General features: G+C 42.5%; 2 protein-coding genes and 1 long non-coding RNA gene across 6 annotated transcripts; 2 read left to right on the forward strand and 1 right to left on the reverse strand.

Moving 5' to 3' along the window:
• Positions 1 to 27,593: 27,593 nt before the first annotated feature.
• On the forward strand, positions 27,594 to 71,445 carry LOC127586442 (uncharacterized). 2 transcript variants are annotated; one of them, XR_007958686.1, is made up of 4 exons: positions 27,594 to 27,714; positions 36,043 to 36,113; positions 44,807 to 44,905; positions 71,221 to 71,445. It is a non-coding gene; the product is annotated as an uncharacterized LOC127586442 (long non-coding RNA). The 2 variants fall into 2 exon arrangements; XR_007958687.1 differs by lacking the exon at positions 71,221 to 71,445 and adding an exon at positions 46,081 to 46,226.
• A 5,463-nt stretch (positions 71,446 to 76,908) lies between these two features.
• ap2s1 (adaptor related protein complex 2 subunit sigma 1) lies at positions 76,909 to 115,452 on the reverse strand. The gene is made up of 5 exons (XM_052044395.1): positions 115,290 to 115,452; positions 93,900 to 94,049; positions 86,203 to 86,316; positions 82,941 to 83,000; positions 76,909 to 78,661 (listed from the first exon to the last, which is right to left on the reverse strand). Exons 1-5 carry the CDS (start codon positions 115,290 to 115,292, stop codon positions 78,560 to 78,562), a joined length of 429 nt encoding a protein of 142 aa, XP_051900355.1. The 5' UTR covers positions 115,293 to 115,452; the 3' UTR covers positions 76,909 to 78,559.
• A 607-nt stretch (positions 115,453 to 116,059) lies between these two features.
• On the forward strand, positions 116,060 to 237,259 carry arhgap35a (Rho GTPase activating protein 35a). Of its 3 annotated transcripts, XM_052044075.1 has the most exons (9): positions 116,060 to 116,201; positions 116,618 to 116,712; positions 154,383 to 154,465; positions 157,375 to 161,292; positions 182,808 to 182,952; positions 222,289 to 222,366; positions 224,165 to 224,296; positions 226,017 to 226,122; positions 228,518 to 237,259. In XM_052044075.1, exons 4-9 carry the CDS (start codon positions 157,579 to 157,581, stop codon positions 228,810 to 228,812), a joined length of 4,470 nt encoding a protein of 1,489 aa, XP_051900035.1. In that variant the 5' UTR covers positions 116,060 to 116,201; positions 116,618 to 116,712; positions 154,383 to 154,465; positions 157,375 to 157,578; the 3' UTR covers positions 228,813 to 237,259. The 3 variants fall into 3 exon arrangements, with proteins under 3 accessions (XP_051900035.1, XP_051900036.1, XP_051900034.1); XM_052044076.1 differs by lacking the exon at positions 116,618 to 116,712 and having other exon boundaries at positions 116,060 to 116,213; XM_052044074.1 differs by lacking the exon at positions 116,618 to 116,712.
• The last annotated feature ends 51,099 nt before the right edge of the window (positions 237,260 to 288,358 follow it).

Below are 288,358 nucleotides of genomic sequence, written 5' to 3' on the forward strand. Positions count from 1 at the left end.
AAATTGGAATCAGCAATAAATTCTGGCCTTACCAGTGACATCCACATGCCAATGTATGTGGCATGTGGATGTCTAGAGAGGATTGAGAAAAAGGCTAAGCTTCAGTTTCTTTCAAATGATGACAACTTATTCACTGGGGAAATTAATGAAGAAATGGTGTTGTTTTGACAGCAGCATTTGTTCCACCTAAAGCCTACCAATAAAGCCTAAATATCTCAATGCCTCACTCTCCATCAAAACATATTTCTCTTGTGCCTCATTGGCTCTCAACTGCTTGGGGCCATTTGGAAAGGAATAGAAAAGGCATTGCATTAAACCCAAATAATTTCAAAGCTTTCGTTTCTTTTGATGTTTGGCGTTGATGCATGATTTTGAAAATCCATGGGAATGTTAAAAGAGCCATGGCAATTCTCTGAATATATTGGTTCCTTGATTTGATGTCTTTTGCCCCTTGATGTGCTTCATGTTACCAGCTGATGCATTGGTGATTCAGTTCCAATGCTACAGTTTTTACGCAGCATATCAAGGAGAATATTTCTAGTTTATTGCAATGTGTGTCTGCTTTGCTGCAATTAACCCTCTTGTAAATAAATGACTCTTGCTTTTTAGCTTGAATTAAATGGTATCATAATGAACCTGAACAAGCAGCCCTCAATGTGCAGCCCAGTGAAATGTGCTGTGGGAAAAGGGTGGTTTTGAGTCTTGTGACACAATATCTCATTTTCCATTGTATAAAATTGCAAGTTTCAATAATAGAGCATTTATGTGCCTCTACAGAGTTGCCATCTTCTAACACATTGGCAGACAACTCAAACTGTAACACGAACTAAAGTTGAGAATGCCTTTATCCAAAAGGTGGATGAATACCAAACTAAGTACTAAATAAATAAAGTATACCATTTGAGTTTCTAATTAGTCACATTTGATAGAAGAGGGAACACAATGCCAATTACACCTACTAACTTCCATGCAAATTTACTGGGAGCAGGGGAGGTGCACTAATGGTTCATATTGGTTTGAGGGGCTTGCCAGCAATTTCAGCAGTGCCTGAGGCTCATGGCATCAGGCTCTATTGAATAGCCCTTACACATTTTCCTTCTCCAGTTCACCAACACAAATTGTGCCAAAGAAAGACTTTCCTGTGCCCAGGTCATAGAGTCATACAGCACGGAGACAGGCCCTTTGGCCCAACTGGTCCATGTCGACCAAAGTTCCTATCCAAGTTAGTCCCATATCCCTCCTATCCTATCCATGTACCTGTACAAGTACCTTTTAAATGTTGTTAATGTACCTACCTCAACCACTTCCTCTGGCAGCTCGTTCCATATACGGACCACCCTCTGGGTGAAAAAGTTGCCCCTCAGGTTCTTATTAAATCCCTCCCCTCTCACCTAAACCTGTGCCCTCTAGTTCTTGATTCCCCAACCCTGGGAAAAAGACTATGTGCATTCACCCCATTTGTGCTCTTCATAATTTTATACACCTCGATAAGATCACCCCTCATTCTCCTACGTTCCAATGAAAAATGTCCCAATATGCTCAACCTCTCTCCATAACTCAGTCCCTCGAGTCCTGACAAAATCCTTGTAAGTTTCCGCTGCAATCTTTCCAGCTTAATGACATCTTTCCTGCAGCAGGGTAACCAAAACTGAACAGAATATTCCAAATGCAGTCTCACCAACATCTTGTACAACTGCAACATAACATCCCAACTTCAATACTCAGTGCCCTAATCGATGAAGGCCAGCATTCTAAAGCCTACCTGTGATACTGTTTTCAGGAAACCATGTACTTGTACTCCTAGGTTCCTCTGTTCTACAACACTCCCCAGGGCCCTATCGTTCACTGTGAAAGTCCTACCCTCATTTGACTTCCCAAAATGCAACACCTTGCACTTATCTGAATTAAACTCCATTTGCCATTCCTTGGCCCACTTACCTAGCTGATCAAGATCCCTCTGTAAATCCTGATAACCATTTTCACTGACAGGTCTGGGTTTGCCAGTATTTGGATGTTAGATCAGGGTGTTAGGGGCCAGTGTCTGGTGTTAGGGTTTGGAATGGGGCTTCAGGGTAAGAAATGGAGGGCAGTCAGAGACGAAGCTGGAGTGGTAGAGTTGGCGCTGGGACTGTGTAGAGGGAAGGGGAGTCAAAAGTGGCCAAAGGAACCTGCCTGAGTTAGTGAGCAAGACGAATAAATGATGGTTGTTCTGAAAGCATCTGAAAAAGGTGCACGTAAAAACATCACACAGGGAAATAATGTGATGTCCTATGTATTGTATTTAGGTGCAACTCTTGTAAATCTGGTTTGGTCAATGCAACATTGGTGCAAGTGCACTTTGCAATCAGAAGCAAATTTCCAGCATGATTCAACTTAGAAACCATTGGAATCACATTCCACTGCAGAAATAACCAATACTCACAGGCGGACGGGGTTGCCATTTTCCAGAACTTTCCAATCACTCTGCAAGCATTACCCTGAGCTTCCTATCACCGTTACGTTATTTCCCACTCCTGTCTTTCTCTCCTATGTTGTTGCAAAGAAATTGAAGGAATGACGCCTCATCTTCCGGTCTGAACATTAACGATTTCAGGTAACAAGTATCTCCGATTCCACAATGAAAACCTTACATTATTTTATATTCTGCTTCTCCCTCTTAACTCTCCTCTGAACCAATCAATCATTGATCGTCCATTGCCACCTGATTTTACTTTATCATCACTTTTGTTATTTACTCGAACCCCAATCTACCCTGTTATAAGTTTCCCCTTCTGCTCTCCAGTCATTATCTTAGTTTTGCTAACCTTACCCCAAATTCTGAAGAAAGTTCATTGACCTAACATGTTAACTCTGTTTCTCTTTCCACGGATGCTTCCTGACTCACTGAGTGTTTCCAGCATGTTCTGTTTTTATTTCAGATTTCCAGCATCTGTAGTTTTTATTTTTATTTTCATTATGGGTACTACAGCGTTCGGCTCCTGAGAACTTTTCATATCCCAAACAGTTTGGAAGTTGGAAATGCAGCCACCCAGCTGTATATTTAAATAAAAACACAGGCCAACCAAGGGCAACATGTATTTTTTTCTCAGTGCAATAATGGCTAACACGAGGGGATATAATTTTAAGGAGATTGGAGGAAGATATAAGGGGGAGGTCAGGGGCAAGTTTTTTACACAGAGAGTGGTGGGTGTGTGGAACGCACTGCCTGCAGAGGTTGTGGGGGTAGATACATTAGGGACATTATCTTAGATAGATACATGAATGATAGAAAAATTGGGAGCTATGTGGGAGGGAAGGGTTTGATAGATCTTAGAGCAGGATAAAATGTCGGCCAACATTGTGAGCCGAAGGGCCTGTACTGTGCTGTAATGTTGTATGTTCTAAACCAGGATGTTTAACTCAACCATTCAAATATTGACACGAATTGAGGCAGAAGATACTGCAGCAGTTGGCAAATCCGTCCTGCCAAACGCTCGCTCGTAAGTACAAATTGTACGTAAGTCGAGTGTTTATAACCTGGGGAGGACCTGTAGTATTGGAAATGTTGTTGACCACATCGCCTTCAAAATATTTTTGCATGTTTAACTAATCAGGAGGGATGTGTGGACTGTAGAGGGTTACTGCTCCACTCTCTCCCTGGCTTTGAATTGTTTTCTAAACCTGGCACAACATGTAAAAAAGCTTGACACTTTTCTGCATTCAGTCCATATTGAGGTCCAGGGAGATGCATTACTTTTCTTTTCAAATCTTTTTATTAATTTTCAAATTAATACAGATTAATACATATAACATTGGTAATTATACACATAATACAAAGAGATCGGGAGGACAATCATGACATATATAGTCATAAAGAATAAAAAAACATATTCTAGGCCCCACGGTTTCTTGGTAAATGAATATATTACAAAAAAAAGTCAAAAGGAGAAAAAGATTTATTATATAAAAAAATGCAAATTGAAAAAAATTGTAAATAATAAAACGAAACAGACTTAAAAAAAGATTCAAAAGAAAAAAAACTGGACTGACATTTCTCAATGAACAAAGAGCATTATTATGTTGTCAACTCTGCTCCTCTAAATTCAAAGATTATTGAAATGGGATTTATGTCATATGAAAATATTGTATAAATGGACTCCAAACTTCCTCAAATTTAAGCGAAGAATCAACAGTGCCACTCCTAATTTTTTTCTAAGTTTAAACATGATATAGTTTGAGAAAACCATTGAAAAGTGGTGGGAGGTGTTGGATCCTTCCACTTAAACAAAATGGATCGCTTGGCCATTAATTTAACAAAGGCAATCATACGACAAGCAGCAGCAGATAGGTGGCCAGATTCCTTCATTGGTAACCCAAAAATTGCAGTGATTGGGTGAGGTTGTAAATCAATATTCAATACAGTTGAAATAATGTTAAAAATGTCCTTCCAATATTTTTCCAAAAGAGGACAGGACTAAAACATATGTGTCAGGGAAGCCACCTCCACATTACTTTTAACTGTCTCCATGGAACTCACTGTCTGAAAGGATGAAGGAAGAGATTCAACAGGAACTTTCAAAATGGAAATTAAACATGAACAATTTTCAAGACTTAAGAAGGAGACTCAAAAGTTGCAGAGGGGAAAGGAATTGTGGATGTTTTGGGTCGAAACCCTGCATTGGGAGTGATGATGGATTCGACCCGAAACATCGACAATTCCTTCCCCCGCCCCCACAGATGTTGCTCGACCCGCTGAGTTCCTCCAGCAGATTGTTTATTGCTCCAGATTCCAGCATCTGCAGTCCCTTGTGTCTCAAAAGTTGTAGATGTTGGGAATCTGAAATAAATAAAGAGCTGAAAACACTCAGCGCTTCAGGCAGTGTCTGTAAAGAGAGGAGCAGAGTTAATGTTTCAGGTTGACGACCTTTCCCCCTTGCAGATCCTTTTCGTTGCCTTTCCCTTCTCCCCCTCCCAATCTCTGGAACCTCGTGCAACTGTACAGCCCTGCAAGGTCACTGCTTCCTCCGATCCTTTGTTGGACTCAAACACTGTCCTGCAACCCTTTACTTTACATACCATGACACAGAAGGCGGACATTCATCCCATTCTGTCCATGCTAAAACCCAGCAAATCAATTCCATCTGTCCTACCTCCCTCTTGGTACTATAACCTGCTCTTTCACATTCCTTGAATTCCCCTTTGATTCACTACCAGCAGTTTACAGCGGCTAATTAACCTGTCAGCACGTCTTTGTGGGATGTGGAAGGAACGTAGAGCTCTTGACGTGGTCAGAGGGAAAACATGTCCACCATAAACAGAACCCAAGGTGAGGATTGAACCCAGGTCCCTGGAGCTATGAGGCAGCAGCTCAACTAGTCATGCACCTCGAGCCACTCATTCCATCCAAGGAAACAAATGAGACTTTGGTTGCAGCAGAGGGACAGCCCCCAGTGACAAGGCAAGATCTGCTCTGCACTGCAGTTTCACCTGTAACACTGTGTCCAGTTCTGGAGTATTACTTGAACTCACAACCTTTGCTTCAGAAGTGGAACTGGCTACCCATTAAACCGAAGCTGTCAGCAAAAGCACACGGGTGTTGGGGGGGGGGGGGGGGGGGGGGGGGGGATGAACCTGGCTGATTATATTTCTGCCCCCTCCCTTGCCAAAAAGCACCAGGCAACACCAAACCTACCACTTCCTGTTGGAATCAGTGTTGGAAAGCAAGGGACCAAAGACAAGAACCTTGTGGTCTTAGTCTGTTACCCAATTTTCGTAAAACCCACATTCCACTAAACTTTCAAGATAAAAAACGAAATAACAAGATGCATCGAACAGGAGCACGTTTTCATATCACTGATCTGCAAGAAGCTAAAAATACAGCGTCTGGTCTCAGTCAGTACTGATCAACAACACTGATAAAAATAGACCAGGGCAGCAGTCAGTTGGAGTTAATTTAATGGTGGGAGTGGTGGTGCAGTTAATCTTCACATTTTACTGTAAATCAGTTCAAGAATAGACCCACAGCATATATCCAAGAACAGGCACAGGGATTCTGACTGTGTTGCTGAATCAGTGCTGAGGCTGAGTGCTTAAAGGGACATGGCAAAGCTTACCAAAGATCCCTTCTGCAAGCAAGTTCATAATATGGGGTACAGTATCACAGTGGTTCCAACACTGGATGTAATCCAGAGACCTGAATAAATTGCTCAGGGGACATGAGTTTGTATACCATCACTGTGGCTGAGAACATACATGATGGGGCTGAATGGCCCCCTTGTCCTGGTGTAAATTTCTACCTCACATAGAGTCATACAGCATGGAAACAGGCCCTTCGGCCCAACTGGTCCACGTTGACCAAAGGCACCCATCTAAACTAGTCCCATTTGCCCCCATTTGGCCCAAAACCTTCTAAACCTTTCCTATCCATGTACCTATCCAAGTGTCCTTTTAAATGTTATTCAGGTACCTGCCTCAGATCACTTCCTCTGGCAGCTCGTTCCATATACTGACCACCCTCTGTTGTGTGAAAAGGTTCTTTTGGAATCTTAAAGATGGAGGACTCTGGACACAGGCTTTGGAGTTTAAAGGTAGTTTAATCACAAAGGCAAACACGGGGACAGAATGAACGGAACAGATGCACACGACACACACACACACACACACACACACCACACACACACACACTACACACACACAATACACACACACACACACAATAAACAAGGTGCAGCTTATCAAGGGATAAACACTTCAATGCCTGAACTCCTTGACCCAGACAAGCATTGGCCCTAACACTCCCTGGAATCTGACTAGATGCTCCCAAACCACGTGGTGATGCACACTTTTACCAGTGGTCTCAACAGCGTCGTCTCACTACTCCTGGGGCAGTCGAAAGAGGAAGGGCCAGGGAAGTGCAAACAGTCTTTATAGTGCTGGGAGGCTGGGTGGAGCCCCAGCCAGGTAACTTAGACAGGCCAATGGCTTGGAAGTCGAGGACAAAGGTGTTTACCAAGGCCAATGGTCAGGCAGGTTCAGGAACAAAGGTGCTCTCCAAGGCCAATCCCTATGCCCACACCTGATGGGTGGGGTGGAGCCAAACCTTGATTAACAGTGGTGTCACTTCCGATCTGATAAACAATGCTGTCCTCCGACCGGAGGGGTCAGTGTTGTTACGTCACGTGACAGCCATGTACTCTCATACTACACCCTCTGAATCAAAAAGTGGCCCTGGTCTCCACTGTCTTATCATTGGTAGGCTGAATTAATGCAATTAAGATGAATATTTTACCAACATTTTTATATTTATTTCAAGCGATTCCAACTTTTGTCCCGAAATCTTTTTTTGACACTATTGATTCTAAAATTCTTTCATATACTTGGCAGAATAAAAACCCAAGGTTAAGTAAGAAATATTTACAAAAATTAAAAAAGGATGGTGGTTTGGCCTTGCCTAACTTTAGATTATACACTATTGGGGAATTAATATTAGATAGTTAATTTTTGGATACAGATTCTGATGTAATTCAATGCCCCAAATGGGTATGCCTTGACCACCAATCAGTTCTTGACTTTTCATTAGTTTCTATTTTAGGTGCTTCACTCCCTTTGCACTTACCAAGTTAAGTAAACATACGACTAACCCAGATTGTTAAACATACAATCGAATACGGTTTCGATTTCGTAATTTTTTGAATTGAATAAATTAATTTGTCAAGTCCCATTCAGTCTAATTGTTTCTTTCATCCATCTAGAGCTGACAGCTTTTTCCTACGGAAAAGGAAGGGAATAGTGATGTTTTCGGGATCTATTCATTGATACTGTTTTCATCTTTTGAACAATTGTCTAATAAATATAATTTGCCTAGATCACACCTTTTTTCGATATTTGCAGATTAGAAATTTTTTTAAAACTACTATACCCTCTTTTTCCGACACCTTACAAAATTGAAAAGCTACAGAAAAAATTTTAGGTCTTAATCCTTATCAGAAGGGCTTGATAGAAATAATTTATGATTTAATTATGAAAATACGTCTAAAATCATTAGACAAAATTAAGAATGAATTGGGAAAGTGAACTCCAGACATCTACAACCTATAGGGGACTTGGAAGAAAATTCTTCATTTAGTAAATACATCTTCAATGTGTGTCAGACATTCGTTGATACAGTTTAAGGTAGTTCACAGGACCCAGTATGTCCAAAGATAAGTTAGCTCATTTTTATAGCCATATAAATCCTATATGTGATAGATGTAAATCAAATGTGGCTTCTTTGACACATATGTTTTGGTCCTGTCCCCTTCTGGAAAAATATTGGAAAGACATTTTTAACAATTATTTCAAACGTATTGAAGATTGATTTACAACCTCACCCTATCACTGCAATTTTTGGATTACCAAGAATAGAGTCCTGGCCATTTATCTCCTTCCGCTAACCGTATGATTGCTTTTGTTACATTAATGGCCAATCGATCCATTTTGCTTAAATGGAAGGATCCAATCCCCCCTACTACTTTTCAATGGTTTTCTCAAACTATATCATGTTTAACTGGAAAAAAATTAGGAGTGGTACTGTTGATACTTCACTTAAATTTGAAGATATTTGGAGTCCATTTATTCAATACTTTCACATGATGTAGATCCCCTTTCCATAACTTTCCAACTTGGAGGAACGGACTTGACGACATAATATCGTATGTTTCTACTGAGAGAACTTTAGCCCAGTTTTTTTCCTTTTTTTTGTTTGTTTTTTTAAAAAGTTTTTTTTGTTTAGTTTATATTGTTTATAATTTTTTTATTGATTTGGTTTTTTAAAAATTTATAATAAATATCTTTTTCTTTCACTTTCCTTTTATATTATATTCATTTACTAAGAGATTGTTGGATCTACAGATTTTTTTAATATTTTATTGTTCTTTATGATTATATATTGCTATGATTGTTATCCTGATCTCTTGTATTACATGTATAAATATTGATGCTATATATCAATCTGTATTAATTTGAAAACTAATAAAAAGATTGAAAAAGAAAGAAAAGTGGCCCCTCAGGTTCCCATTAAATTCCTCTCCTCTCACCTTAAACCTATGGCCTCTAGTTCTTGATTCCTCAACCCTGGGCAAGAGACTGTGTGCACTCACCTTATCTATACGCCTTATGATTTTATACACCTCTATAAAATCACCCCTCAATCTCCTACGCTCCAGTGAAAAAAGCCCCAACTGAGGAGGTGTAGGATTAATAAACTAGAACTGCATTGATATCTTAAGACGGATGAGAATTATGGCTGCTTGAAATACTGATTTAAAAAGTGTGCTTCAGGCCAGAACAGCCACACCACTGCTTTCCTGGGCTGGGTGCTGCTGTGTGGTAATTGCTGTGTCTGGAACTTAACTGGATTCCCATTATGCTTGACTATGGAGATGATGGTCAATCTTAACGGGAAATGGGAAGGCTGTCTCAAACAATGAAGGTGATACCTGCCTTTGTCTCACCCGATTGCAAAATGATTAGCTGAACCTGTGGTGTGAGGCTGCTCTTTGTCCATCTGCAGTAGCCCTTTGTCTGCTTCCTGCTCAACCAAGAACTCCGGCACCTGACTCATTAAAGTATGCGTGACAATACCTGTATAAATTTCTGTCTACCCCTTTGTACTGGGAGAACTCGGGAGCGACTCTTAGTGAGTGCTGAAGAGAATTCTCCTAGCGGTGCACTGCTAATAAAGGTATTTGTTCGAATCGACCTCGTGGCACTGTGTTATTTACAGCAGACGGATAGGGAAATTGATTTCGGGACGACACAACCTGCTCAACCTCTCTCCATAATTCAGTCCCTCAAGTCCCAGCAACATCCTTGTAAATCTCATCTGCACACTTTCCAGCTAATGGCATCTTTCCTACAGCAGGGTGACCAAAACTGAACACAATGCAGCCTCACCAATGACTTGTACAACTGTAACATAACGTCCCAACTTCTATATTCAATGCCCTGACCAGCCCAAGTCCTTTCCATTACTAACAGACAGTTATAGTAACAAATAGAAATGGTGCAACACTTGATTGGTGTACAGGAGACCACCACCAAGGACAGTTTTTAATAATTTTGAAATTATTTTATAATTTTGATATCCAGTGGCAATGAAACCACTGGGCTGAACTGATTTATCAGTGTTCTTCAGAAAAGAACTCTTAGCAGTGTGGAGAAACAGAGGGATCTTGGGGTCCAGGTCCATAGATTCCTCAAGGTTGCCGTGCAGGTCGATAGGGTTGTTAAGAAGGCGTATGGTGTGTTGGCCTTCATTAGTTAGGTATTGATTTCAAGAGCCGAGAAGTGATGTTGCAGCTCTATACAACTCTGGTAGACCACACTTGGAGTATTGTGTTCATTTCTGGTTGCCTCATTATAGGAAGGATGTGGAAGCTTTAGGGAGGGTGCAGAGGAGATTTACCAGGATGTTGCCTGGATTGGAGAGCATGTCTTATGAGGATAGGTTGAGTGAGCTAGGGCTTTTCTCTTTGGAGAGGAGGAGGATGAGAGGTGACTTGATAGAGGTGTACAAGATGATAAGAGGCATAGATCGAGTGGACAGTCAGAGACTTTTTCCCAGGGCAACAATGGCTATCACGAGGGGACATAATTTTAAGGTGATTGGAGGAAGGTATAAGGGGGATGTCAGGGGTAAGTTTTTTTACACAGAGAGTGGTAGGCGTGTGGAATGCACTGCCTGCAGAGGTTGTGGAGGCAGATACATTAGGGTCATTTAAGAGACTCTTAGATAGACACATGAATGTAGAGAAATGGGGAGCTATGTGGGAGGGAAGGGTTAGATAGATCTTAGAGCAGGTATAAAATGTCAGCACAACATTGTGGGCCGAAGGGCCTGTACTGTGGCTGTAGTGTTCTATGTTCTATGTTCTATGTTCCAAGAATTTATCCCATGATTTCATGATCCATGGTGTGCAGAGAGCCATACAGCTGGGAAACAGGCACTGAGTCCATGCTAACCATCAAACTAATTCTATACTAATCCCATTTTAATTTATTCTTCCCATTTTCCCACCATCTCTTCCTGATTCCACCACCCACCTACACGCTAGGGGCAATTTACAGTGGCCAATTACCCTACAAACCCCACATGCCTTTGGGATGTGGTTGGCCTCAGTCTTGAATTACTTTCTAACAAGTATATTATACTGAGGAACCAGCCATTTTATAAATGATGAGCTTCCAGCCACGTGTCAAATTGGCTCTCTGCTCTGCACTGTTCTAATAGAGGGCAGTCTTTGTTTATATGATTTCAAAACAGATTGTTTCAATGGAAGTGCAGTAACGACTCCAATATCGACTGGCTCACAGGGCCCCTTTCCTTATAAACTCGATGGGGACCCATCTAATGCTCCTTATGAACTCACCAAGACCCTATTTCCAGCACTCTTTATAAACCCAACCGGACCCCTGTTCCTAAGATAAGATAGATATCTTTATTAGTCACATGTACATTGAAACACACAGTGAAATGCATCTTTTGCATAGACTGTTCTGGGGGCAGCCTGGAAGTGTCGCCACGCTTCCGGCACCGACATAGCATGCCCACAACTTCCTAACCCGTACGTCTTTGGAATGTGGGAGGAAACCGGAGCACCCGGAGGAAACCCACGCAGACACGGGGAGAACGTACAAACTCCTTACAGGCAGCGGCCGGAATTGAACCCGGGTTGCTGGCACTTACAATCCTGTTTCCTGCACTCATTTTAAAACTCAACAGTGCCGTCATTCCACTTTCCTTTTAAGCTCACTGGGGTCCTGATTCTCACACTCCTTTTATATTCGTCGTGGTCCCATTTCCCAGGTTCCCTTTAAACTTACTGGAGCTTGTCTCCTGTGCTCTCTTTAAACTCACGTGGCTAGCTGAAAAGGTTATTACAACAATTTATTAATCTGCTGGAGGAGCTCAATGGGTTGAGTAGCATCTGTGGGAGGGAAGGAATTGCGGCTGAGTTTCCTTCATAGACGCTGCGTGATCTGGTCAGTCCTCCAGCAGATTGTTTGTTGCTCCAGATTCCAGTGTCTGCAGTCTCTTGTGTCTGAAAGAATTATTATATTAATTGTAACGTCTTTAAAAAAGTGAATTCAAAGTGGGTTGGGGGTTTTAAAGTGAGTAGAATTCAGCAGTCCTGAAAATCTGCCAGTTCTATATCACTATTGTCCTGAGGATTGGATTGCTTTATTATTGTCACACGTACCGAGATACAGTGAAAAGCTTTGTTTGCATGCCATCCAGACAGACCTTGCCATATATAAGTACATCAAGGTAGTAACAAGAAAAAGCAGAATGCAGAATATAGTGTTACAGTTACAGAGAAAGTGCAGTGCAGGCAGACAATAAGGTGCAAGAGCCACGATGAGGTAGACTGGGAGATCAAGAGTTCATCTTTAGCATATGGTGTCGGATTATTAGAGTTTTTCTGAAGTTTCTTAACTAATATAATTTTCTTTTAGATTTTTGAAAATTTTAATGTGTTTATTAATGTGTGTTAATGTGTTTACAATGTTATAAGGCAGATTTATGTTTATTTGGGTGGGGGGATGCAATGTGAGAGGTCTCGGAGGTATTGTGTCTTTTTGTTATCAGCCAGGTTGGAGAACACATAGCTGATCAAGGACAAGGTGTAAAAGAGGGAAATGTGTAAGGGTAGAGGGGAAAAAAACATTGGAACTGTGCGATGCAGATCAACTCTGGAAATTTGAAATAAATCAGAATGCTGGAAAGCCCCAGCAGTCTTGGTATCATCTGTGGAAAAACAAACGCAAATGTAACACGTTGACATTACATCAGAACTGGTCAGTTCTGAACAAACAGAACTGGTTATCTGAAATTAATAAATTCAATTTCCTTTAGTTAAATGATAGCTGAGTCAATATAGACACCTGGCTTCAGGTTCTCTGTAAGTACTGATGTTGGCTGGTACAAGCCTTGGGTAGGTTAGAACTCGAGCACTCTTTCACCAGGTAGAAACAAATATGCCTCGGTCGTCACCAACTTCACCAAGACCTGCGTGGGCAAGTGCGTGCCCACAAAAATATATCCGATCTTCCCAAACCAGAAGCCCTGGAGGAACCAGGAGATTCGTAGTCTGTTGAGGGCTAGATCTGTGGCAGTCAGGACTGACAACCCAATGACGTTCAAGAAGTCTAGCTATGACCTCCTGAAGGCTATCCCAAGAGGCAATTCTGGAAGAAGCTGGAGATACAAACAGACGCTCAACAGGTGTGGCAAAGCTCGAACGCCACCACCTCCTACAAGGCGAGAACAAGTAGCATAAATGGCAATGACACATCACTCCCTGATGAGCTTAATGCCTTTATGCAGCTAAGCAAGTCTCCACAGCTCCTGATGACCCTATGATCCCAGTCTCGGAGGCTGATGTCAGAACATCCTTCAGGAAAGTGAACCTTCACAAGGCATCAGTCCCTGATGACGTACCTGGTCAAGTGCTAAAAACCCGCGCTGACCAACTGGCTAGGACACCTTCAACCTCTTGCTTCTGTGGTCTGAGGTTCCCACCTGTTTCACAATGGTATCAATTGCACTTACATCCATTGTAATGAAATGCAATGACAGTAGTTGTTGAGGCAGGTCACCCTGCTCTTCTTGGGCACCAGTACGACTAATGCCAGGTTATGGCTCAAATCAACTCCCGCCTCAGCAAAGACCTGGACCCACTTCTAGTGACCTATCACGGCTGTAGGTCTACAACAGACGCCACCTTGTTGGGTCTCCACTCTGCTCCGACCACCTGGATAACCAGAACACTTATGTCAGGCTGTTGTCCATTGACTACAGCTCAGCATTCAACACCACCATCCCCTCAAAACTTATCTTCAAGCCCCAAGACCTGGGCGTCTGTACCTCTCTCTGCAATTGGATCCTTGACTTTGTCACTGGGACACCACATCAGTGCGGATCAGAAACCTCATCTCTTCCTTACTGACCATCAACACAGGTCCGCCTCAGGGCTGCGTGCTTAGCTCCCTGCTCTACTCTCTCTATACCTACAACTGTGCGGCTAAGCATAACTCTGACACCAGCTACAAATCAGCAGAATCACGGATGGTGACGAGGAAACATACAGGAGTGAGGTAGGTCAGCTGGTTGAGTGGTGTCATGACAACAACCTTGCACTCAATGTCAGCAAGACCAAGGAACTGATTGTGGATTTTAGGAAGGGAAAGTCAGGCGAACTAGTACCAATCCTCATTGAAGTGTCTGAAGTGGAAAGTGTGAGCAGCTTCAAGTTCCTGAGTGTCAACATCTTGGAAGATCTATCCTGTGCCCAGCAGATGCAACCATGTAGAAGGTGTGCCAGCATCTCTACTTTCTTCGAACTTTAAGGAGATTCGGCATGTCATTGAAGACCCCGACAAACTTCTAAAGTTCCAAAGACTCATGATCTCAGATTCAGATTCAGATCAGTTTATTGTCATTTACACCAGAGTGCAATGAAATTCCTTGCTCAGATGAGTAAACAGCATACATGGTAATAATAAATACAGCGACGAGCACAACCAGCAGAATGGTGCAAAGTATTGTAGTGCAATCCGAAGCAGTGCAAAGAACAATGCTAAAGTGACAAAAACAGAATAACCGAGAGAGGGAGAGTTAAGAGTCCGAGAACGTGGCAGCACCACCGGGAAGGGGATGTGAAGGAGGTGACTGGTTCAGGAGCCGGACAGCAGTGGGGAAGAAGCCGTTCTTGAGTCTGGATGTCCAGCTTTTGAAGCTCTTGTATCTTCTCCCAGAAGGTAGAAGAGAGAAAAGGGAATGGCCAGGGTGGCGGGCATCCCTGACAGTACTGTTAGCCTTCCTGAAGCAAGGCACAGTAAAGCTGGACTGGATGGAAGTTTTATCTGAACCCTGCCTGGATAATACACAATTTTGTTTTATTTTTCCCACATTATACACTGGATATTGTTAGATATTTACCCACTCACTGAAAGTACCTGTATTCCTTTGTAGCTTCCTTATGTCCTCCACACAACTTATTTTCCCATATGTCTTGTGTCATCCCCAAAGTTAGCAACCACACCTTCACCCAAGTCATTTGTAGAAATTGTAGAAGTTTGAGGACCCAGCACTGTTCCCTGGGGCACATCATTCATTTCCTCTTGCCAACCAGATAAAGACCCACTTAGACCTACTCTCTGTTTTCTGTCAGCCAGTCAATCGTCGATACCAACATGTTTACCCCTTATATCATGTGTTTTATTTTCCTCAATTTGTGGCATGTTATCAAATGTCTTCTGGAAATCTGACTGTATACTAGAGTCATAGAGTCATACAGCACAGAAACCGGCCCAACTCATCCATGCCGACCAAGGTTCCCATCTAAGCTCATCCCATTTGCCCGCATTTGACCCATATCCCTGTAAACCTTTCCTATCCATATACCTGTCCAATTATATTTTAAATGTTGTTATTGCACCTGCTTCAAACACTTCCTCTGGCAGCTCATTCCACATACATACCACCCTCTGTATGAAAAAGTTGCCCCTCAGATTCCTATTAAATCTTTCCACTCTCATGTTAAACCTGTGTCCTCTAGTTCTTGATTCCCTCAGAAAAAGACTGTGTGCATTCACCCAATCTTTGCCACTCATAATTTTATAAGGTCACCCTTCAGTCTCCTACACCAAGGAATTAAAATTCTAGCCTCTCCTTATAACCCAATCCCCTGGCAATATACTGGTAAATCTTTTCTTGCACTCTTTCCAGCTTAGTTGGCATCTTTCCTACAACAGGATGACCAAAACTGAGCAGAATACTCCAGCTACATCCACTAGTAGCATATTTACCCATGTCATTATTTTGAAGAAGAGTAAGGAACTCTCCAAGAAAGGTCAGGGGTGATTTAATTGAACTTTACAAGTTATTAAAGGTGAATTGAAAAATGAGATAAGGTTATAAGAGTCTACAGTGGGAAGCTTGGTCCAAAAACTGGATCGAGGCCTTTCAGCAGTGAGGTTTGGAAACACTGCAGCAGCGATATTTGTACTAACATCAGCAAATGCTGGAAATGCTCAGGAAGTCAGGCAGCATCTGCAGTGAGAAGGGGGCCAAGTAAGTGAGTCAGGTCAATGATCTTCCATCAGAACTAAGAAAAGTTAGCAATATAGTTTTAAGAGGCAAAGAAGGGGGAGCGAGGTATGTGTCCAACAGAGTCATAGAGCATGGATACATGCATGGAATACATACATGCATAGCAATACAGCAGGGATACAGGCCCTTCGGCCCAACCGGTCCATGCCAACCACGGCGCCCACCCATCTAGTCCCAATTTCCTGCGTTTGGCCCATATCCCACGAAGCCCTGCCCCTCCATGTACCTATCCAAGTGCTTCTTAAATGATTCTGTCGTACCTGCCTCACCCACTTCCTCTGGCAGCTCGTTCCATATACTCACCACCCTCTGCGTGAACGAGTTGTCCCTCAGGTCCATTTTAAGTCTTTCCCCTCTCACCCTAAATCTATGCCCCCTAGTTTTAGACTCTCCTACCCTGGGGAAAAGACTGTTACCGTCCACCTTATCAACGCCTCTCATAATTTTAAACATTTCTATAAGGTCACCCCTCATTCTCCCACATTCCAAGAAATAAAGACCCAGCCTGTCCAACCTCTCCCTATAACTCAGGGACTCCAGTCCTGGCAACATCCTCGTAAATCTTCTCTGCACTCTTTCCAGTTTAACCACATCTTTCCTACAACAGGGAGACCAAAACTGTACACAGTGCTCCAAGTGCGGCCTCACCAACGACTTATACAACTGCACCATAACGTCCTAACTCCTGTACTCAGTGCCTTGGCTGATAATAATAGGATGGAAAGTGAGAGATTAGATGAACAAAAGAGTGACGTTACAAGGTGAAGGAGAATGACAGTGGAACGACAAGCAATGGGAGGCCCATCGAGGTGATCATAGTTCAGCTATGATGGCGTTGAATGATGGAAAAGTCCTCGACGGGTCGATTAGCTTCTCCTGTCTAGTGATCACATCCACCCCCTCTCGATGCTCGACCAGATTGTTGAGGTGCCAAATCCATCTGGCTCACCCTTCCTATCCCAGCTGTCTCTCCACTACCACCTCTGATCTGTAATGGTATAATGCTAGGTGTGAGAGGTCTGGTAAGCTGTGAATGATGCCTATGGCAAACTCTTCCACAAAACATATGTCATTTCACCATATATCGTGTGCTTAACACACCCTTACAAGCACCAAGATATTTCCGGGCCCCCGAGACATTCAACTTTAATTATTAGTTCAAGCCATTTACTGTAAGACTACATACAGAGCAGTAAATAGAGTCCAAGGTGAGAACTCATCTGGAAATTGGCAGTTGAAATCAGGAAGAATTCTTTAGCCCGAAGTTTTGAACAGAGCTTTTGATTGCATCTATATTATCTCAAATAATACCTCGTTTAGCTTGTGTTGTGTTTTACTGAGTATATTATGAGCATTAAGTCATCAAACAGATTGCTGAACACACAATAGTAAGGTGCCTCATTAATCTCGTTCAATATCCTGTTACAATGTCACCTTAGCAAACTTTGCCCTCTATCCTTACTCTCCTCGAAGTAAATCTACTGTTCTGAGCTGTCTGATAAATCAGGCCACGGTAGACCAATTTTTGACTTAAACAGTAATTTGACCGTAATTGTTCCATTAGCTGTACTCCCTTTCTGTAACATGTAGAATCATAGCAGAAGGATGCCTTTCAAGCTTAACATGCCTATGCTAGCTCAAAAAAGTAAAATGAAATGAAAATAAGATAGATTTTTATGGTCCCTTATCTGGATCATTGCAAAGTGGCTCCGGGGCTGTTTGTATCATGGCTTGGTACGACAATTCTATCGCACAGGAACGTAAGAGGCTGCAGAGAGTACATAGAACATAGAACACTACAGCACAGTACAGGCCCTTCAGCCCACAATGTTGTGCCGACATTTTATCCTGCTCTGAGATCTATCTAACCCTTCCCTCCCACATAACCCCCTATTTTTCTATCATTCATGTGTCTATCTAAGAGCCTCTTAAATGTCCCTAATGTATCTGCCCCCACAACCTCTGCTGGCAGTGCGTTCCACGCACCCACCACTCTCTGTGTAAAAAACTTACCCCTGACATCCCCCTTATACCTTCCTCCAATCACCTTAAAATTATGTCCCCTCGTGTTAGCCATTGTCACCCTGAGAAAAAGTCTGGTCACAGCCCAGTCCATCATGGGCACAGCCCTCCCCACCATTGAAAGCATCTACATGAGGTGCTGCCTCAAGAAGGCATTTATCATCAAAGATCCCCGCTACCATCGGGCAGGAGGTACAGAAGCCTGAAGTCCCACACCACCAGGTTCAGGAACAGCTACTTCCCTACAACCATCAGGTTCTTGAATCAACCTGCACAACCCTAACCCTACCTCAGCAATGGAGCACTTATGGACCACATTTTTCACTACCATGAACTTGTCTCTGATTGTGTCTTTTTTGGACTAATGTCTTGTTTTTCTTCACTATCTTGTATAATTTATGTTCTATATGTTGTCTGAACCTACATGACTGTGATTCTGCTGCAAGCAAGTTTTTAGTTGTACCTCTATCTCACCGTACCTGTGCACATGACAATAAACTCCACTTGACATGGCCTTGAGAAGGCTTGCATTTCTATAGCACCCTTCATGTCAATTTTGTAACATCCCAACATGTCTTACAGCCAATGACGTGCCTTTGTAGCAGCCAATTAACATACAAAAAGCTCCCAAAAGCAACAGTATGATAATGATCAGTGATATTTTTTGAGAGGTAAATATTGGTCAGGACAATACCTGTCAGGGGGTGGGGAATCTCCTGCTTATCCTTGAAGTCAAGCCATGGTCATATTCAGATTCTGTAAAAGCAGATGATGTCTGGATCAAAATACCCCATAGTGTCCAACAGCACACATTTCACATAGCCATGCATATAATGTGCCAGCCTGCCATGTATCACATGTCTGACACACCGTTCTCACCACCAAAGAATTTTTCATTGCCCACAAAACCCTTGGCATCATTGTGTAGGGAGCAGAGGGAAGTCAGATAGATTCCAGTCTAGAGTAAGTCAACTTAGATGTTTGTGTACGTGACTGAGAGGTGTGAAAGCTGCAGAAGGAAAGACTGCCAATGAACTGTGAGAAATAAAGACTTACAGTAGTACTCTTAGAGAGGAAGGCCATTCACCCCATTCAGTCTATGCTGGTTGTCAGAGCAATTCAGTCAGTCTCATTCCCCCCGCTTATTTCCCACAACCCACCAACTCCCCCCGTTCTGTCACCCAACTACATGAGGGATAATGGTAGTGTCGTGGTTAGCGTAACAATTTTACAGCACCAGCGACCTGGGTTCAATTCCCGCTGCTGTCTGTAAGGAGTTTGTACATTCTCCCCGTGTCTGCGTGGGTTTCCTCCGGGTGCTCTGGTTTCCTCTCACATTCCAAAGACGTACGGGTTGGGAAATTGTAAGCATGCTATGTTGGCGCCGGAAGCGTGGCGACACTTGCGGGCTGCCCCCAGAACACTCTACGCAAAAGATGCATTTCACTGTGTGTTTCGATGTACATGTGACTAATAAAGAAATTTTATCTTATAAATTACAGTAAACAATTAACCTGTCAACCAGCCATCTTTGGGATGTGGGAGGAAATCAGACCACCCAGGGAAAAGCAACAGTATGATAGTGATCGGTGATATTGTTTGAGAGGTAAATATTGGCCGGCACGTCAGGTCTGACGGGTGGGGAATCTCCTTCTGTTTATCCTTGAAGTCATGCTGTGGCCACTTTGATATTCGTCTGTGAAAGCAGCTGATGTCTGAACCCAAACACTCCACACAGTGCACATTTAACACACCCTTGCACACAATGTACCAGGGAAATATGCACAAGCTCCGCACCCAAAGTCAGGGTGGAAACTGCGGTACTGGAACTATGAGGCACCAGCACTACCTGCTGCACCACCGTGCCATCCACATTAAATACTGGAAATCACTCAGCAGGTCAGGCAGCAATCGTGGGGAAAGAAACATTTCATTTCATGCACCTTTCACTATAGGACGTGAAGCAAAATGGAAATGTGTGCAACGTTAGTAAGTAATCTCTCTCTCCTTGGAATAAAGATTTAGTTGTTAGTATTCAAGATATTGTTCTTATATGTGAATATCCCAGTCCTTCTCTTAATAGACAACAGTACTGGGCCAGTCATTCATTTGGAATTGGTTTATTATTGTCACATGTACTGAGATACAGTGGAGAATTTTGTCTTGCTTACCAACCAGACAGATCATTCCAAACATCAGTACATTGAGGTAGTACAAAGGGAAAAGCAATAACAGAATGCAGAACATAGTGTTACAGTTACAGAGAAAGTGCAGTGCAGGCAGACAATAAGGTGCAAGGGCCATGATGAGGTAGATTGTGAGGTCAAGAGTTAGTGTACAAGAGGTCCATTCAAGGGATAGGAGATGTCCTTGAGCCTGTTGGTGTGTGTTTTCAAGCTTTTATATCTTCTACCTGATGAGAGGGGGGAGAAGGGAGAATGACCGGGGTGGGAGGGGTCCTTGATTACATTGGCTGCTTTCCTGAGGCAGCGGGAAAGTGTAGGTGGAGTCAGTGGAGGGGAGGCTGTGGTTTTCGCGATGGACTGGGCTGTATTCACAACTCTCAGTGATTCCTTGCGGTCTTGGGCAGAGCAGTTACCATACCGAGCTGTCATACATCTGGATAGGATGCTTTCATTGGTGCATCTATAAAAATTGGTGAGAGTCATTGAGGACATGTCGAATTTCCTTTCCCTTCTGAGGTGCTGCTGCACTTTCTGGACTATGTGGTTGGACGAGGACAAGCTCTTGGTGATATTTACACCTAGGAACTTGAAGATATCAACCACTTCACCTCAGCACCATTGATACAGACCAGTTTACACTGCCTCCAGCAGGATCCAAGGGGGAGAGAGAGGAGATGCTTGAGAAGGGTTGAGTGAGAAATGGTCCTCAGAGCTGAAGTTGGGAGATATTTTTTATCTAAAGGAAGGTAGAGCAAGGGTGAGATGTTGGACTGAAAGCATTGAGCAAGAAGCAGAAGGCATGAGTAGGAGAAGATTCACCCAATTTAAGATGCGGAGGGATTCACTGGAACTCAGTACAAAGGGTGATGGGGAGTCCCCTGTAGGGCTGACTAACCTATAAGTGAACATAGAATATTACAGCACAGTACAGGCCCTTCGGCCCACAATGTTGTGCTGACATTTTATCCTGCTCTGAGATCTATCTAACCCTTCCGTCCCACATAGCCCCCCATTTCTCTATCATGCACGTGTCTATCTAAGAGCCTCTTAAATATCCCTAATGTATCTGCCCCCACAACCTCTGCCTGCAGTGCGTTCCATGCATCCACCACTCTCTGTGCAAAAAAACTTACCTCTGACATCCCCCTTATACCTTCCTCCAATCATCTTAAAATTATGTCCCCTCGTGTTAGCCATCATCGCCCTGGGAAAAGTCTCTGACTGTCCACTCAATCTATGCCTCTTATCATCTTGTACACCTCTATCAAGTCACCTCTCCTCCACCTTCTCTCCAAAGAGAATAGCCCTAGCTCACTCAACCTATCCTCATAAGACATGCTCTCCAATCCAGGCAGCATCCTTGTAAATCTCCTCTGCACCCTCTCTGAAGCTTCCACATCCTTCCTATAATGAGGTGACCATAACTGACACAATACTCCAAGTGTGGTCTAACCAGAGTTCTATAGAGCTGCAACATCACGTCACGGCTCTTGAACTCAATACCCCGACTAATGAAGGCCAACACACCAGCATAAAACAGCATAAGGGCAGGCGCGGTAGCGTAGCGGTTAGTGTAACATTATTACTGCGCCAGAGACCTGGGTTCAATTCCAGCCGCTGTCTGTAAGGAGTTTGTATGTTCTCCCTGTTCCTGTATGGGTTTCCTCCGGGTGCTCCGATTTCCTCCCATATTCCAAAGACATACGGATTAGGAAGTTGTGGGCATGCTATGTTGGTGCCGGAAGCATGGCGACACTTGTAGGCTGCCCCAGAACACTCGACGCAAAAAGATGCATTTCACTGTGTGTTACGATGAACATGTGACTAATAAAGAAACCTTATCTTATCTCTTAAAAGCACATGACAGCAAAAGGGATTCAGTTTCGGTGCTGGCAATGCTATTGTTGAAAGTACATCTCAAGAAAGCAGTAATAACAAGTTTGTACACAATCTTTAACATAGTCTACCTCTCAAGGGGTTTCACAGTATGATCAGTGTAGAAAATTTGACTGAGCCGCGTAAACAGATCTTAAGACAGGTAACTAAGAACTGGACCAAAGGCCTAGGTTTTAAGGAGAAACGAGAGGTGAGGTTTAAGGAGGAAATTCTAGAGCTTAGGACCTGCAGCTGAAGGCATGGCTGCTAATGTTGCGGCTATTGCAGTGGGGATGGGAGATAGAGTCATAGAGTTGTACAGCACAGAAACAGTCCCTTGCCAATACCACACTAACCATCACGCACCCATCTTTACTAATCCCATTTACCAGCACTTGGTCTGTCACCTTCTATGCCCTAGCGATTCAAGTGCTTGCCTAGATACTTGCGAGTCTCCGCCCCTGCCTCCCCTTCAGGTAATGCGTGCCAGATCCTAACCACCCTCTTGCATTACCATGGACTTGTCTCTGATTGTGGTTTTTTTGCACTGATGTCTTGCTTTGCACAGTTTTCTTTTTCTTCACTGTCTTGTATTATTTAGGCATAACTTATGTTCTGTGTGTTGTCTGAATCTACATGGGTGATGCTGCTGCAAGCAAGTTTCTCATTGTACCTGTACCTCACTGTACTTGTGCTCATGGCAATAAACTCAACTTGTCATGACTTGGTTGGAAAACTTCTTTCTCAGATCCCCTCTAGATCTCTTGCCCCTTACATTAAAACCATTAGACACCTCTGCTGTGAGGAAAGCTTTTTGCTATCTACCCTGTTGGTTGTAAGGCTGAAAAAAATAAAGATTGAGAACAGGGCAAGAATTTTCAAAACGTTCCTGCACTGGGAGCCTGGGTAGGTCAATGAACACATGGGTAAGAAGGAATTGGGACATTTTTGGACATGGGCAGCAGTGTTTTGGATTTGCTGAGGTTTACAAGAATGGAAGATATTTATTAAAAAAGGATTTGAGTACAGGGGTAATGATGTCTTATTGCAGTTATGTAGGGCTTGGTGCAGTACACATGCAGGGAGTGCGGCAGAGGTTGGGAGTGCAGGCTGCAGAGGAAGTGCAACAGAGATTCACTAGACTGATTCCTGGGGTGGCATATTTGTCACACGAGGAGCAGACTTGCCCTGTATTCTCTCGAGTTTAAAGGAATGAGAAGTGATCTCATTGAAACTTTCAAATTCTTACAAGTCTTGACAGGGCGGATGCAGGGAGGATGAACTCCCAGGCTGAGATGTTTAAAACCAGACATCACAGTCTCAGCACAAGGGGTAGGCCTTCTAGGACTGAGATGAGGAGAAATTTCTTTGCGCAAAAGTTAGCGATTCTTTGGAATTCTCTTCTTTGTGGCATCTCAGTTATTGCGTTCATGCAAAGCAGAGATTTTCAGACACAGTAGGAGTTTGGGGAAGTGGGGATAGTGAGTGGAAATGGTATTGAGGTTGAAGATCAGCCATGATTTGGTGAGTAGCAGAACTGGGTGGAAGGGCCAAATGGCCTAATTCTACACTTGTTTCTTGAGCTGCTGGAGGAACTCAGCGAGTCAGGCAACACCTGTGGAGGGAAATAGAGAGCCGGTGTTTCGGGTCGAGACCCTTCATCTTGACTGAAAGCGCAGAGGAGCAACAGCCAGTATGAAGAGGTGAGGGGGAGGGGGAGGGGGAGGGGGAGGGGCAAGAGCTGGCAGGTGAGGGACAGAGGCTGGGAGGTGGTAGGTGGACAAGAAGGGCCACAGGTGGTGGAATCTGATTGAAGATGGAGAGCGGAACCAAGTAAGGGAGACATTGTGGGCAGATGGGAGAAACGGGGGGAGGGGACAGGGAACCCAGTGGGAGGAGTGTGTGGGTGATGGACAGATGGAGTAGGTGGGGGAGGGGAAAGAAACTGGGTGATTGGGGGCTGGGGGCTGGGGTTGGTTGGAAAGAAGGGGATGTGAAAGATGACCTGAGTAGATCAGAAGAGGAAGGGACGGAGGGGGAACAGGTTACCTGAAAATGGAGAGTTCAATGTTCATGCTGTTGGGTTGTGGACTTAGGTGGAATTTGAGGGGCTGTTCTTAAATATTATGAGGTTTGGAATAACTAGATCTGGAGGAAGGAGCCAATCAATATTCAGGAACTAATGCTTCCTGCCTTACCTCTGATTTTCACCCATGTTCATCATTCTGTGTTGCTACAAACTGGAAACAGGCCTCATGTAACAATGTCAAATAAGCAGACGTATTAACTCTTGTGTCTCCAGGCAGATTAACCCTTTAGTTTTGTAGGGTAATATTTGGTATCGACATTCTTTTCTCCACCCTTCTGGGTCATGCAAGGCAGAGATCCCCAGATGCCATTCCACAAGTCACAATCACATCGAGTAATCCTTCCATTTCTGAGCACTTTGAAACCCTTCCACCATCTGCAAGGTCCAACCCTTGAACTAAGTTGTCAGCATTCACTGCGGAGAACTGTAAGTGACAGCCACACCTTTGAGGTTTCAGTTACAGGGAAAGGCTTCATCTACCGTTAGCTTGGCTTGAGTTTAGGTAATTTGATTAAGGTGTTTACATGTTTGAAAAGATTTGAGAGGACAGCCAAGCAGAAACAATTTCTTCTGGAAGAGGTGTCAAAAATAAAGGGAGAGAAATTTAAGCCTGGCTTTTCAGGATTCAACTAACTCATTCTGTTCTTTACCCATTCAGTTCTGGTTGTACTTAACCCATTCCCTTCAGGAAGCACTTAAACCAATCCACTCAGGATGCATTTTACCCAAGCCATCCACATCAACCTGTCATCATTTATAGTACACAAACATATTCAGAAGCAGAGCAAGTCTTTGTTGGCTCCTTTGCTGAAGTTTACAAGAGGATGAACCTTATGGTAAACATTCAGAAGACAAAGGCTCTCTACCAACATGCCCTTGGATCACTTTCCATAGCTTCAAGTCAAGCCAAGTCAAGTCAAGTTTATTGTCATGTGCACAAGTACGGTGAAGTACAGGTACGATGAAAAACCTGCTTGCAGCAGCTTCCAGGCATGTAGGTGCAGACAGCACACAGAATATAAATTATACAAGACAGTGAAGAGACAAGGAAACAAAAGACTGTGTAAAAACAAGGAATTTGTGTAAAATAAAAGACACAAGTCCATGGTGGTGCAGAAGGTTGTCTATAGTGTTCCATTGCTGAGGTAGGGTTAGGATTGTGCAGGTTGGTTCAAGAACCTGATGGTTGTGGAAAGTAACTGTTCCTGAACCTGGTGGTGTGGAACTTCAGGCTGCTGTAGCTTCTGCCCGACGGTAGCAGCGAGAAGAGGACATGGAGGGGATTCTTGATGGTAAATGCTGCCTTCTTGAGGCAGCGCCTACTGTAGATGGTGGGGAGGGCAGTGCCCGTGGTGGACCGGGCTGTGTCCACTACTCTCTGCAGCCTGTTACATTCCCATGCATTGGAATTGCTGTACCAGGCAATGATGCAACCAGTCTCTCAGTAAAGACAAACATTAATGATAAAGTTCAATACCACCTCCAAACACCAACTCAGAGGATTGAAGAAAAAAGTGTTTAAAGACTTAAGTCCTCAAACCCAACTCAGGATCAATGTCTAATGAGTACCAATGAACTCTTGGCTGCTTCAGAGTCATAGATAACTTGCAGTAGGCAGCTCAAAGGACTGGAGAAATACCATCAATGGTATCCCCACAAAATCCACATTGACCTCTCCCAAGACGAACAGCATCTCCTCCCATGACAACATCCCCAATACTAAGTCTCTGATCACTGTCAACCAGCCACAATGGATGGGTCACATCATTCACTTGCCTGACAGCAGGCTCCTATAACAAGCACTCTATTCCATGCACTCCATGGACTCTGCCTACATTTCTTGCTGCCTCGGTAAAGCAGCCAACATAATCAAAGACCCCACCCACCCCAGACATTCCCTCTTCTCCCCACTCCCGTTGGGCAGAAGATACAAAAGTCTGAAAGCACGTACCACCAGGCAAGGACAGCTTCTATCCTGCTGTTCTAAGACTATTGAGCGGTCCCCTAATATGATAAGATGGACCCTCGACCTCACAATCTACCTTGTCAATATCTTGCACCTTATTATCTACCTGTACTGCACTTTTTCTGTAACTATAACACTTCATTCTGCATTCTGTTATTGTTTTCCCCTGTACGACCTCAATGCATTGATGTGGTGAAATGATCTGTATGGATGGCATGCAAAACAAAGTTTTTCACTGAACCTCAGTACATGTGACAATAATAAATCAATTCCAATTATCCTTTACACCTCTACAAGAGATTTCCAGGAAAGTGAAAATGTTTCAGGACTCTCTCAAATTCTCCCAGTAATAATAAAACAGCCTCATCAATCCCTGACCCAAGACCACTCAGAACGGATAAGTAGGATTTGGGAAGGCATGGAGTATCACAAGACTCTACAATGGGAATACATAGAAGGAGTGCATAATATCCCAAACTAATATCCCACACTACCCCAATGCATCAAAAGTTTGCGGATCCCACATTGGACTCCTTAGCAACCTCAGGATCCATGGAGCTGGTGTGGAATCAAATCATCCTGGCTGAGAAGGAGGCGGCGAGATCAGCTGATTATTGTCATGTATCAGCAAATATGGAGGGAATGATGGGTGAATGCAGAGCAGCTTTGGTAAATTGGTTTATTATTGCCACATGTACTGAGGTACAGTGTAAAACTTTGTTTTGCATGCCTTCCATACAGATCATTTCATTACACAGTGCATTGAGGTAATACAAGGGAAAAGCAATAACAGAATGCAGACTAAAATGTTACAGTTACAGAGAAAGTGCATTGCAGGCAGACAATAAGGTGCAAGGCCATAACAAGGTAGATTATGAGGTTAAGAGTCCATCTTATTGTTGTAGGGGACTGTTCAATAGTCAAATAACAGTGGGATGGAAGCTGTCCTGTATCTAGTTCTAGTTGCTTGGCACGAACAGCTCCAAAGGACTAAATAACCTCTTCTTTTGTTTTGATCCTCCATGCGTATTGACCTACTAAATATACAGCTGTGGATGTCAAGTCTAACACTGCCGACATTATCTACAGCCTCTGCTTTTATATTCACACACTGATATGGTCTGTCAATATTTAATAATGGGGACATAAGACAGGACTATCTGTACCTTTGGGAATTAGTGACTTGTAAGCAATGTGGCATTTGTCTCGGAAATCCAGGCAACAATTCACTTTACGTGTCATGTACACATTGACTTTTGTTTTTCACATCTGATATGAGAAAAGTGCAATGCTTCCTGTAATTCAGTCCGAGCTGTGACCTGGTGACAGTGCAGTTCCTGCATCTCAGGAGCAAGAGCTTGCAAATAACACCCACAAACAGGCCATCTGTCTGAGTGAAGGAAGCGGGGGTGGAAGGATCGTCAGCTTTCATACCTCAAGGCTGGTAAGTTAGATGGAAACATGTGCATTTAATAGTACTTTTTAAAACCTGAGCTCATCATAAAGTCATCACATAATACAGCACGGAAACAGGCCATTCAGCCCAATTCGTCCATGCAGACCAAGGTGCACATCTAAGCTAGTCCCATTTGCTTGCATTTGGACCCTATCCCTCTAAACCTTTCCTATCCATGTCTCTGTCCAAAGGTCTTTTAAATGTCAGTATTGTACCTGCCTCAACTACTTTTCCTGGCGGCTCGTTCCATATTCGCACCACCTTCTGCGTGAAGAAGTTGCCCGTCTTCCCTCTTAAATCTTTTCCCTCACACCTTAATATTTTAGACTCCCCTACCCTGGGAAAAAGGCAGTAAGCATGCACCTTATCTCTGCCCCTCATGATTTTATAAACCTCCATAAGGTCACCCCTCAGCCTCCTACACTACAGGGAAAACAGTCCAAGCCTATCCAGCCTCTCCTTTCTAACTCAAGCCCTCCAGTCCTGGCAACATCCTTGTGAATTTTTTCAGCACCCTCTCTAGCTTAATCACATCCTTCCTATAGTATGGTGACCAGAACTGCACACAATATTCCAGGTGCGGTCTCAACAATGGAGACACAAGAGACTGCAGATGCTGGAATCTGGAGCAACACACAAGATACTGGACGAACTCAGCGGGTCGGGCAGCATCTGTGGAGGGAAATGGACAGTCGACGTTTATAGTCGAGACCCTTCATCTGGACTGATGAAATGTCAAAATATCGACGGTCCAGTTCCCTCCACAGATGCTGCCTGACCTGCTGAGTTCCTCCAGCGCTTTGTGTGTTGCGGTCTCTCAGCGACTTCCTGTACTGCTGTAACATGATGTCTCAACTCTATTGTGGCATCATGTCACAGATATGCAAAGTGTTGTGGAGGCTTTTATAGCCAATGCAATAGTTTTTGAAGGGTAGTCCTTATTGCAATGTAGGAAATGCAGCCAATCTGCACACAGCAGGCTCCCACAAACAGCAATGTGAGTTTGACATGATCCTTACTCTTTTGTGATGTTAACTGAGGAATGAACACAGGCCCCAGGGCACTGGGAGCTCTGCAGCCCTTCTCCAGAATACAGTGGCACTGAGAGATTCTTTCCACTGGGACCTTGTTTTAGAGTTTAGTCTGAAAGTAGTGCACTGGCCCTTTGGACTCAAAAAGGCAAAGGTAACAACAGGAGTAATCTGGTCATTCGTCAACCAGTTGTACACAGCACCTTGGTCACCTTGGTGCAAGTTGTTGTTTCGCTCCTTAATCCCCTTTGCCTCTCTATTCCCCTTACGATACTCCTCAAAATCGACCTCTTTGTTCAAGTTTCAGATCACCTGCCATAGTATCTCTTTAAGTCGCTCAATCCTGTGCAGTATCTTGGAATGTTTTACCATGCTGAGTGGTAAATGGGTGACACAGTGGAGCAGCTCAACCCCAGCATCCCAGGTTCAATCCTACCCACCGAGTGCTGTCTGTGTGGAGTTTGCACGTTCTCCCTGTGACTGAGTGACTGAGTGGGTTTCCTTCAGGTACTCCAGTTACCCCCCCCCCACATCCCAAAGATGTGATGGTAGGTTATCTGCCCACTGTGAATTACCCCTGAGTTAACTGAATACAAATTACCTCTCGGGGAAGTAGATGGATGTATGAGAGCAAATAGGCTACAGGAAAATACATGGGAGAATGGGGTCAATGGGATTATTCTAAGAGCTGCCATAGACTAGATGGACCAATTAGCCTCCTCTTTTGTAAGGAAGCTTGAGAAATGAGCTGTTTAAATGTTCATGCTTTCACTGCTTGCAAAAGTATAGTCAAGGAATTTTAGCTGGAATGTACAAACTGATGCATTTCTAGCAGTGTCTGGACTGGAGAGAATGAGCCATGTGTTTATGGCTGCCTCTTGAGCTGTTAAGGTCTGTGTGCAATCATTTCCTGCTACAGCCTCTCTTTTAAAGAGAACTTGATTCTGGAAACACACATGTTCGGCAGACTTGTGGAATGGGCAGCTCGCAGTCCAAGCAACATTCCAGACTTCCCAGTTCATGAAATAATTTTAGGAATTGTATGTGCATTTTCCAGCACCAACTCCCACTCCTCATAACCTCCATACCTCTGGAATGACATCAGTTGTGTCACTATGGTAACCGGTCTCACTGACATTGGGGCTCTGGCTTTTAGCCTTGTGTGTTTTGCGTCTACTACCTGTTAGTTGGCACACATCTGCACATTCCATGTCCCTCATGACTCCTGACTGATCGCCTTGTCCAGTTATACACATATTCCACCTAATCAGACCTCACACCCTTCATATCCCACCCAGCATTAGATTCAGATTAATCTATTGTCCTATACACCAGGGTGCAATGAAATTCCTTGCTTGAGTGAAGCTCACAGAGTAAACACTGTACAGGGTAATAATAAATACAGTAAATACAGCAACAATCACATAGCAAAAGAATGGTGCAAAGATTGTAGTACAAATCTGAAGTAGTGCAAAAAGAATCGCTAAAGTGACAATAACAGAAGAGGTAGAATTAAGAGTCCGAGAACATGGCAGCACCACCGGGAAGGGGGTGATTGGTTCAGGAGTCTGACAACAGTGGGAAGAAGCTGTTCTTGAGTTTGCACATCCAGGCTTCCAAACTTCTGTACCTTCTCCCAGAAGGTAGAAGAGAGAAAAGGGAATGGCCAGGGTGGTGGGTATCCTTGACGCTTCCTAAAGCAAAGCACTGTGAAGGCGGACTGGATGGAAGGAAAATCTATTCACTCCCCATGCCATTTAATGTTGCATTGGCTCTAAACCTTGCACTGTTTGGACCCTTTAATATCCCATCTGATCAAATGTCCAGTCACACCTCACACCTTTTAGTTTTCTACCCAGTCTGATCTCATTCCCTCCACCCTCACTGAAACTTTTGGTCTAATCGCACTCTCCCTTTGCTCCCCACACCTCTTTATATCCCACTCAGTCTAATCCCATTCTCCTCTTGCTCCCCACAGCCATTACCCCGTCTGTATCAATGGTGCTTCAGGGGAGATGGTTGAGAACTTCAGGTTCCTAGGTGTAAATATCACCAGTAGCTTGTCCTGGTCCAATCATGTAGACGCTATGGCCAAAAATGCAAACCAGCATCTCTACTAGGCCAGGGAAATCCAGCATGTCCTCGATGATCCTCACCAATTTTTATAGATGCACCACTGAAGTCATCCTATCCGGATGCATCACAGCTTGGTACAGCAACTGCCCTGCCCAAGACCGCAAGAAATTACAGAGAGGCATGAACACAGCCCAGTCCATCAGGCAAATCAGCATCCCCTGCGTTGACTCTGTCCACACTTCCCACCGCCTTGGGAAATCAGCCAACATAATCAAGGATCCCTCCCACCCCAGACATTCTCTCTTCTCCCTCCCTCCCATCAGGCAGAAGATACAAAAGCTTGAGAATACGTACCACCAGGCTCAAGGACAGCTTCTATCCTGCTGTTATAAGACTCCTGAATGGATCTTTTGTACGATAAAATATGATCTCTTGATCTCTCAATCTATCTTGTCGTGGCCTTGCACCTTATTTATCTACCTACACTGAACTTTCTCTGTAATTGCAACACAATATTCTGCATTCTGTTACTGTCTTTCCTTTTGTACTGCCTCAATGTACTCATGTTTTCGAACGAGCAGTCTGAATGGCATGCAAAGCAAAGCTTATCCCTGTATTTCAGTACAACTGAAAATAACAAACCAGTTACCAATTACCTCTCCACTTCCTATCTCTGTAGCCTTTTCCAGTCCCACAATCATCCAGAATTTCTGTCCAATCATGGATTGAACCTGGGTCTCTGGTGCTGTGAAGCTGCAGCTCTACTGGGTCTGGCCACTGCTGCTACCTCACAGCTCCAGTGACCCAGGTTCAATCCCGACCTCTGGTGCTGTCTGTGTGGAGCTTGCACGTTCTCCCTGTGACCATGGATTTCCTCCGACACTCCAGTTTTCCTCCCACATTCCAAAGATGAGCAGGTTAGTAGGTTAGTTTGCCACTACAAGTAGGCACTAGTGTGTGGGTGACCTGTGGAATCTGGGGAGAGTTGACTGGAAGGTGAGGAGGTAAAATGGGTTCAGTGTAGGATTAGTGTAAATGGGTGCGTTATGGTCAGCGCGGACTCTAAAGACACTAAATAAGATGCTTCATTATTTGAGGTCAGATTTTAATAAGTAATCGAATCAGTCGAGAATTAGTGACGCTGTTAATTTTCTCATTCACTGTGGGAAAGTTGCCCTAAATCCCAGCATAATTATTCCAATAGTCTGATTTTATTAAGAGTTGGCGCTTAGACAGGCAACTGCGACATTCTGTCAAAACTGGCTTCAGGCTCATTGACACCAGACTATGAATGGGGATTATGGGAGGGTACAGTTCCAAACCACTTAATCTCCAGTTATTATTAGGCTGCTAAACTACCCTCTTGAAACTGTTTTGAGAGTTAGATTAATAGCTTCTGATTCCATTCAGTTTAAAGTTAAGTCAAGCACAAGCTGATTTGCACATGACATCCATAATTACATCATTCAGCTGATGCCCGCTTGCCTGAGACAAGAGCTTAAACAAACTCCACTTTGTTTTAAAATTTGAAGTGTGTTAGATAAAGGGAGGACGTCTCATCAAGTATGAAAGGCTAAAGCAACTAAATGTCAATAGTGGTTATCTGCAACTTGTTGGAATGTGTCTCACCAACTTGCAACAGCCCCTCGAGTTCCAGAATTAATTATCTGTGATTTTCAATTCACCGTGTCTAAAAGTGCTTTACAATAGCAGAGCAAGATCCAAAGAAAACCCCAAAGATTTGTTGTTTATTAGGTGATCTGAGTGGAAGATATTGGTAAGAAATGGTGCCCACTTTCATATCCACTGGAGAGGTTGAATGAGCGCTCATTTTAATGTCATGTGTATAAGACAGCGCCTCTGTCAGTACATGCTCCTTCACAATTGCTCTTGGGGTTATGTGCTGAAATCTGTGGAGTCGGTCCAGAACCAATGAGTCACAAATACACTGCAGCATACCAGAACAAGAATCACATTCACGACTTGCTAACTTAACGGGGACCTTTCACAACATTCAAACATTTCAAAGCATCCTATCCAGATGCATCACGGCTTGGTATGGCAACAGCTCTGCCCGTGACGGCAAGAAACTGCAGAGAGTTGTGGACACAGCTCAGCACATCATGGAAACCAGCCTCCCCTCCATGCCTCGGTTAAGCAGCCATCATAATCAAACCTCTCTCCCCGCTCCCCCCCACCGAACATTCTCTCTTTTCCCTTCTCCCATTGGGCAGAAGATACAAAAGCCTGAAAGCACATACCACCAGGCTCATGGACAGCTTCTAGCCCGCTGTTATAAGACTATTGAACAGTTCCCTAATATGATAAAATGACCTTGACCTCACAATCTACCTCGTTGTGGCCTTGCACCTTATTATCTACCTGCACTGCACTTTCTCTGTAACTGTAACACTTTATTCTGAATTCTGTCATTGTTTTACCCTGTACTACCTCAATGGACTATGTAATGAATTGATTTGTATGAACAGTATACAAGAAAAGTTTTTCACTGTACCCCCAGTACATGTGACAATAATAAACCAATTCCAATTCCAATTCCAGCATCTACTCCTCAAGTAGAAAATCAATATACACACAAGATACTCCCCAAATGCCACTGCAATAACTTCTAAATTACATGCTTTATTGAATTTGGTTGAGGTGTATCAATATTGGCCAAGGCACAGACAGTACCATGACACTAACAGCCAAAAATATGTAGACACAAGAGACTGCAGCTGCTGGAATCTGGAGCAACAATCTGCTGGAGGGTTGACCAGCATCTGTGGGGGAGAGCTGAAGGTATGTTCCTTTTTAGTACAATACATGAAAGTTCGAATCCTGAACTCCCCCTCACGTTCTCCACAGGTATGGCCCTTCACAGGAACAGTAGCAGAGTTGACTAGTAAGTGGGATGACTAGACTAATGACCTGATGAATTTAAGTTCAATTAACTAAATAGCTTGCAAGTAAAAACTGGTATCAATAAAGTCAGGAAGATGTCCCACCTGAGGATAACAATGATGAGAAGGCCAGCCTGCTAACACAGCTTCATTACCTCGAGGGACTGAGTTATATGGAGAAGTTGAGCAGGTTGGGACTTTATTCATTGGAGTGTAGGAGATTGAGGGGTGATCTTATAGAGCTGTATAAAATCATGCCAGGCATCGATAGGGTGAATGCATACTCTTTTTCCCAGGGAAAGGGAATCAAGAACTAGAGGGCACAGGTTTAAGGTGAGCGGGGAGAGAATTAATAGGAACCTGAGGGGCAACTTTTTTATCCAGAGTGTGGTCTGTTTATGGAATGAGCTGTCAGAGGAAGTGGTTGAGGAAGGTACATTAACAACATTTAAAGGACACTTGGACAGGTCCATGGATTGGAAAGGTTTAGGGGGATATGGGCCAAATGCGGTCAAATGGGACCAGCTTAGATGGGAGTCTTGTTTGGCAAGGACCAGTTGGGCTGAATGGACTGTTACTGTGCTGTGTGACTCTACGACTTCCGAGTGTGCTGCTGGAAGCAATCATGTGTGTAAAACAATGTGCAAGATGCCAGCATCAATTGGCAATTGGTTTATTATTGTCACATGTACCGAGATACAGTGATAGGCTTTTGCTTGCATGCTATCCAGACAAATGATTCCATACATTAGTACATCGAGGTCGTACAAAAGGAAAACAGTAACAGAATGCAGAGTATAGTGTTACAGTTACAGAGGAAGTGCAGTGCAGGTAGACGAGTAAAGTGCAAGGGCCACGATGGGATAGATCGAGAGATCAAGAATTCATCTTTATCGTACAAGAGGTCCATTCAAGACTCTGATAACAGAGGAGTAGAAGCTGTCCTTGAGCCTGGTGGAAGGAGGGAGAAGAGAGACTGACTGGGGTGGGAGGGGTCTTTGATTATGTTTCCTGAGGTAGCTGAAGGGGAGTCCATGGAGGGGAGGCTGGCTTTTGCGATGGACTGGGCTGCGTTCACAACTCTCATTGTTGTCTGTAAAGAACAAAGCTGATCCTATCAACCAAAGCACCGCCTCATTCCTCGGAGTCACCTTTGCCAGGGTCATCCAGAAATGCTCGGACCAACCTGCTGACTGAATCTCGTGGGAGTCATGCTGTGGATTTAGAACGGGAAGGTCAGCAATGGACAGTGTCTGCTTGCCAGCTGGAAAAATGGCACATGTGGCATTTGTCATCCATTTGCCCACTGCCCCAACATTACTCATACACCTATAAAAAGACTCAGGCCACAGTTCAGTCTGATGGATCAACCGGACGGCACAGTGATCGCAGCAGGTGGTTCTGCTGCCTCATAACTCTTGTAATCCGAGTTTGATTCTGATCTCGGGTGCTGTCTGTGTGGAGTTTGCACGTTCTCCCTGAGACCATGAGAGAACAGGCTACAGTGAAATAAGTGGGGAAATGGGATTACAAGTGCTGGAGGAAATCAGCGGGTCAGGCAGCATCCATGGAGGGAAATGGACAGTCGAGGTTCCGGGTGGACTGGACTGGGGTTGGGGAGCAATAAGATTGGAAGCTGTGGAGGGGAGATCTCCAGAGGTGACGAGGTCAGTGATGATATGGGAGACAGTGCCCAGATGATCGTCGGTGGGGTCCTGGTCCAGGGAGGTGTCTGAGTGCTGCGGTCTGGCCTCTGCAAGATGGAGGTCAGTCCCCCAGACTACAATGGCACTGGTCTCGCCTGCGAGTCTGATGGTGAGGTTGGGATTGGTGCAGAGAGAGCGGAGGGCAGTGCGTTCAGAGGTGTTTTGGTTGGAGTGGGTGAGGGGAGTGGTGAAGTCGAGACGGTTATTGTCCTGTCGACAGTCAGAGTTAAAAAGGTCCAGGGAGGGCAGAAGGCCAGAAGGGGTTGTCCAAGAGGAGGAGGAGGGTTTGAGGCAGGAGAAGGGGTCATCAGTGTGGTGGGGGGGGAGGGCAGTCCTTGCCAAAGAACTAGGTGTGGAGGCGGAGGTGATGGAAGAAGAGCTGGTCGTCATGGTGGGCGCAGAACCCGTTGACGTGTGGGCGCAGGGGAACGAAATGGGACTGAAGGGATTGCTCTGGGATCGATGGGCTGAATGGCCTCCTACTATGTTGTAAGAAAATCTCTGACGGATTTGGATTTGGGATGTCTGGGTGAAACAGGGATGCGTCCTGACACCACACTCTTTGCGATCATTTGTATATTGCTGTGCTATATTTTCAAGGGTCTTCAGGAAGCACCGGCCTTCACACAAGGTCAGACAGCAAGTCCACAAGTGCTCCAGAGGGAAGTGAGGTACGTGCTCATAAGGGAAGACACTGCAAGGATACCCTGACCATCAGCATCAGAAAGTCTTTGGTCTAAGTTCAGGGCATTTGTTGGCTACCCTATATACAATACATCACCTAAAGCCATGAATAGATTTATAGGGAGAGACAGCCTATCACTGGACAAAGAGTGCATCAGAATTGGGGTCACTGCTCTCAGCAAGATCTCCAAACGAGTCAAGAGAAATTCAAAACTCACAATCAGAAAATAAGTGTGTAAATCGAAGAATTGAGGGCCATGGGGAACTGACATAGAAGAGGAATTGAGGCCAGCATAGATCAGCCATGGAGACACAAGAGAGACGGCAGATGCTGGAGTCTGGAGAAACACAGAAAGAGCTGTGGGTCAGGCAGCGTCTGTGGAGGGGAGTGGACAGTCGAGACACTTTCATCTGGACTGAAAGATGGAGGAGAGATAGCCAGTATAAAGAGGTGAGAGGAAAGGATGCATCCAGAGCTGGCAGGTGATAGGTGGATGCAGGTGAGGAGGGGGGGATAGGCAGTTGGGGGAGGGGAGAGTGGAAATAGCGACAGAGGCTGGGAGGTGATAGGTGGAGGTGACAAAAGAGGGGAGGTGGGGTGGGCACAAGGTGGTGATGGGTAGATACGGGTAAGAGACAGTGATGGGCAGGTGTGGGGGAGGTGGGGAGAGTAGATCCACCAGGGGATGGGTCAAAGGTAAGGAGAGAGAGAAAGAAAAAAGGCTAGGAAAGGGAAGAAGTATGGTGGGGGGCGGGGGTTGTGGGGAAGGGGGGTGGGGATTACTTAAAGTGGGGGAATTCAATATTCATGCTGTTAGGCTGCAAGGTTCCAAGACGGAAAATGAGGTGCTGTTCCTCCAGTTTGCAGTTGGACTTCTCCTGGCAGTGGAGGAGGCCGAGGACTGACATATCAGTAATAGTGCGGGAGGGGGAGGTGAAGTGACCGGCAACGGGGAGATGCAGACCGCGGTTACAGACGGAGCGCAGGTGTTCTGCAAAACGGCCACCCAGTCTCGACAATGTAGAGGAGGCCATACTTGGAGCACAGAATGGAGTAGATGATACTAAGAGATAAAATATTCAGGATATTCAGTGGGTCAGGCAGCATCTGCGGAGAGAAAATCAGAGACAACGTTTAAGCCCAAAGACCTTTCAACAGAACTAGAAAAATGAGAGAACAAACGTGCTGGAAGAGAGGTCATTGATGAAATAGCTTCAGCAGGTTGGAACTAGGACACTGCCTTGAGGAACTCCTGCATTAATATTCCAGGGTAGATTGACTTCCAAGAACTATGCCCTTTTTCCTTTGAAGTATAATGCTCTGTCACATCCTCCCTAAACCACTCTACCTCTTTCTCCACCCTTAAACCACTTCTTCAAACCAGTTTACTGACAATTCAGGATGGTAATAAATCTGGGTGTTGTCAGTTATTCCCACACCTTGCGAGAGGACACAGAAAAAATCTTGTACAGCTGTTGTGTTGTGGCCACGTCTCACGAACACAGCGCAGAATAAACCCTCAGGGCCGATGGTGGAATTACAAGGATGTTGCCGGGACTTGAGGGCCTGAGTTATAGGGAGGGGTTGGGCAGGCTAGGACGTTATTCCTTGGAGCGTAGGAGACTGACGGGTGACCTTATAGAGGTGTATGGGTGGGATGAATGGACGCAAACCTTTTCCCAGGGAAAGGGAATCAAAAAAACTAGAGGACATAGATTTAAGGTGAGAGGGGAAAAGATTTAAAAGGGACCTGGGTGGCAACTTCACACCAAGGGTGGTGGGTGTGGAACAAGCTGCCAAGTGGTAGTGGTTGAGGCAGGTACAATAACAACATTCAGAAAACATTTGGACAGGTACGTGGATAGGAAAGGTTTAGAGGGGTGTGGGCCAAATGCGGGCAAGTGGGACTAATTTAGCTGGGCATCTTGGTCGGAATGGACGGGTTAGGCCAAAAGGCCTGTTTCCGTGCTGTATGACTCTATATGAAGGAGCTGCCTTAGATCCACTTTTCTTTTGCATATTCATTGCTTTCCTGGAACAATATGGTGCATTGGAAAAATTCTCAGGCTCACAGCCTACAATGTGGACCCATTTTCCATACAAGTGAACAGCACCATTTGTTAGCCAGTATGAGCACAATGGGCTGAACGGCCTCCTTCCATGCTGTAAATTTCCGTGATTTGACAACGGCCATGACCATGGGATCACTGGTTCCGTCTGGAGTAATGGTTTTATGGATTTCCACAGCCCCAAGTTTCTGATGCCTAATACTGGTATGCACTTACAAGTTGCCAGGAAAATACTTCAAGGGAGTAACCTCTCAGTGTCTGGGACAATATTTACCCTTCAATTGCTAACTAGCTACTGTGCTTCCAGCATTATTACTAGGACGAGACCTTTGAAAGCAAATCCTTGTCTATGCCAGTGTCAGGGTCTCGAAAGGTCCATGATAGAGTCATAGAGCAATACAGCACGGATACAGGCCCTTCGGCCCAACCAGTCCATGCTGACCACAGTGCCACCCACCTGGTCCCAATTTCCTGCATTCTGCCCATATCCCTCTAAGCCCTGCCCCTGCATGTACCAATCCAATTGCTTCTTAAATGATACTATTGTACCTGCCTCATCCACTTCCTCTGGCATGATAGAAATGTTTCCTGAACTCACCAAACTCAACACAGCACATCAATCCTGAATTCCTAACCAAAACTCTTGAGTGCAGTCCCATAGGGATTGTCCAGAGCAAGGTTCTGATCTGGAACTTTTTGACTCTGTTGGTAATTGGTTTATTATTGCCACATGTACCAAGATACAGTGAAAAGCTTTTGTTTTGCATGCTATCCAGACAGATCATTTCATCACATCGGTACATCAAGGTAGTACAAGGGAAAAACAATAACAGAACACAGAATATAGTGTTATAGTTACAGAGAAAGTGCACTGCAGGCAGACAATAAGATCACAAGACAAAAGAGCAGAAGTAGGCCATTCGGCCCATCGAGTCTGCTCCATGAGCTACACTAAAAAAACTATTCCTATCTAGCTCCAATTTCTGGCCTTGTACCTTGACTAATTAGATACCTATCTATCTCCTCCTTAAACGACCCCAATGCTTGGGCCTCCACAGCTGTATGTGGCAAAAGAATTCCACAATTTCACTACCCTCTGGCTAAAGAAATTTCTCCTCATTTCTGTTTTAAACCGGTACCCTCTAATTCTAAGATTGTGCCCTCTAGTCCTGGACTCACCCACCAAGGGAAACAGCTACTCTGTCCAGTCCTTTCAACATTCTAAATGTTTCTATGAGGTCCCCTCTCATTCTTCTGTATTCCAGTGAGTACAGTCCAAGAGCCGACAAACGCTCATCATATGTAAGCCCTTTCGTTCCGGGAATCATCCTCGTAAATCTCCTCTGAACCCTCTCCAACATCAGTACATCCTTCCTAAGATATGGGGCCCAAAACTGCACACAGTATTCCAAATGAGGTCTCACCAGTGCCCCATAGAGCCTCATCAACACTTCTCTCCTTCTGATCTGACCTGGTGGTTAACCTTTAGGGTATCCTGCACGAGGACCCCCAAGTCCCTTTGTACTTCTGTACTTTGAATTTTCTCCCCATCTAGATAATAACCTGCCCATTTATTTCTTTTTCCAAAGTGTACAATGGCATATTTCTCAACATTGGATCTCATCTGCCATTTCTTTGCCCATTCTCCTAAACTATCTAAGTCTCTCTGCAACCCTCCTGTTTCTTCAATACTCCCTACTCCTCCACCTATCTTGGTGTCGTCTGCAAACTTAGCCACAAAACCGTTTACTCCATCATCCAAATCATTAACGTACAAAGTAAAAAGAAGCGGCCCCAACACTGACCCCTGCGGAACACCACTAGTAACCAATGGCCAACCAGAACAGGATCCTTTTATTCACACCCTTTGCTTTCTGCCTACCAGACAATGCTCCACCCATTCTAATATCCTACCTGTAATTCCATGAGCTCTCATCTTATTAATCAGTCTCTTGTGCGGCACCTTGTCGAAGGCCTTTTGAAAGTCTAAATACACAACGTCCACCACCTCTCCCTTATCCACCCTACCTGAGATTTCCTCAAAAAACTCCAATAGGTTGGTCAGCCTTCACAAAACCATGCTGGCTTGGACCTACCTTGCCTTGCACCTCTAGGTATTCCATAACTTCATCCTTGAGGATTGATTCCAATATCTTTCCCACCACCGATGTCAGACTACTAGGTCTGTAAGTTCCTTTATGCTGCCTCCCACCTTTCTTATACAGCAGAACTACATTTGCGACCCTCCAGTCCTCCGGAACCATGCCGGAGTCTATCGATTCCTGGGAAATTATCAACAATGCATCCGCAATCTCTAAAGCCACCTCTTTCAGAACCCAGGGGTGCACCTCATCCGGTCCAGGAGACTTTTCCGTCTTCAGCCCATTTAGCTTCCTTAGCACCTTCTCTCTAGTAATCTTAACTGAACTCAGTTCTATCCCCTGAGACCCTGACTATCCAGTATATTGCTGATGCCTTCTACAGTGAAGACCAATGCAAAATACTCATTTAGTTCTTCTGCCATCTCTTTCTCATCCATTATAATCTCTCCTACACCGTTTTCGATTGGTCCTACATCAACCCGTCTCTCTCTTTTACTCTTCATATATTTAAAAAAAACTCTTTGTATCCTTTTGAATGTTATCTGCCAACTTCCTTTCATAATTCATCTTTTCTTTCCTAATGACCTTCTTAGTTTCTTTCTGTAGATTTTTAAAAGTTTCCCAGTCTTCTGTTTTCCCACTAATTTTTGCTTCCTTGTATGCCCTCCCTTTTGCTCTAATTTTAGCCTTAACCCCTCTCATTATCCACATCTGTGCCTTTTTTCCATTCAAAACCTTCTTTTTTCTTGGAATATATCTATCCTGCATTTTCCTTATTTCTTGTAAAAATTCTACCCTTTTCTGCTCTGCTGTCCCTGCAACTAGCTTACTCTTCCAATCAATTTGGGCCAGTTCCTCTCTCATGCCACTGTAGTTTCCTTTGTTCCACTGAAATATCGATACACCTGCTATCAGCTTCTCCTTTTCAAATTTGAAACTGAACTCTTAGTCATATTGTGGTCGCTAGTTCCTAACGGTTCCATTGCCTTTAGTTCCCTAATCACCTCCGGTTCGTTACACAGCACCCAATCCAAAAAAAGGCACAAAATATACAACTGCCATATGACATCTTAACTTCTACACTCAGTGCCCTGGCTGATGAAGGCTGATGATGCCCTGGCCCTAGATATTCTCTCCCCCAATCTCTCTCTTTCCCAGTTCTTACAAAGGATCTTCAACCTGGAACATTGTTTTTCTTTCCACAGATGCTGCCTGACCCACTGAGTCTTTCCAGCATTTAACCCATATTAACCAGAATTAACTCATACCCCCTCCACGGTCTCTGTCTACACTTCCCGCTGCCTTGGGAAAACAGCCAGCATAATAAAAGACCCCTCCCACCCCAGACATTCAATCTTCTCCTTCCGTCGGGCAGAAGGTACAAAAGCTTGAACGCACACACTACCTGGCTCAAAGACAGCTCTGTCTCACTGTTATAAGACTCTTGAACAGACCTATTGTACGATAAACATTAACTCTTGACCTCACAATCTAGCTCGTCATGGCCCTTGCACCTTAAGGGACCAAGGCCCTTGCACCTTGGTGGAGCTAAGAAATAGCAAGGGTAAAAGGACAATAATAGCAGTTATATATAGGCCCCCTAACAGCAGCCGGGATGTGGACTATAAGTCACAGTTAGAAATAGAAAAAGCATGTCAAAGGGACAACGTTAAGATAATTATGGGGGATTTTAACATGAAGGTGGATTGGGAAAGCCAGCAAGGCAGTGGATCTCAAGAGACCGAGTTTGTGGAATGTCTATGAGATGGCTTTTTGGAGCAACTCATTGACGAGCCCACCAGGGGATCAGCTGTTTTGGTTTTGGTTACCATTGAGCATGCAGGAAAGGTGCCATTAAGCTGGAAAAAGGGCAAGAAAGAATTACAAAGATGTGGCCAGGACTTGAGGGACTGAGTTATAGGGCAGGCTATATTGGAGTATAGGAGAATGAGGGGAGATCTTAAGAATCAGAAATCAGGTTTATTATCACTGACTTGTATGACATGCAATTGATTGACAGGAGGGAGGGAGAGAGAGGGAGAGAGGGAGAGAGAGGAGAGAAAGAAAAATGTGGAAGGTGACTGATGCAGTTGGTAGGACATGGCACTTGATGCGTTCTCTGACCTGGTCCACATGTATTAGGTCATTGAACTTCTCGTGGCATTGGATCGAGATCCTCGGGCTTCACGCCTGCCATTGACCTTCACAGCAATTGCTCCCTCTGCTTCCTTCACTTGTGTCTGGATAAGATCAGATGAGCAGAAAATATTAACATATACAACAACAAACAATCTGTTGCTCCAGATTCCAGTATCTCTTGTGTCTCAGCACAAATGTAGGAATTAGGAGCAGGAGTCGGCACACAGCTCAGCACATCACAGAAACCAGCCTCCCCTGCACGGACTCTGTCTACACTTCTCACTGTCTCGGTAAAGCAGTCAGCATAATCAAAGACCCCACCCACCCCGGACATTCTCTCTTCTCCCCCCTCCCACTGGGCAGAAGATTCAAAAGCCTGAAGGCACGTACCACCAGGCTCAAGGGCAACTTTTATCCCACTGTTATAAGAGTATTGAATGGTCCCCTTCTACAATAAGATGGACTCTTGACCTCACAATCTACTTTGTTATGGCTTGGCACCTTATTGTCTACCTGCAATGCACTTTCTCTGTGACTTTACTCTGCATTCTGTTATTGTTTTCCCTTGTACTACCTCAATGCACTGATGTGATCAATATGGGCAGCATGCAAAACAAAGTCTTTCACTGGACCTCGGTACATGTGACAATAATAAACCAATTTACCAATTTACCACCCAGTTCCTCGACCCTGTCCTACCATTTAATGAGATCATGACTGATCTGATTGTGACATCAAATCTGCATTCCTATCGCTGCCTGGTAATATAGTTATTACTTCCCTAATATTCAGTAAATACTGAGGATCAGGGTGTTGATCAGATCAAAGGTATCTTTGGTATTTCTATCTCTGTACAAAACCAACAACTTGAAACTTTTATGTAAGAAGATGTTATCTAACAAAATTTGACATAGAGTCATAGACCAATACAGCACAGATACAGGCCCTTTGGCCCAACCAGTCCATGCCGACCGCGGCGCCCACCCTGCTAGTCCCAATTTCCTGCATTCGGCCCATATCCCTCCAAGCCCCGCCCCTACATGTTATAACAGAACGATAGAGCACAAAGGAAACCATTTGGCCCATCATGCCTGTGGTTGGACAAGAATGAACTGCCCGAAAGAAATTCAGTATTGATTTGGATCCTCACTATTCATCAGTAATGCCCCCTACATTTGGTATTGACCCTGGCATCAACTAGGACCTGCCACTGGAGAAAGGAAGGTTGCTTTGAATATACCATACAAGGCCAAACAAACATCACTAGTATCTGTAAAGAGCCAAATGCAGGTGTTGTAGGTGTCTCATTCCTCTCACGGTTCACTAAAAGCCTGGCAATAATCTCTTGGACTCAAGCCCGCTTGAGGGAACAAGGACTCACTTGCATTCCTATAGCACCTGTTGCAATCTCAGGGCATCCACAATGGTTTATGGTTAATTTTTGAAGGGTAGTCACTACCCCATTGTATGTATCAGGTGTCAGAATCATCAATAAGTATCAGATTTAAGAATGTTGGTTGGGGCAGCAAATATAGTCCAGGACAACAGGATGTGTCTCCTCTCTGATCATGCCACTAGTATAAGTGTGTAGAGGAAGCCCTCATTTTTATTCTAAAGTCAGTGCCTCCTGCAGTACGGCACAGCCTCAGAACTGCAATAGAACAAGAACGTAGAACATTACAGCACAGTACAGGCCCTTTGGCCCACAATGTTGTGCCAACATTTTATCCTGCTCTAAGATCTATCTAACCCTTCCCTCCCACATAGCCCTCCATTTCTCTATCATTAATGTGTCAAACTAAGAGTCTCTTAAATGCCCCTAATGTATCTGCCCCCACCACCTCCGCTAGCAGTGTGTTCCACACACCCACCACTCTCTGTGCAAAAAACTTACCCCTGACATCCCCCTTATAACTTCCTACAATCACCTTAAAAATATGACCCCTCGTGTTACCCATTGTCGCCCTGGGAAAACGTCTCTGACTGTCCACTCGATCTATGCCTCTTATCATCTTGTTCACCTCTATCAAGTCACCTCTCATCCTCCTTCTCTCCAAAAAGAAAAGCCCGAGCTCATCAGCCTGGATTATGGGATCAGATGTCTGGACCTATACTTGAACCTTAGTGGTTAGTCTTAGAGGTGAGAGCACTGTCAGACATCACTGCAAAACCATACCTGGTGACAGTCCGGAATACTCACTATATGAGTTCACACATAGGGGCCTGGGATCATGTTAAGGAATTAGGCACCAATCTCTTTAATTCTCTGAGTTTTGGCCACCATTGTTCCAATAACGTAATCTCAAGGAGCATCACCTCATCTTCTGACTAAAACTCTTGAGGCTTAATGTTGAATTCGGCAATTTCAGATAACCAGCCTTTCCAGTTTGTTGGAGAAGAGGCCACAAGAGCAGGGAATGCTGGGAGCTCTCGGTGGGCCAGGCGAGATCTGTGGGGAGGCTGCTAAGGTTGGTGTTTTGGGACAATGGTGGGAGAGTCATTGATGTTTCATGGTGGGAGAATCATTGATGAGATGCTCACTCAGTTTTCCTCTCCCTGTGGACGCTGAATGCTTCCAGCATTATTGTTTTGTGTTTCTGATTTCCACCATGTGCAATGTTTTGATTTTCAGTCCCGAACTATTTTGGATGTAGCTCAATGTTTCTCTCTCCACAGATGCCACCTGACCTCCTGAGCTTTCCCAACATCCCCCCCGAGTTACAACTTTGCACCACATGCCGTGAGCTGTAGATCCACATGTTTCCCTCTCTTCTGATCTCCCTCTATTTACACCTCCCTCAGACAGATGAGCTTCCATTAATAAGCACTCACGCTCTACCTCAGCCAACACCAATCCACGTCACCCATTTTATCCTGGTCTCCTCCCTATAACAGATATTCCCTTTGCTCTCTTCACCCCCTCCCCTTCTCCACGACATAAAATATAATGCTCAAGGAACAGCACCTCATCTTCTGACTAAAACTCTGGAGGCTCAATATTGAACTCAACAATTTCAGATAACCAGCCATTCCAGTTTGTTGCAGAAGAGCAATTCCTTTTCTAAATTTTCCCACTTCTGATGATAGGTCAATAAAGTATTAGAGTCATAGTGAAAAAGAAATACAGTCCGAGGTAGTGTTAGGGTTTCTCAGGTGGGTTCAAGAACCTGGCAGCAGTGGGGAGGAACCTGTTGTTGAACCTTGAGGTGTGGGTCTTCAGGCTCCTGTACCTCCTGCCTGATGGCAGCATCGAGAAGAAGACATGGCCCCATTGGTGAGGGTCCCTGATGTCGGCTGTCCCTTTCTGAGATATCGCTTTTGTAGATGTCCTCAACAGTGGGGAGAGTTGAGGACATTGTGCTGTGGTCATGGAGTCATAGTCATACAGCACGGAAAAGGCCCTTCAGCCCAACTCATCCATGCTGACCTCCTGAGCTCGTCCCACTTGCCTGCATATGGCCCATATCCCTCTACACCTCTCCTATCCATGTGACTGCCCAAATGACTTTTTAATGTCGTAATTGTACCTGCCTCTACCACTTCCTCTGGCAGCTCGTTCCATATGCTCATCACCCTCTGAGTGAAAAAGTTGAATCTTTCCCTTCTCACTTTAAACTTATTGTCTCTGTTTCTCCCTCCACAGACGCTGCCCGACCTGATGAGTATTTCCAACATTTCCTCTCTGTATTTCATTTGCTTTTGTGCTGGGATATGTCTTCTTGGGGAACAAATGAAAATCAACGAGATTAAAATTGAGGCAGTGCAGAAGGTGAAGCTGGACAGTGCGAGCTTGTGACGTAAGTCTTGTCACAACCAAGGAATGAAGCGATTGATTTTAGCCCTGTTGCCATGGCTACATCTGCAGGGACCAGTTCAGTTGCCTGGTTAGGGTCTCCAGTTTGCTGACGACAGGCTGGTTGCTAGGGAATTACGATGAAGCAGCTGTCACACTAAAACCAGGGTCATGCTCAGATATGCCCAAATATGGAGAGAGTCTGGTGCAGCTACATGCTACACGTTACATACTGCATTCCACACCATCATGCCACATGCTACATGCTCGATGCAACACGCTTCAAACAACAAACGGTCCTATGTACTAAATATTATGTGTTACATACTACATCTTGTGTTACTTTGGCACACAGGATGCTTTCATTTTTTTAAGCAGAGGCATAGAATATAAGTCAGAATAGAGTGTGTAAGAGTGGCACAAAATGTAAGGGGCATAGAGTACAAGAGCAGGGAAGTCATGCTGGAACTGTATACAACACTAGTTCAGGCCAGTTTTACTGTACTTTGGAGAGGGTGCAGAAGAGGTTTACCAGGATTAGAGGGTAAGAGCTATAAGGAGGGGTAGGACAAATTAGGTTGCTTTCTCTGGTGTCAGAGGCTGAGGGGAGACCTGATAGAAGTTTATAAAATTATGAGAGGCAGAGATAGGGTAGACAGTCAGAATCTTTTTTCCCAGGGTAGAAATGTCAAACACTAGAGGACATGCATTTAAAGTGAGAGGGGGAAAGTTTAAAGGAGATGTGCAGGGCAAGTTTTTTTACACAGGGAGTGGTGGGTTCCAGGAACGGGCTGCCAGGGGTGGTGGTGGAGGCAGATACCATAGTGGTGTTTAAAAGGCTGTTAGGTAGACCTATGAATATGCAGGGAATGGAGGGATATGAATCATGTGCAGGAAGAAGAGATTTAGTTTAATTTGGCATTGTGTTTGGCACAGACATTGTGGGCTGAAGGGCCTGTTCTGTGCTGTACTGTTCCATGTTCCATGTTCTATGTTCCACGTATACAGTTCTGGTCCCCACATTACTGGAAGTAGTTATGGGGTAGGGCTGTTTTCTTCAGAATGGGGAAGGCTGAAGGGAGACTTAAGTGAGATGAATACAATTAAGGAGCTCGAGTGAATAAATAGGAAGGACCTTTAGTAGAGAGATCATAGGGCGGGGTGGGGGTGGGGGAGGAAGGGGAGGCAGGGGTAGAAGGATTAGAGGGGAGAAGGGGAAACGTGGCAAAATGTTTTCACCATGAGGACGGTGGGGTCTCACAGCCTGAAAGGGCGGTGGAGGATAAATGGGGACACAAGAGACCACCGATGGTGGAATCTGGAACAAAAAACAAACTGTTGGTGAAACTCAGTGGGTCGGGCAGCATCTGTGGGGGGAAATGGATGGTTGATGTTTTGGGTTGAGACCCTTCGTCTTGACCAGAAACATCAACTGTCCGTCTCCCTCCACAGATGCTGCTCGACCCGCTGAGTTCCTCCAGCAGTTTGTCTTTTTGGTGGGGGATAAAAAGTGTCATCACGTTCAAGCAGTGCTTGGAAAAGCCATGACAGGATAAGCTGTAACACTATATTCTATATTCTGTTATTGTTTTACCCTTGGACTACCTCAATGTACCGATGTGGTGAAATGATCTGTGTGGATGACATGCAAAACAGAGTTTCTCACTGTACCTCGGTACATGTGACAATAATAAACCAATTTACCAATTTACCCGGGGCTGGAAGGAAGGATTAGGCTGGGAAGATCTTCTAAATTGGCTTGGGTACAATGGCCTCCTTGTGTGCCTAAGTTTTCCACAACATGGTGCAGGTCAGATGCTACATGTCACATTGCCTGTGCGGTTGGTTCATGACCTGTGTACCTCTGGCAAGGTGTTACGTTTTACATAGTATGTAAGATATTTAAGATATTTAATTATTAGTTACATGTACATCGAAACACACAGTGAAATGAGTCTTTTCATGTTACTGAGAATGTGCAGGGGGCAGCCCACAAGTGTCGCCACGTTCCAGCGCCAACATAGCACGCCCATAACTTCCTAACCCGTATGTCTTTGGAATCTGGCAGAAACCGGAGCACCCAGAGGAAACCCACGCAGACATGGGGAGAACGTACAAACTCCTTACAGACAGCGGCGGGAATTGAACCCGGGTCACTGGCGCTGTAATAGCGTTACGCTAACCGCTACACTACCGTGCCGTCACGTACAAACATTACAGGGTGGATGTACATATTACATGCCTCATTCTAACACCTTACATGCTGTGTGTTATTTGTCACAGGCTAGCTGCACCCTATCACATGCCTCAGCTACACACTACATGCCTTTTACTATATGCCACAAGCTAAATGGACTGTACTGTCTCATGCTACATGTCACAGGCTAGATTCACCATGCTACATACCTCATGCTACATATATTACATCATGTACTATGTCACAATCTAATGTATGCATGTATGTGTATGCATGTGTGTTTGTGTGCACACATATGCATGTATGTGTGCTTGAGTGGGCATGCATGAGTGTGCATGTGTATATGCATATGTATGTGTGTCTGTGTGTGTTTATGCACTTGTGAAAGTGTGTGTTTGTCCATGCATGTTTGTGTATGTATGCGTGCACACATGTGTATGTGTGCATGTGTGCGCATGCATGTGCAAAGTCATCTGGGTTGGACAATGTGGCAATATCCAAGTTTCATTAAGTATCTCTGCTGTCTACAACACTGAATGTTTTAACCACTCGCAGTGTAGATGTTACTGGCCACACTGGCGTTTGCCCCTGAGGTGGTGCAGGTGAACGGCCTTCTTCAAGCACTGCAGTCTTTGTGGTGAAGGTGTTCCCACCGTGCTAACATGGAGGCAATTCCAGGGTTTAGAAACAGTGAGGATGATGGTAAAGCCCAGGTTCCCATCATTAAGTAGCTTATCAGCAATGATTGTCTCCTCTCTACATCATCCCTTTATTACTTTCCCTCTCTACCTTTGTAACCTCCTCCAGCTTCCAACCCCAGCCCAACCTCTGACTGTCCACCCCACCATCTACAACATTCCGTTCCCAGGTGAGTGCCTGGCTCCAAACTCCGGACAACCCACCCGCACTCGCCCTCACCTCTGCCTTTCGAAATTTGCCCAATATCGATGTAAACTGTGAGGGTGATGCGAATCAACCTCAATAGGACGGAAACAGATGGGCAGACAAGTGGCAGATGGAGTTTAATAGAGAAGTGTGAGGTGACATGTTGTGTCAGAAAGGACAGGGAGGGGCAATGTTGCTGATGGCTTCTGGAGGTTCCCTGGTGCTCACGAGCTTTGATCTTTGCAGGTAGCAGGATATATTGAAGGGATTGATTACAAAAGCAGGGTAGTCACACTGAAACTCTGGTTAGACCACATCTGGAGTGTTGCACCATACTCTGGTCACCATACTTTGGGAAGCATGTGAAGGACCTTGAGAGACTGCAGGGAGATTTAACACTATGGTTCCAGGGATGAGTGACTTTGATTTATTATTATTGGTTTACTACTATTGTCACATGTACTAAGATACATTGAAAAGATTTGTTTTGCGTGCCATCCAGACAGATAATTTCATGACATAAGTACATTGGGGTAGTCCGAAGAGAAAACCAATAACAAAATGAACAATGTTGGTAACAATAATATAGTAGGCAGGCACAGTAGTGTAGCGATTAGCATAATGTTTTACAGCGCCAGCGATCCAGGTTCAATTCTAGTCACTGTCTGTAAGGCGTTTGTACATTCTCCCCGTGTCTGCGTGGGTTCCTCCGGGTGCTCCGGTTTCCTCCCACATTCCAAAGACGTATGGGTTAGGAAGTTGTGGGCATACTATGTTGGTGCTGGAAGTGTGGTGACACTTGTGGGCTGCCCCCAGAACACTCTATGCAAAAGGTGCATTTCACTGTGTGTTTTGATGTGCGTGTGACTAATAAAGATTTCTCTACCTTATCTTAATTCTCAAAGTCATAGAATTTAGATTTAAAAGACTAGAACAATTAAATAGACGTAATAGATCTCCATGCCATCTTCTCACAGCTACCATCGGGCAGGAAGTACAGAAGCCTGAAGTCCCACACTACCAGGTTCAGGAACAGCTACTTCCTTTCAAACTATTCGGTTCTTGAACCAACCGGCAAAACCCTAATCACTACCTCAGTACAGCAACACTATGACCACTTTGACCACTTTGCACTGCAATGGACATCGTTTTGTTTTGTTCTAATTGTGTCCTTCCTTGTAAAAATTATGTATTATTTATGGTTAGTTCATGTTTTTATTGTGAATGATGAGTATCTGTTGCTGTGTGCCTGTGATGCTGCTGCAAGTAAGTTTTTCATTGCAACTGTGCATGTACTTGTCTAATTGACTTTGACTAATGAATAGATCTGTGAGCAACTTGCAAAGAGTTGCCATGCTCTGGTATCATCTTAGAGAGATAGTACCACCTTCCCTAGAATTACCTTCTAGCAAACAACTGATATTTTTTCATCTCAGTAACCACTTCCTCTGTGAAACTCAAGACAAATTATTTCATGACTAATCTCACTCTCGAAAGAAGTGTTTCACAACCTGCAGACTCACACTATCATGACTAAAAGTGTCTTACCTTTTATCTATTTAGCTCATTTCCTAATATTCCCAGATATCCTCTCTTTTTGGTATCTTTATTCTGTTTTATTTTAGGTTAATCACTGCAAAGCTGGGTTGTTCTCCTGGGAACAAAGGAGCTGAGAGAATTAAAAGAGGTGGCAGGGTCGTGACAGTTGTAGGTAAGGTGACTGACGGCAAGAAGGGCTGGAGGACACAGATTTAATGTTTTGGGAAGGATTACTGGGGAGAGGGAATGTGAAAGGTTGACACAGGGAATGGTGACCTGGAACACCGTCTACCAGGGTGGTGGGAGCAGAGTCAATCAATGGTTTTGAAGGTAAAATGCATCAGCTCTGGAGGGAGATAGGTTTGCAGGGACATAGTGTCAGAGAGTCATGCAGCACAGAAGCAGACTTGTCCATGCCAAACAAGTTGCTTACCTGAGCTAGCTCCATTTGCCTGCATTTGGCCCATATCCCTCTCAACCTTTCCTATCCATGTATCTTTCCAAATGTCTTTTAAATATTGTAATTGTACCCGGCTCTACCACTTCCTCTGGCAGCTCGTTCCACACCAACCAACCTCTCTGTGAAGAAGTTGCCCCTCAGGCCCCTTTTAAATCTTTCCCCTCTCACCTTAAATTTTAGACAACCCTGCCTTGGGAAAAGGACTTGTGACCATCCACCCTATCGATGCCCCTCATGATTTTGTGTACCACTATAAGGTCACCCTTCAGTCAGGTACGCTCCAAGGAAAAGAGTCCCAGCCTATCCAGACTCCCCTCCAGTCCCAGTAAAATCCTCATTAATCCTTTCTGCACCCTCCCTGGTTTAATCACAACCTTCTCAGAGCTAGGTGACCAGAACTGCGTACAGTCTCACCAATATCTTCTTCTTCACATTGTCTACCTATCTCACAACTGTTAGAGAACTATATACATAGAACATGGAACATAGAACAGGACAGCACAGTACGGGCCCTTCGGCCCACCATGTGCTGACCTATGTAAACCTACTCTATGATCAATCTAACCCTTCCCTCCTACACAGCACACAACCTTCCATTTTTCTTACATCCATGTGCCTATCTAAGAGTCTTTTAACTGTCCCTATTGTATCAGCCTCTACCACCACCCCCAGGAGTGTGTTCCAGGCACCCACCACTCTCTGTGTAAAAAACCTACCTCTGACATCTCCCCTAAACTTTCCTCCTTCGACCTTAAACTGATGTCCTCTGGTATTGGCCATTGCCGCCCTGGGGAAAAGGTGTTGGCTGTCCACTCTGTCTATGCCTCTCATAATCTTATACACCTCTATCAAGTCGCCTCTCATCCTGTGTCACTCCAAAGAGAAAAGCCCTAGCTCATTCAACCTTTCCTCATAAGACATGTTCTCTCATCCAACAGCATCCTGGTAAATCTCTTCTGTACCGTCTCTAAATTTCCACATTCTTCCTATAATGAGGTGACCAGACTGAACACAGTTCTCTAAATGTGGTCTAACCAGAGTTCTATAGAGCTGCAACATTACCTCACGGCTCTTGAACTCAATATCCCAACTAATGAAGGCCAACACACCATACGCCTTCTTAACCACCCTATTAACTTACGCAGCAACTTTGAGGGATCTATGGCCTTGGACCCCAAGATCCCTCTGTTCCTCCACACTGCTAAGAATCCTGCCATTAACCTTGTACTCCGCCTTCATTCGATCTTCCAAAGTGTATCACTTCACACTTGTCCAGAATGAACTCCATCTGCCACTTCTCTGCCCAACTCTGCATCTTGTCTGTATCTCATTGTAACCTACGACAACCTTCTACACTGTCCACAGCACCTCCAACCTTCATGTCATCTGCAAACTTACTAACCCATCCCTCCACTTCCTCATTCAAGTCATTTATAAAAATCACAAAGAGCAGGGGTCCCAGAACAGATCCCTGCGGAACACCACTAGCCACTGACCTCCAGGCAGAATACTCGCCATCTACTATCACCCTCTGCCTTCTGTGGGCAAGCCAATTCCAAATCCATGCAGCCAAGTCTCCATGGATCCCATGCTTCATGACATTCTGGATGAGCCTACCATGAGGAACCTTGTCAAACGCCTTACTAAAGTCCATATACACCACATCCACCGCTTTACCTTCATCAATTTGTTTTGTCACCTCCTTGAAAAATTCAATTAGGCTCGTGAGGCACAACCTGCCCCTCACAAAGCCATGCTGACTATCCCTAATAAGACTATGCTTCTCCAAATGCTCATAAATCCTGTCCCTAAGAATCCTCTCCAATCGTTTGCCCACCACTGATGTAAGACTCACTGTCTATAATTCTCAGAATTATCTCTATTGCCTTTCTCAAACAACGGAACAACATTTGCCATCCTCCAATCCTCTGGTACAACCCCATGGCCAGGGAGGACACAAATATCATCGTCAACGCCCCAGCAATCTCTTGCCTCGCTTCCCATAGTAACCTGGGGTATATTCCATCTGGCCCCGGGCACTTATCTATCCTAATGTTTTTTTAGAAGCTCCAACACTGCCTCTTTCTTAACTTCAACATGCTCCAGTACATTAACCTGTTCTACACTGACCTCACATTTATCAAAGTCTCTCTCCCTAGTGAACACTGAAGCAAAGTATTCATTAAGGGCCTCCCCTACCCCATCCACCTCCAGGAACATATTTCCCTCTTTATCCCTGAGCAGTCCTACCCTCACTCTAGTCATCCTCCTGTTCTTCATGTATGTGTAGAACACCTTGGGGTTTTCCTTATTCCTACTCACCCATTCTAGGTCTAAGTCCCTCCTTAAGCTCCTTCCTGGCTACCTTATAACTCTCAAGAGCCTTGCCTGAATTTTGCTTCCTAAACCTTAAATATGCTTTCTTCCTCGTGATTAAATGTTCCACCTCTCTTGTCAACCATTGTTCCTTCAACCTACCATCCTTTCCGTCTCAGTGGGACAAACCTATCCAGAACCCCATGCAAATGTTCCCTAAACAGCCTCCACATTTCTGCTGTGTTTCCCTGAGTCCATCTGTTCCCAATTTACACTTCCAAGTTCCTGCCTAACACCACTGTAATTAGCCATCCTCTAATTACAAATTTTCCAATATCATCTGTTCCTATCCCTGTCCATGGCTATGCGAGAGGTCAGGGAGTTGTGGTCACTAGCTCTGAAATGCTCGCCCACTGAGAGATCTGTCAGCTGACCAGGTTCATTGCCCAGTACTAGATCCAGTATGGCCTCTCCTCTAGTCGGCCTGTCCACGTACTGTGTCAGGAATCCTTCCTGGACACAGCAAACAAATTCTGCCCCATCTAAACCTTTTGCACTAAGGAGGTGCCAATCACCCATGATGACCACCCTGTTATTCTTGCACCTTTCCAAAATCTGCCTACTTATCTGCCCCTCAGTGTCATAAAAGCCTATAGAATACTCCCAATGGAGTGATTGCTCCCTTCCTGTTTCTGACTTCCACCCACACTGTCTCAGTCGATGATCCCTCCATGACGTCCTGCCTCTCTGCAGCTGTGATACGATCCCTGATTAGCAATGCCACCCCTCCTCCCTTCTTTTACCTCCCTCCCTATCCCTTTTGAAACATCTGAACCTCGGGACATCAAGCAGCCAATCCTGCCCTTGCGACAGCCAAGTCTCTGTAATGGCCACAACATTGTAATTTCACGGACTGATCCATGCTCTAAGTTCTTAATACTTCAAACACATTTCAACCCATCCAACTGACTGCATTTATGCTGAATCCATTCTCCACTGTCTCTCTGCACATTGCACCTCCAGACCTTTCTGTTCCACAACACTCTTCAGAGCCCTGTCATTTACTGTGTAAGTCCTGACCTGATTTAACTTCCCAGAATTCAACACTTTGCACTTGTCTGAGTTAAATTCCATTTACCATTCCATGGCCCAGTTGCTCAGCTGATCTGGGTCCTGTTGTAATCTTAGACAATCTTCTTCACTCTCCACTATACCACCAATTTTGGTGTCATCTGCAAAATTACTAACCATGCCACCTAGATTCTCATCCAGGTTGTTAATATAGATGAAGAACAACAGGGGACCCAGCACTGATTCCTGTGGCACACCACTGGTCATAGGCCTCCAATCTGAAAACCAACCCTCCACCATCACCCTTTGACTCTTACCACCAAGACAATTTGTATCCAGTAGGCTAGTTCACCCTGGATTCATGTGATCTAACCTTCTGGACCACCCTAACATGCAGGACCTTCTCAAAGGCCTTAGCAAAGTCGATGCAGACAATGTCTGCTGCTCTGCTCTTGTCAATGCTCTTGGTTACCTCTTCTAAAATCTCAAAGCCTTGAGAAACCATGCACAAAGCCATGCTGACTATCCTGATCAGTCCTTGCCTTTCTAAATGCAGGTAGATCCTGTCTCCCAGAATCCAGTAACTTTCCCATCACTGATGTTAGGCTCACCAGCCTGTAGTCCTCAGGCTTGTCCTTGCAGCCCTTCTTAAATAAAGGCACAACATTAGCCACCTTCCAGTCTTCTGGTACCTCATGCGTGGCCAACAATGATACCAATATCTCCACTCGAGGCCCCATAATTTTTTCCCTGGCTTCCCACAAAGATACATACACTTGGTTAGGCCCTGGGGATTTGTCCACCTTTATGCACTTTAAAACCACCAGCATCTCCTCTTTTGTAATGTGGATATGTTTCAAGACATCAATATTCTCTTCCTTGAATTCCTTAGCCTCCATGACCTTCCCCATGCTAAATACAGATGAGAAATATTCATTTAAGACTCGCCCATCTCCTGTGGTTCCACACGTAATAAACCACAGTGGCGAATGGGATTGACTGGATTGCTCCCAAGCGGGCTGGCATGGTCTGGATGGGCAGAAAGACCTCCCCTTGTGCCATAATTACTTCCTTTAGACCCATACCCATGCCTCTCACCAAGCTAGAGTTCCATCATTCCAAAACATTTCTCATCTTTGACTCAGCCTGATTATGCTTTCCAGGTTAAAGCCAGCAATTAAATGTGGCTGACAGAAATCCCAGCAGAGAATGGACCCTGAGAAGTACAGATGACAGGATTCCAGGGTGGAAGGTGGGCTTGCAAGAAAGGGGAGGGGGTGGGGGTGGGGGATGTGGAGGGGGAGGGGGTGAAGAAGCTGAGGAGGAGGGAATTAATGGGACAGTGGATGATAAAGTCATGAGGGTGATGCAACCAACACCCTGCTTTGCAACAGATTCAGAAACAACCCAATACATCAGAGAAGCAGGTGCCTGGGGCCAAGGGTGGATTCCCAAAGCCAAACACTCACTCACTCACTCACTCACTCTTTCTTTCTTTCTCTCTCTCTCTCTTTCTTTCTTTCTTTCTCTTTCTTTCTTTCTCTCTTTCTTTCTCTCTTTCTTTCTTTCTTTCTTTCTCTCTTTCTCTCTTTCTTTCTCTCTTTCTTTCTCTCTTATTTCTTTCTCTCTTTCTCTCTTTCTTTCTTTCTCTCTTTCTCTCTCTCTCTCTCTCTCTCACTCTAGCTCAGTCTCATTCTGTCCTTTCTGTTTCTGTTCCCCACCTTTTGTTTCTGTCTCTCCCTCTCTTCCCATGTCTTGCACTCTCTATCCCTCTCTGTTTCACCCTCTCTCTCTCTCCTCTCCCTCAATCTCTTATGTCCACCCCTCTCTATAACATATATAATGTAGTATATTTATATAGTATAATATTATGCCATGCTGTATATAGAATATGTTTTATATCGTAGTGTAGTATTACATTTATTTCCAAACTTAATCTTTTCTAATTGATAAGATAAGTTTAAGTTGTTTTTAACCAAACATCCTTTTATGAGCCCACAACGCTAAGACCAGTAATTGAATAATTTTCTTCCGTGTTCATGTTATGTGACCTAATTGACGCTGAGAAGTTAGTCAGTCTGCCACGGTTACTTGCAAAACTAAAGCTTTCCACAGGTGGAACAAGATAATCAGAAACAAACGATTATCTCTCAACCAATGTCACTCAGACAAGTAGTTAAGATTGCTTTGCTGTTTGTGAGATCTTGTTAGCCTCAAATTGTCTCTAACTTTTCCCACTTTCTAGCAGAAGCCATACTTCAAAAGATATTGAAGGCATCAAGAGGCATGGGCTTAGTGCAGGGAGGTTAAAGAGAGAAGATCAGCCTTTGAGCTGTAATTAACCTAAGAGCTTCTTTTGGATCCACTCTCTGACCAAGCTAGAGTTCCATCATTCCAAAGCATTTCTCTACCTTGGCTCAGCACTTTCCAGGTTAAAACTGGCAATTAAATGTGGCTGACAGGAATCCCAGCAGAGAATGGTCCCCGAGAAGGTGGAGCCTAGGAGGTAAGGGCAGAGTGACAGTTCAGTGCAGAGGGCGGGATGCTGGGGGGGCGTGGGGTGGGCGGGGAGAAGGAGGGCTTGAGGGGGAGGAGGGGTGGAGTTTGAGGGAGGAGGGAATTACCCGGTGAGTGAATGATAGAAGTCATGAGGGTGATGCAACTAAAGCGTGGCTTTGCAACAGATTCAGAAACCATGCAATACGTCAGAGTGCAGGCACTCTCTCTCTCTCAGTCTCATAGAACATAGGACAGTACAGCACAGCAACAGGCCCTTCAGCCCAAATTGTTGTGTCAAACTAATTAAACACCTAACCAATCCCTTCTACCTACACAATGTCCATATCCCTCAATTCTTGGAGATATTTCCATATTAACGGTGTAGTATTTCTTCCCTTCTGCTACATGGTGAACAGCTCCACCAACTGCCAAAGTGGTGCTGAGGAGAGGTTGTTCCTTCCCAAGAGTGACTGAAAGCCACCATCCAAGCAGACCTGTTCTCTCCTTCAAGGGCAGCCAGTCAGCTTATGAGGAGCAGGAAGCTGTCCTGATGGGTGGTGGTTGTTAACTACAGCAGCAGGTCTCACCCACCACGGTGTCAGCTGGGACTTTCTCCCGACTAATGCATGCTTGCCATTTCCAGCTGAGCTCCCAACAGCCTCCAAACATTGGATGATCCCTCGTTTGATATGTTAAGGGAATTTTAGAATCTTCCTCAGGCCAACTTTACAACTAGCAATGGAAAGCTTTCACTTACCGATGATCAAGTTAGTGAAAGACACAGCTCAAGAGCTTAAAGAAACCTGAAGCAAATAAGAGAGGCCCTGCTTCTCAATGGAAGCCGTTTGTTTGGCTTTGGTGCCTGAATTTTAGGCGTGAAAATAGAGCACTTCAGTTATGGGATTGGGAGGAAGCAAGCGTGGTTCAGAAGCTGAGGCAGGGAATCCCTGGGTGGGATCTTCCTGTGTATCAATCTCAGTCATACCTGTGTTTAAGATGAAACACAACCATCATGGGCCCAGCCATTGGTCTCAATTACTCTGGGTTATCAACATGGATATGGGAACACTTTCCTTTGGACCCTTGAGGGTATAAACACTGACGAGGTGTTCAGTGCCAGGATTCCTCCATTTTCCAGTATTTGGTTTGGTTTGGTTTGGTTTATTATTGTCACTTGTACTGAGGTCCAGTGAAAAACTTGTCTTGCATACCAATCGTACAGGTCAATTCATTACACAGTGCATAGAGGTAGTACAGGGTAAAAACAATAACAGAATACGGAGTAAAGTGTCACAGCTACAGGGAAGTGCATTGCAGGTAGATAATAAGGTGCAAGGTCATAATAGGGTAGATTGTGAGGTCAAGAGTCCATCCATCTCATCGTATAAGGGAACCGTTCAGTAGTCATCGCCGTGGGATAGAAGCTGTCCTTGAACCTGGTGGTACGTGCCCTCAGGCTCCTGTATCTTCTGCCTGATGGGAGAGGAGAGAAGAGAGAATGACCCGGGTGGGTGGGGTCTTTGATTATGCTGGTTGCTTCGCCAAGGCAGCGAGAGGTATAGACAGAGTCCATGGAGGGGAGGCTGGTTTCCAAGATGCGCTGGGCTGCACCCACAACTCTCTACAGTTTCTTGCGGTCCCGGGCGGAGCAGTGGCCGTACCAAGCCGTGATGCATCCTGATAGGATGCTTTCTATGGTGCATTGATAAAAGTTGGTGAACGTCAAAAGGGACATGCCAAATTTCTTCAGCCTTCTGAAGAAGTAGAGATGCCTGTGAGCTTTCTTGTCTGTGGCGTCCACATGTGTACGTGTGGCGAGGTTCAACAACCTCGTCCACGAGGAGGCTATGTTGGCCTTGTGCTGAAGCACGGACACCCAATAGCCAGTGATGCCTGGTATCGATCCCACTTGCCAAATCAGTGTCATTCCTCCTTTGTTTTTACCTCCCACTGAGTCCCACACTCTGTCCCACTCCTTGTCTCGTTCTCTCCCTTATTATGTCTTGTGCTCTGTGTCTCTCTTGTTCTCTCTCTCTTCTGGATTGCCCTCTGTTCTTCTCTTTACACAGCCTTATTGAATGTTGGAAGGGGTACAACAGGCCTACTGACATTTCTTGTGTTGTGTGTGTCATTGGCTGCAGGACACTGTAGAGATGGTCTAAAGGTAGGAGTTACACACACTTTATGAACCAATGGACGAGAGAATGTCATTGACCATCAAAGCTACAAGCTGACCCTTCCCTGCACATAATGCCTCTACAGTTCATCATGGGCCCTGCCATCGGTCTCAATTACCTTGGGTTATCCATCCGCCACAACAGCCAGGACCTCCCGGTGGCCACCCACTTCAATTCCACATCCCACTCCCGCACTGACACGTCTGTCCACGGCCTCCTCTACTGCCACGTTGAGGCCAGATGCAAGCTGGAGGAACAACACCTCATATTCCGCCTTGGGAGTCTCCAACCTGCTGGCCTCAACATCGATTTCTCTAACTTCTGGTAACCCCATCTTTTCTTTTTCTTTCCCACCCCTCCCCAACTCCTTTGTCTTCCCTTATTCCTGTGACTTCCTTCCCCCACCTTGATGACCTGCTCATCTCCTCTCCGCCATCCTTTATTCCATAGTCTACTGCCCTCTCCTACCAGATTCCTCCTTCTTCAGCCCTTTTGTCGCTTCTACCTATCACCTCTCAGCTTATTACATCCCCCCCCCGACTCACCTACCTTCCCCCCTCACCTGTCCCCTGCCTGTGTGTGCTCCTCCCCCTCCCCCCACCTTCTTATTCTGGCTTCTGCCCTCTTCCTTTCCAGTCCTGATGAAGGGTCTCGACCCGAAACCTCGACTGCTTATTTCCCTCCATGGATGCTGCCTGACCTGCTGAGTTCCTCCAGCACTTTCTGTGTATTGCTCCAGATTCCAGCATCTGCAGAGTTTTTTTTGGTGTCTCCTTTATGCCTCTACAGCAACAGCTTGGAATTGTAGATCATTAATGTTGTAACACGGAGCATTATCAGACACACCAGAAACTGTAGAACAGCCTTCTCATTGAGACAGCGGCAGAAGTCTTTTAATTTTCCTCAGTCTTTGCAGATTGAGTTTGTCCAAAACCCAGTCCTAACCTCCCACAAGCATGACAGATATTAGCTAACCACTTCACAAGAATAATAGTATTTATTATCCCTCCCCAGTACTCATTTATCTCTTTGGAATGCAGTGAATCTTTCTCACAGATGCTGGAATCTGGAGCAACACACACAGAATGCTGGAGGAACTCAGCAGGTCAGGCAGCATCTGTGGAGGGAAATAAACAGTCGACGTTTCTGGCCGAGACCCTTCATCAGGACTGGAAAGGAAGAGAGCAGAAGCCAGAATAATAAGATTGGGGGAGGGAGAGGAGCACACACAGGCAGGCGATGGGCGAGTTCTTTCTCACTGTTCTGGCGCGGGCGGCAATGAAACACAAACTGTCTCCTTCTGCTAGCTTTTAGCGCCATCTACTGTACAAACTATGACTATGAGGAGCAAAGAGTGTCAGACCCGCAGGAGGCCATTTGGCCCATTATACCTGTGCTACGGCTTGACACAGTGATGCAGCACTGGTGGAGATGATGTCTTTACTTTGAGACATTAAACCGAATCACCATTCTTTCTCTCAGGTCGATATTAAATGCCAGGGGCTCTTGACAAGTGATCAGTGTTTCTTTCCCTTGCTCATGCCATTCTAGTCATAGTCAGAGAGATATGTCACTGAAACAGGCCCTTTGGCCCACCGAATCTTTGCTGGCCCTCATCCATCCAATTACACTAATCCTACACTAATCCCATTTTATTATTGCCCCCCCCCCCCAGATTCTACCATTCACCTACACACCAGGGATAATTTACAGCAGCCGATTAACCCAACAAGCTGCATGTTTTTGGGATGTGGGAGGAAACCGGAACACGGGGAAGAACGTGAAAGCTCCACACAGACAGCACCCGAGGTCAGGATCGAACCCAGGTCACTCTACCTGCCGCGCTCCTGTTCCTCCCTCACCTCGTCACACCAGCCAAGATCGACCAACTGGAGGCCAAATCCAGACCTTCTCTGGTGCTAGTAGACCTTTCAGCTACTGACCTTCTCACACTGCGCAGTGTGGGGAGAACAAGTTACAGGGAAAATTAGCAGGTGAATGGGCTCACTCTGCGAGCTGGCAGGGTCTCGATGGGTCAAACAGCCTCCTGTATGGAAGTGCGGAGAGTAGCTGGCACTAGTATCCTGTGCAAGGTTACTGTGTGCAGGTGGGTCCTAGATAGACCTCAGAGGATCTATCCTGGGCCCAACACATTGATGCAATCATGAAGAAGGCACGTCAGCAGCTCGACTTCATTAGGAGTTTGAGGAGATTCAGTACGTCACCAAAGACCCTTGCAAATTTCTACAGATGTACGGTGGAGAGAATGCTGACTGGTTGCATCACTGCCTGGTATGGAGGCTCCAACATACAGGATCAAAAGAGGTTGCAGAGGGTTGTAGACTCAGCCAGCTCCATCACAGGCACAACCCTCCCCACCATCAAGGACATCTTAAGGGGCAGTGCCTCAAGAAGGCAGCATCCATCATTTAAGGACCCTCAGCATCCAGGACATGCCCTCTTCTTGTTACTACCATTGGGGAGGTGGTACAGGAGCCTGAAGACCCACACTCAACATTTCGGGAACAGCTTCTTCCCCTCCACTATCAGATTTCTGAACAATCTATGAACCCATGAACTCTACCTCTATTCCTCTTTTGCACTATTTATTTTGTAACTTACAGTAATTTTACATCTTGCATTGTACTGCTGCCACAAATCAACAAATTTCACGATGCATGTCAGTGATAATAAACCTGATTCTGGGTCAATATGCATATGTGTGTAGGTGTGAGAGACTTGAAGATTGACCAGGGTGTGATGTTCCCTGGTGGTAGCTGTGCTTCAGATAAGTGAGTCAGTCTGTGGAGACCCTCTGAGCATGGAGACGTGAAACCTTCCAAGGCTGGTGTAATGCAGCACCCTCACTGGGCTCCCTGCTGGAGACGAGGTCCTTCAGTTTATTGCTCCCTCTCCTGGTACTCAGTGCAGTGACAGCCTGTGCCTAAGGCTGAAAACAGAGCTGTTTTCCTTTGGTTTCAAGAGGCTGTTAATGGCTCCTATCCCAGTTGCCAGCAAAGAGCTCCAGGAATGTTTGTGGTCAAACTTTTGGGTCATGTTCTGCAGAAAGGGGAGGAGAAAAGCCCTGACAGAACTATGTGGAGAGGAACCTGTTGGCAAACTCCTCCAGACAGGAAGGAGCTTCAGTCTTAAAGGGGCAGTCCCACCAACTGTTCCTCCACCCCCTACTTAATTTTTGAGGGTGCCAATGTTTGATATCACCTCCAGACCTTGGGTACCTCACCTGGTGGGGCATTCATTATGTATAGACACAGGAGACTGCAGGTCCTGGAATATGGAGCAACACAAAGGAACTGTGGGTCAGGCAGCATCAATGGGGGGGGGGGGGGAAAACAGACAGTTGATCTTTCAGATCAAGACCCTTCATCTGGACTGGAAATCTTTGTGTGCCTAATCAGAGGTGAACTATTCGACTATAGACAGCACCACAAATCATTCAGCCCTCAAACAGCTTCCACACCAGTATGTGACTCCCTGAATGTCAATGGTGAGTGAAAATAATGGCAAAAAGGAGGCTATGAAAGGTTGTAATGATCCCATAACACTCCCCTGACTCACCTCCTCTAACACAGGAGAGGGTGTGTCCTAAACTGGCAAGTCTGCCTTGACATACTGAGCACTGTGCTTAATCAGGAGGAAATCAGAAAGTGCATATGTTAATTAATTAGCAGCAAACAAAAATTTTAAAAAAGTAACTGCAAATGCTGGAAATCTGAAACAAAAACAAAAAATGTTGGAAAAACACAGATCAGGCATCTGTGTAGAGAGAAACAGCTGACATTTTAGTAGGCTGCACTCAGATGTACAGCACATCAGACTCTTCAGCCTATGCTGTCCAGGCACACCAAGATGTCTTTCCAATCCAGTCCCATTTGCCTGTGTTTGGCCCATGTCCCTCTAAACCATCCATGTACCCATCTAAATGGGTTTTGAACTATGTAATTGAACCCACCTCTACCACTTCCTCTGGCAATGTTCCATATGTACTCTGTGTACAAAGGTTTCCCCTATAAATCTTTCCCTTCTCACCTTAAACCTACACCCTCTGGTTTTAGACTCTCCTACCCTGGGAAAAAGACTGACTATCCACTTTATTGATGCACCACAGAAAGCATTCTATCAGGATGCATCATGGCTTGGTACAGCAACTGCTCTGCCCAGGACTGCAAGAAACCACAGTTGTGGACACAGCCCAGCAAGTCACAGAAATCAGCCTCCCCTCCATGGACTTTGTCTACACCTCTCACTGCCTTGGTGAAGCAGCCAGCATAATCAAAGACTCCACCAACCTGGGTCATTCTCTTCTCTCCTCTTCAATCAGGCAGAAGATACAGGAGCCTGAGGGCACATACCACCAGGCTCAAGGACAGCTTCTATCCCACTGTGATAAGACTATTAAACAGTTCCCTTATACAATGAGATGGACTCTGACCTCACCAACTACCTTGTTGTGATCTTGCACCTTATTGCACTGCACTTTCTGGGTAGCTGTGACACTTTGTACTGTTATTGTCTTTACCTGTACTACCTCAATGTAACCTGTGTAATGAATTGACCTGTACAATCAGTATGCAAGACAAGTTTTTCCACTGTACCTCATTACATGTGACAATAATAATAAACCAAACCAATACCAACCAATCTTTGCCCCTTACACCTCTATAAGGTCACCCCTCAGCCTCCTACACTCCAGGGAAAACAGTCCCAACACATGGGCATCCATGTTCTTAGTGGGTGTATCCCAAAGGGAGAAGGGGATAGCATCTATCATAACACTAACATATCACTGCCAGTGAGATCCAAAACAGAGCACAAAGCAAGCTGAGATCTATTGAACAGATGATCTGTTAGCTGAAGGATAAATACTCCCGCAAGGAACTGACAAACTCCTCTCCCCTTCATGTCATGCACAGGGATCCTTTATGGCCACCTATGAAGCTGAACAGGCTCTGTTCAATATCTCATCTGCAAAATGACCCCCTGTGGAAGTGCAGGCAAGTCATGAATCAACCTGGCATGAAACCAAGGTTCCTAAGGTTCTAACTCAGCACATTGCAGCTTCTCAACTTCACCCCAAGCTCAGCAATGTCAGATGAGCAGCCTTGCCCATCATCTCACATCCCCAGCAGTCAGAATTTCATCTCTCCTGCACATAACTTACTTATTCCTCTTTTCCTAACTACCCTCTGCCCTTATGCCCCTCTTTCACCATCACTTAATCCCATCTACTCACCACCCATCACAGATCTTCCTCACTCGCCACTTTCTCTGCATCTTCTTGTCACAATGTCACATGAAGAGAAAGATCACAGAGAACCCAAATGCAGAACACCAGTCTGAGACTGGAGTCAGTATGCTTCCTTGGAACCAAACACAGAACAGAAGGAATCTTGCCTCAGGGCTCTGAGAGTCCTGACTCTGAGATGGGAGTCCCAACAGGGAAACAGAGCTTTCTAGGATAAACAGCAAAACCAGGACTGCTCTAGAGCTGCCAGCTCTAAGCAGCTGGGAAACAAAGTACACCCAAAGACAGACAAGTAATCTGGCAACCAGTGTTTGTGAAACCAGGGTTCTTATACTAGTCTCTTGATGGAACTCAGGTGTGTGTCATTAGGCAAATGGTAGTGCATGGAAACCATGTGCTGCACAACAAGGCCCCATCAATGGGGATAAGGGGCAGAACTGAGAACCAGCACTTGGAACCATGATACTTCTAACTTATCTCCAGTCATCAGAACCGTAAGGAGGAAGGAGAATTAATCCAACAGGCAACTCACTTTTCATCTATATTAACAGTCTGCATGAGAATATTGGTGGCATAGTTAGTAAGTGGGTGGTGAAGAAGGTTGTCTAAGGTTATGACAGATCAACTGGGAAAGTGGGTAAGTGAATGGTAAATGGAATTTAACTCAGACAAGTGCAAAATAATGCATTTTGAGAATTTAAACCAGGGTAGGAGCTATACAGTGAATGGCCAGGGCACTGTGGAGTATTATTGTACAGAGTGTGATACGTAGTTAGTTCCCTGAAAGTGGGAACACAGGGAGACAAGGTGGTGAAGAAAGTACATAGCATGCTTGCCTTCATTGGCCAAGGCATTGAGTACAAGAGTTGGGACATCGTGTTACAGTTGTACGAAAAGATGTTTTGTAAGCTTCTCTGTGATTTTTATGAATGACTTGGATGAGGATGTGGAAGGGTGGGTTAGTAAGTTTGCAGACAACATAGAGTAGATGTAGCTAGGCTGTTTCCCTTGGTGGGTGAGTCCAGGACCAGAGGGCACAATCTTAGAATTAGAGGGTACAGTTTCAAAACAGAGATGAGGAGAAATTTCTTTAGCCAGAGGGTGGTTAATTTGTGGAATTCCTTGCCAGGTACAGCAGTGGAGGCCAGATCATTGGGGGTGTTTAAGGAAGAGATAGATAGATATCTAAATAGTCAGGGTATCAAGGGATATGGGGATAAGGCCAGAAATTGGGATTAGTTTTTTTTCTTCTTCCTTCCCCCCCCCCCCCCCGCCCATTTCTCATTTCTCAATTTTTCCCTTTTCCTTGGAGCAGACTCGATGGGCCGAATGACCTGCTTCTGCTCCCTTGTCTTGTGATCTTAAAGATTGGTGGTGTTGTGGATAGTGTAGAAGGTTGCTGTAGGTTACAACAGGACATTGATAGATGCAGAGCTGGGCTGAGAAGTGGCAGATAGAGTTCAACCTGGAAAAGTGTGAAGAGATACACTTTGAAAGATTGAATTTGAAGGCAGAATGCAAGGTTAGTTAGCAGTGTGGAGGAATAGAGGGATCTTGGGGTCCATGTCCGTAGATCCCTCAAGGTTGCTGTGTAGGTTGATAGGGTTGTTAAGAAGGCATGTGGTGTGTTGGCCTTCATTAGTCGGTATATTGAGTTCAAGAGCCGTGAGCTAATGTTGCAGCTCTATAAAATTCTGGTCAGACCACACTTGGAGTATTGTGTTCAGTTCTGGTCGTCTCATTATAGGAAGGATGTGGAAGCTTCAGAGAGGGTGCAGAGGGGATTTACCAGGATGCTGCCTGGATTGGAGAGCATATCTTATGAGGATAGCTTGAACGAGCTAGGATTTTTCTCTTTGGAGAGAAGGAGGGTGACTTGATAGAGGGTGTACAAGATGATAAGAAGCATAGATCGAGTGGACAGACTTTTTCCCAGGGTGACAATGGCTAACATGAGAGGGCATAATTTTAAGGTGATTGGAGGAAGATACAAGGGGGATGTCGGGGTAAGCTTCTTACACAGAGAGTGGTGGGTGTGTGGAACGCATTGCCGGCAGAGGTTGTGGGGGAAGATACATTAGGGACATCTAAGAGACTCTTAGATAGACACATGAATGATAGAAAAATAGGGGGCTATGTGGGAGGGAAGGGTTAGATAGATCTTAGAACAGGATCAAATGTTGGTACAACATTGTGGGCTGAAGGGCCTGTACTGTGCTGTAATGTAATGTTCTATGTTAACAGGGAGATTATGACAGAACTGTATCCAACACTAAAATAAAAATTAAAAATGCTGAAATACTCAGCAGAAACTGAACAGTTGCATTTATATTGCACCTTTAACGTAAGTAGAGCTGCTGTCTACTTATGCTAAGACTGCTCCAGTGACCCAGGTTCAACCGCGACCTCTGGTGCTGTCTGTGTGGAGTGTGCACGTTCTCCCTGTGACCGTGTGGGGTTTCTCCAGTTGCTCTGGTTTCCTCCCACATCTCAAAGATGTGCAGGTTGGTGTGTTAATTGACTGTTGTAAATTATCCCCTAGTGTGCAGGTGAGTGGTAGAAATTGGGGGGAGTCCATTTGAATGTGGGGAGAATAAAATGGGTTAGGGTAGGATCTGTGTAAAACTGAATGCTGGATGGTCGGCATAAACTCTGTGGGCCGAAGGGTCTGTTTCTGTGCTGTATCTCTCCGGTAGACAGAAGCAGATAAGTCGGGAAATATACTGGCTTCTCCTTTACACCCAACAACAACATGAACCTCAGGAGAAACCGAAATTATCTTTCTCTGGTGACTCTACACTCTTTACAGTTTAGAAGAACGTGAAGAGATCTTGTCAAATGGTATAAGATTCTGGAAAGGACTAAAATTCCCTTTTTCTCAGGATGGGTCTCTGTCTAGTGGGTCACACTCTCAGGATAAAATGTTGGCTAATCAGAGCAATGGGTATCTGAGGGAGAGTTCTTTCCCAAAGAGAGTGGTTGGAATCTGGAACTCCCTGCCTGAGTGGATGGTGGGGGCAGAGACTCTCACAATGTTTAAGAAGCATCTTCACAACCACTTGAATCAGCAAGGCATGGAAGCTAAGTACCAAATGCAGATAAATGGGACCAGTATAGATAAGTACAAAGGTGGGCTGAATAGCCTACTTCTGTGCAGTCATAAACTCTATGACTTTAGGACTGAGATGAAGAGATATCTTGACTCAGAGGTCTGTAAAACCTTGGAATTCTCAACCCCAGAGGGATGTGGTCCCTGATTGTTGAGACTGATGGATCTTTTTAAGAAAAAGGAATCAGATGATCGGGCAGGAAAATGAACAGACAGGAACGGTGATGACATTAAGGTTGGACCAGCCATTTATTCCTCATGTTTTACTTAAAAGAAATTTCCAGAGAAAGCTTGCACCGCCACTTTAAGTGAAAAATACCAAGTTGTGAGTCCAAAGTATTTTGATTGAAATCATCTGCTTCTCAGCCTCAAGCCGGTGCATGTGACAGGAAACAGGGAACTGAGATCAGGCAACTCCTGACTGGCTGTGCATTGATTGGATAATTAGACACAAATGTGACCCAGCAACCAGTGTGGGCCTTGGAGTTAAGGTTGGCTGGCAAAACACCCACTGCATCTTTGTCAAACTTTAACCTTACTTAACTTTGTGCTTGCTGTCAACTGGACACTTTCAAAAAGCTGTCTTTTTTTTCCACTTTTTTATGCCTGGATAGAGTCTTTGCTTTCATGGGTCTGTTGGCTTCAGTTAATGTTGGAGTAATAACAGCCAGAATCTTGCATTTATAGATTGCTTTCAGTGAAGGGAGACTTTACAGGATTCTAATCAGACAACTGATTAAACAATGTGGGGAGAATAGAGCAGGATTAGTGTAAAGGGATACTTGATAGTCAGTGTGGACTTAGCGAGCTGAGGAGCCTGGTTCTGTGCTGTAATTCTCTGACTGTATAATTTTAAGTACTGTCACATCTGAGTCATAAGATCATGTGTTCAGGTCCCATCGCAAAAGCTGAACACAAAATCTAGGCTGGTACCATTAGGGTGGCTAATGCTTTCTTTACAAAAGTAAGGAATAGTTTATCGTTGTTTCTTCTCGCTCTGCCTTCTCCTCTCCCACTTCTTGCTGTGCTCTGTAAATGGCAGTGATTGACAGCTAGCTAGTTAGGGGTTAAACTTGACTGACTGAATTACAACACAGAAGGAGACTTGGCCCACTGAGCCTAAACGTGCTCCTTCCAGAGTAGTACCATCAATCCTATTCGCTCTCTTGGTTCACTGTAACCCAGTTTGTCTCACATGTCAATTTCCCCCCCCCCCCCCCAATTCTTCTGCCACCCACCCAGACCAGGGATAATTTACAGTGAATAATTAAACTACCAACCTGCACATTTTTGGGATGTGGGAGGAAACTGGAGCACCTGGAGGAAACCCACACGGTCACAGGAAGAACGTGCAAATTCCACACTGACAGCGCTGGAGGTTGGGATTGAACCTGGGTTGCTGGTGCTGTGAGGCGGTGGCTCGACCTACTGTGCAACTATCCTATGAAATGATTTTGGTGGGGAAACAGTGGCGTTCTACCCAATAGTTATCCCTCAACCAATATCACTAATGTTTATTATCTGGTCATTATACTTATGCTGGTTTTGGAACTGACTGTGTCCAAACTGGATGCTATGTTTCCCACATTACGTTACAACAAAGAGTATGTTTGGAAGTACTTTATCACCTGTAAGGTACTTTGGGATGTTCTGACAGTTCTCTGTAAATCAAAGTCATTCCTTTGTTTGAAGATCTGACATCGGGTCGCTTATGGAGTTATTGGGGCAGGTGACCAAAGGATTGGTCAAAGAGGGTGTTTTTAAAGGGCATCTTGAGGGATTAGAGAGATGGAGACGTTTAGCAATGAAATTCTAGAGTGTGGAACATTGACAGTTGTAGGCCTGGCCATCAGTTGTGGGGCACAGAATGTGGGTAATGCAAAGAAGACAGAATTGGAGAAACAGTGATCTTGTGGGAGTGCTGGGCTGCAGAGATGAGGAGAGATTAAGACCATGGGGAGGTTTCAACACAAGAAGGGGAAAAAAAGTGATGTTGATCCAAGAGCCAATATAGATCTTACTTTTGTTGGATTCTATGCTCATCAAGGTGAGCATTGGGAAACAGGTCTAGGCAGGCAGTGATCCATGATGCCGTATAAATAATCACTACAACATTGCCCTGTTACTGCCTGTGCTGCTCGAGATACCTGACACACCAACCACAGCTTAGTAACTCTCTGTCATGGCATGTCACAGGTCGAGGATTAGTCGATGTGTGAAACCACATGTCGTGATTCTATCTATTTTGTGCCTTTTTCATTTTCCATAGAATCATAGAACAGTACAGCACAGTACGGGTCCTTCGGCCCACAATGTTGTGCCGACCTTTAAACCTCGCCTAAGACTATCTAACCCCTTCCTACCACATACCCCTCTATTTTAAATTCCTCCATATGCTTATCTAGCAGTCTCTTGAATTTGACCAATGTACCTACCTCCACCGCCGCCCCAGGCAGCGCATTCCACGCCCCAACCACTCTCTGGGTAAAAAAAGCTTCCTCTGATATCTCCCTTGAACTGCCCACCCATTACTTTAAAGCCATGCCCTCTTGTATTGAGCATTGGTGCCCTGGGAAAGAAGTGCAGGCTGTCTATCTATTCCTCTTAATATTTTGTACACCTCTATCATGTCTCCTCTCATCCTCCTCTCCAAAGAGTAAAGCCCTAGCTCCCTTAGTCTCTCCTCTTCACTCTTGAAATAGAGGTGTTGCTGGCCACTTTTAGCCCTTGAACTGTGTAATTTTTTTTTTGGACCATTCCAGAGGGCAGTTAAGAGTCAACTATGTGACTGGGTCTTCCTGCAGCTACCATCGGGCAGGAGGTACAGAAGCCTGAAGTCCCACACCACCAGGTTCAAGAACAGCTACTTCCCTTCAATAATTTGGTTCTTGGACCAACCTGCACAACCCTAATCACTACAGTTTAGCAACACTATGACCACTATGATCACTTTGCACTAAAATGGGCTTTGTTTTTTTTTTCTAATTGTGTTTTTTCTTGTAAAAATTATGTTTAATTTGTTGTTCTTGTGAATGCTGCTTATCTGATGCTATGTGCCTGTGATGCTGCTGCAAGTAAGTTTTTCATTGCACCTGTGCATACATGTACTTGTGCATATGACAATACACTCGACTTTGACTCTGAAGTCACCTCTCGACCAAATGTTGTGATGGAGGCAAATCGCTCCACTGAACGTCAGCGGTGACCAAGACCAGTTTGTATGACAATCCATGGTCACTATTACTAGTCTTTACAGTTAGAGTATTGAAGCAGCAGACTTTAAATCCTTTGACTGCCATTGCAGGTTTTGAACTTGTACCTCTGGACAACATCAGGATGCTTCAATTTCTAACTGTCAAAGTATTTATAAATGTCAATTAGAAAATAATTTAATTCTTTTACTCCTGTGCCTTCTGCGTGATCGGATTAATTTTCTGACCTGTTTTCCCTGGGTTTCTCTTCCCCCTCAAGGTGCCAACTCACGCCTGGGTGTGTTCTCCACAACCACATCTGACAGTGGTGTGTGTGAGCTCAGCGAGTGTCAGCAGGTCCTTAATAACCAGGGTGGAGGTGGGTGGATCACAGGGCGAGACATCTCATGCTTTCCAGTGGTTGTTATCGCTGAAGCTAAGTATGTGAAACACTGAATGAATTCTAATCCACTTCTGACAATGTTGTATTTCTGGACCTATTGCAAAAGCCAAAATAAACTGGAATTCTGAAATTTTGAATATTTTTTTTGTGCAGGTCAGACATCATTTGTGGAGAGAGCTAAACAGAGTTAATGTTACATCTGGTGACCTCCTGTAAACTGACCAGGCAGGGACTAGAGATCCAGTTCTGAAGAACACTGTCCTGTACAACCAGAGATGTCACTGCCACGCAAAACAGGAAATCGTACTCATAGTATGGTACAAGACTCTTGGAATCTTTGCTTCCCAGATTAAATAACAAACATATGGGAAGCAGCAAGTGTGGGAAAACAAATGCTTGAGATAAGTTTTTTCTTACCCGGGGAATTTTTCGGACAAGCAGAGACAACAAGGTTAAGAATTAAAAAGAAAGATACAATTCTACACCATCCTTTTGTGGTCCCAGGATGTTCTAAACAGCTTCTGTGGGTTAGTTAACCACTTTTTATGCAGAATCAGGCAGCAAGCACTGTGGATAATCTGCACACAGCAAGCTTCCACAAGCAGCGATAATGTATTTTTTAGTGAAGTTGAAAGTGGGTGGCTATTGGCGCAGATACAGGGGAGAGCATTGTCCAAAATCATCCGCTGGAAGTGGAGGGTATAGCCTCTGTTTGGTGAGACATAGGAAAGACTGGACTAGTTGGGCTGAAAGGCCTGTTTCTGTGCTGTATGACTCTGTGTGACTAATCCTCCCACACTGGCACTCCTTCAGTACTTAAGAGCAAAACTGATTATAAACTCATCTCCAGGGCAGACCTTGAACCCATAACCTTTGTATTCGATCAAGGCAACTGTCTACTGATTTTGCCTAATAACAGAGAGGATAGATTCAGAGTCAAGTGGCCACAATGAAGCTACTCACGGAATTCTTCGTGAGTCCCTCTTAAAAACACATTGGATGCAGGGGAAGAGGAAATAGCTTGGGAATAAGGTAACTGTATCCAGCATCGGGGGAACAGACATTTAGAACATATTGGGAAAGGATGTGATGAATATCCCAACTTATAATAAAGGCCATTCAGCCCATCAGGTCTATGCCAGCTCCCAGCAGAGCAACCCCATTGCCCCTTCTTTCTCCTTAGTCCTGAAACTTTCCAACATGGCCCTTCAATCCTTTTGCTACGTACCTACAGTAAGGGATAATCATTCAAAGACACCACCTTTGATAATGTAGCACCCTGTCAGTGCTGCACCGGAAGTGCTAGCCTAGATATTTAGTCTCAGCTCTAGGGAGTGGCACGAAAGCACTGATCCACAAATTACCCACTCAAGTCCATAGCACTAGTGCATTGCCTTTCTGAGTAAGTAGCAGGATTGGTGCTCAGGTCTTAAACGGTAACCAATATGCACTTGGTTTTAATCTATGGCTTCAGTGTAGTGTGGCAACTTGCATTTAACACAACACACAGGCACTTTCAACAGTTTAAAGAGCATGGGGCTATGAATCATTCCAGCCTCCCTACTGTCTCACTCTGTGAAGGAGGATTCCAGCTGCAGTTTGACCAAGAATTACCTGCCTTCAAGAAAGTAAGACTTGCATTTCTATGGTGCCTCTCACATCCCTTTCAGGATATCCCAAAAACATTAGTACCAATGAAGTGCCTGCTTTTCTAAGCATGGTCACTGTTGGTGTTTATGAACCAGACAAGTCTCCTCCCACATTAGGGGAAGGAGGAGGCTGTCCAGCCCCTTCCTTACCTGCTTCACTGTTCAACAGGATTAAAGCTGATTTTTGTTTTGCTTGCAACCCCATTTGCCTGTTCTGTCCCCTCATCCCTTAATTCCTCTGATATCCAGAAACTGGTCACTCTCTGGTTAACCACCATCTAATGGGAGTTCCAGTCATTTGTCTTAAAGGATGTACTTTGTCTGTTGAGACTGTGGACCCCCACCCCTAATGCTTTGGGGAGGGTGCAGAAGAGGATTACTAGGATGCTGCCAAGATTAGAGGGCATGTGTTACTTGGAGAGGTTGGACAAACTAGGGGTGTTTTCTCTGAAGCAGCAGATACTTTGAGGGGAGACCTGATAGAAGTTTTTAACGTTATGAGAAGCATAGATGGACAGCTGGTATCTTGTTCCCAGGGTCGAAATGTCAAATACTAGAGGGCATTCATTTAAGGTGAGAGGGGCAAAGTTCAAAGGAGATGTGTGGGGCTAGTTTTTTATGCAGTGAGTTGTAGTGGAGGCAATAATGATAGTGGCATTTAAGATAGGCACATGACTACGCAGAGAATGGAGGGATATGGACCACGTGCGTGCAGAAGGGTTAGGGGCAGAAGCCATGATTGATCAGCGGAGCAGACTTGATGGGCTGAATGGCCTAATTCTGCTCCTATATTGTATGGTCTTATGGACTGGAAATACCTCTACCTGGAAGTTGCCCTCTAAACCACACACCATCCTGACTTGGAAATGTAATCGCCGTTCCTTCACCGTCGCTGGGTCAAAATCCTGGCACTGTGGGTGTACCCACACCTCAAGGACTGCAGCGGTTCAAGAAGGTAGCTCATCACCACCTTCTCAAGGGTGACTAGGGGATGGGCAATTAAATGCTGGCTCACATTAAATGCAAAGCCCACATCCCTTGAATGAATATATATAAAATATAGCTAAGGTGCTTCAAGGGCAGGTGGGCAGTGAATAAGAATGCAGGGTAGAACAGAATACATTTTGGACTCTTGACAATTCAGAACCCTCAACATCACTGGGCTCAGTATCTCCTCCCAGCACACATCGCAGCCAAAATCATTGCCACTTAGTGCTTCAGTGAAGTGGTGTGTCTTTGTCGCAGCTGCTTTACAGTCAAGGGACTGGTTTCCATGGTGATAGCTGATTGCAGAAGGGAACTTGTGTTCAGAGGCGACCAAAGCTGTCATTGATATTACGAACATTAGAACGTCTGTTGCTTGGGAGGCAGATTTGTCTGAGCAAAAGGTAGATTCCACCAAAAAAGATTCACCATCTCCACAGTCAGTGTTTACTTTCAAGTTATAGGAGAATTGAATTGGTAAGGTGTAAGATTTTTCAACAGCAAAAGATACTTCAATGCCAATATCTATGTATCATGATTTTTTTTCTCAGTTTTTCAACATCCCCCACCCTCCCTATCACATTCCCTTCATTATGTTATGTGGTAGGTCCAACATTTGTAGCCCAATCTTAATTGGCCTTGAAGACATTTTTTTTGTTGATTTTCGGGATCTGGGGACTCCTGGGAAAGCCAACATTTTGTTGCCCACCTGTAATCACCCTGAAGGAGGCAGTGGTGAACCACCTTCTTAAACCACTGCAGTCCTTCTGGTGAAACTGCTTCCACATTACAAATGGGGAGGGACTTCCAAGATTTAGACCTGGGGGTGATATAGGAACAATATACTTCCAAGTCAGGGTGACGTGCGACTTGGAGGGAAACCTACAGGTGGTGGTGTTCCTTTGTGCCTGCTGTCAGTGTGCTTTTTGGTGGAGAGGTAGGTCATGGGATTGGGGAGGTGTTGTTGGAGGAGCCTGCCTGAGTATCTGCTGTGCATTTTCTACATGGTGTACCTGTGGTGCTGTTGGGAGTGAGCGTTTAGGGTGGTTGATGGGGTGCCTTGCTGTGGATGGTGTTGAACTACTTGAGAGTTGTAGATGCTGCACTCACCCTGGCAAATGGAGAGTATACCACCGCACTCCTGACACGTGCCTTGTAGATTGTGGAAAAGCTTTGGGGTGTCACAAGGTGAGTTACTCCCTGCAGGATACCCAGCCTCTGATCTGCTTTTGCAGCTATAATTATGTGGGCTGCCTCAGCTGATTTTCCTGTCAATGGTGACTTCCCAGAATATTGGTGCGGGAACTCAGCAAAGCCATTGAATGTCAAGGGAAAATGTTTAGATTCTCTCTTGTTAAATATGGTCATTGCCTGGCACTTTTGTGGTGTGAATGTTACTTATCTCCTGTCAGACCATGCACGAATGTTGTCTGGGTCTTACTGAAAGCAGGCAATAGGTGCTTGATTTGCTGAGTTACGAATGGCATTGAACATTGTTCAATCATTCATGAACACTCCCACGTTATGTTGGAAGGAAGGTCATTGATGAAGGAGCTGAAGATGGCTGGGCCTCGGACACTCCTCTGTGGAACTCCTGCAGTGAAGCACTGGGGTAGGGATACACATCTTCCAACAACCACAACCATCTTCCCTTGTATGAGGTCAGACTCCAACCACTGGAGTGTTTTCCCTTTGAGGTCCACTGACTCAGGTTTACTAGAGCACCTTAATGTCACACTCAGTGACATGCTGCCTCGATATCGGGGACAGTTATTCTCGCCTCACCTTTGGAATTCAGCCATTTGGGCCCAGGTTGATCTGGAGCCCAGTAGTCTAGGTGAAATGGTGTGCTGTCCAATATCACGTGTAGAGAACGACCACTTGTCTGGAGAATTGAATGATTCACAACCCAATAAGGGAAGGTGGCTGTGGGAAGAGGAGGGCAGTGAGGAGTGGGGACAGGGATTGCAGTGGTGTGTGAATATTAGAAGGGTAGCATACGAGTAAATCGAGGTGACACTGGAAAATGGAGATGATTCTAATAACAGACAGAAATGATTTCTGTTTTAACAGGTAATTCATTAGCTTGTTTAGCTTCCAATAGGCATCCATTGCTCATTCAGTCAACCAGAGGGGTGATTCAAGTTATAATAAATTAGTGAACGAAACCAAGCTTGTTGATGTTGGAAGGTTGGTTTGATGCTCAGGTCCAGAGTGGAAGAGCATCACTGGGCAGAGAATGTTGGCCGTCTATTCCACTGAGGGATCCCAGTCCTTGCCCAACCCTGATATGCCACTTTTGAGTCCCCAGCTGCCAAGATCTGTCAAGTCACAGAATGGGGAATAAACCAGGGTCTTCACATTTCACTGATGGGAGAGGCTGAGAGGAGAGAAACAGACAGAGGTGAGGGGGGTGGTGAAGAGAGGGGAACAGACAGGAGAGAAGGAGAAATGGATGTTAAGAAAAGATTACATTTATAGAGTGTCACTTACGACCAGAAATAATTTTGAAGTCTTAATTACTAACGTAAGAAATGTGGCAGCCAATCTGCACACACAAGCTCTTACAAACTGTAATGTAAAATCAATCATCTGGTTTTAAGTGGTACTGGGATAAATACAGGCCAAGGCGCGAGGGATTATTCCTCCGCTCTTCAAAACAGTTTGATGATTTTAATTACAGGAAGTGAGAATTCTCTGATATTTAATCTGTTGACTCTGATTCTTCACATCCACCTGCAAGGGCAGACGGATCTCACTTTAATGGATCGTCTGAAGGTCACTCCGTCCGGTCAGCAGCAGTCCCTTGGCATCATAGAGAATCAGGCTGGATTATGTGCTTTACTCCCCCAGCAGGCTGGTAAAGCTCCATAACGGCATCCCAAAGATTTCTATGATTTGCTAATTGTTGTTTCTTGCAAAACACACAAGGAACACTTCTAGTATTTATTGTGACAAGTTACCGCCTCCACATAACAGGACATTTCTATCGATGATTACAACATATTGCCTCAATAAGTGAATGTGAAAATTCTCCATACATATGAATCCATTCAAATACAATAGAAGAGGGCCAGGCAAATGTTACTTAAAAGAAAATAAAACACCATCTGGGAAGCATTTTGCTTTATCCAAGTGCAGGTCATGCCAATCAGAGAAACACAACTCTGCAAAAGAACAAATCAAACCAGGAATAGCAACTCTTCAATTGACATTTAGATTTATTCTGTAAATCAGATGAGCTGGAAGGACTTCCATTGCTTCGGTTATTCATAAATCCTGAGGCTTTGTTGCTAATTACTAATATGCAACATGTTGACAGTCAGTGGTGTCACTATTGTTCAGAGACCTGGACAATGGATTAAAGCAAATTGATTCTACAGTGGGTTCTCTTGTACATTCCTGAAAGCAGTTTTATTGAGAGGTTCAATTATCACAAACTGCATTTCCTTTTTTGGTTGGGGGGTGGGGGATTAGAAGGTGGGTAGTGAGAAATAACCATACACTTTTATGTGATAATTATATATAAAATACTGTTCTCTGTGATCTAATACTGGTTACTGAATTCTGGCTGTTTGACAGGTGATTTGCATCCATTACGCTTTCCTCTAAGGGGAATGAAAAGACATTCAAATGTGTTTGTGGAAAACCCCAACCCCAACCTTCAAAAAGAGCTGTCAATGCAAGAATAAATGTCACAAAGCCAAGGTGCACGGTGAAGTGTAAAATATACACGGAACGGTGCTCCAGCTATAACAAATCTGAATTTCCAGTCAAAGTTTTTAGTCATAAACTCAGACAGGCCACAGCAAAGTAACAATGAACCTGGGGCCAAATAAATTGGAGCAAAACAGTCAGTAAAAATGTGCAAAATTAAAAATCATTGGCATTTCAGTGCTGTTACTGGTGATCTTAAACCACACCGTGGCACCAATTCACCATATCATTTTAAATGAGATCCTTGCACAAAACTCAGCTCACATTTGGTCCCACCACCAGTATTTTGGGGTCAACATGAACGACTGTCTGCAGCTAGGACAATGTGGGCAAATGCAACAAAGGCAGAATATGAAGATTCCACCTTGCTTTCACACTGCCTTCCAATGACAACACTGGCTTGGTTTGTGTGCGGTGTGTTCTACCAGTGAACACTCAATCTGTTGGCCAGTTCACATTAGGGGCACTGTAGTGTAACTGTACATGCGCTCTCTTTGAGACGTATCAAACTGACTTGCTCTGAATCAAGTATTTGCATTGTTCTGGGACTAACTTGGCAGGGCAGTTATCAAAATCCAAGTATTTATGTGGAGACTGATTAATCAACAGCCAGACAGCCAGAAGCACAGGAGTGCCTTACAACCAGATTAACTTGTGACAGAGATGCTGAAGCATTGTAGGAAGTTTCAGATGGGTTAAGTGGTCATTGTCCTGCAGTAACTGGGTTAACATTCACTGTTCCCTATAGTTTTCATTCACTCCTCTCTCTCTCACACACACACTCATACACAGATAAAACACACACTTGCACCAGTGGAGCTTGAGCTTGAGCTTGAGCTGCTTTTGCAGAAGCATCCTTTTGATTTTCACTCCAGGGACTGTAACATGAGCAGCTGCTTTAACACCTTGGTCTGGCTCGTTTCTCTGATCTCTCCTGCTAGGAACATCTCATCCACCACTGTATACACCTGCAAACATAGAAAAGAGCAGTGGGTGCATCATTATATCGGGACACAGAAATAGTCACATCACCAGTTCTCTTTCCACCATGGATCTTTACAAAGTATTTACAACACAGAAACAGGCTACTTCAGCTCAAGTGGTCCATGCTGACGTTGAAGCTCCACACAAGCTTCCTTTTCGAAAATGGATCAATGTGTCTTTTTCTTCCTTTTTCCATAATATGCTTATCGAACTTCCCTTTGAATGCACCAGTAATATCTGTCCCAGTGGTAGCAAATTCCATGTCTTTGCCACTCTCTGGATGAAATGGTTTCTCCTGAATTCCCCACCAGATTTATTTGTGACCATTCTAAAATTTATGACTACTGGTTCTGGTCTCATCCACAGTGGAAACAAATTCTACGTTACATGTCCTCTGAGTATCAGGTAAATTTTCTTTCTGTAATACTTAAGTACAGTGAAGTCAACCAAGCCATGATCCCCTTTTGCCTCCACACCAGTAAACTAAGCCTCACAGACTGAACCTGGGATTACTGTGTTGCATGTAATTTAGTATTCCACTAATTAAGATTACTACCCATTGAGACCAACAATCTTCTGCATTATATAAACCTGCTAAAGCACAGAACAATGCAGATCTTTATTCTTAATGGACATCATTTGGCCAAGCAGAAATTGCAGTCAATTTTCCCATAAGAACAATGCTCCTTAATCCCCTACACCTGTCCCAACACAGTGAACCTCTTTGGCTTTTAGATAGATTCAATAACTGGCTGCTCAGTCAAAGGGCTGCATGGCATTTTGTAGGGCCTGTGATAAATGATAAGATTATAACAAAAGGTACAGAAAATGGCAAATTGAGTCCTCAGGGATACAATTATGTGGCTCTCAAACTAGCTGCAGTCAAGATTTAATGTTGTCATGAAGAATTCAGTGAAGGTTATGGGTAGGTGCATGAAACTTCAAGCAGTATATTAATTATAGATTTTGTCATTCAAACTGGAGTTAGATATGGAGGAAGAACCCTGAGCTGTGTACTACTGATATAAAATGCTGGTACTTACAGGTAGCCATAGGTGCTATTTGAGGCAATGAATTGAAACAGAGATTACCAAATCTTTCATTCCTGCATCCAACTTCACAGACATTTGTCTTTTTCTGCACCCACCCTCTACCAGGCACGGTAGTGTAGCGGTTAGTGTAACGCTTTACAGCACCAGCGACCTGGGTTCAAATCCCGCCACTGTCTGTAAGAAGTTTGTACGTTCTCCCTGTGTCTGCGTGGGTTTCCTCCCACATTCCAAAGACGTACAGGTTAGGAAGTTGTGGGCATGCTATGTTGGCACCGGAAGCATGGAGACACTTGCGGGCTGCCCCCTAGAATACTACGCAAAAGATGCATTTCACTGTGTGTTTCGACGTACATGTGACTAATAGAGAGATCTTATCTTAATTAGAAAAGGTTGAACAAATATTACTTGCTTTAATAATTGCGCCTTCTTTTAACTTTACCGCACCTCATTGAGGGGTTGGTGAGGAGCATTCCTCCACACTGTGGCATAGCTGTAATGGGGAGTGGAGGTGTTCCAGTCTACTACTGATATCAGTAGATCTCAGCATGCAACCATAATTTCCTTAAAAGCATCACAACACACAGACTAAGCCAGTTTATTCAGCTGGGCTACACGAGTACATTAAATAAATTATGTGGCAGATGTATTTCCTGTTTCCAAACCCAAATCCTAGGAAGAACAATTTTTGCTTAAACATTTCCCGTAGCTGCTGTCAACAGTCTCTCTGAAGCTGCATGGAAATGTTGACTAACCCCATGACTGAGCAACATTATTGGGTTACAGAATCTTCCTAAAGTCAAATAGGTCCATTGTAGTGAGGTGAAGCAGTCATAGATTCCTAGAGGAATATAGCATGAAAACAGGCCCTTCAGCCCATTGACCCTGCGCTGACCATCAAGCACCCGTTTACACTAATCTCCCCACATTCTCATCAACTCCCCACAGATTCTACCACTCAACTGCACACTAGGGACAATTTACAGTGGCCACTTAACCCACCAATTTGCAAATCTCTGGGTAGTGGGAAACACACAGTCACAGGAAGAACGTGCAAACTCCACATCGACAGCACTGGAGATCAATATTGAACCTGGTCTCCGGCACTGAGAGGCAGTGGCTCTACCGACTGCTCCACCGTGCCGCTTTTATGAAGTTTACGAAGCCTCCTAAACAACTCGCAGAGGACAATGACGTGGATAAGTTATTGGTACATAGGGGAGATACAAGGTCCAATCACTGCTATAGTTATTATGCAGGCAGCTCCCAGTCAGCACAGTGGTGCAGTTGGCAGAGCTGCTGCCTTGTGGTGCCAGCACTTGGGGTTTGATCCTGTCCTCTGGTGCTGTCTGTGTGGAGTTTGCATGTTCTCCCTGAGATTGCATTGTATTCCTTTCAGTTTCTTCCCAGAGTCCAAACATTCTGTGGTTGGGAGGTTAATTGGCCACCATAATCTGCCCCTAAAATGTAGGTGCGTGGTAGGCTCTGGGGGGAGTTGATGGGAATTTGGGGAGAATAATAAGGAAGGTTAGTGTAGGGTTAGTGTAAATGGGTGCTTGATAGTTGGCATGGACTTGGTGGGCTGAAGAGCAGTTTCCATGCTGCATAACTCTATGACTATGGCTCATTCTATGAGTGTCAACATACTGGTGCCGAACTGGTGAAATCCTGATGCTGAGTTTCGGAATTGGGATCACCAAACAAAGAGCTGAGGAAAACAGCAAGTTCAAGAGGCCAAATAATCTCAGGTGTTTTTCTTATCCCGAACAACTATTTTTTGAGTGCCTTATCCATGGAATTCATCCATGTCATTGTCCTCAGTCACTGGGAAAATACAGGGTGAGCTGTTGAAGCTCTAAAACCTCAGCAACAAGTACAACACGGACACACAAAAAGTTCTGCAGATGCTGGAATCTGGACCAATACACGAAAAATCCTGGAGGAACTCAGCAGGTCAGGCAGCATCCATGGAGGGAAAGAAACAGTCGACATTTCAGGCCGAGACCCTTCATCAGGACTGGAAAGGAAGAGGGCAGAAGCCAGAATAAGAAGGTGGGGGGAGGGGGAGGAGCACACGCAGGTAGGGGAGAGGTGAGTCCAGGTGAGAGGAAAAAGATAGGTGGGGGGGGGGGAGATGTAATAAGCTGAGAGAATGATAGGTAGAAGAGGCAAAGGGCTGAAGAAGAGGGAATCCAGTAGGAGAGGGCAGTGGACCATGGAATAAAGGATGGGGGAGGGGAAGGGAGGAGATGGGAAGGTCATCAAGGCAGGGGAAGGGAGCCATAGGAATAAGGGAAGACAAAGGAGTTGGGGGGGGGGAGAAAAAGGGGTGGGGTTACCGGAAGTTAGAGAAATTGATGTTGAGGCCATCAGGTTGCAGACTCCCAAGGCGGAAAATGAGGTGTTATTCCTCCAACCTGTGTCTGGCCTCAACGTGGCAGGAGTGGAGGCCATGGATAGATATGCCAGTATGAAAGTGGGATGCGGAATTGAAGTGGGTGGCCACTGGGAGGTCCTGGCTGTTGCGGTAGACAGAGTGAAAGTGCTCGATGAAACAGTCACCCAATCTGTGTTGGGTCTCAACGATGCACAGGAGGCCGCACTGAGAACACAGGATGCAATAAATAACACCCTCGGACTCACAGGTGAAGCACTGCCTCACCTGGAAGGATTATCTGGGACCCTGAGTGGTGGTGAGGGAGGAGGTGTAGGGACGGGTGTAGCACTCGGTGCGGTTGTAGGCATAAGTGCCCGGGGGTTATCAGTGGCGAGGGACAAGGGAGTTGTGGAGAGAGCGGTCCCTTCGGAAAGCGGAGAGAGGGGGTGAGGGGAAGGTGTGCCTGGTGGTAGGATCCCGTTGGAAGTTGTGGAGAATGATGTGTTACATATGGAGGCTCGTGGGGTGGTAGGTGAGAACAAGGGGAAGAGGGTGAGGGCAGATGTACGGGGAGTGGAGGAGATACGGGTGAGGGCAGCATTGATAGTGATGGAAGGGAAACCCTGGTTACTGAAAGACGAGTACATCTCTGATGTCCTAGAATGGAAAGCCTCGTCCTGGGAACAGATGCGGCAGAGGCGAAGGAATTGGGAGAAGGGGATTGCGTCCCTACAAGTGGCAGGGTGGGAAGAGGTGTAGTCAAGGTAACTGTGGGAATCAGTGGGTTTGTAGATGCCAACAAGTACAACATGTTGCTTCATCCACACACTGACTTACCTTGTAGAAATTGAAGACAAGATCTAATTCACAGACATTATGGAAGTATTCATTCAAAACCTGCAACGAGATGAGACAAAAGATAAAATAAGGTTACCAAAACTTCTTTATATCTTGTTTATAATATGCTTGATCTGGGATGGTTTAATCTTATACCAGCTGAAGGAAGTAAGCAGTAATTATACTCAAAAAAAATCCAGGATCAGAAAGCTCATGGATTGAGAAAGCCTGCTTTTGTTTATTTTTCTGAGAATTACGCATATAGTTTCCGTATGTTATCTCACATGTCAGTGGAATCATTCAGACGCTGAAAAAATCTAAAAAAAACGTAGACACTGGAAATCTGAAATAAAAACCAAAAATGTTGGGAACAGTCAGCTGGTCAGGCAGCATCTGTAGAAAGAGAAACAGAATCTATGTTTTCAGCCAAAGACACTTTGTCAGATCTGTTTTTAAGATTACATAATACTCTTTCAGAATTTGAAGAGCACTGCAATATCTGGAACGTTTTCCTAATACCTAACTTATGCTTCCAAACAATATTCAACGAATAGCTTCCCTCACTCCAGCATCTCTTGTAAGTTCTCTGTGTAACTATTTGATGCTTGTTTCTCTATCTCTCTCCCGTTCTGTCTATACTTCAAATGTTCTTGTCTTTCACACACATCCACCTTCCAGCAGTCAAATGGAGCTGCTCCATAATGTTATCTGCTCCTCACAGAAACCACAGAACAGCTAATGGTACTCAGCCTTCTTTGTCATCAGCAATCCTTGAAGTTTTAGAAAGCTAAGATAGTTGTCACCTAACCACTGCTGAGGGAAATAACAAAATTAATCAGCTTTTCCTCAGAGTCAGAGGGTTGGAAGTTCGAGTCCCACATCAAAGACTCGAGCACACACACATACATTGCAGTACCTAGGAAGTGATGCACTGTTGGAGTTGCCATTCTTGGATGGGACATTAAACCAAGGCCTCTGAGATGGGCGTAAAAGATCCCATGGCACTACAATGAAGAAGAGTAGGGGTGTTATACCCAGCATCCTGCGACCTATATTTATCACTCAGTCAACAGCACGGACTGATTTTCTGGTCAGCACTGTGTTATTGTTTGTGGGCGCCAGTTGTTTGCAAATAGACTGCAGGATATCCTAAATTACAACAGTGACTACAATGCAAAAGTACCTTATTGAGGGAAGTGCTTTGGGAGACTATGAAAGGCACCATGGAACTGTAAATCTTATTTTTCCAGACCCTTGTCAGCCATAGGCTTTGACCCGTCACTTTGGTTTTCAAATGTGTGAGAATTTACATCTGGACACAACTTCTGTCAACTTTTTCCAGTTTTAAATCCTATGTCCACACTTCCAGTGGAAATTGTCTCTGTAAACTTTCCAAACTGTAATTATATTTCCCTACAAGTGGAGATGCTGCATTGCCACTGTTGGCAGGAAGGTGCAATTACATTGTGACAAATATTCAATCTCTTCTTCCAATGCACTCTGATATATCCTCTTCCCTCTAACTGTGAAGATTATATTTGATCTTGGTACCACAGGGAATTGCCGAGCATGCTTAATGGGTGGTTGATAGTCCGTGCGAACTCAGTGGGCTGAAGGGCTCCGTTTCCACGCTATTAAGTCACTCTCTCTCTATGTAACAGGAGCAAAAAACTGCTGGAGGAACTCAGCGGGTCAAGCAGCATCTGTGGGTGCGGGGGTGGGGGGAAGGAATTGTCAACATTTTGGGTCGAGACCTTGCATCAGGAAATGCTCCAGATACCAGCATCTGCAGTCTCTTGTGTCTCTATGTAACAGGTTTGGTATGCATGCAGGACTTTTACCTCAATCCCAGCACACGGCTACCTGGGTCAAGGATTGCAGACTGACAAATATATTGCTTGCTGCAACATTTTACAAGGAGTTTCCAGTGTGTTCCTTCAGCACTTGAGCCCCCTTTTGAAGGGGACTGTATGAATTATATTGGTGTTGTGCTGAAAATTTATGGACCTGTCGGTCGTTGGGCATGATCCAATTTAGTTCTGCTTGTAAACAAGTGATGAGGAAATAAAACACAAGCTTTCCAATATTAGAAATCTATTTTCACAAACTGACACTTTGGGCAAGTTTTGAAAGGAGCTGAAAGTGAAACAGAAACACTTTATTGCTTCACATTTGTAATTAACAAAAGGAATTAGAATCCTAGAATTACACAGTAAAGTTCCACCCATCATTCCTGAGCCAGCTCTTTGAAAGATGTATTGATTTAGATTGGGTGAAGACCTCATTCAATGTACAGTGATGTAGCACAAGTGGTCCTCGGTTCTGCTCTTGAGGTCTACACTGTTAACATAGCTAATACATTTGGCTCTCTCTCAGGCTAGGTGGGGGTAAATTGGCAAGACTTCTAAATTTAATTGCTTATCAACTACACTGGATAAATAGAGAATGGGAGAATCACGTTAACTACAGACACCCAGGACATGCCACAAACAAAAACTGTCACTGCTATCTTTGAAAATGTACCTTATTGTGAGTCAGCATCTTTGGAAGCCTGGGGTGGGCCAGAGATAGGAGGGAATCTTCTTTAAGATGATAAAAAGCTTTTGCCCATTAGTTTAAGCATTTTGTGATGCTTTAGTTAGCCTAGCAGGGCACAGCTAGGGCTCATTTACATTAATGATATCTTGCCAATTTGTCTTAAAAGCCCAACCTTGGTGACATCCCATCTGCCACTTGAGATACTAGCACAATTGCTAAAAAAAGGAGGAAGCAAGCAATTACAAACTTCCTCAGAAATTGGAACCCTTCTGTATAAATTCACTGTTTTCACAGACTTCCTCCTAAAACTGCTGCTTTTTGTCACCTTATCCAAGTGACCACTCTTCATATACAAGCCTGTGTAAAGGGTAAAGGCAGACTACTCGCTCTGTGATCAAGTACGGAGCCTGCAATGGATGCATGCCCATACACACCATGATACAACTCCTACACCACCACAAAGCAATTGCAAAGCTCCAAATGGTACTACAGCTCACAGAATCTTCCCCTCCACCAAACTAGTACATTGATGGCAATAACAATATCACATAGTATTCTTTCTCTTAAAAATAGATTATCCTTCATTGAGTGAACCACGAGATAACGACACTGATGGCTTTACAAAGTCTACCATGAAGTTTGGCATCTTCCATTTAGGGTCCAAATTACAAACCTTGAATTTTATAAGTTATGTAAATGTTCTTCAACTACAGTTGTCTCTTACCTCCACAAAATTGTGGATAGCTTCCAGATAGACCAGATTATTGTCATTGACATCCACACAAATACAGAAGTAGAGCCCAGCATAGCGCCGATAAATTATCTTGAAGTTACGAAACTGCAAATAAAGCAGAAGAACTTATGAAACAAGATAAAGTCTGGGTGCAGCAAATCCACTGGCTGTAAATACACTAAGCTGAACATTTTCAAAGTTGTGCACATAATCCACATTCCCAAGACTGCTAATTAGTCACTTATAACATAAAGTTATTATTACAACCTTCCAGATGTGTTGATAAAGTACTACCCTGGCAATTGGAGGTGTTGAATCCAAATCCAAAGCCAGGATCAGATGGCAGTGAAGAAACTTCTAGTGAGGATTTGTGAGAGCTGGACAACTGTAGCAGCACACTTGACCGAGTCAAAATGTTTTGGGTTCAAGTCCCAATCCAGACAACTCAGCACAAAAATATACAAGTCCTTCACAGGTTCTGAACACCCATGAACGTTTTGAACGTTTTGGAGACCGGTGGGATGGGTGGGGATGGAATTGCCGGCAGCTGTGGGGCTGCAGGTACCTTCTTCCCTGCGGGAACTCAGTTTGCAGCCACACTTATGACCTGCGAACTGTTCAGGTTACGATCATTTCCTAGGAACGGAACCCTGTTGTGACCTGGGGAGGACGTGTAGGCTGATATTCCAATCCAACATGGTGGAACTGCTATACTATTGGAATTGCCATCTTTCAGATGATATGCCAAAGCAAAATTCCATCTGCAAGAGTAAGGGAGCTAGCTTCAACATCCTGGACAATATTTGTCGACCCCCTCCCCTCCACCCCCTTTGCCCTCTCTGGCTGATGTTACTAAAACAAAGCGGGTCATTATCACACTGCTGTTTGTGGGAGCATATTATAGGCAAACTATCTGTTGTACATCCAACATTACAACAGTCAATACACTTTAGAATGACCTCATTTTTTCTACAAAGGGCTTAGGGACACACTGAATGGAATGTGAAATATGTTATATCAAGGTGAAAATTCTTTTCTTTATATGTGTAGTAGACAAGGAGAGGACGGCAGGTTTTCCTCTCTGAAAAATCATTGGATTTTAGAACCCCAAGAATAAAATAGATGGTGTAATCTCTCTCTCCTCCCTTGTATTATTCTGCCTTTACCCCACTCCAGCTCTAACCATGACCTCCCACTCTGTTGTTCTGACATTTTCTTCCACTACCTACAATATTTTCCCCACTTTCTCTGAACTTTGCCAATGATCTTAGGAGCTCCACTATTTCATTCTGGTCCCAGTCTTTGAATGAATTTATCCAAGTATAAATTCTACCACAGTCAGCTAACGTCTGGTACAATTGTTACCTTTCCAAAGTAAAATGATAAAATACCGTAAGTATTCAGTTTCTATAAAGAGCAAAACAGAGTTAATGTTTTAGGTAAAAGTCCTTATAATCAAAGGTCTTCCACCCAAAATGTTAACAGACTCTCCCTCCTGCACAGTCACCAAATTACCTGTTAAGCATTTGTGGCATTTCCTTTGTATTACCTTTTAGAGTTACATATTTTTCTCTGTTGTGTACATGTACATCATATAAGGCTTGGATTGTGTGTAAATGTAATGTTTCTCTGAAGACCAATACTCCACCTCATCTCCAAAGGTCTGTTGACATTTATAGTACAGGGTCCCACCAGGTACTGCCAGCAATTGTGTAATAATTGATGGCAACTGTGCCCCAGGAAGCATTCTTACTTCTGAGCCAGTAGATCCCAGAGCAGAGAATGCAACATTACAGTGCAGCACTGCTCTACCAGATGGAATATTAAACCCTGTGGAAGTAGGTACAAAAGATCCCACAATATTATTTATTAAGATGGAATGGAATTCTCTTAAGTGTCCTTCATTGGGAAACATGCTTGACTTTTAAACTATTAGATAACACTCACCCTTAATGTTGTGAGTTTGGGGGGCAGGCAGTTTGCAGCTCATTCTTATCTCCTGAATCAATATTTTCTCCCAAATTTTCCTGTTTAACATTACCATTTCCCATGTTACAAAAGTGAGTCCTCTTCTAAAGTGATTAACTGACCGCAAAGCATTTTTTGATTTCCTGAGATCATGAGGGTTTCTTCAAGAACATAAGAAACAGAAGCAGGAATAGACCACGTGGTCCCAAGGGCCTGATCTGCTGTTCGTTAAGATCATTGCTGATCTGCTCTTGGCTGCAGCTCAACTTTCCCCATAATCTCTCATGACCAAAAACAAATCTTCCGGTTTTCGTGAACACTCAATGATTCAGCCTCCACATCTCTCCGGGACAGAGAATCCCAGAAACTCACAATTATTGCTGGAAGCCAGCATGAGTATAAAATAGAAGCCTTGTTTCTCTTTTCTTTCCAGAGACGATGAGGAAACTAAAAGTGATGAGTCTGGATAAAATAAAAAGGAGTAAGTGAATGCCAAGGCACTGCAGCAAATGATGCAACTTGGTGCTTTTGCTGGAGTGGTCTGACACAAACTCATCTCCACAACTTAAACTGTGGTATCTAATTTTCTTCAAATGATTTTGGTTGAAGAGAATGTAGGGAATTGGGCAGAGAGGTAGGGAGAGGAACAAGGAGGAACAGTGACACAACTAACAGAGCCGCTGCCTCACAGCTCCAGTGGCCCTTGCACTTTATTTGTCTACCTGCACTGTACCTTCTCCATGAGTGTAACACTATATTCTGTTTTCCTTTTGACTATCTTGATGTACTTATGTATGGAATGATCTGTCTGGATGGCATGCAAACAAAAGCTTTTCACTGTATTTTGCTACATGTGATAAACCAATAAACCAATAATAATAATGAAACTGGGTTTGATCCTCACCTCTGGTGCTGTCTGTGTAGAGTCTGCACGTTGGTAGGTTAACTGGTTACTATAAATTATCCCTGTAGGTGGTGCAAGAGAATCATGGGCGATTAATGGACATGTAAGAAAGAAAGTCTAGGGGGGAAGGGACTAATTGGGAAAACTTTGAGAGTTAGCACAGACTCAAATGGGCCAAATGGCTTCCTTCTATGTTGTGATAAATATGAGAAAATATATGGTACGGGGAGGTTATACCTGCTCCCCTCCTCTCCTGAAAAAGGGAACACAAGTTGGGGTAAAGAATCCCACTCAAACTATCCAGAGTGTCTCATGAAGTCAGGCCAAGGAGAGAGTTATAGCTAACATTATAATTGATTCTGTCCTTACCCAAAACATGCAGTTTTATGCATCATTCATTACCTGATTATTTCCTTGAGCCCAGGGGCAGTGAAGCCCACTTTGGGTCTCATCTGCTACCCTTGGTAACAGCATCCGTGGAGGCAATTGAACCCAATGTTTTCTGGGTCTATCCAGATGCCTCGGAATTGGACCAGATGGTACGATTCTCCACTAAGCCATCAGCTTTCTGACTTCTGATTCCTGTTTAACAATTCACAATACGCGATAGAAAAACCAGGTCACATCCACTATCCATGACATTTCTCCCCATCTGGACCATACTATTTTTCTTTTTGCTTGAATCAGTTTCTGCAGTCTAAATAGCATTAGCACTTCCTTCACGATTCATTAGCAGTCAGTCAGTTCCAAGTCCCTGCCATCAGCAATAACCACGCTTCATTCTTTACTCTATTCTCCTCGCCCAGTCATATGTTAAGACAGACAAGGAAACTGTCAGAGCTCTGTGTTGATTGGCTAAATGATCATGCATGTGGAAGAAGACAGAAGGAGGGGAAAAAAACACCCAGGTCAAGAGTTGAAGGTGGTGACAGTAACAGTGAATGACAATGAGACCAAGGGCAATCTGTAAACAACCATTCATGGTGCAGGGAGGTAAAGCTTTACTTGTTGCGATTCCTTACAAATAAAGGACAATTAATGTTTATAAATGCATCTACAATTCTAAAATGTTCTACAGCAATAAAGGTTAGTCAAGTGACAGCAGGAGGTGGTAACTAGTAGAGGTTGTCAGAAACACAATTAAAGAAATGAAGATGGTGTGAGATGTTTGGTCATGGGGAAGAAGTTCCATAACAAGGCAGTACGTTGCCAAAGCTCAAGTGAAGATGAATGAGGGAGGGGAGAGGAACTCATGAGGACCTGAGCAGAGATGGGAGAACGGAGCAGCAAGACCTCAGGTAAAATAATAAAATGTAAACTCCCTGGCTGTCACAGTTGAATTTCAACATTGATCCAAGCCTCTAGAATGCTATCCCTTAACAACTAAGCTACCATAACTACAACGAGGATTGAGCCCATGTAAATGTTATGTTTCTGCCACTTGCTGTATTAACACTCACTACTTATGCCTTGAAATTTGTCATGTAGAGTCTGAAATGAAAACCATAATTGTTTATTTAACCATTATCCATAGATGACCAGGATATATATTTGTTTAAATTAATGGGTTTAAATTGGCTGTTTTAGTACTTATCCCTTTGATGGATACAGCTTAATTGAGAACACTACAAAATATTAACAGCAGTCATTTGAGGTACATAAATTATTGGGTATAAGGATTAGTGTTTATTTTGGAATGTGGATAGGAGACCCCAGATGATATAAATCAGCTATATCCCCCTGATGACACAGAGCTGGGACATTCTTGATTTGTGTACCATATGGTGCTGTATTCAGTTTCAGAGAATCGAGATGCCCCACCTTTTAGTTCTAGTCAGTGAATAAAGTGGTATCTCATAGCACAAACTAGTTAAAGTCACATATTAGGAATAGACACTGGAGCCAGTTAACTGTGGGCTACTGACTGCCTAACATAAATCCATGTCTCTAAAAGGAGAGAAAAAAGCAGGTATTTTTCAGTAAAAGTTGGTCCCACTGCACTGCTGGTATTATGTTTAGCTCACTGCAGTACAACCTGTAGTGTGTGCTTTTATAGGTTTAAAAAAAATCCCAGTACTCAAAGGATTAATAAAGCTCATCTAATACCTATGGAGTAAACAAAACAGTGAACTAACAGCAAGGCAGCATAGGGCTAATTGGAGCAGTGTGTGAAACTAATGACCCAAAGGCAATCAAGTTACATGTTAGGTATGTCTCAACAGAGTTAAACCAGCATCATTCATACATCAGTGCCACTGCCTTGAAACATTTCCTACCAAGGCTACTGATGGGCAGATGTTACTGTCTGAAGGGTAATTTTTCTGGTGATTCTGCCAGATAGTGATCCCCAATTTTAAATGACAAACTATCAGACTTAGCACACTGGGTGTTGGTCACCTATTTCCTTTATAATGCGCTAATATACCAAACTTAGGGAATCGTAAAATAAGCTGCAATGTTACTTCTCCACTCTGATGGCCCCATTACGATCCTAGACAATGTGAATTAATTATTTTCTGGTTTAATGCTCAGTAACATTTGCCAGCTGAGCAACTGTTTTTTTCCCCCCTTTGCTGATGAGCTCACTTCCTGGTACTAAGTAAGCCCAGAAAATAATACCAAAGGTTTGATTCTTGTTGGTTGAACTCAGCTGTGGCATCAGCTGGGGCTGTTACACTTGATTTGAGAGCTCAAGGAGCTAGGGTTGGGTGGTAGTGATTAGTGGGGGTAGGTGATCCCACTATATGAGAACCCTCCTAGAGAGGGTTCACAGTATGAGAAAAGGACTGGATGCATGTGCATGTCTTGATGGAATAACTTGTCATCAATTGTACTGTCAAGCCAAGCATCTGAATAATAACTAATGGGATAAACTACCCATAGGCTATGCCTGCAGGACGTGAGTGAGGTAAATTGGAAAAGAAAACAAGTTCCAAGTCCAGAGCATATGGATTGCTTTCCCTCACTGGAGTGATTTTAGTCAGCAATGTTCAGCCTGGTTCTACCTGTACATTTTGGGGAAACTTAAACCTTAGGGGATGCCTTATAATGGGTGGGTCCTTAAATACCCCTACTAAAATTTGTGGTTTACTATTGAATGTGGGGTAACTTACAACAGAAAGTTAGGAAACATCTGCAGAAACATGTTTGTTTGGTAATGCTTCATGTTAGTGATGCTGATGTATTATTAAGACCCAAAAAACTGCAGACCTGGAGTCTGGGGAAACCAACAATTTGCTGGAAGAACTCAGAAGGTTGAACAGCATCTTTGGGGGCTGGGGGGGGCGGTGGGGTGAAGAAAAGACTGTTAAAGTTTCGGGTCAAAACCGTGCATCCTGAAACGTCGATAATTCCTTTCCCCCCAGATGCTGTTCTACCCACTGAGTTCCTCCAGCAGATTGTTTGCTGCTGTTGATATATTAATAATGCTGTTTTAACTCTGGTAAGATATGCCTACATTGAATTTTTTTATATATGTTGATAAAACCTACACAAAACACAAATTGAGGCTCGTGCCACAAATTTTTTTGCCAGCAGAATTTACAAGTTTTCTACTCTATTTACTAGTTATCCAAATGTCAGTGGGTGGTGACCTGTAGGAATCTACTACTTAACTTCACCCCCCCCCCCAACTTTTTATACTGGCTATCTCCCCTTTCTTTTCAGTCCTAATGAAGGATTTCAACCCGAAACACCGACTGTCCATTTCCCTCCCCAGATGCTGCCTGACCTGCTGAGTTCCTCCAGCATTTTGTGTGTTGCTCCAGATTTCCAGCATCTGCCATCTCTTGTGTCTCCTCTTAACTTTTTTTGCCATGTTTTTAAGTCATGTTGCATCATCCACCACCAAGAGGTGGAAAGATTGTCTTTGTAATAAGTTAGCTGCCATGTTTTCTACATTACCACAGCGATTACGGTTTAAAAGGTGTAAGGTCCTGAGAGGAATTGCATTAATGCGAACTGTGTTAAGGCTTGCTAATCTGCAGTCTGGATGGCACTGCAAAAAATCTGCAATGATTCTTCTCCTTTCCTGTTGGGGGTTCAGCCTCCCAGTACTTGGGTAAAGGCAGGAAAAAATAGTGGAACAAAAAAAAACACACAAATCAACACTTATCCCCCACCTGCCCAACTCAATTTCAATATGATAATCCTCCAGTTTCTTCCTTGACTGCTTCTTCCAGTGAAGTGAGCTTTGTTGGGTGCTACATCAGAGGTAGTGAAAAATAATCACTTGGGTGTCAATGGGATATATTTTACTGTTATGGGCATTGCAAGTGAGCTTGATTATGTCTTTCTGTACAGGTTTTGCAACAAGAATTGTTGCCAGAGTTCAGACCAAAAGGTTGTTAAACTTGTTTATCATCATCTGAGTCCAAATGTACTCAAGACACATGTTTTTTTTGAGTATTAATGTTCACATTCCTGATAATATAGGTTTTGAAGATGTGTGGAAGGGAGAGAGTTAGTGAATGCTTGCAAGCAAAGACCACATTTACATTTGTAAGTAGAAAATAATATGGTAGCGTAGTGGTTAGTGCGACGCTATTACAGCGCCAGCGATCGGGGTTCAATTCCCGTCGCTGTCTGTAAGGAGTTTGTACATTCTCCCGTGTCTGCTTGGGTTTCCACTGGGTGCTCCGGTTTCCTCCCACATTCTAAAGGTGTACAGGTAGGTTAATTTGGGGTTTAAAATGGGCGGCGCGGACTCGTTAGGCCGGAAGTGCCTGTTACCACGCTGTAAATAAAATAAAATTTAAAAAAATTAAATTAAAATATCTTGACCATTGCAATCTCAAAACTAAGGTCATTATTGTACCTCCACAAAGTTGGTGTGTTTAGCATCACGAACAGTCACAACAGCATGAACTTCCTCGATGAGCTTCTGTTTTTCATCATCATCAAACTGCATATACCACTTAGCCAAACGGGTTTTTCCAGCACGGTTCTGAATAAGGATGAAACGGATCTGAAAGGAGAAAAGGAAACATGAAGAGGCTGTGGTGTCATCTGTTTGACTTATGTGTACCACAAGAATGCTTTGTAGCAACCTGCTTCCCAATTTGGCAAGTAAAGCATTCTAAAAGCTCTTGTATTCATTTTGCAAAACATTTTCTCCTTTACGTTATTCAAGCAATTGGTTTGGCTGAAGGGTCTACTCCCTGTCCTTTGCTGGCCTTCTTCAGAAGCAGCCTCACAGTACACAACTCAATAGGATATAATGGGAGAAGAATCCAGGTCTTATCATCACATGGTATCTACCAATTCAGTTTTTCCCTCTTCTTTCCAAAAGTGGCTAATATATTCTTGGGACCCACTGCATAGCAGTGGTCTGGTACTTTGTCTATGAGGACATTGATTAACTAGTGTAATGTGTAACTATGCTATTAAATCTTATAGTCAGGTTCCATTGCTGTGCATCCCGTCTTCACTTGAAACCACATACATTTCCAGTGAGATCACCAGAAAACAAATCAGGAGTGGGAAATCTATTCACTCCCTCATCAAGGAATGCTAAAGATATAACTACTGCTATTCTTGCTGAGATTACACATCACAGCACATTGAGGAATATATCTGGAAATATTTGGTCTTTGTAACTTTTTAACATGCTCATTACTTTTTAAAAAGAGTAGTTAGAAAGCAGGTGTATAAATTGCAAGTGGGAAGATATTTAACGATCAATTTCTTGAAACTGTGGCTAAGGGGTAAACCAACAGTAGGAAGCTATTCAAGTAAAGCATTTCTGAGAAATGCGCAGAAATTGTAAAATAGCTCTCCAAAGTAAATGGTTTTTGTGAATTAGTAATATGCCTCTTAAACTGGTTTCCAAACCTAGAGGTTGGTGTATGCAATAGTTGATACCATTCTTCCAAGCTGGCCTCTGGGACAATGCAGGAATTGAAAGCAACTAGAGTCTGCATGATAAAAAAAAGCTTTTCCTGAATCAAAATATTATTTATGTGGTTCTACTGTAAAGAAACAGCCACCCAACATACTCTTCCTTCTGCCCATTATTGTTAGCTCTCTTGCTCACCATACTAACTTACTTTTTTAAAAGAACAAATTCTTCTTTGGATCTAGACAAGACTAGTAGTTAGCTGCTTTCCATGGAACAGCCAGCTATCCTTGGAACAATTATGTTAATATGGCAAATTCAGTTCTTGTTTGACAGTACCTCCAGCACAATGATGATGAAGGATTCAGCAATAGTGACGGCACTAAGATATAGAAACGGCAGTGTTTTATTCACATTTGAAGCCATTATTAATTGGTGTAAATGTGGCTTACTTTTTGTCACGTTAACTATGTCCTATCATAGGCTAGTAGGAACTGCCTCTTCATGAGTAGCACAGCTGTAGAGCCGCTTCCTCATAGTGCCAGAGACCAGGATTCAATCACCCTGTGACCCTAGGTTCTCTAGTTTCCTCCTACATCCCAAAGGCATGCAGGTTAGCAGGTTAACTGGTGACTGTAGATTGTTTTAAGGTGAGTGGTAGAATCAGGGGCTTTGATGAGAATGCTGGGAGAATTAAAAAAAAAGAGGGATTAATGTAAAATTAGTTTAAAATGGGTGGTTGATGGTTGACATGGACTGGGTGGGCTGAGGGGCCTGTTTCTATGCTGTATCTCTCTATGACTTGAAGCAGAATTGTGAATAGGGCTGCACATTGTAGAACTGTCAGAGAACAACTGCAGTCCTGACTTTAAGATGGACAGAAAGTCTTTTCCAAAACAAGCTGATGATGGTAAAGCTGAGAGAACCTCGCAAAGAACTCCTTCAGTGGCGTCCTGTGAACTGATTCACCACGCTGTCAATGAAGATATTTCTCCTCATTTCAGCCCTAAGTGGCCTACTCCTTAGTGACTCTCTAGTTCTAGACTGTTCAGCCAGATGAAATACCTTTCTTGTATCTACACTGACATACCCTCCAAAAACTTAGTACATTTCTATGTGGTGTCCTTTGTTGTGATGCTATCACTCTGGTCCACAATTTTATCTTTGCTCTCCTTGGGTTTCAGTTTTGATGGGCGTCCTTGTTGTCATACTTGGTTAAATGCCGGCTGGTTACTTTTACCTTTTCTCTGACATTCTGCTCTGTCGATGTTAAAAGGGATCCATGTGCCCTTGTACAGAAGTCACTGCAAACTAATAGGCAGTGCAGCTGGCAATTAGGAAATGCAAATGGTAAACTGACCTTTATTTCAAGACAATTTAAATCCAAGAGCAAAGATGTCTCACTGTACTTGTATTAAATGATCTTTGTGAGATCACACCTGGGGTACTCTGTACAATTTTGAGCTCCTTACCTAGATAAGGGATAAACTTGCCGTAGAGGGAATGTAGTAAAGATTCACCAGATTGGTTCTTGTGATGGCAGAACTACCATATGAGAAGGGTTGGCCTCTAATTCTACACTCTAAAGAATAAAGGAACCTCACTGGAAATTCAATTCTTAGAAAGTTTGTAAGTGTACGTATGGGAAGAATGTTTCACTTGGATGAAGTGTTTAAAGCTGGGGGTGGGGGGGGGAGTCACATTCATAAGTAACAGGAGTAAAATGAGGAGAAATTTCTTTGCTCAAAGAATGGTTAATCTTTGGAATTCTCTATCTCCAAGAGCTGTGGGAGCTCAGTCACTGATTGCATTCAGAACTGAAAGAGTCAGATTTCTGGATGTTTGGGGAATTGAGGGGATATGGGGATAGACAGAAAAATGGTATCGGTATTGGTTCATTATTGTCACTTGTATAGAGGTACAATGAAAAACGTCTTGCATACCGATCGTACAGGTCAATTTATTACACAGTGCAGTTACATTGAGTTAGTACAGAGTGCATTGAGGTAGTACAGGTAAAAGCAATAACAGTACAGAGTAGAGTGTCACAACTACAGAGAAAGTGCAGTGCAGTAAGGTGCAAGGTCACAACAAGGTAGATCATGAGGTCAGAGTCCATCTCATTGTATAAAGGAACCATTCAATAGTCTTATCACAGTGGGGTAGAAGCTGTCCTTAAGTCCTTGAGGTAGATCAAACATGATTCCCTTGAATGACAGAGCAGGCTTGATGGGACCAGTGACTTATTCCTGCTCCTATTGATAATATTCCTTCTCCAGCTCAGAACTAAAGCTGTGGTAAAGTTTGGAGTCAAGTGATCTCTTAAAACTCTAATGGAATACTGATGAGCAGATAATTGATGCTACTGTTTTTGACTCCTTTCATCACAATTGGTGTTTAAGAGGCAACTGATAAAGGAGGCAATTAGCTGTGACAGACCTACCCACTTTGTAAATAGGTCTTACTTGGTCAAGTTTCTCTAAGGTGGGATAAATGCTAGGGGTTGTGCCAGTAGATGAAAGTTTTAGCTGAAGAAATTACTAAATCTGGTGAAGCATTCTTTGTGCTATTCTTCCTTGGATATGAACAGTGTGGAACTCTGGAACTCTCTGATTTCTCCACTTTCTATTAGTAAAATAAAAGCTAGGACTTTCTAATTTATGACCATTTAATTTGCCAGCTTTTATTATTATTTCTCATGTTAGTGACATCCTCCACTGAAGCTATTTCACTAATATGCAAAGTAAAATCCACATTATGTCAAGATTCTCTGTATAATATCTTAAAATGAAGGTGCCATCAGTGCAAAAGACATAATTTGTAAGCATACTTGTAAGTTCAGGGACAGTTTAGAAGTCTATCTCCTCTGTTCTGAATACTGTAACAACATCTAAGGTGACCCCATATATTGAAAGGTAATGGAACACGAGAGGTGTTCCAACTGGATGGGAGATTTTGGTTAGATATAAATGTGATTCAGAGAAAAACCATATTAAATACACAGATCTTCATTAGGACGATCTATGTTTTAATATTTGTTTCTTTTATAGGGAAAACAATTGAGGTTAAATTTTAATTTTTCCTTTGTGATGGTGATCGTTCAGGTATGTGCATGTCTAACTTGCTGTAAATTTCACTTGCAATCAGCAAGGACCTCCTACCCTTGTCATTTTTCATCCTCCATAAACTTGAGGTTCCCAGTTAAGAAGTATCTCCATTTTAAGACCAGCACTCTCATTTTCAAATCCCTCCATGGCGTTACTCTTTTCCACCTCTTTTGCCAATGTGTTGCGTAAAATTGGCCTCGTAGCCAACTCAGAACCTAACTCTGGCTGACGATTAGGTCATTTTGAGCGGCAAGAGGTTTTCTAATGAGACACTGGAATAAAAAAGTACTGGACAGGCCAATCACTCACTAGAATGCATCTCTATCTAGCAGTAAAAAATCAACTGTGACTTTCGAGTGTTTTCACAACACTCATTTAACCCAAAGCAGATCATAGTGCTGTAGAGTGGCTACATACTTTAGAAGGCCCACACAAACCATCAAATGTTTGACCTTAGGGCAGAGAGAAAAACAATTGTATTAGGAAAATTATTTGTGTAACAAATAGAACAAACTGAAGTGCATCTTGAATAGCATGCATTTTATCATTAGCAGCTTACCCCAGCAATTATTCTGAGATCAAAATATGATGTAACAAAATAAAGGCAAGGGTGATAAATATCAGCAATTATTATATTTTGAAACTTCAGTGGTTGAAAAATAGACAGCGCTGTTTTGGTCCAGCAATGATAACAGTTCTCTGGGAGAGTTTCTGACCTGAAACGTTAACTCATTTTCTCTTTCCACAGATTCTACCTGACCTGTTGAGTTTTTCCAGCATTTTCTGTTTTTAGCATCTGCAATTTTTTTGATTTTCATGTTAAATGCCAACTTTGTTGAATGGATCGCACTCACCCAAGTCAAGATGTTGTGGGTTCAGCTTCCTCTTGGAATGGCCCTTGATAATCAGTCTGGTTCTGAGGGCCATTCTTCCAAGGCAGGAGATTATGGCTTCAAGTCTTATAACAGAGTTCATAATCAGACTGACAGTCAACTGCACCACTGTGAACGTGCTACAATGTCAAAAGTGCTTTCTTTTAGCTGAGGTGTTAAACAGGGACCTATTCAGCAAGCAATTAGGAAAGTGAACAGAATGCTATTGTTCATCACAAGGGGAAATGAACAGGAGGTGACACTTTAGGTGGGTTAATGGGGATGTGTTGAAGTTTACAATGAGATCAGCCACAATCTTATTAAATGGCAGAGTAGGCTTGAATGGCTGAGTGGTCCACTGCTGCTCCTAATTCGCATGTTCATAATCTGAAGAAGCAGCAGGGAACTTCAAGTGGATCTGATTAAGGGTCTTCAAGATGAAAGATTGACTTTATTTCTCTTTCCCGAGATGCTGCCTGACCTGCTGAGTGTTTCCACCATTTTCTGTTTGGATTTCAGATTTGCAGATTTTTTAACATTTTCCTTTGTAAAGCCCTTAATTAACACCACCAAAATGGATTAACTAATTAACATCCTGCCTGTTACAGCTAGGATCTTGCTCGGTGCAAATTAGTTGTCAGCAGAGGAAATGCTTCAAAAAAAAAGTCACTACCAGGTTGTGAATTGCTTTGAGGCATGAAAGGGGCAATTACAACTCCCTGAGATAACCTGGCAGCACTAGCAGGTCATTTCCTTCCATTATTTCTTATATGTCTGTAACATAAAACAACAGTTGTACAATGAAGCACATACAGAGGAGCTCGAGGAACTCAGCGGATCAGGCAGCATCTGTGGAGGGAAATGGACAGTCGACGTTTCGGGAGACCCACTTGAAATGCCGATTGTCCATTTCCCTCCACAGATGCTGCCTGACCCACCGAGTTCCTCCAGCTCCTTTGTGTGTTGTTCCAGATTTCCAGCATCTGCAGTCTCTTGTGTCTCTGTTGTACAAATGTCCTCCTGGAAGTCTAAATGGCAATTTTTTCAAGTATGAATTTGGACAGCAAACCTTTCCATCACAAACAAACCTACTCCTGTTTCCCCCTTATATCCACACGTGCACTTTCCAATAGAAACCACTGGATGGTGATCAGAACCTATAATCCTGCTGACCTTTCTTCTTGTTGAGAACACAATAACCTCAGCTAACTTGATGGACCATCACAGTGATTGCAACATTCTGTGGTTACCTCTGGACTTTTTTTAACTCTGATAAGAAGGTGGGGTTCACCCTACCTTTGACCCATTTCCCATTTCCCATAAAAAGCTCCATCGTTCCCTGATGGAAGTGGGGGAGGAGCACCTGATGGTGATTATAAGTTTAAAAAGGCTACACCTAGCCTTCTTTTCCTCAGGCAATAAAAGATTTCATTGTAATTTTCCTTGTCCAATTAAGTAAGAATTTATAGACAAAAAACGCTTATTTTTACTTATTGAAACACTGGAAAACAATCCAAAATATCAGTTACCTATATTCTCCCCATTCTCTCAAATGCATCTGGTGCTTACCCAAGTGTACTGCTGCTAGACAAAAGGTTCCCTCGCCAAGCTATTTGCGTCCTTACCATTAAGTGCACTCCACCCTTTTAAGTGTGAGAATAACAAGCTGAGCTGGAATGTGGATAGCTGGAAACCATTATGAGACAATAACAGAGAATGAATCCAAGGCTTTATTCATACTGAGGGCTTAAAGTGAAGCGCAACCAGTTTATAACCTTCACCTGATCCTCCATATTGGAAAGCATCTCCAATCCACTGCCTGCTATCATCTCCAAAGAAATTTAATAAAAAGAAAAGGCTGTCTAATTCATCAGGAGAGCATTCCTGAACAGTATTCTTCCCTTCTGAAGGATCCAACTTGTAATTGGGGTCCAGTTCCATAGAATCTGGCTTTCATTTATATTTCTACCCCCACTCTTACTGAAGTTGGACAGGGATGGTGGTGGAATGATGGATGATAGAAATTTAAGGCAATCAGAAACAAGTGCTAAGGATCACTTAGAATAACTTTCTATGCTCACGCCTTCTGAGCCAGGGAACCAGGGGAGGCATTGGTATTGGTATTGGTTTATTATTGTCACTTGTACCGAGGTACAGTGAAAAGCTTGTCTTACAAACCGATCATACAGGTCAATTCACTACACAGTGCAGTTACACTGAGTTAGTACAGAGTGCATTGAGGTAGTACAGGTAAAAACAGTAACAGTACAGAGTAAAGTGTTACAGCTACAGAGAAAGTGCAGTGCAATAAGGTGCAAAGTCACAACAAGGTAGATCGTGAGGTCATAGTCCATCTCACTGCATAAGGGAACCGTTCAATAGTCTTATCACAGTGGGGTAGAAGCTGTCCTTAAGTGTGGTGGTACGTGCCTTCAGGCTCCTGTATCTTCAAGTACCCATCTATATTATCATGGCAATTCAATACTGTCCTCCTTCCCAATTTTCTACGCAGAGCCAGTGAAAATCAATTATGAATGGAAACCCCAAATGACCTGACTTGCTTTCCTGTACCAGCATTGCCAAAGACAGTTACAACAGTGCTAGCATCATCCTGGCTGACTTAGACTCTACATAGAGCAAGAAATGAGCAAAGGACTTGAACACCTCAGTTGTGCAATCTCAATGCATTTGCCTATAAGTCTATAACAATCATAATTGATGTAGAATTAATGGATATTTTAAAATTTTATATGGAGTGGGGTTGGGAGAAAGATAAACTTGCAAATGTTTTCAAAAAACCATCGCCTTCCTGGAATTTGCACTATCAACTATTTTGAGATTTGCAATTGTAGCTCTGGACATCAGCATCTGAATTTTTTTTGCCATGCAATTATTTAAGCACCTTATTCTAATAATTATGATGTCATCACATAAGCAGTATATGCAGCCTCTGAGATTGTGCTACTGTTGCATTTCAGTTGCCAATCATACAGCTACTATTCCATCATTCTGTGTTCAGTTACTGATATTTGTGACTGCAAGAACATTCAGAAAATCAGCTTGGGTTTCTACTTCTGATCCCAATCACTTTAGTCTTCTACAGAGTGTATTTCTGGAGAAATAGTGAGAATGGGATTGCTGTGGTGTCTATTGTATTCTAATAGATCACTCAGACTAACTTTCTACGCTCATGTGTAGGACATAGAACAGTACAGCACAGGAACAGGCCCTTTGGCCCACAATATTTTTATTGGTATTGGTATTGGTTTATTATTGTCACTTGTACCGAGGCACAGTGAAAAACTTGTCTTGCATACTGATTATACAGGTCAATTCATTACACAGTGCAGTTACATTGGGTTAGTACAGAATGCATTGATGTAGTAGAGGTAAAAACAATAACAGTACAGAGTAAAGTATCACAGCTACAGAGAAAGTGCAGTGCAATAAGGTGCAAGGTCACAACAAGGTAGATCATGAGGTCAGAGCATCTTATTGTACAAGGCAACCGTTCAATAGTCTTATCACAGTGGGGTAGAAGCTGTCCTTAAGTGTGGTGGTACGTGCCTTCAGGCTCCTGTATCTTATTTTGCTGAACTATTTAAATGCCTAACTGAGCTAATCCCTTTTACCTACACAGTGTCCATATGACTCCATTCTTTGCACATTCATGTGCCTATCTAAGAGCCTCTTAAATGCCTCTATCGAATTTGCCTCCACCACCACCCAATATGAAGATAGATCTCTTGAGTTATGTACCTAGGAACGCAGGAGACATTGGTCCATGCTGACAATTAAGTATCCATCTATACTAATCCCATTTTCCAGCATTTGGCCCATTAACTTCTATACCTTGGTAATTCAGTGCTTGTCCAAATACTCTTTAAATCTGATGTGTTGTCTCTGCTTTCACCATCTCTCAGGCAGCGCTGTCTCCTTTGCCATTCAATCCCATAACGGTTGGTTTATCCTGCTTTCCTTGTTACTCACTGGAACTCTTAGTGAACAAAAATTCAGCAATCTCAGATTATGTGTTCAACTGAGCCCCTCGCACCCACTGCATTTTGGCAAGACAGTGACATATTTCTACTACTCCTTTTGATTTCATCCATGCATGTCGAAACCCTAATTTAAAGAAATGCTGGAAGTACTTCACAGGTTAGGCAGCTTCTACTGAGGGAGAGAGAGAGAAAGAGAGTTTACGTATCATGATGATGATCTTTCATCATAACTTGGAAAAGTTAAAAACAGAACAAGTTTTAAATTCCAGAGAATTGGGGGAGGGGCAGAGAACAAAAGGGAAGGTTTTGGGGGAGACCTGGAGAGATCGAATTAAACCGGTGAGGAGGAGCGCAAGTAGGTGGAGTCGACGAAAGCTGAATATTACCAGAAGGGAGAATAAAATAAAACAATGCTGAAAATGACTGGAATGTTCTAATTTTCAGATCCTGTTCCTTGGTTCTGAATTATTAGAGAAAATAATTCAATAGCCAATACATGTGGAACAATATCCCACTAAACGATAAAAGTTTGAATGCAAGATCGTCCATCCAAAACGTTAACTCAGTTTCTCTCTTCACAGATGCTGCCTGACCTGTTCAGTAATTGCAGCACTTTGTGTTTTTATTCCACCAAGGGATTCTTCAGCAAAAGATTGGAAGTAAGATACAGGTCGATCTCTTCCTCTCTTTGGTTCAATGGGGAGAAAATAATAACTGCTACTTCTATCGCTGTAAGTATTTAAATTTTGAATCAGCTGTATTTCATCTTTTGAGAAACATTTGCAAATTTTTAGCTATTAATAACAAGCTTGGGAGAAAGGATTTCAACATGCAAACTCCCTTCGATGCGCAAAGGTTGAACTGTACACAAACAAACCTTGTGGGTGTCCAGACTTGGAGTCCAATTAACGTATCAGTCTACAGATATAGATAATACATGTCTGAACACTATTATTACTTTTTTTTTCTAATGGAATTAGGTTTGAGCTATTTAAGATGTCACTTTGTTTTAGCTCAACTGCACTGACTTTGCTTATCTGTAATTAGAATAATTATATAAATAACTGGGTGGTTTAATCACAATGTAAGAAAAGTTCATTTTAAATTCAAAATATATTTTCTTTTACCAGCTACAATATCTAATGTAAAAGAGCAGTCTGAGCAGGAGAGCATCATTTAACTCAGTACCCCATTCCAGCCTGTTGACCAAGCACAATCACATTTGATATTCTCACTGGATTCCTAGCTCTTTGCACTGCAGGACTTTCACTGGAATCAATACATCATTCATTGCATTACTTATTTTACCATTAACCTCAATAATTGTTGCTTCCTTTTTTCTCTCGTGTTACTGATATTCAGATACACCTATACTGATTCCAGTCACCAACACTGTTCCAACCATCTTGTTGCTAAATATTAAAGAAATGTTTTTACTTAAAGGAGTCACCTCAACAAGATTATTTTCAGGATATGGTCAGCTTATTCTACATGCTATTTATTCTAGATTTCAACTACTTAGATTTCTGCTAAGTATATTGGTTTTAGCAAATTGTGAATCCTTCACTTCGACTTGGAGTAACACAGCATCCATGACATCTAATTAAAGAATAATTCTGTAATTGTTATCAACTAATGTACTTGCTTATCCTGAATTAGTTAGTTCAACACTGTTGGAGATTGAAATATTTTGCAAAAAAATGCCTGCATATTTGAATTAAAACAGAATAATTGCTTAAAACCATTTTTTTTAAAGAAAGCATTGCCAAGTCTTCTTTCCATTCAAGAGCTCCCCTTGAAATGCTGGCATTGGCAGGAAGTCCTGTCTGCTTACTCAGGGGCACAGGACACAATACTGATTGAGTCTCTAATGAGATGGTGGTTGGTAATGCAGGGTGGGAAAATTCTGTTTAAAGTTAGGAAATCCTCAGGAAAAAGCAACAATATCCTAACAAATAACCCTAGAATGCCTCATACGATTTAAGATACTTAAAATAATTTATCTTAAAAATACCCTGACACCTATAGTTGTCTAAATTAAGCATTAATCTCAAGGTAGGGAATGTGAATTTCACACTTGTCCACATTTAGAATTTGGGGTCGATATCCTATCTCCCCAGATCTTCCTTACATCATTACTGACCTAAATTTGAGGCCTTCACTGCATCCTCTTTCTGATACATCTGATTCAGACCCCCACTATATTCTTGTACATATAGGACTACAGTCACTTTGTGGCTCTCGGCCATCAGGGTAACTGAACTGAAAATATTTTCATCTTATTGGATTAAGTAGGGCACGGAAGCATAGTTCAGGGATGTGAATCCACCATTGCAACGGGAGAATTTAAACTTGATTATTTAAGATAAATTTAGAATAAAAAGCTATCATCAGTAATGATGACAATGACACTACTGGATTGTTGCAAAAATCTATCTCTTTCACTCATTTCATATCTGATCTGGTCTACGTGACTCTCTAGACCAAAGGCAAAGAGGTCAGTTTTTAACTGCTCCCTGAAATAGCCGCAGTACTCAGTCCTCATTAGATCCTTATCTTTATTAGTCATGTACATCGAAACACACAGTGAAATGCATCTTTTGCATAGTGTTCTGGGGGCAGCCCGCAAGTGTCGCCACGCTTCTGGCACCAACATAGCATGCCCCCAACTTCCTAATGCGTATGTCTTTGGAATGTGGGAGGAAACCCACGCAGACACGGGGAGAACGTACAAACTCCTTACAGACAGCGGCCGGAATTGAACCCAGGTCGCTGGCACTGTAAAGTGTTACGTTAACCACGACACTACCGTTACAGGGGACAACTTGAAATAGGCAATAAATGCTATTAATAACGTCCACATCCAATGAACAGATTAAAATAAAAACATTTGCAGGGTGAAATGACATATGGTAATCCAGTACTCAATAATATAAATAATTAAAAACAAGATGCTCTAAATACTCAGCAGGTCGGGCAGCATCTGTGGAGAGAGAGACAGTTAACGTTTCAGGTGAATAACCTTTCATCAGAACCAGGAAAAGTTAAAAATCAAACATGTTTGAAATTTCAGAGGAAGAGGAAGGGTGGAAAGAACAAAGCAAATGTCTATGATAGCACGGAGACCGAGGGAGACAGAATGACACAAAAGGTGGTGGTGCCAGCTGAGAGAGTACTGCAGGTTTGTTACCTTCAGTGATGTTTGGAGGAGATGAATGAGTACAGAGGAGAGTGAAAAGTAAAACTGTGGAACAGTGCAACTCCTGGAAATGTGAAATATTTGAGAATGCTGCAAATATTCTGGGGCATGGAGGCTTAATTGCTGAGTATATTCAAGACAGTGTTTGATGATTTTTTTTAGATATTAAGGGAATCAGAGGAAACGAAGTCAGTGCAGGGAAGTGGTGCTAAGGTAATAGGTAAGCCATGATCTGATAAACTGAAAATGGCAAAGCAGGCATGCAGGGCTGAATGGCCTACTCTTGCTTCTATATTTTATGTTTTTATTAATGTGGTCAACTTTTAAATGCCCTCTGAAATAGCCTACAAACACTGCAGTTGTACCATAACTGCTACCCTGAAGCAAAGGAAGAATAAAACCATATAGATGACCCAACATTGATTAGGCAGGCCAGGCAGCACTTGTAGAAGGAGAAAGCAGTTATACATATCCCACAAATAGATGGGTATAACCTAGACCCTGTAAATGTTTTCCCATAGCTTCACCTTTGATTTCGACCAAGTTTCGTGGAATTAGTGGAGAAGTTGTTCATTAATGAGTTTGACCAGGCAGGCAAAGGAGGGTGGTGGTGGAGGGGGACTGGATATACAGGGTGACAATGGGCTCGTAGGAAACTGTTCAGGTGGCAGAGGATGTCATGGATGGGTCTGCTAGGCCAATCCTCTGTACATCTTGGGGAAGAGGTAGAATTTGCTTGTGCATCATTGGGAGGGGCTGTGAACTGGCCACTATGGAGGAAAGAGCTTCGGACGAAATTAGATCAATTCCTGTCTAGCCTGATGTTCAGTGGTGAGATATGCTATGTAGAATTGCATTGTGGCATTGATCAAAGTTAGATGGTTAGCGGGCTGTGGAGACCAAGTCATTGGGTGTAGTTAAGGCAGAGATTGATAGGTTCTTGATTGGTAAGGGGGTTAAGGGTTATGGGGAGAAGGCAGGAGAAAAATAAGTTAGCCCATGATTGAATGCAGAACAGACCTGAATTCTGCTCCTATATCTTATGGTCTTGTGGTCATTGAAGACTAGACATCCATTCCAAAAATTAAAATTGAGATCATGGAAAATTTCTAAAGTGGTCAAAGTAGTCTAAATACAACAAAATTATATGAAACAATTTCATCTACAATGATTAAAATCCATCAACATTACATTAAGGAAACATTTAGATATTGTATATAACATACATTGTTAAATTCACCTTTGACTAACATAGTTTACCGTACACAAGGATGAACACAGTAGGGTAAATTAAGGAATAGTAACTAGAGTGCTGGCAGTTGTGAGAGGAAGGAATCAAACTATTGTTAGGGGCAAGCTGAGGTACGAAAGAGATTAGAAAATAAAGTCCAGTGACACTATAATGGAATTTTTTTGGCACTGACATTTGCAAGGCAAATTGGGAACCATATCTATGAATGTGATTAAAAATAGTACAAATAATCATATGAAGTAAACCATACTACCCATCATGCTTGCTCTACCTCTCTGAAAGACCAATCTAATTGGTCCCACTGCACTGCTTGGATCTCCAAACCTTTGAAAATGTTTCATTTTCAACTAAATATACAATTCCCTGTAGGATGTGATAATTGAGTTGTCTGCTTTCAATTTACTCTAAAAATAATGGAATGCAAATATTGCTGGAAGGGTCAGCAATTCTTGCTAGTACCTAATCACCCTTGAGAGGGTGGTGGAGGTGAAGTGTCTTTTTGAACTACTGCAGCCCTTGTGCCGAAGGCAATCTCAATCTGGATTGGGTAGTGAGTTCCAGGAATTTAACTGAACAACAATGAAGGAAACGCAATATATATCTAAGTAAGGCTGGTATATGATTCAGAAGCAGCTGTACTCCCATCTACTACTGCATGTCTTCTGGACGTTATGAGATGCCGTCAAACAAATGGGCTAAGTGCCCACATTGCATCATGTATACGTGTATATGTTGTGTAGTGGCGCACTGGTGGAGATCCATGTGAACATTTAAGGTAAATGCATGTGTGTTAGTTAAGGAGACGGAGAGATGACGTTGAGTTTCCTGAATGTTGTTGGAAATATTCAATTCTAGGCAACTAAAGAGTATTCCTTCACATTCCTAATTTGTGCCTTGTATGTAGTAGAAATGCTTGGTGAATTACCTGATGCAGATTACCCAGCCTCTGATGTGTTCTTGCAACCACAGCAGTTAAGTGGTTAGTCTAGTCAGTCTGCTGAACTATGATATAGGTAGTGGGGGGATTTGATGATGTAAAGAGGAGAATGCTGGGCTCACTCACATTTGGGATGATCATTGGCTGACAATTGTGGAACAATGATACGTGCCATTTATCAGCCCAAGGCTGTTGCCCAGGTCTTGCTGCTTGATTATGTGAGGGACTGCAAATCAAACTGAACACTACATTATCATTAGCAAATATTGGCATCTCTGACTGCAGAATCAAAGAGATCTGCGAGACAAATGTTATTTGTCCCATTCCGTTCATACAGGCTGTAAAAAACCTACCTAACCCAAACCCATTTTCCACCTCCAGGGCCTCTTTCAGGTACTTTTTAAAAAAAACACCTTTGTGGGTTTCTGCTTCCACCAACCACACAAGCAGTGAGCTTAAGTGAAGATGGTACCACTGATTTCTGCATGGGTTTTTGACTAGTAAGACACTGGGTTAAATGGATAATTATCATTCTTATGTTGACTAGTCTAAGATTTCCGCTTGAGTGCTACAACTTTTTAAGTTCCTGTTGTGTCTACTCAGTGATTGGTTGAGTAATACAGACCAGTATAGCACCATATTTAGTCTACAGTCTATGCTAAGTTAGCTTATTTCGAGTGTTCTGGCAAAACAAGTGCTAGATTTAGCTTCAACAGCCTAGGGTAGGGAGGGGAAAATTGTCTGCAGGTTCAGATCCAGATAGCCAATATAGAAGTGGCCATCCCAATAACTCCAATGAGCACAGGATAGGGCTTAGCTAAGAATCCTTCTTCCAAAAGACGTACGGATTAGTAGGTTAACATGGGTGTAATTGGGTGGCATGAGCTTGTTGGGCTGGAAGGGCCTGTTACTGAGCCGTATAAATAAAGTTTAAAACACTGACAACAATCACTCACTGACAAAGACTTACAAGAATAGCTTCTTGAATGCGATTATAAAGAGCACCTGGAGAAATCAAACCACCCAACACCCACAGCAAGTGCCCGCAAGGCAGGAGAAAATTGGCAGGAAAAGATGCGTTGAGAATGGTAGAGTGTGGGACAGCTAGTGGAGCAGAGGCATTACTGCTCTAGTGACCTGGGTTCAATCTAAACCTCTGGTGCTGTCTCGGTGGAATTTGCATATTCTCCCTGCATCTGCATGGGTTTCCTCTTGGTGCTCCGGTTATCTCCCACGTCCCAAAAACATGCGGGTTGGTAGGTTAATTGACCGTTGTGAAATGCTCCCCGACCCCCCCACTTGCATCAATGAGTGGTAAAATCTAGGAGGTAGTTAATGGGAAGAATAAAATGGGTTAGGGTAGATTAGTGTGAAAATGGGTGCTTATTGTTCGGCACAGGCTGTTTCTGTGCTGTATCTATCTATGACTCCATAACATTGGTCCAAGCATTTCTAACAACCTGTCAACTCCAATAGACACCCCACTTACTACAAAGCTACTGCAGCTCTGCTCAGATGATATTTCCAGTTTTTTTAAGGCTATGTTACAGTACATTCATTGTAAGCTAATGAATTTCTGAACAATAAAATGCTTAGTTCAATAGCCTTGTTATAAGCATTCTGGAAATAGAGTGCTCTATCATTACAGTTTGTTGATTTACATAATACCTGTCCATCCATAAATATTTCTATGATCTTCCCATAACAGATCCCATTACAGAGGTCTCACAACTCAAGAACGTGGATTTGATTCTGACCCCTGGTGCTGCCTCTTTGGAGTTTGCATGTTCTCCCCATGACCGCATGGCTTTCTCCTGGGTGCGCTGGTTTCCTCCCACATCTCAAAGACATGCTGGTTGACCATTGTAAATTGCTCTTAGCGTAGGTGCCTATTAGAATCAGTGGGATGCCAATAGGAATTTGTGTGAGAATCGATTACAAGGAAATAAATGGGAGAATGGGATTGCTCTGAGAGTCTGCATGGCCTCTGTGGACAAATGTTCTTCTATGAAATATGAAATGAAAACCTCCATGTGGTTCCTCACTTTGACGCCGCACATCCATTCAATGACCTCGATGTTTTTGGCCTGTAACCATACTCACTTCAAATTTAACACCCACATTACTTCTACGGGCAATACTTTAGCCTTCTTGCTTTGTTAATTTCAGATCTTAGCTGACTCTCAAACATTCTGTGGTATAAGTGCGGTATTTCCGACCACAGGAAATGGTTAAGGCTCTTAAAAATGAAACCAGACAAGGATATGAGCAAAAATGGAAAAGATAGATCTGAGATGAAGTAGATGGCAAGGGAAGAAACCTATGCAGAATATGTACCAGAAAAATGGTCTATTCAGTACTGTATATTCAATGCAGCAGTTAGATGTCATTTACAATCTGCCTAGGTATACAATTTTAGGCCATGCTCAATTTTCTATGTATTCACCTCTGCATTTTGAATAACCTTCTTAGTGTTAGAAAGCCAATTACACATTCCTCCCACAGTTTCCAATCTGATTGGAATCCAATCAGTTGATATAGGACCAACTTTGATAACGGTGCGGGAGACATTATAATGGATGATAAAGAGATGGCAGAGGAACTAAATGAGTATTTTGCATCGGTCTTCACTGTGGAGGGCATCAGCAATATACCAGCTAGTCAGGGGTCTCAAGGAATGGAACTGAGTTCAGTTAAGATCACTAGAGAGAAGGTGCTAGGAAAACACCTAAAGACTAAAGACTGATAAGTCTCCTGGACCGGATGAGGCGCATCTGTGGGTCCTGAAGGAGGTGGCTTTAGAGGTAGTGGAGGCATTGGTGATAATTTTCCAGGAATCGATAGACTCTGGCATGGTTCCGGAGGACTGGAGGTTTGCAAATGTAGTTCTGCTGTATAAGAAAGGTGGGAGGCAACATAGAGGAAATTACAGACCTATTAGTCTGACGTCGGTGGTGGGAAAGTTATTAGAATTGATCCTCAAGAATGAGGTTATGGAATACCTAGAGGTGCAAGGCAAGATAGGTCCAAGCCAACATGGTTTCGTGAAGGGAAGATCCTGCCTGACTAACCTATTGGAATTTTTTGAAGAAATCTCAGGTAGGGTGGATAAGGGAGAGGCAGTGGATGTTCTGTATCTAGACTTTCAAAAGGCCTTCGACAAGGTGCTGCACAAGAGACTGATTAATAAGATGAGAGCTCATGGAATTACAGGTAAGAGAATAGAATGGGTGGAGCATTGGCTGGTGGGCAGGAAGCAACGGGTGGGAATAAAAGGATCACGTTCTGGTTGGCTACCGGTTACTAGTGGTGTTCCGCAGGGGTCGGTGTTGGGGGTGCTTCTTTTTACCCTGTACATTAATGATTTGGATGATGGAGTAAATGGTTTTGTGGCTAAGTTTGCGGATGACACCAAGATAGGTGGAGGAGTAGAGAGTATTGAGGAGACAGGAAGGTTGCAGAGAGACCTAGATAGTTTAGGAGAATGGGCAAGGAAATGGCAGATGAGATTCAATGTTGAGAAATGTGCAGTTGTACACTTTGGAAACAGAAATAAATGGGCAGATTATTATCTAGAAGGTGAGAAAATTCAAAGTACATAAGTACAAAGGGACTTGAGGGTACTCGTGCAGGATACCCTAAAGGTTAACAACCAGGTCGGATCGGTGGTAAAGAAAGCGAATGCTATGTTGGCATTCATTTCGAGAGATATAGTGTAAAAAAGTAAGGAAGTGTTGATGAGGCTCTACGGGGCACTAGTGAGGCCTCATTTGGAATACTGTGTACAGTTTTGGGCCCCATGTCTTAGGAAGGACGTGCTGATGTTGCAGAGGGTTCAGATGAGATTTACGAGGATGATTCCCGGAATGAAAGGGCTTATATATGATGAGCGTTTGTCGGCTCTTGGACTGTACTCACTGGAGCAAGAAGAATGAGAGGGGACCTCATAGAAACATTTAAAATGTTGAAAGGACTGGACAGAGTAGATGTGGCCAAGCTGTTTCCCTTGGTGGGTGAGTCCAGGACCAGAGAGGGCACAATCTTAGAATTAGAGGGTACAGGTCTAAAACAGAGAAAAGGAGAAATTTCTTTAGCCAGGGGGTAGTGAATTTATGGAATTCCTTGCCACGTACAGCAGTGGAGGCCAGATCATTGGAGGTGTTTAAGGAGGAGATAGATAGATAGATATCGAATTAGTCAAGGTATATGGGGATAAGGCCGGAAATTGGTGTTAGAATAGTTTTTTTTTCCATTGGCACCCCCCCGCCCAACCACAATTTCTCATTTCTCTTTCTTTTCTTTTCCCTTTTCTTTGGAGCAGACTCGATGGGCCAAATGGCCTACTTCTGCTCCCTTGTCTTGTGATCTTGTGACCAATGATGAAGTCCATTTGTCACTTCTTGTTAAAATAGCGAATAGATCAGAACTTTTAACATTTTACAATTGTAAGTTTTAACATTTTACCCTCTCAGCCCAAAATTCCCTTTCCCTTAGAGACAATTTCTCATTTGTTTCTGACAGGGGCAGCATGGTAGCGTAGCGGTTAGCGCGACGCTGTTACAGCGCCAGCGATCAGGGTTCGATTCCCGTTGCTGTCTGTAAGGAGTTTGTACGTTCTCCCGTGTCTGCGTGGGTTTCCTCCGGGTGCTCCGGTTTCCTCCCATGTTGCAAAAACGTACAGGTAGGTTAATTTGGGGTTTAAAATGGGCGGCGCGGACTCGTTGGGCCAGAAGGGCCTATTACCACGCTGTAAATAAAATTTAAATTTAAAAAATTTAGATCTGATGAAGAACATTTACTCGCAATTCCTTAAGAAGAGACAATTTAGATTCTTGGGCTGAAACCCTTGCCAGTTCTTATACAGAGTATATATCAAAACATTAAATTATCTTTCTATAAAACCTTTATTCAATTAAAGTGACACTGGGTTAACAGCAAAACAAATTTTTAAAGAATGCACATTGAACTGGCAGACAACCTATGAGAATAAATCATAACGTTATTGCGAGTAGTGGACACAGCCCTCTCCACCATTGACAGCATCCACAAGAGGTGCTTCCTCAAGAAGGTGGCATCTATCATCAAGGATCTCCACCATCTGGGCCATGCCCTCTTCTTGCTGCTACTGTTGGGCAGGAAATACAGAAGCCTGAAAACCACCAGGTTCAGGAACAGCTACTTTTCTACAACCATCAGGTTCTTGGACCGATCTGTACAACCCTAATCCTATCGATTGGACAGTCCTTCCCTGAAAGCTGACTGAACTACTGTGTATTTCAGTAGAGCCACAGAGTCATAGAAGAAACAAGCCCTTTAGCCCATTGCAATGCAACACTGTGATGCCCAGTTCCAATATTCTGCATATCAGTACTTAAAATATTTTATGTTAAAGGATCAGGGCACTGACTCTACCTGCTCCACTATGATGTTCATGCACTATCGGATTTTTCTCCCACCTATCTTCATGTAAGATCACATCAATATATCTTTCCATTCTTTCTCCCACATCTAGCTTCCCTTACTGCATCTATGCTTTTCCTTGTAGTAGTCTTGCTGTATGAGAGTAAATATTTATCCTTTAATCAACATACCTTCTCTGTCATTTGATATATCAAGGCTGATTTGATCTTTGAATTCAACAGCTTCCCAGCTGATCTCTATAACTATCGATTCCCTCATCGTCCAAACATCTTTTTATGTTGGTCTTGAAAATATTTCATCAGAATAGTCAAAGAATTTCAAAAAGTCACAAGCCCCTTGATATCAGTTGTAAGTGACCTGCCCCTTACCCTGAGACATGACCTCTCATTACAGACTCCCTCAACTAGAGTAAAAGTCTTTACGGTATCTACTGTGTTAAGCTACCTCAGAATGTTTTATATTTCAACCTCTCATTCTTCCAAGCTCTGTATGCTATGGGCACATTCAGCTCAGCTCTTCCTTGTAGGACAACCCTTTCAGCCCAGGAGCCAATCCACTGAACCTATTTCTAGTGAATAGGAATATCATGTCATTATCACATTGTTCTTCGTGGGGGCTTACTGTGTACACATTGGGGCTTTCTACAATACTGCCATTCATTGGCTGTAAAACATTTTGAGGTGTCCTGATAGGTGGAATAAAACTCCCTCTTTTGTTTTTAGGAAGCATCACACTTAAAATGTTCAAGAATTTTCTCCTGATTTACCCATACACTTTATTGATAACTATCTTTTATTTTTGGTCCCTGGTTCCTGTCTCACCCATATGGAAACGTCATCTCCATGAGACCTCAAAGAAGCATAATCTTTAAAGCGTCTATCAAATCACCCTTCAATCTTCTCATTTCCAAAGAATTGGTATTGGTATTGGTTTATTATTGTCACTTGTACCGAGGTACAGTGAAAAGCTTGTCTTACAAACCGATCGTACAGGTCAATTCATTACACAGTGCAGTTACATTGGGTTAGTACAGAGTGTTTGATATAGTACAGGTAAAAACAATAAGAGTACAGAGTAAAGTGTCACAGCTACAGAGAAAGTGCAGTGCAATAAGGTGCAAGGTCACAACAAGGTAGATCGTGAGGTCAGAGTCCATCTCATTGTATAAGGGAACTATTCAATAGTCTTATCACAGTGGGGTAGAAGCTGTCCAATACACCAGTCTGTTTAATAATTCCCGATAGTTTGAACCTCTGAGTACTGGCATCACTCACAATGCACGGACCGTTACATTCATTACACAAATGTGGTGCATAAAACGTCCACATTCAGAATTGGAAATTCTATTCATAGTGAATTTAACCTGATAAGGTGACAAGGCCTCGCTCTCAACCATATTCATCTGCACGCATGGAAAACACACAGTTATCATTAAAAATGTGTCACTTTAATTGTGAAGGATTGAGTTGTCTCTGCCTGAAGTGCCATTTTATTTAATTATACATAAAAATTCGCACTGCTGAGCTCAGTCCAGGCCTGGCTCTGCATTCACTTTCTGTCAAAATATAAACAATCACTTACCATAGTAACGCTCCTTTACGGCTTGTGCGTGAGTTCCTTCTTTAAAAATTCTACTTTTATGTTTTGATTCCCCGTATTTTTCAAAATATAATGTTTTATTCTGAGGCGAGGCTCTCTTTCCGCCGCTGACTCTGTCAAACCCCCGCAGCTCCTCAGTGCGGCTGCGCAACTCCCGCCGTCCCGCCACCAAGTGACTCTGGGAGCTGTAGTCCTTGCTCTCCTCCCTCCCTCCCTCCCTCCCTCCCTCTCTCCCTCCCTCTCTCCCTCCCTCTGTCTGTTCCCAAGCCAATGCAATGCGCAAAAGCTTTTTGATTTAGTTATGCCATTGAGGCATACCAAAAAGACGAGTCTCCAGAGATTTGTACTGGAAGAGAAAACAACAAAGATGCATTCATGATGATAATTAAATGTTTTCCATTCTTTCACCCTGGAAGCAGTATTCAAACAGAAAGATACAAATCTAAATGTTTGGATTTTACAAATAAAACGATCACATTGTATTTATGTAAATATCTTATCAGATAGCATGAATTCAGTATAGACAGCTTTGCTCCTGTAAAGAAGGAACTACAATTCCCAGCATTCTCTGCTGCCGTATTACCACCACTTCCGGCTCGGTGGCGTTGGAAACCATTTCCTGTCACTCCTCCTCCTTGGAACCCGCAACCTAAAGTGCTTCGCCGACTCTCCGTTGATTGGCACGCCCGCCGTCCAATAAACGTCGCAGCCTGCAAACTATTGCCCAATCAGGGGAAGGGAAGGGGGGCGAACTCATCAAGTTAGGTGGTCGGAGACAGCGAGGCCAAAAAAAAAATCTCCTTATTGTAGTTAAGCGCTAAAAGAAAATGATGCGATAGTGGCTGCTGGTCGACGGTTTTTTTTGAGTGAAAATCGAGCGCGGCTTGGTGAATGGTGCGTGCTGAGGTGGATTTTGTTTTGATGTTTGTGTGGTAATTTAAGAGGGGGGAGTGGGGGGGGGGGTTGTGGAAACACAAACAAAAAATTGTCCCCTCGGAGGAATCACCTGACTGCCGAGCCCCGAGTGCCTCCATGGCGGCGTGAGAAGCATCATGGGCGATGCCTGCTCTTGGGGGGGGAGAAGCAGCAGAGGAAAAAGTTGGTGAAGGGGAAGAGTGCTGCAGGAATATCCGCCATTTCGACACTGTGGTAGCCTTCCAAGATCAGGGGACACGCACGCACACAGTGTGAGTGGGTCTGTGTGAAAGACAGAGGTGGGGTGAGGGAGTGAGAGAGTGTAAAGGAGCAGAGAAAAAGAAAATCCTCTTGCTTTAATCCACACACTCTCCCCATCTGTCCTGTGATTCCAGAAGAAAACAAGATGTCTGCTGACCATTAATTTAAAATTCCCCAGGAAAAAAAATCTACAATTTTAATCTTCTCTCACTCCTTGTGGAAAGAAAAGGTAGGTAGATTTACCCCCCCCCCCATCTCATTTTTGTAAACCTTTATTTGTATTCCAGCCTTGTTTCTTTTTTTTTCCTTTTGCATATTGTTGTTGAGGCTAACATTATTTTGTTGGCAGTTTATTCATTTTCCTTTTTTTTTGTGTCTGAATGCCAAGGACTGAGGATAACATTTTTAAGGAATTCTGTATTTTGTGCGTCAGTGAGCCATGTGTCAAAACACGTTGAAGAAATAATTTTCCTTTTAAACAGTTCAAGGGCATATTTCTCTTGAGGGTGAATTTTAACATGTTGTGCATTTTTATATGGAGAGTTTAGATATGTTTTGGTCATTTGCTTTACTTTTTTTGTAACCTTGGTTTAAACTGTCAATCTTTATGTAAATATTTTATAACCCTTGTTTAACTATTGCAGTTTTCTGACACAGCAGGTAAAAGGTTTAGAAATGCATTTTATGGAATGTGAAGCTTGCTGCTTCAGCTCAAATTAGCATTAAGGACTTTGTAAAATGAACTTTATACAGAATTTGGACAAAATGTAGTTGGTCTTGAATTATCTATCCATTATTATTGGATATGAAGTTTCTAAACCATTTATGGCACATTTTTAAAATATGGAGACGAGCTGGAAAAATTGAAAGTAATCTTTTTCACAACCATCTGTGTCTATTCCAACATTAAACATAGTTCAGTCACAGATGTAGTGACTCTGAATTTAATGAGGACAGTGTACACTGTATTTAAGCAGTAACTTCAAGTCTACAAACTCTGTCTGACCCCTCCTCCGCCCCTTTAACAATATATGGCATATGCCTTGACATGTTTGGTATCCATTGCATTTAGCACATGGCTGCAAGGGCACTTCCAAAAGCTTGATTTTCTGGTTTATAATATCAGTGAAGTCTTGTGGGACAAAAATTGGGGTGAGGAGACCTGTTTTTATCCATGTGATACAGCAAAGTGTTATGGAGGGGGAGGATACTTTGGAATGCATTTATAGATCAAGGGGTCAAGATGATATCATAAATTATGATGTCTCAAATGTGCCTATCTTTCCCAACCCCCTCCAGCATCTGTCATCTTTATCTGATGCTGATTATTGTACTTTCTTACTGACCAGTGGAAATGATTTTTACTTCAGTTTTGGTATCAAAACGCGTCAAAAATATTTTCTCTTGGTACAAGAAAATGGAAAATCTCAACTCTCCTACATGCTGTGTGCCAGCATCAAAACTGCAAACTACAGCAAAATAACCAAGTAGGCCCTGGCTCTGATTAGTGGTGTGTGGTGGATTAGCTATCCTTGGCTGTGACAACGGTTGTCCTTCGTCTCTGCAGAGGCAGAGAGAGATTTGCACAGTGTTTCCAGTTTTTTCCCCTCCTGATTGCTATCCAGTGAAAAGTGTCTCTGTTTGTAGATTTGGTGAAAATAATTCCAAGGTTCAGTCTAGCTAGTGAACTTTAAGAATTAAGCAGGTTGTTAGTGACTGCAACCTGAATGAATTGAAACAATGTAAAGCGGAAAGTTAACTTTTAAAATAGTGTAGGTGATTTTTTTTGCTGTTTATTGCAATTTTTAACATTTAAATTAGTTCCTCATCCCTGTCTTAAATGTTTATGCAGCAAGATTTGTTATGTGCAAAGGTGGTCAATATCCTGTCTTTCAGATGTACAATCTTTTTTTACTTGCAAGAGATCTTGTTCTATTGAGTTTACAGACTATTTGTATAATGCTGATTTTTGAAGATGTGCTGGTTTATTTTCAAATTATCGTAGTCTATAAAATGTTTGTAAACTTTTTTCAAAAGAATAATGTAATGAATTAATGGACTGCTTATGCTAAAAACTTAACATTAAGGAATTTTAATCAGTGGATGAATTTTAAAAAAATAATGTTCTAGACTAGCCCACTGTGTGTTGTAGCACGCATAATTGTCTCAAGTGATTGCTTGATCTTCACCTTGTAATCAGGAGGGATTGCTGGCTGAAAGATAGGATGTTGCCCATGGGTTAGGAAGGGGGTGGGGTGCAAGAATCAGAGGGCCTGTTATACCCGTGATGTTCTTATGCTCTTCCATCTGCTCAGCATGGATCCCTGGGGATAAGTTGCCCGTCTGCATTGAAGGTTGTGACTGACTGTGACTGAACCTTTTGGCATAATATTAACCCTGAGCTGAGATCAGATACAGGAATAAAATCCATTACCAATGCTATTACACCTTCAAAATTGCCTGCATTTTTCTTTCCTTTCACCCCCACCTGCCCTAACCTAAACTACATCTGATGCCCTAGACCCCATCTATGTACTGCTGTATCCAGGATCCTCCAACCTTGTCTTCAATTCTCTCCAAGACTGTTATTGATTCAGAATGCCGCAGTCCAAGTCCCCATTGGTGATTCAGCACGTCTAGCTGTAGAGAGAGTAATCAAGTGCAGTAAGTTTATAAAGATGGATTCCATTGTGAAATTGGAATTTAAAATGGAAAACATTGACATACAAATAAAATTTTATTCATGTTTCAGTATAAATCTGCTTAATCTTAATCAAAATATCTTGCTTAGGCTTTTTATATTATTGAAAATGGTGTCATTATACACGTGTCATTGGATTATGTGTAAATTCTTTGAGCTTTGAAGTTCAAACTGATTGCTGTATACGTAATGGCATGCAAATATACTGAAGGAGATACAACCATTTGTTATTCTGCTGATAATGGAATGTGATTTTATGTTAGTGGCAAAGTTTTAGATTTATGCAGTGTTTCATGGGTATATAATATGTAGAATACACAAGGAAGTTCAGTATTTAAGAAATTTACTCCAACTGAATACTACGTGGCAGTATTCAGTTGGAGTAAATGAATACTCTAACTCTTTGTGTGGCAGTCTGTGTGTTGTTGGATCTGAACTGTGGCAGGTGCTCTGACAATTATATGACTGCTGTTTTTATAATGCAGCTAATGTTCTAAGGTGCTTTGATTTTATTGAAAATAAGACACTGAACCATGTTGGACATATTGGACTAGAGGCCCAAAATGTTAGCCAAAAAGCGGGATTTTAAGGAGCATCAAGTGAGGACAGATAGGTGGAGAGAATTTCAGAACTGATGGCCTTGGCAGCTGAAGACCTGGCTGTGAGTAATGAAGTGATTTAAATCTCAAGAGCTTCAGTTGGAGCAATCTTTAGTTGCAAGACTAGAAGAGATTAATGATGGGATTTGAAAGCTAAAGATGTGAATCTTAAAATCTTGGATTCCAGTATAGGCCAGGAAGCAAGAAGGTGATGGGTGAATGGGACCTGGTGTAAGTTAACTTATGGCCAGCGACATTTTTATCTTAAATTTGCAGAGAGAAGACTGGCCATGACAGCCAGGACATTATTGTGGTTGAAGGTTTTGACGATGGATGTGTTACAGTAGGTGATTAAATGAAGGAGCAAACAGAAGTATTTTGTGACAGAGAATGAAGACAGTGGCTTTGCTTTTAGCAGTATTCAGTTGGAGTAAATTTCTTATCGAAGACTGGATGCCGGACAAGCAGTGTGATAAATTAGAGATTGTGGAAGAATTGAGAGAGATGATGATCCAGTTGTCAGCTTGGGCATAGAAAATGATGGATTGTTTCTAGATTGCTTTGGGGGGGCAACATGTAGACAGAGCTGGGAGGTTGGGGATAGACTGTCAGTGGAGGATGGAGGGGCGCTGGTAACAGTTCAACTAGGAAGGGAAGTAGTTGCAGAAATTTTTCTTGCTGTATTTAAATGTGTAATAATGAAGCCAACTGCATCTATCACTGGCATTGTAGAAGTAGGTATAGGCAACTGTATCAAAGGTAGGATGGCTAGCTTACCTTTGTCAGAATCGTATGGGGAGTCATTTGCATTTTGTTTTGTTGCCGTGGTAGGGATGGATGTCTAATTGGAAATTTCCAATATGAAGTACCTGGAAAGTTGAACATGCTCAACATCTTTGCCAAGGAAAGAGTAGTTGATGAGGGGAATATTTGTTCAAAGCAGTGGTGTCATATTAGTGCCCACTGGCAGAGAACTGTAAATATCATCTAACGTGGAAGAGGTTGTGAAGGGAAGTTGGGTCGTCAGTAATTTAAAATGGATAGGATTATGCGTTCATGTGGATGAAATGCTCTCTGAGTAGACGTGAGAGGAAAATAGGAGAGAGATGCAAATTCAAGATTAGGGCTGGGAGTGCCTTGGAGGAAACTGAACTTTGTGTGTTGGGAGGAAAGCAGCAGAGGAATCTGAGTGAGAGAGTAATTCCTGACCTCCTTGCCATTGTTAAGTAGAAGGGACAAGTGAGGATTTATGGAAGTAGTGAGTACTGTAAAGGAAATAAGAAACTAATGGTTATCTTTACATTTGGGGATGAGTCTGGAGCTGTTTTTGCAGATGAAAGACCTAATACTGTTTTTAATTGGTCTGTCCAGATCTCATAGTGAATGGGTGAACAATGTGTCTGCTGTATCCATCGCTGTGCATTTTTTTTTTGAAGATGAAGATTGGTAATAGGGTGTAGTGCATAGTTTAATGTGTGGTAAGGTTTTAAAGGTAGGGTTGAGGGTGTAGCTGAGCAAATCATCAGCTGAAGGAATGTAATGGATGGAGGGGCCAAAAGCTGATTGGGATTTTGAAAGTGAATTTGTATGTTAATTGGAGATGATATTCTTTCCGGGGTAGATTCAAAAAATAAGTATGGTTGGAAAAATGGGTGGAAAGAAATATCTCAATTATGTAAAGGCATTGATTATAGTTGCAGTGTGGCCATATGAGAGGCCAGATCATGATTTGAGGAAGTTAAGTAAGGATTGACAAACGATCTCTAAGAAGAGAATATGATGAATTGTAATGGAAAGTTAAAGTAGGAAAAGTTATGTACAGAGGCTGAAGGGGGATTGCAATTAAGATATTTTTGGTAAGAAAATACTCTTGGTGATTTTGTTGCATGGATACAATTGGATTCTCACTATATCAATATTTGGAAACATCTGAAATAATTTGAGATGAATACTGAATCATGGTGGTCACTGCATGGAGAGAGGCCATTTGGCCTGTTGTGTCCATATCAGCTCTATGCTAGGGCAATGTACTTTTCCCACCCTCTCTATAGATGCCAAAATGATTTCATTTCAGATACATACAGTACTCCTTTGAATGCTACAGTTGAATTTGCCTTCATTACTACCCCTGGCAGTGTCCTCCGGACCCTAACCACTTTCCTAATGTCACTTTTGGCTCTTGCCAATTGCTATTGCCATTGATTAATGTCCTCTAGTTCACAACCTATCTGCCAGTGGGAACAGTTTCTCTTTGTAAACTGCCTGATTCATTTATGGTTCTAAATACATCAATCAGGTCCTTGCAACCTCCTCCATTCCAAGGGGTGCAACTCCAATTTCTTCAGCATTGGAGTGATTCAGGAAATTTCTATAGTACTCTTTTTTTGTTTCTTAGTGTGGAGCCCGGCACTGAACACCATAATCCACTTGAGGCACAACCGCTATTTTGTAAAGTTTCATTGCTCTTGTACTTTGTGTCTGTTCATGTGGTCCAACATCCTGTTTGCTTTCCTTTTAAACTACTTTCTTAACCTGCTCTGCTACTTCTAAAGCACTGTGGGCATATAGCCCCAGATTGTCTTTGTAACTATTTTAAAACTGTGCCCTGCAGTTTACATTGCCCTTTTATTCTTTCTATCAAAGTGTAATCTCATCTGTCACTACTTTGCCCTTTCTACCAGCCTATCTATATCTTCTTGAGGTCTATTACTAACCTCGCAGTTCACCATACCTCCACGTTTTGTCATCTGTAAATTTGGAACTTGTGCCCTATGGACCAAGCCCCCATCATTAAAATATATAAAGAAAATCAATGGTCCTCGGGCTGATCCTTGGGGAACTCCACTGTACACTTCACTCCTGTCTGAAAAACAACCTTTCACTAATATCCTATTTCCTGTTTCTCGGCTGATCATCTATTCATGCTGCTGCAGCTCCTTTTCATTCCTTGGCTTTCAATCTTGATGTCAAGCTTATTATGTGGTACTTTATCAAATGTTTCTTGGAAGTACACCACATCAACTATACATCCCTCATCAATCCTCTTTGATCAAAAATTTCTCTTGTTAATAATACAATAAACACAGTTACTCTAACAAATCCATATTGGGTCTTACTAATTAATCCACATGTCCAAGAAACCAATAATTCTGTTGATTATTATTTTTTCCACCACTGAGGTTATACTGACTGGTCTGTAATTAGAGTTTATTCCTGCACGTTTGAGTAATACTATAACAGTTATAGTTTTCCCAGTCCTCTGTCCTTACCTACATCTTCTAAATATTTGGAAGATTATGGGCAGGCCTCTATTGTAATTTCTTTCCTTTCTTTCCTTGGTTCTCTCAGCATCCTAAGATACATCCCATCTGGACCAGGTGATTTATTCACTTTCAGTGCACCTAGTCTTTTTGGTACCTCTTGTCAATTTTTAACCCATCCAGATTCTCAGTTACGTCTTCCTTTGATAGTTCAGCATCTTTTTTTTACTGAAAACTGATGTAAGGTACTTACTTAGTATTTCAGCCACGCTCAGAGGGTCTCTGGTCAGTGCAGCTTGCAACGTTTTGCCTTATCACATTTTTTTTGAATCCCTTTAATTCTTTCTGAATCTGGTGTTTGTTTTATGAATGGAGTGCAACACTAGCAATGGACATTTGGGTGTGTTTCTGGAGAATACCTGTAGACTAGAATCTAATATTAGTGTTGCATTTCTTAAATGGAGAAGAATTTTCAACTAGCTGTTATGGAACTTAACCCTGGGGGTGGAGGGGCACAGTGAAGGTATTTTCTTCAAGTTAGTGTCCTGTCTTTTCTGTTCTCTATTTGGAAAGGTGAAGAAGAGGTTGGTTGTTGAGAAGACGTGAGCAAAATCTCAAAATTCTTAAACCAATATTGCTCTCACCTGGAGGCAGTAATGCTACAAGTGTGTCATAGAATGAATGAGTTTGTTTCTGCATATGATTTAATTGATTTTTAAGACCTATATTGGGGAATCACAAGAGAAGAAATACTGTATATTTCACTTGGTAGTCAATGCAAAATGGGGCCCGTCCTTCCTGATGTTGCATGATGTGCATTCATCCTGAGCCATTGACTTAGCACCATGATGGTTTTCAAGACCGATACTTTTGTGCTGTTAGAACACTTTGCCAAACTGAGTCATTGAGTTAATAGAAAACAAAACAGGGAATTGAAAATATCACAGTCAATATAGTTTGACTCGTTGGTTTGAAATAGATCAGAGACTCTAGTCACTTGAAAACTGGTTTTTGGTGCCTTAGTGCCATTAGGTCTTGAGTTACTAGAATTCGTGACTTTTATGCACCCCCTAAATTGTAAAATGACTTGCATTTGGTTTGATCTTTAGTGTTGGAGCTGATTTTTCTCCAGATCTATTTTAAAAAAAAAGAAAATTTCATTGGCCCTCGAGGGTTTTGTTCCAATCCTTCCCTTATAGTGCTACATATCAGTTCAGACATTGCAATCCCAAGGATGGTTACGCACTCATATATTGGTTCAGAACTGTTTAACTCGGTCACTTATTTCATTCCACTGCCTCCCATAACGCATGGCCTTTCTAAACCTAAGCTTGTTGCACCTAGCAAGTCATTCATTCGTTTTGTCTTGGATCCTTTATTCCAGCTGTGGCATTGTTCAAGAGCAGTGGCTTGCATCCTTAAACTTCCTTGCTCTTGATCCTTTCCCAAAGATATGGGTTGCTTTTGAGAATATAGGAGGAATAAGCCAGTTACCCTACAGGGTAGTGGTTTCCATCCTTTTTTTGAATGAAATGCTCACTTGTTTGTACTAGAACCTGCTGCCTTTTTCCATCCTCTCCCTACAAAATAAATGCCAGCTGACTTTGCAGAATACTCCTTTTAAAGAGTTGGGGCTGTTCTGTGGATTGCAAATGGTCATGTGGCCAGAGCAGCTTGTGCATTTGAGTATGTTTTTATGTATTCCTATTTATCAACTTTCTAACTAAATTATCTCAAAGTTCTGAAAGTTTCATGCCACCACTATATTCCTAGTCAACTGAAGGATACACAAACCCCCAAACTGGGAGCTAGTGTTCGAGTTTATTCTGTCATTCAGCTGTAGTAGTTATCTATTGATGACCTAATCTGATCAATGCTTACCAAGTTAAAGTTGTATTGATCAATCCTAAACATTTTAATGGCTTTGGTATCGTCAAAGTTTAAAAGTGGAGGTTAATAACTTTCTACTACCCTTGAAGGGAGTAAGAATTTATGCAATTTGTCATCATGCTATAACCCTGAAGCCCTGGTATCATTCTATTGAATCTACGCTGAACACCTCCAGATCTAGTATATCCTCCTGAAGTGCATTGCACAAAACTGAATGAAGACCTCCAACTGGGGCCTGACCAAGACTACTTGTAAAGCATAACTTCCTCCCTTTCTGTATTCTTGTTCCCTTGAGATGAAGGCCAGCATGCTATTAGCCATTTGATTATTTTTTTCATACCTGCTTTTAAGTGATTAATGCACCTGGGCACCCAAATCACTTTCTTTCTTGTCTCAGCATGGGACGTATTTTGATTTGCTTCTTTTTCTTTTTGGTCCAATGTGGATGACCTCCAGCTTCCCCACGTTGAACTCCCATCTGGCATAATTTTACCTATTTGTTTAATGATGTTCCTTTGCAACTTCCTGTTCCTCAGCTAGTCAGCTGACTGTGCCTCCTAATTTAGTAAAACCTGTAAAGATAGACATGCAACTCCATTGTTTCATTCAAGCTATTGATGCATGTGGTGAATAGTTGAGATACAAATAGATCTTTCCTTGGAATATTCTACCAGTTGGAATAACTTACTTGTTCTCCCATATAGTATGTGGAAGCTTGTACTATTAGATTAGTCCTTTTTCTTACGAATTTATTGCTCTACCTGGCTTTCCCAGTCTATGATCTTTTGTAGAAGCCGTTTTTAGTTTTATCCTTTGCCTCATTTGTTCTGTGGTTGCTCAACTCTTAAAAATGGAGATTTTGTTTTGCATTTTGTGGAATATATTGGTTTGGTATTAGACCAATACTATCAATTTATTCTACTGTTTGCAACTATAACCATGAATGGTGGAGCCTCTAGTCAATTTATCGCTTCTACTTAGGTAAAAACCTTGATTTATGACACCCATTTCTCAAACCCAAATTCCTTAATGAGAAACTTTCATTTAAGCAGTGACGATAAGATGTAATCCATTTGTAGTTGTGATGATTAATAGATTTAATGGTGTGGATGGAAAGAAACTTTTTCCTCTGCTGACAGACTTAAGGTCAGGATGGGGAATGGGTGGAGGCGAGCAAACTCTTCAAATAAGGCCAATCATAGGTGATGTTAGAATACTCCTTATATAAAAAGGAATGGAAATGTGGAACACTCACATCCACTAAGAGTCCACAGAATTTGGTTAGGTGAAATGGAAATGATTTGTTGGAAAAGGTATAGATCATGATATAATTGAAACTTTTTTTAAAAAAAAGTGAGGCTGAATGGCCTAATCTTCCTATCTTTTTATGATCTCAGGACATCACAAAGTGATATACAGCCAGTGATGTAGTTTGAAAATGCTGGTTTATTAGAAAAGTTGCTGCCAATTTTCACTCTGCAAAGTCTCTCAAACATCAGTGGAATAATAGAAGTTATTTCTTTCTCTCAAACTATATCATGTTTAAACTTGGAAGAAATTAGGAGTGGTACTGTTGATCCCTCGCTTAAGTGTGTAGATATTTGGAGTTCATTTATTCAATATTTTCACATGATATAGATCCCCTTTCAATAACTTTTCAATTTAGAGGAATGGAGTTGACAGCATAATATTGCTCTGTTTCTACTGAGAAATTTCAGTCCAGTCTTTTGTGTTTTTAAAAAAAATGTTTGTTTAGTTTGGTTTGAGATATTGTTTATAATTTTTATTGATTTGGGGATTTTCTTTTTTTATATATAATAAATCTTTTTTTCTTTTATTATATTAATTTATTAAGAGATCGTGGGATCTACAGATTTTTAAAATTTTATTGTTCTTTATGATCTATGCTATGATTGTTCTCCTGATCTTTGTATTACATGTACAAACATTGATGTAATATATTAATCTGTATTAATTTGAAAACTAATAAAAAGATTGAAAAAGTTATTTCTTGGTGGCTTGGGATAAGCATCAGTCAGCACATGGGATATTCCATACTCCATAATATTCTGTTATGATAGAAGGTCATCGACTTGAAAGGTTTATTTGTTTTCTGTTTCTCTGTCCACAGCTACTTCCCAAACTGCAGTGTATTTCCAATATTCTATATCTATTACTGGCTACTCCCTGTTATTCTTAGAAGTTGTGCTATAAGCAATTTGTGTTTCTGTGCACTCACCTGAATTAGGATCTTGGTTGCACTAGATTCTGTGTTCAGGACTCCTGGAGCAAAGCTGGAATGCAACATCATCTATTGGAAAAGAGAATGTGTCATGACTGACTGTTCCTGCATGATCACTAGTTACAAAATGTTCCCTTGCTATCAGATTGTTAACTAATGCTAGTTCATTTTGTTGTTACTAAAAGTAGCTGTTTGGTAGTTCTTTCTAAAAAGTTTTCCATCAAGGTATCCCAAATAAACTTTGGAGATGTATGTTTTCTGCCATTTTAAGATGTTCTGACTCTTGAAGTGTTTCTACCAATATTGCATAGTTTCTGCTTTATTTTTCTGATCTCATTATTTCCTCCTCTTGTTCTACCACCCAACTTAGTTGGTGTCAAGCATTGCTCTTCTGAAAAAGGCATGAAGCATTGGGGATAAAAAAAAATCAAAGCTTTTGGGAAAGGAGCATGTGCAAGATTTTTGTCATTTTCCTAGGTCTAATAGCAGATATAAAATTAGAGTGAGTAATGACCATAGATGACAAACTATGAATATTTAGATTTTTTAAAAAAAACCTTAGCTGCTGAGAGTTTTGAAAATATTTTGTAATATGCCAAGCATACTTCAGATAAAGCCTGAATTTGCTTTTGTTTTGTAACTAAGTATTTCTCTAACAAAGACTAGACATCTTTTGTTAGTGTCTGTAGTAAATTAGAAATTTGAGTTTCTGCAACCATTTTCCTGTTTTTAATTAATTTTTGCCCCTTTTCATTTTCTTAAACACTAACATTTGCTGAATATTGTTTCCTACATGATGCTCACTTGGCCACTTCATTTGTTAGGAATTTCAGAGTAAATGTTAACTTGTCTGTTGAGCCATCCAACTTCAGCATTGCAGTTGTTGACTAATATTAACAGCCATTTCGTTCAGCCTTGTATTCGACTTGTACTTTGTCCAACAATTCCAGGCTGTAAAATCTGTAATATGACCTGGAATTCTTTCAAAGAAAGTGTTAATACCTTTGTTATCCAAATGCTGCACTTGAACCATTCTGTCTTTTAGGACAAGGTAAAGGGCTAGTGGTAGTTGACCTCTTTGAAACATGGGAATAGAAGTATGGCAATGAATGTGTGTGTGTGTGTGTGTGTGTGTGTGTATATATATATATATATATATACATATATATATATATATATATATATATATAGCCTGTTTTCCATTAGTAGAGTTGTTTAGCATAGAAACAGGCCCTTCAGCCCACCATGAGCATGCCAACCATCAAGTACATATCTAAACTAATCCCATTTATCAGCACTTCCTCTGTGGCCTTCTATGCCTTGGCAATTCAAGTGCTCAGCTTGATGCCTCGTAAATGTTTTGGGAGTACTTGCCTCCAACAATCCCCTAGGTTTTTCTAAGAGAGAAATTCTTCAGATTGCATCTAAGTTTCTTACTCCTTACCCTAAATTAGCTTCAGTTATTTTTGCTCTAGGGAAATGTTTCTTATTTTCTATCTTATCTATATACCTTATAATTTTGTATACTTCTATCAGGTCTCCATTGGAGCCTTTACTCTGAGGAAAATGAACCCAGCCTATCCAGTCTCCCTTCATAATGAAATGCTCCATTCCAGGCAACATCTTGATATCCTCTATACCCTCTCCAGTGCAATCACATCCCTCATAGTGCAGAATGTAATTGGACAAAAGCTAATCTGTAACCAATTTCCATTTGATCCTTATTTATTCTCCCTTGAACAGGTTTCAAATTTATACTGAGTGAAAATGATTCTTGATTTCTTTCTCAAATACCCTAGTTGTGTCAGGTTAATGTTGTGGCCTCGAGCTGAATTCTCCACCGGGGGAAATAGCTTTCCTTTACTGGCCCTATGGGGCCCCTCTAAAGGTTGTAGTAGTTTTGTACCCACTCTTCTCCCAAACTCAAAACGTGTTTGGTATGTGCCCTATCCAAATCACAGTGCTATTAAGACTTGGTGTCATTTTGATGATTCTGTGCTGTTCAACTTTCAAGGTCAATGTATCCTTCCTGAGGCATGGTGCCAAAACTAAAATATGCAATTGCCGATTAAAATCTCGTCAAAGAATAGTATTCCTTCATCTTTTCCTGTAAGAAACATATTTACATTCGTTTTTCTTGGATCTGAAGTAGATGATCTTGCACTGGTCCACCTGTCAGTTTTGTTCAATTAGTTAATGTTTGCCCCCTTTGTAACTTAATGCTTCCATGTTATTGTGCTGCTTAACTTGGGTTCATCTGCAAAGTTGAATATGTATCTTTGTTCCTTCATCTCAGTGAAAAGTTGAGATGATAGTGTGATTCCTGAGGAGTGCACTTAGAGCATCACATTCTATCCACGTTCCCCTCATCTCCCCCCACCACCACTGCCAGATTCTACCACTCATACTGCCAATCAGAGTCCATTCTTTATCCTTCCTTTCTCCTGCCTTCCAAGAAGAATATGGCTATTTAGTGCATTTTTATTTTTCCAAAATCATGTAGTATTTTATTAGATACCTTTTGGAAATCTAAGTGAATGGTATCCAAAGATGCACTGTTCAACATTTCCATGATCTCAAAAGATTTAATTAATTTATATATATATATATATATATATATATAAAAAAAGTAATCTGTATTTCGTATTCTATCTTCTACATTTGAATGAAATTACTCTTGTCTATGCTGGAGTTTAAAGATTACTTGAGGATTTGGTGCGGATGGAAACGACACCATGAGAGAGAAATGGGCTTAAAGTTGGCAATCATGCTACTATTTAATATTTTCATCTCTGACCTTGTCTCTCTCAGTTCTCCTAGGAGGTCATCTCTGTTTCTAAATACAGGGATATATTGGCCTTGGAGGGATTTCGTCATAGATTAACAGAATAATGCCTGCATTCCAAGGTTAAATTATAAGGAAAGGTTGTATTTTCTGGAATTTATAATGAAAAGGGGTGATTTAATGAGGAAAAAGACAGTGGAGTTAGGCCACAAATTAACCATTATTGAATACAAGCCCAGGCTTATGAACCTAAATAGTCTACTCCTAGTCCAATGTTCTTAGGCAATTCATTCCTAAGTTCTAAAGTTAACATCTGTGTTCTAGTGCTGATCATGATGGAACTACTGATGTTAAAACCTTTCAGAAGGGCACTATTGTAGCCATTCCGCGTTTTCCTGTTTCTTGTGTTCATTCCATTCTGCAAAATTTTTTCCTGTTAAGAGAGGTGGAGGGAATATGATGTTAAAAATTGAACCTTTATGTGGAGAACTAGATAATTAACTGGCAGCAGAATTAATCTTAAAATGTTATGCTCTCTCCTCTTTTTGATCCATCCCCTAATCATAGTATGGGAAAACGTATATAAAATCTAGGATGTGAAATCTGCTCCTGCCTGCAAATGTACACTATGGCTTTCTTTTTTAATACCTGAATTATTTGTACTTGTTCTTCATCCTTGCTGTGTTACAAGCAGTTACTTAATACAGAGGTGAAAAGGTACAGAATGTAACAATGCTGCGCTCGTGAAAAGGATGGCTGAAACTTCTAAATGATGTCTTTTTGCATCTCTATTTACCTTGAAGATTTTCTCATTTAGCACCTATTCCCATGTGCATGTTGTCAGGCAGTAGCTCTAAAATCTGCTTCCATCAAACCATATGGGCTTCCCAAGATAACAGCCGTGATAATACTTCCAAGCCACTCATTTTCTGTAAAGCGTTTTGGTGCATTGAGTTTGTGAATGGGTGCACAGAATTGCAGATTTCTGTTTGCAATTGAATAACGTGTGCCTAAAAGGTCAACAGAATTTCCAGCCATGTATTAGTTATATCATGGAAAGAAATGTATAATAGCACAGCATAAATGGATAAATCAATTTATTTCCATTCCCATAATATTTGGTTGGATGGAGGCCTTGCTCTTTAATCTGATTTTTAGGAGTAAAGTGTGGGGAAGGGAATATGACGGGAAGGAATGTTAAATGAGAAATGGACAAGAGCTAGTGTATAGTAATTACTTGGCTTTACACCTGTATCGCATTTGTCACATTCGGCTTGCAAAAGTCGGGAGCACTAAATATAGGCACTACTATTCTGAGAATTGCAACCATTTTGAAAGGATTAATGTATTACTGTGGATCTAGATCACTTAACTTTCAGGACTAAGTTCCAATGGATAGTGTACTGAATTAGTGTGGTGGCAGCTTCATAAAAGGTTATCAGACTGTTGGGAAAATTGAATGCTAATTAGAAACTAAATCTTTCAAAATTGATATTATACTGTGTAGCAGCCATGCACCATCTCCCAAATATATGGATGTTAAGGGGATTATTTGAACAGGAGAAAGTTTTTGCATCCTGGTGAATATTCCCCAACGACCACATTCACCACCAAAAATGGATGCATTTGTCAATCATCTCAAAATTTTATGGGGTCTTGTCAAGGATAAGATGGGTTGCATAATGATTTTCACTTAGTTTTAAAATGGCTCAATGCATGAAAATTATGTAAATTTTCCTATTATTGCAGCAACCAGTAGGTTCATCACCCACATGATGACCAAGAAGTGCATTAAAATGTCTAAACCCTGCTTTCTTTCTTTCACTTGTGCCTGATAAAATTAGTAACTTCAATGTAACAACAGTGGTTTATGAAACAGACTGGTTAAGCAGATTTTTCAAAGTAACATTTTCTTTGATGGTTGATGAATAACAGATTGGTGTTTGGAAGTTTGAGTTGTACAGGAGTTGAAATATGATTACTTTTCTCTATAATGTATGTACAATGTAGTTTTGTTCCAAACTTGCACAAACTTAAACTAAATCTATAATGTTAACACTTGTGTCAAAGTGAGTTTCCCCATCAGTTATTGCCTTTTAGGATATGGTATGGCCTTTGCTCCTTGGCTAGTCTAGCCGACAGATGGAAGGGTACCAGCCTTGATTCCTACTTCCTATTGATTGTTGACTAGCTTAGACCCTGCTGATACTGTGCTGAAATTGGCATTGACACCTAAGAGCTCAAGTGGAAATTCAGTTAGAGTTCCTGCTGGTGTTCATGACCCATTGATAGGCTTGGATTTAAGTTGTTTGGGCTTGATTGTGATGCCTTCCACTTTAAGAGACTTGGCTAAAGCTTTTTGTCTAAATACTGAGCAAGGTAACAATAATAATAGTCTTCTCACACTTGTCACATTTTTAGAAGCTGAGTAAAAATATAGAGAAAAATCTGTTTCAGGCAGACTTGTACTAAAATAGTAATTATTGAATAACAGCTGCTGTTAATTAGAACTAATGGAGAGAAGTTGCAGCTTTAAATTTTATGCGTAGTAATTAATGGAGTTGTTCATTGGCAGAATAATCCTTGTGTTGATATCAGATTTTATTTCCTCCTAACATTGTGGCTTAGTGAAGGACACATAATTGGGATAGCTTTCAAGGGTAATATTACCTTTGTCCTCAGTAGCTGAGGTCATGGTCTTGGGAGATGGTCTCTGGGCAGGTGAGCAATGGCAGTACATTTTGTAGATGGTACATGCATACTGCAGCCATAGTGGACGGAGTAAATGCTTAGGGTGGTTGGTGTGATTTCAATCCATTGGACTTATTGATGGTGTTGAATTGCTTGAGCATTGCAGCTGTACTTTTCCTTACAAATTGAAAGCATTTCATCATACTTGACTTGCCATTTTAGTTAATGGAAGGACTTTACAATCCAGGAGATGAGTTACTTGCTGCAGAGTACCCAGCCTGTGGCCTGCTTTTGTAGTCATAATATTTATGTGGCTGGTCCAGTTGAGTTTCTGGTCAGTAATTTGTGGGAGTTTCAGCAAAGTTAATATCATAGAATGACACGTGTTTAGACTGTATTGGAACTGGTCATTATCTGGCACTTTTGTGGCATAAATGTCACTTGCACACATGCTGCATATTGTCTTAGTCTTGCTACATGTGAGTATAGACTGTTTCATTTCCTGAGTCCCTAATGGATTGAACATTGTTTAATCATCAGTGAATCTTAAGACGGTAGGCCATTGACGAAGTGGCGGAAAATGTTTGGGCATTGGATACCATCCTGAGGAACTCCTGAAGTGATAATGTTGGCATTGAAAAATTGACCACCTACAACCATTTTCGTTTGTTTAGGATGCCACTCTAACCATTGGAGTGGTTTTCCCATTACCCATTTATTTTGTTTTTGCCTGGGTGCTGTGACATCATATTCAGTCAAATGCTGCATCAATACCAAGGGCAATCAGTCTTCCTTTCTCTGGAATTCATCTGTTTGGTCCATGTTTAGATTAAGACTATTGAAGTTTGGAGGCTAGTGGATCTTGTGAAACCGAAACTAGGCTGTCAGATTGATTTTGTCCTACTTTTTGTGGGCACGGCATACTTGGGCAGTTTTCCAACATTGGTTGGTTCTGGAATGTAAGACTTCAGCACAGCAGATGTCTGCTGTCAGTCTTTTGCTGTATTTTGTGCGCTCAGATTTTTTTTATCATGTGGACTGGATTGAATTGGCTGGCTTTCGCAATGGAGACCTTGGGAGAAAGTCTAGATGGATCATCCGTTCGGCTCTCCTGTTTGCAGACACTTGAAAATGCTTCAGCATTGTTCTTGGCACCTGCATGTTGTGCTCTGCTATTGTTGAGGATCGAGATGTCCTTGTAGCCTCCTTCCATTAGCGGTTTAATTGTTTACCACCATTTATGATTGTATAGGGGAGGGCTGCTGGGTTTTAATCCATTGCTGAATAGACAAAGCTGACTAAACCAGCACAAAATCATGTGTTGCCCAGATTCAGCATTTGCAGTCTCTTGTCTCCAGTTGTGTATTGCATGTTCTCTTTGCTGTTTGGTGAGTATGTCCTGTTCAGCATCACAAGATTAGCATCTCATTTTTGGGTAGGTTTGGCACTGTTCCTAGCATGTCCTTCTGCACTCATTGAACCAGGGTTGATCCCTTGCCTTGATGATGATAATAGAGATGAAAAGACCAAGTCATGAAGTTACTGTGTTGGAGTATCTTGCTGTTGCTGCTGGTCCATAGAACTGCCCATGCCCAGTTTTGAACTGCCAGACTTGTTCTGAGCATCCCATTTAGCATGATTATCATACTACACGATATGAAGGTATATTTTCCAAGGGGGCCAGCAGCAATGCGCTGATTATTTGAGAGATTATGCCTACATTTGGTCTGGTTAGTGCTGGAGGACATTACAGGCTGTCCAGCCCAATCTTGTTCCTGCATGTATGCTTTCTAAAGGGAGTCATTAAAGTAGCCATAAAGGGGAGTCTTATCTGGTTATAGTTTTATGCTCTAGGCAGATCACTAGAATCAAGTACAAGTCCTCCCCAGGTTACGGCAGGGTTCTGTTCCTGTGAACAGTTCCTAACCTGGACAGTTTGCAAATTGCAAACGTGGCTGCGAGCAGAACTTCCAGGTGGCGCAAGGTGCCTGTGACCTCATAGCAGCGGCAAATTCATCCTGCAAACTCCCAAATGGTTGTTTGTATGTATGGGCTGTACGTACATTGGGCGTTCGTAAACTGGGGAGGACCAACCAGACTGGGAGATCTCTGCTGCAAGAGCTAATCCAGGTAAACTTAAATTTGATTTTGGAGTGCAATGACTCAGTACTATAATGTTGCATCCAGCCATTGAAGTATTGTAAGCTTGATCTAGATTTTTAAAGGCATTGCTCATATATAAGACCAACATTGCCACTATAATTATCTGAAAAATTAAAGCAGGAAATGCTGGAAAAACTCAGCAGGTCAGGCAGCAGCATCCGTTGAAAGAGAAACCCTCAATGTTTCAGACTGTGATTGTTCAGAACTGGGAAAGAGATGCCAATAGCTTTTCAGTAGGAGGGAAGATGGGGTATGGATGTGTAGAACAAGGGGAGTGTCTGTGAAAAGATGGTCAAAATGGCTTATGGGGATGGTTGTCAGCAACCAGGCCTGTGGAATGAGTCACTGAATGTGATGGGAGAATGAGGTGGAATTGTGAACCCCAACAGCTTTGGATTATCTTTGTTTCTATTGCCTGTCCTGGTTGTAGGGTTAGCTTCTAGTGAAACTAAAAAAACCAAGGTGCTAGAGGAACTCAGTGGGTCAGGCAGTGTCTATGGAAGGAAATGGACAGTCAGCATTTTGGGTCGAGACCCTTCATCTGGTCTCGAAAGGTAGAAGGGAGATAGCCAGTATAAAAAGGTGAAGGGAAGGTGTGGAACAAGAACCAGCAAGAGATGGGTGGATCCAGGTGAAGAGGGATAATAGGCAGATGGAGGAGGGAAGTGCGGGGATAGCGGCAGAAGCTGAGAGGTGATAAAGGTGGAGGCGAGAAAGGGCTGAAGATGGAGTCTGATGGGAGAGGAAGGTGGAGCATGGACTTCCCCTGAATCGCAAGAGGTGTAACACTTATTCCTGCACCTCCTCCCTCATCACTATCCATGGCCCTAAGCAGCCCTTCCAGGTGAGGTGGACATAGCAAATCCTCCACCCTTATTGTATTTGGTGCTCCTGATGTGGCCTCCTCTATACTGGTGACACCAAGTGCAAACTAGGTGACTGCTTCAAACACCTGTGTTCCATCGCCATGGCAATCTGGAGTTTCTGGTTGCTATCTATTTTAATTCTCCTCCCCATTCCCACACCATGTTTGTCCTCTGCCACCTCCACTGCCAGGGTGAGGTTAAATGCAAACTAGAGGATCAGCCTGGATAGTCTACAACCCAATGGCATGAACATTCGAATTCTTGTAAACTCCCCCACCCCACCCCCTGACTTTTTCTCTCTCCTCCCGATCTACCCAGTTCTTCTGACACTCACCTCAGCCCCCATCACCCTGTTTGTTTCCCTTCCTTCACCCACTCCATCTGCCCATTGCCACACTCCACCCACTGGGTCCCTCCCCCCACTGTTTCCAGCTGCCCTTCCCACCTCCCTCACTTGATTCCATGCTCCATCTTTCTCTTCTATCAATTCCATAATCTTTAGCCCTTTGCCGCCTCTACCCATCACCTCCCAGCTACTTCCACTCACCCTTCCTCCCCTAGATCCACTGATCACTTGCCAGCTCTTGCTCCAACCCTTCCTTTCACCTTTTTTGTACTGGCAATTAGGTCAAAGTTACAACAAAATTATGTTTGTTGAAGGAAATTTGTTTTTCAAATCTTTATTGCACTAGTTAATCCAATTTTGATAGAGCTTTGATGGAGAAAGATGATGGGGTGGGAAAGGTAACACCCAACCCACAATTGGTTGAACACTTGGAGTAATGCTCTGTGAAAGTGCTATTGGCTGGTGCAACCAGAACGAGTTTGTCTTTTGTTTTATGAAATGACTGCTGGAAGGATAACTATTCAAAAATGTTGCCCCATGGGTGTGTGGAGGGCATGTATCCCATTCTTGAATATCGCTGGATTATTTTAGGCTGGGGCATCCTCCTTTGACTGACTTTAGAGCGACTTTGAATTGAATCCACTAAATACGTAAAATATGTACTTTGTTATTCATGAGGAGGGATTATTACAGTGGAATAACCTATTTTTATTTCTTTATAGGTATTGATGGTAATAATGCATAACTATTCAGGGATTATACTGCCTGTACAGTCTGTTTATGTCCTGGTTTCTGAGAATATAAACTAATGTTTTTTAAGTCTGCTGATGTTAATTGGTGTCTTCAGTTGCAGAAATTGTACATGATTTAAATCAACGTGTTGACACAAGGTGTATTTAATGTGCTACTTGAAATGTTCTGTTTTATTCTTCCTCTCTGGGGAATAGTTTTGTGGGGACTGAATACCCTGCACCATGTCCAAGCAGCCATAATTCATGTATTGGTCTAGGCAGCAAATGTTGTTTAAATGTGCTACCCCTATATTCCTTGCCTGGTACATTCATACAGATGCATTACTATGGAGTATTAGATGCGTCTAAATAGCAGGAGCTGTAGAAATTTTTTTTTGACCTGGATTGCTTCCCAAAATGTAACCCATCTACAGTTTTAATTCGTGGTCTCCAATTGCTTCTACAATCAGTAACAGGTATATAACTGTTGTTACTTTAATGATTTATGCCTCCCCTGCTGGAAAGTGTGCATGTAGGGATAGGGGAGAGTGTGTTTGGTTTGGGTTTAACTTTTTGGGAAAATATGCTTTCACCTTTTGTATTGAGGTGTAAAAGATAGTTATTTGTGAATTGCAATTTGTGTCTGTGTCTCGCCTTGTACTGAGTGTTAACATGATCTCTGCTTGATAGATGTTGATAACGTGGCTGAAATTTGCAGTATTGCTGGCATCTAATGTGGTGTTATTTTTCCCCTCTTGCTTTACTAGTGTCCATTTAAAGTGGTAGAATGTTTATCTGATGCTGTTGTGATTTAATCACTTGGATGTGTGAAGATGGGGAAGGAATAAGACCATTTACTTTCATAGCACAGGATAGCAAAATATGAAGCAACCACTTTTATTCATGAAATACTGCAGTTGGTTTTGGCAGTAGAATTTTAAACATCTTTAATGTTTAAAGGTGTTCTTTATAAATTGAAAACTGGGCTCTTAGATTTGATGAGGACGCGAGATTACAGAAGCTGGAATTTGGACCAGATGAAGGGCCTCAACCTGAAATGTCGACTCATCCCTCCATAGTTGCTGCCTGACCCACTGAGCTCCTCCAGTGTCTTGTGTGTTGCTCCTAGATTTGGTGATGTACATGTTTCTTGTATATTGGTAGTAAGCTTTTGTAGATCCGGAGGCAGAGTTTCAGCAATTCCTTTCCTCTCTCAGATGCTGCTCGACCTGCTGAGTTCCTCCAGTATATTGCTGTTTAATAAAGAGTAATCTGGAAACTGACTTGTGGGTACTGTGCGACCAGGGTCGAGAGGAGATCCATGTAGAATGTTTAATGTAGCAAGGGGCTTTGTAGTTAAATTATTTAAATTTATATTGGGTAATGAAGAAAACCGGGGGTGGGGGGGCAGATGCATTTGGAAGATGCTTTTGAAGGTAGGATGACGTTCATCAAAGTATTTAGATGAAATTTCAGAGCTGAAGTCCTGCCACAATTGGAGAATGTAAGGAGGGAGCTGAATTATATTGTAGGCCAGAGCAGGAAGAAGAGCGCGTAGGCGAGGATCTTTAGTGGCAGAGGAGGTTATGGAGTCATAGCAAATCTTGCTTTTCAAAATAAGTTTTGAATTTGATGCATGAAGAGATGGAGAACTTTAAGATATGTGATGTGTATTGGATAAGTTGAAGTTCACAAAAAGCTGGAACTTGTGACAAGCAAAGAGGTAGTTGCAAATTTTAAGTTGTATACAGTACACAAGAACCCAAGAAACTGGGAGCAGGAGTAGGCTGCCTGGCCCCTCAAGCCTGACCCACTATTCAGTATAATAATCATGGCTGATCTCTTCCATCTCTGTGCCAGTTCTACATAACCCTAAATTCCCCAATCTACCTCTTTAAATACCTCCCAGTGATCTGGTCTCCACAACCTCCAGGGTAGAGAATTCTAGATATTCACAGCCTTTGAGAAGTAATTCCTATGCTTGGGTTTTAGATGGTTTTTATTTTGTAACTGATTCCTCGTTTGAGACTCTCCCACTCATAGAAACATCTTAACATCTACCCTGTAAGTCACCTTAGTATCTTCAATAAGATCATTCTTCTAAATTCAGAATACCGGTCTAATGTTTTAGCTGTTTGTGATGGGGCAACCTTCTCATTGCTTCCAATGCTAGTATATCTTTTTCAAATAAGGGAACCAAATCTGTGCATAGTGTTCCAGGTGTTACCAATTCCAACCCATTTACAATAAGGACCTACTCGACCTACATACCTACTCCCTACACCTGCATGTTAACTTTCTGCTCAATGCACGAGAAGCGAGTCAATGTGGCCTTGTGAAAAGTCATGTTTGACTAATTTGCTGGAGTTATTCAATGAAGCAAGAAACAGTTGATAGAGGGGAACCTGTATATGGTTTGATTGTATTGTTACTCTGGTTAACTTTTTCTTCCTTGATTCATAGGCTCCAGAATCTTGGCGACAACAGATGTCAAACTAACTGGCCTGTAGTTTCCTACTTTTTGTCTTCCCTTTTTGAACATGGGGGTCATGTTTGGGATTTACCGATCTGCAGGTACCCTCCAGTTTTGCAATAAATGCAACCTGTGGATGTACTATCTCCTTCCAGTGTGTGCAACGTTGATATCATTTGTCTTATAATCTTAGAGCATTCAGAGTTGCACCGCTCTGATTTTTCTTTTCTGGTTGTTTATCAGACAGAGCAATTTTAATATTATACCAAACATGTCACAACCCAAGCATAGAAACAATAGAAATAGAAACTAATAAATAGAATTAGTCTATCATTTTTTTTCCATTGATGAATTTTAACACCTTGGGATATACTTCAGGACTTTCTGATGCAAGTTGTGAAAATGCAGCCCAAATTCTTCCAGTATTAGGAAGCACTAGATTTGTTTTTTTTTGTTGAAATAACAAAGATGGGCAGATGGTTTTGGCTGAAATTATTCATTGACAATCTCATCTGTTTTTTAAAACAAAACCTTGCAGTGTGGGCTTTTTTTTAAGGAAATATTACTCCAGTTGACTCTTCAATTGCCTCTGTCAATTTTTATCCACTTCTGAAGTTGCTGGCTGTGTGGCAGTACATTTAGACTAATGGTGCCCATTTTTCCCAGGTCAGTATGTCTGTGGGTTATTTCAGCAAGAAAGGCACATACACAGAAGTACTTTTAAGGTAGTAGCAGCTGAATAGTTCAAGAATGCTGTTGAGAATGCCCCAGCAGAGATGAAGAAAGAAATCTGGCACCTTGTGGTTTGCATAATTCAGTATCTCATCCAGCTTTGTATCATCCTTTAAGAACTGAGGGCACTTATTCAATGTATTTAGTTATGAATAAGCCCACCTGATGAAATATATGCCTATTTGATGGGCAATTAATGGAAGCAGAAACATAAGTACAGTTTACAGAATGGTTTAACTGAAGCATTTTATTTCACATCGAGCATCTGCAATTAAAATTGTACATCAGATCTTGCAGTGACCAACTTGGGATGGGTACAGATGTGAATTAACTACAACATCCTTCTGAAAGATAATAAAGGGAAATGTTAAATTGCTTAGAACAGATAAAAGCATTGGATCAGATCATCCCAAGATTTTCTAGGTTTGTGTTCCCACTAAATTTAAAAATTGTATCAAAATTCAACAATTATTTGGCTTGGCTAGCAGCTGTGGTGAACTGATTGGGACTGGGTATTTTACTTGCAAGAAATGGATTTGAGCATATTTCAGAATTTTCCTGCAGAGGAAGTTACTGAATTAGTTCCAGTGATCCCTTTTTGCTCAGTCCTGCATGCCCTGCCAAGCCTATGTATCTAATACCTTGCAAAGAATTATTAAATGTCCCTCAATGATCCTAACAGGCTGTGTTGTTCAACTTGAACTTGTCTGTATTGAAACACAATTTATAATTTCCTCATCTTATCCTCTTTTATCAATTATCTTGTATCTTTGGTTACCAATATCCTTTTCTCCACCACTCCCTCCAGTAAATGTAAACAGCCAATATAAAATATATTTTTAAACTTTATTCCATTTCTTGAACCTTTTATGCTCCAAGGAGAGTCATAACATCAAATAGCTGAAATCCCTTGACTGATATTATTCTGGTAAATTGCTTCTGGACTTTCTGCAAAGGTCATAATGTTCTGATGTTTGCTCAGAACAGGACACGGGAATCATCATCATATTGGACAGTCCCTCTGGATTGAGGATGACTTGCTTCCACTCTGGCCTCATTAATCACCTCAACCTAAGTGGGAACTACAAATTTTTCTACAGATGCTGCAAGAGGAATCTGACAAGGTAGCCAGATGGGTGGCTTGTGTGGTGGTACACACTTTCTAATGGGCTTGTGTGGTTCCAGTATGTGGACCCCTCTCAATACCATTCCGAATGCTGCTCTTCCACTGAGCTGTCATGGGCTAGGGTTTCCAAAAAGTCGAGGGATACTGCATTCTTTGTAATGTGACCTTGAATCTTTCTGTCAGGCTAGTAAGCTCTTCCTGTGACAGTACTGGGAATGGAATGCTTATTTTGTGAGTCTGGTGTTGGGTATGCAAACAATGTGTGGACTGAGGATGTTAGCCTGAAAGTTGGTTCACTTATCTTTCCCATGGATTTGGAGGATTTTGCAGAGGCATGATGCCTTGCCTTGAGGTACTTGCTGTAGGTGGTCCAGGTCTTGAGGGCAGGAATGACTGCTGCCCTGGTAGATCACGAGTTTTGTAGCAGGTTTTAAGTCTTGATCTTCATGTACCCTTTTTCATATTTGACTAAATGCCATGATGGTGCATTGAAGTTAATGGTGACTTTCTTTATCAATGAGAGTCAGGTCAGGCCTTGCCAGCTGTTATACTCAACCAGCAATTCATTGCTCTTGTACGCTATATATAAAGCCTGTTCACACCCATTTTCTAATTGCTTGTATTGTGTAACCTGACATTGTTGGCAGTAATGTGTCTAGGCTTATGACATGAGGAAATCTTAAGTATCTGTTTTGGCTGAAAGTGACTTGTATCTTTAGACGTCAGTAAGATTAAAAATTCCCCAATTGACAAACCGTATCTGTGTAATGCATTCAAAGTACTTTGTCCTTTTTCTGAGATAAGCATAGGGTAACTTATGTTCCCTTTGTTGAGTATAAAACTTATTAAATTTTCACATTCCTGTATCCTGTTGCGATTGATCACAAGACTTGCAATAACCCAGTTTAATTAAAAAGGATGTCTTTTAATTATTTGTTAAATGTTGATCCAACATTTCTGGTCTGTTGTAAGTCTTTTGCTAGAATGAATGCAAGTCTGTGTGATGCATTACCTTATGGACTTCATCTTATTTGGATTGTGAAACCATTTGTGCTGCACAGACCCACCATTACATTAGTTTCTGCCAATGGGTTTTCTGGAGATGAGTAAACTTCTGTTGGAATGGAACTGTTTTAACTCTGCATATCTTCTATCCTAATGGTATGCAACCAATTTTAAAAACCACAAATTTGTTTCCATTACAGCCCAACAGTAAGCTATAAACTTAATTAGATCCAAGACCTATTTACTTGTCTGTGTTGAGTTGGTTGTCCTTTCTTTGATTTGGCTGGTGAGATGAGGTGGTACATTTGATATTTGCCCTGCTCCCCCAGGCTGTCCTTCCTAATGTATTGAGTCCTCCAACTGTAAATTGTATGCACTGATGTAAATTAAGTACAGAATTGGTTTTGCTGTGATGTGTTCCAGTAGCCTTTGGCCACTTGTCAAGACGCGCACATTAAGCATGGCCATTTAGGTAATTGCCATTAGAGGCACTAATGAAACATAACCAAATTAACAGATGGGATGAGGAAAGATGGTGAGGAAAGAACTGGAGTGGCTTTAATTTCACACTGGTGTTATAGGTAGAATAATACACCAAGCACTTGTTTGGTATCAAAGATTTCATAAATGTGAGGTCAAAAATTTAACCCTAAATGCACAAAATAGCTGGTTTCTGGTGAATTACACAGAATATGAAGTGAGACATTGGTTGGGATGTGTTGGTTTGTGCATCAGAGATGGGAGTATCCATTTAAGTTGCTGTAAAATAACCTTCCTTCAGGCATTATTTTGTGTTTGTGCTGATGGGGATTATTCCATGTTGAGTGCCATTTAAAATATAAATATAGAAGCAACAAGAACAGATGCTGTCATTTACCATTTTCCAGCTAAGTTTTTTTTAAAAAAAATAATGAATTCCTTGATTGGGCAATGGACAATCTGCTACAGGAACTCAGTGGGTCATGCAGCATCCGTAAGAGGAAAGGAACTGTCGACCTTTTGGGTTGAAACCTCGTTAAGGTACTCGAACTCCTTACCCAACATTAGTGCAAGATTTGGACCCAGTGACGAAGAAAGGCTGATAATATATTTCCATTTCAGGATGGCGTGCGACTTGGTGAACCTGCAGGTGGTGATGGTGTTCCTTGCAGCACCTGCCCTGCCCATCTTGGTGGTAAAGGTCGTGAGTGTGGAGTTGTTGGAGTATCCTGAACGTGGTAATTGCGATGCACTTGTGACAGTACACATTGCAGCCACTATATGCTTATAATGGAGGGAATGAATGAATGTTTAGGACAGTGGTTAGGGTACCAATCAAGTGGGCTGCTTGGTCCTGGATCATATGGAGCTTAAGAGTTGTTGATGGTGTACTCATCTGGGCAAGGGGAGAACGTTCCATCACAATCTTGATTTTTGCCTTGAGATGGTGGAGAAGCCTTCAGGAGATGAGTCACTTACTGCAAGATTTATACCTCTGACCTCCTGTAGCCATGTATTTTTGTCTGGTCCTACTGAGTTCCTGGTCAATTGTAATGGTATTGAATGTCAGGGGAAGCTGGCTCTCTTGTTGATGGTTACTACCTGGCATTTTTGTAGTACAATTGTCATTTGCTAGTTGTCAGCCCATTCCTAAAATATTGCCTATGTCTTACTGCTTGCAAGTGTAGACATCTTATTTTCCTCAGCAAATGAAACAATATTAAAAAAAACTGCAGATGCTGGCAATCTGAAGTAAAAGCAGAAAATGATCTAAACACTCAGTTGTTCAGGCAGCACCACTGTCAATCGCTGATGTTTGAGTATCTACTTGAGTATCATGAGCTGCCAGATCTGATTCTATCACATTAAGCACATTTGAAGTGTCACAACACTATGGAGGGAGTCTCCACAAGTATTGTGCAGTGGTCACTTTTACTGTTGTCATTATGGACAGATGCATCTGCCACAGGTAGATTGGTAATGATGATGTTCACTTAATAGCTGCAAAAGACCCAATCTGGCAACTGTGTCCTTTGGGAGTTGTTTAGCTCGGTATGTGGTAGTGCTACCAAGCTACTTGTTGATGGCTATTGAAGTTCCCCCATCAAGAGTACATTCTGTGCCACTTCCAACTGTGTGTAATATGTAGGAGCATTGATTCATCTGACTGAGATAATGGATCGTAATCAGGAGGAGGTTTCTTGCCCATGTTTAACCCAATGCTATGAGACTTCATGGAATGTTGAGAATTCCAGGGGCTACTCCCTCCAGCCTGCTGTTCCACCACCTCTTGTGGATCCATTGTGTCAGTGAAATGAAGTGTACCTAGGGATTGTAATGGAGTCTAGCATATTGTTTAATGTGTGATACTGTTCTGTATTCAATATAAATTTCTTTAGTGTTTTGAATAATAAATACTGAACTAATTTGACAAAGTGATAAATATAACTGCTTAGTTGATACTTTCAACATCTGTGCCTTTCTGGATATTTAATCATACACTGGAAATTAAAAATATGCTGATATTGGTTTTGTGAAATACTTCTAATCTCCTTTCTAACAATTCACCGTGTGCTATCTTGGAACCATAAATAAAAATGTACTCATCTAGCTGAGGTGCAGAGGGTATTGGTGCTAGTGGAAATATCACTGCCTCGACAGGCGTTAGTACTGGGGGAGGGGAACATCTGACTACTTCATAGTTATAGGATGTACTATTTTGTTAAGTAAATCATTATTTTTGATTCCTATCCATTGAATGTGCTTTAACCACTTTTGTAGTTCATATCTTTTAGAAGAAGGCCAGCGGAGCTTTGGAAGCTGCTTTGTAAAAGGGGAAAACACAGTTCTTTGCACAATTGGGAACTCTGGAGTGACCTTGTTTAATACTTTCTCCACCGTTTCCTGCCCTTTGCTTAACTAATGACTTGGAAGTAGAGCTATAAATATTTTAAAAAACTATTTCCTTGATTATAGAAAGTTCAATTGAGCAACATGATGCTGTTTTGATTGGAATTCTTCCGTAACGCTGATAGATGATATCAAATAATTTGTAGTAGTTAGATAACTGAAGCTACATTGCCTCAATAAATATCCTGGTGCTTTTGTTTGGAACTGTTCTTGACCCTATAAACTACAAAGATTGTGTGACTGAAGACTTTTTAAGAATACTAAACACCTTCCATGAAATGCAAGCGTGGCACTGAAGTACTTGAGGGCAACTTTGTTACTGTGGCTTCTCGTGAAGCAATTCCATCTTGTGCTGTCTTAAGGATGCAGCAATTACAGGCAAAATTTCTTCCTGTTCCAGGAAGGAGCTACAGTCAGAGGGATGCTCACTTCTGTTCTGCCTAAGAGTAGTGACCTATCCTCTTTTGTAGTCAACAAGTGATTCATGTGAAGGAGATGGTGAGGCAGTGATAATTGTGTGGTTATTTTTAATTCCTACCACTTCAAAAAAAAATTTAATAGCTGTACAAAATTTTTTTTAAGTAACAGCTTTGTAGTGCTATGGATGGATATGCAATATCTTTGGAATCTGTTTTGTCTATTTTATTGTTTTGGTAGTGGCCTATTATCTATAAATTCTAGATCTGAGTTAAATTGTTTGAAGTAGTGCATATTGCACAGTGGAAAGAACAAAGGCTAAGTAAATTGAGTATGGTGGATAAAATTAAGTTTATAAGTTATCAAAAAGTTTCGTGGATAATTTTCCTTTATTGTGGGAAAAGTGGTATCATACCTATGTGTGTAGTTTTTTTTAGAAAAGGTCCCGCTGATGCAAAGTCACACAAAATCCAATACAGAGGAATGGTGTTCAGTCATTTTGGATTTCACCTCAAATTTACCCCAACTTCATTTTTCTGTATCTGTTTCCATCTTTTCCATTGCTGCTAACTTTAATTGGGTGCTTGTCCCTCAGTCCAAGATCCTCATTAAAGATAATAAGATCCTCAAGATAATTTAAGATCCTCATTCTTATTAAAACCCCAAGTAACCTTGCCATAATCTCTCTGCAACTTCCTGTGGTTTTCTTTCCCTTGCACATGTTAGTCTTGCTATCCATACACAACTCATCCTTTGTTCTGTTGGTGTTAAAGTATTTGATTGTCTTGGTTGTGTTGGCTAGAACACCTCGCTTTTTAACTTTATCAATTTTTCAAATTTTTGGCGAGTTTCCTAATTTCTTTCATGGCTTGCATCTTCTCCAGTGCCTCCAGGATTTTTTCTATTTTAACAGTACTTTCTAAATGCATTAATCATTGCATCCTTTAAAACATTAACTTGTAGAGCACTCTCAATGGGTTCTGGTCCTGTTTAGTATTTATATCTCCATACTCTGATGCAAAATAAGTGGCAAATCCACGTTCCTCTTCAGGTTGAACCTGGAAAAGTAATAACTCAAAAGTAAGGTACCTTCCATGTTTGCTTTCGTTGAGGTATTCAGTTGTACAATTGACAATGATTCATTGGTGAGAAATCGTAGTACAAGGTCAGCCTTAAACCTATGCCTGAAGTAAAGTCAGTATCTTGCAAGTCTCACCCCAAGTAATCATCTTGAGAATCAGTCATTTGCCAAAACTGGATGAATTAGTCTCTGCGGGTTTAGTTGCAAGTAATTTAATGCTTTTGGGTTTATGTTGAAAGTTAAACCTTAAGGCTTGGGATGTCTAACACTCCAGACCATTGAAATGTCTGTAAAGAAATAATTCATAAATTCTTTGACCACATAAATAACACTTTTTAAAAAAAAAGTTGGGTAAAATTACTTTTTAAAAGGAAGGGCTTAATATGGGTAATTCTAGCCAATTTCAAGTTAGTAATGGGTATAACTAAAAGTGGGTAACTTTGGAAAGGAATGATTTCCATCTTTGGGGTGGGGTTGTAGATGGAAATAGTTATGGTGGGGGGGAAGAATTCTCAATTCCATATTGTGCACTTGAGTACAAAAGTAAATCTATTTTTTTTGTTTTTAAAGCTTAGATAACACTGCAACTAGAGTACAATGTGTTTACATTCAGTGGAACATGTTTGTAATTGGGCAGTTAGAGATGATACTATAAATAAAAAAAGGATGGAATTATATTGAGGTATTAGGGTGAAATTAGGACAATTAAGTAGAGAATGTTCTGCTCTGATAGAACTTTAAAATGAAAATTTGGAGAAGTGAGTATTTAAAGATGTCCATTGGTGAATAAGCATTAAGAAGGTATGAAACCAGGATTAGTAACAAAAATCCATTGTTCGAGAATTGTTCAGGATTTTCCTCCATTTTGAATCTTAGAATATGGGATCAATTACCAGAACCAGTGGTATTTAACGCTCAAAGAAAAATAATACTAACATGGAAACATCAGGAAATGGATTAAAGAGCTCTTGTACAAAGCTTGGAGGCTGAAGAGTCTGCTTTTTGTACTTCCTGTATTACTTTAATTGTGTAAAATAATGTATAAATTAACATGAGCCTTAAAGTTATTTTCACTATTGCTTGTATAAAAACTCTGAAAGGGAACTTAAAGTTTCACTATTTTCTGATGGGTATAGCACCTACTGTTTGTTGTAATGAGAGCAATCCTGAACTGTTAATCATTTTGACACCTGGATTAAAGTAACTTTTTAATACTTCCACTTTTCATTATACTATTGTATTTCAATACATTATTATTCCATTATGTCCTCAAACATTCTGCGATTTAACTGAATTGGTTGCATTTTGCCAAGCAGATCCCACTGTTCAAATACCTTCAGAACCTGGTAGTTTTTGCCACGGAAGTATTGATGGGCAATGAGCCCTTGTATTCTTAATTGTGATTACTCTGCAATCTGTTGGTGTGTCAAGAAAAGACTAGTATTCATTTAGGATCTTGCCTTCTCAATTTTTCAGAGCATTGCATGAGGTGAATCACCTTTAATGTGTAGAAACTGTTTATAATTGGGCAAAGGTGGACATTTTGTGTCCAGCAGGATTCAAATATGAAAGGAACTGATGTACACACTTGATGTATGCAGATGAACTTGTGTTAGGTTTTCTAGGTTTCATTTTTTAAAAAAAAATTCAAAGTCCTATTTTAAGTTGGCCCAAAATAATTTTTTTTGTACATCAATCTATTTATGGGCGTGTAGAAAATTGCTCTGCTCTGGTATGTGCTGTCCAGAAAAAAGCAGGACAAATCAAGTCCAGACAATTACTGTTCTTCGTCATTAGCAAAATTGTTAATTGTGCTAACAAGTAGCATTCATTTACCAAGACCCCAGTTTGGCTTTTGCCATGACCACTTGGCTGTAGATTTCATTTCAAATGTATCTGAGGAGTGAAATTCCAGAAGTGATGGTAACTGCCTTTGACATCAAGGTGGCATTTGACTGAATGTAACATCAAAGAACTCTGGTAAAATTGAAGTTGATGGGATCAAAAGGAAAATGCAACAACTGAGTTTTACCTTGCATAAAGGAAGAGTTTTGTGGTTGTTGAGGGTCAGTTATCTCAGTCCCTAGGACATTGCTGCAAGGTTTATTCAGAGTTGTGTCCTAGGCTCAATCATTTTTAGCTTGTTCACCAATGGCTGACCTTCCATAATTGGGTCAGAAGAAAGTCTGCTGATGATGGTACAATGTTAATATCCCTGACAAGTCCTTAAAGTGAAGCAATCCTTTTCTGCATTCAGGAAAAGACAACACTAAGGCTGATAAGTAACGAGTAACATTCCTGTCACAGAAGTGCAATGTAATATGATCTCCAACATGAACATTGGGTAGGTGGTTAACATTCGGTGACACTTCCATCAAAATCCTGGTTGTCTCTATTGATTAGAAACTCCACTGGATCAGCAACGTAAATACTGTGTGGCTGCAAGAACGGATGAAAGGCTGGGTATTGTGCAGCAAGTGACTCATCATGACACCAACGTCTTTCCACAATCCAAGAGGCACAAGTCGGGAGGATGATGGAATATTTTCCTCCTTGCTTGGATGGATGCAGCTCCAACAATTCTCAAGAGACTTGACACTATCCTGTTTGATTGGCAGCTCCTCTACCAGCCAAAGCATTTATTCCACCACTGTCAAATCCATGGCTGAAATCAGTGCTGCTTGCAAAATGCCCTGTAGTTATTTGTTTAGGTTATGCAACTTCTTAGTTTTCTACTTTCAAGAAGGATGAGAACAACAGATGCATGTGAATATTACTACCTGCAAGTTTCCCTTGGTTCCACACCATCTTAGCTTAAATGTATTGTAGTTCTTCATCTTGACTGGATTGAAGTTCTGGAACTCTTTAGCCAACAGCATTATTCAAGTACCATCAAAAAGTCTGCAACGGTTCAAGATGGTTTGCCGTCACCTTCTCAGGCCATTAGGGATACCAGTAAATGCTGGTCTTGTCAACACATCTTGAAAAGGAATAATTGCTCCCTTAAGTTGACTGTCTCAGCAAAGGGTAGAAATTTAATCCTTGGTGCCTTACTGTTATAGCTTTTAAAAGTAAGAAAAATAAGTAAGATTTCTCTGTGAAGCTACTGATAAACCTTATTTGTGCTGCATCACATTGAGAAGGACAGAGGACTGCTAAATGTTTATATTGAACGCAAACTGAGTGCAGCATCTTGAAATATGTTTTTTGTTGCAGATGGGCCTTTCCATAGCCTCTGGCAGTATTTAATACTGCCAATGATGATATCACTTGAATCAAAACAAATAGGAGGCAAGGATTGTTAGATTTCAATTGTGAGAAGCATAGTTTCATCTACCCCTCAGGATAGTACTTCAATATTGTGGACAGTACCTCCTATGTATTGCATTGATGCTTTGAATTGGCCATCTTTAAAAAGCTTCAAGTGCTCAAGTCACCACTGGATATTCACATTGTGAGTACATCTGTCTGATCTCTTCAGTTTAAGCTACTAGATCAGTTGGGTTCCGCATTAACTGCAACACTAATTCATGTTTAGATACATGATCATATCACATTTATTTGTCTTATTCTTTGTCACATGGTCATGCTCTTGTGTAAAAAAAAATGCAATCTCCTCCCTCTACTTATGTGCTGTTCTAATTAAGACTTGTGTGGAATGTATGGAAGTCATCTGACAGCTGTGCTTTCCTCCACAACCAACCCCATTCCAATATCTTTTCTTGAAATGCCAGCTATATTAGCAGGACTCTAGCATCGTACACATTAACTGTTCCGCATACTGAGCATGGGCCAGTTACTTTAGTATGAGGAGTATCATAACTGAGTCAATCCATTTCTTTGCATTTTATCCAGTTATTTTTAAGTGTTCTTTGGATGTGGGTAGTATTATCTGACTTGCTGTCTTGGTAGAAGTTATAGCAATGGTTTTACAATAGAGTATCCTTCAGAAGGCATTAACAGTTCATTGGGCTTTGAAAAAAAAATTCAGCATTTTTTTTAATGATGTTAGCCTGCAAATTCCCAGGTTTATTGAATTGAGTTTCACAACTTTTCTGGCATTTCATCTTGTGACCTCTGACTCATTAGTCATAGGTACACTTTCCAAAAGGATGCAGTGGGTTGCAAGAAATAAAAGGTCCCAGATGGCATTCTACCATCCAAAGATGACTAAAACAAGTGGTGACCTGTTGTTGTTCTAATCTAAACTACTTGATTCGACTCAGTCAAAATAAATTCACTGTTGGTCAGTTTGGTTTGCCATTTTTTGATGTAAATCTACTCAATGCATATCCAGTAAAAATGGATGTTATACCAAAAAAATTATTACCAGTATTGGATGGGAAGTTTGACTCCAGTGGAAATTAAATTTAAAATGGTTAAAATGAGCTATTGGTCAAGGTAAAGAGGTGAAAAGTTCAAAATGCTCTTGGCAATTTAGAATGGAGTAAGGTTGATAGTTTTCAGAGATTTAAATCTCTTGAATTCAGACTTGTAAGTTGTGCTTAACTAGGATTTGGGGCTGTATTAAATACATGAACAATTATTTATTTGAGACTGGACAGCACAGTGGTGGAGCTAGTACTGCTGCTGCCGCCTCACAGCTCCAGCAACCCAGGTTGAATCCTTGCCTCCAGTGCTCTCTGTGTGGAGTTTGCATGTTTTCCCTGTGACCATGTGGGTTTCGCCCAGGTACCTCAGTTTCCTCCTGCATACAAAGACATGTGGCTTGGTAAGCTAATTGGCCACTGCAAAGCGCTTCTAGTATGCGGGTGTGTGGTAGAATCTGGGGGGATTTAGATAAATGTGTGAAGAATAAAATGGGTCAGGGTATGATCAGTATAAAAATGGTGGTTTGATGACTGGTGTGGACATTGTGCTAAAGGGCCTGATTCTCTGCTGTATTTCTCTATGAAGTAAACAGGTTTAGTGTTGTGACCAAAATTTCTGCTTGTGTCATTATAATAAGTCCCGACATTTAGGGTTCTTTTTGGTTGAAGCAACTTGGTTATAAACCTTAAAAAAAAAACCTTGGGTATGAATATAATTTTTGTCTCATGGTTTTAAATATTTAGTTTCTTTGATTGTAGAAGTTGACTTACTACCATGATTTGATTTTAACCTCAAGTGTGCTTTCCAATGTTTGGCATTGAAATTGGGCATAAACTTAATTTCTCAAACTACATTTTTGACTAAAGCTAAGAACAAAATGTTAGAATGTGTATTCAATTCTGTTAGTATTCATAAAAGGAAAACACTATTTTGGATATAGACTTTTAAGAATGGAAACATGCCTCCCAATTTCCAGCCTAATCAAGTCTACGTGTATGAGTATTGACATTTTTTCTTAAAATTATGTTCCTGAATTTGTCAATTTTTATTTTCACTTTCAACATTTGTAGTTCTATTTTAAGCGGTACAGTATTTGTCACATGTCAGGCTAGAACTTTGAGCTACGTAATGGTAGTTACAGCTCTGTCTTGGTGGTTGCAGCAGGAGCAATTTGAAGTGATAAATTAAGAATGTGACACGAGAAGGAAATTGGTTTTAAGTGCAATTTTTCATACACTAAGTAACCCCAGTGAGAATACTTGACTACATGCATCCTGGTTCTGAAAGGCTGCCAATTTTCACTGAATTGTTTTTTTCCTTCGTATGGAGCACACTCACTAGTAATGTTCTGTTTTGCATAGCCACGATAGACCTCTAGTATCAGAATTTTTCTTGAAGGGAGGATTTCTCTTGCTCTCTTCATAGATGCACATGCAAAGTGCCCATGTGTTCTCGTGCATATTACCAAATTCTATTTGTGCATATGCTCTAAAATTTAAATATATTCTTCTGTCCTTAACTGAATTAGATTGAATGTGTCAGGCATACTATTTTTCTTCCCTTTTGGAAGGAAGAAAACTGCACATAACACCTTTCCCTCCTTGAGTTAAGCTGATGTTCAGTAATATTGGGAATTTTGAGAGTGACATTTTTTTTTGTGCCTGTAATTTTTTTCTGTTGAATAGCTGTGTTGAAATATGTTATTCCATCCATGGAATTGGAGTAAGTGCAATTCCCCTGTCACTGAAGAGACCCTGTAGCCAGGAATAATTTATCATGTATACAGGCTGTCTGAGCACTTGCATGGCATAATTGAGTTCTTTATATTGATCCATGAAACTATTAATGCTACTCTGATGTAATTTTTTTTGCTGTGCAACGGGGACAATGGCTTTGGTGAATTAGTTCTTTACAAGTAGCCTCCCATTGTCAACGTTGGTGTTTAGTCTTGTGCTAATAAGGCCCACAGGATTAATCTGATCATAATTAGACTTCGTGTAACTGAAATGTTTAAATGTTAAGTGAACTCGAGATTCTACTTGAATGCTGGTGTGTGGAATTAATTTCTCTGAAATTCCAAAATTAAACTCTCCTTGTGTCCCTGGTGATTAAAAGCATTGCTAGTATCAGCCATACGTGCAAGGATATTTTGGGTTTACTTGCAAAATCTGCCGAGTAAATTATCTCTGCCTTGCAGCTTGTAGGAACTGTACACTTAATGCTAGCTCCATGTTACTCTCATGCATCTTTTAGCAACAAACTGGTCTGGACTGCACTGTTCTGCCATACTATGGTATGGTGGAAAGAATTGATCATAGTAAAGGGAAAATAAAAGTTGTATATGAAAATGAATTGTCATTTTCAGTTTTCCTATACACCTTTTAATAGAACAGAATAGAAGACTGACTATCCCAGGTGCAACATGTCTGATCAGAGCCATGAGGAGATTTTAAATTATTGCTGTCTTGGGTCAGAGGCCATGTCTGGTTGCAGAAATAGTAGTTTGTAATGCTTTGGACTTTTAAGGTGAGATTTCCATAAGGGACAAGTGGAGAGGTTTTTGCCATTCTTATTTAATTTGTAATCTTAATGTCATTAAATATTAAGGATTATTGTGAAGATTAATTGCCATTATCTCACAACCTATAAATAGATTTAGGATGTGTATCAAAATTTAATTGTCCAAGTTTGTGTTAAAAATCTTCAGTTCTATCCAATTGTTAGTGTCATAGTAATAAGTGGAGGCTCATGGTACCTTTGCTATAGAAGGCATAAAGTCTGAGGACATGGATGTCAATGCACAAATCAAAAACATTGCATTGTAGGTCAACAAAGCCATAAATATAAATGGAGCCCTTGGAATCATTTCAAAAGAACTGGAATTTGGAACCAGGAAACTTGTGCCAAAGTTATATGGGACATTTCATTGGTTCATTCTGTATGCTATGCAGGATACAAAAATAACTTGAAATAAAGGATTTCAGATTTTCAGAATCTGTGATTTGCCTTTACAAAAGTGCAAGGTTTATTAAAGAGAACTGAGGTGGGAACAGCTGTCAGGAAAGATGAGTTGTCAGAAGAATTGTTCTGTGCTATGTAACTAGGATTAATTGCTTTCGGAGTACAATGGGAGCCTTGCTAGATAATGACCGAAAAATTGGAAGGCTGATTGAGCAGAGAAATGGGATATGCAGCCTATCAAGTCTTCAATAAATCCATTGCACCCTGTATTTCACAATATATTCCACTATTGTGATCTTGCAACCTCTTGCAGTTGTTTGGTAATGTTCTGCTGCCCTTTTAATTGTCATTAACTTTGAGATACAATATAGAAGATTTGAGAACAGAAATTGGATTTTAAAAAAATGTAATTTAAAGTTTAGCATTCAGGTTATAATCCAGAACCAGATTTGCTATTGTGTTTCAGATATATTTGGGATCCTTGCATTAAATGGTTATCTTAATAAAAATACCTAAACACTTCTGTGCAAGTATCAAGAAAAGTATTTAAAAGGCAAGATATTGCCAGTTTCACCTTCAGCTCTGATCATTTTTCTTTTTTTTTCCCAGCATGAAATTCACTATAATGGATAGACAATAATTGGTGAATAGAAGTGATAACGAGTCGATCTTGCCAAAAATTGAGAGTAAAGGTAAATACACCGGGACTTTGTGCTATTTATGGAATTCTATGCTGACAAATGTTATGGGTGTCTTTGCTATTTTGTGCCTAATTGCTCAGTAATAATGTATAACCACCAGAAAGATTACATGTGATACTAAAACATTTTCTATATTCTGGAAATAATATTGCATATTGTCATTGTTCAAACATGTAAACTATTTTCTTGTTTTCTCTGCTCTTTTAGTCAGAGTCCTCCTGCACTACAGACTTTGCCCCTTTTAGCTGTTTAATTGAACGGAAATGATAGGACAAAGTTAGTCAACAGAGTTGGGTTAAACAAAACTTTAAATTTGCCAACATGACGGATTGAAGGAGAGGACCAAGGTAACATACTTGTTCTAAGGAACAAAACTGTGGGACATTGAACAGACACAGGTAGGCCCAGTCAGTTTTGGTGTAGGGAAGGCATTGTCAGAATAGATTGGGGCAATTGGAACAATGGAATAGATTCTCAGGAACTGGGGAGAAATGTAGTTAAGATGGCTTGGATTTTGTGGCTTAATGGCAGAGATCAGTCACCAGTTTGTCCTCAAAATGAAAATGGAGAAGTTGAGGAAATGGTAGGGAAGGTTGAAGATGGACTGTGTGAATTTTGGAAATCGGGAGCAAGGTTGATGTTTTCCTATCAATTTGAGGGAGGGAAACAGCACTAGTAATCTTCAATATAGCAGAATTGAGGAAACAGTGTTGGAGCAAAGAAAATTCCAAAGACATAAGGCCCCGTAAGAGCTTCCATTGCAATATCTTAAATTTGATTTGGAGGAAGTGAGTAGAGTCAAAGTTTTCAGTGTGGGAATGTTCAGCCAGGCAGAGAGTTGTGGTGTGTCATGGGGTCGTACAGCACAGAAACAAGCTCTTTGGCTCAGTGACTGTCAAGCACCCATTTATGCAAGTCCTTTGCTGGTCCAATCTTATTCTTCTGTCACTTTTCTACCCCTCCCCCCTCCATACACACCTACACTTATGGGCAGTTTACAGTGGCCAGTTAAACACCAACCTACACACCTCCTACACAAACTGAATGTGGGAGAAAACGGAAGCAGCAACTTGAGGAGAAACATGGTCACAGGGAGCAGTTGCAAATTCCACACACAGCACCAGAGGTCAGGATTGAACCTAGGCCATTGGAGCCTACTAGCTGCGCCACTATGGATTGGACTGCCTCAGTGCAAGGCGGAACTGGAGCTCACTGATTTGGAGTTATGGAAGGATCAGACAAAAGGAGACGATGAGGGTTTGGAAACTAGAAGCTGTTAAAAGTTGCAGAGGGCATTGGAGGGGATTTGCAGATCTTGGTGGAAGGAGACTTGGTAAGGTGGAAATGGGCAATAGTCCATATGGGAAAGAGTATGTCCTGAAGGGCAGGAATAGTGGTGTAACAGTGGGTACATGTGGATCAGGAAAGAGGAAATTGTCCAAAATTTCCTGAACCTGATTTACTTTCTTGTGACATGTTGAAGTATGCACAAGTTAATGTGGTTTAGTTATGACTGTGTCCTGGGAAGCTAAGATTCAAGTGTTGATACTGGCCACTTGGATCTGAAACTACAGAACTGTGCATTGTCTTGTTGTTTTATGCCAGGAGGTAACAACTGGAAAAGACTGGATAAAATTGCTATGATTGTGGTGTAATTTGGTGAATAATATGCTAAATTTGAAAATGGGTACTGGCAGAGGGATCAACATTATTAACTCTTAGTCTTGTGTCGCACCATTATTTACAAGACAACATAAATCAGTGAAGAAAGAATATTATTGTTGCCCTGTTGACTTCCAGGATCGCTGAAGATATCCGACTCTATAGAATTATCTGGTTAAACTAATGAGGGCTGTTAAATGGAAAATTAAAGGGATAGGTTAAAGTTATGAAATGTTGCTGGACCTGAAACCTGAAGATCACAAGACAAGGGAGCAGAAGTAGGCAATTTGGCCCAACGAGTCTGCTCCAAGGAAAAGGGAAAAAGAAATGAGAAATTGAGGGGGGGGGGGGGGCGCGCAAAAAAAAAAGAGGATGCTGGAAATGCCCAGCAGATCAGCCAGTGTCTGCTGCAGTTTCTAATAAGAACAGAAAAAGCACATTATCTGAAATTGTTGAATGTAGTATCAAATCCCAAAAGTTGTAATGTGCCCAGATGGAGGATGTGATGCTGTTTCTGAAGCTTGCATTGGGCCTTGTTGAAACAGTGAAGGAGACCACAGATGTGACATTGGGAGTGAAATGCAGAATTGGGAAGCTTCATCTGGAAGCTTGGTCACTCCTGGGGACTGAATGGAGGCATTCCTTAAAGCAGTTGCCCAATCAGCATTTGACTTCTCCAGTGTGGAGGCCACATAGGCACCAAATGAAATGCACATTGGAAGATGTGCAAATGAATTGCTGTTTCACCTTAAGGAATGCTTTGAATTCCTATATCAAAAAAAAACCAAATGGCCTTGCCTCATCAGAAATGTTCCTTCTGTCTGATCCATTGGTCTCCTCGTCCTTTCTCCAACTTAAAACTTCATTTGAACTGGGAAAGTGAGGGGAAAAAAAAGTCCTTGACTTGAAACATTTACTCTGCTTCTCACTCCTTACCTGCTCAGTGATTCCAGCTTTTTTTTTTGTTTTTGTACCAGGTATCATGGTTGGCACATTGTGGTTTCTGTGCTGAACTGTTCAGGGTTCTACCCCCTCGGTAAAATTAAGTATAATAATTGCTTTTCAAAATTGCCCTTTAATCTTTTGTAATAATTCATTGGCTTTAATTGCTGCTGTGAAAGCATAGGCATCATGTATCTTTTTACCAATTTCATTTGGATGCAGGGTTCGCGAAGTCTTCATTGCAATTTCATTTTCCATTCTAATGAAATTCCTCTCGTCTTGTTTTTCTTTCACAGGGTATTATTGGGATCATCTATTTTTCACTCTTTGGAAGGATCATAATACTGGGGACCACAGAAATATGGGATCTGAAGCTAGTGTTGCAAAAGGTGTCTGTCTGTAACTCTGCACCCTTCAGATTGCCAGGAGATCTACAGTGGTACTGTACTTGGGAGTAGGTACAACTACTAACATGCTGTTGACAGTATCAGGATGATTGGATGATTATGATGGCAAAAAAACAGGATGTTCGGATCCCAAATTACAACATCAGTGTCGTGGGATTATCTGGGACGGAAAAGGAGAAAGGCCAGTGCGGAGTTGGCAAGTCTTGTTTCTGCAATCGGTTTGTGCGCCCTAAAGCTGATGAATTTCATCTTGACCACACGTCAGTCCTTAGCACCAGTGACTTTGGGGGCCGTGTTGTTAACAATGACCATTTTTTGTACTGGGGTGAAGTTGGTAGACCGGTGGAGGAAGGAGTGGAGTGTCGAATTCATGTGGTGGAACAGACTGAGTTCATTGACGATCAGACTTTTCAGCCTCACCGGAGCACTGCCCTGCAACCCTATATTAAACGTGCTGCAGCTACCAAATTGGCATCTGCTGAAAAGCTGATGTATATTTGCACTGACCAATTGGGTCTGGAACAAGACTTTGAACAGAAGCAGATGCCAGAAGGGAAGCTATTAATTGATGGTTTCCTCCTTTGCATAGATGTCAGCCGGGGTATGAACAGAAATTTTGAGGACCAGCTTAAATTTATTACAAACTTGTATAACCAAATAATAAAAACAAAAAAACCCATCGTGGTGGTGCTGACAAAATGCGACGAAGGGGTGGAGCGGTACATACGTGAAGCTCACTCCTTTGCTATGACTAAGAAGAACCTCCAAGTGGTGGAGACATCAGCACGATCAAATGTCAACGTGGAACTGGCATTTAGTACTTTAGTGCAGTTAATAGATAAAAGCCGGTCGAGGCCCAAGATAATTCCATATTATGAAGCATTGAAGCAACAAAGTCAACTAATAGCTAATGCAAAAGACAAGTATGAATTTATCATTAACCAGTGTGTCACCCATTATAATGAAAGTTGGATGAATGCCACTAGGAAAATGCATTTGAAACCTGAATTCCAGGATTATGTGCATCTTGAAGGAACCCCGAAGGCCAAAAAACTGTTCTTGCAGCATATTATGATGCTCAAGGAGAGGCACATTGAGCACTTAAAGAACAAGTACCTCAGTAAACTTGTACTAGCTCTTGATGCCCTTTTCCCTGATCTGAATGAGATTGAGAACTTGAACTGGATCATGGCACAGCAGAGGTTGAAGACCAAACAGGATTTTTTAGCCTGGTTTGTTGTTCTGAGTGAAACACCCTGGGATAAAACTGATCATATTGACAAAATGGATGACAACAGAATTCCATTTGATTTGCTGGCTGGGAAATGTGCAGAAGATCAATTCAGAAAGCATTTAGAAAAACTGAAGAATGAAAGAAAAAGAGAAGAGATGAGGAGGGCTTTTAAGGAAAATCTGTCATCGTCGCCCTTCATAACTCCTGGAAAACCATGGGAAGAGGCTAGAAGTTTTGTTATGAATGAGGAATTCTATCAGTGGCTCCAAGAGCAGGAATACCAAGATATTTACAGTAGACATCAACGTGAGATAATAGATAAAGCCAAGGATCAATTTCAAGAACTGCTTTTAGAGTATTCAGAGTTGTTTTATGAATTGGAATTGGATGCAAAGCCCAGCAAGGAGAAAATGGGTCTCATCCAGGATGTTCTAGGAGATGAGCAACGATTTAAGGCACTTCAGAAACTGCAAGCTGAACGAGATGCCCTTGTGTTAAAACACATTCATTTTGTATATCATCCGACGAAGGAGACGTGTCCAAACAGTCAAAATTGTATTGATAGCAAAGTTGAACAATTGTTGGCTGCTAAATTTTATCGATCTTCAGATCGAAGCCATCTAAACTCTCATTCAGACTCTAATGCTGACAAACTCAACCTTGTACTACTTGGCAAGGATGGACTTGCACATGAACTGGCTAATGAAATTCGAGTGCTGTGTACTGATGATAAATACGTTCTTGAGGGAAAAATGTATGAGCTGTCATTACGACCAATAGAAGGTAATGTGAAACATCGGGTTAATTCTTTTCAGACACCAACCTTTCAACCTCATGGTTGCCTTTGCCTGTACAACTCCAAAGAATCACTGTACTACATAAAGGAGAGCTTAGAGAAACTGAAAGAATCAACTTTAGACCGAAGGGACAATCATTTAGCACAGTTGCCTCTAACTCTAGTTCTGGCTTACAAAAGGGAGAGTGGTGGAGAAACACTACAGACTTTGAGGAACCATGGCCAGCAACTCGCCAACAAATTGCAATGCCTTTTTGTTGATGTAACTTCTCATAGTGTGGGTTCTGGACGAAATTTCAGTGAATTGCAAATCAATCAGGCTTTGAAAGGCTTGTTGGATACCATGAAACGCAATTTGAATCTAGTAAGTTCTTCCCCAAGCATTAAAGACTTAACTGATGCAGATCTCCGAATAGTAATGTGTTTGATGTGTGGTGATCTGTTTGGTGTGGATGAAGTTCTCCTCTCCATTATTCAACCTCACTTTTGTAGTTCATTGCAACCTGGGAACAGTAATTCAGTCATGCTTGAATTAGCAATCGGAGCAATGCGTAAGCGTATTGAACTATCTGTTCTCTCCTATCATTCCTCTTTCAACATAAGGAAAAACCAATTAGTCCATGGGTACATTATTTTTTACTTAGCAAGGCGTAAAGCTTCCTTGGCTATGCTCAGAGCTTTTTTGTCAGATGTGCAGGACATTATTCCTATTCAGTTAGTAGCAGTCACTGATGGAGCTGAAGTATTGGAGAGCGATGTGTCACGGGACCAGCTTGAAGAAGGCCAAGAAATTGCTCAAGAGATCTGTGGCAAGTTTGTTAAAATAACTGGTGGGCAGTCACTTCAGCACAATGTGGAGATTTTTGCCCCATTTTTCAGAGATGCAGCTGAAAAGAAAACCATTGTTGAAACTTCACACATGTATGATAATGCAGCTGAAGCATGCAGTAATACAGAAGAAGTATTTGGCTTTTCTCCCAGGCCCAGCTCACCCCTCAACAATTCAATCTGCTTTGATTATGATGAGGACATTGAAGGTCCACCACCTTACGTTGCACTACGTGATGAAACTTCCGGGTCTGCAGTGATCAAGGAGCAGTCTAAGCTCTCAATGGACCTTGAAGGGAATGAGAACTACCTGCTGTGTAGCACCCTTGGTTCTTTTGAGAGGCTAAGTAACAAAGTACCTCCTCCAGTAAAACCAAAGCCAATGGTGCATTTTGACAAACTGATGAAGAAAATGGATTCCTCTGAGGGGAAAGAACCAGGAAGCAAAGAAATGCAGAGGAAGCCTTCAACCGTAAGTTGGGCGCCTTCTGACGATGGGTCGTACATGTCTGACTATGCAGAACCAATAGACACATTGGTAAGACCAAGAGGGGATGAAGAGAATATCTACTCAGTGCCGCATGACAGTACCCAGGGCAAAATTATAACCATCCGGAATTCTATTTCTGCCAAGTCGCAATCGAATGGAAGTGGTAATGGATCAGATAGTGAGATGGATATCAGCTCTCTGGAGCGTCAGAGGAAACTTTCATCCGTCAGCAAACCGTCGTTGTACAGGGATCGGTCCAAAAAATTGGGCAAGTTTGCAAGTTATCGCACAAGTTTCAGTGTTGGGAGTGATGATGAACTAGGGTCCTTATCACAGAAAAAAGCAGAAGCTGATTCTTCATTGCCCAAGGGAGATAATACACCCAATACTTATGAAACGGATGGAGATGAATCGAAGCGAGGGAAGCTCCTACGTAGTTTGAGAAGGCCAACATCAAGGGTAAGATTCCTTCCTTTTACAGAATTCTTTCCAACTATTTCTGAGCAAAAGTGAACAGACTTGTCCTTTTTATGATTTGAGGCAGGGGGAATTGGATAAGGTTAAGATATCATTTTTGCTTTACTAATAATCAGAACAAGATTATCCCCAGGTCAGATGAGATCTATCCCAGGTTGCTATGGGAAGTAAGGGAGGAGATAGCTGGGGCTCTGATGGAGATTTTTGTTGGCCATAGATGAGGTGCAGAAGATTGGAGGATAGTTAATGTTCCTTTATTTAAGAAGGGCAGCAGACATAAGCCAGGTAACTACAGGCTGGCGAGTCTTATGTCAGTGGTAGGGAAATTACTGGGGAAAAATCTTAAGGGGTAGAATATATGTACATTTGGAAAAGCAGAGGCTGATCAGGAATAGAATTGCTTTGTGTGGGCAAAATCCTGCCTCTCTCATTTGAGCTTTTTGTGGCGATAACTAAGAAGAATAATGAAGGCAGGCAGTTGATGTTGTCTGTGTGGACTTTTTTTTTAGTAAAGGTTCCCCGTGGTAGGCTAGTCTAGAAGGTTAAGACAAGTGGGATCCGAGGTGAGCTGGCTAATCAAAATTAGCTTGATGATGGGAGGTAGGATAGTGTTGAAAGGATGCTTTTCTTGGAAGTCTGACCAATGGTGTACTGCAGGGATTGGTGCTGCAACCTTTGATATATTAACACCTTGGATGTGAACCTAGGAGATATGATTACTAAGTTTGTGGATAATACAAACATTGGTGGTATAGATAGCAAGGAAGGCTGTCTAAGGCTATAGTAGGATAAAGGTCAGTTGGAAAGTTGGGTGGAGCCTTGGCACATGGAATTTAATCCTGACTAGTGTGAGGTGACGCATTTGGGAAGTCAAATAGGGGTAAGACATAATAACTGGTCAGGCTGTAAGGAATGTTATTGAACAGAGGGACCTTGGGTTTCAAGTCCATAATTCCCTGAAAATGGCAATAATGTAGATAGTGTAGTGAAGAAGGCATATGGCATTCTTGCCTTTTGTGGGACAGAACCCAGAATATAAAATTTGAGATGTTATGTTGCAACTTTATAAAACACTGGTGAGACCACATTTGCCATATTGTCTGTAGTTTTGGTCACTACACTGTAGAAAAGATGTGGTTGCCTTGGAGAGGGTGCAAAGCAGATTGACCAGGATGTTGCCTGGATTGGAGGACTTCAGTTATGGGGAGAGATTGGATAGGCTGGATTTGTTTTCCTTGGAGTGAAGGAGGCTTGAGGGGTGATCTGATAGCAGGATATAAAACTTGAGGCATGCATAGGGTAGATAGTCAGAATTTTTCCCATGATAGGGGTATCAAAGGCAAGAGGGCATAGGATTGAGAAGAGGGAGTTTTGAAGGGGATTTCAGGGAAACATTTTATTCCAGTGTGGTTAATATCTTGAATGCCCTGCCAGAGGAGGTGGTGGAGTCAATGCAATTACTGCATTTATGAGACGTTTAGGCAAGCAATTAAATAGGAAGGCACAGAAGATTACTGTTCTAATGCAGGCAAATGGGATTAGTGTAGGATGGGTAAAAACGTCGGCAGAGATTTAGGGGGCTGAAGGGCCTGTTTCTGTACTGTACAACTCTAGAACTTCACATTTAAGTGCCAAACGCAATGTGATTACTGGCTTTATTTGTGATTATTGTTTTCAAATTTTGTCATGCATGCTGTATTAAATTTTACCTTTTTTATTTTTGCCACTTGGTACTCTGAGTAGGACCTGAAGAGACTGTGTCACGTGTTTGACAAATAGCATTCCTCAAAACCTGTTTTGTATATACCTGCAGAATTTTGAGCTGCTTAGCTTAGATGCAAATCTCACTGTTGGCAGGAATAATTTAAGGTGATTAACTTTCACTCAAGAAAAATGCTGGAAAAGCAAGCTTGTTAGCTTATACTGTTTCTCTTGCAGTTTGTTGCACCAAGCTAACCAAAATGACAACTGGCATCTATTAGCAATACACGCAAAATGCTGGAGGAACTCAGCAGGTCAGGCAGGATCTATGGAGAGAAATAAACAATCAAAGTTTTGGGTCAAGACCCTTCAGCGACTGTTTATTTCTCTCCATAGATGTTGCCGGATCTGCCGAGTTCCTAGTGGAGAACTCTGCAGGTCCAGCAGCATCTATGGAGATAAATAAACTGTGTGTTGCTCCAGATTCCAGCATCTGCAGAATCTCTTGTGTATGTATCAGCAATGTTCTGACACTTCATAATGGCAATAACAAGATAACCATGGATACTCAGCTTAAGGGAAAAAATGGCTCAGAACTACTGAGTTCTGTCAAAGCTTTTTTTTTCTCAATCTGCTATAGGCCTGGCATTAAAAAGCATTCGAAAATTGTTAAATGTTTAAATGATTAAGAATTAAATAACATTTAACTTTTAAAAAATTACAGTACTTAAAATAAAGATATAACTCAGTTATAAAATCTTCCATCAAATAAATGGGGTTATGGAGCCTGCAATATTCCAACTGGTGGAGAATCTGCAATCAGATTCCCAGATTAAATGTAAGTTTATATTCCACTGCAAGACCACAAAGTCCAGTGTACAAGCGCAGCCAGGAAATTGCTAGATTAGTCCAGTTGGTTGAGGGCATTGGCTTTAGTCCTGGTCTGGAACTTGTTGGCACTAGTAAGAGCGCTCATAAATTTGTGAAGAGCTGATGTTTCTGAGAAATTCTGGCCAGAAGAGCATTGTGGCTATTTGGAAGATGATGTACTGTTCATCAAGCAAACTTTGTGATAGGTGACTCGCGCTTGGTGTACTTTTAAGTGGAGTCTTAAAGGAGTGGAGGGATCCTTAGATGGTAGAAGATGTTCGAGGCCACAGTTGAAGGGATGGAATTCTTACAAAATAGTGAGGCCTGTTTGAGTTTGGAGGTTGGGAGCAGCATAGTCACAGAAGGGCAATGAGATTCTCCTGCTAATGGAAGCGTCTCGACATCTGCCCTATCGTGCCAACTAAGGATCTTGGTATGTTTCAATGAGATCACCCCTTGCTCTAAACTCTAAATAACACAGAGCTATTTCTTTAACTGCTTGTGATAGGACAACTCTTACCCTAGGAGTTAGGCTAGTGAATCTGTAGGACTGCCTCCTGTGCCAGACCCTTAAGGGGACCTAAATTGTGCACAGTACTTCAGTTGTGGCCTCAGCAGTAGTACTATGTACTATTGTAACAATTTCACCTTATTTCTAAACTCCAACCCTAATTCGCAGTAAAGGCCAATATGCCATTTGCCTTTCTAATCACTTGCTGTACCTGCCTGCTAATATTTTGTGACTTGTGCATGAGCATCCAGATCCCTCTAGTGCGCTCATCTGCAGTCATCCTCTATTTAAATAAGTGTGCCTTTAGATTAGTGTTACCCAAGTGTGAATCCTTGTGCTTTCCCACATTAGTCTATTTGCCAAGTTTTCGCCCACTCACTCAACCTATCTATATCCAGTGTCAGAGTCCTGATATCATTGCAACATTCCCTCCCACCTATTTTCATGTCATCTGTGAATGTGGATACTTTATACTCTGCTCCCATCCTCCAGGTCATTAATATAAATTGTAAATAATTGACGGATGAGAACTGATCTTTGTGACACACCACTAGTTGTATCCTTCCAGCTTAAAGCCCATTTATTCTGACTGTCTTCTCTGCAATAACCAAACTTTAATCCAAGCTAACACTATTCCCTAATATCATGTGCTCTTGTGCACCAGGCTTTTATGTGGCACCTTGTCGAGTGCTTTTCTGAAAATCTAAATACACCTCATCTGTAGGTTTCCCTTTATCAACTCTGCTTGTTACATCCTCAAAGAACTCTAGCAAATTTGTTAAATATGATTTATCTTTCACAAAACCATGTTGACTTGGTTTGATTACATAAATCTTTTCTAAATGCTATTTCTTTATTGATTTATAGACTCCATCTTGCCAACAACAGATATTAGAATGGCAAGCCTTTCTTTTCTCTTTTTAAAAAAAACAATGGAGTTACATTTGCAGTTTTCCAATCTGCTGGTACCTTCCTGGAACTCTGCGAGTTTTGAAAAACCTCAACCAATAGCTCGACTATCTCTGCAACTGCTTTCTTTAAAATCCTTACATTGCAGGCCTTTGGGACCGGGCAACTGTCCACTTTCAGTCCCATTAGTTTTTCTAATACTTCTCCCTTGTAATAATTGTTAAAAGTTCTTCCAGTTTCAAACTAGCCCATCTGATAGCTTGGGGATGTTTGCAGTGTCCTTCACTGTGAAGACCAAGGCAAAGTACTAAGTTAACTTGTTTGCATTTCCTTATTTTCCTGTTATTAATTCCCTAGTGTGGCTCTATAGGGGTCCCACACTTAACCGAGCTATTCTTCCTTTTTATATCTAGAAAAACCCTTGCTGTTTGTTTTTAATATTGTCAGATTTTTTTTTCCTCATCAGTTTTCTGCCTCAGTCTCTTGCTGCTGGTTCTTGTAAATTCCATTCTCTGGTCTATCACTAGCCCTTGCCACTTTATATACCCTAGTCTTTGATTAAATGTTTTCCTTGACCACCTCTGTTAACAAAATATTAGTAGGCAGGTTCATCTTTCTCCTGGGATCCCTTTTTCTAGTTGGGATAAATTTCTGCCGAGTGTTTTGAATTAGCTGTTTAAATATGTCTCTGCTCATCCATTGATCTATCCCTTGCTGGAGAAGTGGACTATGTAAATAGGCTATTGATTATGGACTCCGGGTTTTTGCCCTCAAACTGTGTCTGCAGTTCTACCAAATTGTGATCATTACTCCCCAGGCGACCCTTAACATAACACCTTTGATTAATCCTATGTCATTAGACATGACCAAAACTAAAATAGCTTGTTCCCAGGAAAGTTCTGTAACATCCCACTCTAAGAAGCAATACCTGACACTCCACAAATTCTCTTCCACTGTACTGTTGACCGTTTGATTAGTCCAATAAATAATCACCCATAATTGCAGTTCTCTTCCCACCTGCCTTTGATATTTCCCCATCTCCTATTGAGAAGCAGCACTTGGTGGGGAGTGGCTATACATCTTCATCCTTTTCCCTGCTATTTGTTACTTCCACCTAAACTGATTCCACATTATCCACTACATTGATATCACTCAGCACTGCTCGATTCCTTACTTGACAAACAAAGCTACCCTACTTCCTTCCCTTTGCCTACTCTTTTGGAATATTGAGTTCCCGGTCCTGGGTCACCTTGCAACCAAATCTCAATAGTAGTATTGTGTGGTGCCTTAGTTACCTGCTCAAATCCTAATGTGATTGGGAGCTGCAACCTTGTTGGGAGTCAAATGTCCCTCGGCTCAACAGATAGCAATGTTTGGCTGTGTTAGCACAGCATATGGGCTCTGTTGGGGTAAACAGCATCATAAGTTCAGCTGCTTTTGTTAAAAGAAAACTTGCAAGTTTTTTCTAATTGCTCACTGCTTAATACCAAGCTAAAATTTTGAAGTGGTACTGTACAAATCAAATAATAGCTTGACTCAAAGGTACAAAGGCTTCATTAGATTCTGAATTTCACTTTTGTGGTGCACAAGCAATTTTAAAAAATCATGAAGTAAATCTCAGCTACTTCAAGCAGCTCAGTAGTTTAGTCTTTTTTTTTGACTAATTGTATATTCCATTTTCTTAATGTTCAGTTGGTGACTTTGTTTCTAGCTTGCTATTTTGGCCCTGGGATCAAATGTAGTTCCTAACATTGTTTTTCCTTTGCCACATTTATTTCATTTTTTTGCTCTTGCTTCAGCACATATAAAAAAATAGACTTTGAGTTGAAAGTAATTAGACTATCCTGAAGTGTGGCCATGTATGAAATTTGAGGAGTTAATGCAGTGTAAATACAACTAGAAAAGTAAAAGTTTGGGTGGGTTTTCACCATATAGCCCCTCTTGCAAATCATTTTGGTACTCCTTCTTCATTTGAGCTAAGACAATGAGGTACAGTTTAGAACCTTCAACTTCTAATGGTTGCTGATCTGTCCGTCAGAAAAGGAGGACCTTTCACCACTGCTTGTGTTGAATTGCTGTCTCAAGTTAAAATGATTAACAATAACCAGTGCCCACTGGCACAACACTGTAACTTGTAAGTAAAGAGTGGATGGGAAGGGTAAAAGGTACATGACAAATTAAAGGCATTATAGTTTAAATACAGAAATAATTCTCCTTTGATTATTGGAACATTTATTATGAGGACATAATTTAGATATTGAAGTTCTGAGCTTCCAAAAAGATAACCTAGTATTTAGCTACAAAGCCTTTTTAACAGTAGTACCTATAGGTTTCTGCAAGAGATTACAGTGAGCTTTCTTGATTGGAGGTGACTGTATGTATAAATTTTTAAGTTTTAAACTAGCTTTGATTTGATGAGAACTGGCAACAGCAGGAACAAATAGTGTTCTTCATTGAGCCAAACTAATGTGTACTTGGCGGTCTTGATGCTAGTTTTTTGTTTGGTGACTAGTTCTGGAACTAGGGCAAGTAACCTTGGAATAAGGCATTTCAGATTGAGAAACAGGATTGTACACTGTTTGGAGTTTTCTACCCTTGAGTGTTGTAGATGTTCAGTTATTGAGTATAGGCAAAAGTAATGGATTTTATGACACTCAGATGTAGGGTGGGAAAAGTAGTTTAGAGATATAAAATTGGTCATATTGAATGGCAGAATAGGCTCTGCATGGGGTGGTGTATTTCTTGATAACCATGAATTGCCTACTGATACTGTTAGTCCAAGAAATTGTCCTGCCTACCAGGTGACTTGCTGGAGATAGGAAGGTGGGAAGAAGGTGATTAAACCTAAAGGGGCAGGCATCAAGGAGTATCTCAGTGACGCAATTTAAGGTTCTGTTTTTTGATCTCGATGGAGAAAATAAATGTGTTAAGTGTCTATGGTAGTCATTAGCATTCAATAATTTTTTTCCTTTATGGAAAAATAACGAGAGAGTGGTTAAAGGTACCTCAATCAATCTAACTCGCATGAACTGAAGTTCACTTGCTATTCACGTCAATTGAACCATGAGCAGCATTCTGAAATTGGGCATGGAGTATATTAATTATTAGGACCCAAATTTGGAGCCTAACTGAATTAAATATTCTATAATTACATATTTAGGATGGTCTTAAATGTTAGAGAATTATTTTCAAGATGTATTTTTGGTGCTGTTGTACATGCTGTGTACTAGCAGATGTTATACTATTTCTGACATGCTATAGATGTTATATTTCAATTCTATCCAGGCTTGCATTTCTTTCCAAGTTGTCCACTAAATCTTTCCATTTGTCTCCAAGGTAGTGTTCAGTTCAACTACCAAATTATTTTTAACTGACTTTTACTGATAGCACCTGTTTCTCACTGCACAATATAACATTTTCTGTGATACTATTGTATCCTTGACTGCTTACCATGGGAAAAGCTTGTACTGATGCAGAGCAGTACAGCACGGATACAGGCCCTTTAGTGCAACCAGTCCATACCAGTCATGGTGCCCACCCAGCTAGTGCCAATTTCCTGTGTTTGGCCCATATCTCCCTAAGCCCTGCCCCTCCTGTACCCATCCTTAAATGATACTATTATACCTGCTTGAGCCACTTCCTCTGGTGAAAATGTTGCCCCTCGGGTCCCTTTTTTTAAATCTTTCTCCTCTCACCCTAAGCCTATGTCCCCTAGTTTTGGACTCCCCTATCCTGGGGAAAAGATTGTCGCCATCCACATTACCTATGCCTCTCATAATTTTAAACACTTCTATAAGGTCGGCCTCTCATTCTCCTACGTTCCAAGACCAAGCCTGGCCAACCTCTCCCTATAACTCAGGCCCTTTTGTCCTGGCAACATTCTCGTAAATCTTTTCTGCACTCTTTCCAGTTTAACCACATCTTTCCTACAACAGGGTGATCAAAACTGTACACAGTACTCCCAAATACAAATTGTTGGTGAGGCTGCACAACTGCAACATAATGTCTCAACTTCTATATTCAATGCCTTGACAGATGAAAGCCAGTGTGCTAAATACCTTTACACCTTTTACACCACCCTGTCTACCTGTGATGCTGCTTTCAGCCAACTCTACACTTGTACTCCTAGGTGCCTCTGTTCCATTACACTCCCTAGTGCCCTACCATTCACGATACAATCCTATGCTGGTTTGACTTTCCAAAATGCATCACATCACATGTATCTGTATTGAAATCTATTTGCCACTCCTTGGCCCACTTCCCTAACTGATCAAGATACCCTCATAATCTATGATAACCTTCATCACTATCAACACCACCACCTAATTTCATGTCATCTGGAAACCTACTGATCAAACCTTGTGCATTTGCATCCAAATCATTTATATAAATAACGAAATAACAGGGGTCCCAACACTGACCCCTGTACCACACCACTAGTCATCGGCCTCCATTCTGAGAAACAACCTTCAAACACCACCCTCTGCTTCCTGCCTCTGAGCCAATTTTGAATCCACCTAAATGGCCCTCCCTTGGTTCCATGGGACCTAACCTTTGAGACCAGTCTAGTATGTGGGACCTTGTCCAAGGCCTTGTTCAAGTACAAATAGACAATATCCACTGTCCTACTCTCATCTACACTTTTGGTTACCTCTTCAAAAAGAACTAAATGATTGGTCATGCACGACTTTCCATGCATAAAGCCATGATGACTCCTAATCACACTTCGTTTATCCAAATGCTGGTAGATCCTGTCACTCAGAATTCCCTCCAGTAACTTACCCACTACTGATGTCAGTCTGACTAGCCTGTAGTTCCCTGGCTTGTCCTTGCTACCCTTAAGCAATGGAACAACATTAGCTACTTTTCAGTCTTTGAGAACTTCACCAGGTAACAATGAAGCAAGTATCTCTGCAAGGGCCTCTACAATTTCTTCTCTAGCCTCCCACAAGGTCCAAGGATGCATTAGGTCAGGCCCTGGAGATTTATCCACCTTAATGAACTGTAAAGCTACAAATACCTCCTCCCTAGTAATATGCACGTTCTCCAAAACATCTCCACTTGTTTGCATTATCTCTTGAGCAACCATTATTTTCTCCTCAGTAAAGTGAGAAGAAATGTTCATTAAAAATCCCACCCATTTCTTTTGGCTTGAGAAATAGATGGCCCTGCTGATCTCTAGAGGACCACTCTCTCTTTCTAGCCATCCTTTTACACAATATGGGTATAGAACTTCTTGGGCTTTTCCTTAACCTTGCCTGACAGATCCATCTCATTCCCTCTCTTTGCCCTCCTGATTTCCCTCAAGTGTATTCTTAATTTTTCTGCAGTGATCCAGTGATTCGCTCATCCCCAACCTCCTAAATCCAATGTATGCTCCCTTTTTCTTGATCAGTGCCTCAGTGAGGGTTCCCAAAACTTGCCAGGTTTACGCTTCACCCTAACAGGAACATGCTGCCCCTGGACTCCTGATATCACACTGTTAAAAGCCTCCCACTTGCCATTCATTGTTTTCCTGTCAAGCAGGCTCACCCAATAGATCTCTGCTAGATCTTGCCTAATTCCCCCAAGATTAGCCCTGCTCTAGTTTAGGACCCTAACCTCTGGACCTGTTCTATCCTTTTCCATAAATATCTTTAATAGAATTATGGTCACTAGAGCCAAAGTGCTCCCTGACTGCCACTTCAATTACTTGCCCTGCATTATTCCCCAAGAGAAGGTCCAGTATTGCTCTCTTCCAAGTAGGACCCTATGTATAATTTCCCTCTAACACAACCCTATTATTCTTATAACTATGAACAATTTCTCTACACACCTCCTTGAATTCCCACTGACTATTTTTTGGGGTGGGGGGTCTATAAATACAGCCCCAGAAGAGTGACCCTCCTCTTGTGTCTCAAGTTCTACCCATATGGCCTCACTGGATGATCACCCAAGACCCCAAGAATGTCATTTCTAAGCACTGCTGTTACGTCCTCCCTTATCAAAAAGGCAACACCCCCTCCTTGCTTACCTGTGCCTCTGTTATGCCTGTAGCATCTGTATCCTGGAGCATTGTTCTGCCAGTCCTGCCCTTCTCTCAACTACGTTTCTGTTATGGCTATAATGTCCCAGTCCCCAGAGCCTATGCATGCTGTGAGTTCATCTGCCTTGCCTTAAGCCTCATGCATTGAAATAACTGCAGTTTAACTGAGTATTCCTTTCCCTCCCTATTCTGTGGCCATGGCTATCCTGATTACTAGACTTGCTCTCACTGGCTACTGCTTTATCCCATGACTAGCTCTTGCTCAGAGTCCCACATCCCTGCCAATTAGTTTAAACCTTCCCATGTAGCACTAGCAAATTTCTCTGCAAGGACATTGGTCTCGCTCTGGTTCAAGTGCAACCCTTCCCTCTTGTACAGGTTGCCTCTACCCCAGAAGAGATCCCAATGTCCCAAGAACCTGAATCCCTGACCCCTGCACCAGCTCCTTAACTATGCATTCATCTGGCCTATCTTTCAATTTCTGACCTTGTTAGCACGTGGTACCGGGAGTAATCTGGAGATCACTATCCTTGAGGTCCGACTTGACTTTTAATTAACTCCCTCTATTCATTCTGCAGGACCTCATCCCTTGTTCCACCTATGTTGTTTGCACCAACATGTACAAGGACTTTTGGCTGTTTGCACTCTCCCTTGAGAATGTTCTGCAACCACTCGGAGACATCCTTGGCCCTAGCACCCTGGAGGCAACACTATCCTGGTGTATCTTCTGTGGCCACAGAAACTCCTGTCTGTACCCCCCTCACTCTCAAGTCTCCTATCACTATCGCTCTGTCTGACTGCTGCCTTTCCCTTTTGACCCTCAGAGCCAGTCACAGTGCCAGAAGCTTGACTGCTGCTGCTAGCCCCTGAAAGATCATTTCTTTCCTCACCTCTCCCCCACCCCCAATTATCCAGGGAATGGTCACAGGGGAACCCTGAACTGTTTTTCATGAGTTCATGGTGTCTTAAAGCTGTTACTACAAATATGGAGGTGTTCAGAGTTTTCTCAAATAGCATTAAGGTAGATGGTTAAGAAATCCATTTTAGTGATATTAGGCCAAATGCAATATTGTCCATGAGGTAACTCTGTAAAGATCATTTGGCACTACTTTGAGTACAGAGATGCTGGCCTGGATTGTGCTGAGTGGGACTCTGCCACCAGCACTTTCAGCTCACATTCCTCATTGCCTGGGACTTAGTACAAGTCCATGTGGCTGGTCTTGCTAGGTGAGTCTGCCCTGGAGCAAATGGTAAAGCCCTCTGTGGTAGATGGACTTCGACGGATGTAGGTGGACCAGAATACACAGAGCCCACGAAACCCCTCTAGAAACTTTTGACAGGCTGGAAAAACCTGCCGACAGGCTTGCTATTTATTAAAGCAGTCGTGTTTATTCCTGTTTCTAAATGTCCCTGATATTCAGAAACACTTAAATCTTATTATTTCTTGTTATTTCTTATTTAAAAATATATGTAAAATTAAATGTATCGAATTAAAAATGTGTAACTTGCCCTTTTCTTTGGTGTAAGCTCCAACTGTAGGGGCACATCTCTGGTAAAGCTAGGCCAGCAAGATCAGGACTTCCCATTCATCTTGGATTCCTGGAAATTTGCAGACACTTGCATTGCTAAGTGCTGGTAGTTTCATGTGGAACGTGACAAAATGGGGAAAATCAAGGCCATACACTCCAATAGTGCAACACTCTCAGCCTAAGTTCTATTCGTTTATAGCTGGAGCTAAATCAAATGTATTAGGTGTGAATAAAAATGTACGCAATTTAAATTACATTAGTCCCCAACTTTCATAGAGTAAAATGATGAATTCCCTTACCCTCTCATAAGCAATGAGATGTACCTATGCAAGTGTCCAAATAAATAGCCAGCATAATCTCTTAACTGTCTTGCAAATGTACCCAAGACTAATTGGGCTTTAAATGACCCAGAAAGGAACAAGAATTGCACCATTTGGCCTCAATGTTATTACATATGATGAATTATACATGTGCTGCTGCTTATGGTACTGTTTACATGAAATATCTTGTCCTCTGCTTTCAATGTGAAGCAGTGCAACAGAGGTCTGCTGATCTCTGAAACATCCACGATATGTAAATGTCAGAAGTGCTCTGTATTTGGAGAATATTAGGATCATGTAATGAGATCAATACTGCACCGTGTATGTCTGGAATTGCCTATTTGCAATGTATTTTGAGCTTGCTTTCCCTCAGTTTTAATATGCTGGCAGTTGCTGAGGTATGTACTGAAAGCTCTTATCATGGTCACAGGCTTTTTATCAGATAGTGGGGAATACAGCAGTCTCCTTTGGTATTCCTGGATGATGGGCAGCAGAAGTATCCAGGTTCTACTCTGGAGCCCTCTGCACATTATTCACTTTCTAACATTTCTGTTTAAGGCCTCTCTTAAAGGTGCTGCCTGCTTTTCCTTATCACTTAAAAACAATCCATATTAATTGATAACACTGTTTCAACCAATGAGTTGAGATGGGCAGTCAATTTACTCTTTAAAGGACTGAGAAGCTACAACAACTAATCTTAAAAGCAGAGTAATTTTTCCACACATGCAGCAAGTGAAGAATAGATGAATATAAATCATGCTTTTAAACCATCGCTTTTGAAGTGGTCATCAACATTGACATGGCAGTTACTCGGCTACCTCCTCTCTGCCTAGTGACAAATGCTGTCACTATATTTAACCTTTCTCTCTAAACCATTTGTGATCCTAAATTGATTTCTTTATTGATATGCTCTGTTTATACTTTCTTGATCTTTTTCTCCTGGTTGATGTGACTGGTTTCGTGTATATTCTTGTTATGAAAGTCCAGTGGTGTGGGGGTGATTACTGAGTAATGCTCAGGGGCATGAACTGGCCTGAGAAGAATTCCCAGGTGCATCTAAGCTGGTCGATACTCATTACTGATGAGACTATTTGCTGATTTGTATAATCTCACTAATAACGTCTATTTACCAGGCAGTATTTTTATTCTTTGTATACATAAAATTATTTTTTGTATAAAACATCCAGACAAATAAATTAGGTTAATTATTAATTTAATTTTAATCAGTTTTTAATGAAATACTTTCTATTTTCAGCATCTTTATTATGTGTTACACTGAATATCATCACCCTCCTGTTCACCAATCTGTCTGTTAAGAGCTCTGAAGAATTGCATGCTGAATGCTTTTTATTTGAATGTGGTCTTAGAACAAATGTGTTTGGAAAAACAACTACTAGAATCTGCTGGCAAGCCCATTCCATGCAAGGCCAAGATTGCTCAGAAGATTCTAAATCTGAACTCAAACTTTGTGCTAATAGGATTGCTGTAGTTCCACAGTTGAACAGTGGCATGCAAGAAATAGAAGTAGACTCTCCGCCCCCTTAAGCCTGCTCCACTATTCAAAGATTACAAATGCTCTGATCATTGGCCTCAACTCCACTTTCCTGCTTGTTTCCCATAACCACTTGATTCCCCCGCAGACCAAAAATCCTATCTCAACTTCCTGCTTGGTCCCTTAGTGGGGTTAGTACTGTTGACCTGGGTTTTGTGGATGAAGTCGACATTGAGTTTGCATGCCTTACTTGTAGACTCAGTTGCTTCTGTCTAGTACTGGATAATGTCCAATCCCTAAGAAATCGGCCTCATCATTAGTATGCGTGTTTAGGACTGGTAGAAAAATTAGAAACTGGTTCAAACAAAAGCGTTTGCTCTATAATAGAGATGGTAAAGACTTTTTGGGTGACTCTAATTTGAAATCCATTTGTTTTGGCCCTGTGATGCACTTTGTTCACCTGCAACGTCAGCTTTCTCTGACAGTTATTGTGTGAATAATAGCAAAAGTAATGAACCACATCATATGCACAGGGAGACTTTCTAAGTCCGCATCCCTGTTAACTGTTTTGACTCAGAGTTGAATTGCATTACTCTGATTGAAATTCTTATGGAACTTCTCAAGCACTATATGGCTGTGTCAGGATAACCTCAGCAGATTGGATAGCTGGTGTAGAATTTGATGAACCAGATTTGTGTAATGAATTATTTCCTCTGGAAAGAAGGACACAGAAGTACACAATAAAACAGCAGGAGTAGGGCACTTGGAGTTAAGCCCTACATTTATTATGATAGTGGATAACCTGGCCTATGCCTCAACTGCTCTCTGCCATTTCCATGTGGCCCTCAATTCCCTGATCTTTCTTTCAAAGATTTATCTACCTCCTTAACTCCTTTCTATGAGCTATCCTCCACACCCACTTGGGTAGAGAATTCCAGAGAATACAATTTGTGAGAAATTCCCACATAAGTTTCAAATGACTGCCCCTATGTTCAATACGCTACCATTAGTGGAATCATCTCAACATTATCTTAGTCACAGTCACAGTGAGAGAGTGCACAGAAACAGGCCCTTTGGCTCGACTTGTCCAGATGCCCATGTAAGCAAGTCTTATTTGCCAACATTTAACCCATATCCCTATCCATGTACCTATCCAAATATCTTTTAATAGTCCGAGTATGTGCTGATCGTCAGCCACCCATTTGCACCAATCCTACACTAATCTCATTTTTTTATTCTCCCCACATTCTCATCAACTTTCTCACACGGTGCAATTTACAGTGGCCAATTACCTACCAAGCTGCATGTCTTTGGGATGTCAGAGGAAACCCACGTTGTCGCAGAGAGAATGTGCTATCTCGTATATTTCAATACGATCATCCTCGTTCTTAACTCCAAAGCGTACAGTTCTAACTTTTTAGCTGTTCATGATAGGACAACACTCCTCCAGGAGTTTCTTCTGCACTGCCCCTAATGTTAATATACCCTTTCTAAATAAGGGGACCAAACCAGTACAAAATACTTCTGGTGCAGCTTAACTAGTACTCTGTCCAATTATAACAATATTTTTAAACTCCAACCCCCTAACAATAAAGGACAATATGCTATTTGTCTCCACACTTGCAGCACCGGCATGTCAACTTGTTTCATGCACATCGAACACCTAGATCCCTTTGTACTCCACGCATTTGTAGTCTCACTATTTAGGTGATCTGCTTTTTGATTTCTCCTACTGAAGTGCATGATCTCGATATGTTCCAACATTAAACTCCATTTGCCAAGTTTCTGCTCACTTGCTCAACTATCTATATCCTTTCAGAGTCCAAATATCTTCCAAAATGAGAGAATATGTTGTATATTTGTAATTGAGACAAAATTCTAACTGAGGAAAGGAAAAGGAATGATCTGTATAATAGCAAACAGATGTGCTTAGTGGAAAGTAACAATTAAAAAAGATGGCTAACTCAGCTGACTTTAGTGATTTGTAGAATATTTTAGGCCCATTTTTTTTTGTGTGCATTTCAATTTGGATTGCCAATAGCTGACACTGAAGAATGCAGAAGTAACCCATAAATCAAATCTTTGTTCACTTTTAATGCTTTGTACTGTGGAGACTTATTGTGTCTAATTACCCAGGAATACCTATAGTTAGAAGGGCAAGAGCTGAAAAGTCTTTGTACAAGTAAGTGCGAGATAAGCATGCTCATGTTAACTTGGCCAAAGTGTGCCTGTTATCTTTGGCGACTGGACCATTAATGCTATGTCTGTGACATATTAAAAGGAGTATGAATGTTGAGATGAGCTTAAATATATTTACCACCGATAAAGTTAAATAACTAAAATCTGCTTGTGCAGGGTGAACTATTGGAGGCCCCATAATATCTGTGGAACGCAAACATGGCAATAGGGAGGGTCTATAGCAAAGCAATGACTTGAGTGCTATTAATTGAACTATCAGAAAATGGAGGAAAAAAATTTCTCACTCCCAAAGTTATGTCTTCAGTTTCTGTAATAAGCCTTCCATGTTGATATTTGATCATGCACCTGGGGATTTCCTACATGGAAATGCATTCAGAAATCTTGTTGCATGTATTGTCCAAAAAGGCAACAGGTATTGCAATAAATCTGAAGAGAAACTTTCAATTTATTCCCATTTTACTAAAACCAATAATTCAGTTGTTGGCATCAAGCTTATTATTGTTAAAGTTAAGTAAATAACAATGAAAATGTTGCTATTTTTGGATATATAGTGTATGTAATGGAGAAGGAGGCAGGAGTGGTGATGATTTGATGAATGACCCGATGATTTAGTGTTTAATGCATGAACCTCCCTCCTCTCTGCTTACTGATGTCTCATTATATCACCATCTAATATCTGAAATGGAACCAAGTGCAATTGTTTCCTCAATTTTCCTCTTATTTTCCCCCACACCAAAAAGTAACAGTCCATTAGTGTTGCATGTGCACTTCACCTTGTATTATCCCATCTCCTGTTCTCTTATTCCTTTTCTTTTGCTGTTTTACTTGAGCATCAGTAAGAATGTATGTTTTTTAATGGTCTATTTAAGATTAAAAAAACGTGTTTGACAAGTTTTAACCAAAGAAGCCCAGTGGCAAAGATAAACATTTAATATTGCAGCAAAGTATACTGTAATGGCTAGGGGTTTGAGAATCCAATAATTTTGTGATCTGCTTTGAACAGAGAACTTGCACAGTACAGGTATTGGCTTTCTTGGTAATCTGGCGACCTCTGCATGTTGCCTAAAGAAAGATTAAATACCATACTAGTTTTGTGGTATTGTGAAATGAATTTGATATATAAATGAAGGCAATATCACGAGTAAAATCATCAACACTTCAGTCATCTAATGAGGAAATGCTAAAGTAGTAAAGTTGATAAATGGAGAACTTAAAGCATTCTATTAGATTTATTGGGATGAATGTCTTGATGGCTTATGAGAAAAGTCTCAGAAAAAGGCCATTTGGCCCATCTTTTGTGGTTTTCAGAGCACTTCCTTAGGAGCATTCCTCCTCCTTCCCTATAACTTATTTGCTCTTGCATGCCTACCAACTACACTCCCACCCTGTTCAACTGTTTAGTTTAACAGTTTCCCATTTTAGTTTATAAGCCATCCACAATCCTGCTGCTTCCTATACTTTTATGCTGTATGTTCTATGTAAATTCCTCCCCACATTCCCCTCTGTTTTCTGTGCTTATTCCATACTTCAACTTTGTGCCTTCAGCTACAGACTCCGGAATTGGCTTCCTTACACCTCCGTCCATCTCCTTTTAAGACCTTTTGCTAAAACCTGTCTCTTGTGATTAAACTTTTCTGTCATTTATCTTTGTCTCCTCATGTGGCTCTGTGTCAGTGTTGAACTTCTTTAAAATGGGACATTTTGTTGTACCAAACATTTTCTCACACCCCATCCCCTGAAAAAAAAACCTTTATTCTGAGGAGTAATTTCCTTTGGAGAGGAAACGGATAACGGAAGTTAGCTGCATGATGCTGATCAAAATTGGTAATTCCTTAAGAGGTTATCCGTGTTAAACATAAGAGTTTATTTCCTCTTCAAGGTCTGCATTTCAATTTATATGGTCTCTGCTGCAGCTTTCAGAAACGTGCATTTAAACATTACACAAAAATAGTTTTAATAATTTTTATCTTTTCTGTAATGCAGAGCTGGCTTTTGTAGCTGACTATCGTAAGGAGAGAGCTTGTCAAATGCAGAATGCTAACTATTTCCCTTTCTGATTCTTTAACTTCACTGTTAGTATGTGCCTTGCTGGCCAATTATGCGTGGAAAAAAAAATCCACAGATTCCAATCTTTTTTTTACAACCTATTTCTGCAATAGGTAGTTGCATCTCTATTGTAGCAGGCAGGTTAAGCAGGCCTTATTTCTAATGAAATAAATCAAGAATTGTGAAGGAAAGAGTTAGCTTTAGAGTAAAATGAACCAGCATTGTTTTGTTGGATAAATTATAGAAAGTGAATGAATACCAGAGATTTTGATGGAAGTGAAATTCTGTGGAAATTACCTGAAATCGCATGAAAGATTGTCTAAGTGAATTTTTTGGTAAGTTCAGTAAAAGAGATTTGTTGCTTTATCTAAAATTGTGATTTAAGTTGAAGGACATTTTGCATTCTGGTTTTTCTTTTTACTACCTCAATGTACTTGAGTATGGCATGCAAACATACTATATCTCAGTACATGTGACAATAATATACCAATTTCAGTTTGGGTTCATGATGGCATGAGGCAATGGGCTTTTTCCTAGTTACTACTTCCACTGCTGATCTCTTTTTAAACTCTTCAAAAATGTGCTGAGTCTTTAGTGTAATAGTATAGTAGATAATAGTGTACTTTCTACTTTGCTAAATTTGAATGAAGAAATGGAAGATGGGACCTCCAGTACAGCAAAAAAGCTCGTTTTTGAGAGTTGAAATATATTTTCAGTTCCATGCAATGTTGAGGCAAGGTTCAACTAGTTTTCTTAAATGTATCAAGGGTGTGAGCTTTGTTGCAGTTCAGATGGTAATCATTACCATGAAATCTTGAAATGTTAAGTGTCAGTATCCCATCAAATGTATTCTTGCATTTAAATTCAGGATGCACTCTTGCCTTTTTGTCGAGTTATTGAATCATCTTGGAATCAGAGTACTGCAGCACAGGCCCTTCAGCCCATCTAGTCCATGCCAACCTGATCTTCTGCCTAGACCCATCTCCCTGGGTGGAAGGGGGAAGGAAGCCTGCATGCATTCACCCTATCTATACCCCTCATAATTTTGTATACCTCTAAGATCTCCCCTTATTCTCGTGCTCCAGGAAATAAAGTCCTAATGTATTCAACCTTCCCTATAACTCAGGTCCCTCAAGTCCCGGAAACATCTTTGTAAATTTTCTCTGCACTCTTTCAAGCTTGTATTTTTCCTGTAGGTAGGTGATCAGAACTGCACACAATACTCCATATTCGGCTTTACCAACATCTTGTACGACTTCAGTATAGCTCCCAACTTCTGTACTCAGTGCCCTGATTTATGAAGGCCGAAGTGCCAAAAGCTCTCTTTTAAGACCCTATCTACCTGTGTTGCCACTTTGGATCTGTATTTCCACTTTGGATCTGTATTTCCAGGTCCCTTTGTTCTACTGCACACCTCAGAGCCCTAGCATTCACTGTATAAGTCTTACCCTGGTTTGTCCTCCCAAAGTGCAACACCTCACACTTGTCTGCATTAAATTCCATCTGCCATTTTTCAGCCCATTTTCCTAGCTGGTCAAGATCAAGCTGCAAGCTTTGGCCTTCCTCGCTGTCCACTAAGCCCCCAATCTTGGTGTCATCCACAAATGTGCTGATCCAGTTTACCACATTATCATGTAAATCATTAATCTAGGTAATAACAACGGACCCAGCACCGATCCCTGCGGCACACCACTAGTCACAGGCCTCCAGTCAGAGAAACAATCATCTACTAACGCTTTCTGGCTTCTCCCACTGAACCAATGTGGAATCCAATTGGCTACCTCATCCTTAATGCGAAGTGACTTAACCTTCTGGAGCAGCCTCCCATGCGGGACTTTGTCAAAGGCCTTGCTAAAGTCCATGTAGATAACGTCCACTGCCTTTCCCTCATTGACCTTCTTGGTAACTCCTTGAAGAACTCTACAAGATTGGTTAGATGTGACTTACACAGCCATGTTGACTATTCCTAATCAGGCCCTGTCTAACCAAATACTTGTATATCCTGTCTCTTAGAATACCTTCCAATAATTTACCTATGACTGACGTCAGGCTCACCGGCCTGTAATTTCCAGTCTTATTCTTAAAGCATTTCTTGAACATCTTCTATTGAGTATTACATTATTTGGTATTTACAAAGCGGAATTCCTAATCATTGCACAGTGAGGCAACTAAATTTACATTAATGCATTCTGTCATGGCTTGTCTTAGCTTGTCGCCGTCTTATTCAGTAGCTTTTCTTCTCTTGTACTAATACGATTTCGCTGAGATTATTTAATTTTGTTCTAATTAACATTTAGATTTTAAAATTATAGTGTTAATTTCCTTAATTGAATTTTATGTTACAACCCTTAACAATTTTAAATATTTCAAGAGGATAAATTCTTTCATTTACCTGGCTGCCCAGCAAATGATGACATGCCCAAAGTCCAAAAGAATTGATTCCTGACACTGGCTGACCATAGAGAGGTTGTGGGTTTCTTTTGTGGGCAGCTTTCTTTAGAGGTTAGTGATGAATGCTGTGCTTTGCTGCTGGCCACAAAACCTGGGTCATTATTTGCTGCACTGAGGAAGTTTTGCTGACTCTGGGAGCAATTGAGCAAAACCTTTTTGTACATTAAAGAAAAATGCATACTTTTCATTATGTCGGTATGAAAAATAAGGTGCGAAAATCCAGAGTTCTTGACTACCATTTGTTTCTCTGTGCAGTTGTAATGTAGTTGTGAAGCTAGTTGGATAGCTAGTAACCTTAAATTTTTTTTTATTTGGCCCTGCCACCTTGGTTATTGCATCATTGCATTTGACTAGTGTGTCTAAGTTTTATTCTTAATGGTATGGTGCAAGAATCTAATATTAAAAATATAGTTAATGGATTTTTAGATTTAAGGAGATGCATAATGTATTTATTTGCAATTTAATAAAATGATTTCTAGATTACTAGGCATTAAAAGGGGCAAGGAATATAGAGATGGGGCAGGAAAGTGGTATTGAGGTAAAAGATCAACTCTGGTTGGGATCGAGTTTGGGTGAAACACCAGTAAGGGAAACCGAAGTGCGTATTACCAGCATCGTAATCACAGGACTGGTCTGAGTCACTTTGGAAGTGCTTGTTTGACTGTACTTTGAACCTTACCATTAAGTGTAATACAAAACTGAGCTTTAATCAAATTGTACTTATTTTCAAAACATACTTCACTTAACCATAGAACAATATAGCACAATACAGGCCCTTCGGCTCACCATGTTGTGCCGACCTTCAAATACACCTAAGACTATCTAACCCCTTCCTCTCACATATCCCTCTTTCTTAAATTCCTCCATATGCTTATCTAACAATCTCTTGAACTTGACCAACGTATCAGCCTCCACCACCACCCCAGGCAGCGCATTCCATGCACCAACCACTCTCTGGTCGAAAAACCTCCCTCTGACGTCTCCCTTGAACTTCCCACCCATTACCTTAAAGCCATGCCTCTTGTATTGAGCATTGGTGCCCTGGGAAAGAGGCGCTGGTTGTCCACTCTATCTATTCCTCTTAATATTTTGTACACCTCTATCATGTCTCCCCTCATCCTCCTCCTCTCCAATGAGTAAAGCCCTAGCTCCCTTAGTCTCTCCTCATAATGCATACTCTCTAATCCAGGGAGCATCCTGGTAAATCTCCCCTGCACCCTTTCCAACACCTCCACATTTTTCCTATAATGAGGCGACCAGAACTGGACACAGTACTGTAAGACACACTTCTCTGTAAATAAATTCAAGAAAGAGTGTGAGCAAGCATAACATCCAGTTCTTTGCTGAAATTTAACTTGTGGAAAATGTAACAAGCCTTGAGACTCTGTTCTCACAAGTGTACTGTGGAAAATTTGTGTTATTAAATGTTTTTCTTTATCTGCAGAAGCCGAAGCCCAAACCTCGACCTTCCATTTCTAAGAGTACTTGGGAAAGCAATTATTTTGGAGTGCCTCTGACTTCTGTGGTGACAGTGGAGAAGCCTATTCCCATCTTCATTGAAAAATGCATAGATTTTATTGATTCTACAGGTAAGATTACATTTCTGATAGTGTCTGATTGCTTTGTGAAGCAGTGTAAACATGAGTGTTGCACAGGAATCAGATCTGCACATTTTCCTTACTCATAAACAAGTTTTCCAATTTAATTTTCACACATTTGAAATAACGTTCGAAGGAAAATGCCTCGTTTTGAATAACTATGCAAGTCCCGCACCTATTTCAATTAAAAGCGTCTAGAAAATGGGTGATACCCAATTTTGTTTTTGTTATTGAATCAGATTAGTTATGAATGGAATGTACCAAGGTGGTTCAAATGGGAAGCTCTTCATATCTTTGCTAATGTTTGCAGTATTGATTACAAAGGTTACTTTATCTTAATGGTGGTATGATTATGCCCTGGAGGAGTGACTTTACTAGAGCAAAGATATTGTTGAAGTGTCAGGAGTGTAAATCAGTGAATACTCTGGTATCCTTGTCTTGTGCAGTGCTGGGGTCGTGCCAGTAATCTAGGCATTGGGATAGAAAGCCAGTAAACACACAATTTGCTCCAATGGGGCCAATTAAAGGTTAGAATTGTATGAATATCTCCCGACCTAAGCTGCTGGCTCGAGTAACATTTGCATGGACGATGACTGTTAGGTACCAGTTTTCATTTTGAGGTAACGAAGCAATAAGACTACTAAAGGCACATAAAACCCATGAAAATGGTTGAAGCAGAAGTGGTGAAATTGAAATGCTTGCAGTTTATAACCGTATCCCTCTATTTGACTCTTTCTTGCTGTCCTATGTAAAGGGTGGTGTGAATGGGGAGAGTGATGTAACTGATCCATAATGGACGTTGTTAGATTACTAGCAGCCAAGTGCCTGCTCTTGTTCAGAATCAGGTTTATTATCACTGACATATGTCATGAAATTTGTTGTTTTGCAGCAGCAGTACAGTGTGAGACAAATTACTATAGGTTACAAAAATAATTAGTGCAAAAGAGGAATAACAAGGTAGTGTTCATGGACTGTTCAGAAATCTGATGGTGGAGGGGAACAAGCTGTTCCTGAAGTGTTGAGTGTGGGTCTTCAGGCTCCTGTACCACCTCCCCTAATGGTAGAAGAGGACATGTCTCAGATGGTGAGGGTCCTTAATGATGGATGCTGCCTTCTTGAGGTACCACTTCTTGAAGGTGTTCTCGAAGGGTTGTGCCTGTGATGGAGCTGGCTATAATCCTCTGCAGCCTCCTCCAATCCTGCACATTGAAGCCTCCATACCAGGCGGTGATGCAACCAGTCAGAATGCTCTCCGCTTTATATCTGTAGAAACTTGCAAGAGTATTTGGTGACGTACCAAATTTCCTTAAAGTCCTAATGATGTGGAGCCACTGGCGTGCCTTCGTGATTGAATCAATATGTTGGGCCCAAGATAGACCCTCTGACATGTTGATGCCCAGAAACGTGAAGCTGCTCATCCTTTCCACCGCTTATCCCTCAATGAATATTGGTGCATGTTCTCCTGACCTCCCCTTCCTGAAGTCCACAATCAATTCTTTCCTCTTGCTGACATTAAATGAGGAGTTGTTACTGCAACATCACTCAACCAACCGATCTCTCACTCCCGTACGCCACCTCAGCGCCATCTGAGATTCTGCCAACAACAGTGGTGTCATCGGCAAACTTATAGATGGTGTTTGAGCTGTGCCTAGTCACATAGTCATTTTGTCATAGTTCCTTCCATGAAATGCAAAATTGATCAGGTGCAGTGTTTGGTTTGTGAGCTGGAAGGATAGCACAGCTGTGAGGCAGGTAATGTTAAATGTGATTTCTGACATTTTGCATACTGGTATTTGTGTACTTTTGTGATGAATACTGCTAAAAATGCTCAGTATGGTTCGGACTGGATAGATGGATGTATATTTGCTGCACATGTCCAACTGTATGCCCTTGAGTAGAAGCGATGTTAATCCCTCATCTACTCTCAATTACGCCTGCCTGTTACAGGAAACGGATGTTGAAATTGTGAAATGTTTTTGAAGTTTTTTTTCCATGATGAGGTACTAGCATAATGGTGTCAATTTAGTTACTATCATTTCAATGTTAAGCTACTCTATAAATTCTGTAAGCATTTTTAAAAGTAATCTCTTTGAATTAGCTGCTTTTTTGGCAGGTAATGGCTTTTTTTTTTAAACCCTACAGTTGCTGTTTGTTTTACCTCAAGATTGTTCTGCTTCCAATATTGAGACATTGTCTTATGAGCAAGTAAAGATTCTTTGTAATAACTTGTCGGGGAAGATTGAGAAGTCTAAGCTTGGTTATGGTATTCTTCAAACAAATGGAGCCAAAGGTGGTGTTTGCAATTTCCCCGACATAAGGAATGTGAGTGGTAGCAGTGGAAATAACCAGGATCCAGTCCAGAAATGATTTGAGTGTTGGGCATGTTGCATTGGCTCTTTGGATTTTGTTTATGAACTAGTCTGCCTCACTTCACATATTTTCTTTTTGAGAAAATACATTTTCTTTCCTGTCTGAATTATGGTGGCAAAGAAATTGGGACATTATTACTGCTATCTTTCACTGGAGTTAGGATAATTATAATAGAAATGGCTGCATACTGCAGATTATTTTCAGCCTTTCTGCTTGCTGTTGTTGCATGTCCTGACCAGCTTTGGAAGGTGTTGAAATGTGAGTGATGTGATTGCAGCCAGTATGTTTAACTGTTTCACAAGATCAGTTTTAATCTTCTAAATTCCCTTTGTAGTTATATAGTCCCTGGTATTGTTTTCATTAGGGATATCTTGGGTTTTGGCTCTTTATCTTTTCTCCTGCTTTTAAGGAAGGGATAGATTTGCTTGGGTTATAGTCCTGCAACTGCTCTCTAGTTGCTTGTCTAAGCCCCATTTTAACAGTGTCATTGAGGAATCTATCATGCCCAAATCCTATCCCATCCTTCTCTATTCCCAAATGCTGCTACAGCAGTTAGTACTGCTGCCTCACGACTCCAGGGACCTGAGTTTGATTCTGAGAGTTTGCACATCCTCTGCGTGACCACATTGTTTCTGCTGGGTGCTTTCACTTCCTCCTACATCCCAAATATCTGCTGATAGGTTAATTAATCACTGCAAGCTATCTCTTGGCGTAGGTTAGTGACAAAAGGGGGATTGATGGGCATGTGAGAAAATAAATTGCAGGGCTGCAGGGAAATAAAGAATGAGAAAAGTGGTGATAGCATTCCTCTGTTTGGAGATGGCATGAACCAGGTGAACTGACTAGTCCCTCACTTGTCGTAATGTACAGGTATATGAGCATAGAGAAATAAGAGCAGGAGTAGGCCATTTGGCCCTTTCTCCCAGTGTGATCATGGTTCATCAATTTCAATGCCATATTCTTACACTTTTCCCATACCCATGGATTTGGACAACTGGAATCCTGGACTCTTTTTTTTTTCTCAACTCCTGCTATGATATTCCAACCACAATGGACTGAAACTGATCATAGATTGAAAGTAAGACTGTGTGCCAGGTTTAGAACTCCTTTATATACGGCCAACCCAACCACCAGGGACGTTGGCAAGAGAATATTTTCCTTCAGTTAAAATTCCTCTTGGAAAGCATCCATTCATTTCTGAGAATGCTGTCTTGTTTCTACTTTTTAGAAAAGTAGCAATGGAAAAAAAGTGTTGTTCTACCATTGTAAGTTTAATAATTTTTTTTACTGGCGGAGGCATTAACTCCAGAATATTCATAATGTGCAGAGGTTATGGTCGATGTCTGTTTGAAATGCTTAAAAAATAAATCCAAGATTAAAGATTAATACATTTACCAATAAATCCAGTGATTTTCATTGTTGTGTAATATGCTTTTTGTGATCTTTGTCACAAATTATTCAGATTAGTCACATATAGATCTATAACTAGTCTCCACAATTGTATTGTTTAAATGGTATCCCTAGACGTGACTAAAATTTAAAAGAACTAACTCTGCAGTTGTATAATCAGTTTACCAATATTGAGGCATTATATTTTATGTCTGCCTTTATTATCTGAAATACCATAACATTGACTGCATTGCACTTAGCACTTCACTTTGTATAAAATAATGACAACCTGAGGTTTTTTAAAGTAACAGTCATGACATCAAGGTTTGAACAGTTATTATTTGCAGAAGGGAAGTCTCAGCAGTTTTTCTTCAAATTCTCAATGTATTGTTGACTCAAACTGAGTATCTCCTTTGTAACTTGGTTTCCCTGTTTTGCATTTTGTTTGTTTTTAACAAAAAAGACTGGAACTCAGGTGATTTATGACCTTTTTGTAACTATTGTGATTCATACAGGTAGTGGAGAATTGAGACTCAATCAAATATTTATTATAAACTTTCCAAATTTATGAATGCTGCAGAGCCATTAGAATGAAAGTTCCTAAAGCACTGCTTATTCATCTGTTTTTTTGAATCGTGGTAGTACATCTCTTGTGGTGTTGGATGGACCTGATAGGTTAGAGTGGGCGTGTTTTATAAACCCTAGCAATAACAAACTCGGCAGTGTCTGAGATTTCTCCGAAACAATGTTTTCCCCATGTATTGTTTTCTCATCAGGGGGAATTATTATTCTTGTTAAGCAATCACACGATGCCAATTCGTCACCAACCACATGTTTTTTATTAATGGCCATCTGCCATTGACTTTGCCAGTGAATTTGGATACAGAAAAATTACTCCCATCTTGTCGTCCTTGCAAATGTGCAAATTGGACAGCTAGCCTAATTTGCTCAAATAATGCTGCATATAATGTGCCAGATTCCTTCATGATGATCTGAGTACCAACTGTTCTACTGGCAGGATAGCCAGAGGGTATGAAGCAGTGGTGATACAAGTGGGAGGGAATAGCTCTGGGTGTAGCTATTAACTGTAGACCCCTAAGAAGTCTCATGACATCAGTTGAAACATAGGAATCAGAAGGTGGCTTCCTTCCCACGGACTGAGTGTTGCTCCATCTTGAGAACACTTGAAAACAGCACTGGTGTAGTCAGAATGGAGGTTTTGATGTCTATTAGTGGTTTGGCAGCGCCACCATTGATTTGAGATGGAGTTTAAAGGACACATTTGTTGGAGTTTGCTGCTTGTGAGTTGGTTCACTCTCAAGCTTATTCCTTGTGCATGAACCAACATACAGAATAAGCCTACTTGACTTCTTCCCTGTTGCAGATTCATGGCAGCATTGGTAGGAGTGACCACTGCATTCTCCTTTATGGAGGTAAAATTCCATCTTCAGCTCAAAATTGGGCATCTGAGGCTCTGAAATCCATCAGTGGCATCAGAAACGTGTACCATCACAATCTGTGAAGTTGCCTGACATGTTCTTACCATTACTGCAAAGCCAAATGATCAACCTTGAATTCAATGAGAAGGTTATGTTGGGAATGACATAAGAAGTACCAAAGAGCATCTAACCTGGTAAAGCTGCAACACAGGACTGCATATCTGCTGAATAGTGTGGAATACATAGAGCTAAATGGTTTCACAACCAATGGGTTATATCAAAATTCTGTAATGCTGCTGCATCCAGTCATGAATGGTAGTGGACAATTAAATAACCAACAGGATAAGCTGGTCCCAACAAGTGAGTACTGAAAGCAATAGTCACCCACATATTCAAGCAGAAGTTTCAAGTAGATGATCCATTGCATCTTCCTCCTGATATCCCCACTGTCATAAAAGGCAGTCTTCAGCCAATTCCATTCAATCTGCATGATGAAACCACAGGATGCATAAGACTGGAACTAGACAACATCCTGGATGTAGTACTGAAGACCTGCACTCCAGAAACTAACAGCTCTAGCTAAGCTGTTCCTGTACATCTACAAGACTGGCATCTACTGGACAATGTGGAAAATTGCCCAGTTTGTCATGACCAAAAAAAACGCAAGCTAAATTCATATGTCCATATTTAATTAGCAAAATGATGGAAGGCCCTACTTCCAGAGGAAAGGTGAGAGTGACTGCCCATCAAGGTAGCATTTGACCAAATGTGGCATTGAGGCCCTGGTAAAACTTGTCAGTTGACGCTAAGGGGAAAACACTCTAATGGTTGGATCATAACTTGTACAAAGGAAGCAGGTGTTGGAGGTCAAATATCCCACCTAAAGCACATTGCTGCAGATGTTCCTCAGGGGAGTGTCCAAGGCCCAATCATCTTCAGTTTCTTCAATGACTTTCCTTCCATCGTAAGGTCAGAAGTGGAGATGTTTGCTGATAATTGAACTGTTCAATTCCATTAGCTGCAATCGGTAAATGAAACAGTGTACGTCTGTCTGCATGCAGCAAGACTTGAATGGGCTGAGAAGTAGCAAATAACATTTGTATCACACTTGCCAGACAGTGACTCTCAATAAGAGGCTGACCACCTACCTTGACATTCAATGGCATTAACATCGAAAAGGCTAAGTCAGGAATGTGATGGATTATTCTCCACTTAACTGCATGACTGCATCTCCAAACATAGGTGAGGCTTGATACCATCTAGTACAAGGAGGCTGATTGGTACCACATCTGGCACCCTCCTCCACTGGCACACTGGCTGCAGTGTGTGCCATCTACAAAATGAACTGCAGTCACTTCAGCCACTACTGTGGCAACATTCTACCACCAAGAAGTAATGGGCTTTGGGCACATCGGAATACTTCCACTTGCAGGTTTCCCTCAAAGTCTCTGACCATCCAGTCCTGCAAATATATTGCTGTTCCTTCATCATTGAGTTTAATCTCTGGAACTCGCTCCCCATTGATATTACGGTAAAACCCTTCCAGAAGGACTGCAGCAGTTCATGGCAGCAACACCATATTCATCTTAAGGGTAATTAGGGATAGGCAATAAATGTTGTCCAAGATAGTGATGCCCAGATCCTGAAAATGAATGAATAAGCAATTGATTGTATGGCACAAATCTCAAACTGTTTAACAAAAAAAGTACCAAGATTAACATTAGCCTTATTGAGATTTGTCAAAAGCAGCTGATAGCTGAAGCTCCATGCTAGAGATGTTAACTTTTGGTTTTTAATTTTAACCACTTTTAATCCCTATTTAAATATTTCCATGAAGGAATAATTACATTTTGGGCAAAAAATATTCTTTGGGGGGAAAGAAAAAAATAAATCCTGGCTTGTATATGATAGTTTGAGTGTGGTTACAATGCCTTTACCTAATTGAGAATTCAAGATCTCATGAACTGTTTAAAAAAAACAATGCCAAAGCTTCCAAACACTAAGCTTGTAGGATAGATTTGGTGCATTACAATTGCTTCCTGTTAACAGTTCGTGCTATGTACTGGCTTCATATTTAAGAACCAGATTTTGTGCCAACAATAGATGGTTGTACAGCCACCAGCTTTCTGCTTGGTTCCTGTTTTTGAACAATGACATTCAGACGGGACGACTGAAATCAATGTGTGGGTTTATTAGAAAAATTGGCAGTATTTTAGAGTACTTTCAGCTTTACTGTATTTGGTGAAATGATGAGGCTTCTGAACAGTTTGAGGTTTAGATATTCAAGAGGAATTTGTCAATTGTTCTGCTGTACCTACAACCTGTGAAGATCAGCCGGGAGTGAAATGACTGAGGAAATTCCCAAGGGAAACAACTCCTAGTCATCTGATCCTTTTTGACCTAATACTGCAGGAGCATGAAGCATGCAGGCCAGCAGTTTTTTCCTTTCTGATTCTCGTTCCATAAATTTCAATTTTGGCATTATATAATTCTCTCCTCTTAATACATTTCTTCCTGACTAAATTATTATGTACATAATTCTGTAAATGGCATAGCAAGCCCTGTGCCTGCGCCCCTGTGCAGAGTATGTGTAGTTCCACTGTCCAGTTTTGTCTTTTGGGATGTTAAGTTGTTCTTTCCAAAATTGGCTAGTGATAAACCAGGAAATAGGAATGAAATTCAATCTCGTCCTTGCTTGATGTGAAAGTGCTGGATTAGGAGGGAAATATCTGTGCAATTTGCTTAACCTGTGTAATTTGACATACTCTCAGTGGTGCAGGGGAGGGACTTTTGAATCTAGTTCTTCGTTCTCCTCACTTCAATCGTTATCAGAAAGTTGGTAGTTAATTCAGCAAGAGTTAGAACATTGCAGTTTGATTTCATTTTTTTCTTGTTTTAGTAATTTTAAATTTCCTAAGTATTCTAATATTTTGAAAGTCATTATCTCATGGAGCAACTGGACAAAATTTAGACAGTATTACGATCTGAAAGTGATTCTTTGTTGCATTTTGACTTTTTTTAGTATGTTTTATTATAATGGAGCAAAGCCACCTTTATAATGTATATTTGCTATTGTTATGAACTAGGTCACTGGTGATACAGAATAGGGTTATTCTGTTTTTACTCAGATGGAATAATCTGCTATCCTTTCAAAATGCTAAAATACTTGGCTGAAATTTGGATTAATTTCTGTTTTACAGGGCAGTATGGGTTTTCACCTTTGCAATGCCTCTCTGCTGGGGCAGGTTCATAGCCAGCATGTCCTTGTAGCCTTGTAGACATGCAGTTCTTTTGGTGTTAACAAAAATGCTCTTGGCATAAGAATGCCCTTGTTGTAGAACGCAAACCGTCAAGTTTCGATTAGAAATGTTTCCAGTATAACTGGGGTATTAGATTTGCTGTTCAGTTTCTGAATTGAATTTGCTGCATGTTTTAAAAAAAAAATTAGGGCATTGGCTGCATCAGGCTGCAATGATGTAATTTTTTTTAAAAAAGCAAGCTTGGTATTTTCTGCAGTTGAATGTGGTTGGAAAGGGAATTTGCATTGTATTGATTTTCATTTACTGTTTAACTTTTGGGTTCCCTTTCAATAGGGCATTTCATAAAATCCTGTACTTTAGTTTAATAGCCAAATAATTACAAAGAGTAATACGTAACAGCAAGTTAAAAGGCTACACTGACGACACAACCACCTGATAATGTCATGTGCTCAAATTGCAGTCCAGCTGGCCTGAGGGGGAGGGCAGGAGGCAATTAAGAATTAAACTGCATCACTAACAGAAATTAGCTATTCAGTACAGATGAAAGGAAACAAGAATTGCCACTCCCTTTTGAACTATTCTGATTCCAGCAGTATGAATGTTTACTGATGCTGTTCCATTAAAATTAAAGCTGTCAGCACTCTGATATTGACAGAAGATTGCAGTTATACCTGAAATATATTATCTGGTTCTCTGTATATTGCCATCGCTCACCCTCTCCCTCCTATTTTTGGAATTGCATATCAGCAAAGGTAATAAAAAAAAAGTTAATCTAACTTGTGTGTTTTATTACATAATGACCTGTATAGCATGACATTCCAGGGTGTATTACTAATAATTCCTCAGTATTATTCATAGTTTATCTGTGGTGAAAATTCTTTTCATCAAGGTTCTCTGAATTGGCCAATACAGTATGTAAGTCGCTAGTTCCCTTGGTGTTTGTGATTTATGGGCCTGTTTAAACTTGCTCCTCATAATATAATGTCTTGGATTTGTACCCCAAATTTGTGACGTGAATTTGGATCAAATCCTTATAACTAAACATACTATTTTATATGAAGTCCTTGAAAGGGAAAACTAAGCCTAAATAGAACATTATTTTCCCCTCATTGTTACACCAATTGTACACCAATAAATGTTTCTACCTCCCCTGATAGCTTTCCACAGTGACTGAGGAAATAAATTACCTATCTTGTTCCTGATGATTATACCATTAACTGTCACACACAACTTTATGTGGAATTACAGTATTAAGACCCCATTTGGAAAAGGCAGTAAATGTGACTTGAAGCCCATGAAACCGTATCCTAGCTTAAATGGCTCCTTCAAGAGTGGAAAAATTGATTTGGATGGTGGATGGGTGGTAGGGTGCGGCAACATGGGGGGAGGGATGAAATCATGGGAGAGGGGGAAGGAACTCCATTATAGATAGCCTTGATAAATAACCATGCCCAGTTACTTTTTGATTAGATTTCACATTAGCTGTTGGAATAATCTTAAGTAAGGGACAGTGTCTATGGACAGGTATTTTTCAATAGATGTGTGTTTGAATACTGTTCCCCGTGGATCATCTTCTTGATTAACTATTTATTCCACAGACTGGATTCACAGCAGCTGTCTGTGTTTTAATGACTTTGTTCACCAGGGAGGAGTAAAGCAAAAGTGGGTTGAAGGTGTTTGTCATTATTTTTAACATTTTTTAATTACTTTTGTGTCTCCAGTTAAAGCAGATTTACCACCTGGTTCATGATTTTTCTTTAGTGACTTGATGGTGTGGAACATCCAGATAAAAGCTTTTAGTTTTTGACTTCCGGGATAATGACTACAGGATTTGGATGGATCTAGAGTTGATGTAATGAACTGGTCCACCTGCCATTCAGGAATCATTGACCAGTTATCCATAAGAAAGATGTGAATTTCCAAAGGAACTTTTGATACTATTTTGGTATGTACCAAAGCTTCACTGGAAGAAAATGCAACCAATTTGTGTGTAACAGGATCTCCCAAATAGTGATGGGCTAATGATCATATAATCTGTTATCTTTTTTGCTTAGGAACAGTTCTTTAGCTGAATATCTCTTCTACCAAGTTGCATGGTTTGGACATTTAAATAATCTACATACTATTCTAGTGAGAAGCTCTTGAGTGGGATGAACTTGAAGGGTCCTTCTCTCATTGCCTTTGTGAAATTAGAATTCACTTCAGTGTCACCAAACTGGAAGGAACTCTCTTCCACCCTCCCTGCTCCCAAAACTCCCTGGGAGAAATTGATTTCTGCTTGAATTTGGTATTCACTGATATGTCTGTGTGTGGCTATACCAGGTGGATAATTTATATGGAAAAAAAAATTAAGGGGTACTCGGGGACTGATGTTTAAAGTGTATCAACTCATAACCAAATGAGAATGATTTGAGCATCTGAATTATCACAATTCATTGAAGGTCATGTTTTGATAATGTACTTGTACTGTATGCCCACTCTCTTGTCGTTAAGTTTTGGTGAAACAGACAGATCTGGGAGTAGTGTACAACTTGTGATGACCTGATACTGCTCAAAGTTGTTGCTGAAATGAACGAAAAGAGTGTGAAGCCAGCTGTGAGTACTGTGAAATTTTGGAAGCAATTGTTGAAAGATGATCCTGATGGAGGAAAGTGACTCTGTATATTAAAAAAAATATTGAAGGGTAGACTTGGATCTGCATTCGTGATGCTTTTAAGCTTTTCAAATTTAGTCATTTGAGCTCATAGTGGTTGTTTGAGTTTGAATAGCAAATGAATACTCCCAACCGGAAGTACCGAGGACTTTGCTGTGAGTAAGTTTTTGAAAACTGACAATGTAGGCAGGAAAAATTACAATTCTGTACTATTTGCATGCTAAAGGAACATGTATAAGTGAGATGGATGTTGCCAAAGAGAAGTAAGAAGATTGCGACTGTGGTTTGTGGTTCTCCACGAGCATCGATAATAAAAAGTACTGGCTGGCACCAGAAATGTTTTATTTAAGGTGCTGCACTCTGATTTGCATACACTGGAAATGAATGCACATTAAATGTGAATGCACTGGAGAAGGAGGAGGATGTAAGTAGATCTTTAATGGATCGTCCTGCTCTTCACTCGATGTAAGCTGATGAACTTTGTGTTCATTATACCAGATTGTGCTGGAGTGGGTTTGCCACCTAGAATCATTCTTGCAGGCCCTGAATGTACTTTGGGCCTATACATCTGGCCCATTTCATTGGCCTTCTGCCCTCTTTAATTTGGTGGGAGGTCTGATTGAGGATTAAGCTTGTGGTGAAGTGCAAAGGCCTTGATCCTGATGGGCTTCGACAGAAGGCAAAACTGGGGCTGGAGCTTTGTTTTCTGTCAAAGCTGTCACTGTGTTTACATTTTTTAATTCTCAAAGAGATAAAATGATAAAAGTTGTAAAATAAAGTATAAATGGCAATTAAAAGAAAATACTAAACAAAAGCAAAATTACCTTAACAAAAACTTAACTCCCTTTTTTCTCATTTGCAGGCCTAAAATTCCAATTAAAAATTGTTTGTCATATAGCATGGAAACAGGCCCTTCGGCCCAACTGGTCCATACTGACCAAGATTCCCATCTCAGTTAGTCCCATTTTCCTGTGTTTGACCCATATCTAAACCTTTCTTATCCACGCAGCTGTCCAAGTACCTTTTTTGAATGTTGTTAATATACCTGCCTCAGCCACTTCCTCTGGTAGCTCATTCCTTATACTGACCACTCTCTGGGTGAATAAGTTGCCCCTTGGGTTCCTCTTAAATCTTTCCCCTCTCACCCTAAAACTATGTCCTCTAGTTCTTGATTTCCCCAATACTGGGAAATGTGGGCATATACCCTATTTATGCCCCTCATAATCTTATACACCTCTAAGATCACCTCTAAGCTCTAATAGAAAAGAAGTCCCAACCTGCTCAACCTTACTTCATAACTCAGTCCCTCAAGTCCTGGCAACATCCTCAAGTCTCCACTGCGCTCTTTTCCAGCTTAATGGCATCTTTCCTATAATTGGGTGACCAAAACTGAACACAAAATTCCAAATGTGGCCTCACAAACATTTTGTACAACTGCAACATAACATCCCAACTTCAATACTCACTGCCCTGACTGATGAAGGCCAGCATGCCAAAAGCCACCTTCACCATCCAGTCCACCTGTGATGCCACTTTCAAGGAACCATATACTTCTAGGTGTCTCTGTTCTACAACACTCCCCAGGGCCTACCGTTCACTGTGAAAGTCCTACCCTGGTTTGTCTTCCCAAAATGCAGCACCTCGCACTTATCCGAATTAAACTCCTTTTGCCATTCGTCAGCCCACTTAACCAGCTAATCAAGATCCCTCTAAGTCCTGATAACCATCTTCACTGTCAACGACACTGCCTACTTTAGTGTCATCTGCAAACTTACTAACCATGCCTTGCTGTTTTCTACTTTCTATGACAAATCTGACTGGCACAGGACCAGAGGTGCTTTTCTCCAGTATAGTGTTAGGGAATCCCACCTAAGCTTCACCGTTGTTCTCCATAAGGAGTCCACTAGGGGAGCTTAGTGACAGATTACATGTGTGTAAATCATTGACTTGCATTGCCAAATATTGGCGATTCTAAACAGAACCGCCAGCTACAGCCGATGATTTGAAAAGTACTATATTTTTTTCCCCCCCTCTAAAACGTTTCCCACTTAGTACAACAAGGTTTTGCATTTCTCAGAAGATGCTTTCAATCTGAATGTGAAACAAGAAATTTTGTGTTGGAGGTGGGAGTCCAGTAGCATCAACTATTTTCCAAAGGAAGCTGTACAAAACTTAGGGATGAGGGTGGTTGGTGGGTGAGGGGAAATTGGGTGGCATTTCAGGCTCTGGTTGTTTTCAAACTTGTTTAGCAGGTACTGACTGTGGCTGATGCGTAGAATATTGAAGGGATATTAACTGGTAGACAAGTCACTGGTAATTGAGGGTCAATTATGTGGGAAGAGTTTTCTGATCAACCACTGCAAATCTTTCCCCAAGATGGGGCTAAAAAAATCCTGCCACTGATCCTGTGCTTTTGCAGTGCAAGAAAACTTTTAAGTGCTTCATATTTTTCACCCATGCCCTGGCCCTGAAATGCCAATGTTTTTGGTCATTAACACCTGCATCCAATATATAATGGTTAATAAATGTTGAGTGTTTTTATTTCATTTCCAACCCCTATCCCCCCATTCTGCACTGGGCCATTGCGTGAGTGTTAAAGAAAATTGCTTTGTATTTACACATGGAAAATTCCCAAGTTCTGGTTGCATGCTGTTTGCTTGTATGCAATGAAAAGTTATTCTGGTATGCTTTTGAATGAGGCTTGGGGTTGATTAGTTTCCTACTTTGTATTGGAAATGATGCTGGAAAATTTATGAAAGGTCAAGAGCAAGAAACCTGAATAAGATAACATGTTAGACTCAAATTAATACTGTGTCCCAAAAAGTAATGACAGGTTAAAAGCTGCAGTGCTGAGATGTTCTTATTTGGTGTTTGACTGTTGCTGTGCCACTCTTTGAATTTGGAGATGACGCAGTCTACTGGAAAGGATCTCAGTCTTGGGCTGTGGTGTACTATTTTTAATGTAGTAATGTAGTTGGTTTTCCTTCAATTCATATGTTAAGCCCCTTGCATGTGTTCTTGTGAAATGAATGAACAGTGGTTTGCCATCAGAACATTCCGAATGTCCTTTTTTGCAATCATCTGTAATTACTTGGATACACTTCTGTGGGCAGCATTGTACCCTCCCCATGCTTCCCCCTCCTCCAACCTTGCTTAGTGGTCTTCCTGTTTTGTCAATGGCATTGCTACAGGATGGTATGATTTCTGTGGTTTAATATTTTATCTTATCCCTATCGAGTACTTGTCCTGTGTGAAGGGTAGATGTGAGCAAGAATCCTGGTTTTTATTAATAATTTAGTTATGTCAGTGTAACTTGCATCACTGGCTATTCTAGTGGCAGTGTAATAATGCTTAACTCAATAAATGTATGGACCAATTAAAGGGTTCCTTATCCTTTGGCGAGTTAAACTTAATAATGAATAATCTTCTGAACGTCTTGGCTTTCTTTGAGGGGAGAAAAACCTAGTTGCATATATTGTGTATTGGTGGTGGGGGGGAGGAGAGAAAAAGCGTTATTTTAAAAAAAAATCTCCAGCAATTAAGGAGATGCAGTGTTCCTCAGTTGCATGCAGTCTTCTTATTGACATTATATAAGTAAAGATGTTTGGAGTTTTTTTTAAATTCCTGGCAAAACTGATACCAAAATGGAAACAACAAATTCTTTCCAAAGACTTGATTGAGATTTCATTCTTTATGAACCTCCTCCCTGTGTTAACACGGCTGCTTATAACTATTTGCATCAGTGAATGGATTTATCATGAATGTATGTACTGCCAAGATAGGTAGTGAGTTCCTTAGTTTTAAAAAGCAAATTCAAACAAGATTGCTGCATTGTTAGGATTTGAGGTTTGTGATTTTTTTTAAATACGTACTGGTGGTTTTGAGTGAAAATAGTTCCTTTGTGAATTGGAATGTAGTCAAAGTAGAGAAATCTAGAAGCTAAAAGTTTAAACTATGATTCGTTCTTCCTGTTTTCTCCGTTCGCCCAGCAGGCATGTAGCTGCATACCACTTTCTCCTCCCCAATGATTATCTGTTCAACTCTCCACAACACATACTTTTGCAGCATATCATCATGATTTGATTGAAGTTGGATGGGGTGAGCAACTGAAACTCCTATGCAGTGTCTAGTTTAGTATTTTTGCTGTTCTTCAAAATTTGACTTCAGTCTGGAACCCTGCAAATCAAAGGTGATATTCTGCTGGTTAAAGATTGGAGATTTATTAAAAGCATTGCAAATGAATAAGCACAACATTGAAATATATTGTTTAAAAAGCCATTTCTGATGTATCTTGCTAAGATCACCATTTAGTGGAAAGCACCCTTCAGTTTGTAGACACCAGCGGATTGTGCACCCCATCGACTCAACCTACCAAGTACAATGCAGACAGTGAGTTTGTCCAAACTGAAATAGAGGGGAAGTTTATACATGAAAACAAAAGCCAATCTTAATGTTTCTGGTTGTAAGTTATCCCATCTCAAAACATCATATACCCTTTTGTTTTAATAAAGTGGAGCCCCCCCCCCACCCCACTAGCACATTTAAATAGTTGGAACTAAGCGATGATGCCTTTGGATGAGTGAGAGGGAGGCAGACACTGCTGAGCAATTAAGAGACCTTGAATGTGGGCGATAAATAAAAATAGTCACTGATCACAAAAGCAGGCACTTTGGCTCACGGAGTTGGTACCAACCATCAAGTCCCCATTGGCACTAATATTGTTTTTAATCTCACTGGATACTACACACGAGGGGCAATTTACAGTGGCCAATTAACCTATCAGCCCACTCGTCTTTGGACTGCGGGAGGAAACCAGAGCACCTGAGGGAAACCCATATGGTCACAGGAGAAGAGTCAAATTCCACATAGACAGTACTGGAGGCAAGATTGAACCTGAGTCAGTCACTGATTCTACTAGCTATGCACTACTTCCCCTTGTGCAGCACAGTTTAATCACAGTTTGACTAGCATACAAAGCTGCTTAAGTAGGTCACCTTTGACATGAGCTCCATGGATTTAACCATATGCTTGCTGATTCCTTTTCTTGGGTTTGGGATGAATCTGATGCTGTCAAATTTCTGGTGTGAGATTTCCTGAAACCTTTTCCTGTGATTTCCGACGGGACGGTTTGCACCTGAACTGGGGGGGGGGGGGAACTAACATACTTGCGGGTAGGTTTGCTAGTGCTGCTCTCGGGGGTTTAAACTAGATTTGCAGGGGGAGGGAAACCAGAGTGTTAGAGCAGATAGTGAGATGGAGGAGGAAAAAGGTCATGCGAGGACTGCAGGTATCGACAGAAATGTTCTCAAGTGCATCTATTTTATTGCAAGAAATATTGTAGGTAAGGCAGATGAGTTTAGGGCATGGATTGGCATGTGGGATTACGACAATATTGCTGTTAGTGAGACTTGGTTGCAGGAGGGGCAGGACTGGTAGCTTAATGTTCCGGGGTTCTGTTGTTTCAGATGTGATAGAGGGGGAGGGATGAAAGGGGGAGTCGGGCAAAATATCACAGCTGTGCGTAGACAGGACAGCCTGGAGGGCTCGTCTACTGAGGCCATATGGTGGAGCTGAGAAATAGGAAAGGTGTGGCCACACTAATAGGGTTGTATTATAGACCGCCCAATAGTCAGAGGGAGTTGGAGGAACAAATCTATAGTGAGATAGCAGACCGATGTAAGAAACAGAAAGTTGTAATAGTAGGGAATTTTAACTTTCCACATATTGACTCGGACTCCCATACTGTGAGAGGGCTGGATGGCTTGGAATTTGTCAAATGTGTTCAGGAAAGTTTTCTAAATCAATATATAGAGGTACCAACGACAGAGAATGCAATACTTGATCAGGTGACAGAAGTATGTGTAGGTGAGCATTTTGGGTCCAGTGACCATAATGTCATTAGTTTTAAGTTAATTATGGATAAGGACGTCTGGTCCTCGGGTTGAGGTTCTAAATTGGAGAAAGACCAATTTTGTGGAAATGAGAAAGGATCTAGGAAGAGTGGATTGGGATAAGTTGTTTTCTGGCAAGGATGTGCTCAGTAAGTGGAAGGCCTTCAAAGGTGAAATTTTGAGAGTGCAGAGTTTGCATGTTTCTGCCAGGATTAAAGGCAAAGTTAAAAAGCATAGGGAACCTTGGTTTTCAAGGGATATTGGCGATCTGGTTAAGAAAAAGAGAGAGGTGTATAGCAGGTATAGGCAACTGGGAACAAATGAGGTACTTGAAGAGTATAGAAAAAGTAACAAAATACTAAAAAAGGAAATGAGGAAGGCAAAAAAGACATGAGGTTGCTTTGGCAGATAATGTGAAGGTAAACCCGAAGGGTTTCTACAAGTATATGAAGAGTAAAAGGATAGTAAGGGACAAAATTGGTCCCCTAGAAGATCAGAGTGGTCGTCTATGTGTGGACCCTCAGGAGATGGGGGAGATTTTAAACAGCTGTTTTGCATCAGTATTTACTCAGGAAACTGGAATAGTGGATATGGAAGGAAGGGAAACAGGCAATAGTGTCATGGAACGTATAGAGATTAAAGAGGAGGAGGTGCTTGCTGCTTTACAGCGAATAAAGGTAGATAAATCCCCCAGGCCTGATGAGATATTTCCTCGGACATTGAAAGAGACTAGTGTAGAAATTGCAGGGGCCCTGGCAGATATATTTAAAATGTCCTTAGCCACGGGTGTGGTGCCGGAGGACTGGAGGGTAGCTTATGTAGTTCCATTGTTTAAAAAAGGATCTAAAAGTAAACCAGGTAATTACAGGCCAGTGAGCCTGACATCAGTAGTGGGTAAATTATTGGAAGGTGTTCTGAGAGATCGGATATACAAGTATTTGGATAGCCAAGGGCTGATTAGGGATAGTCAGCATGGCTTTGTGCATGGTAGATTGTGGTTAACGAATCTTGTAGAGTTTTTTTTTTGAGGAGGTTACCAGGAAAGTAGATGAAGGAAAGGCTGTGGATGTTGTCTACATGGACTTTAGTAAGGCCTTTGACAAGGTCCCACATGGGAGGTTAGTTCAGAAGGTTCAGACACTAGGTATCCATGGAAAGGTTGTAAACTGGATTCGAAATTGGCTGTGTGGGAGAAGAGTGGTAGTGGATGATTGTTTCTCAGACTCTGCCTGTGACTAGTGGTGTGCCTTGGGGATCTGTGCTGGGGCCATTGTTGTTTGTTGTCTATATCAATGATCTAGATGATGTGGTAAATTGGATCAGCAAGTTTGCTGATGATACTAAGATTGGAGGCGTAGTGGACAGCAAGGAGGGCTTTCAAAGCTTGCAGAGGGATCTGAACCAACTGGAAGAATGGGCCAGAAAATGGCAGATGGAACTTAATGCAGACAAATGTGAGGTGTTGCATTTTGGAAGCACAAATCAAGGTAGGACATGCACAGTAAATGGTAGGGCACTGAGGGGTGCAGAGGCACAAAGGGATCTGGGAGTTTAGATACATAATTCCCTGAAAGTGGCGTTGCAGGTAGACAGGGTTGTAAAGAAGGCATTTGGCATCCTGGCATTCTTAAATCAAAGTATTGAGTATAGGAGTTGGGATGTTATGGTGAGGTTGTATGAGACATTGGTGAGGCCAAATTTGGAGTATTGTGTGCAGTTCTGGTCACCTAACTATAGGAAGGATATCTGTAAGATTGAAAGAGTGCAGAGGAGATTTACTAGAATGTTGCCAGGTCTTCAGGAGTTGAATTACAGGGAAAGACTAAACAGGTTAGGACTCTTATTACTTGGAGCACAGAAGAATGAGGGGAGATTTGATAGAGGTTTACAAAATTATGAGGGGTATAGACAGAGTAAATGCGAGTAGGCTCTTTCCACCTAGATTAGGAGATATAAGTACGAGAGGACATGGCTTTAGGGTGAAAGGGGAAAGGTTTAGGGGGAACTTTCACTCAGAGAGTGGTGGGAGTATGGAACGGGCTGCCATCTGATGTAGTAAATGCGGGCTCACTCTTGAGCTTTAAGAATAAATTGGATAGATACATGGATGGGAGAGATCTGGAGGGTTATGGACTGGGTGCAGGTAAATGGGACTAGTGGAATACCGTTTCGGCACAAACTAGAAGGGACGAATGGCCTGTTTTCTGTGCTGTAGTGTTCTATGATTTGCTAAGACTAAATAATTCTGTAAAAAAAAACTTTGTTCAATATAGCTGTGCAGGCACTTTTAGAACAAAAATGTGTTTCTATACCAATTTATGGTGCACTCTTAATAGCAACCTGGACCCTAAATACTGAAATTTCCTCTTGCTTTAGTCTCTCTATGTTGCTCTTTAACCTGTGTCCTTTGTTAAACGTTTAGTCACCTGTTTTTCCGTTTTTGGAATTGAATTTAATTTGGCATTGCTAGTTTGAAATAGCTTGACTTATGTTGTTGACAGTGCTCTGTAATGGCAAGTTACAATGCAGAACAGTTGCCTAGGCTGTTTCTAATTGATAAACGTGTACCATACACATTTATCTTGGTGCCCCAAAACACTCCTGGTCTCTAATTAAGGTAGACTTCCTTAGCTATTATTCTCAGATTGCAAATAAACCTGTCAGTTTGTAATGTGCAGCTGTGGCGCACTGTTAGATTTGTTTTCTTATTCTGGCACCTATACTTACTTTGGACTCGAATGATAATGGTGCAAATGTTTTTTTTGTCCATATTTCTCTCTCATGCCCCTCCATCTTGTAGACACAAGCAAGTATGCTAATTTTACGGTCTTCATGATTGATTTCCACATTGGGCAAGCACTTGGCTATAAAACAAGCTCACACACCTTCAGTCCATTGCTTGCCATTCAGTTGTGTGTGTCTACCAATTAAGGTATTTGTTAACATTCTGACCATTATGGGAGCAATTTAGGTGTTGTCTGTTCTCCCTAGAAACTTTCAGGTTTCATACTTTTTTCTACATTTTTCCATTTCCCTTTTACTAAGTTCCCCTTCCCATAAACACTTACTGTTCTTCTGCAGTGTTAACAGTAGCATTTGTGCAGTGTTGGATGTATTTTTCTGTACTATGTCCACTTGAACCATGGCACAACACAATAATATAACGATGGGTGTGATGAATTCCCCACATTCTTTTTAGTGGCTAGAGTTAATTAACCACTACGGGCTAGTTTGAATTTATTGGTTATTGCTGTGTTTAAAATGCTTTGTAATAGAGTTGTCATTATAGAACAAAGGCCAAAAAGTATTGGACTTTGTTCCACTGATATATGATCTTGTTATGAAATTGAGGAATGTGGACCTGATTTACATTCCAGTTGCACAGCAATGCTGATCTGGCCTTTGATTGGATATTCCTAAACACGACTACTTCTGTAAACCAGCAGTGCTGCGGGAGTATTACAGTTTTTTTGGTTGATAGAAATCATTTTCCCTAAAATTTTATCAACCATGAAATTGCATTGTTGTACTCCAGACCTCCATGCATCTGTTGGCTCCTCTTGGTTCACAGCAAGTACTGGGATGTTTTCTTCTGTGTTTTAAAAAAAATGTGAAAGAGAGTTGAAGCAGAGTGCCCCCTCTCCACAAAAGCTTTCCAGCGTGGAGTTACAAAGCCTTAATGATACAGATATCTTTACTGTGATCCTGAAACAGGGCACCCATACACACCAGGTAATCTTGTATTTTGTTATGTGCTAGAAGGAAGCCGTTCAGTGTACCCCAGCTCTCAGACCAATCCCATGAGTCTCATTTCCTCCGTAACCTATTCTCTCAAGTGCTCATCAATTCTCCCTCCCACCCACCTAAGACTAGTGGTAATTTACAATAGCCAATTAACTTACCAACTATTACATCTTTGGGATGTGGTAGTAAACTGAAGCACCCACTTGAAGCTTGGTTGATCACTGAGAATGTGGAAACTCTACACAAATGGCACCAAAGATCAGGATTGAATCCTGGTCACAAGCTGTGTGGCAGCAGCAATACCTGCTGTGCCACTGTGCTACCCCTTCTGGAGAGCTATGTTGTGAAGAAATAGCAGATGTCTTCACCTGTTCAACATTGTACTTTGTTTTTAAAACTGAAAACTGGTTTGTAATTAAAGGCAATATGTCCTCTGTTACATGTAGTCCATGTATGCAGTTTGGAGGGACATCACTAATTTCTGCTTCTCTAAATGAAAATTAATAAACATGTTTGTCAAGGAAAGGCCATCTCTCTAACAATAGAATTCTGTTGGGTTTCTGTGTGCCCCCAATGCTTGTGTTTGAAGGTCTTGATCCCAAAACAAAGGCTGCTTTTCTGGTTTTCAGAGTTAAGGGTCAGGGATTCTCAGGATTTGGTGGAGATGTTACATGACTAACTGTAACTTTGCCACTGACTCCTGAGAATCCCAGACTTTGAGAACATTCCTGAATGTTTTTCCTCTGTCCAACTAATCTCTCGCTGTGGTAGAACTCAGAATAAAACAATAGCATGCAGCTAAAGGAAGACTTGCCTTTCATTATGAGAATTGAAACTGTTGTGGAATCGACTTCTATCAGTAGAAAACTTGTGCTTAAGTTTTTCCTATTACTACTGAATTCACCTTTTGAAATCGGTTCCTTCTGCTACTTGGCAATAGTTGACTTTAAACTTGAATGACAGCTGTGAAATTGAAAGTTGGAATTCTTGGAGTGAGCCGTTTGAACACATTGATTCACAAAGATGCATGTACACCTCTCTCAAAAGCATGTTCAAAAATTAGTCTGCCATCTCCCCATGACTTATACCACATAGGGGACTTGGAAGTTTAAGAACAAGATGGCCTTTTATGCAAAACCCTTTGACACTGCTGAATTTGACAGCTGGAGGAGGAATTGGGATGATGCAGTTTCCCTCTGCATAAGAGATGGGGAAATTCAGTCCCTGATTGCTACCCAGTGTCTTGTACTGGTTGTGTATCCCATTGTTGTCAAGATGGGTTGGACTTGACTCTGCTTTTCCCCACAGGTAGAGCTATGATTTTGCTTCACATAAGAGCAGTTATTCAATGTCACAACCAAGGGTGAATAAAATCACCAAGTGGTACATATGTCTGCAAATGTACTTGTGTTAAGTGAATAAATGCAAATTGGTACATACGGTTCAATTTATCAATTCTCTACCTCCTTAGTTGGAAGCAAGAATCAGTACTGCAGTGTTGTATTCTTAACCTTGACCAAAGCTTGCAGATTCAGTGACGGGCTGCATTGGCTCTGGCAAAGTAAGAGGGCTGGGCTAGTTCAAATCTTTCTTAAAATGCTTTTGATCATCAAAAATCAGACATTAGTGAAAATATGATACCTATGATCTCTGTGACACCTAACCATACCCATAGTCAAATACTGGATTAACACTTTTCCAACACTCTGGTGGCTCCAGTAATTCAGAAGTGACACCAAGCAGAATTGATGTCTTGGGATAAGGGAAAAAATAAGTGGAGGAGAAAGGTAAGCAATTGTCAGATCCTCAAATCTGTGGAGAAGGTATAATTGTCTATCATGCTAACTGTTTGTCTAACCCTCCCCCACACTATTCCTGCTTTTGAGCATTCAGACTGACAGAATTGCAGATGGTGGCTGCCATCAAATCTTACTTTTTTTTTAAATCATGTTTTCACAGTTTGACATTAAGATCCTGTGAGCTGCAAGTGTTATCTTTGGGTAAAGTAAGAGCTTTATAGACGTGTTCTTCGTATTTCATTATTGTTTTCCCCTTTGGCTCCATGAATCCTGAATTTATGCAGTTGTGCATCAGTATTTTAAATTGGAATATGCTGTGATGTGAAAGAATGCACAATTGATTGCTCTGTTTCAGAAAATACAGAAAAATGTTCTTTCATTTTTCATATTGAGATGCTGATGGATCACTCTTGAAATGCTAACCTCATCTGATTTGAAATTGGCTATTTTTAATAAGGGCCAGATCATTGGACTGCACTAAGTATCTAGTCAGATGAACTGATCAGCACATTATGAATGGATTTGCATAGATTGCAGAGGAGCTGCTGTGCTCTTTGAACCATGCTCCAGCCTTTGCTTCATGATCTTTAATTCTTTGTATATGGTGAACACATGTTGGTGTTCTTCATATACAGCTGTGAAATTCTAACGTGTGTGAAGTCATCACTTGGATTTCCATAGTGTTATGCAGTGTCTGTAATCTCTTTAAATCTTCACTTAATGTGAATACCCAACCAGTTTTGATAATGGATTTAGTTGAAGAGTTAAGCTTCTGATTTTCATTTGTCAGTCCTGTATGTTAGAAACATACATTTTAGTTTTTTTATGCTCTTCCAAGTAAGTATAAGACACTTAATGTTCTAAAATAAAGCTGAAACATTGGTTCTGCTTCTCTCTTAGATGCTGCCTGACATAAGTTATGCCAGCATTTTCTGTTTTTATTTTAGCTTTCCAGTATTTGCAGTTTTTTAAATTTTGTTTTACTGGTGAAGCCCTGATGAATACATATTTGTCACTGCTGGTGGCAGTGTGAGCGGTTTGAAGTGGCCAATTAATGAGATCATACTGGGAATATACTGGCACAATGTTGGAGAATATAGAGATAACAGCACTTTCCACTACCTGTTAGATTAGAGCAGCATATTTGGTTTTGGTCTATCAATGTAAAATTGCATCAGTTTTTATCTTGTGGGAGTTTGAGTGCATCCACAGGTTTTATTGACAACTTGTCACCGAGTCGTCACTTTCTTGATTTTTTTGGTAACATAACAAAGTACTTTTTGTGTTTGTAGGCTGCTGGGTAAACATCATTCAAGCAGGGATGTGCTATTGCCAAGTGCTAATTTTTTCCCTGTGATATGCTGTCGGTCCTTTGAAGAGTCTAGAGAAAAATGCCTCGTCTGCACTGCCTTCTGCAGGAATCTTTCTATTCTAGATCACTGTTGAAAGTACTGAATTACATAGAACAATACAGCACAGGAACAGGCTTTTCAGCCCATGTTGTCTATGCTGACCGTGATGCCAAATTAAACTAATCCCATCTGTCTGCACACGATCCATATCTCTCCATTCCCTGCATGTTCACGTGCCTGTCTAAATCCTGCTAATGTGACTGCTTCCACCACCACTCCTGGCAATGCGTTCCAGGCACCCACCACTTTTTTTTAAAAAAGACACCTTACCCAGCATACCTCCTTTTAAACCCCCCTCTCCCCTTTAAAGCTAAGCCCTCTAGTAATTGATATTTCTACCCTGGGGGCAGAGGGACTCTGTCTATCTACCCTATCTATGTGTCTCATAATTTTTTAAACTTCTTGAGGTTGCCCTCCATCTCTGCTCCAGAGAAAACAACCTAAGTTTGTCCAAACTGTCCTTGTATCTAATACTCTAATCCAGGCAGCATTCTGGTGAACCTCCTCTGCACCAAAGAATTGTTCAACTTTAATTTAGTTTGGACTGTGGTGTAAGCAGCATGATGACTGAACTGTAAATTCTACTGCAGCATTGTGTAAAAAAATAAATTCATTTTGAGACATTTGTAGCAAACTAAATATAAAGGAAAGCCCCTAATGAAGTATTAATTATTTGAATTTTTAAAGCTTCTGTTGTCTGTCCGTGATTCTGTTGTAAGCTTACAGCTGAAGGCTGTGTAAAGTGGAATTGGGCACTAGAACGTGTGTTGTTGCACTAGTTTGAAATAGTTTTAGTTGAGTCTGTCTGTAATTACTGCTGGCTTGTGAGCCCAGCACTCAATACGTTATAAATGAGCAGCAAGTCAAAGGTAGAGTGTGTACCTTTTCAAAGTGACACTTTGCTTAATTGTTCCTTTTGCAACTTCCACTTAATTTTTTTTTCCAAATGTAACAAAACAAATGATTTATGACATTTTGAGGGGACAAGGAAAGAATGTTTTTCCCCCAAAAATTTTTGTGTAAACCTGATTTCTTCATGAAACTCGCATGAGTCCCTGAGATTGAAGATTGGTGTCCTGGTGCAGTGTGGTTGGTTGGACACGGAAATTTAATAGGAAATTGACTTCAGTTAAACATTATTTAAATGCAGTTTAAGATGGTCAAAAATCTAAATCAATAATTCAAAACTCCAAGCAAATGCAAGTATTCTTTACGAAACAAACAATTTGAATGTAGCCACATACAATTCCAGCATTTTCCACAAGAAGTTGAATCTACCTGCCATGCTTTAAAAGTAACATAACATCCCAAGACACATCTCACTGGAATGAGCCGTGACAAACAAAAGACTATTTAGTTGATAAGAGATGAAGTAAGCTCAAAGTTTGTTTAAAATAAGGGAGGGACCTAACAATGCAAAGAGTTTTGGGGAAGAATTTCTGGTGGGCGAGTTAAACAAATTGAAAGGCCTCCCACAAAATGAATGCCATTAAAAGCTGGTAAACAGCAATGCACTAAGGTGTGGATAGGGAGTATCTCTTCAGCAGTACACTTAAATTTAGAAGCTGAATCTTATGAACCCATGTTCTTCCACTTTAGAATTGAGTGTGTGGGTGCTAGCAACTGATGATGCTTAAATTCAGGCTAATATGTAGGAATTTTTGGTACCATTTGTTTCTTTGCCTTGTCAAATTCAGCCTATGTTGAGTAAGATGTGCAAAGTTATCTCCACTTTGTCATTTGACATTTTTGAATGAAAACCTTGTATAAATGGTGACCTTTCTATTTGCTTCCTAGGTATCCTTGGTCTTATTGACAGGAAGCCAGAATTGCATGGAGCTTGGTGCTGAAGACTAGTGCCATTTAATTAAAGCTTATTTCAGCAATGTACACGAACAATTAGTGAAAGGTTTTCCATCCAAACATTGAATCCATAATGGCATAGATTTAAAAATAATTAGTTGCATCCTGTGCGATTGAGGTTTTTTAAACTTGTATATGCCCTTAAACAGCAATTTTATAAAAAGGCTATTTATATATTTTCCATTGGCCACACATACCACTTTATCCTTGCTCATCCAACTATACAGACACTTTGAATTATCTTACACATTCTAACTGAACATGTGTCATTTGCTGCATAATTCCCTTAAAATCCTCTCTTTTCACATTTCAGATTTTTGCCTCTCGCTGTGAAGATAGGCAATCCATTCCCCAATCCAAGCCTTTTGCTTGACATGGGAGGGGCAAAATAAATTGTATTGTGACTTGTGCAGTGGCTCTTTTGATAGATTTCAGTGATGTATGTATTCAATGAAATGCGAATGAGCTTAGCCTTGACCCTTGATTTTGGCTAGATTTGTCTTGAAATGTATTGATGGTGCTAAGCTTTAATGTTTTCCACGCTTTCTGTAACAGGCCAAGTAATCTTGTAACAAGAAGCCTTAAAGTATTTTCATTTTGATTTCTTTCAAAAATTGATTTCACTGTAGAAACCCGATTTGCAGAGATTTTTGAGAAAAATGCACACTTGTGTAATCTTATGATCCCACTAAGTTTTAGTGAATGTAAACTATTCATGCCAGCTGGTTTTTTTGAGACAGTCCTGCAGGAAGCTCAGACTTTTGGCCAAGTTTAATCATTCACTCCATCTATAAACACTGTTGTTTACATGACTCTTAGCTTCGGAGATGGACTGTAGTATGTAAATAAACAGGCAATCAGGCTACAAAAAGATTTCTACTTTCTCGAGGGGCACCGGTACAGAAATGATTAGGTTGACAGATATCGAATGCTTTAATTTCCTGCGTGCTTCAGCCAAACCACAGTATAGATGTCAGTTCTGGAATTCAAGTCTGAGTAGTGTTCCAGGTTGAATGATCATTATTGTGCAATAAGAATCTTGAAGTGTTTTGTCTGAACTATTTGTTCTTTTTCGCAGAGAAGCTATGAGAGGCGATTGCAACTCTTGTAAGGCAGCCAAGTAGCCACTGAGATCGAGGGATGAACTGGCAGCCACAGTTTTCAAGTTCAGATCTTGACCTTGAATGTTATTCCAGCTTCCCTACCCTCAACAGTTTAGGGATTGTTTCTTTCTTAGAACATGCTTTATCCTTTGTATTTGGGTGAATTGCAAAGATTAGTACAGCATTTTCCTCATACTGCAGGAGTCTGGAAGACAGTCCAGTGATAGTGATGGTCACGTTGATCCTATCTGTCCAATTATATTTACTCACAGTTGGCCGCATTCCCTCAATTTCTTCATATTTATTTGAATAGAATTGCAAAGGAAAATCTGGATCAGAATAGTCATTAATTTCTCCAGTCATTAATTTCAACTCTGCAAATAGGATCATTGGCTGAAAGCAATCAAAATGCTGCCAATTATTAATCCTGCAACTTGTATTGTCAGATTTCATTTCAGTTAGCGCCCTTGTTGTCTGTACTTTTACTGATTAGTAATTCAGCTTTGTCACAGGGCTGATCTGATGTTGTTATTTCAAAGCAATTCCCTCCAGATATGTTGAGATCGATTCCTTAAAGGTTTGTCATAGAGCAGACATTGTCCCTCGGGTGTGCTGGGAATCTGAAAACTAGGAAGCAGCAGCTATCCAATTCCCTGAAAGTAAAGGAAGAAGCACAGGAGAGAGATTTAAAAACAAAAAGAAAAGCTACAATTCTGCAATACTTGGTAATTAAATGGCAATGTGTATTAAGTTGTGGCAGCCAGTAGGTTCTAGGTTCAGTTATCTATGAAGAGTTGGTGGTTGCTGGGATCCCTCAACTCTTCACTGATTTCTTTTGAGAAGTGCAGAGGTCAGAAGTCTTCCACAACGCGCTGTTCATACTTGTATGTGGAAAAATTTGCATCTGAAAAATTCTGCCCCTCAACTCCTGCAACTCGGGTTCAATCCTGACTTCCAGCACTGTAGTTTGCATGTTCTCTCCCACATCCCAAAGACATGCAAGTTGGTAGGTAAATTGGCCGGTAAATTGCCCTAGTGTGTAGGTGAGTGGCAGAGTGTGTGTTTGTGTAAGGGAGGAAGGATGCAAGGCACAGTAGTAGTTGATGAGAGTGCGGGGAGAATAAAATGGGTGCTTGATGGTTGGTGCGGACTCAGTGGGCCAAAGGCCCTGAATCTGTGTCTCATTTGACTGAGGTTCTGTTGATGCCTATTTAGCAGTAACTAGCACAGTTTCTCCTTCATGGGTGGAAGAGGAAGAGCAAAGCGTTTCTGTGGTTATTTTTTGTAAAACTATGACTGAAAAATTATGTATTGTGGTCATGTTAGTTGGGGTATTAATTTTAATGATCATTGGTGTTTAACCTAATATATAACATTTTAAATAGCTTTTTCTTTGAATTCATTCAGGAAAGGCACTGGTAAATGTATTGAAAGTTGTGGTTTCTGCCGCATGTAAACAATTACGTTTGGGTGAATATTTGCTTTTCTCTGTAACCTCCCTTGATGCCTTTTGTAAATAGCTTCAGTTTAAATTAAGGATTTTCAGACCAGCTTGAAGTTGGCATTGAATTTTCTTTTATAGTTCCACAAATTGAACAGGCACTTAAAGTATACACAATGCACTGAACAATACTTTGTTTCATTGGGCATGCATTTTACAACTGATGGAGCCAGGAATCTTCTGGTACACCTTCATCAAATTCTTTTGTATTTGGGATCTTGAGGCTGCAGATCCTTGTGTGGGTCTGTGGCCAGCCCTAACCATAAAGTTTGCACCAGTCTGCACTGAGATCAGGTCTGTTGTGATGTGTTGCCATGTTGCAGGGGCAGGAGTGAGATGACAAATGGAGGGAAGCCAAAAGTGTACTTCCAATCCATGTGCTGGTCGTCCCCAGTTGACAAGCGCCCAACTTGCGTCCAGCCTGTACACGAGCGTTTGGGAGGACCGGTGGGATGGACTTTGCTGGCTGCTGTATATGACTGTCCTTGGCGCTAGTCAGAATTTTGCCACACTGAACCCAAGACGCATACATTCTAGTTAACACGTTGATGTCCATTTTGCGAATCCTATCTAGAGATGTGGCATCTGGGCCAGCAGCAATGTCCTTTTTAAAACTATCAAATGCATGTAAAACCTCATCTTCAGTCAAATCTTTTAAAAGGATATAATTATTAACCCAAGATGGGCTTGGGTGGCTAAATTTGTTAATATCAGCATTATTATTAGGAATGGCAAAATGAGACTTAAAATGCTTTTCCAGGTTATCTATTCCTATGGAACAACCCACTCCGCAGGCATCTTCTGCTGTGTTCGTGGCTGCATTTCTGACTTGCAAACTGTTTGGGTTATGAACAGTTCAGGAACTGTGACCTATATAACGGGTGATGTTGATCCCTGTATTTCTCAGTGTTGTGCGAGTGAATATTATGTTTGTTGCCTCTCTAGGAGAGAATCCACATTCTGACTGGAAGCATTTCTTCACCTACTGGGAGGTAGAAGTTCAGGAGGACTATTGAAGTGATTTTTTTTCTTCTGACAAACAGCAGGGAGACCCCTTTGTAATTACCTCAATCAGATTTATTTCTTCTCAAAGATGGTCCCAACTATGGTGTCTGAGATCTCTGGAAAGTCCTCCTCTTCCCAGATGTGGGAACTGAGGTTTTGTATTTGAGTGAAGTTCCTTCTGCAAACATTTAGAACTTCAGCAAGGATGCTATCTGCTCCCCAAACCTTGTTGTTTTCAGTTGACCTGTGGCCTTATTGACTTCTTGTTGGTCTGGGGTGGTAATGAGCCTGGATCAGATTACTTGCTATGTGATAAAGTCTAGGATGCATGTGTCAAGTACCGAACTGTGGTTGAACAGTTATTCCAAGTGCTGCTTACAGCAGGCACTGAAGCTCTCTTTCTGTCATGCCTTTCAATTATATGAGCATTTAGATAATTGGACTGTGGAACTCTTGAGAGCACCAATAGATCAATGCATGTTGGGGATATTAATGTACGTCAGTACCTCAAATTTCCACAATGCAGTACTGCACCTTCTCTCCAACAAGCTTCCCAGTGGAATGGGGCTAAACTACAGGACAAATTGGAAACTTAACCTTTGCCACTTCCAGTCCAGAACAAAGGTCAGTCTAAGCTCTGTCATCCAGCAACAAACTGAAGACACTTGCATATCAGCAGGTTTGGAGGGCAAGCTTCAATTTGGTGCCTGATTCATTGAAGCATACAAAATGGACAATTTCAACATTTGCAAAATGGGCCTGCTACTGACCTGTCCCTGCTGCACAGGGCCACTCCCTGACTATGGAAATTGTAGAACGGTGAAAGCATCGGCAATGAAATTCACCGTCACCTTTTAATGTGCCAGCGCTGTCTGAGGGGGAAAAAAAGCATTTGAAGATCTAGACCTAAAACGTGGCTAAAGTTCATTATCCGCTGGCCATCAATGATCCCATCCTCTTGTATGTTTCTAAGACGTGGGTTGTCTAGAGCAGGCACTAAATCCTCCAAATCCACTGCTGTTACAACCTCCAGCCCATTTGTCGGGAGCACACAGAAACCCAGCATTAATGATGGAAGGAGCACGTCCCCTGTCAAACTGCCTGCCTCTGCCCATATGTCAACCCCTCCTGCCGTACAGGTGGTCGTCTGCAGGTCCCACATGAACCTCATCAACCAGGTCAGAACCCAGAAAACTGTAGAGGAAGCAAGTTCTCCTTGACTCCAATGGACTGTCGAAAGAGAAAAAGTATGAAATATAGTTTTAGATTCAGCATCCACAGAGACCATTTAATTATCCCCAGGGATTACCTTGATGAATCTTGGAATTGATTTATAATTGTCACTTGTACCGAGGTACAGTTTAAAAACTTGTCTTGCATACTGTTCACACAGATCAATTCATTACACAGTGCATTTGAGGTAGTACAAGGGAAAACAATAACAGAATGCAGAATAAAGTGTAACAGCTACAGAGAAAATGCAGTGCAGGTTGACAATAAGGTGCAAGGTCATAACGAGGTAGATTGCGAAGTCAAGAGTCCATCTTATCGTACTAGGGAACCATTAGGGATAGAAACTGTCCTTGAGGCTGGTGGTACGTGCTTTCAGGCTTTTGTGTCTTGCCCGATGGGAGAGGGGAGAAGAGAGAATGTCTGGGTTGGGTGGGATCTTTGATTATGTTGGCTGCTTTACTGAGGCAGCAAGAAGTGTAGACAGAGTCCATGGAGGGGAGGCTGGTTTCCGTGATGTGCTGAGCTGTGTCCACAACTCTCTGCAGTTTCTTGGGGTCCTGGGCAGAGCAGTTGCCATACCAAGCCATGATGCATCCAGATAGGATGCCTTCTATGGTGCATCGATAAAAATTGGTGAGTGTCCAAAGAGATGCGCCAAATTTCTTTAGCTTCCTGAGGAAGTAGAGGTGCTGGTGAGTTTTCTTGGCTATGGCGTCTGCATGATTGGACCAGGATAGGCTATTGGTGATGTTCACTCCTAGGAACTTGAAGCTTCTCAACCCTCTTGACCTCAGCACCATTTGATGTAGACAGGAGCACATGCACCACCCCCGTCAATGACCAGCTCTTGTTTTGCTGACATCGAGGGGAAGGTTGTTGTCATGATACCATGTCACTAAGCTCTTTATCTCCTTCCTGTACTCTGACTCATCGTTATGAGATACGGCCCAGTATGGTGGTATCATCTGCAAACTTGCGGATGGAGTTAGAGTGGGATCTGGCCACGCAGTCATGGGTATATAGAGTAGGGGCTGAGGATGCGGCCTTGTTGAGAATAATTGTGCTAGAGGTATTGCTGCCTATCCTTAATGATTACAGTCTGTTGGTCAGGAAGTCAAGGATCTAGTTGCAAAGGGAGGTGTTGAGTCCCAGGTCTTGGAGTTTGATGATGAGTTGCTTGGAATTATAGTATTGAAAGCAGAGCTGTCGTCTAATGTAGGTGTCTTTACTGTCCAGATATTCCTGAGATGAGTGTAGGGCCAGGGAGATCGTGTCTGCCGTAGACCTGTTTTGGCAGTAGGCAAGTAGCAGTGGGTCAAGGTTTTCTGGGAGGCTGGAGTTAATGCGTGCCATGACCAACCTCTCGAAGCACTTCATGATGGTGGATGTTGGAGCCACTGGGCGGTAGTCATTTAGGCACGTTACCTTGTTTGAGCCACTGGGCGGTAGTCATTTAGGCACGTTACCTTGTTTTTCTTTGGTACTGGAATGTTAGTGGTTGTCTTAAAGCAGGTGGGAATCTCAGATTGAAGGAGGGAGAGGCTTAAGATGTCTACAGACCCTCGCCAGTTGATCTGCACAGGATCTAAGGACACGGCCAGGGACACCATCCAAGCCAGATACTTTCCACAGGTTCACTTTCCACAAGTCCACTCTTCAGAGGACTGATCTTGCGTCCTCAATAGTGACTGTGGGTTAAGGTGCATTGCAGGCTGTCAGGGTGGTGACATACCAATTCCCTTCTGTTTAAAACACACATAGAATGCGTTAAGCTCATCGGGAAGGGATGTGTTGTTGTCAGTGATGCTGCCTGACTTCTTGTAGCCCATTATAGCACGTAAGCCCTGCCACAACTGATGGCTGGGCTGGTCTGGGACTGGTATTGCTTCTTGGCATCTCTGGTAGCTGGCAAGTTTGCTTGCATAAGCCGGAAGCTAGACCTCCTGGTACTGAGTGTGGTATGATTATCTTTATTCAATGATCCAGGGTGACTGTAGCCACCACAATTTCCGGATTTAATTTTTTTTGACTATAAATTGACATCCTCTTGTCTGGTACTTTCAGATATAGTAATTGGGCCTTTCTAATTACCCGAGTCCACTTTCTTTTTCCCAGATCTTTTGCAAGTATATATGAGAAGCCAATTGTTAAGAATCTGTAAATTCCATCCTCTAACTTCTCCCCACCCTGACCCCTCCTTGTCTCTTACCCCATCCCACTCACTCACTCCAAATATCCAAATGTTCAGTGGATGAAATCAGAGCTTGAAGTTTAATTGAAACGGTTTATCTAAACTCCATAAGTGCATACTCCTTGGTGTAAAGGCACACTGTCTTTACTCCCATATCTCATATTTTGGTGTTCTGGTTGAGAGATTATCCACTAATGAAGCATTACTTTGAAGAACAGCCCTTTCCAAATCTTTGGGCTCATTAAATTTAAATAGAACAGATTGATTAAATAAGAATTATTTTCAGGAAATAGGACCAAGTTGCCATGGTTCTGAAGATCAGATTGTTTCGGCCTGGGCTGTATGTGGTGGATGGCTTTTCTTTTAAATAAGTTTGCGATAAAGCAGCTTAAATTGTACATTTAAGAGAAAAAATCTCTGCTGCGCGCAACATCAAATGTGGCCATATTAAATATTAATCATTTGTGATATCTTTGCTATTCTGTCAAAATATTGCATTTAAAGTGAATTTTAAAATTTAACTCTTTCAACCAGATCCAGCTCTATAAAAAAATACTAAATGTCTGTTTGTTTCCTTGGTTTTTCCTGGACTGAACATGAGGCATATAAATGCTACATGCTTAAACATTTCCCCCCTTATTTGTGCTTCATATCAGTGCCCAGCAAGCCTAGGTCAGCAGGTTTGACTCTAGTTTCTTTTTTGCCTTGAGCTTTGATCCCAGCCTTTGAAAGAACACCCTCTTGCATCAATGTCCACTTTTCTGTTTACTATCCTTGTGGAATCTGCAAGATTGACAGTTTGAATTAACAAATGTTGGGTTTTCTGTAGATCCAAACCTACTGGGCATTGTGCTGGAGCTAACTCCTTTCATGTGTTACACAGATCAGCACTGATATTTTCTCCTGGGCTTGTTTTAAAACCAGGTCCCAGAGGTGAAGCACCACTAATAACTGATCACTGTGCTAATTCATTGCATCATCCTGCCTGCTGATGAGTCAAGTTAAAAACAAGCCTGCAAATGACTTGTTAAATCCAACCCTTAAATTTAACATCCAATTGTGCATTGTTTGTGATTCATTAGTCTCCATTATTTTCTGCACCTTTCAATGTAATTTCAACAAACTGCTTTGGGAGCTGTAACAGGATCCCATAATTGTAATTTAACAGGAACTTTTGCAATTATTTATGCCGTAAACCATGTCTTTGATTATTGTTGGTGCTGCAGTAATTGTCGAAAGGTTATAAGTTCTGTTTCTGATGTTGCTGTGATTACAGCTTTTGGAGATACTTTGAAGCTGGTTCTATGTGTTTACTATCCAGCAGCTCAATGAGAAGTACCAGTTCCATTTTTAATTGAGATGTTATCCCTTGTATTTCCATGGGGTTTGACAAAGTAAACCAGACCATTAGTGTTTGCATACCTACCTTTCCAGCATAACTGAGAATTGCATTGGGTGTTTACTTCCGGGATTCCCTAGGTTACATCTTTGGCTGCCGCCTCTTCTGTATGATCATGTTCAGAAGCGGGATCAGCTTTCACATGAGATACAACCCTCCCTCTTTGGCTTATCTTGATGCTGTATTCATTTCTGTTCAAGCAGACTGCCTGTCTGACTAGTTATGGGTGAGACAGGATTTCCTTTGGGAAGACCAAGGCCATCATAATTGGCCTCTGCCAAAAAATCTGCACTTTTGCCAGTGACTCCAGCTCTGCTGTTTTCTTCGATGAAACCAGTTGTACTTCAGCGTTCTATTTGACCAAGCTTGAACTTCAAATTTCCATATTTTAATCCACTACTTCAGTCACTTGCTTTCATCTTGAGAGCATCTGGAATCTTTGTGCTATTGGCACCTCAGCCTTGACCTTTTCAACATCTTTCTTGGTAGGATCCTGGATTTTACTCTATAAAGACATCAAAATTTAAAACATCCAGTATTATCTTAACTGTACACAGATCCATAATAAACCCACTAATTGATCCTTAATAAATTACAAATGGTATTTGGAATGCCTTTCTCTACTAATTAAGCTCTCCAACCTGCACAAGTTCTATAGCTTCCTTCAGTCTTGAAGCTCGCTCTGTATGTCCAAGTGAATCCTCTCCCTACAGATGATCTCTGCATTGTAGATGAAGAGGTGAATCCTGATTAATGAAAAAAAATATTCTGGAAACACTCAGGTCAAGCAAGATCTGTGGAAAGAAGTAGAGTTAATCTTTCAGATCGAAGACCCTTCATTATCTTGACCTGAAATGTTATCTCTTTACCTCTCTATACTGGTGCTGCCTGGTGTGATAAGTATTTCCAGAATTTTCTATTTTGATTTTCAGAATTATAAGGTCAGTGGAGCACAGAAATGCAGTTTTTATTTTCAGGATCTTTAAGTTCGGGTGAAGTGTTATTGATCGGAAACTTCTGATTCTGTTTATCACACAGAATGCTACCTGATCAGGGTGCTGATAGATCTGGAGCAGAATCCAATTCTGGAGATGCTCTGGTTATACTTGGCTTCTTTAGAGTGGTATCAAATGAGGGTTGTCCCGATAGAAGAATGATGTTTGAAGAGGATAGTACTGTTTACCATCTTTTAAGGAGTGACTTAAGGAGAGAGAATATAGTCAGGATGTAATTTTGATATTGATTAGAATGGCTTCAGTACCATGGCAAGGCAGAGATTAAAAATGCAATGTAGATAACTGTGGAGTTGTGTAGGTTCAAAACTTCCAAATGCTGCTTTTACCAGTGTCTGAAAGATAACAGGAAATGTTCAATATCGGTGCAAGAGCTCCCTGTAGTGTCTTCACAGAAAAGAGATATAAGAAATACCATTCTTAAGTTTATTTTCCCCATACGGTGCATGTTGAATTACATCTCTTTAAGTGTTGCCCTTAGTAAAGTAAACTTTTATATGCTGCACAGACATTTATACTATGATTTAAAATGTCTTGAGTTTATACAGTACAAAACTCTTGCTTTATTTAAAATCTAGCCAGCCAGCTTGTGGTTTAGCTTGCTTCCATCTCTTCCTGTTATGGCCTGAAGCCAAGTAAAAAGTATGTTTTCAGTTATGTGGGTCAGAAACATTTTTGGTTCTGTTGTAATCTAAACAGAAAAGCAAATCCGTTGTACAGTCAGATATCTGTTTCTAATCCACTACAAGCTGATCTTGATGCTGAAGAGTATCCTGGGAACATACTTCAGGAATGGTGATGGTGGTGAAGGAATGTCTCTCTCCTCATGTCATGTGATGCTGTTCCACTGCGAGTGTTTACCTTGCAGTGCATGTAGAAGGACTGCATAATTTGGCAACTGCACTGAAGGAAACCAGCCCAAAGAGTTTATTCATTTACATCATTTAAAAGAAAAGCTGGTTTGGGTTGCGTTTTGGGCAGTAAGAGTCTTCATGGTTCAAGCATTCTTGTATTTGACTTTTTTGATGTAAAGCCATTTCCTCGTGTCAGTTTTTTCTGATTCACTGGCCTGCTTGTTGAATTCTGCATTTGCTTGTTCAGGTAACCTGCGTGTGTCTAAAGTATCATCATTCTAAGAACTGTATCACTCTGCTCCAAGATATTATGTCTGTAGTTGGGTGAAGTTTTTAGATGTAGCTTGTTTTTGTGGTCACTTTACATGTGACCCATATTGTTTTTGTCCATGGAGTAACCAATCGTATGTCTGATACTTAAGTTTTTTTCACCTTCTTCTGCCTCTGAGACTAAATAGTGATCAGGAGTGGAATTTGGAGCAGATTCTTTTCCCCTGAAGCCCTCCCAGCTCATTGGGTAGAGTTGATGTGACCCCTCTGTTGTCCACCTGAGATTAGATATCTCAGCAGAGAGCAACAATGAGAAGTCCTTTGCTCTGTAGCAACTGGTTCATTGGAGGTACCTACAGAACTAGTGCACCTAATGAGTTACTTACTTTGAGAGTTGTTAACCACCTTCTCCATTTGTTAAACCAGAACACAGCTCGGATGAGTTTTCCACAGTAGTTCCTTCAGTTTTTTTGTGCCTGCAGTGAAAGGCCAGCCCCTTATTCTGCATTGCAAATTATTCAATTCAAACGGTAATCAGGATATGATAGACAAGTTTCACTTCTCAATTTAGTACATCGTGTCCTCAGGATCTTTGTTCAATATCCTTTGCTTCGTTTCCTAATTTACTTCTCCCAAGATTCTTTAATTTAAATGGATTAATGGGGGAAAAAAACAAAAAATTGGACAGCTTTTATTTAATCTAAATATTACTTTTAAGCACAATTTGACAGAATGGGTCATGCAGATGGTGCAGTTTTAATTCTTGGGCTTTGCAAGTGATTTCATTCCAAAGTATGTGAGTTTTCAGAAATTTATTGAGAATGTCACAAAGTAAGTGGAGATAGAGATCCAACTTGAACCCACTGCCCAGGTGTTGTTCATTTTTGCTGGAGCTAATGGCCTTGAGCTCATGGTGAAGTTTTTATAATAGTAAATGGCAAGGTTAGCTGCATATTGTTTGCATTGAACCTGGGACCTTTTTAGTTTGATGTTTAAGAATTCTTAAGCCTGGGCAAGAGGGTCAGTTTGGTGGTTGCTATGTTTCTGAGATCTGGACTATCTACAGCAGGAATTGGGGAAAATTCCACCAGCACTGTCTTGGCAAAATCCACCGAATTCCCTGAAAGGACAAATGAGCCACCAATTGGTTTCCTCTCCCAGGTCAACATGCCCATCATTGAGGCTTGGTTACACTTGGTCAGCTCTGTTGGGCAGATCATGTGCCTTGCATGCCTGATTCCAATCTCCTAAGAAAGGCACTCCATCGCGAACTCTATTGAGGAAAAAATTTGAGCTTGTGCTCTAAGCCGCCTTGGAGAAATGCAACCTCTCCACTGACACGTTGGCCTGTATACATTCAGAGGGGAGCATTCGGAATCATATTAAGAACTGAGTCTTTGCATTGAGAGTAAGCAGACCTTGTGTAAGTGGTGGAAGGAACAGTCCACTTTACAAGCTACCCATCTGCCCTCCCGTCATTGACCTCCTGCCCCACCTCTGGTTCCCACACTGGCCTCATTAGCCATCTCTGAATCCACGAACCCTGAGTGGAAGTCATCCTTAATCCTGAAGGACTACCAAAGCAGCAAAAGGTTGTCAGTGTAGATCCTGTTTGTTACATGCTACTTTTATATAATTCGTTTCTGAAGGCAGGCTGTGGGACCAAGATCCACAGTTCATTTTTCATAAACCTGGATCCATTTGGAATACAACAGGACTGATTTGATTTGCAAGTTAACAATTCAGTGTTGAACCAGCTCTTATTGTCCCTGATTGAAGGAGATCTTGATGGAATATCTGAGAACAAAGTTGAGGCAAAAGTTTTTTTTTCCCCCTGAGACTTTCCCTTGCAGAGAGATCCATCACTTCAAGAAAGAAGACAAAGACTATTGAACCAATGGATCTGTTTGGTCATAAGCTATCCCAGCATCCAATAGACCTGATATCATGAGGTCTTCTTTGGAAAGTGAGTTCAGTTCAGAACTGAACTGTCTCAACTGGATGAGGTGTGAATACAAGCTTAGGGATGTGAATCAACAGATCTGCTAATGCCACAGGTGAAAGAAAATGTTATTTGAACTGTTTCTTGCAGGTTCTTGTTTGTATCTTCTATATCTTAAAAATTGCTGTCTGTATTCAAGGTGTGGTGCTGCTGAAAGTTCAATAAGAAAGGACTTGGTGGATTCATGAATTTGTACTGTATTAGATGAATATACTAAAATTTTAAGAAACTGTAACAGTTAAAATCGGCTGCTAGGAGTGGGAAATGTGTAATTCTGAAAATAGATTCTACTCTTATTTTAGTTCTCATTAAAGTAACAAAAATCAGTGCTGACTAATCTGTGCACCAGTGTCAACTGAGTGGTGTCTAAATTTGTTTTTTTGGATCAATTGAATATCTGCTCTTTTATTTAAAATAGAAATATTGTTTAAATTCCCAGTATTATCTTTGTCACTTTCGTGAACACCGAAGCCCTGAATCTATTTTCAAAAGCGCACATTTACCAGTTGCAGCTTCATTGTGCAAGCGTATGGATGTTTCCAGAGTTCTTCACTGTTGGCAGAGGTTTATTTTCACGACCCCACCCTCTCCTGCCACCAGTACTGTACGTAACAGGAAGGGTAGCATAATACTTCACCTGTTCGCATACAAGAGCTGAGTGGTACTTAATCACCAACAAATTGGTTTCTGACCTTGCTGTTGTCTATTCACAGCTTCATTTTCCAGCGTGGTCTTGGAATAGTTAGTAGAGGTACTGACCCAAGCATTTGTGGCTCAAGCTTTGTGATTATCTAACGTTTTTGTTTGTATCTTTGAAGCAATTGTGCCAGCCTGCATAGTTTAGTTGGATGTAATTGAGGTATTTCATTAGGAGATTGTATAATCTGAAATACATTTTGTAAATGGGGAAAATTAACTTCAATTTCTCTTTTAAAGGTCTGGGCACAGAAGGACTTTACCGCGTTAGTGGGAACAAGTCAGAGATGGAAAGTCTCCAGAGGCAGTTTGATCAAGGTAAGATGAAGACAAATGTCTTTTAAATGTTTTTTTTACTGGTGTTGGTCAATGATGTAATTGTTTGGCAACCAAGGTAGGTGATAACTGCATGGTGTAGTAGATTTGCATATTTAGCTTTTCCTCCAGGAAACTTGATCCTTGTGATCTGGTCTCTGTTATAAATAGGTTTAAGTCGGGTGTGGCCCAGTTTCTGGTCAATGAGTTCTGAGTTTGGCATTAATGTGGCAGAGTAATGAGTGTTGTCCTACATGTAACTCGTTCAGTAACTGTCTATAGGTTACTGAAAAAGAATGCAAATTCATGAAATGCAAATCCCCAAAAAAAACTGCAGGCGCTAGATATTTGAAATAAAAACGGAAAATGCTGCAAACGCTCAGCAGTTCAGGCAGCACCTGTGGAAGGAGAAACGGGTAACATTTCGGGTCTGGGACCCTTCATGGGAATTTTTTTAAACTTTGAAGTAGAGGGCTCTCAGACCCTCCTGTTGTGGGATTTGCTAAAATCTAATCCTCAATGGCCTGCTTTTTCAAAAATAAAACTTGAACAAATGCTCTTAAAATGAGGCTGATCAAAATTGTTCATATTATATCTGATCTTTTTCCCTGATGGCTGCTTCACTTCTCACTTTTTAGGCATATGGGTACTTGAATGCTGCCAGCCTTCCAAAATCTCTTATTAATGCCTATTAAGCTATTAGCATTTGCAGAACAAAAAGGGTCCTTGTTGGCAAATTAGGTGGCTTTGTGGCTCAGTCAGTAGCTCTGGAGGCCAAGGTCCACCTAACCTTTACAAGTTCTCCTTGAGTGCCATGGATTTCTCTGTGCTCTGATTTCTTCCAACACCCCAAAGACGTGTGGGTTGGTAGGTTAATTGGCCACTATAAATTACCACTAGTATGTAGGTGAGTTGTAGAATCTAGGGAGAGTTGATGGGAATGTGGGGAGAATGAAATGGGATTATCATAGGATTGGTATAATTTGATGGTTGGCACAGACTTAATAGGCCAGAAACTGTTTTCTGTGCTGTATGTGTCTGTGACTTTCTAAAATTATACAATCATGGTGAGGAAAAACACTGAATCTTTGCCAGAAATTCAAACAAGAATGTTTCTTTGACATTAATTTTTTTCTTCACTGTTCCTGTCCTGATTGACAATTGAATCAGCAAACACCAGATTTCCAACCTAAGACTCCTTGTCTTTCTTTAGTCTACACCAAGATGCACATATTAAGCCATTCCAAAAGCCCAATTTAAATTTTTGTGAAAATATCACAATTTTGCGGTCTTTATGAGGAATTAAGATTTTTTTAATATTGAGCTGGATATATTAAAGTACAGGAAATCTCCAATAACCCGCTATCCAGTTGTTCAGAAATCAAGATGGTTTCACACCTCACTCATTAGTCCGGAGTCCGAGTCGTGTGTGCAGCTGGAGCTGAAGTTCCAGAATCTGGGCTGGAGTCAGTCAGGAACACCAGAATATGCGTGGGTTTTTTGGCCGGAGCCTGGATCAGAAACGTGTGGGTTTGCAGCCGAATCCAGGTTTTGGAACGTTTATATGTTTCAGTTTGCTTTGACAGCTTTAAACTTGCCAAGCTCAGCTTTCCTCTCCCTTTTAAACTGGTGGGTTTACTGAAAAAAATACTGTGTAACTTATCAAAAAGTTGGGGTATTAATAGAAATAACATTTAATAGACTGGAAAATCCACTACTGTCACCAGAGGTTCTGAGGAGATTGGATCATAAGATCGTACTGCATATATCTTCTCATTTGAAATATTTTCTTTATCCATAGATCACAACATTGTTCTGCAGGAAAAGGATTTTGCAGTGAATACCATAGCTGGAGCAATGAAAAGCTTCTTCTCGGAGCTTCCTGAGCCACTGGTTCCATATAATGCCCAGGTCGAACTGGTGGATGTCAGTAGTAAGTACCACGCCAGTTAAATTCTGTGGTAGAAAGCAAATGTCCTTCGAGTCCTTGGAGCAGATCAAGGGTTTTATGCTGTTTTTTGAATGGCAGTCACCAAGCAAACATGACACATGACTGTATATGGGAGCTTGGTGTGTATTGGTTGGCTGATGTAGTTCCCACATTAATTGCACTGGAAAATACTTAAGTGGCTGGGAAGTGCTTTGTAACAATTTGAAGCTGTGTAAGTGCTTTGTTTTCTTTGTGCAATGTCACATAAATAGCAAACAACTTGAATAACCAGCTAACCTGCTTTCAAGGAGAGAAGGATAATTAATTATTGTTGATGATACGGAGAATTGCCCTTCCCTCCACCTGCCTTTAAGATTAGGCCATAAGATTATTTTCTATTTTCTCCTGAGAACCTTGACTTGGCATCTCATCATTGGACACCAGATGAATAAATTTCTTGCTTAGACTAAGGTTTATTTTGAAAGATTTTATTTCCTTTCTCATAGCTCATTAATAGAACCAGTTGTGGCCAAGCGAACAGCTATTTCATCCCATGACATTATTATTGCAACTAAACTGTGATCAGCTCAGGACTGTTTCTTTTTCTCTCTTTTCCCTCCATTCTCTGTTCCTCTCCCCTGATCCACCCTCCAGTTGTTGATTCATGGTGGAATGCCATTTTTAAGGTATTGGCAGTCTCCTTGTTCCTTGAATAAAAAAAACAAAATGCTAGAAATGTTCAGTGGAGCAGACAGCATTTGTAGAGAGAAACTGTTAATGTTACAGGTTGATGTTTCATCAGAGCTGGGTAATTCTATTGCAAGCTGGTAGGCTGTTTATCTGAAATTGAGTTGAATGTTGAGTAATGAGGGCTGTAATTGCGTAGTTGGCTTCTCCATTTTATAGAAGACTACCGCTGAATGTGGTGCACGGAATCAAAATGAATTGTTGCTTACCTTTAAATTTGCATTCATCGTGAGCCAACGGTATGTGATGTCTTACAATCTGACTTCCAACAAGTTACTGGTTAGTACCTAGGAACGGAACACCATGCTAATTCTTCTCACTTTTCCTCGTGCCCAAGCATCACTTCTATGGGTCCTCAAAGACCTGCTTTAGATCAAAGAGCACTGTTCCATCTCCTTATTAACTCATGGTGCTGACCCTCGTGAATTGTTCCTGAGATGAGCTATCTTTTTGAACTGGTGAAATCTATCTGGTGAAGATACAATCACAGTGCTATTGGATGGGGAGGTTTACAACTTTAGACCCAGTAACAGTAAAAAAAAATTGTGATCCAGCTATGAGTCAGGATGGCTTAGAGCAGATCCTTCAGGTAGCTGCAAGTTCCCATGTGACTGCTGCTCTTGTCCTCCATGTTGATAGAAGTTGCAGGTTTGGGAGGTGGTGTCAGAGTCGTCCAGATGACTGTAATAGTTCGATGTGGACCAACATTGTAATGATTACTTGTTCTGTGATTTTAGAGCTGTATCAGGCGGTTCTAGCTTAATGAGCTATCAAGTTATGCAAAACTCCTAGCGGCTCACAGCTATAGAAAATAAACTGCCCTATGTTTGCCCTTCTCTCACTGTAGGATCTGGATCCCTATTGCATTTGTAATAGTCATGAATCCAGATACTACCATTCTGATGTAACCCATTAGTGAGCCAGTATGCTGAGCCACTTGCTGTCTGCATTAAATTACTTGTTTTTCTTCCCTCAGAAACACCTGATAAAGAGCTTAGGCTGAATGCACTTAAGGATGTGTTAAAGAAGTTTCCAAAAGAGAATTATGAGGTCTTCAAATATGTCATTACCCACTTAAACAAGTAAGTGATTGCTTGGTGCATGCAGTAAGGCCATCATAAATTAAGATTGTGATTATTAATTAGCCTAGCCGTATAATGGCACTGAAAATACCACAAGCCAATATCATAGCTGTATTGCCTCTAATGATGTAACTCATTTTAACGTAAAGCAAAATCTCCAAAGGGATTTAAAGCCTCTGAATTTCCAGGGTTATATGATATACAATCACTCTTCATAGCCCTGCCTATGCGACCACGCTAACTGCACACAAGTAGAGATGAAATGATTGACATTTTAGATGTTGCTGTTCAAAATGCGTATCGTGATTATTCTATTTTTCTATTTTAGAGACCAGATTAAATTCCTGCATTGCTTTGATGCAGGCATTAACCTGTTTCGAAAATGAGGATTAATGCATGCAGTAATAGCAGAAACGGGGATTTAATATGCATTAAATCTCTAAATTCCTACAGGAACCTGGTTGGTACTTCTGGAACTTTCCGTGTCCAAAAGGGTCAAACTATCATCAGGCTTTGTTTTAAATCTTAAGTGCAGTATAGCTTTCATTATTCATTGTCCCAAAGGATGTATCCTTGATTATTCTGCAGCTCGTTGCAGTCTAAGTCTTCGCATAATGCTGCCTGACGTAACTGCACATTCCCTTGTCTGATGCAACCTAGCAGTCCAAGAGGGATTTAATGTAACTTAAATTTTGTTTTGCCCCCTTTCTGTGCCTACACCATTTGCTGTATAAATTGCATAGATCCTAAATTTGAGGATCCTAGATTACCTGGCAAGAGCAAAATTATTTTGTTCTCAGTGTATGTTATGGAGTGATACAGCATGGAAACAGGCCCTTCAGTCCATGGTCTGCTCTGATTACCACCCCCCCCCATTTACACTAATCCTACACTAATCCCATTTTGTTCTCCCTGGATTCTCCCACTTACCTACTCATATAAGGCAATTTTATAGTCGCCAGTTAATATACCAACCTGCACGCCTCTGGGATGTGGGAGGAACCTGGAGCATCTGGTGAAACCTAGGTGGTCCCATGGAGAATGCACAGACTCCACACAGAGGAGGTCAGGGTTGAACTAAGTCTTTGGAGCTGTGAGCCATCAGCTCTGAGCTGCACCTTTGTGCCACCCTTCTTCCTGAGTTAGTTGCTCAATTCCTTGGTATATTATTTTGGAGAATACAGGCAAAGCATTTGGCCAGACTGCAATTCATTGGCATCCTCCTTGCTCTGGACCCAAAATATGATTGACTTCTTAACTAAAGCAATAATTCTTCTTTGTAGCTTTACATACACAGCCAGATTATCCCACCCCATCAGCCTAGGGTCCACAAATTTTTGACTTGCACATACTACAGCAATAACCTAGCATAGAATTGGGCTTTAGTGAACATTTATTCTGGTGGTAGCTTTTTTTAATAGACTTTCAATAGATCTCATGTCCAAATCCAGCATCTTTGGGATGTAGACCATGCTGGATTTCCAATTTTCAGTAATGTGATTAAAATATCTTTTTTTTTGTACCTGCTAAATCTTCTTCCTGTTTCCTGCTTTAGTTGGGTTGGAATTAGATCAGCAATCCACTTTTTTTTTTAAAAAATGGTGAAGCTGGAGAGGCAGCAGCTTGCTGAACAGCTAGAAATGCCTGGCTTTTGGGCAGTTTGTTTTCAGATTGTTGGATTTTGGACAAGAAGTCACTAGTATTTCTTTGGTGTACTCTATGGATAATGAGTCCAGGACATTAAACATAACCTAGTCAATGCACATGGACATTTCTGTTTCCATTCGGTCCACTGGATGCTACCAAGAGTGCCACCCAGATAACAATTTCCCCTTTTGCCTTATCCCAACTGTCCATTTGGAATGAATGGCTATTGCTTCAGATTCAAATGCAATAATTCTTTCACAAAAAAGTGTAACCTTGCACGATTGAGGTTTTAATCATGATTTGTGGCAAGCTTTATTTTGATTGGTGTTTTTCAACAGGGACAGAAGAGGGTGTGTCGTCCAGGTCTAGTTTTTGCATTCTCTGAAGAGGGATATGGGCTTGTAGTTTACTCGCTGAAATATAAATCTGTTTTTAATGCCAATTGATGTGCTATGTATTACTGGTGTGAAATTTCTTGTGCTATGTTGTGTCTCGATTTTTTTTCATGCTTCAGATGATGGAAGAGGAATCTGGGTGTGTTTGTACTGGTGTGTTTGAATCTGGGTGTGTTTGTACTGGTGTGTTTGAATCTGGGTGTGTTTGTACTGGGTTAGTAGAAGGAAGCACACATCTGCTCCATCCTTAATGCAAGGAGTAGGACGGCAGTTTTTGGCAGGGAACAACTAAATGTTTTAAGGATTTTTCTGCTATCTTTGTACTGTATACACAAGAATCCTTTTCATTTCAGAGTCAGTCAGAACTGCAAGTTGAATCTGATGAACAGCGAAAACCTCTCCATTTGTTTCTGGCCCACGCTTATGAGGCCTGATTTCCAGACCATGGACGCGCTGACAGCCACCAGGACATACCAGACTATCATCGAGCTCTTCATTCAGCAGTGCCCTTTCTTCTTTTACGACAAGCCAATTGTGGAACTGATCAATACCATCCCCAGTTCCCCCACGTCGAACACTGCCTTTCAGTGCCCTTCGCCGGTAGCAATGATCCCCTCACCACCACAGTCTCCGCCGCCAACACCTTAGAGGCCACTTCAGCAACATCTGCGAACACAGCTGCAAACGGAACAGCCAAGTAAACTGTGAATTTGGTTATAAAAGATACCAGATACAGTAGCTGGGTTCTTTTCAAGACTGCCTTGGGTTGTAGAACCCCTTTCTGTTGTGCAGAGCAGTGTAATCAAAGTTACAAGTAATGTGCCACTAAGGAAATTTGGTTAAGTACCCAAGCACTGGAGTTTTTAAAAAAAACCTATTGACTGCAAAACAAGCAGCCCATGTCTTCACTGTGGGCTCTGTAAAACATTCAAATAGCACAGGTTCTGCAGCAGAATGGTTTCTCAAAATGCACAACATCTAAACGGTTAATTATACAGACAAACTCTACCACTTAATTTATACCTTGCTCCCTTCTAAGCCATTGTAGAAACTTGCTTTTTTATTTTTCATAGCGCCAATTCATGCTTAGAGAATTGTTTTCGCTGATCATGTGCTGCTATTTTAACCTTCATTAGAAAAGAGACAAATTTCAGGCGGACTGTGTGAATTCACAGCAGGCGTGCACGATGCCTGATGGTCACAGCATCGCACCAACGTTTGCAAATGCAAGGTGTGAGTATGAGGAGTTACCCTAAGTGGAATGAGCAAGCCCAGCATGTAAATGTGCATCTGTACAGATGATACATTGGGGAGCCATTCTAACCTTGGGGCATTTTTTTTAAGGAATACACACCTAATGAATTTGTACTGATCAAAACTGTGTGTCCTAAGGTTCTGTAGAGCTTGTAGTAAAGAGGTTTGTCTGCATAACAATAATGTGAGAGCAGCTGCATGAAAGTGCTTTGTGCAAAATGAAATTTAATGCTGGTTTTCCCCAATATGGATGCTGCTTCTACAGCTAACGTTTGTTGGACTTCTGAGCCTCTTCATCTCATTCTCACTGGCTTGATCTGTTCTGGTTAGCTAATTCCTAATTCAGTTCCCTTCAAAATCCAATTGAGCCACTCTGGATTAATTTGCTATGGATCATTCTTTGGATTAGTGGGAGGGTGGGAGGAGGGAAGGGAGGGGTTTTGTTACCACTACATCCATGTTCTCCCTGTAGTGGGCTCCCGGTTGCTCACTGGCCAGATATGTGCACAGTGCCAAATTGGAGCCTCTCGCACACAAGGAAATCTTACTGCTAACCAAATGCGTCAGTCATATCCACGCCCAGTTCATCCTTTAGAGAACTGAAACCTTGTGTTAGAGCTGAAAGGTTCTTTTCCCCCTCCACCACCACCCATGAAGTTGCGCAGTAAATAACGTCTTGGCCAATGCCGCATACCTGTCCTGGCGGTAGTTAAGGTGGTTTAGGATGTGGCTTCCGCTCAAATAGCTTACATTTTTTAAGTAATTAGAATGCTTGTGTGGCATGTTAGCACGTGCACGGTCTACTAAGGTTCTATAGCCATCCTAGGGTGGGGCATTTTGGTTGTGTCCCACAAAGACCCTAAATTCTTTGGGGAGAGTAGGTTTACAGTGACTCAATGGGGAAAAATCTTTGATCGCACTGCCCCTTCCGTACTTCCATACTTTTGCTGGACTCCTGCTTGAAGAATGACCAAATTGATGTGATATTAGGAGGTTGGGGGAGGGGGTCATTGCCCATGGATTCATACCTCAGCACCAGTCAGTGCCTAGGAGAGTGGGGGAAAGGTGTTGGTGAGGGGAAGAGATTCGGTCAACACTAAGGAATATTTCCAGTTTCATGCCTGAAACACTAAGACCTGAACCGGTTCACTTTCAAAGCCTAGTTTGAAGATGGCATAAGGGATCCTCTTTCAAAAAAAACTAATGTAAATTCCACTGAATGTGGGAACCTTCACTACACATGACACTACATATACAGGAATTCACCATTCAGTGAGTTTATTAGCAGTAGCTATGAAGTATGCTGTTGATCATTAAAAACATAACTTTTTAGTGATTTGTTCTTGGAGCTGTCAGCACCTGTCTAGAGCTTGCAGCAAATCGTGCTTCAGGGTCGGGGGCAAATCCATCATTACCTGGCTGATTTGTTTTCTCGGCATCTATTTTCCCTCATAGGGCTGTGCCAGTGTATCTATTTTACAACACTTAGTCAATCTAAGTATCAACCTTTGCCGGTTTGGGTATGGTACGTATAATTGCAGTCACTCCGATAACTGAACAACACTAAAATGTAATGTGTTTGTGTGTGTTTCCTTTTGTAACAAATCAATGTTGTGTGTATTGACTGGGCAAAATGTGAAGTGGATTACCCAGTGATCAATTGTTTCTGTATGAGATCTATCACTCAATTTTGATTTTTTTTTTGCCAATGTATATCTCAATGTTTGAGAATAGATTGTTCAGATTCTATGTCAAAAATCTTTTGCAATGTATTGGCACAGTCCTTGTTTCCCAGGTATGATTGTTAGGACTGGAGGATGTTGGGAGGTTGATGTATAGTTACTTGCTGATTGAATAATGATCCCAAATTTTCCAAGCTAATGTTTCTAGAGAAAAAATTAAATTGTGCTCCGATACACTTTGCAATGTGTTTTAGAATTGTGGGGAGTAGTAAATGTTTTGCATTGGACAGCATTGTTTGAGTTTTACCTACTGACATTGTCTAACTGGACTGACAAGTGTCTCAGATTTGCATTAAGAGTGGATGTGCAGCACGGCTTGGTGCCACATTTTTGCAACAGAAATACCAGCTAAGTTTTTTTTGACTTGTTTGATCATCAGTGAGGTCTCACCTAATGTTTAACTCTTCCTTCATCAAAGGGCAGTTGTATTGGTAAGAGGATTACCCTCCATAAATCATCCATTTCTGAACTTGATCACCCTACCAGCCTCTAATGTGGAGCCCAGTCTAGCATACATTAAACAACAAGCCATTCGCAACAAGGCATGTCTAAAACCAAATAGCTCACAACACTGGGTGTCATCAGTCTCTTAACAGCAGCAAAAGAAAATCAGCTGACCTACACAAGTGGATAGAAAAGTAGCTTCTGAAATGGATTGCTATATCTGCTCGTCCTATTTGGATGTTAAATAATTGCTCAGGCTTGTACTGCATTGTATGCATTGTGGCATTTTCCTTCCCCCTTCCCTTCCCTTGCCCTGCTAGGTGTCTGCTTAAGAAAGCTTACAAGCTGTAAGGATCAATTGGCTGCCTAATCTTCAGTTTCTCTTCCTGAATTTGGATTGGAGAAAGGTATGGGTGAATGTTTACTTTTCACTGTCTAAAAGTAAATCCATATTTGTAATGTGAAAAATTCACCAGAACACCTTTTGAAAAGTTGAAGTATATTTAGGTAAGTTGCTGTGAATTGACAAAATTGCCAAGAGGAGCATTGTTGGTTGTATTTTGGAATCTTTCTCTTCCCCTCACCCTGCCATCCAAGAAATTTTATAGAACTGTATACGAACAAAATAAGCTTATGGTTTCTGCATATCAATGGTTTCTGCATATCTGCTTTCTCTTCTATATGGAGGAGTTGAGGTACTCCGTGAGAAACAATTAAACCAGGCACATCAGAACTAGAGACAAATTGTACCTGGTTTTATGGGCTAGCTGCTTTATTTTGGATTTAATTTCAGGCATAGTTGTAAGGGTTAGTACAATTTACTCAAACATTAGTCTTGTTTTGATATTTTACAAATCTATCTTCAGATGGGAAATTGTTATTTTTGTTTTAATTTGCTTTCTAAATATGTTGCTGCTTCTCTGCACTTTGCAACTTCCAAAATGGTTCATTGTGGGGGGTCTGGTTTCTGAGTTTCATCATAGTTGTTTACACAGGAGAGCTGCTGACTGTGTCGATATGTCTCATCCAGTTATCATGACCTTGCGAGCTCCCACTCAAATGGTGTGTTGCCTGACCAGTTAAACTGTGTGCTATTAACTCATGGATGTGATGAAATTGCCAATTATTCCAGGAATGTGTTAAAAGCTCTGATAATCACATCTATTCTTCCTCCCAGGTTAGTCCCACTGTTGAAACTTCTAGCCCTGGTTATGGTTAGCGCAGATTCACGTGACCTGAATTCATGGAATAATGGAATAAAACTGGGGTTCACCACAGTGTACATCCTGATTTTTATCTGAGAACATTTAGATGAAGTGAAAATGGACAAAAGTTTGCAGAGATTAGAGGGATGAGAGATGCAGTGTCAATTCAATCCATATCAGTATATTGCACCCCTTAACAGATGTGGCCTAATTTGCACAATTTGTGTTTTGAAGAGAGAGAAATTAAAAATCAATTGCCACAGCTGTGAAATTCTTAAAGCTACCACCTTGTGCAAGTACCAATATCATCATTATCAAAGCATTTATTTTTCTGGAGTAATTGTGGACAATAAATCATATTTTAGCTTTTCTAAACTTTTGTAGTGTGGGGGGTTTTTGCACAGTTTCCTATTGGGACAATTTGCACTTTAAGCTTAGTTTGTTGTATTATCCCCTTAAAAGGCTGATCTTAAATGTCAGAATGGGTTCAACTGCTGAAATTGTTCAGAATTCCCTTGATGCCAAAATTGCCCTTTTAGTGTCCAGGTGCTTAATGTATTTGTGCAAGATTCCTTTGCTCATCAGTTCATCCAAAGCATTTTAACCATTTTTAAGTGACTGATAACAAGGAAGAAATGTGGGCAGAGGAATTTCAGAGTCTTTTCACACCAATGTTGAGTAGCTTCAAGGCAAAATATTCCCTGTCCTAAAATAAAATCAGGAATGGGAAATGACATTGATGGCAAAATATTATTTGGGGGCATGGGGGAAAGGCAAACTTAAATTTAAGTGCTGATTATTAGTGGTACAACTGTGCCCTTTTGGTATTTTCTGTAAAAATGAAGGTAATCTTGACCACAAGGGGGATTAGTTGCATTATCATGTTCAATTATTTAAAAAAAAAGAAGCATTGCCAATCAACCTCTAAAGACAGGCAGGCATCTTCCCTATTCCTAGGATGACAATTCTGTGCTCCTTCCCCTCCAGATGAAACTCTTGCCCTGAATCTGGGACCATCAGGCATTCTGTATCAGTGATCAAACTACCCCACATCTCCCAAATAAAGTCAATTTTACAGAATATTCCAATGTCTGCAACATTTTGCCTTTTGTTCGAAGTATGTTCTATTTATACTCTCCATAGTTTTTTTTTAACTGTTTTGGAAGGCTGAGAGATAAGGTGAATTAGAAGGTGAATACTCGGCTTTAATAGGCTTTGCCATGCCAGTCTAATGAACTGGAACTATGACTTTAAAAATCCTATAATCAGGGAGGTTCCAGCATAATATCTAATGAGCATGAACCTGCAGTAAAGCTGCAAGTAATTCATCACTGCATAGGTATCCTTATGGGACAGGCTAGAAAGACCGCTGGAATATTATATAGAAAGTGTCAGATGTGTAGTGGGAGGTTGCAAATTTTGGGGGCAGAATAGTACATGTTGGACTCTGCACCTAAATATATAGAGGCTGATTTGGGAATACTGACAGGTACCTGAAATAGAGAAATTGTTCTGCCTTCTGCAAGCTGTGACATTTTAAGTAAATTTGTATTTGCATCATAATTTTAGCCTTTGCTTTTTGCTTGCCTTGGACACATGTCACTTCCCTGTCAAGGGTCCAGGCCAGTTGGACTATTCTGACTCCACAATCGTGAGCAAGGCATGTTAAGAGAACCTAAAAAGATTCCCCACATCCTTTCGCCAACTGATTCTGTGCAATAGGATAGTTCAGTTCAGCTTTGTCCATCCCACCTTCTCCTTGCAAGCAGGCTGTGTGCGCAGAAGAATCTTTGGCTTTGTAATTGGGGGTGGCTGGAGGATTTATTTAAGCTAGTTTGTAATCCAATTTGTTCTGGGAAATTGTCCACACTGCTACTGTTTGCTTGTTAGAGATTTAAAATTCTTCTGTTGTCCAAAACACACTCTCCTCGGCGCTCAGTTGCTCTATTTCAGTGATGGTTAGAAAATAAATGTGCAGAGACTAGTTACAACAGTGGTGTTCGGCACAGGTGGAGAGAGATTGCTTCTTCCCCCTCCTGCAGGCAAACAAAGTAATCTGCCTTTAATCTGTTAAAAAGCACAGTGGGCTGTAATCCTTGATGGTATATAGCTCGAAAACACTCATTCAGTCCTGAAAACTTGCCCTGAGGAGTTGGATCCTGGCATAGGTCAGGAAAAAAAAGGGAAAAATATCTAAACACTACCTACCAGTCAAAGTACTAACATAATATTTGCACATCTTGTAGTGCTTTAGAAAGAGCAAGATATTTTATACCTGCCCTGAGAAAGGCATATCACACCCAACAGGTACGAAATCTTGTGTCAAGCGCCATGTACTGGATAACCAAAATAGACTTAATTGATGAGGGAGGCACTTTCTTCCAATTTAGTTATGGCTTAAAAACACATGTCATGCATGTGCTGCAGTGCTATAATATGGTGGATGATGTCACCAGGGGCCTAATGAGGTGTTTCACCCAGAGAAAATAGCACAGGGCCAGGACATTTATAGCTTGCAAATTCTCTTTAGTTATTTTTTGACCGTTGAATTCTGTAAAATAGAAAATATTTTAGTTACAAAAAATACTTCCGCTCCAAACTTAAATTTATTGCTGCTTTTGTGCTGTGCGAACATTTTGTTTTAAATGTTCATATTTCTTATTAACACTGAGCTAATCCAATCCCTGATTCTCGCAGTTTACCACCCCCTGCTCTTTCTCACGTTCCCGTCCCCCTCTCCTTGCTTACCTGCCCTTGCACCTCTCCTTAGCAGTAGTGGAGTTCAGATGTGATTGACGCCTTGCCTCCCATCTTCATTCTGTTAGAATGTTTTTTTTTACATCTTCATTTTCTACGTAGCACTGATGACTAAAAGCTGCGTGCATTTTGAAATAATGCATTAGTTGCACATGCAGTTTTTATAGAAAAACAAATGCAGAGATTCCACCAACACAAGATTTGGTTTATTCTCATACCTAATGTAAAACACTTCTCCAATCTTGGGTTTTGTACAGTTGAATCTCCCCACTCTTTGTAATTTAATTGGAATAATAGATTATTGAATGTCTGACTATGTAATTGGGTTCTCTATTAATTGAGGACATGGGTGGAGAAGCTGATTGGCTGGTTGTACCTGACTCCCAGGCCAACAATTGTTTATGCGATATATTTGTTTGGTAAATCTAGCTGTGTGGAGACTGCAGGCACAGTGGGGGAAGTGTGCTGAAACATGCTGGTTACCCATCTGGATTCCTCCTTCCCCTATTTTGAAGCAAGTGCCTGTTCTATTTTCCTGCCACCTGCTACACTTTCCAAAAAAAAATGCTTGCAACTCACTGTCTGCCTCTGAAGGAGCAAATACCTGTGGAATGCATCAGTTTTCTTCCTTGCTGGTTTTTGTTTTCAACCTTGGCAGCCCTATTGAAGTAGTGATTTGACAGTGCATGTGAGATAGCAAAAAAAAACAAAACCTATACAGAAGCTACCCTTAAAAGGCACATTGTTATTCAGGAGCTGGATTGGGCACCTTTTTAGATCACAAGAACACACCATGTCTCCCACAGTCGGCTGGGCTGGGAAACACAAATCCCCTAGGTGCCCTTACTCCCAGAGCAGTGTGCAGTCTTACGAGCTTTCACTTGACTTGCCAATTCCTGCTTTTAGTCGTGGAACAGTAGATGTGAGCAGGCAGGAATGGGAATATGGTAAAGGACTTGCCTCCAAACCCCATAGATTTTTTAAGCCATTTATATTCAAAGAATCAATTTGTTTTTTCATTTTTTCCCTACCCAAACACTTGTATTTTTCATCCAGTTTCTAAACTACCTGCTGAGAAAGTCAATTTTATTAATTTATGAAAGGCGTGGGCTTTGCTTTAAGAGCTCAGTAATGCAGTATATCTGCTATTGTAGCCAAACAAGCTGCTTTCATAACTATAGAAATTCTGCTGCCGTTTCCTCGCCATTCAAGTTATCCTGGTTTAATTTGTAATGCTGCTGTGTTTTTTTTAACCTGCCTAAATGTGTAACCTATAATCTAAAGTAAGGAGCTTGTAATTGCTTTGATTTCAAAAAGGAATGTGTACAATCAGTACTGTTTAATGTCTTCTCCCCAAGTTCACTTAAACGCCAATGAGCTACTTTTCAACACCTAGTACTGAGTAATCCAGAGAAGTGGGATCAGTGCTGTGCCCTAACTTTTTATTTGGTACTCTACACTTGTAAAATGTTTTCAATATGTTAATTAACGCTTATTTGAATTAAAAATTGAGTATTGAATATATAATGTAATATTGGTCTGAGAGTTTGGGTAGCCATTACTTTTTTAAAAAATGGTAACTATGTAAAGAATGGTTGGTTGTATTCTTAAGAGGCTAATGGTTCAGATCCTTTAGTTACTGGTGTCTAGAACTTTTTTTTTGCATTTAATAAAGTTGTTCCCATAGATTCTGGATCAATTGTACCGCAAATTTCCAGTGTTTTATTGAGAGTAAAATGGTTATTCTATCTGTTGAATCCTGCGCCAGAGAACTTTTACTTCATTTGTGGAAATTGCAGTGTTGCAGCCTCTTCCTCCACCCTGTGGTATTCCCTCCACTTTTGGTTGCCCTGGAAGATTGATTTTGATGGCTTCACCCCCACCACGATAGACAACTGAAGGAGGGAAGCAGGCCAAGGTGGTGGATGCATGATCTTGACGTGTCTTGGATATTCCCAATGCTTGGTGTTTCGTCGATTTTTGGGAGATCTGCCCTTCCTTTGGAATGTACTGACCTCTGGCTGCCAGGTGGGAATAGAGACGGGAATGCCCTTGTGAAAGGCTGACCTCAAACCTTTTTTCCTGCTGTCTCCTTTCTTCTCTGGACAAGTTTTGGAAGCTTGAGCATTGCAGGTATGCACCCATACACTTCCGCATGCCAATCACGATTTGGAAGAAGACGCTAATTGGCTTAATGGATGTAATCAATGCTTCTGTACCTTCGCATTTGTCTTGCACACCATTTTGTGGGGCTTGCTGGCGAACAATTGAAGATGGGATGGGTGTGGGGATTGGTTGAGGACTTGCTCCTGCTGCCTCACTTCCAGTGTTGGAGTGGCAGAGTCTTAAAGTGGAGGTCACTTCCTTACAAAAAAAATGAAAACATTTGTGCAGGATTGATTTGGTCAAATACCTTTTCCTTTCCAGCAGAGATCGGGGCCGTAATGGGCTAAAATCATTCTAGGGAAAATGGAACAAGTAGTTTTAAAACTAATTTTTTTTTCTTTTTCCCTTTTTTTAAAAAAAAATTGTGAATGGTGGTCAGGACCAATACAACCAGAGTGCATGTGATTAAGATAAGAGGGTGAGGTAGTGACCTCCTTCTGCAGAAAATCATGTATTTGCTAAAGTATTGTAATTTGTTTTCATGGGAATGGTGTAAAAACTTTACAGCCTTATGTGCTATGTATCATAGTTAATAAATCATTCTTTTAAAGAAAGAAAAAGCATTTAATCCAATTATTGTTGCCTTTGTATGTGCCTGGTTTTCTTAACTAAACTGTGTGGGCCAGTTTCTCTTAGAATCACAACAGTGTTACGGCCGAGTCCATCCAATCTCTTTTACTTCATGATCCAGTTGGTCCCCTTTCCCTCTCAACTCTGCAGATTATTTTCCCTTTCTGTGCCCATCAAATACTGTTTTGAAAGCCCTCATTGTAAGAATGGTGGAAATAGATGGTTTTATAGAAATCTCTACACCCATCTTCCTTGGAAGACCACACTTGAATTTTGCCCATCACAATTCAGTCTCCAGTACCAAAAAAAAGTTGCCAGTTGTGAAGACTCTGAATGTTCTCCACCTGTCATGGTCCTTGACACAGTTCATGACACTGTCTGCCCCAATGTCTCTGCATCCTTGACTGTCAAGTTGGATGTCACTGCACTTGTAATAGCTTCTTCCCACCCCATCTTCCACATCCACCAAGGATCTAGACCCCTTTTCATCTTATCCACTGGATGTGCCTCATACACCTCTTGAAAACACTACAGTTTCCACACATACTGGTAAGACCCATTTTTACCACATCCCTCGCCGCAACACTCCCTCTTTTGTCATATTGTCCCAACACCCAGTATTGCCCATTGCTTCAATTCCATTGAAGATTAGGAACTCTATCCCATCCACCAAATCCATCCATTTCCTTGAGGGCTTCCTGAGGTTCCACCAGATCACTTGTACCCTTGGTTGAAGTCTTTGATCCCAGGCTAACCTGCTGACTTCACCAGAACTACCATGAAGATTGACAGTGGAGACACAGGAGACTGCAAATGCTGGAATCTGGAGCCACAAACAATCTGCTGGAAGAACTCAGCGGGTCGAGCAGCATCTGTGGGAGGAAAGGAATCGTCAAAGTTTCGGGTCGAAACCCTGCATCAGGAGTCCTGATAAGATGTCTATTAGTCACGTGTACATCGAAACACACAGATGCATCTTTTTTTGCGTCGAGTGTTCTGGGGGCAGCCCGCAAGTGTTGCCACTCTTCTGGCGCCAACATAGCATGCCCACAACTTCCTAACCCATATGTCTTTGGAACGTGGGAGGAAACTGGAGCACCCAGAGGAAACCCACGCAGACACGTGGAGAATGTACAAACTCCTTACAGACAGCGGCTGGAATTGAACCTGTGTTGCTGGCGCTGTAACAGCGTTACACTAACCGCTACACTACCGTGCCTACCATGATGCAGGGTTTTGACCTGAAACCGACAACTCCTCCCACAGATGCTGCTCGACCCGCTGAGTTCTTCCAGCAGATTGTTTGTTATGAAGATTGACAATATTGCTTCCTAGTGATCTGCTGAAACAGTACTGTCACTACTGTACCCATTATACAGCTATGCCTGACAGTATTGTATCTTATTCAGATCAGTATATACCCTACCGATACTGCACCCCAGTGTTAACAGATGACTGCCTGCAAGGACTGTGCTGCAGTATTACACTGGCAGACCCCTGCCCCATGGCCACAGACCCTGCCTACTGATGTGCCCAATGTCACACTAGCAGTTTGATGCCTTGCAACTGTTTGCAATTCTCGGACCTCTGCTGGGAAGAATGTGCTTAACTAGGACCCAGCTAAATTCTCCCTTGAAGGCACCCAGCTTCCTGTAAGTGCAAGGGAAAAATCTTTCATTCCTTACCAAGTTTCACTACCTCAAGACAGTCACTAAAGTAGCGGGTACTTCTGAACTATTAGTGCTGTAATGGGAAATGCAGTGGGCAATGTGTGCACAGCAAGCTCCCACAGACAATCCTTTCTCGTGAAGTTGGCGGAGAGATGAACCTTGGTCACAGGACAGCACCAAGAACTTTGCTGCTTGCTGTTCCTTGAAATTGCAGCAAAGTTCTCATTTTTTTCCACAATGGGAACACCTGCATTTCCATAGCGTCCTTCACCTTTCTTTCAAGATGTTCCCATCAGGTGAAATCACTCCATGGACAATCCAAACCTGACCTGAGCCAGATGGCATGGCTTTATCTATCTTGGACCCAACTTCCCCCACAGTAATTTGTAGCTGACCTAACCTACCCTTGACACTTAGCTGGGGTCTGTTGGGTCAGGTGACCAGTTCACAACCTATTAAATTTTGAAATGTGACATTGGATTTCTGCAAAGCAGGATCCCACAAGCCACCATGTGATGGTGGTTGGGTAGCCTGTTCCAAATGTCTGACATCTGATGGGACCTCAGTTTTGCACACTTCACAATTTAACATAATGCAATGACGCCATTCAGCCTGTTTAGTCTGTGCTGTCACTTGGAACAATCCCATCAATCACATTGCCCCCCCACTTGTTTCCCTGTAACCTCTCTCAAATTCCCATCAACACCCCCCCCCCCCCCCCGATTCTCCCAATGCCACTGATAATTTACAGCAGCCAATTAACCTACCAGTGTCTTTTTGGGATGTGGGAGGAAACGAGCACCTGGAGGAAACCCGTGCGGTCACAGGGAGAACGTGCAAACTCTCACACAGACGGTGCCTGAGGTCAGGATCGAACCTGGGTCTCTGGAGCTGTGAAGTAGCAGGTCTACCTGGTGCACCACTGAGTTTAACACCTCCGACAATACAGCACTCCCTCAGTACTGCAATGAATGTCAGCTTTGTTTTCCGTGCGCAGTTCTCTGGATTGGGACTTGGACCACAACCTTATCACAGACTGGCCACTCAGATTACAATTATGCATGTAATTTGACCAAATGCTGAAGAATTTGGTAGTGAGTAAGTTTCAGTCGGGCTTCTCAAAGGGATACAACTGAACTAATGTACTATTTGATACTGCTGAGACGATCTGTGTCAACAACAGCAACTTGCATTGGTATAGCACCCTTAACAAGGGGCAGCTGCACAAGAAATAGGGGTAGGAATTGGCCAATTGGTTCCACTGCTCCCTCCCCAATTGAGAAAGATCACAGCCATATCCTCCCTTGTGGTAACCCTCCATTCCCCCACAGAACTGAAATCTGCCTTTGTTGCGTACCTTCAATCTGAACCTCCACACGTCTCTAAGGGAGCCAACTCCAAACACACTCAACACTTAGAAAGAGGAAATTCCTTTCTTCAATGGGTGACCCCTTATTAAAACATGGAACAGTACGGCATAGGAACAGGCCCTGTGGCCCATGATGTTGTGCTGAACTAATTAAGCTAATAACACCTAATCCCAGCAACGCACTGGAGGAACTCAGCAGGTCAGGCAGCATCTATGGAGGGAAGTAAACAGTCGATGTTTCAGGCCAAGACCCTTCATCGGGACTGGAAAGGAAGTGGGCAGAAGCCAGAATAAAAGGGTAGGGGGAGGAGGATGAGCGGGCCGATGATAGGTGGGTCCATGGGGGGGGGTTCAAAAGGGAATGACGTGAGAAGCTGATAGGTGGAAAAGTCCAAGGGCTAAAGAAAGGGGGGTCTGATAGGAGAGGACAGTGGGCCATGGATCAAAGGGAAGGAGGTGGGGAACCAGAGGAGATGATGGGCAGGCCACAAGGGTGGGGGGAAAGAGAAGGGGTGAAGGGGCCAGAGGAATGAGGGAAAACAAGGTAGAAGGGGAAAGGAAATCAGAGGCGTGACCAGAAATTAGAGAGATAGATGTCGATGCTGTCAGATTGGAGATTACCAAGACATCTGGCCTCAACATGGCAGTAGAGAGGCCTGTGGATAGACAGGTCAGTGTGGGAGTGGGAAGTAGAACTAAAGTGGCTGGTCACTGGCAGAGCCTCATCCCTTCTGGCTGCACGTGGTCCATATCCTCTCCATTCTCTGCACATCCATGTGCCTGTATAAGAGCCTCTTAAGCCATCGTATCTGCCTCCACCACCTCTCCCGGCGGCGTGTTCCAGGCACCCGCCATTCTCTGTAAAACAAAAACCTGCCCCAAGCATCTCCTTTGAACTTTCCCCCTCTCGCCTTAAATGCATGCCTGGGTAGAAGATACCAGCTGTCTATCCGTTGCCTCTCAATTTTATAAACTTCTATCCGGCCTCTCCTCAGCCTCTGACACTCCAGAGAAAACAACACTAGTTTGTCCAACACACAAAGAAGCTGGAGGAACTCAGTGGGCGAGGCAGCACCTATGGAGGGAAATGGACAGTCGATGTTACAGGTCAAGATCCTTCATCAGGACTGGGGTCCAGCACGTACTCTCGTTATAGTACGTATCCTCTAATCTAGGTAGCGTCCTGGTAAACCTCTTCTGCACCCTCTCCAAAGGCTCCACATCCTTCCTATAATGGGGTGGCCAGAATCAAATTCAATACTCTAGATACAGCCTAACCAAAGTTTTATAAAACTGCAACCTAACTTCCTGGTTCTTGAAGTCAATGCCTCAACTGAAATTATTCTGAAATTCTTCTCCCTCCCCCCAGTTCTAGATCTCCCCATGAGAGGAACGATCCATTCTCTCAATCCCCATCATAATCTTGTTGGTTGCAATAAGATCACCTCTCATTCTTCTGGAGTCCCATGGGTGTGGACCCAACTACATTCGAGGACCCAACCTACTACACACTCTCCAATAAATGTATGTCTTTAATAAGGAGATCAGAGGTGTGCAGTACTCCAGATGTACAGTCATAGCAAGGTTTGTCAGTACTCTATCCCCCCGCTCCCTACAATAAAGGCCAAAATTACACTTGTCTTAAGGACACACAGATCCCCTTATAGTCCGCGATCTCTCTCCATTTCTACCTGTCTTCCTGCTAAAGTTGACGACCTCGCATTTTCCATTATAGGTCTGAGTCCCGAGAGACTTGGGAAATTAAAAAAACTTTATTTATACAGCATGGTAACAGGCCCTTCCGGCCCAATGAGTCCACGCCGCCCATTTTAAACCTACGTTAACCTACCTATAAGTCTTTGGAATGTGGGAGGAAACCGGAGCACCCGGAGGAAACCCACACAGACATGGGGAGAACGTACAAACTCCTTACAGGCAGCGACGGGAATCGAACCCCGATCACTGGCGCTGTAATAGCATCACGCCAACCACTACACTACCGTACTGCCAAAATCTAGGTTGATGATTGCAGTGCAGTGGTGAGGAAGTGCTGCACAGTCAGAGGTGCTGTCTTTTCACAGAGATATTAGAACATAGAACAGTACAGCCCAGGAACAGGCCCTTCAGCCCACAACGTCTGTGCTGACAATGATGCCAACGTAGACTAATCCCATCTGCCTGAACATGATCTGTATAACCTCCATTCCTGTTCATGTGTCTGTCCAAAAGCCTCCTGAACTCCACTCTCACATCTGCTTTCACCACCACTGGCAGCACATTCCAGGCACCCACCAGTCTCTGTTTTTAAAAAAAAAACTTGCCTCTGCACACTTCCTTAACAAACTTCAACAAACTCTAACAAACTTCTACAGATGTGCTGTTGAAAGTGCTCTGACTGGTTGCTTCATGGTCTGGGACGGCAATTCGAATGCACAGGAACGTAAGAAGCTGCAGAGAGTAGTGGACTCAGCCCAATACATCACGGGCACATCCCTCCCCACCATCGATAGTATCTACATCGCTGCCCAAGAAGGCAACATCCATCATCAAAGATCTGGACCGTGCCATCTTCTCACAGCTACCATCGGGCAGGAGGTACAGAAGCCTGAAGTCCCACACCACCAGGTTCAGGAACAGCTACTTCCCTTCAACCATTCGGTTCTTGAACCAACCGGCACAACCCTAATCATTACAGTTTAACAACACAACGAACACTATGAGTTTGATCACTTTGCACTAAAATGGACATTTTTTTGTTCTAATTGTGTCCATTCTTGTAAAAATTGTGTTTAATTTATGTTTTTCTTGTGAATGCTGCTTATCTGATGCTATGCGCCTGTGATGCTGCTGCAAGAAAGTTTTTCATTGCACCTGTGCACACATGTACTTGTGCATATAGCAATAAACTTGATGTTGATTCTTTTAAACTTTCCCCGTCTCACCTTAAAGCTATGCCTTCTAGTACTTGACATTAAACCAAGATCCTGTCTGCCCTCCCACTCGAAGGAGAGCAGTGAGCTTCTCCTTGGTATCCAATGGATGATATCCATCTCTCACTCTGCACCACTAAAATAGATTACACTAGACTCCTGCCTCACCACCCTATTGCTGTTGGATGCCTTGAAATGGTGCTATCTAAATACTTAACGTTAGCTGATCCAATCCCACAGACGGCAGGTTATGGATTAGGGTGTGTGCTTTGCTAATGAGAATTCACTAATTGAGACAAGTATTGGAGTGGAAAATTGGAGCCTGTTTCATGCTGTGCCATTTACAGCACAAACATTTCCAGACAACCTACTCCTACTGCCAGTCGCACTGGGAGCAGTGTCCCATTTGGATGGAAGATGTTGTTCATTGTGCAATCACAGAGCCAATCCCCTGTTACATCTCCAGCAGACAACAGAAAGTCTTTGAGCAGGGCCAGCGATTAGCTTTGTGCCATAACTTCAGGGCTGGGCTTCATCTGACATCTTGTGGCCATTTGCAGTACTGCAGCTTACTTTCAACCCTCAGCAGAGAAACAACTTGAATTTATTAGGTATCTTTAGGTAGCAAGAGGTCCCAAGCGGCTTCACAGGAGTGTTGTCGAATAAATCACAAAGGGGAGATTAGGACAGTTGACTGAGTTAGTCTTAAAAGAGAAATGATTTGGTTTGATAAAAAAACAGTGCTGGAAATACTCAGCAGGTCAGGCAGTGTCTGTGGAGAGAAAGATTTAATGTTTCAGATCCAGGGCTCTTCATCAGATCTCTGCTTTATACCATGTGTCGACACATGCATGTTCTTGATCTCTTTGCAACAACACAGACTCACTCGAGCTCAAGACAATCGTGGTCCGCAGTTCCACTTTATTCTCTGTGCTGCGGCGATTTCCTTGCAGATGTCAAAGATCGCAAACTTCGACAGTTCCTGGATTCCACTGTCCCTCCTGACCTTTCTCCGCCTTCACTTTCCTCTGACCTCATCCCTAACTCCAAACCGCCATTTAGTTTGATAATAAAAACAAATAAAAGACTGATGGGTTGGTGGTGGAGAGAGTCAGCAAATTCCTGAGCATTAACATCTGGGATGACCTGCCCTGGGCCCAGCACATAGATGCAATCACGAGGAAGGTGCTCCATTGCTTCTGCTGTCCTAGAAGCTCAAGGAGATTTGGCATGTCACCAAGCACTCTGACAAACCTCGACAGATGTTCTGTTGAAAGTCTCCTGACTGGTTGCATCGCGGTCTGGTACATCAATTCCAACCCACAGGAACACAAGAGGCTGCAGAGAGTAGTGGGCACAGCCCGGTCCATCAAAGGCACAGTCCTCTCCACCACTGACAGCATCTACAGGAGGCGCTGCCTCAAGAAGGCAGCATCTGTCATCAAAGATCCCCACTATCTGGGCCATGCCATCTTCTCGCAGCTACCATCGGGCAGGAGGTACAGAAACCTAAAGTCGCACACCACCAGGTTTAAGAACAGCTACTTCCCTTCAACTATTCAGTTCTTGAACCAACCTGCACAACCCTAACCCTATCTCAGCAATGGAACAATACAGACCACCTCTTGGACAACCATGGACTTGACTCTTTTTTTTGCACGTATTTCTTTTGCACGTTTTTTTTCACTCTCTTGTATAATTTATGTATAATTTATGTTCTGTGTGTTGTCTGTATCTAGGTGCCTGTGATGCTGCTGCAAGCAAGTTTTTCATTGTACCTGCACCTCACCAGACTTGTGCACATGGCGATAAACTCGACTGGACTTAACAGTCCCATCCCTTCTGATCTTCCCCTCTCCGATCAGACTCACTCACTCACTGAGTCAGTGAGGCCGGCTGGCGGCCACTCTTCCCCCGCCAGCTCGCTCTCCCGTCACCCCTGTTCCTGTGACCCTCTTCCACACACTGTTTCTGTTAATTTCTGACTTACAGACAGTTCAGGTTAGGAACGGTTCTCAGGAATGGAGCCCTGTCGTAATCCAGGGACTGTCTGTAATTGATTCCGAGCCCGACCTGACGTTGAGCTCTCCTTCCGCTCCCCCCAACTCGGTGCCCATTCCTTTTCCTGGAATCTTCACCCCAAACTGCGGACCTTTACACTCACCCCCAAATTCCTGGCCCACCTGGATCACTCCCTCTGCTTTCTAACCCCCTCTGGTTCTATACCTTGTTAACTACCAACGAGACATTGGCTGCCTTGATTTTCCCCTCACCTAATAATAGATCCTGAGGAAGGGTCTCAGACCTGAAACTTTGTTCCTCTCCACACAGACGCTGCCTGACCTGCTGAGTGTTTCCAGCATTTTCTATATTTTTCTTTCAGATTTCTAGTCTTTGCATATTTAAATTTTGATTCGCTAATGCTCTGGCAATGTACCTTGTGAGAGTTACAATGTTAGATGTACTCTCCGGGTTATACAGCACAGAAACAGGACCTTCAGCCCATCACGACTATGCTGATCTTTTTGCCCACCTACACTAATCCTATTTGCCTGCATTAGGACCGTATCCTTCTATGCCTTATCTATTCAAGTGTCTGTCTAAATACATCTTAAATGTAGTTATTGTGTCTGAATTGTTAGATTTCATCAGTGGAGTTGTACATGTTGGTGAGGCCGCACTTGGAATACTGTGTTCAGTTTTGGTCGCCCTGCTACAGGAATGATGCCATTAAGCTGGAAAGAGTGCAGAGAGGATTTACGAGGATGTTGCCAGGACTCAAGGGACTGGGTTATGGAGAGAGGTTGAGCAGGTTGGGACTTTTCTCATTGAAGTGTAGGAGAATGAGGGGTGATCTTATGGAGGTGTATAAAATCATGAGGGGCATAGACAGGGGGAATGCACACAGTCTTTACCCCAGGGTTGGGGAACCAAGAACTAGAGGGCATAGGTTTAAGGTGAGAGGGGAGAGATTTAATAGGAACCTAAGGGGCAACTTTTTCCACCCAGAGAGTGGTCAGTATATGGAGCTGTCAGAGGAAGTGGTTGAGGCAGGTACAATAACAACTTTTCAAGGGCACCTGGACAGGTACATGGATAGGAAGGGTTTAGAGGGATATGGGCCAAACACAGGCAAATAGGACTAGCTTAGATGGGCATCTTGGTCGGCATGGACCAGTTGGGCTGAAGGGCCTGTTTCCTTGCTGTATCACTCTGATCACCAAAAAGGGCACATTTTCTCCTGTAAACACCAGGGGGAGACCTTGCCCATGGTTATCATGGAGTAAAGCCACTTGCTCCTGAAGCTGTCGTCTGATGCAATAAACCTTTGAACAATAAACATATTAAGATGTAGATATATGTATTTATTTAAATTATTCATAACTAATTTGTATAAATGTTATTAAGTGCTCCCATCAGATTTACTTTCCTACATTTTGTGTCATTTTCATTCAAGTCTTCAGCTCAGAAGCTGGGTTAAACCCCCACTGCTGGGTATCTGGTGAGTTCCTGCCACTGCTGTTCTCGGCTGGTTTCTGCAGCAGAGCGAGGGGATCCCTCAACAATGAGACAGCTGTAAATTAGGCTGGTCTTGCTGCAGCCTCAGTGCAGTACTGAGAGAGTGCAGCAGTGTAGGGCACAGCACTGAGGATGTAATAGTGGCAGGGAGACTGCCCAGAGAGGGTTAGACTGCAGGGGCAGTGCTGAGAGAGGGTTAGACCGCAGGGGGAGAACTGAGAGAGGGTTAGACCGCAGGGGGAGAGCTGAGGGAGGGTTAGACCGCAGTGGGAGAGCTGAGAGAGGGTTAGACCACAGGATTTTTAAAAAGCAATATTTATTTTCTTGGGATCTGCGGATTATTACAAACATGTGAATCAGGGTCAGGAGCGAGATGGATCTGGCAGGTAATCATCCCTCAAATGTATGCTTAATCTTTTCAAGATTCACTTGTCACCGACTTCCTAAACCCAATGAATGCTTCCTTCTTTTTCTTGACCAGAGCCTCAATCTCTCTCATTAGCCGAGGTTCCCTGAACTTGTCAGGTTTACCCTTCACCCGAACTCTTGAATTATGTTTTTTTTTCATTTGTACTACCTTAATGTATTGATGCATGGAATGATCTGTCTGGACGGCACGCAAACAAAGCTTTTCACTGTACCTCGGTACATGTGATGATGATAAACCAATTACCAATTACCATCTGAGTCTTCCAGTGGGTGGTCCCTTATTTCTTCCCTTATAAGACAAGTTACCCATTCCGGGTGTTTGGCAGAACCAGTTTCCTCTCAGCACCTCATTTTACATCTTGGAACCTTGCAGCCTAATGACATGAACATTGAATTCACCCACTTTAGGTAATCCCCACCCCCCTTCCCCACAACACCCCCCCCACCCCCCACGCTTCTTCTCTTCTTCCCATTTTTTCTCTCTCTCTCCTTCCCTTTAACCCATCCCCCGGTGGATCTGCTCTCCCCTCCTCCCCCGCACCTGCCCATCACCATCTCTTACCTGCATCTACCTATCGCCACCCTGTGCCCACCCCGCCTCCCCTCTTTTGTCCACCTATCGCTGCTCTGCTTTTCTGTCCTGTATATCGGGCTTCCCCTTTTCCTATCTTCAGTCCTGGAGAAGGGTCCTGACCCGAAATGTTGACCACCTGCTTTTCTCCACGGATGCTGCCTGGCCTGCTGAGTTCCTCCAGCATCATCGTGTTTTTCATCCAGATTCCAGCAGCTGCGGTCCTTTGTTTCTCCTCTCTCTCCACTTTCAGTAATTGTTCTTTCTTGTCTGTCTTATGTGCTTTTGATACTATTCATTACAGTACTGTGGAGGTGTAGTTACCGTATCGAGTAATTTCTGTGTATTTTCCGACATGGACAAAATCAACTTATAGATGTAAAAACAGAACCTGTTCATTCCCCAGGGATGGCCTGTAACTATTCTGAAATGTGGTTCATTTGCTCTAAAGTATGCCAGGAAACTCTGGAAAGGTGACAGGCACTACAGAAAAGAAAGTCTTTCATGCAAGACTGAGGAACAGTTTCACTGTGTGAGGGGGTGGTTGTGTGTGTGTGTAGGGGGTCTGTTTCCTCAGTGCTGGGGTGTGGAATTGGTTCTGTGCCTTGTTTTTGTGTGTGTGTGTCTGTCTTATGCCTGTGTACGTGTGTGTGTCTGCCTCTGTGTGTGTGTGTGTGTGTGTGTGTACATGTGTGTGTGTCTGTCCACGTGTGTCTGTCTGTGTGTCTGTATGTCTGTCTGTGTGTGCCTGTGTGTGTGTGTCTGCTTGTGCCTGCCTCTGTGTGTGTGTGTGTATGTGTGTGTGTGTACATGTGTGTGTCTGTCCATGTATGTCTGTCTGTGTGTCTGTATGTCTGCCTGTGTGTGCCTGTGTGTGTGTGTTTGTGTGTCTCTGTCCATGTGTGTCTGTCTGTATGTCTGCCTGTGTGTGTCTGTGTGTGCCTGTGCGTGTGTGTGTTTGTGTGTGTGTGTCTTTGGTGGGGGGTGGCTTGTGCCTGTGTATGTGAAGCATCGGTGTGGGATGATTACCCAGCCTGAGTCAATCAAACCCGGCTCTCAAAACTTTGCCCGTTATGGATTTGAACCATATCTTCTCATGCACACGCCCTGCTCAGTCAAGGGGAGGATGCACAGCTCCCATTCCTGCCATATCTGAACCTGCATCACACCTCCACTGTGACAGAGGGCCTTGTTTTATAACACAGTGAACATCAGGGGGAGCCAATGAGCTAACGTGGTGAGCTCAGTTGTAGGAGCAGGCTGGGTTTCTCCGGTATTTTATAGAGTCATAGACACAGCACAGAAACAAGTGCACCGAGTCCGCACTGACCATTCAGCATCCATTTCACACTAAACCTACCCCAACCCATTTTATTCTCCCCTCATTCCCATCAACCTCCCCCCCCCGCCAGATTCTACCAACTAACTACATTCTTGGGGCAATTCACGGCGGTCAATTTACTCACCAACCTGAACGTCTTTGGGATGTGGGAGGAAACCGGAGCACCCGGTGGGGGGGGGGGGGGGAAACCCACGCAGTCACAGGGAGAACGTGCAAACTCCACACAGACAGCACCAGAGGTGGGGATCGAACCCTGGGCTCTGGAGCTGGGAGGCAGTGTGCCATCTCACATTCTGTGATTCTACCTATAAACACCCTGAAGCTCTTGACTAGATTACAACCTGTAATTCACTCCTGGGTGTCCATACGTTATTCCATATGTGAACTCCCCAACCCTCTGTGTGGAGTTTGCACGTTCTCCCTGTGACCGCGTGGGCTTCCCCCCCCCCCGGGTGCTCCGGTTTCCTCCTACATCCCAAGTACTCATTAGTAGGTTAATCGGTTACTGTAACTTACCCCTAATGTGGTGGGAGTGCAGGTAACTTGGCGGGGCGGCGGGGGGGTGGGAGGTGATGAGAACGGAGGGAATAGGTTACAGAGAAACATGGGGGAAATGGGATTGATGGAAATGCATGTGGGCTGGCAGAGACTCGATGGGCCGAATGGTGTGCATCTATACAGCGAGAAATATGAGTATCAGATTCCAGACTGTAGCTCTCTCCAGGGTGTCTTGTAGTCCAATACATAAACCCTCAAATCTCATTCCCAGCTATCTGTTACTCTATTATGAATAATTTACCCCTCCCACTGCACCCCCCGCACTCTGTCCTCCCCCCTCCAAGCCCCTTGATTAACTCGGTCCTACATCTCCCCACTGATGGTGTGAAGTTTCTAGCTGGGGCTTCAGACTGTCACTCACCACTGCCTCTCTCGCGCTCTCTGTCCCGTGTAATATCACGTAACGCGACCCGGCACAGGCTCCAGACGGGGAGAAGCCAGAGGGGAGTCTCTGCCCCCACAAGCACCTTGTAGGTGGTGAGAACTATTGCATTAATTATGGCCTGACCCAAATGGCAGCCCCAGACTCTCAGAATGGCAGTCACACATGTGAACACACGTGGATCCATGGCATGTGGAAACATTGTGCTCACTCTGCACACATACATATAAATGCACACATACATATGCATGTATGCACACATGACACAATACATTCACATGTACATACATACATGTGCTCACACACAAACACACACATGCACACACATGCACATACACATGCACATATACACACGTACATGACACAATACATTTACACGCAACTGTGCACACACCACGCTCATATGCAAACAACCACATGCTATGCACACACACATACAGCATGTGCACACATGCACACGTACATGCACATATGCACACACATGTGCACACACACACATTTCTGTCTTTCCTCCAGATATTACAGGCCATCTTATTCCCGTTTACAAGGCACTGCTAATCTTGGAAATCAAGTTCACCCTCACTGGATCCCACACTCTGAAACTTTTCTTGCATTCTTTTCCTTTGCTGACCACTGTTTTTTGCGCCTGTCTCAGGGTGTGGTTACTGTAGGTGTGGCCAGTGTGCAATGTTGTAACTTTTGCAAAACCCGTCACAGATATTGGTGCCTCGGTGACGGGCAGACGCTGCTGCAAATGTAAGAAACCCAAACGTGCACAGCAAGATCCCACAAACCAATGGAATACCGATCAGCCCCTCTGTTTTAGGAATGGGAGCTGAGAGAAAGATACTCCTCAGGACGCAGAGTGGTAAAACTTTGCTCCTGTGAACTATTGCTCTGGGATTTTCTCTCTTGTGGGGGATGGAGGGTGGGGGGAGGAGGTCTCAGTTGAGTGCTTCACCCTACAGGTGGCACCTGGCAGACTGCTGGAGGAACTCAGCGGGTTGAGCAGCATCTGTGGAGGCAGAGGGACGGACGACATTTCGGGTCAAGACCCTACATCAGGACTGAGAGTGTATGGGGGGGTGGGGGGGGGAAAGATAGCTGGTATAAAGAGGAAAGAGGGAGGGGTGAGGCAGGGGCTGGCAGGTAATAGGTGGAGCCAGGAGGAGGGAGAGGATGGGCAGGAGGTGGAGGGGAAGGGTGGAGCTAAGAGACAGTGGATGGTGGGCGATAGGTTGATACACACAAGATGCTGAAGGAACTCAGGGGTCAGGCGGTGGAGGGAAAGGGACAGACAACGTAAATTGGTTTATTATTGTCCCATGTACCGAGGTACAGTGAAAAACTTTGTTTTGCACGCCATCCATACAGATCATTTCACAACATCAGTGCATTGAGGTAGTACAAGGGAAAAGCAATAACAGAATGCAGAATGAAGTGTTACAGTTATAGAGAAAGTACAGTGCAGGCAGACGATAAGGTGCAAGGCCATAACGAGGTAGATTGTGAGGTCGAGAGTCCATTTTATCGTTCTAAGGAGCCATTCAATAGTCTTACAACAGTGGGATAGAAGCTGTCCTTGAGCATGGTGGAAGGGGGGAGAAGAGAGAATGTCTGGGGTGTGTGGAATCATAGGTTATGTTGTTTGCTTTATCGAGGCAGCAAGTCTATGGAGGGGAGGCTTTGGGTCGAGATCTTTCATCTGGACTAATAGATAAGGAAAGAGAATGATTGGAGGGATACGGACCTTGTGCAGGCAGAAGGGATTAGTTTAGTTAGGTGTTTAATTACTAGTTTAATTAGTTTGGCACAACATCGTGGGCCAAAGGGCCTGTTCCTGTTCTACGTTCTATAAAAGGAGCAGATGGAGCCAGGGAGAGGGGAGGGTGGAGATCGCGCCAGAGGTTGGAAGGTGATAAGTGGAACCAGATAAGGAGGCAGATGGGAACAGTTGGGGGACAGGATAGGAAACCCAGTAGGTCTGCTCCAGGTTCCAGTCTCGTCTACCTCTGACAGTGTAGCCCTCCCTCACAGTGCCACTGGGGGTTCCTGTTAGAGTTATGTGTTTCAGTTTTTGGACAGGGACTTGAACCTTAGACAGAGCTCTGCACTCCAGTTATACTTAGTTGTAAATGGTGAGACAAATGATCTGCTGGAGGAACTCAGCAGGTCGAGCATCGGCTGTGGGAGGAGAGGAATTGTCGACGCTGCTTGACCCGCTGAGTTCCTCCAGCAGATTGTTGATCCAGGTTCTGGCATCTGCACACTCCCACATCTCTGGTTGAAAGTGGTGGTGGACGGGAGGAGGAGGCTTCAAGAACGTCCCCATCTTCAACTGGAGCAGCTCCAACACACGGATGCTGACGACAAAGTGGAAGCAATTGCAACCATGTCCATTCAGAAGTGTTTATTGGTGATTGGTTTTTTATTACATGTATTATTGTCTATTATTGTCATATGTACCGAGATAGAGTGCAGGCAGACAAAGCTTTTGTTTGCGTGCCATCCAGACAGATCATTTCATGCATAAGTACGTGAGGTAGTACAAAAGGAACCCAACAACAGAATCCAGAACATAGTGTTACACTTACAGAGAAAGTGCAGTGCAGGCAGACAATAAGGTGCAAGGCCATGGCGAGGTAGATTGGGAGATCAGAGTTCATCTCTGTCATATGACAGGTCCTTTCAAGAGTCTTAAAACAGCAGGATAGAAGCTGTCCTTGAGCCTGGTGGTACGTGCTCTCAAGCTTTTGTATCTTCTGCCTGATGGAAGGGGGGAGAAGAGAGAATGACTGGGGTGGGAGGGGTCCTTCATTATGTTGGCTGCTTTCCCGAGGCAGTGGGAAGTGTAGACAAGAGTCCATGGAGGGGAGGCTGGTTTGCGTGATAGACTAGGCTGTGTTCATAACTCTCTGCAAATTCTTGTGGCCTTGGGCCTTGCTGTACCAAGCTGTGGTGCATCTGGATAGGATGCTTTCTATGGTACATCTGTAAGGATTGGAGAGGGTCATCGGGGACATGCCGAATCAAGTAGATGATTCAACTTGGCTTCCTCCTGAGGTCCCCCCACCCCCCAATCACAGAAGCCCATCTTCAGCCAACTTGATTTGCTCTACGTGACATCAGAAATGGTGGCAGGCATGGGTTACAGCAAAGCTGAGAGGACCAGACAACATCCCAGCTGTCATGCTGAAGTTAGGCACAACCAGGTACACTGAATACCCACTCTGTTGCAGTGCAGATACAACACTGGCATCGACCCAACATTGTGGAAAATTGCCCAGGGACATACCATTCACAAAAATCCACTCCAACTGATTACCGCTCAATCAGTCTCCCTTTGATCATCAGCAAGGTACTGGAAGCTATCATTGACCATGCTACCGAGTGACACGTACTTACCAATAACCTGCTCACCTGGGTTATGTCAGGACCACTCCGCTCCAGACCTCATCACAGTCATGGCTTGAGCACAGTTCACAGCTGGGGTGACACAGTGGCACAGCGGGTAGAGCCGCTGCCTCACGACTCCAGAGACCCGGGTTCGATCCTGACCTCCGGCGCTGTCAACTCCCTGTGACCCTGGCTGCTCCGGTTTCCTCCCACATTCCCAAAGCTGTGAGGGATTTGTAGGTTAATTGGCCGCTGTAAGTTGCCCCCAGTTTGTAGGTAAGTGGTAGAAGTTGGAAAGGGAATGTGAGGAGAATAAAATGGAATTAGTGTATAATTAATGTAAGTAGGTGGTTGACGGTCGGAATGGACTCAATGGGCCGAAGGGCCTGTCCACGGGCTGTATGACTCAACAACCGCCTATGGACCAAAGAGCTGAATTCCAGAGGTGATGTGAGAGTGACTGCCCTTGACATCAAGGCAGATTGGTATTGGAATTGGTTTATTATTGTCACTTGTACCGAGGTACAGTGAAAAACTTGTCTTGCATACCAATCGTACAGATCAATTCATTACACAGTGTATTGAGGTAGTACAGGGTAAAAACAATAACAGAGTACAGAGTAAAGTGTCACAGCTACAGAGGAAGTGCAGTGCAGGTAGACAATAAGGTGCAAGGTCAAACAAGGTAGATTGTGAGGTCAAGAGTCCATCTTATCGTATAAGGGAACCGTTCAATAGTTTTATCACAGTGGGATAGAAGCTGTCCTTGAGCCTGGTGGTATATGCCCTCAGTATCCTGGAAGATACTGATGGGAGAGAAGAGAAGGGAGAATGACCCGGGTGGGTGGGGTCTTTGATTATGCTGGCTGCTTCACCAAGGCAGCAAGAGGTATAGACAAGAGTCCATGAAGGGGAGGCTGGTTTCCGTGACGCGCTGGGCTGTGGCAGTTTCTTGTGGTCCTGGGCAGAGCAGTTGCCATACCAAGCCGTGATGCATCCAGATAGGATGCTTTCTATGGTGCATTGATGAAAATTGGTGAGTGCCAAAGGGGACGTGCCAAATTTCTTTAGCTTCCTGAGTACCTCCTGGTGAGATTCTGCCTTTACCTCTCACTGCCTCGATGAAGCAGCCAGTATAATCAAAGACCCCACCCACCCGGGTTATTCTCTCTTCTCTCCTCTTGGCTGTGGTGGCCACATGGTTGGACCAGGACAGGCTATTGGTGACATTCACTCCTAGGAACATGAAGCTCTCAACCCTCTCGACCTCAGCCCCATTGATGTAGACAGGTCCATGTACACCGCCCCCTTTCCTGAAGTCAATGACCAGCTCTTTTGTTTTGCTCGAGGTGAGGTCTGGAGCGGAGAACTGGCAGCAAGGTGAAACTGGAGCTAATAGGAAACGAGTTTGGGATGGTTGGGAGTGTGCCTCTACTGAGTGGTCTTCCACAATGACAAGCTGCAGCCATTGGGAAAGGCAGCTCATCCTGGGGATTAAATGCTGGACTTCCTGGGATATCCTGCATCCCATGAAAGAATAAAAACCTTCCCGGAATCTGCTTCTGCCTGCACATTTGGCTTACAGAAGGGGAAAGGATGCGGAAATCAACAGCACCCGCAACTCATCAAGATCAAACAGAGCAGAAAATACCTCGCAGTGCACATCATCAGGGAGCTCAAGACAAGGGAGCCACTTGGCTATCTTTCCTTTCCTTCCCCTCACTAATAAATTGATTGAAGCTTCAAAGTGCATCGAGGAGTCAGTGATGTGGTCAGCAAGCAATCATCTTCAGGAGGTGACTGCGGGCAAGAATTTGTTTCCAATTTGTCTGCTCGAGAGGGAAGGGAGAGGAAAGTAAAGAGAATAAGAATGCCTGCCTAGGGGGTTCAGCTTAACAGGTTGGATGGCTGGTGAATGTCAAGAAAGAACAGCTCCCAAGGACACAGTGGAGTTATTTTTCTCAAGGGGAGGTAGATGAACTTGCTTATTCTGTGTTTTTTTCCCTTTTGCATTTTTCAGAGATGTTCTGCAGCTCTGGGATTCTGAGGGAACAGACTGGGACTCACGTCATGCAATTCCTTGGACACTCTCTCTATCTCTCCACCTCTCCGTGAGGTTACTGCCACCCCAGAGTCCGAGGGCCACAGGTGTATTTCCAACAAGAGCCAGACGTTTACAGAACTGTTTCAGTGTGCCAAGTCCCTTAGAAGGAGGACTGAGCCACTTAAGGTAAGATGGAGGCAGGTGAGTCAATACCTGGCTAAGTCGGTAGGGGTGAAGCAGTCCGATTCCGGGGAGAGTGGGTTGGGAAGAGGATACCAGAGTGTGGACATTCCCAAGTACAGCTGCCAATGGTGAAGTATTGAGGTTAAGAATTGGTAATTGGTTTGGTATTGAGACATGTACCGAGGTACAGTGAAAAACTTTGTTTTGCATGCCATCCATGCAAATCATTTCATTGCATCAGTACATCAAGGAAGTACAAGGGAAAAGCAATAACAGAATACAGAAGCTAGTGTTACAGTTACAGAGAAAGTGCAGTGCAGGCAGACAATAAGGTGTGCAAGGCCATGATGAGGTAGATTGTGAGGTCAAGAGTCCATCTTATTGTACAAGAGGATTGTTCAATAGTCTTATAACAGCAGGATAGAAGCTGTCCTTGAGCCTGGTGGTACGTGCTTTTTGTATCTTCTGCCTGATGGGAGGGGGGAGAAGAGAGAATGTCCGGGGTGTGTGGGGTCTTTGATTATGTTGGCTGCTTTACTGAGGCAGCGAGAAGTGTAGACGGAGTCCACGGAGGGGAGCTAGTTTCTGTGATGTACTGAGCTGTGTCCACAACTCTCTGAAGTTTCGGGCAGAACAGTTGCCATACTAAGCCGTGATGCATCCAGATAGGGTGCTTTCTATGGTGTGTCTGTAAAAATTGGTGAGGGTCAATGGGGAAATGCCAAATTTCCTTAGCCTTTTGGGGAAGTAGAGACGCTGGTGAGTATTCTTGGTTGTGGCATCTATGTGGTTGGATCAGGAGTGATGTTCACTCCTAGGAACTTCAAGCTCTCAACCATCTCCACCTCAGCACCATTGATGTAACCAGGGGCAGTGCTCCGCCCCGCTTCCTGAAGAGGCTAAAATAAGAGGAGAAGTGAGATCTTGGAGAGTTGAAAAGGCTACAGTGACAGATACAGAGGTGGAGAGGCATTGGAGAGGATACAGCAAAACGGTGGCAGGACTAAGAATTAGAGCTGCTAGGAGAGGAGGCCTAGAACCCCTTCCTTGCCCACATTGTTAAGGCATTCATAACACCTCCTTTTCCTACAAGCTGCTTAACATCATTGTGAATAGAATGTGTTTTTGATCGTATTGTGTCCAGTTCCAGGTGTCGACACATTAGCAGAGATACAAAGGTCTTACAAAGGGTGCAGAAGAGATTTACCACAATGATTCCAGGGTTGAGGGACTCTGGTTCTGTGGATGGACTGGAGAGGGTCAGGAGATCCCTGGAAGCACAGAAAGTTGAGAGGGGATCTGCAGAGTGAAAGGCATGGATCGGGTAGAGGAGGAGAAACAGTTCCCATTAGTGGGAATCAGAACTCATAGAATGAAAGTGATTGGCAAAGGAAGCCAAGATGATGTGGGCATTGAGTGCTCGGGCCTGGGATGGGTGAGATGGTGGAGGCAGATTCAGCCTTGGTGCTGGATAACTTCTTTAATACAGGGTTTATTGTGAGAAGGTAGGAAGTTGGAGCTAATTGAATTACTCTTACAAAGTTTGGCCATGTAGTCGATGGGCCAAATGGCTTCTTCCAGGTAGTAACTTTGCTGTGATTCTGTGCCTGAACTTAAGTCTGTCCCTGGCATCTCTACCCCACTGTTTAACATGTTCTTTAGCTTCCTCAAGTTGACAGCTCATTTCTTGGTGTGCGTGGTGCTGTTCCTGGCTCTCTGCATTCCCCTTGGATCCATGGGTTTGACGGTAATGGCAGAGCGGAGGATCTACCAGGCCCTGAGGTTACGATGAAGTTCAATTCCGATGGACCACGGTGCCTCAAGTTTTGAGCTGCTGGGTCTGCTCTGAGTCCGTCCCATTCAACACGGCCATTGTGGAAGGGGACCTGAGGGTGAAGATGGGACTTTGTCTCCATAAGAACAGTGCTGTGGTCATTCCTACCAACACCATCTTAGACTATTACATCTACAAGACTGGGGAGGGTGAGATCATGTGGACTTATACCCTGTGTAAGTCCGTTCCCCAGGGCCAATCTGTGCACCAAATCCTTCAAGACTTAGCAAGTGGTGGTGATAACATGCTCCTCTTGGGTGTTGGGTATTGGTCCTCCAACCAGGGTATCTTCTATACATGGTGCTCCATCAGAACTGGCCACATCTCAAGTGCTGTAGACCATCATCACGAATTGTACTTCATCACAGTGTGTCGTCTCGTGGCCTGACTTACCCCTCCATCATCCTTGTCAATACGAAGGGGCACTGCTTCGCTGGGTGAGGGAGCAGTCCAAGGAGCTTGGCTTCCAGCCAGGAGATCTCATTGGATGCGGACCCTCGGTGTCACCCTTCACAATCCCACTACGGATGAGGGATTGAAAGTGGAACCATTCCCGAAATATCACACACTGAGGGGAGATGCAAAACCATAGCCTGGCAAACCTGGGTCCCGTGGACACGTGTAGGATGATTTTCCAGTGCACTTTGCATCATTCGCAGCTGATCTAATAAAGCTCAGCAAATATAATTCTGTGATTTCCTCTTCAAAGAAGCCGGTTCTTATTTATATTTAATCTCAGGCAGAAGTCCAGACAAAAGTGGATCTGAACTGAGCTATAAGAATCACAGCAATTTCCTGTTTTTGCAAAATAGGATCTATATTAAAAAAACATGCACTCGGTTTATTTTCAGTTCAAGACATTGGAATTAAAATCTCTGACTGGGCCGGTTACTGCACTGTTTTATTTTCCTCTCTCGTACAATGTTTGCCTTTTGCAATACAATTGGGCTAATATTTGGATTGATATCAAAGGAAACCAATTGAGTTCAGATGAAGAGCAATCGATTGAGTCTCAGAGTGGGAGAAGCTCCAGAAATCCCCCTGTCAAAACTGTTTGAATGCATTAGCGTGAGATGACATGAGTCCTTTGCACTTGAAAAGATTTTTTTATTCTGAGATCTCTGATTTAACTTGGGATGTGGTTCAAAGGGAGGGATGGTTTTGTTTGGAGTTATCAGTGGAGGATGTCGTGGACGCTCTAAAGGCTCAATTAGGATCTTAACTCAACACTAAATGAAGTAGATAGCTTGGCTGAGCTTATCGCAAATCTGTAAGTTATTTTGATATTAAAAAAAAAGATTTGCATTTTTGGAACGTCTTTGTCTATAGCCTAAAGGGGTTTGCAGCCAATGAAATACATAAAGTGTAGTCACTGTTCCGATGCAGGAGAAGTGACAGCTGGTTTGTGCACAGCAAGCTTCAACTAACAGCGAGCGACCTGTTTTGGAATAATGTCACAGAATCTTACACATTCGCAGGAGAGGACTGAATATTGCATCTGGCATCTGGTGTCTCTGATAGTGCAGATTGTGGAATGCAACCATAGGACTGTTACGGCACCAGATGTGACCATTCAGTCCCACAAGTCATTTGTTCTCCAGTCCCTAGCCACTCCCTTCTGACTGTTTCTGTCCCCTGCCTGCGGGGGCTGAGTTTCTGGCTACCACCATGCTCTGCGCAAAGAGGTTTTCCCTTGGATCCCACCTTCTACAATTGCCCAAAACTTTCCCCCAGAGACCTGGGTTCAATCCCGACCTCCGCTGCTGTCCACGTGGAGCTTACACGTTCTCTCTGTGACCGCGTGAGTTTCCCCCCACATCCCAAGGACGTGCGGGGTCGGTGGGCTAATTGGCCGCTGTAAACTGCACCAGGTGTGTGGGTGAGGGGTAGAATCTGAGGCAAGTGGATGGGAATGTGGGGAGAGTAAAATGGGATTAATGAAGGGTTAGTGTAAATGAGTGGTCAGCACGGACTCGGTGGGCTGAAGGTCCTGTTTCCATGCTGTATCTCTCTGTGACTCTAAATATATTGCTCCCTGAACCATCCATGTGGGAATAGCTTCCCTCTCCACCACCTCTATCAAATCCCCTTCTAACCGCGTCCCCAGCTTCTCCTGTCTCACATCCGTCCCATGGGGATTCACCTCCTTCTTAAAGGGAGCTTTGGAGCACATAAACAACGGCAAAACATACGTCAGGTTGCTGTTTATGGATTACAGCTGGCGTTTAAAACCATCATCCCCTCAGTACTAATCAACAAGCTTCAAAACCTGGGCCTCTGTACCTCCCTCTGCAACTGGATCCTTGGCTTCCTTATCGGGAGACCACAGTCAGTGCGGATCGGTAGTAACATCTCCTCCTCGCGGACAATCAACACAGGCGCACCTCAAGGATGCGTGCTTAGCCCTCTGCTCTACTCTCTCTACAGTCATGACTGTGTGGCTAGGCTTGGGTTAAACGCCATCTATAAATTCACCAATGATACCACTGTTGTTGGCAGAACCTCAGATGGCAATGACGAGGCGTACAGGAGTGAGATAGATCATCTGAGTGAGTGGGTGTCACTCAGTGTCAGCAAGACCAAGGAATTGATTGTGGACTTCAAGAAGGGGAGGTCAGGAGAACACATGGTAGTAGGTAGGCACGGTAGTGTAGTGGTTAGCGTAACGCTATTACAGCGTTAGTGACCCGGGTTCGATTCTGGCCACTGTCTGTAAGTTCTCCTCGTGTCTGCATGGGTTTCCTCCGGGTGCTCCGGTTTCCTCCCACATTCCAAAGACGTACGGGTTAGGAAGTTGTGGGCATGCTATGTTGGCGCCGGAAGCATGGCGACACTTGCGGGCTGCTCCCAGAACACTCTACGCAAAAGATCCATTTCACTGTGTGTTTTGATGTACATGTGACTAATAAAGCTATCTTATCTTCTTCAATGAGGGGTAATCGGTGGAAAGGGTGAGTAGCTTCAAGTTCCTGGGCGTCAACATCTCAGAGGATCTATCCTGGGACCAACACATTGACACAATCACGAAGAAGGCACGCCAGCGGCTCGACTTCATTAGGAGTTTGAGTAGATTTGAGTATGTCACCAAGACTCTTACAAATTTCTATAGATGTACGGGGGAGAGCATTCTGACTGGTTGCATCACAGCCTGGTATGGAGACTGCAATGTGCAGGATCGAAAGAGGCTGCCGAGGGTTATAGACTCAGCCAGCTCCATCACGGGCACAAACCTCCGCGCCATCGAGGACATTTTCAAGAGGCAGCACCTCAAGAAGGCGGCATCGATCATGAAGGACCCTCACCATCCAGGACATGCCCTCTTCACGTTACTACCATCGGGGAGGAGGTACAGGAGCCTGAAGACCCACACTCAATGTTTTAGGAACAGCTTCTTCCCCTCCGCCATCAGATTTCTGAACAGTCCATGAACACTACCTCATTATTCCTCTTTTGCACTATTTATTTATTTTTGTAACTTATAGTAATTTTTATGCCATGCACTGTACTGCTGCCACAAAACAACAAATTTCACAACATATGTCAGTGATAATAAACCTGATGCTGATTCTGATCAGAGTTGGACATGGTATTCCATTCATGGCTTAACCGTGTACTATACACTTTTAATATAACTTTCCTGTACTCTGTCTCTCATGACATCTGGTATATAAAGTTATGGGAATCACAGATAGGGTCGATAGTCAAAAGAGTCTGTTTCCACTGTAAGGGTGTCTAAAACTAGTGGGTATAGGTTTAAGGTGAGGGAGCAGGTTCAAAGGGGACCTGAGGGGTAAATTTTTCACACAAAGATAAGATTTCTTTATTAGTCACATGTACATCGAAACACACAGTGAAATGCATCTTTTGCGTAGAGTGTTCTGGGAGCAGCCCGCAAGTGTCGCCATGCTTCCGGCACTAACATAACATGCCCATAACTTCCTAACCCATACGTCTTTGGAATGTGGGAGAAAACCGGAGCATCCGGAGGAAACCCATGCAGACACGGGGAAAACGTACAAACTCCTTACAGACAGTGGCTGGAATTGAACCCGGGTCGCTAACCACTACACTACCATGCCTACTGTTGGTATCTGGAATGAACTGTCAGAGGAGGTCATAGTCATAGAGTATTACAGCTCATAACAGGCCCTTTAGCTCAATTCGTCCATGCTGACCAAGATGCCCACCCAAGCTAGTCCCATTTACCCGCATTTGGCCCGTATCCCTCCAAACCTTTCCTATCCATGTATTATCTAAATGTCTTTTAAACATTACTTTTGTACCTGCCTCAAATACTTCCTCTGGCAGCTCGTTCCGTAGACGACCCACCCTCTGGGTAAAGGAGTTGCCCCTCAGGTCCCTTTTAAGATGGTGGAAGCAGGAATAGTAACAACACCCAAGAGGCATCTGGGCAGGTACATGGATGAGCAGGGCATCGAGGGATTAATGCAGGCAAATGGGATTAAAATAGATAGGCGCGATGGTCAGCATAGACATGGAGGGCTGAAGGGCCTGTTTCCATGCTGTACAACTCCGTGACACCATGTCCAGGTATATCCCTCCCTCCCATTTATGAATGACTGGATCCCATTCACTTTAGTATCAGCTCTCTCAACACATTCTGCTACCTTCAGAGACATATTGACATGTAATCCAGCTCCCTCTATTCCCACACACCCTTTCGAACCATTTTGTTTAAGCTATACTATCCCTTCTTAGTGCCAAAAGTTTTGAGAGAAGTAATTCCTCCCATCTCTGCCTTAAGTGGGTGATCCCTTACTCTGAAACCACGTTCCTCAGTCCAAATTGTCAAAGGGCTGTAGAGGTTGTGGCTGGCTGGTTGTGCTGAGATAGCCCCGATGCTGCTCAGGGATTGGCTGAGCTCCCAGCTGTAACTGTGATGGCACAGGGGGAGGTAGACAGTGGTAACGGAACATTTTGCAAATCAATGGCCTCTCCACTCGGAGGAAGAGCAACAGATATGTGTGAACACTTGAAATCTTCCATCCAAGTTATACACTGTCTTGATTCGGGACATCTAAATTCTGGAAGTCCTATTCATTAAAAGTCAGCATGACGTATTGAAGTGGAGATCAGAATGGGACGTCATGATGAGACGGTACAAGACGTTGGTGAGAACACACTTGGAATACTGCGTGCAGTTCTAGTCGCCCAGCTATAGGAAGGACGTCATTAAGCTGGAAAGGGTGCAGAAAAAATTCACGAGGATGTAACTGGGACTGGAGGTAGACACAATTACAATATTTAAAGGACATTTAGTTGGGTCCATGAATAGGGAAGGTTTAGAGGGATATGGGCCAAATGCAGGCAAATGGGACTAGCTTAGATGGGCATCTTGGTCTGCATGGACCAGTTGGGCTGAAGGGCCTGTTTCTGAGCTGTATGACTGTATGATTCTATGGCTATGGCACAATATCTTCAACGTGCACTCGTCTGTATTTAACTTATGAGTACAGCTCTCCCCAACATAAAGGACATTGACAAGAGGCGACATCCATTATCAAGGACCCCCACCATCCGGGGCAGGATGTTAGCGGTTAGCGTGACGCTATTACAGCGCCAGTGACCCGGGTTCAATTCCAGCCGCTGTCTGTAAGGAGTTTGTACGTTCTCCCTGTGTCTGCGGGGGTTTCCTCCGGGTGCTCCGGTTTCCTCCCACATTCCAAAGACGTACGGGTTAGGAAGTTGTGGGCATGCTATGTTGGCACCAGAAGTGTGGCGACACTTGCAGGCTGCCCCCAGAACACTCTATGCAAAAGATGTATTTCACTGTGTGTTTCGATATACATGAGACTAATAAAGATATCTTATCTTATCTCTTCTCGATGCTGCCATCAGGCAGGAGGTACAAGAGCCTGAAGACCCACACCTCAAGGTTCAACAACAGCTTCTTCCCCACTGCCGTCAGGTTCTTGAACCCACCTGAGAAACCTTAACACTACCTCGGGCTGGATTTCTTTTCCACTGTTTCAATCTTGCACTGGTTTCATGTTTATTTTGTTGTTTGTATGTGCACACGTGTAGTCTATGTATTTTTTATTTTAATTTAAGTTTACCTTAACTTATGTTGTCATGTTTGTAATGTACAGTGCTGCTGGGGCAAAAAGCTAATTTTCATGGCATTTATACCCTGGGTGTGTATGACTATCAGAACAATACACTTAATACTTGAACGTGAACTTCACCCGCTACTTGTCTGCCCATTCCAGCATCCTATTTGTGCCCTCTTGCAGTCCATTGCTAGCCTTCTCACTGGTTACCACACCTCTACAACTTTGAGAATGCTCTCCTGTGCATGGGTGTTAATACAAAACAAAGGGGAGTGCAGAGGTTACATCACTGGGGAGACAGTTCTAGATTTTTTGTTGAAGTCTCTGGAGTGAACTCCCACTAAAACATACTCAGCTCAGATTTTCTCACTCTCCTCTCACTCTCCAAACCCTTCACGCTAGCAAGCAACGAAATTTTGGAAGCTCCAAATATCTTTGTGTCATCCCTCCTGAGAGATTATTCAAAACTTATCCTTGGAGGAAAGAAGTTCCTTCTGATCTCCATTTAAGTTTGCTGACTAATTTAAACTTAAGCCCTGGGATCATCGAAACACCTGGCAATAGTTTATCTCTTTTTTTTTCTGGGTCTGTCGGTTTAATTAGAAAAAGTCGGAGCTTCTTGAAATGTTTGTAACACATTTCTGAGTTAGTTTTATACTTACGATTCCGATTCTCCCTCGAGCAAGGGAGTGCGAGTTTACGTGGCATTTGCATGGAAGCAGATTTAGTGTTGCGAGGAGGTCGACTTCTGCTTCACCTTCACAGAAGCAATGCAGGACTGGGACCAGAATTTGAATGGCTGTCTCACAGCTCGTAGAGCTGCTGCCTCGAGGCTCCGATGACCCGGGTTCGATCCTGACCCCTGAACTCGGCTGCTGTCTGTGTGGGGTGTGCACGTTCTCCCTGTGACCACACGGATTCCCCCAGGAGCTCTGGTTACCTCCCACATCCCAAGGTCGGTGGGTTTATTGGTTCCTGTGAAATGGTGGTGGAAGCATCAAGGGATGGGGTGAGAGTTGGTGGGTATGTGAGGGAGAATAGGATACAGGCGAATGGGATTGACAGGATTGCTCAAGGAGCTAGCATAGACTTGATGGGCAGAATAGCCTTCTACGTCTTAAGAAAATATGACAGAAAAGTGTTTAAGAAGGTAGGAGAATTGGAGAGCATGTCTAATGAGGATAGGTTGAGTGAGCTAGGGCTTTTCTCTTTGGAGAGGAGGAGGATGAGAGGTGACTTGATAGAGGTGTACAAGATGATAAGAGGCATAGATCGAGTGGACAGTCAGAGACTTTTTCCCAGGGCGACAACGGCTGACACAAGGGAACATAATTTTAAGGTGATTGGAGGAAGGTACAGTGTGGGTTTCGGGAAGTTGGTGATCCAGTGGGTTTAATATCTCAGCTCTTCATGCCTGCAGCTCGATTTCACACTCTCTTTTCTTGCCTTGTGCTTGAGGGGAATGGGGTGGTGGGATGAGGGGTGGGTGCAGAGTATGAGGTAGAGCTTTGAGATCCACCGCAGGCAGGACAAGCAAGCTTGATGGATCAACAGGTGCCTAACCCCGTAACCGAATGCATAAGTGTATGCAAGGGAAATGGAGTCTGTTGAAAGGGGAACAAAGTACGGAAATCTTACTACAGCTGTGCGAGGAATTGGTGAGGCCACATCTGGAGTACTGCATACAGTTTTAGTCTCTTTATTTAGGAACATAGAAGAGCATAGAACATTACAGAAAAGTACAGGCCCTTCAGCCCATGATGTTGTGCTGACATTTTATCCTGCTCTAATATCTATCTAACCCTTCCCTCCCACATAGCCCCCCATTTCTCTATCATTCATGTGTCTATCTAAGAGTCTCTTAAATGTCCCTGATGTATCTATCCCCACCACCTCTGCAGGCAGTACGTTCCACACACCCACCACTCTCTGTGTAAAAAAAAACTTACCCCTCACGTCCTCCTTATACCTTCCTCCAATCACCTTAAAATTACATCCCCTCTTGTTAGCCATTGTCGCCCTGAGAAAAAGTCTCTGACTGTCCACTCGATCTATACCTCTTATCATCTTGTACACTTCTATCAAGTCACCTCTCCTCCACCTTCTCTCCAAAGAGAAAAGCCCTAGCTCACTCAACCTATCCTCAAAAGACATGGTCTCCAATCCAGGTAACAACATGGTAAATCTCCTCTGCACCCTCTCCAACGCTTCCGCATCCTTCCTATAATGAGGCCACCAGAACTGAACACAGTACTCCAAGTGTGGTCTGACCAACATCACCTTGCAGCTCTTGAACTCAGTACCCCGACTAATGAAGGCAAACACTCCGTATGCTTTCTTAACAACCGTATCGACCTATGTGGCAACCTTGAGGGAAGTGTTAGGCTTATTTTAGGAGAAGAGATTGATTTATGAGGAATGATTGAGATGCTTGAGCCATTGTTATTGCGTAGAATAATGAGATCTTGTTGAAATAGTTAAGAAGAAGCTTGACTGAGTGCTTCGTCATTGGGGGTCCTTAGAACTGAGAGGCATAGATTCAGTATATGGAATTGTCCATTTAAGATGGAGATGATGAGGGACTCTTTCCTTTAGGAAGCAGGACGGAGTAGACACCCCTGTCTGTATCAATGGTGCTGAAGTGGAGATGGTTGAGAGCTTCAAGTTCCTAGGTGTAAGTATGACCAACAATTTGTCCTGGTCCAGACATGGCCACAAAAGCAGACCAACACCTCCCCTTCCTCAGAATGCTAAGGACATTTGGCATGTCCCCAATGACCCTCACCAATTTTTACAGATGCACCATAAAAAGCATCCTATCCAATTGCATCACAACCCAAGACTGCAAGAAATTGCAGAGAGTTGTGAACGCAGCCCAGTCTATCACCCAAACCAGCCTCCCCTCCACTGACTCTGTCTACACTTCCCGCTGCCTTGGGAAAGCAGCCAACATTATCAAGGACCCCTCCCACCCTGGATATTCTCTCTTCTCCCCTCTCCCATTGGGCAGAAGATACAAAAGCCTGAGAGCACAAATTACCAGGCTCAAGGATGCCTTCTATCCTGCCATTATCAGACTCCTGAACAGACCTTTCATACGCTAAAAGATGAACTGTTGATCTCCCAATCTACCTTGTTGTGGCTCTTGCACTTTATTTGTCTACCTGCACTGCACTTTCACTGCAACTGCAACACTATATTCTGCATTCTGTTTTTTTTCCACTACCTCGATGTAATTCTGTATGGCATGATCTCTCTGGATGACACTCAAAGGAAAAGCTTTTCACTCTATCTCGGTACATGTGACAATAATAAACCAATTCCAATTCCAACCACGACACATTGGAGTTCTCCGTGAAGGCAGAGTCACTGATTATATTCAAGGCTGAGGTAGATGGATTGTTGGGGAGTTGAGGGTTATGGGGAGCGGTAGGCAATGGATCTGTGGCTAAGATGAGATCAGCAATGATCTTCTTGAAGGGAGGAGCAGGCTTGTGGAGACAGTTGGCCAATTCCTGCTTCTTTAACACATGTTATCATGGTAATGAGTGGTTAAGTTACTGGGCTTGTATCCATCAGCCTGGTGATGGAAGTTTAAAACCCATCATGTAAGCTTGGGTACCAACCTCAAGTAATTAAATAACGAAAAACTGGTAGCAAAGGTGTCCATTAAACTATTAGATTTACAGGAGCATCATGGTTTAGATGGGGTACAAAATGGGAGCCGTCTGCATGATTAGATGGTTCAGGAGACAGAATGCAGATTTTAACATTTAAGGCAAAAGCTACCTGAGGAAAAAGTTTTTTTTAATGCAAAGGGCGATGGAGATCTAGAATGCACTGTCTGTAGGGATGGTGGATGCAGATGCAGCAAGGGACTGCAGGAGGGAATTGGATCAAGAACTTTTGGGAAAATCACTTGCAGGGGTATGGGGAAAGTGGGGGGGGGGAATGGGATTGAGGGATTGTCCTAGTAGGAATGTGCGGACTCCAAGGGCTGAATGGTCTCCTTCTGTGCTGTAATAGTCCTCTGATTCAATGTGAGTTCTTACTGAGTGGCCTGACAGCTTATTTTTTTAAATCTGGGAACATCGCAGGAGTAAACTGGAACGAGCAGTTCAGTTGGCAGTTAAGAGCCAACCACATTGATGGGACTGGAGTCAACGAAAGGCCAGACCACATAACAACGGCAGATTTAAGAGACCAGAGAGGTTTCTGCAACAATCTGAAGGTTTTTTGGTCACCATTACTGACAGTTGTGGAATTTAAATTTACTTGAAAGATGGATCATCACATTGGTGTTTGTGGGAGCATACTGTGCCTGCACTGGCTATTACGTTGTAGCTGTGATTACACCTCAGTTTGGTTCCAAAGCAATTTGCAGTAGATTGATGGCATGGAATTCACAAGCAAGTTTCCCATCATGGGTCCTGATGAATGATGCTGCCCACAAGACTTCTCGAGTGGAGATGTTGGGGTGTTGAGAGATGGACTCAGAGGCCGTGGTGCACCAGTGGATGAGTGTTACACATGCGTGTGGTTGCCCAGCTTCTAACACACTGCAATTAAATAACATTTGCCTTTCAGCTCCACAGCTGCTTTCCCCGATAACATTATGGTTTCAATCAAGCACTCTCTGCAAAGACACCATTAATGACTTTATAATGAATCCAGCTGGAAAAATCTAGTCACAACAGGCAAATGAGATCAGCCCCATCCTTTTCCAGAGGAACCGTATCCCTTTCCCTTGTCCTGCTCAGAACAATGCAACTTTCTTTTGGTCTGTGTTGGTGTTTTTTAAAAAAAAATTCAAGTTGTGCACAGAATAATTCTCCATTCATTCAGTCCGACATTTCAGTTTCTGGTGGAGGAGCTGGAGTTAAGTGGGAGGAGAGTCTACAGAGGAAATCTCAAGCTGTGTCCCCGTCCTCATTTGTTCTCTGTTGCTCTCTGACTCTCTGCCCCTTTCTCCTCATCTTGCATACATGGCAGCACCCATCTCTCTTGTTTATCTACCTCTTTTTTACCTTTGCCCTGCCCATCTTTCTCTATATCTGTACAGCTCTTCTACGCTATGCCTTTCTCCATAGATTTCTGTAACTCTCTCTATCTTTGACTCATTATCTCTCTCTGATGCATCTATTCCTGAATGTGGCTATATAGGCCCAGATCTCTCCCTATCTCAATGCCTTTATCTCTGCATCCCTATATATCTGTTCCTGATTGAACCCCACCTCTCTCTCCTTCTCCATATCTCTCTCTCACTGTTTCCTTCTGCCTCACTGTGGACATATTTGTATCTCAGTTCATCTATGATCCTCTCATCGTTCTTTCACTATTGTTATGTTTGTTTCTACGTATATAGATCTATAACTCAAACTGAGTCTCTCTCTCTTTTTCTCACTCTCCTCTCCATCCATATCTCTACATGCCAATGTCCTCTGTGTGCCCAGCTGAATATCTATCTCTGTAAGTATCTGCAATTCTCCTTCTCTTAACTACATCTCCGTGCTCAATATCACAACCTCCATCTCTCTATGTTTCTCTCTCTCTGTGGCTGCCACTCTTTCTGTATTCCAATGATACCTGGGGTGGATAGGAATATGGAGTTGAAGTTACAGATCAGTTATGATCTTCTTGAATGAAGGAGCAGGCTTGTGGGGCTCTGGTGTATTCCTGTCCCTAATTTGTATGTTTGTACGTTATATCTCCTGCCATCTATTATTTCAACTGTATTATATTATATATTGTACATATGCTACATATCTCTATTCTTCTCTCTGTCTTTCTCTCTCTGTCTCTCTTCTTTCTGTCTCTTTCCCTCTTCATCTCTCCCTCTAACCAGTTCTCAGTGCTATAATATCTCTTCCAATACCATCAGTGATTTCATACCTAAAATGATTGCTGAATGCTGACCAAGCAGTTGTTTGCAAGAATGGATGTGAACCAATCAATTTTTTTTGCAGTTATAGATAGTTTTTCATAACAAACACTATTGCATTTTTGTAACAACTGTCACTTTTAATGATTGCATTATCTGCTATACCTACCACAAGAAAAGTTACATAGAGATATCATGTGTATCCTATCCATATAAAAACATTGCATTTAGAATTGACTAGGGCATTGGTGCATTCATATAGAGCCTGGTCTAATTAAATGAAAACCATCATACTTGTCAAACTTTGTTACACGTAGGGAGTCAGATTTATAAAGCCTTTGTTCTATTTTATGGCACCCATACATGCCGTATGCAGTGGTGCTGATTAAAGTGCAGCTCTCTCATAGCTCCAGAAACCCGGGTTCAATCCTGGCCCCTGGTGCTGTCTGAGTGCAGTTTGCAAAGTTCTCACCATGATTCTGGGTGCTCCAGTTTCCTCCCACATCCTAAAGACATTATAGAGTTACACATCGCGGAAACAGGCCCTTTGGCCCAACTCGTCCATGCTGACCAAGTTGTCTACTTGAAGTAGTCCCATTTCCCCGTCTTTGGCCCATATATTACCCCTCTAAACCTTTCCTATCCATGTGCCTGTCTAAATGTCTTTTAAACATTGTTATTGTACCCGCCTCTGCCACTCCCTCTGGCAGCTCGTTCCACACACCCACCACTCTTTGTATGAAAAAGTTGCCTCTCAGGTCCCCCTTATATCTTTCCCTCTCACCTTAAACCTGTGCCCTCTAGTTCTGGACTCCCCCACCCTGGGGAAATGACTGTGACCGTCCATCTTGTCTAAGCCCCTCATGATCTTATAAACCTCTATAATGTCACCCCTCAGCCTATCCAGCCCCTCCTTATAGCTCAAATCCATTAGTCTTGGTAACATCCTTGTGATTCTTTTCTGCACCCTTTCCAGCTTTAATGACATCCTTATTATAATCAGGCAACCAGAACTGCGCACACCATTCCAAATGGGGGAATGAAATTGTGCTGAGAGCTGTCATAGATGTGATGGGCTGAATGGCCTCTTTCTATGTTGTCATGAAGTAATTTGTAGAGTTCCATTATTGTTATTGAACACCCATCATTTTTATCTAGAGTTAATACAGTGAAAGAGTCCATATAGATCTATCACAAAGATATGCGGGTTTAAACTCTCTCTCCTGACACCCTTGGGATCTGACTGCTGCCAGGCCACTGAAAACCCAGGCCACAGAAATTGCCCCCAATGATCTTCCTCTGAGCAGCAGAACTGTTCTTTCTAAGTGCAGACACTCCTCGGTCATGTTGGTAATCCGAATTTTCCGTAAATCGGAAGCACTGTTGGCTGAGATCGCAAAAGTTGCACTGGTAGGTTAATTAGCTGCAGATTAGTACAGATCTTAGTTAGAATTAGTTAACTAGAGATCTATACTACTGATCAAAACGTGGTGGACTGAGGAGTTGTCAGACTGGAGAGTTTCAGCCTGTGGTAGTGTCCCTCTTTGTGTCAGGATCCTCTTGTCTACTCTCATGTTGTAAAGCACCTTAGGCTGTTTTCTTATGTTAAAGATGCAATACAGTGCCATTACACATCGATACCTTCAAAACATTTATATAGGACATCACTATATTTATGGAGTGCCAGGGGTATAGGCTAATGTTCTGGTACTGTGGTACTGATACTGAGGGAGTGCTGGACTGTCAGAGACACTGTCAGAGACCTGGCCATGCTTTCTCACCCTTTCAACATTACCAAGAGAAGATTATCTACAACTTAAACAAAATAAAACCTTGAAAACACTCAGCAGGTCAGGCAGCATCAGAGGAGAGAGAAACAAGAGTTTAGCTTTCATGACCCTTCTTGTGGAAGCTTACTATGCATCTTAGACAAATGCAATATTGAAACAGGCCCTTCGGCCCACTGAGTCTGTGCCAACCATCAAGCACCCATCCCAAACTAATCCCATTTTATTCTCCCCACAACTCCCCACAGATTCCACCACTCACCTACCCACTAGGAGCAATTTACAGCGGCCAATTAACCTACCAACCTGCACGTCTTTGGGATGTGGGAGGAAACTGGAGCACCCGGGGGAAACCCACGCAGTCCCAGGGAGAATGTGCAGACTCCACACAGACAGCACCTGAGGTCAGGATCGAGGTGGGAGTGTGAGGCAGCAGCTCAATCCCTACATACTCCTGCCTCCCCTAATCGCAAAGTGTCCTGCTTGGGAGTATTGCAATATCTCCCACCCACTACTAATACTTCCAAGGCCCACAGGGAGTGTTCAAACTGGGAATGCGATCAGCTGATAACGCAATTCACCCCTGGTTGAGGTGCTCTGCAGCTTCCCGCCCTCCCTCACAGCTCCTGCGCCAACGCTAATGCACAGATGCCAAGCCACAAGCATCGGCCACTCTCTGTACTGTTGCACCGTGCGAAAGGGGGCACTTTTTGGAGACAAGGGGAGAGGAGAGATTGTTTAGGGGAGGGGAGGAAGGGTTACCTTTGAGCGCTGATACCAGATCCTGCTTTATTATGTATCAGATGCAGTGCACAAATCCCCCAGTTGGGTGTCGAGGGAAGGCGGATAAAATAAATCAGTTGATTTCTTTGCGGCTGTGTGCATTATGGATGCAGTTTGCCGAGGGCCCTGGGAGCTGCCCTGTGGTTTGGATGCTTGGTGATTGACAACTACAACTTGATGATGTCAAAGGGGCCGACCCTCAGTCTCAGGGTCAGAGTCGGGCCTAGTCCCCACGCGCAGATCCTGGGCTGCCTGGTGACTCCTCACCTGGCCCATTATCACTCTGTGGCTGACTCACCATGGCCGAGGCAGCCTTCTCGGCTCCTTCCAACCCCTCATTTGCATCTCCTTGTATTCAACTGAGAACAAAATGAGCATAATTATCCGTGCGTCGCCTTTAGATTAGGAGGTAAAGGTCAAGTGACAGGGTTTAGAATTTTGCATAATTGTGAATTATGATGACAATAATTCTGCCTTTTTGAAATGATTAATCTAATGTCATGAGCTGGTTCTTAGCGCTCCAGCTGAAGTAGATAATGTTCAAAAATTCTCCAATTAAATCATCGAAGAACAGTTTCTTCCTTGAGTTTGTCCTCCTGTCAACCACAAATAATCCTTTTATTCTTCTTCATTCTCTCCCCCGCTGCTTTGTCTTCTGTGACCTGTACCTGGCCCCGTAGATTATAGTCAGATAAATTGCTAGTTAATCAATTTACTAGTGAAGGATAAACATCGGGCAGAATTTCTTCCCCTCACAATCCCTAACTGCTCCCGCCTCGTGAATCACAGTGAATCACACAGCCCTCCCACCATCGAAAGCACCTGCATGAGGCACTGCCTCAAGAAGGCAGTATCTATCATCTATCACCATCCAGGCCATGCCCTCTTCCCTCTGCCACTGTCGGACAGGAGGTACAGAAGCCTGAAGTCCCACACCACCGGGTTCAGGAACAGCTACTTTCCTACAACCATCAGGTCCTTGAACCAACCTGCACAACCCTAACCTTACCTCAGCAATGGAACACTACGGACCACCTCTCACACTACCGTGGACTTGTTTCAAATTGTGTTTTTGCACTAATGTCTTGTTTTACACACTTTTTCTTCACGTTGTATAATTTATGTATGAGTTGTCTGTTCCTACGTGCCTGTGATGCTGCTGCAAGAAAGTTTTTCATTGTACCTCTACCTCACCGTACTTGTGCACATGACAATGGACTCGACTTGACTTTTGACACCTTTCTCACTGAGGTGGACGGAGCTTTGCTCCATCAGATAGTGTCATCAGATCAGCCATCTCGAAGGGCAGGGTGGCCGACTTGTTGCTTCTACGTCTTGTCCTGTTTCTACTTCTAATGCTCTTAGACAAAGTAGATATGTCTTTCAAAGAACCTCCATGATGGGCTGAATTACTTCCAAATATACCACATGAGAAATAGGAACAGATTTAGCCATAAGGCTTCTAGAGCTGGCTCCACATTTAGTGTTGGCTGTCATAGCATAGTGGTTAAGCAACTGGAATAGCAACCAGAGTTTCGAATCATTGATCCAGGGGCATGAGTTTGAATCTGGATTTAGGTACATTAAGTAAGCTGAATAAATATTGTATTAAAAAGCTAACCATGAAACTAATGGATTGTTATAAAAACCTGTCCAGTTCAGTAATATTCCCCCAGTGAAGGAAATCTGCTGTACTTACCCACTCAAGTCTATCTGTGGTTCTAGTGTGATTAACTACTTCAGTACTTGGTCAGATATGGGGTAATGGGACAATTAACGCAAGTGGTCTCCACATCCACTGAAGAAATAGGTTAAAGAAAATGATCGTGGTGGATCTGACCTACATTCCCACATGACCATTATACCTCAACCCTTCAGTCCAAACAGCTGTCTATCACAGGCTAAACTCAACCTACACAGCTCTATAGGGGGGAGGATTCCAAGAATCCCCATATAGGGAATGGAGGGATATGGATCAAGTGCAGGCAGATGGGATTAGTTTAATTTGGCATCGTGTTCGGCACAGATATTATGGGCTGAATGGCCTGTTCCTGTGATGCACTGTTCTATGTTCTCTAATCTTCCCAGAGAAGAAATTCCTCCTCATACCAATCACACAAGTGCTGAAGCTTCTGTGATTCTATAAAGATGGTCTTGGATTTTATGGATTGGATCCTGTTACATTCAAGAGTAATGAATGCAGGGAGTGGTGTCCAGTCATGGTAACAGAGGAGGATACCTGACCTAGCAGGGGCCAACGCTGTCGGAGAAGAGTGCTGGAGAGCCCTTGGCTGAATATTTTGCTTTGAGAGAGAGAGAGCTGTCGATTGTTCATCCATTATTAGGACCCACAGCCCAGCCTGTACGTAAGGGCTTTCTGGTTGGGACGTGGGGCTTCTGGAGAAAGGTCAGGTGGAATTATTAAACTTGCACGACACAAAAATTGGTGGAGTTATGGATAGCAAGGAAGGTTGTCAAAGGATACAGCAGGATATAGATCGGTTGGAAACTTGGGCCAAGAAATGGCAGACGGAGTTTAATTCAGGAAAACGTGAGGTGTTGTATTTTGGAAGGTCAAATGCAAGAAGAAAGTATACAGTTAATGGCAAGACCCACAGGAGCATTGACGTGCAGAGAGTCCTTGGGGTGCAAGTCCATAGCTCCCTGAAAGTGGATCAGGTGGTGAAGAAGGTTGGTGACATGCTTGTCTTCATCGGTCAGTACATTGAGTATAAAAATTGGGAAGTCATGTTGCAGCTGTATAAAACTTCGGTTGGGCCACATTTGGAGTATTGTGTGCAGTTCTGGGAAGGAGTTGGAGGTTTTGGGGAGGGTGCAGAAGAGGTTCACCAGGATATTTCCTGGATTGGATTATATTTGCTATAAAGAGAAGTTGGACAAACTTGGATTGTTTTTTTTGGAGCGTTGGAGGCTGAGGGGAGACCTGATAGATCAGGGAGATAACGAAAATTTTAGGGCGAAAATGGCTAACATGAGGTGATTGGAGGAAGATATAAGGGGCATGTCAGGGGTAAGTTTTTTACATAGAGAGTAGTAGGTGTGTGGAACACACTGCCGGCAGAGGTTGTGGGGGCAGATACATTAGGGACATTTAAGAGACTCTTAGACACATGAATGATAGAGAAATGGGGGGCTATGTGGGAGGGAAAGGTTAGATAGATGTTAGAGCAGGATAAAATGTTGGCACAACATCATGGGCTGAAGGGCCTGTACTGTGCTGTAGTGTTCTAGGTTCTATGTTCCATAACCAAGGTGGAAATGTCAAATACTAGGGGGCATAGGTTTAAGGAGAGAGGTGGAAAGTTTAAAGCAGAGTTGTGAGGCAGGTTTTTGTTTTACAGAGTGTGGTAGGTGCCTGGAACACGCTGCCAGGGGAGGTGGTGGAAGCAGATACAATAGTGACGTTTAAGAGACATATAGACAGGCAAATGAACAGGCAGGGAATGGAGGGATATGGATCATGTGCAGGCAGGTGGGACCAGTTTAACTTGGCATCATGGTTGGCACAGGCATTATGGCCCGAAGGGCCTGTTCCTGTGCTGTACTGTCCTATGTACGAACATTGCCCCGTCTGTTCTAGCTATTGGTTGTCTTACCTTCAGGGCAGAATGGGGGGTAAATTAAACCAGAGGATCCTTTTCCTGTCCATGCACACAGAATGTCAGTACACTAACTGGGGCCACCTCTTCTACTGGATGGATACCTGACTTTGCTGTCTCTAAGACCACCTGCCTATCTTCCTCTCCTCTCCCCTCTCCCTCCCTGTCTCCCTCTCTCTCCTTTCCACATCACTCCTTTTCTTCTCTCTTCCCTCCCCTTCTTCCCTTCCCTTTGCCACCCTCCCTCACCCTCCCTTCCCTTTCCTTGCCTCTCTCTCCTCCCCTTCCCCTCCCCGTACGCTCATCTCTCCCTCCATCCATTGAAAACATCCCACTCCCACGTGAGGAATGTCCAATTGGTTCCACTTCCAGTGGCCAGTAGAACCACAACCTGAGAAGAGGTGGCCCTTTAAAACAGAGGGAGGGTGAGGCAGCCACTACATCCTTCATTAAGCCTGGCCACAGTGTCACCAATCCACAAGCTGGGAATCTAATCATTTTCCAAATTAACACCTTGTAGAAGATAATTTCAGTTTAATTAATTATAGTAGTCAATCTTTCTGTGTGTGTTTTTAATTTCAATCCAGTTTGGTAAACGAATGATTAAGTAGACAGAGACTGCTCCTGTAAACCACTCCACTCATAACAAGTCTTTAGAAATTATTCTTCCAGCAAGCCATCCTTTATGGTAATAAATGAGCATTTAGTGAGCGTGACCCATCTTCCTTTGAACCATCCACCCCCAACAGGGCTTCTGCTTCTTTTAAAATCTGTTTCTCTTCATACCAATCCTTTAATATCCTACACTCCACAATTTATTCCCAGGCAGACTCTACCACAGGATGATTAATTCCATCATCAGGAAGGTTGGTGGGAGGTAGGGGTGTTAGAAATTTGTCTCTCGGTTAAGGGCTGCAGGAGATTCTATTCAAAGCTTTCTCCCTCCTTCCTGCACCAACCTCCCTACCTTCCTCCATTCCTCCCCCTCTCCCTCCTACGTCCTTCCACTCTCCCCTCCTTTTTCCTGTATCTCCCTCCCCTTTCCTTTCCCACTCTCCCTGAATTCCTGGCTCCCTTTTTCTCTCCATCAATCCCTCCCTCCCACCCCATCCCTTCCTCTCCTTCTCCCCTCCCACTCACTCTCCCTTCTATTTCCTTTTATCCACATTTTCCCCCTTCCTCCTTCGCTCTTTCCCCCTCCCTCGATGAAACCACACCAGTGCTATCACAACCTATATAAACATGTCACGCTGTAACTTTAGCCTCCGGCCAGGGAGGGCACCCCACCATTGTTACAATCTTTATAAGCAAGTTATTATTTATTTTTAGATACCAAATTCAAAAACTCTGAGGGATTTTGTACAGATGAACTTAGAAAAATGAATGGCAATATAACCGCCACAGAATCAGGAACTGGAGAGATGGACGGATACTATGCAGAGGTAAGGTGCAGAATGTTTTGAATTAGTTATTTCTAAAGACATGTGGAACTGTTTGCTCAGGAAACCAGGATGGACACCACTTCAAGGGGCAGAGGCAATTGCGAGATTTCAATGACTACGCTGTATTTGTTCCTGACATCAGATAGACTTTATCGTCTTTTAAAGAATCCACGTTTGAATTTGGGCTAGGTAATGCACACTCCCTGTGTTCCTTTCCCACTCCCACCGCTCCACACAGGCTCTGTCTCCCTTTGTTCACCTTGCCCATCCCTTCGCCTCGCCACCACCACCACCACCATCATCACCACCACCACCACCACCATTATTGAGACTCATCATCTTCCCCCACCTGGCTCCCATCTACCCATTACCCCTCCCTTTTCTGGTTCCACCTATCACCTACCAGAGTCTATCTCCCCCCATCCCTCTCACTTCTATCTAATGGCTATCTACACTCTCAGTCCTGATGCAGGGTCTCAACCTGAAATGTTGACCCTCCCTTTGCCTCCACAGATACTACTTGACCCTTTGTGTTCCTCAGTTTAATTTTTGCTTTGAATTTGAGTTGTTCAGGTCAACTGATGGAAATTTTTCCTTGGATAAGGAAACACTTCAAACTGGCAATTTTAAAACTTGTCTGTAAGTCAATGGATATTGTGGTGCAGAAGTGCAGTGGGTAAGTTACTCTGGAGCAACAAACAAGCTGCTGGAGGAACTCAGTGGGTCGAGCAGCATCTGTGGGGGGGAAAGGAATTGACGTTTCAGGTCGAAACCCAGCATCAGGACTGAGAGTGTAGAGAAGAGGTAGATAGAGAAGTGAGAGGGAGGTGTGAGACACAGGGTGGTGGGCAATGGGTGGAGCCAGATGAGGTAGGGATGCTGGGCAGGTGGAGCCAGATGGGGAGCAGGGAGCGTCCTGATTCAAGGTTTCGACCCAAAATGTTAATCCCTCCCCCCCCCCCCCTCCCCAACAGATGCTGCTTGACCTGCTGTGTTCCTCCAGCAGATTGTTTGTTCCTTCAGATTCCAGCATCTGCAGTCTCCATGTTATCCTGGAGCATTTGGCTAATGATCTGGAGGGTTGGGTTCAAATCCCACCATAGCACTTTGGGAATTTAAATTCAAATAACTCTGGAATATCAACCTTCCTACCTACAGTTTTGCCTTAATAACCCATCTGCTTCACTGCTGTTCTTCGGGGAAGGAAATTTGCCACCCTTGACCTGTCCAGCCTCCAGCCTCACCGATGGTTGGTTCTTAACCTTCAGTGGAAGGCATTTGGGATTGGGCAGTGAATGTGGATTTTGAATCAAGCAGCTAAATCTTCAGTGTGGCACTTTTCTTCTTCCTCATAGGCAGTCACTGGAGATTACTTCCACTCCATTTTAGTGGGTCTGAGGTGGCTGATGAAGCCAATGTGTGAGGGGTGTAATCTTCCATCGAGGGGGCAGGAGGTGTCTGAGGGATGGATGGGTAGTTTGTGAGGTGGTGCACTCTCTCCACTTCTTTGAACATAGAACATAGAACAGTACAGCACAGGAACAGGCCCTTTGGCCCATGATGTTGTGCCTAAACTAATTAAACTAGTAATTGAATACATAACTAGACTAATCCCTTCTGCCTACACAATGTCCATATCTCTCCATTCTCGGCACATTCATGTGCCTATCTAAGAGCCTCTTAAATGCCTCTAGCGTATCTGCCTCCACCACCACCCCTGGCAGTGCATTCCAGGCACCCACCACTCTCTGTGTAAAAACTTGCCGCGCATATCTCCTTTGAACTTCCTCCTCTCACCTTAGATGTATGTCCTCTAGTATTGGACATTTTGACTCTGGGAAAAAGATACCAGCTGTCTCCTCTACCTATGCCTCTCATAATCTGATAAACTTCTATCAGGTCTCCCCTCAGACTCTGCTGCTCTAGAGAAAAGAACGCTAGTTTGCCCTGTTTCGTCCGTCTGCTCCTGACAGATGGCCTCGAGGTTCTCAATACCATTCCGCTTCTTCACTTTGAGGGGCCAGAGGTTCAGTAGGGCTCACACAAGATGCTGGAGGAACTCAGTGGGTCAGGCAGCATATGTGGAGGGAAATGGGCAGTTGACGTTTCGGGTGGAGACCCTTCGCCTGGACTGATGCAGTCTCTTGTGTCTCCGGTTCAGTTGGGATGTTGCACTTCTTCAAGGAGATTTTGAGAACATCCTTGAATCTTTTCCTTTGACTGCCGGCCAATCTCCCACAGCAGAGGTCGGAATAGAGCGCCTGTTTAGGGAGTCTGGTGATGGGCAAGTGAAAGACAAGACCTGCCCAATGGTGCCAACATATGTACTGGGGATGTTGGTCTGGGACAAGCACATTGGCGTTGGTTCACTTAACCTTCCCATGAATTTGGAAGGTTTTGAGGAGACAGTGTTGGTGGATTCTTTCTGTGGGAACAGAAAGAGGTCATTTAACCCCTTCAGCCTGTCCTTTCTTGGTTGATCTGTAATTCCATACACCCACTTTAGTCTCATATCTATTGATAACTTTAATTAATAAATACTAACCAATCTCAGTCTTAAAATTAACAATAACTGGAGCATCCATTGCCCTTCACTGAAGTTTGGTATGCTTTGACATTCCAAAGTCAGAGTCAAAGTTGAGTTTATTGTCATATGCACAAGTCCATGTGTGCACAGGTGCAATGAAAAACTTACTTGCAGCAGCATCACAGGCACATAGCATCAGAAACACAACATTCACAAGAAAAACATAAATTAAACATAAATTATACACAATTTTTGCAAGAAAGCACACAACTAGAAAAAGAAACGAAGTCCATTGTGGTGCAAAGTGATGAAAGTGGTCATAGTGTTGCTATACTGAGGTAGTGATTAGGGTTCTGCAGGTTGGTTCAAGAACATAATGGTTGAAGGGAAGTAGCTGTTCTCGAACCTGATGGTGTGGAAATTCAGGCTTCGGTACCTCCTGCCCGATGGTAGCTGCAAGAAGGTGGCATGGCCCGGATGGTGGGGGTCTTTGATGATGGATGTTGCCTTCTTGAAGCAGTGCCTTATGTAGATACTACCAATGGTGGGGAGGGGTGTGCCCATGATTTATTGGGCAGAGTCCACTACTCTCTGCAGCTTCCTACATTCCTGTGCATTGCCATACCAGACCATGATGCAACCAGTCAGGGATACTTTCAACAGTTCCACCTTTCAAAGAATGATGTTAAATTGAGACCCGCATCCCCCTCCCTTCCCTGGAAGGAATGATCCTCTGGGACTATTTTGGAGATTGGAGGTGTTGGGGGGAGTTGTGTGGGGGGTGCGGCGGGGAGGCCGTAATGATGACCTGGCTCATCTTTGTCCCTCCATCTTGTATGATAAAGATGATCTCTCAATCTACCTCATCGTGGCCCTTGCACCTTATTGTCTACCTGCACTGCACTTTCTCTGTAACTGTAGCTCTATATTCTGCATTCTGTTATTGTTTTTCCTTTTGTACTGCCTTGATGTACTAATGTTGAGAACAATCTATCTCGATAGCATGTAAAACAAAGTTTTTTTACTGTATCTCAGTACATGTGACAATAATAAACCAATTCCATCACTTGGAAGAAAATTGGTCATCTACACGGCTGGTCTGTGGGATTTTCTTCTGTTCATGTTGACTTCTAAGATTCTCTGAACTTAGAACAGCCAAGTAGGTGTGGAGGGCGATAGAGAGTGGAAGTGTTTTCATTTTTACCCTCAAGTATTGACTGTGCTTCTGATCTCGTCACGGAGAAGATACAGTGTAGCACTGATACAGTCTGGGGTGTCTCTTAAACTTTGAGTCATGGATCTGCTCGAAGAGAAGATCTGTCAGAAATACTGGTATTGGGATTGGTTTATTATTGTCACATGTATCCAGATACAGTGAAAAGCTTTTGTTTGTGTGCCGTCCAGACAAATCATTCCACAAACAAGTACATGGAGGTAGTAAAAAGAAAAACAGAATGCAGAATGTAGTGTTGCAGTTACAGAGAAAGTGCAGTGCAGGTAGACAAATTAAGTGCAAGGGCCACGACGAGGTAGATTGAGAGATCAAGAGTTTATTGTTAGGAGATGAAAGGTCTGTTCAAGAGTCTGATAACAGCGGGATAGAAGCTGTCCTTGAGCCTGGAGGTGCATGTTGTCAAGCCTTTGTATCTTCTGCCCAACGAGAGAGGGGAGAAGAGAGAATGTCCGGGGTGGGAGGGATCCTTGATTTGCTGGCTGCTTTCCTGAGGCAGCGGGAAGTGCAGACAGAGTTGGTGGAGGGGAGGCTGGTTCCCGTGATGGACTGGGCTGCATTCACAGCTCCCTGAAATTTCTTGCAGTCTTGGGCGGAGCATTTGCCCTACCGAGCTGTGATGCTGATCTGATAGGATCCCCTACGGTGTATCTGTAAAAGTTTGCACCATAAAAACAACGTTCGGTCTGATCCTCCTCAACTGGAGGAGAACTGAGGGTGGTAAGAGGTGACACGGAGAGGTTTACGGCCTTCCACAGTTCACTTGAGTGCTTACCTGTTTGCATGATGCCTCTTGTGGTTGAATAGCCCAGCAACAATAACCCGAGGCCGGAGACTTGAGGAAGATTTCGAGTCATGCCTCACCCACCCGGCATCTGAGGGAGAAGAGAGAGGAAATGGGCTGGTGGTTGAGGGGGTGGGGGGTGGGGGGGGGAAGCGCACTATCTTATTTTTAATAAATAACCCAGGGTTCGATCCTCTGGCTCCTGCCTGCTCAGGCTGCCAGATATGTCTGATTGCCTGACAGAGTGACACGAAAACAAGCGCTCCGATCTCGGCTGCATCTTTTCCCGATGGGAGCTGACACCGGGACTCGGCATGTCACAGCACACTGTGATTGACAGCAGAGGTAGAAGCATTCTTGTTCACCGTGCTTGGCCCCACGGGGATCCCAGCCTGACCGACCAACTAAAGCAGGAAGCTGCTGAGTCCAGGTGACAACAGGCAAAGCACGCTGGCAATTTTAAACAGGCGTCTGAGAGGGCTGTTAAAGTCACAGTCACTTGCAGAGGGGCATTGAGACACCGGTGTGGTAATTACACAGCCTCCTCTCCTCTGCTCCCCAGCCGGTTAAAACAACGACACAGCAAGAGCAGAATTTAAAGGACTGTTCCCTAACAAACGCAAGGCAAGTCAAGGACATATAATAATGGCCCTTCATCTAATTGATGCCTATCCTTTGAGTACCCTGATGCTCCCAACTTGCATTTTGAACACATTCCTCCCCCTAATCCAACATTCCCAAGACCCTCAAAGGTAAATTATTCCAAACATTTTTCACATTTTGTTAGAGGTCCTTGATATTCTGTTTCCAACTACGGTCCCTCATCCCTATTAACTTTTATTTAACTTCAGTAAGGTCTTCTTGTCGAGTTTCTTTATAGCTGCTGTGATTTATATGAATTTCACAAAGCACATTTGCTTCATGCTTGTGTTGTATCCAGTGTCCTTGCTGATTTTCTGTGCAGATTCCTATAACAGTTTGCCAAAAACTGTATAGAACAGTCCAAGTGAGCCCTTAACACAACTTTCAGTAAACAGTTGTGGTTATATAACCCCCGTTTTATTAACTTTTTAACATTGGCTTTGATTTAATTCACAAGCTCAAGTCTCTTTTTGCCAGGGTTGGGGATTCAGAACTAGAGGGCATAGGTTTAAGGTGAGAGGGGAGAGATTTAATAGGGACCTGAGGGGCAACTTCTTCACCCAGAGGGTGGTGGGTGTATGGAATGAGCTGCCAGAGGAAGTGGTTGAGGCAGGTACATTAATGACATTTAAGAGACATTTGGACAGGTACATGGATTGGAAAGGTTTAGAGGGATATGGGCCAAATGCAGGCAAATGGGACTAGCTTAGACGGGAATCTTGGTCGGCATGGACCGGTTGGACTGAAGGGCCTGTTTCTGTGCTGTATAACCCTCCACGGCATCACCTCTCCCTGTTTCAGAGACTCCTCAGGATAACACAGTGGCGCAGCTAATAGAACTGCTCAATCACAGCTCCAGAGACCTGGGTTCGATCCTGACCTCCAGTGCTGTCTGTGTGGAGTTTGTATGTTCCCCCGCTTCCTCCGGATGCTCTGGATTTCTCCCACAGATGTGCGGGTTGAATCAGAATCAGAATTAGGTTTATCATCACTGACACATGACGTGAAAGTTGTTGTTTAGTGGCAGCAGTACAGTGCAAGACAAAGTCTATAAATTACAAAAATAATGAAATAGTGCAAAGAAAAGGACTAATGAGGCAGTGTTCATGGGTTCATGGACCATTCAGAAATCTGATGGGAGAGATTAATTGGCTGCTGTAAATTGCCCCTAGTGTGTAGGTGAGGGGTGGAATCTGGGAGGGAGCTGTGGGTGTGTGGGGAAAGTGGGTTACAAGGAAAATTAGTGGGGGATGGGATTGAACTGTGAACTGGCAGAGACTTGATGGGCCAAATGGCCTCCTATTCGGTCAGGAAATATGATATCTCCTCCAATTCCAGCCTTTTGAGTTTCCACCACTGGCGGACCTGCCCTCAGCTGCCTGAGCTCTGAGCTCTGCAATTCCCCAAACCTCTTGGTTCTCTCGCTTTCTCTATTTCTTCCCCTTCCCCTTCCCCTTCTCTCCTTCTCTTCCCCTTCACTTCCTCTTCTCTTCTCTTTCTCTCTCCGTGCCTTTAAGAATTTCCTTAGAGATTTAACCAGATCATCTGTCCTGTCATGTGACTTGAAGCTTTGTCTGATTGCTTGTTTCCCTCTTTGTTAATGAACCCAGGCAACATCGAATGTTAAACAGACACTTGGGCGAGATTTCAGTCTGGGTGGTCTGTCGGGCCATTTCAGAGGGGCAGTTACAATCCCCACCCAGGCTGTGTTATATGTAACTCCAGGCCCACAGAGCTGGAGCCACTTGCAATATAAAGTGTCAGCCTAAACACACGAACGATCAGGTATTACCTCCTCGGGATTCTGATGTCTATATTTTAATCTTGCTCCAAACTGGTCTTAAAAAAGTCTTCGCACTCCCCATAGACTTAAAGAGGCCTAGGCTTGGGGTGGATTTAAACATAGCTACGGCCTCTGTTCCTTCTGCAGGTCTGGCATCCTAAAGTGGGTTCAAAATTGACTCGGAGGTAGGAAGCACAGGGTGATGGTTGAAGGTTGTTTCTCGGAATGGAGGCTGGTGACTCGTGGTGTGCCGCAGGGGTCAGTGTTGGGACCCTTGTTATTTCATTACTTACATAAACGATTTGGATGCGAATGAATCAGTAAATTAGGAGGTGTTGTTGATAATGAAGAAGGTTATTGTAGATTACAGGGGGATCTTGATCAGTTAGGGAAGTGGGCCGAGGAGTGGCAAATGGATAAGTGTGAGGTGATGCATTTTGGAAAGTCAAACCAGCGTAGGACTTATACCATGAATGGTAGGGCACTAGGGGGTGTAATGGAATAGAGGGACCTAGGACTACAAGTTGAAAGTGGCGTCACAGGTGGACAGGGTGGTGAAAATGGTGTTTAGCACGCTGGCCTTCATCAGTCAGGGCATTGAGTATAGGAGTTGGGACATTATGTTGCAGTTGTGCAGGTCGTTGGTGAGGCCACACTTGGAGTACTGTGGACAGATTTGGTCACCCTGTTGTAGGAAAGATGTGGTTAAACTAGAAAGAGTGCAGAGAAGATTTATGAGAATGTTGCCATGACTCGAGGGCCTGAGTTATAGTGAGAGGTTGGCCAGGCTAGGTCTTTATTCCTTGGAGTGTCGGAGAATGAGGGGTGACCTTATAGAAATGTTTAATATTATGAGAGGCGTATATAAGGTGGACGGTAACAGTCTCTTCCCCAGGGTAGGGAAGTCCAAAACTAGGGGGTGCAGGTTTAGGGTGAGACAGGAAAGGTTTAAAAGGGACTTGAGGGGCAACTTTTTCACGAAGAGGGTGGTGAGTATATGGAACAAGCTGCCAGAGGGAGTGGGTGAGGCAGGTAAAACGGTATCATTTAAGAAGCACTTGGATAGGTACACGGAGGGGCGGGACTGAACGCAGGAAATTGGGACTAACTGCGTGGGCGTTGTGGTCAGCATGGACAATGGGCCAAAGGGCCTGTATCCTTGCTGTATTGCTCTATGACTCTTTAAAAAGTTGATATTATTAAGAGGAAAAATCAGTTTGGATTTTTTGGACTTTTGTCCTGATCACTACCCGGTGACTAGGCTGCTGTGGATAATGTGAGAAAATCAGGATGGGTCACATAGCATTTTCAATGATTCTGCAATTCTTCTCACAAATTTCTCATTGTTCCCTGCATTATTGGTTACACTTTTGAGTCACAATTACAGATTGCTGCAAATTCCCCATTCAAATTTTGAGGTGTAATTCTGGCTCTGGCCAGGCGGGGGCTCGCTGGAGCAGGTTTTCTATTCCAAATTTAAACAAATACTGTACAGAACAGCGCTAATTATTTAGAGGAGCTTGATCCAACCTCCAGGGCACCAGTGTTTGTTTGCTTTCCTCACCGCTTGGGGTCTGTTGCTCCACTTGGATCCAAACTCTTCAGGAGTAGCAGGCTATTCGACTGCTGTGGCTTCACAGCGTTGTCTCTCCCACTGTTGCTGGGCATGTGAAGATATGAAAACAGTGGTGAAGATATGAAAATAGGCTGATTTTAATGCTCAGAATAGGGCACTTACAGCGGAAGGATGATCAGTCTTTCAGAAACACCTCGTACACTTACCCCCAGCAACCTTGGATTTGTCTTTTAAATGATTCCAGGCTGTTTGCTTCCATCACTTAAAAGAGTCTATTCCATTGCTAATAACTCATTAATTAAGAAACCCCCTAAATTCAGTTCTCTTAACATCTACAAGGCTCAAGCCAGGAGTGTGATGGAACACTCTCCACTTGCCTGGATGAGTGCAGTTACAACGACTCTTCAGAAGCTCAACACCAGACAGGGTACCTCTTGCACCCGCGCGGAACTCGACAGTTTCATAAGTTTCGCCACTAATTTTCACCCAGCTCTCCAGTTCACTTGGACTATCTCTGACACCTCTCTCTCCTTCCTCGATCTTTCTGTCTCCATCTCAGGAGATACCTTATCCACTGACATCTTCTACAAACCCACTGATGCCCACAGCTGCCTCAATTACAGCTCCTCCCGCCCTGTCTCTTGCAAGGACGCTATCCCTTTTTCTTAATTTCTCTGCCTCTGCCGCATCTGCTCCCACGGTGAGGCTTTCCACTCCAAACATCCGAGATGTCTAACTTCTTTTCTAACCGTGGCTCCCCCCTGACTGTGGTCGAGAGAGTTCGCACCCGCATCTCTGTGACTTCCCACACCTCTGCTCTCACCCCCACCCCTCCCAGACCCAACAGGAACAGGGTCCACCTTGTCCTCACATTTCATCCCACCAGCCCATGTATCCAACACATCATTCTCCGCCACTTCCGCCATCTCCAACGGGACCCCACCACTAAGCATATCTTCCCCTCCCCACCCCTTTCTGCCTTTCGCAGGGACTGCGACTCCCCCGTTCACTCTCCCCCCCACCCATCCTGCTCCCGCCCCTGGAACTTTCCACTGCCCCTGCCACAGGTGCAACACCTGCCCCTACACCACCTCCGTCACCTCCATCCGTCCCTCTCTCCACCAGACAGGACATAGCAGCCCACTTTTTGAAGATGTCCTCGATATTGTGGAGGGTTGTGCCCGTGATGGAGCTGGCTGAGCCTACAACCCTCTGCAGCCTCCTGCACATTGGAGCCTCCATACCAGGCGGTGATGCAAACAGTCAGAATGCTCTCCAACGTACATCTGTAGAAATTTGCAAGAGTCTTTGGTGACGTACCGAATCTCCTCAAAGTCCTAACGAAGCAGAGCTGCTTCCTTCTTCGTGATTGCATCAATGTGTTGGGCCCAGGATAGATCCTCCGAGATGCTGATGTCCAGGAAGCTGCTCACCCTTCCCACTGCTGACCCCTCAATGAGGACTCATGTCTGTTCTCCTGACTTCCCCTTCCAGAAGTCCATAATCAATTCCTTGGTCTTGCTGACGTTGAGTGCGAGGTTGTTGTTGCGACGCCACTCAACCAGCCGACCTATCTCACTCTGGTACGCCTCCTCATCGTCATCTGAGATTCTGCCAACAACAGTGGTGTCGTCGGCGAATTTGTAGATGGCGTTTGAGCTGTGCTTGGCCACACAGTCATGAGTGTGTAGAGAGAGTAGAG

This window comes from Pristis pectinata, chromosome 35 (genome assembly GCF_009764475.1).
Source record: "Pristis pectinata isolate sPriPec2 chromosome 35, sPriPec2.1.pri, whole genome shotgun sequence".
Classification (NCBI taxonomy): Eukaryota; Metazoa; Chordata; class Chondrichthyes; order Rhinopristiformes; family Pristidae; genus Pristis; species Pristis pectinata.

Excerpts from the sequence above, each read along its gene's own strand:
- ap2s1 (XM_052044395.1), bottom strand. Across the intron at positions 86,317-93,899 it reads AACACACCAACTTTGTGGAG|TTTCGTAACTTCAAGATAAT; the intron begins GTACAATAATGA and ends CTTTATTTGCAG. Across the intron at positions 83,001-86,202 it reads CTATCCACAATTTTGTGGAG|GTTTTGAATGAATACTTCCA; the intron begins GTAAGAGACAAC and ends ATCTCGTTGCAG.
- arhgap35a (XM_052044076.1), top strand. The coding sequence starts at position 157,579 with ATGATTATGATGGCAAAAAAACAGGATGTTCGGATCCCAAATTACAAC. Across the intron at positions 182,953-222,288 it reads AGATTTTATTGATTCTACAG|GTCTGGGCACAGAAGGACTT; the intron begins GTAAGATTACAT and ends TCTCTTTTAAAG. Across the intron at positions 226,123-228,517 it reads GTCATTACCCACTTAAACAA|AGTCAGTCAGAACTGCAAGT; the intron begins GTAAGTGATTGC and ends TTTTCATTTCAG.